This window comes from Puntigrus tetrazona, chromosome 15, assembly GCF_018831695.1.
Source record: "Puntigrus tetrazona isolate hp1 chromosome 15, ASM1883169v1, whole genome shotgun sequence".
In the NCBI taxonomy this organism is placed as follows: Eukaryota; Metazoa; Chordata; class Actinopteri; order Cypriniformes; family Cyprinidae; genus Puntigrus; species Puntigrus tetrazona.
In genome coordinates this window covers 18,560,523-18,810,522 of record NC_056713.1, presented here as the reverse complement: position 1 = coordinate 18,810,522, position 250,000 = coordinate 18,560,523, and the positions used below count along the sequence as shown (strand labels likewise).

At 36.9% G+C, this 250,000-nt stretch overlaps 16 protein-coding genes and 1 long non-coding RNA gene across 37 annotated transcripts in view; 8 read left to right on the top strand and 9 right to left on the bottom strand.

The window, feature by feature from the left end:
* Positions 1-2,265, bottom strand: part of LOC122358548 — a 27,344-nt gene extending 25,079 nt beyond the window's left edge. Inside the window, exons 1-2 of the long non-coding RNA XR_006252624.1 lie at positions 1,401-2,265; positions 858-919 (exon numbers count right to left, since the gene is read on the bottom strand). This is a non-coding gene — a long non-coding RNA (uncharacterized LOC122358548). The remainder of the gene's footprint in view (positions 1-857; positions 920-1,400) is intronic.
* Positions 2,266-12,198: 9,933 nt separating this feature from the next.
* On the bottom strand, positions 12,199-13,084 carry arl4aa (ADP-ribosylation factor-like 4aa). The gene has a single exon (XM_043259953.1). It carries the CDS (start codon positions 13,082-13,084, stop codon positions 12,482-12,484), a length of 603 nt encoding a protein of 200 aa, XP_043115888.1. The 3' UTR covers positions 12,199-12,481.
* A 1,576-nt stretch (positions 13,085-14,660) lies between these two features.
* Positions 14,661-16,398, bottom strand: si:dkey-30e9.6 (uncharacterized protein LOC564083 homolog). The gene is made up of 5 exons (XM_043259952.1): positions 16,338-16,398; positions 15,449-15,932; positions 15,260-15,344; positions 14,887-15,029; positions 14,661-14,797 (listed from the first exon to the last, which is right to left on the bottom strand). Exons 2-5 carry the CDS (start codon positions 15,893-15,895, stop codon positions 14,717-14,719), a joined length of 756 nt encoding a protein of 251 aa, XP_043115887.1. The 5' UTR covers positions 15,896-15,932; positions 16,338-16,398; the 3' UTR covers positions 14,661-14,716.
* A 2,706-nt stretch (positions 16,399-19,104) lies between these two features.
* vwdel (von Willebrand factor D and EGF domains-like) lies at positions 19,105-35,737 on the top strand. Of its 2 annotated transcripts, XM_043258152.1 has the most exons (33): positions 19,105-19,427; positions 20,253-20,363; positions 20,499-20,689; positions 20,796-21,027; positions 21,203-21,268; positions 22,436-22,668; positions 22,747-22,836; positions 22,915-23,044; positions 23,339-23,553; positions 24,360-24,433; positions 24,574-24,850; positions 25,005-25,201; positions 25,939-26,792; positions 27,368-27,504; positions 27,571-27,717; positions 27,824-27,928; positions 28,569-28,683; positions 29,366-29,616; positions 30,219-30,438; positions 30,570-30,707; positions 31,410-31,502; positions 31,604-31,747; positions 31,823-32,158; positions 32,916-33,011; positions 33,106-33,201; positions 33,304-33,399; positions 33,481-33,576; positions 34,268-34,363; positions 34,462-34,557; positions 34,659-34,754; positions 34,978-35,073; positions 35,241-35,338; positions 35,460-35,736. In XM_043258152.1, the coding sequence occupies exons 3-33, from the start codon at positions 20,669-20,671 to the stop codon at positions 35,466-35,468; spliced, it is 4,950 nt and encodes a 1,649-aa protein (XP_043114087.1). In that variant the 5' UTR covers positions 19,105-19,427; positions 20,253-20,363; positions 20,499-20,668; the 3' UTR covers positions 35,469-35,736. The 2 variants fall into 2 exon arrangements, with proteins under 2 accessions (XP_043114087.1, XP_043114086.1); XM_043258151.1 differs by lacking the exon at positions 20,253-20,363 and having other exon boundaries at positions 35,460-35,737.
* Positions 35,738-35,872: 135 nt separating this feature from the next.
* On the bottom strand, positions 35,873-38,265 carry vwde (von Willebrand factor D and EGF domains). Its single transcript, XM_043258153.1, has 5 exons — positions 37,885-38,265; positions 37,684-37,779; positions 37,428-37,532; positions 36,290-36,385; positions 35,873-36,153 (listed from the first exon to the last, which is right to left on the bottom strand). The coding sequence occupies exons 1-5, from the start codon at positions 38,162-38,164 to the stop codon at positions 36,041-36,043; spliced, it is 690 nt and encodes a 229-aa protein (XP_043114088.1). The 5' UTR covers positions 38,165-38,265; the 3' UTR covers positions 35,873-36,040.
* Positions 38,266-40,128: 1,863 nt separating this feature from the next.
* tmem106ba (transmembrane protein 106Ba) lies at positions 40,129-43,671 on the bottom strand. 2 transcript variants are annotated; one of them, XM_043259866.1, is made up of 8 exons: positions 43,552-43,671; positions 42,775-42,964; positions 42,596-42,659; positions 42,352-42,511; positions 42,111-42,251; positions 41,490-41,539; positions 41,344-41,397; positions 40,129-41,197 (listed from the first exon to the last, which is right to left on the bottom strand). In XM_043259866.1, the coding sequence occupies exons 2-8, from the start codon at positions 42,950-42,952 to the stop codon at positions 41,077-41,079; spliced, it is 768 nt and encodes a 255-aa protein (XP_043115801.1). In that variant the 5' UTR covers positions 42,953-42,964; positions 43,552-43,671; the 3' UTR covers positions 40,129-41,076. The 2 variants fall into 2 exon arrangements, with proteins under 2 accessions (XP_043115801.1, XP_043115802.1); XM_043259867.1 differs by having other exon boundaries at positions 42,775-42,960; positions 43,552-43,670.
* Positions 43,672-44,940: 1,269 nt separating this feature from the next.
* On the top strand, positions 44,941-54,191 carry lsr (lipolysis stimulated lipoprotein receptor). Of its 4 annotated transcripts, none has more exons than XM_043259500.1 (11): positions 44,941-45,127; positions 46,600-46,926; positions 47,077-47,196; positions 47,933-47,989; positions 49,177-49,323; positions 49,578-49,775; positions 49,863-49,913; positions 50,021-50,134; positions 50,654-50,942; positions 51,691-52,155; positions 53,374-54,191. In XM_043259500.1, exons 1-11 carry the CDS (start codon positions 45,088-45,090, stop codon positions 53,453-53,455), a joined length of 1,890 nt encoding a protein of 629 aa, XP_043115435.1. In that variant the 5' UTR covers positions 44,941-45,087; the 3' UTR covers positions 53,456-54,191. The 4 variants fall into 4 exon arrangements, with proteins under 4 accessions (XP_043115435.1, XP_043115436.1, XP_043115438.1 ...); XM_043259501.1 differs by having other exon boundaries at positions 50,021-50,149; positions 51,691-52,156; positions 53,376-54,191; XM_043259503.1 differs by lacking the exon at positions 47,933-47,989 and having other exon boundaries at positions 51,691-52,156; positions 53,376-54,191.
* Positions 54,192-55,167: 976 nt separating this feature from the next.
* Positions 55,168-77,616, top strand: mag (myelin associated glycoprotein). 5 transcript variants are annotated; one of them, XM_043258439.1, is made up of 13 exons: positions 55,168-55,301; positions 63,863-63,958; positions 65,435-65,568; positions 67,172-67,250; positions 67,416-67,784; positions 68,490-68,786; positions 68,868-69,125; positions 70,639-70,899; positions 72,095-72,403; positions 72,488-72,587; positions 73,563-73,665; positions 74,684-74,737; positions 75,048-77,616. In XM_043258439.1, the coding sequence occupies exons 4-13, from the start codon at positions 67,202-67,204 to the stop codon at positions 75,207-75,209; spliced, it is 1,962 nt and encodes a 653-aa protein (XP_043114374.1). In that variant the 5' UTR covers positions 55,168-55,301; positions 63,863-63,958; positions 65,435-65,568; positions 67,172-67,201; the 3' UTR covers positions 75,210-77,616. The 5 variants fall into 5 exon arrangements, with proteins under 5 accessions (XP_043114374.1, XP_043114376.1, XP_043114378.1 ...); XM_043258440.1 differs by lacking the exon at positions 55,168-55,301 and adding an exon at positions 59,134-59,286; XM_043258441.1 differs by lacking the exon at positions 74,684-74,737.
* LOC122358576 (myelin-associated glycoprotein-like) lies at positions 76,285-82,832 on the bottom strand. Its single transcript, XM_043258452.1, has 7 exons — positions 82,577-82,832; positions 82,338-82,445; positions 80,413-80,745; positions 80,030-80,320; positions 79,660-79,944; positions 79,471-79,567; positions 76,285-79,368 (listed from the first exon to the last, which is right to left on the bottom strand). Exons 2-7 carry the CDS (start codon positions 82,396-82,398, stop codon positions 79,272-79,274), a joined length of 1,164 nt encoding a protein of 387 aa, XP_043114387.1. The 5' UTR covers positions 82,399-82,445; positions 82,577-82,832; the 3' UTR covers positions 76,285-79,271.
* Positions 81,074-104,465, top strand: mmp13b (matrix metallopeptidase 13b). The gene is made up of 11 exons (XM_043258449.1): positions 81,074-81,189; positions 101,048-101,197; positions 101,282-101,520; positions 101,592-101,740; positions 101,850-101,975; positions 102,303-102,458; positions 102,544-102,664; positions 102,776-102,909; positions 103,610-103,769; positions 103,843-103,946; positions 104,057-104,465. Exons 2-11 carry the CDS (start codon positions 101,102-101,104, stop codon positions 104,155-104,157), a joined length of 1,386 nt encoding a protein of 461 aa, XP_043114384.1. The 5' UTR covers positions 81,074-81,189; positions 101,048-101,101; the 3' UTR covers positions 104,158-104,465.
* Positions 82,967-86,000, bottom strand: LOC122358577 (sialoadhesin-like). Its single transcript, XM_043258453.1, has 5 exons — positions 85,089-86,000; positions 84,540-84,824; positions 84,158-84,436; positions 83,803-83,893; positions 82,967-83,695 (listed from the first exon to the last, which is right to left on the bottom strand). The coding sequence occupies exons 1-5, from the start codon at positions 85,306-85,308 to the stop codon at positions 83,584-83,586; spliced, it is 987 nt and encodes a 328-aa protein (XP_043114388.1). The 5' UTR covers positions 85,309-86,000; the 3' UTR covers positions 82,967-83,583.
* Positions 86,162-89,234, bottom strand: tekt1 (tektin 1). Of its 2 annotated transcripts, none has more exons than XM_043258451.1 (8): positions 89,159-89,213; positions 88,692-88,902; positions 88,354-88,519; positions 88,092-88,220; positions 87,688-87,831; positions 87,389-87,614; positions 86,742-86,938; positions 86,162-86,556 (listed from the first exon to the last, which is right to left on the bottom strand). In XM_043258451.1, the coding sequence occupies exons 2-8, from the start codon at positions 88,879-88,881 to the stop codon at positions 86,397-86,399; spliced, it is 1,212 nt and encodes a 403-aa protein (XP_043114386.1). In that variant the 5' UTR covers positions 88,882-88,902; positions 89,159-89,213; the 3' UTR covers positions 86,162-86,396. The 2 variants fall into 2 exon arrangements, with proteins under 2 accessions (XP_043114386.1, XP_043114385.1); XM_043258450.1 differs by having other exon boundaries at positions 86,165-86,556; positions 88,692-88,887; positions 89,159-89,234.
* On the bottom strand, positions 89,666-98,058 carry inpp5ka (inositol polyphosphate-5-phosphatase Ka). 4 transcript variants are annotated; one of them, XM_043258445.1, is made up of 14 exons: positions 97,913-98,058; positions 97,486-97,612; positions 95,478-95,582; positions 95,261-95,369; positions 94,392-94,508; positions 94,107-94,282; positions 93,875-93,986; positions 93,642-93,751; positions 93,207-93,233; positions 91,758-91,962; positions 91,537-91,674; positions 91,290-91,373; positions 91,085-91,189; positions 89,666-90,842 (listed from the first exon to the last, which is right to left on the bottom strand). In XM_043258445.1, exons 2-14 carry the CDS (start codon positions 97,557-97,559, stop codon positions 90,762-90,764), a joined length of 1,443 nt encoding a protein of 480 aa, XP_043114380.1. In that variant the 5' UTR covers positions 97,560-97,612; positions 97,913-98,058; the 3' UTR covers positions 89,666-90,761. The 4 variants fall into 4 exon arrangements, with proteins under 4 accessions (XP_043114380.1, XP_043114381.1, XP_043114379.1 ...); XM_043258446.1 differs by having other exon boundaries at positions 97,486-97,609; XM_043258444.1 differs by having other exon boundaries at positions 97,486-97,573.
* A 1,588-nt stretch (positions 104,466-106,053) lies between the features above and the next one.
* On the top strand, positions 106,054-110,806 carry n4bp2l2 (NEDD4 binding protein 2-like 2). Of its 2 annotated transcripts, none has more exons than XR_006252597.1 (6): positions 106,054-106,167; positions 106,426-107,441; positions 107,553-107,677; positions 109,561-109,641; positions 109,885-109,961; positions 110,261-110,325. XR_006252597.1 is itself a non-coding variant. In XM_043258149.1 (6 exons), the coding sequence occupies exons 2-6, from the start codon at positions 106,426-106,428 to the stop codon at positions 110,382-110,384; spliced, it is 1,431 nt and encodes a 476-aa protein (XP_043114084.1). In that variant the 5' UTR covers positions 106,054-106,167; the 3' UTR covers positions 110,385-110,806. The 2 variants fall into 2 exon arrangements, 1 of the variants encoding a protein (XP_043114084.1); XM_043258149.1 differs by having other exon boundaries at positions 109,553-109,641; positions 110,261-110,806.
* Positions 110,807-111,617: 811 nt separating this feature from the next.
* Positions 111,618-139,931, top strand: pds5b (PDS5 cohesin associated factor B). 3 transcript variants are annotated; one of them, XM_043259040.1, is made up of 34 exons: positions 111,618-111,917; positions 114,213-114,339; positions 115,497-115,700; positions 116,083-116,169; positions 116,260-116,357; positions 117,508-117,634; positions 118,178-118,258; positions 118,945-119,085; positions 120,579-120,694; positions 120,811-120,905; positions 121,334-121,479; positions 122,840-122,991; positions 125,604-125,717; positions 126,186-126,267; positions 126,381-126,429; positions 126,538-126,677; positions 126,770-126,885; positions 126,965-127,070; positions 127,597-127,757; positions 128,016-128,139; positions 128,288-128,446; positions 129,433-129,501; positions 129,736-129,872; positions 130,398-130,521; positions 130,975-131,179; positions 132,757-132,871; positions 133,165-133,297; positions 134,034-134,153; positions 134,619-134,681; positions 134,766-134,908; positions 137,247-137,711; positions 138,241-138,336; positions 138,449-138,560; positions 139,111-139,931. In XM_043259040.1, the coding sequence occupies exons 2-34, from the start codon at positions 114,232-114,234 to the stop codon at positions 139,144-139,146; spliced, it is 4,224 nt and encodes a 1,407-aa protein (XP_043114975.1). In that variant the 5' UTR covers positions 111,618-111,917; positions 114,213-114,231; the 3' UTR covers positions 139,147-139,931. The 3 variants fall into 3 exon arrangements, with proteins under 3 accessions (XP_043114975.1, XP_043114976.1, XP_043114977.1); XM_043259041.1 differs by having other exon boundaries at positions 111,618-112,012; XM_043259042.1 differs by lacking the exon at positions 138,241-138,336.
* A 1,682-nt stretch (positions 139,932-141,613) lies between these two features.
* On the top strand, positions 141,614-155,138 carry trmt9b (tRNA methyltransferase 9B). Of its 2 annotated transcripts, none has more exons than XM_043258247.1 (4): positions 141,614-141,821; positions 149,079-149,266; positions 151,295-151,468; positions 153,497-155,138. In XM_043258247.1, exons 2-4 carry the CDS (start codon positions 149,113-149,115, stop codon positions 154,429-154,431), a joined length of 1,263 nt encoding a protein of 420 aa, XP_043114182.1. In that variant the 5' UTR covers positions 141,614-141,821; positions 149,079-149,112; the 3' UTR covers positions 154,432-155,138. The 2 variants fall into 2 exon arrangements, with proteins under 2 accessions (XP_043114182.1, XP_043114183.1); XM_043258248.1 differs by having other exon boundaries at positions 149,076-149,266.
* An 18,282-nt stretch (positions 155,139-173,420) lies between these two features.
* On the top strand, positions 173,421-249,442 carry stard13b (StAR-related lipid transfer (START) domain containing 13b). 4 transcript variants are annotated; one of them, XM_043258894.1, is made up of 18 exons: positions 173,421-173,661; positions 178,009-179,078; positions 184,770-184,937; positions 186,935-187,072; positions 197,370-197,400; positions 238,877-238,948; positions 240,411-240,492; positions 242,728-242,791; positions 243,351-244,720; positions 244,852-245,022; positions 245,297-245,456; positions 245,613-245,811; positions 245,917-246,130; positions 246,482-246,602; positions 246,792-247,028; positions 247,131-247,348; positions 248,348-248,524; positions 248,632-249,442. In XM_043258894.1, exons 2-18 carry the CDS (start codon positions 178,152-178,154, stop codon positions 248,747-248,749), a joined length of 4,467 nt encoding a protein of 1,488 aa, XP_043114829.1. In that variant the 5' UTR covers positions 173,421-173,661; positions 178,009-178,151; the 3' UTR covers positions 248,750-249,442. The 4 variants fall into 4 exon arrangements, with proteins under 4 accessions (XP_043114829.1, XP_043114832.1, XP_043114830.1 ...); XM_043258897.1 differs by lacking the exons at positions 173,421-173,661; positions 178,009-179,078; positions 184,770-184,937; positions 186,935-187,072; positions 197,370-197,400 and adding an exon at positions 212,936-213,317; XM_043258895.1 differs by lacking the exons at positions 173,421-173,661; positions 178,009-179,078; positions 184,770-184,937; positions 186,935-187,072; positions 197,370-197,400 and adding an exon at positions 220,296-220,539.
* The last annotated feature ends 558 nt before the right edge of the window (positions 249,443-250,000 follow it).

Genomic DNA, 250,000 nt, shown 5'->3' with positions numbered 1-250,000 from the left:
GCACCACTTTGTCCCTCTCTGTCCCTTCCCCTTAAGGAGCTGTGCGTGAGTCAGATTAAATAATCATTGGGACCGGGGTGCGTTTCACCTTGGGGACATATTGTCCCCTGTCAGTGGAACCTTCGGGGACAGAAGGCGGCTCGGCGGGGGAGCGTGGTGGGGAGCGCTCCGCTCTGATGAAATGGAGCTGGCTTAATGAAGGCATGGCCCGTGGCTTCCGCAGCTCTGCCATATGTTTCGCCAAATGCAAATGGCCCCCCAATTCAAACAACTTTTTCATCTTGATCTATGCAAATGTGTTTATAAATACGGGCTTATAAATATGGCATTTCACGTTTTAAAGAGCGAACTAAAAACTTCGATACCACCCTCCCCCCGCCCCGCCTCTCTCACCCCGTTGAAAATGGCCGACGGACGTGGGACGGATTAATGGCGTCCCGTGGGACGGGTATGGACTGGTGCACATGCGAACACGTGAGCGCGGATACATGCGTGTTGTCGGTGCATTCGTTTAAACAGAGTTGTTAATGAGGGCAAATTGTTAACCTAGTTTAAAGTTTTAAAAAAAATTCTACAAAGATTATGCGTGTCAACTAAATCTTATTTTGCATGCTCTAATAGATTTACAGCACTTTATGGATTTAATATTTGCTGTGATGTAGCATGAAATAATAATATATAATTTTCTGTATAATGTTAAAGAATTATTCTATTAAATGTATTATTTACTTAACTTAAAGGTAATTGCATTTGTTGCCATTATGATGTTATATATTATTATATTTTTTTTTACTCTCTATGTGCAGTTGGCTGGCGCAGAGGTGATCAGACTGTCTGAGATGCAGGAGTAACAGCACCTGAGGCTCCGTCTGGGTGCCAATGTCTTCGTCGAAAGCCTCCTGCCCGCCCTGCGCCGGTCCTGTGTGCAACAATAAAGGCATTTAATTCATCCAGTGCAGAAACTCTTTAAGAGATCGGAACAAGTACTTGCGCATTTAGAGCTACAGCCTTAACAATTTTGAAAGCCTCAGCATAACGGAGTTTCAAAATGACAGAGGCTTAGGAGGCCTAAATTCTGGTGATATCAAGCTGTGACACACAAAAAAAGCACTAATTGCAATATGATGATGCATAAAAAAAGCTACAGTGTTAAGGAATGCTGACACAATGATTTCAAGTTACTTATTTTAGGTCATCTGACATTCAGACCTAATGTACAATAACGGCAGCTCAAGTTTAAATGTAAGGGAAAATGGGGCTAGGGAAATAATTATATCAGGCTGTGATCCAAATATACAAATGAAAGGTATTGGTTATAACTGTAATCACTTATATATTGCAAATTGCAGTTAATAGACAATATACAGCCTACAATTTAACACTCAAGTGGTACAACTTACCTCATGCAGTGTGACAACATGCCCCGCTATCGTCGACGAAAGATCAACATGTGCTCATTGAATTTTTTTTTCTTCCGTCCAACAATGACGGAAATGTTCGATAGCTTTTTTTGACACTATACAGTAACCGACTTTAACGAGAGCAAAAGAGCGACGAGCAGCCTTGGTCTGACCTATTTAATTGTAAGTCAGCCTACAATTGTTACAACTTTTGCGCGCAACTGTAGTCCGACGCGCGGTCTCTGAGCTGGGTCTGATGGAGTTATTGTAACCTACGGGATCACAGTGAGCTCATTAGCCCGTGTGCTCCGGCGCTAATTTGGGGGGTTACGAACTGGATGTTAATTAATCACAAGGCTGGCAGAAAGCGATGGCCTAGCATGCGGCTGTGAGCGTGCATATCAAGCAGGCTGCCGCGCGCACGAACAAGTGTTGTTGTTTGCGCCGAGCGCGCGAGAGAGCGCGCGCGCTGCAAGCTGCGAAGTGTTATTTGCGTAAAGCCAGGGAAAGAGGAGTGAGAGAGAAAAACACATTTCAGGCAGAGATTATTTGCAAAGTTACCTAATAGCCTCGTAGTTATTTTAATATTTTGGTCACTATTCAGACTTGTGTCTTTTTGTGTATTTTCAGTATTCGGCATAAAAATCAAGCAGTCACATATAAGGTGTTAGCTATATATAAATACAACTTTTTGTTCCTAAATGAATTACAATAGACTACACTTTTGACAATATATATTTTTTTTTTGTCAGAGTTGGCGTGATGCTTTTTTTGAGGCGCAATGGCGCCATCTAGAGGATAAAAGTGCGCAGGCGCACTGGGTTGTTAAAACACAAAAGCTTTTCAAGACAGTTTTTAAGTGACTTAACAAGTTTTTTTTTTTATGAGCAGCAATTTACTCAGTATAAAAAAATAAAGTACTGATTCAGTCTTAACAATATATTGTTTATCTTATTGTATGATTTAAGGAATGGGCTACCAAATGTATTCAATCTGCAATAGATGTGCTAGTGCAAAGTTAATTAATTATAAAATAATACAAACGAAATAAAATAATGAATTAATTTAAAACAGAAAGGATAAGGAATGTACAACTTTTTTCCATCCGGGGTGCCAAGAAAAAGAATGCGATAAATTTATGATATTTTGTCAAAGCAAGCACGTCATTGTTCTCTTACGCAGACAAATTAAAGCGTACTCAAATTAGATTTTCAAAAGGGAAAAAGGGGGTTATGGTCTTATGAATTATCTATATGAAACAAAAGTGGCTTAATTGAAAAATACTCACCCCGCTGTGTTTTATCAACCTAAATTGGGTGAAGAAATCAATTATCAAGGGAAGTCACACTAAAGATGTTAACAAGGTACACCTGGGTGTTCATTTCAAGATCAACCTATGCTCAGTTCATGAGTACAGTGAATATCATTCTCTCATAACTAAAACATGCCACGTCCATTTTAATGGGAGAAAACGACAACTGGACACTTCAGAGCATCACAGATTCATCTTCTTTGGAAAGCTACAGAAAGTAATTTGGATGTAAACTGAGACTTTCATGAGACCAAAGCTGAACTCATTGACTTATAAGCAATTGTATTTTGCACAACTAATTATAGCACAACACCAAAGTAGCATCACCCCTGCTGTTAACCATTGTGGTGCACATGCTGATTTTCACGAGGAGAACCTGGAGACGCTTGGTTATATATAAATGTGTATACAAAAAATGCTGTAAATATTCTAAATATAATAAAACATTTTTTATTTCTAAAATTGTTACTTGCCATTTAGTTGTAACTATTTGTAAAATTTACTATCAATTTCTCAGTGAAAATTATACCACTAGTTTGGTGTAGATATAGAAGTGGCAGAGTTTTTTTCCCCTTTTTTTTAATTGTTTATTCCTGAGCGATGATTCAAATTGATTATTAAAAAGATAGTTGTGCATTCCTTGCTATTTAAACTGACAATAAAAAATAATGTCAGCTAACTATTCTTTCTTTAATGTCACATTTTCCATTCATAATTTTTAGACCTGCAAATGAAAGAAAAAAAAAATTAAATATTACATGTATATGAATCAATATATATTTATTAATTAATTTATTTATAAATAAATATGTTTCCTTCCCACCTGCTTTCATCTGTAATTGAAAGTAATGACAACTGTTCACCAGTAGGCGGCAATGCAGCTTTCTACAGCAACATGTGCATCATATTGTGCCTTATATGCCATAAGGCACTTCATTAAATAAAAAAAAATCTAATCAACAAAAAGTTCTCCTATTCATAAACCTTTACTGTAGAATAACAATTACATGTGTAATCGAGAACAGTACCATGAAAGCAAGACTAATGGCAGATAAGAAAAACGTGCATACTTTATTTCCTAAAAATGGTCTTTTGAAAGACAAAAGTTAAAAGCCTACTCTGTGTGAGGAGGCTGTAAATGCGGGTTTAGCTGTACCGCAGCAGTGACGCTGACAGTCTAATCAGCCAAATTAAGAGGCAAAAGAAGCAGAGAGATGTAATCATTATTAGCATATAGCATAATTGCTGTGCTGTGGGGACTCTGCAGTAACTTTAATCCCTGGAGGCCGTCAAAGCGCACGGTTGAGACTGGTAAAAATGTTTGCCCACGCTCATGGCTTCAAAGCGCACAGCACTAATTATGTCCTGAACAAAATCAACATTTATTACACCAAAAGTGCTCGCTGTAAACAGGAGACTCTCCGGGTCTCCGGGGGGTCTTTATCAGAGCTGAGGAAATGTGGCTGCGCCTGGATCCTGGTCTGGTGCTCGCTGATCAGGTCTGCGCTGTGTAGCCTATAATTTCACAAAGGAAAAAAAAAACAAGGGCATATCTGATAAGTAAATCTTATATATTGCTTTTGAAAAACGTGTTGCTGCACTAAAATTAAGCAAGCTACAAATTGCATAGAGCCTACATAGATATATGTTTTCAGAGAATAACAACATTCCACTGCTTTCCGTGGGAAAGTTTAAGCAGAAGATATCCCGCTTGAGAAAATATATATATAATTCTTTGTGTCACACAGTTATGCCATATGATACATAAGCTCCTTAGGGGCTTTTACTGGGTGAACCTGACCTCATCATCGTATACAAAAACAAACTTTATATGCTAAAATCTGTTAATGCATTAAGTGCTCTGAACTAACAACAAATGGTTATGGTTATGCTTATTTATATGCACCGCTGCCCAATTTTTGTTTATAACGAAAGCATCGGTAATGGATACAACTTTAAATGTTAACAAAAACACACTATGTAGGCTTTAAAACAGCATCATCGAATACTACTAAAATTCTTGCTTCTTGTTATCTTGAATAGTTCAAGATTTGAATGAGTTTGCTTGTTTATCAGAATAGAATTGGAGAAATGTATTAGGTGTTCAACTGTTCACCTCTATGCGGAATGGGTGCCGTCAGAAACAGATGGTAAAAACCACATAATAGTCCGCTAGCTGTGTATTTATAATATGCATATCCATCAAGACATTTTTAACTCCTGGCTTTTAACTTAGAGTCCTCTATTCGTAATATTGCTTTCTCCAGAGAAAAATTGTCTCCTCTGAATCAAGAAAGAAATATGCAATTTACAAGCAAAAAGTTTGTAGATTTGATTTGATTAGACAACAGGGACTTATTAGTTATTATGGACTATGGTTGATCTTTTGGCCGTAGGTGACTTAAAAGACATTAATTGATGAACTTGTTGTGTGGATGACTTGTAGCTGTTTGGACTCTCATTCTGACGGTACCCATTCACTGCAAAGGACCCATCGGTGGGCAATGACGTTCAATTTCTCCAAATCCGTACAGACGAAAACTCATGTACATCTTGGATTTTGTCAGGATTCTGTGAATACATATCAAGCTTAAAATAATGCTAAATCGACATTCTGACAGCTCCGGAATGAACTGTGTCCCTTGTGAAGGTACTTTTAGTTTTTCACGTTTAGCAGCTGCATCCTCTCCAGCAAGGGGAAAGTATACTGCAGGCGCTGTGTACACTGTGGGGCGTCTGACAGAACATCATGTCAGAAGTCTCTTTCCCTTAATTGTATCAGAGTGCGCGAGTGTGTGCATGTGTGTGGCGCTAATCAAGTCATGTTCGCCACGTGTAACATCCTCAAAGGAAATGAGTCACTGGTAATGAAGACCTGTTAACATGGCAGGATGTTGCAGAAACGGAGGATCGGAGTCATTACGTAAAACTGACTGATAGGGATGTTTTTCTCCTTTTTGTTTGTCATTTAGCAAATAGGGTTAAAAATCGTGTTATGGCTATGTTTGTGGTCTCTGTTATTTTGTCGTTCACGTGTCTGTCACTGGTTATTGTGAGAGCGTCAGACTAACGAGTGCTTATAAATAAAGCCAGAAAAATGTTTTCAATTTCAGTCTTTTGTATGCAAATTTCATTCCTATTTTAATGTTACTTGCTGTTTCTGTAAGAACATTATTTTACATTATTTTACATTAATTACACTGATTGCTTTCAGCTAGTGTGCATTCAACATTTTGATGTGCACAATCAAATTACATTTTATATATTTATATTTACAATTCAAAATTAAATGATATATAAATAAAAACATCTGTTAAAACATTTTTTAAAAGTCTAATATTTAACACCAATTAATGCATTAACTATTTAAGTAAACATTAATATTAAGCAACACATTTTTTTACATCATTCAATAATAAAACAACTATTAATTTTTTTCCATGTTAGTACAGCTTTTTTAGCTTTTTTATTTTAATAATGGTAACATTTTTAAATGGTTAGTTCATATTCGCTGATGCAGTTCATTTTTAAATTTTTTTAATTATTTTTTTTATTATTAATATCATAACGATGTGCCATTTAAGCACTAAAATTAATATGAATGTAAGGTCTACAACAAACAATAAATAAATAGACCAATGGGAGTTGAAAATAAACTGATTTAGGTATGTCGTTATCAAGTAAAATGTCAAAAAGCTTTATTAGGCTTAAATCATAATTTTCATTAATATCTGTAGTATCACATTTCTATATTAACGAAAGAGAATTACTAGCTAATCTAATCTTCACTTAGTCCCATTACACAGGCCCTTGATAAACAAACCCATTCTCATGAGACGCAACAATGCCAAAAACTTCCTTTAGTGTTATCAGATGAGACGAGATGAGAATGCAAACCAGAGGTCACGCAGTCATGAAGATTATTTACATTGCAGATCATTTACAAATAGAGCCTCGATTTACACAGGCCATGTGACAAAATGGCAATGGACAGGACTTCCTCCCTGTAACAAGGCAGTTTTAGATAACTAAAGTTATGATGCAACTCTAAAAATGAACCAAAGTTGGTTGCATTGACCTTAGATCAGCGTTTAGGGGAAGCTTGCATCCGACAGAGCAAGATTCCCGTTATCCACGCGATCGCTGTTTATTCTTTACTGAGAGAGTTGCTGATAACACAGAGTGTTGTTCGGGACACCTCTGATTTCCTCAGAAGGAAGCACCTGCACCCTGTGGAAAAAAACAAGGTTTTGCTACAGCACACAGAAAATCACAACAGTGCCCTCGTCACCGGGTCCCCCGAAGGACTCTTGTATTTTGTTTGCACAGGCAAGCGAGCTCAAGTAGCTCACAGCTCCAGAGGTGAGAACAGCAGTCTGTTCCTCGGGGCTGGAAAAGACCTGCAAACAGCTGCGCTTTAGAAAGTGAGAGAGAAAACATTGTTGTTCTTCAGCTGAGCGGTCTAGTTAGAAGGTAAACATGATACACCCTTTGAGAATAGAATAGAATACAGAGGAAAGATACACTGAAGACACACTCTGCAGATATCTGCATTAAAATGTTACGATAAAGCTACATTACGCGTGCAAAAATGTACTCATTCATGCTATGATTTCTGGAGAATATCCAACGTTTTTCCAATGTAATGAAAGTGAAAGGGAGCCTTGAGTCACAAGGTGATTTAAATACAGACAGTATTATTCTAAAGTTCTCTTTCCATTTTTTAAAAAATGTATACTTTAATTCAGCATATATGCCAAAACAGTGAAGGCATTTATGCTACGAAAGATTTTTTGTTTCTAGATATTTTTTTTAATTATTAATTAAAGAATACTGAAATCTAAAACGGTTTCCACCAAACTATCTAGCAGCACAACTGTTTTCAATATTGATAATAATTGTTTATTTTTCTTCTTTTTTTCTCCAAATGAGCACTCTGAAGGATCACGTGACACTCAGAAAAAGCTGAAAATTCATAACAGGAATTAATTGTTAAAATAATGTTAAAATACATTAAATTAGGGTTTAAAACTACATTTTTAATTGTAATAATATTTATGGCGTAACTGTTTTTACTGTGCGTTATTAAAAAAAATAAATGTAGTCGTGACATTACTTTGCAAATTATCTTAGATGAAGAGATTACACTGGCATCCCAAACACTTTGATACACATATCTGTCCACTGCATTGGAACTATGTTGTGTGAAATGATTTTGTTGTATTAAAAGCTGATTGTGTAGGTGTCAGCATGTTTCTGCATGCATGCTGACTCAATCTTAAAGTCAATTACTATTGCAATATATCGCAAAATATTTGGTATTGCTGAGTTTTGTTGAGACCTGTCTACAGAGCAGTTTAATTAACCAAAAGTAAAAAATATCAGCTTATACTTTTGTATTTTAAACACATTGCCACATTGTGTAAGTAAAGCTTATCTCCATAGCAAAAGTTCTCATGTCACTCCTTTTTAAACTAATCTTTTGATTCTTTTGAACTAAACGTATATAAATTATTGTATTTTTAGAGACTGTGTCACTTATCAGCTAAACAAATTTTAGCAAAGCATGCAGAGAGCAGGAAAAGGGGGGAAACGCACGCCACAAAAAGCACATTCCTCTAAAGAATAAAACTAGTTTGACTAGCCCGAGTTGTTCTTTTACTCACAGGAGGCTCTGTTTGCTCAGCTATTCTTTCCTTAAAGTGCACAAATACTTTCCTCATACTACAACTTCAATTCATCATTTAAATGCTTTTCAGCAATTACGTGGAACTCACGGTCAATAACCGTCTATTACTGTCTAGAAACAAAGACGAACGCAGTGGAGGGGCACACTATAAACAAGTTCTGCAAAGAAAAACTTCCTTATCTTCAAATATGGAAATACTGGAAACGCTACACTTTCTGAGTGAGGCATTTTCTGAGTAAGGATAGTCCCTGTTGTAAATGTTTATATGAAAAGAGACAAAAAATCAATACATGAATAAATAAATAAATAATAATAATAAAAAAAATATGCGCGCCATTCATTTTTCTTTTAAAAGAACACTCCACTTTTTTGGAAAAAGGCTCATCCTCCGATTCCTCCCAGAGATAAAAAGTTGAGTTTTGCCGTTTTTGAATCTATTCAGCCGATCACCGGGTCTGGTGATAGCACTTTTAGCATAGCTTAGCATGGATCATTTAATCTGATTAGACCAGTAACATGGTGTTGACCAAAGAGTTTTGATATTTTTCCTATTTAAAACTTGGCTCTTCTGTAGTTATATCGTGTACTAAGACTGGTGGAAAATGAAAAGTTGAGATTTTCTGAGCAGATATGATATACGAACGAACTATACTCTCATTTTGGCGTAATAATCAAGGAAGTTTGCTGCCGTAACATGGCCGTAGCAGTCACATAGATCCCTATCATATTGGCCTAAAAAAACGCCAACTTTTCCGACGGCCTTTGTACATGTTTTAAATAGGAAAAATATAAAAACTCAGTTTTGAACGTGTTTGATACTGACCTATCAATGATCTATGCTAAGCTATGCTAAAAGTGCTATCACCAGACCCATATATCAGCTGAATATATTCCAAAGCGGTAAAACTCAACTTATTAACTCTGGGGGAGTTAGTTGGAGAATGAGTCTATTACCAAAAAAAGAGGAGTGTTCCTTTAAGCCATACGATTACTTATTTAGTGAAAACTTGCTCTTCATTGCATCATTCATTCATTCATTAATACTGTATAAGCAATTAAATAAACACACACACACACACACACACAAATACACTATTCTGTTCAAGATTTAGTATAAGATTTCAAAAAACAACAAAATCAAATCTTACTGGCCCCAGATTTCTTGGCAAATAAATATTTTAAAGCATTAATATAGTTTGATGGTTAAAAAAAATTGTATTTACAATATTTTTTTAATATTCTAATTCATTATTTTCGTGACTTTCACAGGTTCGGAAATCACACTTTTTAAACTCTTTTCTTGACCGTGGGAACTCAGCCACCATTGATTCTTGAGACAAGCACCAGCTAGCTCCTCAATGCAGTAATTTATCACTGAGGCTGGATCAGACATGGACCAACAAGCGTCAGGATGAATACAGTCCTTATGACAACTAAAGCCACAGGGATTAAACGCAATCAGTATTTACCAAGCTAAACATGCTTAAGATCTTTGCAGTGATCACATTATCTGTGGCAGCACAGCGATGTACACCAGACCTTCTGTGGTCGCAGAGCACAATGTTTACTTAGTTCTAAAAGACCAAAACATTACTTATTTATCCCCATAAAATCTCCTAATCTAATGATGTTTTTCAGAACAAACACTTGAGGAGGTCTAATAAGAGTGCAGCACCTGTTTGAACCCACTGAGAAATCATTTTTCAGACAAAAGGACAGAGAAAAAAACAGCTACTGGACCCCATCTACCCCGACCTCATCCCTCAAGCTGGAATGAGATGAGAGCAGAGCTGAACAAAAGCAGTCTGCCAACACACTGTCATCAGATACAGACGGGGGGAGTGAGGGGAGCCTTCATGGAGAGCCAGGACGCTACACCTCTCTCTTTCCCACACGATCTCATGCACTGCACTGCAGGGTTTCTGAGATAAACTGAACACAAGTTCACAGTTTTCCTCGAAACAATGACTGAACACGATTTCAAACGGTTAAGCAACAAAGTGAATTTCTAGAAATACACCCTCTTTCTGTTAAATTGTGTTCTTTTACAAGCAGTGCTTCAGAGAAAAGAAAAGAGGGCATTCACATAATCTGCTCTTTTTTATCTCTGAACAAAAGGTCGCAGAAAAGTCCGCACTGGACCTAGTATGGAGGTTTCTTTCTGACATGGGAAAAGAAAAATAATAAAGGTTACTCTCATAATTGAAGTTTTTATTTCACAATTCTGATGCTTTTATCAACATTCTGAAAAAGACAATTGAGAACAGTTCCATATAGTGTTCAAATTAAAAGATAAACTTAAAATTGCAACCCATAAATTCAAAATTGCAAGATTAGACTAGATTAGATTAGGCAATACATATAAACTTGCAATCACTAGGTGATCAGTTACCAAAAAAAAAAGTTTTGAGAATTTAGAGAAAAAGTCTTTAGAGAAAACATTTGATACAAAATTAACAAATAAACTCTTCAGGTAAAATATTAAAAAGCTTTAAATTACAAAACAATAAATGATCTCTTTGGAATAAGTATTTGGAAACCTTTTAGGACTACAAAACAGACTACATTTGAATGAAAACGATTTACAATTAGTTTCATAAAATGTCTGCAAACATTTCTGTGCAGATACTGATTCATTCCAAACCCTGCAAGCTGCCCCAGTAGCCCCCCCCCCCCCTTCTTCTTCTTCTTCTTCTTATGGTCTGTTATAGTTTAATTTGAATGTTGTGTACGTTTTGCGAAACTTGACGAAAAGACCTGCCTACTACTATAAATGAAATTTATACATTAAGCGTGATCGAATTGTACAAAAGTGTTTTTAGGGCCACTTCACTGGAGAACCAACAGGTTTCCAAAGCCTGCAGGTGTGATACTGGCCTATCAGTCTAGCAAAAGTGTGGGAAAGGAAACCGCACAGCAGATTTTTTCCAGTCTGTCACCATCCCAGCTCAGTGGAACGGGGAGGCAAGAGTCCCAGTCGCTCTGGATTTACGAGGCAGGCCTGGAATTTAGAGGAGCATGTGATACACGGCAGATAAATCCTACAAATCCCATCCAGTTGAGCTCTTTCAGTGTTTTCTGAATCCTGCAAAGGTAGATGCATCATAGGTGAAAGGTCATTTCTAATCTGATAACGACAGACAGAGGGGCCTAAGGTTTCGTAATGTACGACGCAGAGGCATTTGCTCTTTATTCTCACCTTAGTATTACTGAACCAAAGAAGAATGTGGCGGTACAAGGCTCCAAGTAGCCTAAGGTTTTTAAAGGGATGTGTTAAAGGGATAGCCCACCCAAATTCAATTCTTTTTTTTTTCCCTGTATGACTAAGCATGAAATTATTTAGGTATGAATTAAACTTCCAAAAGTGACTCAAAGAGCCATAAAGGTATCATATCATAATAGCAATACATATAACTTGTTCTGTACATTACATGTTTTCTAATGGATGGATTTTACATTACCATTACATTTAACTGTTATTAACACTTTTAATGTTTTTAAAGTTAAACTTGAAGTGAGAAATAAATGACTGCAAATATAATCTAAATACAAATCTTAAGAGCTTGCCTAATTCTTGAAAAAAATCTGACAGAACTGATATGATACTGATGCTTCATACAATAGCTTTGTTTAAAAAATAAATAAAAATAGCATGAACATAAAATAACGTAAATAGGTTTTCATTGTTGAGTGAGCTATTCTTTTAACATTATAGTACAAGAAAATAATAATAATAATAATAATATTTGACAGACCTGTGTGATAAAGTACTCTATTACATGACAGGACAATTTAAATTAAACACAAAAATTGATTTTATTGCAAGTAAACAATCTAAATAAAACCTCCAACAAGAATCACCTTTCAGTGTGATGAGACAAAAAAAGAAAATTATATTAAAGTTCATATATTTCTAAATCTATGACAGATAGTAAACAACCAGAAAAGTAAACAATGAGAAAGTAAACGACTAAAGTGCTTGTTGGTTTTAACCAACTCTGGGCACATAAAAATTTTTACTTTGCAACTCAACTTGCATTGTCAGTTTTTTTTCCTTCTTTTTTATAATACATTTACGGTCTATCTCTTCTTTTTTTGCAGTTTGAGCATCTTTCTTCGTTTTAGGATCATGTCATGAAGTCTTTCGAGTCCCTCTTTGAGGCCGTCACCAATGATGGCGCAGGTGGGCTGCAGGTGCCACGGTGTAGAGGGTCCCAGTTCATTGAGAGCCAACATGGTCTCTATCTGTGACAGTGACAGAGCCTGTCTCAGGTCCTGCTTGTTAGCGATAATCAACACAGGCACCCCTTGATTTTCAGAGGCGCGGGCGATTTTGTAAAGCTCCGTCTTCGCCTCTTCCATTCTCTCCGTGTCCAGAGAGTCCACAACAAACACGATGCCATCCGTGCCCCGCGTGTAGGACTTCCACAGAGGGCGCAGTTTCTCTTGGCCGCCAACGTCCCAAAAGTGAAACGTCACCGTTTGGGAGTCCCCAACAGATACTTTGACTTTCTCTGCATTGAAACCTTTGGTGGGGACGGTGTTGACGAACTCATTGAACTGCAGACGGTACAGGACCGTCGTTTTGCCGGCAAAGTCCAGACCCAGGATAGCGATGTGAAGAGAATTGCAGAACGGGAGACTGGAGAGAAAGTTGGGCTGCTCTGATATTCCGTTCCCCATTTCCCTCAGGAGCACGAGAAAAAGAGTTTAGGATGATGTTCCATAGGTCCAAAACCCCAGATGCACATCCAGTGCTTACCTAAAAGTTCACACATAGACATACAGTGTTTTTAAATGGCTTTTGAAAGATTTCTTACAATTTGCATGACTGCAAATAAAATAAAAATCACAATTAATTATTTGTAACGGCCCGTTTTAAAAACGTATTCTACAAAATGATACTTTAATAAAGTGGGTAATTTTTAAGAACTTTTCTGACAGATTAGCATTGTTAAACATACTGTTATGAACATATCGTACAATAGTTATAGCTTTTAGTTTATCACCGATCTACTAGTTGAAGAACGGACTGTTGGGGCAAAGACTAGCAAGACTTGATCAAGCTGGTTAGAGCTGGAAAACCACTAGTTTACACCCCTAAATAACCAGCTACAATGTTCCAAAAACCAGCCTAACCGCCTTAAGCTCTTACGACATGGCTTTTCAGTAGTAACCAAATGCAAACGTTTACCATTTTTCACCGCAAAATAAAGACATTGTGATATCTATGTGACATACGTTATAACCTATACGTTATATTCCGTCCCACTCGGTCTAAAAGGTAAAAGCGCACATTAAATATCAATTCTATACGTTTACAGTACATTTAGGAGGATACAGAAACGCACATTTCACACGAACACACCGCTCAGAATCAGCATATCTCAATGGTGCAATATTTCCTAGGAACAGATAAACAGGGTGCTCTAACAATAAAAGTGAGCGCGATAAGAGATTTCTGCTGACGCCGGGAGGGCTTTTCTCTGGAAGTTACCAACGTTAGCGTCCACCTGTCGAAACGAAGCTTCTCTGAATGCTGAAACGTCCCATTTCAGCAGCCTTAAGAGCAACTGCGCCCGCTTATGACCAAAATATAAACTTAACCGATGTGACAGCAGCTCCAGAGAAGATTCGTAGACGTTTAAAGCGCGTGAACCGCAGTTTCGCTTTGAGGCGACACGAAAGACGACGCGCTGACAAAACTTGCTTGTACCGAAAACGAAGAGGAAGCTGTATTCATGACCGCTGGTTAAAATGTCTAAAACTAAACTCTAACTTCAGTTAACTCACCGTTCAGACTTCATACTTCGCCAGAAAGCGTCATTCATTGACGCCCTGCTCCGCGGCTGACTGACCCCGGGCGTCTGCACGCGCGCACACAAGCCGCAGCTTTAAAATGATTGGTCAGCGGAGGTCATGCGTCCATAATGAATGCAAATAGATACAAAATTGCTGCGGTTGTTTCCTTTTTTAACGCAATTTATTTTGATTTATTATTATTTGAAAAAAAAATTAATAATTCTAACGTTTAGTTTGAAAAGCAGCATTTTTTGCATTAACTGAGCGCTAACATTTATTTTGCGCGTGGAATGAAAAAAAAACAACTTCAACTATTTGTAACATCTATCTGTCAAAAAAAAAAAAAAAAGCAAGCTAAAACATTAAAAGAAAAAAATATATAATAATGATGTTTACAATAATGTGGGGTTCTCTATAAAAAAGCAGGACTCACTAGACAAATCAGAAAATTGATTCAGCTAGCTTTATCTGCACAGCACAACACAGAAGTCTTTCTTTTGTGTTAAAACAGATTCATTTCCTCCAGGAGTTGGTCAGCTTTTCTTCAACTCGGTCCATTAAGGCACTATATACTCCTCTCCTGCGGCGATGTCTCTGCAATACAGGAAATATAATGTTTCCAATAAGTTTAATAAACTGTCCGTTCAAGGGTAGAAGATATGTATGAGTGCTCTTGTGCTCACTGTGTAAGACGCAGATTTTGGAGGCCATGGCGTCTTTGGTAGTATGAGCCTTGGGTCCCATTTAAGCTCTGCTGGTTTGAAAGTGTCTATTTTGTTCACCGTGTCTCTCTGAGAAGGGCTCAAGTCAGGATGGCTGTCACTGACTGTGAACACATTAAACATAAAATGAGAAGCTTTATCAGTAATACTGCGTGGTTTCAGAGCCACATGGTATCTGACCTTTGCTCTAAATAAAGGATTTTATGACTGTTAGGCAAGCACTATTATTGATTACAGTGGGAAAACAAGGGTAAGGCACAGTTTACACCAATGTTGAAAAACCATTCATCTTCCTCTGTGTTTAGACGTGATCTCTTAATGCGAGTCATTTTACCTGCTTTTAGGCGCTGAGACTTTAGGATCAAGCAGCTAGGATCCTTTTCTAAAGAAGTCACAATTTCCGGCATTCCCACAGCACACTGCATTTGAATAAGGAGTGTTTAAATGTCTTTTAAAGACTGTCATCTAGTGTTGATGTAGTGCAATGCAGAGAAAGTGAGCCATGATCTTAGCAGAAACTTACAGGTCTGAAGTTATGAGGTTTTGGATCTCTGTACAGCCCCACCGGATACATCCCTGCTCTCACAAACAGCACTTTTGACGCTAGTGAGTCTGGTGGTTTGTAGAATGTGATAAATGGTCGTGCTTTGCTTCCCTTTTGCTCAAGCCCAGGCAGTGTTGAAGGAGTAACGCCATTAATCTTTTCTAAAATAAAAGATTTTCCTTCCACACTGCTGTTTGATTTCACCAGGTGAATGCTTTTGCTCTTGATCCGCGGCAAACCTGGAGATCTGTACAGTTTTGGGGTGAAGTCGGGGGCTTTTATGTTCCATGGATCAACAGGAACTACTGGGTGTGGTGGGATGGGTCCGCAACTCCTGCTCGAGATCAGGTTCTGACTCACAGAGAAGAGCAGCTTTCTTCTGAGGTCAACAGACATGGGAGTTTCCAAAGGCTCAGGAAGATTCATTGTGAATCAGCCACATCTTTATGCCCAGAGCAATATTCTGAGACCAAACCAAAGTTGCAAATAAAAGAATAGCATTTCAGTCATTCTACTTTAAAAATTTCACATTTAATTTAAAGTTCTTGCCTATTATTTGTACTATATTTAAATTGAATGCACCAATTTAATAGCAATTAAGAAATGTAATAGCAATTTCCTAGTGAAAATTGTTACTACACCATTTTTATCAGTAATACGTACATTGCATATAATTGTAAACAATCTTTTCATTAGCAGCCTCATCAGTTTCATTTCAGTTTTAGCTAATAGAAATGTAATCATATGGCTTTATTTTATTAATGAGACATAATAAAACATCAAGAATGAATTAATCAGTTTTACTCAAAATCTATTTTTATCACTTTTAAAGTACATTTCGAAGGAAACAATTCCTAAAATAACTTACCCTTCTTAACGGAGTGGCTGTCATTCAGGTCATGACAAAGTAGACAGTAAAGAGTTCAAATTGTTGTGTTTGATTAAAAAAAAAAAAAGCCAGCTCAGCATGGAGCAGTGGATACAACAAGGTTGCCAGGCAGCAAGAGTTTCAAGTTCTCATTCGCTCTTTGGACAGAGCACAGTGGGGACATTGTTGAAGAAACAAAGAGACGTCTTAGCAACCATCAAACTATGAATTAAAGTCAGTTTAAGTATGAAAGTCTCTCTGGAACCTTTTACATCAAGAAATACCTACCTTCAGACATATGTTCATTTATAAATCACTCCATTACTATTAATCCTCACCATATTAATGTGTGTGGGGGACAAATGGCGGATTATAGGCCGTTTATTCTTTCTAATGTTCTTAGCATGTGCAACAAATAGGATATGTTCATATTTTATTTTCCTCGTGCTCATTTCGGCTTCCTGAATAAAACTGCTCCTGTTTAAACAATTTTGCAAGTTGCTTTTGCGTTTTCTAAACTGATGCAAAAGTTCAAATTGTACTTCCGAATCAAAACCAGCAGAGGTCAGCAAACAACTCATTTAAAAGATTTTAGTTTTGCAATACATCAAGTCTAATACTCTTAAACATCAACAAAACCTTGATATCACATAATCTACAGTACGCTAAAGCAATGACTAATCGTGATAAAGGATACTTTTGTAGCTTATAATGTTCTGTAATAAAGACACGAGTCAGCGGAAAGCAATAATTTGTCATTTTTATATCTTTTGCATTTTAAGATCAAGGTTAGGGATTGGAATAGATTAGGAAAACAGACAAAGCTAACATACTGTAGATACATTACAAGCATATAAAATTTCACTAACAGACCAGAAAAAGGTTTCTGAAAGATTAAGCACTTATAAAAATAATAAAAAGCCTTCAAATCTGTACCATTAGAGCGGATACCTTGACTATAATTTTGAAAGAAAGAAGATGAAAAAGTTGACAGAACCAAAGTGGCTGAACCAGTAGGTCAGAGGTCACAGCTGGGATTTATGGGGTAATGTTTTAAAAGAGCAAAAGCTCTTAACGCAAACTATCCATTGCACATTGTCAGATGTCCAGCTGGAAGGGCAGCCAGGTCGGTCAACACTTTAAACAGCCAACTGGACTTAAGGTTCCACAGGAACATGTTGAACAATGGAAAAGTGCAAGAGCACCCTTGTAAAAGTTTACAATTCACACTCCTCCTAGTTCTGTCATATACAAAAAAAAGGTTTATGCACTGTTTACAAAATCCTCAGTAGACCGCATTAGCTGATCTTTCTATTTTGTGTTGACTTTCTTTCATTTTAAATGCACTTACTTAAATTGATGGTATTATTTATTACCTTAAACGCTGTCATTATATGGGAACAAAAATGTTAGTTATATTCTAGAATAAAAAAGACAGCGTGCAGGTTTAAAACAACCTGAAAGTATATTCGAATTCTCGTTTTTGGGTAAACTACTCCCTTAAAACATTCACTTTCCTGTTTTCGACACTTTAGTTCTTTTTTATGCATTTGCAGCATTTAGACTTTGTGTTATATTGATTGCTTATCACACCTTCGGATCATGGAAAAGCCTTGCCACTGATGACTGTTTACCATCTGCTTTTCTCATTAGGTGTCACAGCTGTTTTACTGCATTAACCCCTTTTATCCACATCAGAGTAAAAACACTGGGAATATGTTGTGGTTTCGTTCCGCCTAATGAGTATCGTTCGGTAAAAATATACAGTTTGGAGGTAGAATTTAATTATTTCATACAGACTGTCAACACCTCTCATAGAGAAACATATGGTGTTATGCCAGTGCTCCATCTTCATCCCGTGAATGTTATTCACATCTTCTTTGAGAAGGAGTGGTACGCCCTTGATAAAAACAGTTTAACAGATGGCCTCTGGTTATGCGATTCCTTCACAAAGTCTCGCAGGCATCACACAACAGATTGTGTTTAACTTTCTCAGAGCAGAACTTTGGCTGATTATCATTATGTTGATATAAGCAGCCCGGCTACGGACAGGCAGTGAAGAATAATTCTTGTTAATGTTCAGTAAGGTCAGGGTTTAAGTGGAAAGCTGCTGATCAACATAAGCAGCTTCTTGAATTTTTGGTAGCTTGCCATAATAATTCAACCAACAGCAGTAATATTAAATATTTACTATGTTTCATTAATACTGTGCGCATGATATAGATATGATATGTGTACAAGGATATCTCCTTGTCATTAAACCATTGATAAGAGATGAGGAGAAAAACAGCTATGTTTTCTTGAAAACAAAACAAAAGGTAGACTAGACAACACGTGTCTAATCATACTGGAATAATTCTGCAAATCATGTGACAAATAAATGAATTGTTAGGTGTTTTTTCATCTTAGGGCACTTATAGCCCTCTGGATTCCAGAAAACTCCACTCCAACTCCATTTCAGTGAAAACTTCACTGACACCAAGCTAATTTCAAAAATGCTAGTGCTAGTGCATCCTAGCGCGAAAAAAAATACGTATTTAAATATACGTGCTAATGAATAAAAAATATCAGGTCTCAAGCACACTAACAAGTTACCTACTCTTCGTCTGTAAACAAGTAGGCTGTTGTTTTATTGCGTGCCAAAATGATTTGTAGCTGTGAGGGAAATGCCACGGTTAGACGTTGTTTACAAATTCACATTCATCAACACGCTACAGCCAACTTTTGATCAGTAGGTTTAAACGAACAGGGTAGGATTGAATATGCAGAGCATGTGTGAAGTCTTCAGAGTGGGACAGTTATCTCGAGATGCTCCAGCGGGAGGAGGTGTGTGTGGTCTGGACACGAGCCCACGAAACACTCGCCGTTCTCCTTAAAGAGCGCCTAAGATATATCACGTATTCTCTTTAACAGCTTTCACTTCGCGACTTGTCGTTCGGGATATTAATCTGAATTGCGTTATCGCTTTGGACACGCTCTCGGAGGGTTTCTAAAGAGCTTTAGAGACGGAAATGCGTCTAAACATCTGTGTGGAGTGTCTCATCGCTTTTATGTTTATTATTTTAGATAAACCTGTCAGTTGTCAGAAAGGTAAGTCGATCCATTGACGCTCTTCCTTGAACTAAGCTTTATTGTTTGCGTAGATTATTGGCAACAGTTCCTGAGAGCTACGAGAATAGCCTAATTTATTCGAGTTATTCTGGTTATTATTAATAAACAGTATAGGCTAAGTGCTTATATAAAATAACTAACAGTTTATTAATGACCTTTTATGATCACGCAGATGTTTGCTAATTCAAAACGCTTTACTCCGAAATAATACTCCGAGTAATTTTTGAGAAATATTAGTAAAATTATGCGCATGCATATGTTTTAGTCACGGTTTTATTTTACATGGAGCTGGTCCTCGCCTTGTTGACATCACATGACCAGCCGAAATGCAGTTATTTGCGTTTTCAGTGACTTCGTTTACCAAGTTTTATTCACTCTGATGCATCTTGCTAGATGTTTCCTGCTTAGTTTAGGGGTAGGCAGATACGTAGCTTCATAATTGGGTTCTGAGACTTTCTGGCTCCTCATGTACAGACTGATAGCTGGTAGCACGACTCATCTAAGCCCTACAGTTAATACAGCTACAGAAAGAGAGAGAGAAGAGAACTTGGCTCTTTCGGTAAGCACAGTGTAGTCCACTCCAGATCCATCTTGGATGTTCAGGCAACATGTTGTCTTTGCTGCTAAGCCTGGCTTGTCATCAGTGTCCTCTGTTTCCATCTCCAAAAAGAGATTGGTGATGATCTCAGTATCAAATTGGCCTGATAGCCGTCACTGGGCTGAGGCCATTAAAAGCTTGACTTACTCTCAAATTCATGGTTGGTTCCTGTTTCTGTCATTCGTTTTTTTTTTTTTTTTTTCAAGTGACGCGATGTCTGCTTTGAAATTGGCACATTCTGAGAAAGTGGTGCCTTTAATTTGCAGATGGCATTTGGTTTGATGGTTATATTTTCAGTGTTTTGAATCAAATAAATGGTGAGCATAAGAAACATCTTAATTTTATTATCTAAATAAGTTTTTAATTACAAATCTGATTTTCCTTATCAATTGTATTGTTGTCCCGGTGCTCTTTTATTGGTATTTTGTTTTTGATTGTGTGTACTTTTGTAGTGGAAATCCCTGAATGCAGTCGTGGAGGTTTCACTGTTCTTCAGAGCCCGTACCGAAGCACCAGGTTCAGCTCCCAGCAGCTGCTCCAGTCTGCCCTGCAGGAGCTTGTTTGTGATCATTCACTGTCTCCCGGATGGTATCAGTTCCAGATCTTTGATAAGCCGGCCCGTATGCCCACCAAATGTGTGGAGGTACAGTACAGTGCATCTGTGTAATCGGTCCAGCGTGCTGAACAATGTCTCCTTTATGTTACGATTTAATAATGTTACGATTTCTATATGACGGAAACCCATACAGGTGAATCAGTGTGGAACACAAGCCCCGGTGTGGCTCTCTCTGGCCGAAGGAGAGACCCTCCCTCACCCCCTAGAGGTGAAGAAGATGACAGCCTGCGCTACCTGGCAGTTCCTTGGAAGCGCTAGTAAAGACTGCTGTCTTTTTCGCCTGCCGGTCACCGTTCGCAATTGCGGAGACTTTTATGTGTACTTACTTCAACCGACGCAAGGTTGCATGGGATATTGCACTGAAGGCAAGTCAAAGAACCTCTGAATTTGTGAGATTCTCGATGTTGGTTTAATTATCCTTTGGTTCTGTATCACGCATTCTAAAGGCGGAGAAATATCATCCAGAAATTGAAATTTGATAGTGTTTAAAAAGCAGTAGGGTTCAGAAAGATACTTAATGAAGGTTTATTATATTCGCAGAGATGTCCGACTCCGGTCAAACCAGCTGTGACGGGAGACCAAGGAATAGCGATGGAACTTGCAGTGGTAATCATTCCAGACCTGTCTACCAATATGCATCTTCAAAAACATATTCTATATTTGTTTATAGATTATAATAATAATAAGACATTTTTGATTTATTAAATACATTTTCAATTTAATTTATATTAAAAATATAATCTAAACTAATTTAGCAGATTTAATGTTGAATAACTCCCCAAATGATTTCCCAGTGGTTGCCATATCAGTGGATTTTAAACTACAGTAAAATTAACCGAACATATCTGAAAGGTTTAGAGTTTTTTGCTTGTTTATTTTCCTGCTTGCCATAAAACAATTTGTTTGTCATATGGAATGTTTCTGCCCCCGTCTTCTCCTGCTAATGAATCTAGCAAAAGTTAATGTATTTTTGATGTTGTTTTTGTGATCCTTCTCCTGATCTTAGGCACCCTAGTAAACCTGTTTAAAAAACATCATATGCTGGTTAGGTATTTTTTGAAGCATGGGTGCTGGTTTAAGCTGGTCCTTAGCTGGCAATGAGCTGGTTTAAACTGGTCCTGAGCTGGTCACGAGCTGGTTTAAGATGACCAAGTGCTGGTCATTAGCTGTTTTAAGCTGATCATGTGCTGGTACTAAGGTAGTCCTGACTAGGACCAGCATAAACGTGCTAAGGATCAGCTTAAACCAGCACATGACCAGGCAAGGGCCAGCTTAAACCAGCAGGCATGCTTTTAAACATACCCAATCGGCATATGCCGGTCTCTCACCCACTTTTCTTTAATCTAGTGGAAACCTTCAAAATACTTACTTTAGCTGTGCCCCCTTCATTGGGCTTCTTAAAAATGGAACTGAAAATTTTTTCATTGTTGATTAAAAGTTTAGCCTGAAATCTAGGTCTTGGGTCACTTGTTTGGTGCCGCTCCAGCTTTAAAACAACAAACATTTTCTATTTCGACCAGAATGCCATATAGTCACTAAATCCAAAAAGGCACCATTAAACATTTTCAAAATGGCTTTAATGGGATCCAAATTCACTCTGGTGAAACTCTTTTGATTCGTAAAAAGTTAGAAATGTCTCAAAGCAGATTTAAAATTAGTTACAATTTTCTATTTCACAAATAACGTCTTTAATGCTATCTAAATAAATATATAAATGCAAATGCATTCCTGTAATTTAGGTATTTAAAGTATATTATTTGAATTCTCCCTCAGAACTACAGCCGCCCTCTTCTGCAGTACCTCTGATTGTTGCTGAGCTCTCGGGCAGCAGTGTGTTCCTGAAGTGTATGTTTGCTGACAGTAGTGGGAACAGCTCTCTGGGATATGTGGTGACGTGGTGGCGACTCTCACCCGAGGGCACCAGAGAAGAGCTCAGGAGAGACACTACAATAGAGACTTTTGCTTTCATCGAGCTGGATGGAATTAACCTGCGACTGGGAGACAGAGTACCCACTTTATATTCAGTATTCGCTTTCTTTCTAATTTATATTTATTAACCTTAACCTACATATTTTGTGTCTCAGATCCATTGCAGTTGCACTAGTTTTTTTCTGGAGTCTCCCGATATGGAAAGCCTCGCAGTGGAGAGTGAAGAGTTTTATGCAGGGATCCAAGTATGTCTCGGCTTTCGAGGATATGTTGCATAAAAGATATGCTTTCCACGAGACTTGTCATATTTGTATATTTTCCAGATGAAACCACAAGCTGTCTCTATTTCTGAAGATGGGAGAGAGTATGAACTGACAGTGCAGAGCACAGTACCTTTACCGTGTTTCTCGGAGAGATGCACTTTGACTTTGCATTTTACGACTAGTAATCAAGGTGGAGTCAAATATAATATTATAAAAAAAATAAATAATATCTTTAGAACATCAGAATTTTTTCTCATTAATTTTAAGTGCAAATATTGCAATATTTTTTCAAGTTTTAATATCTTGGCATTTTTAGATATAGTTTTTGTGAGTTCACATTTTTACTCAAACTTGCAATATTGTTGTTTTAAATACTAATTGTTTAAAATATGTGTCAGAAATGTCTCTATGTGGTATGAAAAACTAATAGTAAATAAAAAAAAATTTGCATACTAAAATGTTAAAGATTTGTCACCAATGGCAGATGAGAAGGACCTGGGCGTTGATTTAGTCCTGTCCTCCTGTGAGGTGGAGCTGTCTCAAACCCCATGTCATAATGGAGTCTGCAGCCTGGCATCTGTACGCTACAGTGCAGTTACTGATATATGGAAGGATGGAGACAGAAGCACAGAAATACACATCAAACCCATAATCAGCACTAACTTCCTGTGGAACGGCTACAGGCCTCAAAGTGTGCAGGTGGGCCAGCTTATTATATATAGTTATATATATAGTTATAATAGTTAAGCATATGGTTTATGAATATACTGTATTGTCAGACGGGGGTTCTTATGGCTACCTAAAACTAAAATCATAAAACATTATTTTTGTTATTTGCAATAAATGTTAACTAAAATGAAATATACATAAAACATATTTTCAAGATATTTCTGTTTAGTTTAACTTGAAGTATTAAAACTAAATTAACAAATAAGTCAAAATGATTGACATATACATTTTTTTTTTAAAAAAAGGCCTTAAAAATAAAACCTTGCAAATGAAAGTGCAGGCAGAAAATAAAAAAAAATCATATTGTATATGAAAAAAAATATAAATATATAAATGTTAGGGTTGGACAATGTGACCAAAAATATTTCATGCTTTTGGTTTGGCTCATTGTGTTTCACAGTTATTTTTTTATTTGGTAAATTTATTTAAAAAGATGATTAAGTGCAACATGTAGGTAACTGTAGGCAAAATTAATCTTTAAAAAAGGTGCTTCTGAAGTGTTTTTAAATTAGGTGATATTCTTTACTTCAAACCATAATAGCAATTTTTTTTTAATTGAAATATTCGTAATAGATGAATAAAAACTTAGCCTACTATTAATACTAGTTATAGTGTTTCGTGTTTTGCCCCTAGTATCTGGTAATTGTACTACATTTTCAAGGGACCTGTTTTGCTCTTTTTGTGATATCTGGCAACCCTGCACTTGGTGCTTAAATCGACAGGGCAACGAATATGAATACACACAAACAATAATGTTCTTCGGTTCTTCCTCTCAGGTTCTAGTAAAGGACGTTCCATCTGCTCAGTGTTACACATTTACAGACCCCCACATCATTACATTTGATGGCAGGTAATAGCTCTACAATCAAAATGTAGCCATATAATAAAAGTCGATATATTAAACCCATGTTTTGCTGTTGAATTACCAATGTACACTTTTCCACGCAAATGCAGTGAGAATCCCATATAACATTGTTTGTTTGTTTACAGGAGGTATGATAATTACCAGATAGGCACGTTTGTGCTGTACAGGAGCATTGCACAGCCGTTTGAGGTGCATGCGAGACAGTGGGAATGTGCTGGCATGACCGCCCATCCCACCTCGTGTGTGTGTGGCTTTGCGGCCAGGGATGGTGATAATGTTCTCTCTTATGACATGTGTAACGGATTGGCAGGAGAGACAAAGCCACGACTCTCTGTGAAGAACGGAGACCTGCTAAAGAGTGGAATCCGTGTCGCCGAGTCCTACCAAGGCCGCAAAGTCACTGTGAGTGATATTGCGTGTGTATTAATATGCATTTGTGATTATCTTGTTGTAAGACTGAATACGAAAACTAGAACATGTTCAACATATTAGAGTTGCATTTTGAGTTGCAAGTATAAATAACAAATGTAAAACTTTTTTTGTTGTTGTTGTTTAGATTACATTCTCGTCTGGGGCTTTTGTGCGTGCTGATGTGGCTGATTGGGGAATGAGCCTGACCTTAAGCGCCCCAGGCTCTGACCATGGCCACACTGAAGGCCTGTGTGGAACTTTTGATGGAAGGCCATTGAATGACTACCACAAAGAGGGAGGACAGGCTGTGGAAGACAGCACTGCTTTTATCAACGCATGGAGGTGACTCTCGCCGAGCTTAATTAGTTCAGTAGTTTAATACTTAGTAATTGAGCTTATTTAAAATTCATAACTGTAAGTAGGAGCTATAGTTTTAGGGATGCTTGTCTTAGACTTTTTTTGCAAAATTCCAAATGATGGTTGATAATGATAATTGGCCAACAAATAATAAATAGCTCTTGAGGTTAAAATAGTCTATATTATTTTAAGATAACAAAAATAAAAAATAAATAAATAAATAAAATAATCTCATAATATAATAATTATTAATATATTTGCATTTAACAGTGCTATAAAAATTTTACTTGTATTTATTTATTTTTTTAGTCTTTTGTCCTCACCAATGCCTTGTTTATTTGATCGTAAATACATTAAAAATTCTATTATTGACTTTAAAGATGAAGGTTTTCTATTTGAATATATTTGAAAATGTCAATTATTTATATGTTGGCCAATCTGATTATACATTCTAATTTGGTACTCAAGAAAACAGTGCTGCTTAATATTTTTCTTTTTATCTTCTGTAACATTATGGATGTCTTAACTTTCTTGTTAGATCAATTTGTTGCATCTTTGCTTAATAATAGTTTATAATTTCTTTTTAAAAATCTTACTGACCCTTTTTAACAGCAGTATATTCTATATCCAATATCTATTTGATATAAAAAAAAAATCCAATGTAATGATGATTTATTGTGTATCCCTACTTAATATAGATTATTTTGCTTCTTTAACACCAGGTTGGCACCCAGTAGCAGCTTGTTTGACAAAGTCCCCATCTATGAGAGCAACTCCAGTCTACCTGTATATTGCCAATGTCATCAAGAGAAACATTCATCTCCTCAGTCCACCATTTCCTCCAAGTGTTCTTCCTCTACCCGTGTCCAGTCTCCCTCCGTCATCCCTACACAGGACGTAACAGCTGAGTACATGAAGTCCGCGCAACTTCATAGAGAGACGTCCCTCCCTCCCCGCAGACCGACGCAACACCGTCCAGCACAGCGAAGCAGAACAAACACTCAGAGATCCCAAATTCAGAGACGCGTTATGAACCCCCAAAGATCCCAGAATCAAAGACGTGTTGTAAACCCACAGAGATCCCAAACTCAGAGACGCTTCCCAAGCAGAAGCTCCAGATCATCTCCACAACGATCAGACCTTGAGGAGTCCACGTACAATTTCCCAGAAGACCATTCGTCATCGAATTCCCCCGGGCCACTGGTACCATCCTGGCCTACTGAGTCAGGCCTGACGGAATCAGAGGCTCGGCGGCTTTGCGAGGGAACCCTGAGGAACTCCACCGTGGGGTTGGGTTGCGGGGGACTCCTGGGTGCGATTTTGGAGCAGGCGTTGGAAATGTGTGTATTAGACCAACAACTGAAGGATGATCAGAGCTGGATAGGTGCCACAGTTTCCCTCCTGGAGAATGAGTGTGAGAGGAGGGTGGTGGAGGATGTTGGCAGGAGGAAGGAAAACCAGGACATTCTGGCCTCCCTGAGGTGCCCGAGCTTGTGTAGCGGGAACGGACAGTGCACAGAGTGGGGCTGCTCGTGCTTCCCTGGATTTGGCTCTTATGATTGCAGCCAGGTGTCTGGTGAGTCTGTCTGTATATGCGTAGAACTGAAGCTACAGTAGTCAACATTTGAAGTGAATCAAATCCTTTCATCAAAATTGTCCTAAAGCCTAAAACCAAAATGACTTCTTGTCTTAGAAAATAAATAATCAAAGATGTTGTATGTTTCATTTAGCTTTAACTTAAGTTTAATTTGAGTAATTATTTAGCTATTAAATACTTTTAGTGCTTCAACTTTAATTAATTTTATTTTGGTTAGTTGCCAAGACAAAATTTCTAACTTTGTTTAAATATTTATTTATTTAAAAGTTTTATGATATTTATTTTTAAATTCTTTTAATAGTTTTAGTTGCAGTTTTGTTAAAAACTCACTTCTCTTTATGCATTATTCATGAAATAGAGATTTTTTTTTTTTAAAGGTAAATGCATATGTAATCTGCATCAATCTAAGTAAAACTGATTTATAGAGGAAATGAAATGAAATAAATAAATTTATTAGTTCTGCATGACCCCGAACTTGATTATGGGTGATGCAGATTATTTTGACTTGCATTTCATTCATTTTTTCATTCAGTTAATCTGTTTTCCTGATGCAGATGAGACTCCAGAGATCGCCGAATTGGAGAATGGAGGACTGTGTGATGTCCGTTATGGCGTCTGTTCCTCTGTTAGGGTTCTTGGTCAAGGCTTTAAAAAGTCTTACAAGCTCAAGTGTGAAGTTGTGAAGGAAAAGGTAACAAACCACAAATTTGGCATAAATATAAATATTATTAGCTTGAACATTTGTTGTTCTGCATAGATAGTAGACGGTGAATGGTCTCTGGATGATGCTCGATTGGTGCCCGGCTCCTTCCAGAGTTCTTCCTCTTTAGATTGCCAGCTCCCTGCGGATGACCCACAATCCTCCAGCACTGCTCACCAACCAGTCTTACGCTGGCAAATCAAAGTGATTTAACTATCATCAAAGCTCTAAACTATCATTTAAAACTCCTGTGTATTGAGTATAACGTACAAACTGGTTAAAAAAAATGACCTGTTTATTCATTTTCTAGGTGTCTAATGATGGACACAGCTTCAGCAATGCAAAGATATGGACTCTTTTTGATGGCACATGTCAGATTTGCACGGTCAGCACCTCGGTCATCTGCTCACTGAAGGTCTGTGCTATCCACTCTCACCACTTCCGTTTTGGTTTTGGATGCAGCGCTCTCTTGATACAAAGCTTCTGATTATATTGTCGGGTCCCAGTCCCATTAATCACAAATCCCCACACAATGAAAACATATCTCATGAATAAAGTCCATATTAGAGATTTAGATATCTATCATGTTCATGTGACACTGTAGAAAGACTGGATTCGCCGTTTTCCCCTGTAGCTACATTTCTGAAACCATACATTTCTCAACAGGAAAAAGAGTCTTCAGCATGATCTGTTTGTAATTTGGTTAAATGGTGTTTCTTCACATTTTAATGATACGGTGACAAATTCAGTGCACATTTTTGAAGTGTTCACATGCACTGTTCATCATTTATGTGTACACAATCTCGTAAATGCAGGAAACAATTTAGCATTCAGCCTTGTAATTATGTACAGCAAAATTATTTCAGGCCAAGATGAGCCAAACAAAGCCAGCATTGTTCACTTTTCTAAACCTGGGGCTCTCTCACAGGCCATGGTTAAATCCAGGGAGAAATTTTATGATGAGCATGCAAGTTGGTTTAAGCAACCACAAAAAATCTGACAATAATGGTATTTGTTGCACACAGTTTAATAGTTTTCCCTATATATCTTCTCAGAACAGAACATGTAATATTGATGGTCTGTGTTATGGAGAGGGGGATCACAGCCTGAGCAGCCCGTGCCTGACATGCAGACCGGATCTTTCCACGTACAGCTGGTCCATTGCTGAGAGTATGTTCGTTCTTATTTCAAATGAATGTTTTGAGCTCTGGTCATAAAATCTTTAAAGCTACATTGCAGTTTTAGAGCAGTGATGTGTTTTCAGGGGTTGTTTTGAAAAGTCTTCCTTGTTGGGTCTTATGTAATATTTTTTATAGACAAAAGTATATAGTAATTGGACCTGTTTGATTTTTTTTTTTTTTTTGAAGCTGTTCAGATAGTTTTGCAGTGTATTATGTTAATTTCACTATGTTGCAACAGTTATACACCACAAACTTAAAAGCTCAATAAATTCTGAAAATGTTTAGTTAGTTTATAATATATAAAAAAGTAACACTAGCTTTTCCAATCTTTTTCTATTCTATGTTTTCTTTTTTCTATTTTTTATTATTATTGTTTTTCTATTTTTATTATGATTTTTTTAAGCAATTAACATTAGCAAAAAAAGCCATTAGCTTGTTCAGTTCTGTCTGTTTTCTTTTTATTTATTATTAAATAATTTAAAAACTTGCTACGTGTACTGCGTTAAGCTAACTGGGATTTATTGTAGCACTTGTATATCTTAAAAAGTCACAAAAGTTGATTTGGATAAAAGTGTCTGCTGAATCACTAATATGTATTTTCCAATATACATTAGGTTGACTGATGTTCTTCACTTAAAGACCTTGTTCTGATGTTCTGTGTTTGATTGTAGAAAACGAGCCACCTGTGTTTCACACTGATCAGTCCAGTCTGAAGACATTCTATGGGGAGGATTTCGTCTATCAGTTCTCATCTACTGATCCGGAGGGCTCTGCGGTTCTCTTCACGCTCAAGTCAGGACCCAGAGATGTTGTTCTCTCTCCAGCTGGCCTGCTCATCTGGAAAGCCCTGTCCACCACACCGGTGACCTTTGAACTAGCTGTAACTGATGACTGTAATGCAGAGACACGTGCAGCAGTGAAGGTAAGATCTAGTGGTACAGTGTTGCTTCTACACAGATATGCACCTGATTAAAGTTCATTCTGAATGCTATAGATTGCTGGAAGTACAGTTTTTAATCTCCGATGTTGTCCACAAGGGGGTGCCAAATGGCTTACAAAAACATTTTTGATTCTGTAGAATATTGCAAAAATAATTGCATATATAAGCCACCTGTCATTTATAAGATTTTTTTTATTAGGCAAAGATACATTTAGTAAAGATAAGATAATTAGAACAAAATTGACATTAAAAATTGACATTGCAAATTTACAGATGTTTTCTGTTTCAAATAAATGGTGTTTTCATAATTACAATACATAAATAAGTACAGCCTATACTAACTGTAGACTTTCAAAAAATTAAAAAACATTAAACAAAATGTCCCAAATTTTTTGAATATATATGTATGTATGTATGTATATGTGTGTATATATGTATATGTATGTATATGTGTGTGTGTGTGTGTGTGTGTGTGTATATATATATATATATATATATATATATATATATATATATATATATATATATATATATATATATATATATGGTTTATTATGTATATTGTTTCAAATTATGTTTCCCAGGTGTCAGTTCACCCATGTGACTGTGAGAATGGAGCTTCCTGTGTGACCAACATCAACTTCCCCCCGGGGTCTGGCGAGTACCTGTGTGTTTGCCCTGCTGGTCTGGAGGGGGTCAGGTGTGAGGTCGATGTGGATGACTGCAGGTCAAACCCATGCTTCTCTGGAACATGTGTGGATGGACTGAACTCTTTTAACTGCCACTGTCCAGAGGGCTTCACAGGTCAAATCACTTATAGCCATATGATCCTATAAAAAATATCCTAAAAACTATTTACTCTTTAAAAAGTGGATCTTTTATAATATTGGTGTACTTGTACACATCTGAGAGCCTCCTGCTGGTGTGTTTTACAGGAGTAATCTGCGATGAGGACCTTGATGAATGCTTATCAGCTCCATGTTACCCAGGTGTGTCTTGCAGAAACACGATGGGCTCGTTCTTATGTGGACCCTGTCCTGACCACCTCACTGGAGATGGGACGACCTGCAGCCGTATGTTCATATCTTATACTTTTAGCTTTACGGTCAGATAGTCCATTGAGAAAGTTGCTTAAGAGACAGAGAGGCTTCAGAATCCATTTTTTTTTAGGACAATTTGTTTGTAAAAGAAGCTCCAGTACATATGGACATGTAACACACAGATAATAGAAACAAAAGTAAATTTAGGTGAGTAAAATACACAAATTTATACATATAAATCAACAAATAGACAAATTTATATAGAACAGAACAGAATCTTTTCTTGAGGTTTTTCTCAAGTGACCCCCATTTTGTCTGGAAAGTAATGATCACCTCATATTTCGCCAAGACTAATAATTTACAGAAATTTTATTCAGAAGGCCATTTCTGATGAAAAATCATAAGATGAAAATTCATGCTTTGGTAAACCATAATTATGGCACAAAAGATGCAATTATAAGATACTATGTCATAATTATGAGCTAAAAAGGCAAAATGAATTATTACAAAAAGACACAGTTATGAGATAAACGTTTAAAATTTCATTAAAACAATTATGACAAAACAATCAAAATCGATATAATACTTATATTAAGTTGAATCAATGACAAATACAGCAATAATTAGTAAAACGTTGACATAAAATGTCAAAATGATGACAAATGCAATAAAAAAAAAGTAGTTTTGACTTTTTATCTCAATATGAATTGACTTTTAATTTTTTCTTTAATAAAGGAAAGACAGTGGTTGAAAGTGATGAAGACAGTCGTGGGATTACTTCAAAAAGTGAAGTTCACCTCAGCTCCTTGAAACCCAAGCTTCTTCCAGGTGGGAATAATAACGAATTACATGTTAGTTTTTTTACCTCTAAAATACATAGTGCACAGTATGTGATGCTTGTAAATATGTACGTACTGTACCCTCTGAAGGGCAGAGCCCGTGTGCCGGTCGCCCGTGTTATCCTGGAGTCCAGTGTTTTGAGAGCACTTACACATCAGCTGGTTACATATGTGGTCCGTGTCCTCCTGGGCTCACCGGCAATGGACAAACATGCTCATCCAGGACCGCAAGCAGTCAGTGACATCAATACAGAGAAACCAGGGTATATAGTCTTTAGGCTCGACCTTCTAACCCTTAGTGTCTTGTAGGGCAGACACCATTAAGGGAGGGTGACAAGCTCTATGATGTCACTTCCTCTTTGGCCACTAGGAAGTCATCTGAACGTCCTTTTGGAGCTGAAAGATCTCTTCTTAGGAACAAGTGGACCTCATCTATTGATAGAAAGACCACCCTAGACCAGATCAACACGAATGCCAAAGCAAGCTCAAATGAGGACGAATTTAACCCTGAACATGCCGAGGACAACAGAACCTGTGCAGACTCCCCGTGTTTCTCCGGAGTACCTTGTGAAGCCACTTCCTCTGGCTCCTTCAGATGCGGAAACTGTCCACACGGCTATAAAGGAAATGGAATTACCTGCAAACGTGAGCGGTCTTACGATGCATTAAAAACATTGATATAGTTGATACTCCTGAAAATATGATAAAAGAATGTCTGGGTCATATTTAAAAAAACAAACAATCATTTATGGAGCCAATAAAAATAAATACAATTAAATCCAGCCTACTATAATGCATACAACATATTTTCATTAGTGCTGTCAACAGCTTATACTGTGTATATTTATTATGTTTATATAAATACAAACACGCGCATGTATATATTTAAGTAAAGTTTTATATTTATATATCAAATGTATTTATATAAAATGTAAAATATAAGAATATAATTATAAATCTATGTAAGTGTAAATATTTTTACATTTATACACGTATGTTTGTGTATTTATATATAAATAATAAATATACACTGTACAAATATTTTTATTTTGCATGCGATAAATCATTTGACTGCACCAGTTGTTAGATTCTGAATATATTTAATGCTTTATTATTTTATTAATATTTTATAAACAATAAGGAAATATTGTTAACTTTGCATGAAAAATGTCAAAATGTTAAATTTTAATTATTTTCCCACTAAATACATTTTCTAGTTCTGTTAAACGATTTAATCGCATCCGAAACAAATGTTTGTGTTTACATAATCTTATATGTGTGTGCCGTGTATATTTATTATGTATATATAAATACACACACGAGCTTGATCTTAAAATATTATTACCATAATGATTTAATGATAATATAAATTCATCATTGTGAACATTGCCTGTGTGTGCAGCCGTGTGCCGGTACCCTTGTGGTCAGAATATGGAGTGCTCCCAGCCCAACACCTGTACCTGTAAAGAGGGTTACACTGGATACAACTGCCACATCGGTCAGTTCATTTAGCTTGGCAGGCATTTCAAGATTTGATTACTCATTTTAATTATGAAGTTACGACTTACAACGGTTATGTCTTCTTCCATCAGCTGTGTGTCGACCAGACTGCAAGAACAAAGGAAAGTGTGCGAAACCCAATGTGTGTGAATGTCCTGCGGGGTATAACGGGCCCACCTGCGAGGAAGGTAAACACTCATCGCATAACTACATTATTTTCAGCTTTCTATAATATGCACGTTTTTAGGGTTTCGGAGGATATTGCGTAATTTACACATCTGGTTTCTCAGCCAGCTGCGATCCGCCTTGCCAACACGGTGGACGCTGTTTGTCCAGAAATTACTGCACTTGTCCTTACGGCTACGTGGGACCCAGATGTGAAACTAGTGAGCAGACGCTTCCACATTTCTAAATACAAAGAATTTTGTTCTTAATGATTGTGCGCCATTATCTTCGTGTTTTCTCAGTGGTGTGTAACAGACATTGTGAAAATGGAGGCGAATGTGTGTCGCCTGATGTCTGTAAGTGTAAACCCGGCTGGTATGGACCAACGTGTAACTCAGGTTCGCAATTTTATTCTAACTAAAAAACTTGTCTTTATTTTGAATCAAGTTCATGTACTCACTCTTATGATGTTCCAAACCTGTATGACTGACTTTCTTCTGGGTAAAAATAAGGGAAAATATTTTAAACAATGTCGGTAACCAAACAGTAGCTTCAGTTTCCATTGACTTTTATTGTATGGACAAAGAAAACAGTGGTAGTCAATGGGAACTGAAACTATATGGTTACCAACATCCATCTTCTTTTATGTTCCACCAAAGAAAAAAAGTCATACAGGTTTGAAACATCACAGCATGGAAGCCCGTTTCCGCCAGTAAATAAAAAAATAAAAAAGGTTATTGTGACACTTTTCTCACAATTCATACTTTTTTCTAATAATTCTTTTACACAAACTTTTGCAAATTATAAAGTCATTTTTAGGAGGAAAAAACTAATATGTTGTCAGTTTGCATCATGCAATTCTGTGTTTATTTTTCAGAATAGTACGATTGCACTTCACAATTCTTGCATTAGCGTGAAAAAAGTCAGATTTGTGAGACAAAAAGTCACAATAACCTTTTTTTATTTTTAATTTAGTGGCAGCCTTTCATATAAGGGTGAATGAAGACAGAATTTTGTGTAAATTTTTGTCTAAATTATCGCTTTACTAAATGTGGTTAGAATAAATTCCTTGCTTGTTTTGATTCTCAGCTGACTGTAAGCCCTTTTGCTTAAACGGAGGGACTTGCATCAAACCAAACATCTGTGCTTGTCCTAGTGGCTTCTATGGTTCACAGTGTCAGATAGGTACAGCCTATTTTTTATTTCATGTAAGTAATGTTTTGCAATGAATCAATGGCATTAATTATGGAATTATAATTTATTTGTGTATTTTTTTTTTGTAGCTCTGTGTAGCCCACCGTGTAAAAACAGAGGCCAGTGCATGAGAAACAACGTGTGCTCCTGTCCTGAAGGATACACTGGGAAGAGATGCCAGAAAAGCGAGTCATTTTCTATAGACTCTAATTGGTTCCTTTTCTGTTGCTGCGAGCACGCTTTCTATCGTTTAATCTGTTCGGACATGTTTATGCATTGCTTTTAGGCGTGTGTGACCCCATGTGCATGAACAACGGAAAGTGCGTTGGTCCAAACACCTGTTCCTGTCCATCTGGGTGGAGAGGGGAGATCTGCAACATCCGTAAGAGCAAAATTAAAAAACGGCCTTTCGTGCTCTTTTATTTCATCAAAAATAATGTGAATAATGCAAAATTATGTTTTGGGGTTTACTACTATTTGACTACTACTACAACTATAACCAAAGGTAACCCTAAACTACTGTGATATATGTGTTGTATATGTGATTTACCAAAGCCCTACCTTTGCAGCATAAACTGCAGTGTTTTCTGCATGTGTTTATTCAGCGGCATGTTTACAGAAATGTAAGAACGGTGGAGAGTGTGTGGGGCCGAACACATGTCACTGTCCAGCTGGATGGGAAGGTCTGCAGTGCCAGACTCGTAAGTCCTGATCAATCCTAAATACACGTGTTCTCAGTGTATTGAGATAATATTGATCATATTACCGTTGAGGTATAATTTAATCTTTGGTTTGAAAAAATTAGTTTAAATATAAATTAAATGTGATTGTTTATCGAACGTATTTTATTTTATTATTTTGCTAACAGCCATCTGTAAGCAAACGTGCCTCAATGGAGGGAGGTGTGTGTTTCCAAATTTCTGTCACTGTCGTCAAGGATACACTGGACCTTCCTGTGGTACTAAAGTAAGCATTTCTCAAAAACAACCCCATTATTGATTTCATCTTTAAAATGATCTTCATACATACAGTTTTGACTCTAATTATGGTCATAAAGATGAACCGATTGTAAACTTTGTATTTACAGACTAGGTGATGAAGATCTGGAACTGAAGAACTCTGTTGCTTTGTAAAAAATAAATAGCGTGTGTGAGTGTGTTGGTGTGTAAGCATTAAAAGTGAAGAAAACTTTTATTATTCTATTAGAAAATAACAGACTTTTATTAGTCCCCGTTTTAGATTACTCCAGTATTTGAAGAATTATTCTGTGGGTATATGTCTACGTCTCCGACAATGTCTGTTTTTATTTTTATTTGATCATTTGTACTGTGATGTGACTGTTTATAAGATTAGTAAAATATGTTCCTGTTGTATAATATATATTGCTTTTGAAAAAATACAAATTGTGTACGTTTTGAAGTCCGTAAAGATGGATCATGCACGCACACGCATGCACGCAATTTCATTTGAAACATTATTTATTTATTTGTACTGTATCATAAAGAAAATGAAAGAGTTATCTTAAACACACTAGGTAACGATACAAAAGTCATAATGTCATGAACAATGTTAATATGGAAAAGATTACGCTCCTCACATATTCAATTAGGCTTCAACAAACAAACACTTTAGCACCAATTTGAGGTCAGAGGTCAGAATGTTCTGACATCAGTACAACTTCTTCCTCTCTTCACACTGAGGGCCAGAGAACGTAGAGCGACAGCGACAGGTGTTAGGAGAAGCACACTTCCCCCCATTCAGACACGGCTTTTTACACACAGCTGCAGACAGAGAGAGGTAAATGCTTTAGTTTTTAAATTTGCGTAAACTCTACACAGCACTTAAATCAAGTATTAATAGTAACTGCACAACACAAACGTCCTTGTAGACCATCTGAAGGGTCTTGTGGTCACGCACCTGTGTGGCAGGCTCCACCGATCCATCCCTCTGGACAGCTGCAGATTCCAGGAGCCACACAGCTGCCCCCGTTCCTGCATCCCTGTGGACAGATCGCTACGGAAACGGAGACAAATGACCAGCATATGACCCAGATACCACACTAGCATCTGTGTACATGTAAAGGATGATTTCATGAAAAATAACTGAAAAACATATAACACAGTATAACTTATATATAAAAAGTGCTTTTAAATTATTTAAATTAACTGTTTATTCAAGCCAAAAATATTTTTTGTATCACTGCATCATGTAGACTACATTAGGTTACGCAAGTGTAATTTTATCATCGAGTTATCATCAATTGAGCATTCATTTTTATTTTTGCTTTATTTATTTGCACTTTTAGTTTTTCATCTTATATCACCAAAGCAACCATTGTTTTAGTTGTTGTTTAAGTTTTTTATGTTCATGTTTTCAACCAAATATTCATATTTTTATACTTTTTCCGAAAACATTTTCAGTGGAAATGGGCGGTACTAACGCAAATCCACCATCCCATTGGCTAGCGACAAGACGCAAGGCAAAAAAAGTACGAATGAAAACATGTACGAATTGTTTTTGACTTTTTGAACTTTTAAAGAAGTAGTTGAGCCAAAGATATGAAAAACTGATGTTTATCTGCTCACCCCCAGGGCATCCAATAGGTGACTGTTTCTTCAGTAGAACATAAAAAAAAAAGATTTTTATTTCAGGCTGACAGTCTGTCAGTCATGTAAAAAAAAAAAAAATCATTTGTGTTCTGCTGAAGAAACAAAGTCACCTACATATCGGATGCCCTGAGGATAAGCAGATAAACAAACAAATCATTTTTGGTTGAACTATCCCTTTAAGTCTTAAGTCTATACAGAAACACTGACTGACCAATAATGTCAGAACCAAATAATGTATGGTGAACATTTGCCACTTTTTAGTAGCAATTATTAAAGTTCTATCTCATTAAAATGCTTTATTGATATCACTTCTTCAACAGTCATTGGGGAAAGAGGCTGATGAAAATCTTAATGGTTTTCTTCTTTTCAGATTGCTCCCGTCTCAGTGCGACAGCTGGCATTATGGATTGGTGAAATGTAAATAACACAATATGGGATCAACATACCGTCTTGGCATCTGGAGCCAGTCCAGCTGGAGGGACAGATGCATTTGGCTTCTCCATTCACAGCAATGCACTCGCCACCGTTCCAACAGCCACCATCACAAACCACTGACAAACACAAACCAACACATCCCCATGAAGTGAAACGCTGTGTGGCCAAACTCAGTGATGGTTTTGCACTCATTTTTTACCTTTTTTATTCTTTTTTTAGTGTTGCAAACAGCTCTTACGAGCATGAGGGAAATTAATTCTCAGTTACCTTTGTGACAGTATTTTCCTCCAAATCCTGAAGGGCATCTGCATTTTCCAGGTCGAAGGCACTCTCCGCCGTTTTTACACTTTGGATAACAGTTTGCTGAAATCAACATCCAAATCATGTGAGTTTCGGCCAATTCAGTATTTTTAAAGTTTGACACACACACACACACACACATTCAGAACAAGTATCTTGAAAGGTCACCATATTGGCAGGTTTCTCCCTCATATCCTCTTGAGCAGAAGCAGCTGTTGTTTCGGATGCAAATGCCGGCATGTTTGCAAGGTGGGTCGCACGTCGCTTTGGGGTCGAAGACAAAAGGAAGAGCCACTCCACGGGGCCCGTCGGACCCTCCCAGACAGATCCCAGCCAGAGCGGCCAGTGCCACCAGCAAGAGCTGCGTTGACGTACAGCAAAGCACTGCCATTTTCCTATCCACACTCTTACAAGGATCCAGAAGGACTGAGAGCGCTGGCGAACGCATGTTTGGACAGATTACTCCACTGTGAACATCTACTGGATGGACGTGGTACTGCAGAGAGCCACAGCTGGAAAAGTACTAACTGAGGAATGTGTGAGACAGGATTGAGAGACAGACAAGCTCAGAGTGTGTCTGGTTGTCTGTGGTTTATGGCTGTCTTTTGTGAGAAACTTCATCAACAAGTCGTCCCAAAAGGTATTCTGACACCAATTACACCATTTCAAAGAAAGATGGCGTAACCTTATTCTTCAGCAGAAATAATTCACAAAACATATGGCTGTTTTAATTATAAAATTACAATTTAGGTTTGCATTACATTTTAGGTTAGGTTTTGATTTGCTTTTATATGCCACATATCGATAATTATATCTAAAATATTAATCTAATTAGCATTCAAATGTAATTTTAAATGTCTTTGAAAGACGTCTCTTACAATTAGTGACTATCTGCAGATTTTATGAAGTCCAGTAGCGTTTTGTTTATGTCTATGTTAATGTAGTTTTAAAAAATTCACCTCTCGTATATTTTATTCACTTTGCTGATCCCAGGAAATGGAGGAAATGCATTCTGCAGATGTTCTGAGAATTTCCCTCCTCCTCAATAAAATTCCAGCTCAAAGTTTTCAATCCGCAGCAAACGTATTTCCCTCTCTCAGTTACATGCGTGTATGAACTAAAACTGAATATTGGATCACTGGTTATTTGTTGTTTGTAGACGTCATTGTTAAAAGGTTTGTTGTGGCAAGATCCACTCCATTTGATAAATGTCAAACTCACAGACTTATTTTCTAAAAAGCAGGGCATATTGTAACTCTGTCTGTCTGAAACTGGAGGTTCATTCATGGTAAATCAAAGCATGTAGAAGCATCACATGCTCTTTGTTTCAGAGGCCCGTTAAAGTGGAACCAGAAGGAGCTGCTGTTCTGGAACATGAGAGGAAGTGAGCAGGAACTTTAATGGCATTAACAGATGTGCAGAATCGTTTTTTCCTTCAGAAGAAAATGTAAACAGTGCACATTGAGAACACACGGCTCGATACAGTTATTTCTGCTTGTTACACCAGGTAACTGAACTTTAATGATACTGTATTGACCCGCCTTAAGATGTAAAAGTACCACAGCCATAACTGCTGCAGACTTTCCTCAATTTTAGTACTTAAATGTCTTTTAATTGACATTTTTATCACCCACCAAAATTAAGTTGTAGAAAAATAAAAGCTTTTTATTATTATTATTATTACTAACCTTGAGTAGACATTATTTTAACCCAAATCTCCAGGTGGCGTTTTACCTCAGTCTATTCCTAGTACAATATATTGTATGCGCCATCTTGTGGATTATTGCAGCAACCACACTTTTCTCTACAGAGGAAGCCTTTGTTAATGTGTTTTGTTTTAGTTTAACTAAAAGCATTAAAGGTTGGACTATATATTATTACTAAATAGATCGACAGTAATGTGCTATTTCAGGCTTACCCTTAAGATAATCATTAAACAGACATTGCTTTTTATGTATTCAGTCCCTACTGATCACTAGCAAAATATGGGATATATATATCTTCCACACATTGCAGCATACACACACACAGATATATATATATATATATATATATATATATATATATATATATATATATATATATATATATATATACACATATATATATATATACATATATATATACATACATATATATACATACATATATACATATATATATGTGCTATTTCAGGCTTATATATATATATATCACATAAACACACATATATATATATATATATTCATACACATATATACATATATACATATATATATACATATATATATATATATATATATATATATATATATATATATATATATATATATATATATATATACATACACACATACATACATATATATATTAGTATAGTATACCTACATGCTCGCAAAATTGTTTGAGAACAAAATACACATGGGCATTTAATCAAAGAAATGTAATTTATTGATAAATCTCTAAAATAGCATTTAAATAATACACAATGTAAAGAGGTTTTGATGTAAAAGTGCCATTCCAACAAAACAAGACAAGCAAAGGGGTTAAAGTGAGTGAGAAACATCAACATCAACACCATCAACACCAAAAAGAAGAAAAATACAGTCGAATTTGACTAAAATGTAACGGATGAAATGCTTCAAGAACAATGAATGGAAATCTAAAATACAAAACTAATAACCTTCCTTCTTTTTCATTCACTTTTCATTTTAATATCGTATTTCCACTGAGGTAAATTTATATGTATTTTAATATGTTTTATTATGACATCTGTTTCATGTTTGAATTTGTATCGGCCACTTTATTTTTTAAAATTAATTAATTTAGACCTTTATTCTAAATTTCCCTTTAAAGTATAAATTTATTATAAATAATAATATACATACTTATTGTAGTATTAAAATTTGAAAAAAAAAAAAAAAAATCTCATTAGCTTTTGAACTTATGAACCAGCTTATGAACAAGCTAGCAAGTTGATATACGTTAACATATCAACTCATATTCCAAAGAGCTAAATAACAATTAAAAATAATCATGATCTAATGGAAAGTGCAGCTTAACATTACAAAACAAAACAAGTACAATTGTAAGAGTATTCAAAGTGGTTTGATTGTTTGCAGCTATGTAAAATATACTGCTGCTGTCATCCCTTTTCCCAAAATATACTACAGTGCTTCTGTCTATCCAAGCAAGAGCTTCAGTGCTGTGCTAAAAGATCAATAATGGTGGCATAGAAAGACATCAGCGCTCTGGCTGAAACTTGCTGATCAGTCCTGTCGTGTTCACTCTACATAACAGACTTCTGTCTTTTGTAACACTCAAAACAGGTTCTTGTTTCACCACATGGGAACGTGAGGAACTGTGTTATACGGAGGGACATCACTGTATCACGCTCATGTGTCCGTGAGAAGACGTGGTGTTTGACCCGCAGTCCACGTACAGGTACTTCTCCTTAGACACCTGCTCAGCGTGGCCAAAGTAAATGACAGTTACAGTCATCCTGAGAGAGAAGAACATGGAATCAATCACGTGTAAAACTAATTTTTATATATAATCATTTGGCTAATGATTCCGTTCGTTTGCATAAACTCTTCGAACAATGATTCTTAAAATGAGATTACAGATTTTCCATTAAAGAATACTTACTGCATCATGACCACAATGTTATGCACTTTAATTGATGGCATGGTACAGTAGTCACTGTAAAAACAGAGTCAGGCGATCATCACACACTATCAGCAAGATACATTTTATTAGGATTTATTATAATGTAACGAATGACAAATACTCACAATATGTAGTTCATCTCATTTGCTATGATGGTGGGAACAGTGTAATCCACCTAAAAATAAACAATGATGGTGATAACAATTGTTATTAAACGAATTACACATATGGAGAAGAACTGTGATTACAAAGTCATGTGACTAAATCATACAGCCTTTATTGGGAGGATACAGGTCATTTATTCAATTAAGGCTTGCAATAGTAAGGAATATTTGGAAAATTAATAATAAGCATATGCATTAGTACAGTTGAATTATACACTTTTACTATATATTTTTAGAGCAGCAAATGTTACTTTTAATGCAAAACATTACTAATGTTTTAATAGTATTCTAATTATTAATTATGCAATCAAATATATAAAAAACTAAATTAAAAATACACATATACACACTGTGTATATATATATATATATATATATATATATATATATATATATATATATATATATATATATATATATATATATATATATATATATATATATATATTACTGTATAAATTATATTAAAATGTTACATGTATACATATGGAAAAATTTTATAAATCATTTTCAAATATTATTATATTTAGAAATAGAAAATTATTCTTAATTATGAAATTTATTTGAACAAATTAATACATACCTGGCGCATATCCAGAGGGGTGATCTTGGTGACATTACTGACAATAGACTTTCCAATGACAGTCTTGTAGAACTGCACCTGCGCTGTGATGTTGGCCACACGTACTGGGTAGTAATTGTTGTTGGTGATGTTCAGAGTATTCTGGGAAATCCAAAAATACTCTTATTTAATACAGTTAAATAAAAAATATGGCAACAAAAATAACAAAATGCTAATTAAAAACTTTTGCTGTAGATATTACCGTGATGTTTATATATATTATCCGCTGATCTCGATTGTAAGTGACGTAGGCTGACTTCACCCCAACATAAGAGACGTCTATAGTCCGGGGGAACAAGAAGAACACGGCCAAACCAGAAAGGAGCAGACACAGAACCACTGATAAAAACACGTACAATGTCCTGTAATAGTGCAAAAATATACAGTCAGTCATAACATATGCAGTATCCAATGTTGATATGAATCGGACATTAAAATGAACTTACGTTCGTCTTGGCTTCAGCCTCTGGTCACTGTATGGTATCAAAGCAACTAGCTGGTTTTCTTGGTCTGTGAGAAAGTACAATTTATTAATGTTAAAAAATTTACTTGCAGTTATATGTTCAGATTACACTGAGTGGTATAAAAAACAGGTGGGTAAATTAATAGATGGATGGGTTCTCACCTCTAGGTATCCTCCCCGTCCCTTGACAAGTAGGACAGGTGACACTGTCCCTGCCTGTGAATTCAACATATGGGAACTGTGACACATCGTGTTTGTCCTCATTGTGAGACTCTGTGTTTTCAGTCAGGTTCTCCTGGTCCTCTTTTTGCTTTGGCAAAGAAAACAGAGACTTCCCCATGGCTGGGCCTACCTTCAAAGAAAGAAATTTGATAGTGCATTACAGTTAGTGCCTTAGTGACAGTTAGTGCATTACAGTTTTAAGTATATATGTATGAGCTTTTATGACTTAAAACTGTAATGTAATATTAGTACTGTGGTGAACTTCAGCACATATCTTCCAAATGACAAGTCGTTTTGTCGATGAAAAATATAAATAATGGTAATGTCTCATTATGTAGGCCTAATCCACATATTATGGCTTTCAACAACCATGCAATATATTTTAAGTATGCTTCAATCCGGTAAACCATCTTAATGTTTGATGTAAACACATGCAAATGATAAGAGCCGATATGAGAACACAGTGTACGGCCGACAATAGGGCGCGTTATTAATATCGTATTGCAATGCAAAATTAAAATGCACTTACTTCACTTTATACTAATGCATTCAGATCGATGCGTTTAAGAAGTATTATTGACACGCACGAGGCGAAATTAGATGGTGATATAACAGCAAATGGGCCTAAAAACAGGTCAAGCGCCATACTAAACGACTCTTTATTCAAAGCTCGATATGAAAACACAGCGCATATGATAGGAGTCGATGTATTTTTACCTTCTTTTGAAGTGTCCTTCCTTCTGTTTGTATAAAATTACAATCGCTATTGCGTCGTTACTCTTGTCCAGCACGGTCTTTCTGTTCTCCAACCAGCATTACATTAAGCCCCGCCTCCTGTATTAATAAGTGGCATGACGGTACAGCGTGAGCGGAATGTGATTGGACGGACAGCTACGTGCGACACTGCTACAGGCCAATCATATTTGACGAGGCGGGATATGCAACTAAGCCCCGCCCCACTGTTTATAGTTGCAGATCAAGTCTCAAGGCCGTGTGTGTTACTGTTAAAGCGCAACGTTTGGCACTGGGTGCGATTTCCTTTATTTAGTCTAAAATGAATGTTGTTATGAGCGATTCGCTAGATATACTGATGATTAGATCACTTATCCGTTGCATGTGGGTGGGCGTGTCCGTAAGCAAAACATATAAAAATGTATCAGTTTACTTAATTTACGTACAAGCATAACTGATTGACCGCTTTCATTAAATAAGAGAGGAGAGGAAAAAATGGCTAGACAGGCAGAAAGAAACAGCACTGATCAGCTTTTTCAATACAAAGAATAAGCATATAATTATGTGACTCATGAGTCGTTTGTGCAATCAAAAAGAGCGTTCAACCACCAAGTAGGCATGTGGTTAACACTTCTCAAATTGATTTCCTGGTGTTTCATAGGTAGGTAGTTGTCATCAGAAAAGAGAAATAGTATACACACAAAATGAACAGAAGGAATTATTTACAGGCACGCGTGTAAGGAGAACCAATGGTTTCTTATTTGTACATGTAACATTTTTGTAATATAAATATAAACCTTGTCGTACTATAACGGGCATCGAGAAACAACCCCAACTGGCCATATGTAATAAAATCAAGAATTTTTTAAAAATATATTTAGATATTTTGTTGAAACTGAAAAGGACCAACGTTTATCATGGACACGCTCTCTCGATGAGCTCTCTCGTGTTTTTTTTACTAACAAAAAAGTTAGTATCTAACCGAGAAGTTGTTAAATTAGGTTTTATGATCTATATAGGTCACTCGGTAAGGACATGTGAAATATCAATGCAGTTAAAACCAAAACCTGCGTTATCTTGGCGATCATTAACCCGGCCTTCGGAGATCTGGCAGTGGACTGAACCATTTCTCACACCAAAGGTGGGTTACTGGGCGTTGTACTAATAAACGTTTTGGGTCAGTCCCGTCAAACCGAATGTACAGTCACTAAATACTGTTCCACAACATCATGTATTATTGTTCAAGAAGTAAAACAAGTGTACAGGAGTCCATATTTTTGAAGACGCAAAGTATTGTTCTCTTTTGCACCCCTATGATTTCACGCGCATTTTGCTTGAGGTGGGCCCGCCGATCTCACCTGAGTTTCGGGTTACACTTTTATACTTCTCTGCAGAAGGAAATGGAGGACGCACCTGCCTGAGGAAAAAACAGCCGACACTTACTCGGACTTTCTTCACATACCTTTGAGGAAATTAAAGTTTTTAAAGCTCATATGTTTTAGAAAAGAATTGGGGGAAAGAATGTCACAGGGTATATTTTTTACCCTCCTCTTGTTCACAGGTAGGAGCGTTTCTTCTTGTTACGCTAACGCAGCCCTGTTTTCGCTTCTTCGTCAATTATTGTATGTGTAAAAAAATCGATTATCATATTTTGTTTAATCACATTTCATATGAAGGCCATGTGGACCTCTCTGTAGTAGGTTAGGATTTGTTTAATATTTTACTAACATTAGTGATCAAAGACTACAACAATAATAATAATAATTGTTAATGCATAATTAATTAATTTACAAGTTTTAATGTAACTAACGAAAACCAGCTTCTAAATATCGTATTTGTGTACAAAACAGTACACCTCCATTTTGAGATGTACCTCAGGTATTCGCGCATGTTGTGCAATGATTCCAAAGTGTCTTACAGGATTTGCTTAAGTGCGTTTGGCGTTTGTTGTTAGGGGAGCAAGTAACGTTGTGTGGGAGGTGGTCATGTCGTATTCACGCGAATGGTTTCGGTCAGGCATACAGTATGAGTCACATCCTTTGATAAACTCTTTAAAGCTGACAATACTTTACAACCCGACGTCAGGTTGTGATGTCACCTGCGTGTAAAGTTTGTGTACCATTTCTTAGTAAGTCCAAACAGTGTTTGGCTTGTAGGGGCCCTCTATCTGTCATTGTATCCGTTTCAGGGTATTGTTAAGGAGTTTTGCTCGAGAAGACTCTTTAATTGTAGCTTCTGCGAAGGACTATTGTTCTCTGGCCTGTATGTTGGGGGTTTTCCTTTCATTTAGCACCTCTCAGGGCTAACAACAGGAATATGCATATGCATCTAACAGTACTTTCTAATATATACCAGCCGTAACCATCAGAGAACCGTGTGTGATAGGATAATATATTTTCTTCCCTAAAAATTGTCTTCACCATGTACATAAACTGTTTTTATAGTACTCAGTTAAAAATATTACTGAAGATGTTACATTGAACATTGCTTTAAACGTTTATTGCAATTTTAGTCTCTTAGGACAAATAAATACAGCCCATCTCCTGACTTTGATGCTTGAATGTTGATTTAACCACAGCTATTATCATGACTCACTTGTGGAAAAGCTAGTGATTTAAGTGATTGAAAGATCTTTTTCAAGTGGACCACTTGCTTCCTGAGCATTCAAACTGCTTTCAATAGGCCTAAGAGAAAGCCAGTCAAAGAGAAGTCAGTTTATTATTTGAAAAGGGTTGATATAAATTTGCATCTTCACCGACAGAATCAGTTTTCATGTGGTTCACCTGCTTTATTATAATCTGTTCCCTTGAGTTTAAGACATCTCTTACGGGAATTCTTAAGAGCCTTTTTAATTTCTTTTGACATGGTTTGAGTTATTGTTATTGCCTTAAAGGACTTTCAGTCCAGTCTGGATGGTATTTGATCTCCACCGTATTCATAATTCCTGTCTAAGTTCATAGGAGTGTCTTAAATCTCCTTGTGTTCAATTATGCTTGATTGCAGTTATATTGAACTGTGTTTTCTCTCCCACAGGCTGCACCACTGCCATCAATGTGATCTGCCCTTACCCACGATATGTGGTCATATTATTCCAGCCGGTCACGCTGCGCTGTGACTTCTCTACAACCGCTACAAGCCCACCACTGATCACCTGGAAGTACAAGTCCTACTGCAGAGACCCGATCCAAGCCGCACTAAACCCCAGCAGTGCTGACAATGCTATCGCTCAGTCCAACCCAAACTACAACCCCAACATTGAGTGTGCAGACAGCGCCAGGACTGTTCGCATAGTTGCTTCGAAACAAACGGCAATAACGCTTGGGACAGAGTACCAGGGCCGTCAGATCAGCATAACAGACAGTAAGTAAAACAACTATTTATTTGAGTTTTATTTTCATCAACAACACACCTGTAAAGGCTGTGCTAGGTTCAGCCTTGCTGCATTTGATGTACATTTTATGATTATCACCTCTAAAACATTGCCTGTTTTATGTTTTCTAAAATGTGTAGAGGCAGACCTTAGCATTGTTCAGACGGCGTGGGGCGACAGCGGCGTGTACGTCTGTAACGTCGCCTCAGCCCAGGACCTTTCAGGGAACGGCGAGTGTTTTACAGAACTCATTGTGCTTGGTGAGTGTTTACCTTTTCACAAACAAACTCACATTGACGGACACCCAAACGTTTCAATGTGTGATTTTTGCCAAAAAAAATCAACCATGAAATTGATCGTTCGGATCTTGTGGTGTTTGAGGGCTCTTTACATGTGTGAGGAATTAGGGCTGTGTTTGATGATCTGTTGGAAATTGTTGGGGATTTTTTTTATTATTTTTTATTTGTTTGTGATAGTTTATGATTTAGTTATTTGGTAACATTTTACTTTACAAGCCTTTATATAATGCACTACAAAAGCAGATGGAACATTTAATTATGCCTTGTAATGCATCTTATAATGCGTTGTACCGTCTCATGAATAATTATAACCACAGTTAATACATTATTGCATAGTGTAACATTTTTTATTTATTTTAAATTTGTTTATAATTATTAACAGCAAGATATAATACATTAATACACATTATGAATAATTAAAATACATTGTAGCCTTTAATAACTCTTCATAATGCATTATAAATAAAGGTTTTAAGTGATGCCAGTTGTTAATTAAAGTGTTTTTTTTAACCTGAGGATCACTGTTTGCTTGTGAAGGATTCAAGTCAATACAAAGCAGTAATATATTGATATTATATTGATACATTTTAATAATTATAGTAGCAGTAGAAGTAGTCCATTAACTTAAAGGCAGTTTTTCTTGGGCCAATGCCGTAAGGCTTTTTTTAGTAATTATGGCTTTGTCTTTCTTTCACAGAGAGAAAGTCAAATACTACAGACCTGCTGCCTGGCATTGATTTACTGATCATGGAAGGTAGAATAAATGCTTCTCTCTAGGGGTCTGGTTAAGTTTGGAGCTATACTTGAATCCTTCACCAGCGACAGTCAGGTCTTATTCATTAAAGCCTTAGACTAGAAAAACAACAGTTATACATAGGAAAGTAGAAGCCGCGTATTATAATTTTTTTTTTTGTTTCAAAACAAGGTTTTGATGGGACGGAAGAACAGTGTGTTCAAACAATGTGTCGTTGTGTCCCTGAATGTTGTGTCATTGTGTCCTTGAGCGTCCAGCTGATAAAACGCTGAAAATGAGTTTTTACAATAGTGTGCTACTTTCACTCACAAACTAGTTTTGTTTTTCAAATTAAGTATGTTGTGTACTCCGAATGACGTTATTTGCTAATTATTATGAGTCGTATTTAAATCCTTGATTGTTATTGGCAGCATCCTGTGGTTAAAGATTTTTGCATAATGCCTGAGACAAGTTTTCACATCCAGTTTCATATCTCCGTTATCACTCCACAACCTCTTTCTTCTCGCATAATAAACCAATTTCAGCTCAAAACGGTATTAAAGATCCATTAATTTATTTATCTGGTGAGCAGTGAAAAAGTAGCCAACTGACTGTATATTATTGCCTACATAGATTTGCATAATACTGTATTTGGTTGAGATTTTATGGATAATCTAACTGAACAAATGATGATCTCAACTAGAGGAGTATTGGATTTTATTTTGACAGTTTGTTTTCTCCATCAAATTGTGGAATAGTTTCTGAGATCTGCATTTGCACATGAGTCATGTTGTGTCTGTGCATGTAGGATGTTGTTGTGGTGCATGCTGGAATCAAGCCCTGGCAGAGTATTGTGAGGCAAAACCTGTCCGGCTGGTTTTACTTTATGTGCGTCAAATCTTTTTTTTTTTTTTCTCTCTCTCTCTCTTTTTTTAATTTTTGCTTGAAGGACTGACAGGCATGTGCACACATGAAGACGAATGCCCTCATGACATTTTACTAAGCATAGGGGGTGGGGTACCAAAATAAGTGATGAAATGAAAATAAAATCTCATGAAACAGAAATAAAGCCAACGTTGCATTTAGACATGTTTTTATTTTTAGTCTTTTCTGTTTAATGCCCTCATTCTTCTGTTTAGTATCTGATGCAAGAGATCTGTCTCCTTTCCCCAACTGTTAATTTTGTATTTTTTCCTCTCCTACTCTAGACTGGTTGTTAGTGGTGTTGGTGGTCCTGGGCTTCCTACTCTTTTTGCTCCTGATTGGTATCTGCTGGTGCCAGTGTTGCCCTCATACCTGCTGCTGTTACGTCAGCTGCCCCTGCTGCCCGGCGCGCTGCTGCTGTCCCCGCGCACGTGAGTCCACACCGCCTTCACTTCCAATTTTCCTTTAGCCACAAATGTCCTGTTTGGGAGGATGAAGAAAAGGCAGTACAAAATTTATGGAGTTGTCAGTGTTATTTTCAGATTATTTATACTCTATTTATTTTGTACTCACATTTTATCAAAAATATTTTAACTTGTGTTCTGAAGATGAACAAAGGTCTTACTTTTTTGGAACGACATGAGGGTAGTTATTGATATGAACTAACTCTTTAACTTCTTTGCAGTGTATGAGGCTGGAAAAATGGTAAAGTCTGGCGTCCCCAGTCAGTACGCAGCCACTCTCTATGCCCCAAGCATGTACGGCCAGCCAGCTTATGGAGTAGGTGGAGCTACTCCCGGCATACCCATGCTCCCTATGCCCATGGGTGCTGCTGGTCCTCCGTCCAATGGATACGGCAGAGACTTTGACGGAGCCAGTTCAGGTAGACTCGTCCAAAAACAACAGTTTAACAACATTGCTTTTATATTAATAAATGTAATTGCTTGATCATTTGTTTGTTTTGATACAGTTGGTCAAGGATCTCAAGTGCCGCTCCTGCAAGATCACGATGGTGCAGGAAGTAAGCAAGATTTATTATCATTACATTACTACATTGATCCAACTATAAGTGACTTTGTTCTTTTGAAACCTTCTGCTTGACATCTGATGTTGGCTTGTTTTTTTTAGCCCGTAGTGGATACCGTGTTCAGGCCGACCAAGATGGAAACCCGACTCGGGTGCTCTACTACATGGAGCGAGAACTGGCCAACCTCGACCCCAGTCGCCCAATGAACGCTCCAGGCAAATACAGTCGTCGTGAGTTCTGGAGATGGGCACTATCTTTTATCACTCTGAGGGTTTGGTTATAATGAAGTGGTGTTTAACATGACTTGCACAGGGCATGTTCCTGGATCAAGATCCTTCATGAAAATCAAACATGAAAAAGGTTAAGGATTCACAAACATGTCCTACTTGTGTGTGAGAAGGTCCACAGGCAATCTAAAGGAAACAAACTCTGTTTAAACTTTGTTTCCTGTAGATTCTCTGTTTTTCCAAGGTTGGGGAATGATTTTTAGTTGTTTGTTTTATCAAAACCATTTTGATCTTTAAATGTCTTTGCACACTGGGTCTGAAATTTTTGTCTGTGTTTGTTTCATTTTTATTTTGTATTCATTTGTTCATCAACGGATCCAAATTATTCTATTACAGACGAAAGTTTGGGATGCAGTATGTAAAAGTAATTGACAAAACGTCATATTTACTTGTTTACTTGTGTACATATTTACTCTTATTCTGTTTTTCCCATCTATCTATCTCCAGTGGATGGCATGAGCGAGGTGAGCTCGCTTCACGATGGTCCAGACTCTCGAAATCGTGGTCGGGCCAGACCGCCTCAGCTTACAACGGTGTATGATGATGTGGATGAAAACATGAGCACCATCAGCAGTGTCTCCCAGCACGTTCGACGGGACGAGCCCAGGCGTGGAGCTGACTCTCGAGGGCGTGCACGCTCTATGGAAAACTTGGACGATATCGGCCACAATTACAGACACAGAGATGACCATCCGCCCGCACGCCGAGATGGTGGGGCTAGAGGCGGCAGAAGAGAGTGAGTGACTGAATTGTGTTCAATCATACTAAATTATGGCCTTCGTAAAGAGTTAGTTCAACCCAAAATGGAAATTCTGTCATTAATAACTCACCGTCATGTCATTCCAAACCCATTTGTTCATCTTCAGGAACACAAGTTAAGATATTTAGGATGACATCTGAGAACTAAGAAATGTTCCCAGCTCCAAAAACAAATACCTCGGAAAAACAGACCATGTGACATCAATGGCTCACCTTCAGTTTTGCAATGCTATGAGAATACTTATTTTGCGCAAAGAATAAAAAATAACAATTGACTCAACCATTCTTGTCTTCTTAAGTTATGTCTTCTGCCATTTGGGGAGAACGTATTTGACTTAATCAGCGTTGTTTACTTTCGAGGGGAAATGAGCATAGTAGGTGTTGTTTACGGAACTTGGAAGACGTTTCTTGTGGGAGAAGAATGGTTGAGTAAGAAAAGTTATATTTGTTTTCTTTGCGCAAAAAAAGGATTTGTAGCATCACTGAAGTTAAGTTAATCGCTTAAGCCACTAATGTACCAATGTTTTTACTACATTTCTGGACCTGGATCATTTTAGTTGTGTTGCTGTCTATGGAGGGTCAGATAGCTCTCGGATTTCATCAGAAATATCTTGTGTTCTGAATGTGAACGATGGTCTTGCAACAACATGAGAGTCAGTTATTAATGATAGAATTGTGATTTTGGTGTCAACTAAGCCTTTAACCCATGACTTTCCTCTGTCTAGTTCGGATGACGAGTGGAGCAGTAGCGGACGAGGATACGACCGCGTCTTCGACGACCGCCGGCGCCGCGATTACTCTCCTGATGCTCGTCCTCGGCGGGGAGAATCCTTCCGAGGGGCCGGTTTCCAGGGCCGCCGCAGCCGTAGTCGTGATGACCTGACGGATCTGGAGCGTGATCGTGGTCGTGGAGGTCGGGATGCGTACGATGACAGCTTCCTCAGAGAAGCCATGGAAAAGAAGAAGCTTGGCGAGCAGCAGAGAGGCCGCAGCCGTGAGCGGCTCGACAGTGAGAGCGACCGATCTGACCGTTACAGGGGGCCACATGGAGGACCACCGCCTCTGCCTCTCGCCCCGCCCTCTGGAAACCCTCATCGCCATGGAAACCACAGCAACTTCCCACCTCCTCCCCCTCCCTACGCTGAGGACAGCGACAGTTTGGCATCGTCCAAGAAGAGCAACTTAAAAAAGGTAAGAAAGAGCCTGATTCAAATATGCTTATTAAAACTTTTTGGTTTGTTAAGCTGGTCTTTAGATCCAGATAAACTACCTTTTTTATCCAGTAATGTTAACATTTACATTTTTAAAAATAATCTTATTTTTATTTTAATAAATATCTTATTGTACAATCTTACAATAAATCATTAAATATAGATGAATTAGGTTTCAGCTAGATTTTATGTATAATCATTTTGTATTTTTAATTGTTTTACCTTCCTTTTTTTAAATAATTTTAAAAGTTTTTACATTATTTTTTTTGTTGTTGTTGTGATAATTAGTTTTATTTCGTTTTAAGTAAAGCACTTTGAAATACCATTGTGTATGAAATGTGCAAGATAAATTAATTAATTAAATTAAATTAACAAAAGCGCATAACAAAATGACTAAAACTTGAATCCAAATTAACTTAAAGAGAAAACGATTATCATGGATGATCTAATGTTATTGAGAAACTATTAATAAAAATTTAACTTTTAATTTTAAATATATTAATAATAATAAAAAATATTATTTATATTTTCCATTTTCAGTAAAACTTTAGTTAGCTTTACTATTTTTGTTATTTATTTTTTGTATTTTGTTTCAGTTTAAGTTAGCTATAACCATGATTGGTATATAAACAACACTAAAATAACACTGTTGTATTATTACCAGGTTTAGTTGACATTTGACTTAACAAAAGGAAATTACAAAATTAATTATTGTATAGAGCAATTGCTATTTGTTTGTTCATGGGACAGTATTTAATGAAATGTAGTTGTGTATATTAATACATTTAAGTAAGAATATGGTGCAGACTATTAAAATATTCAAGAAAAGAAGGATGCAAAATGACACAAGGGATATTCACACCTGAAGGGCAAGAGCAAACCAAAAAATTGTATTTCATTTAAATAACTTGGCTATTTTACAGTATGTGCCTAGGTACAGAGTTCAGCGAGTCAGGGACCTACTGGGAAAAATCTGGGTTTAGCTTAAGGTGGTCATAGGGGGTTAAGGACTAGCTATGATCAAAACAAACTTCCATCTTTAGCTGTAAAAACTTTCTAAAAATATTTCCATTTCAAATTCTGCCTTTTTCTTTGTCAGTGTTAAATTAAGCCCAGCAGAAGAAAATACAATGCTTTAATATTCAGTCATGTTATATTTTTATACTAATACAAAGCTTTGCTGTGTTTTCTCTGTCTAGAATGGAGCTGTGAGCAGAGAGAGTCTGGTGGTGTGATGTTCAGGTGGAAACAGTGTGTGTGTGTGTGTGTGTCTCAGTGATGCAGCTCTGTGTTTCCTCTGCACTTTCATGTCACTTATGCGTGTGTTTGTGTTTTGGCTTGAACTCTGAAAGGAATGTTTGTTTATATTCAGATGTCTTGAATTTTTATGGGATATTTTAATGGTAAAAAAATGTATAGTCGCAAATAGTTTATTTTACTGTAATGCAGGCTCATTTAGAAATATAAAATGGCATATGTGAAACAGCTGATGAACTTTTTATTGGTTGGTTTCTCCCATGGACATTTTTAACAGCAAATACTCAAAAAAAAAAAAAAAGACTGACGTGATGCTCAGCATCAACAGCTGTTTTTACTGTACAAATGTCTATTTCTCTTCTGTATTTTAATACACATTAATAGGTGGTTATTTGTGTCTTGGAAAAAAAACTATGAATAATAGAGCCTTTTTCAGGTATTGATTTTTAATTATTGTAATGCAACATAAAGAAGTGATCTTTGTATTGAATGAAATTCTGTTGTGCCTGTAGTCTGAGGCATCATGCAGTTTCTGCAACTGGGTGATTATATAATGTTGAATTTTACCTTTTTTTTTATTCCCATTTACAACACATTTACAACTGCAAGAACTTGTATGAAACACCCTGAGTGTGCTAATTTTTTATGTTTTTATACATACAGTAATGCTCGTCTCAGATTTGGTCATTCAGTAGTTTATCATTTTGCTATTTTTGTACAGTCATAATGTCAGTTTTCAATAAAGCTTTTCTATTGTATTTAATGTTTGTTTTCTTGTTAGGGGTCAATGTGATGTACTTTTTTTTAATGTGACCACTAGATGGCACTTTACTAACCATGCACAATTATGGCATAGAATTACATACTGAATTCATATGCATGTGATTTATTATTATTATTTAATTCTTTTCATTATCACGGAGGCATTTTATTTTTATGTTTTACAATATAAATATTAATTGAATGTTATAACTTGTTCTGAAATTAATGTTCCTGTTTCTAGCAGCCTATTTAGACGTCTCAAGCTTCTTTACATTTACTGCCTAAACATTTTCTTATCATGTAAATGTTCTTTTAGGTGTTTGTTAGCGCATCTAGCCTGCTATCTTGTGCTGCCTGGTGGGTTTAACAGGGAAAAAAAGCATCTTTTCTAACCCAGATGGAGAAGAAGGACCAACAACTGCCTCTGTCTCAGAGTGAGACGTAGTTTCTGAAATCCAACGTTGGTGGCCTGCCAAGATCACAGCAGAGAGGTAGCCATCGAAGCTTTCATCCATCTGGTGTCTTAAAGCAGCCATTCCTTCAGATAGACTGAAAGTTAGGTGAGAGCTACTTAAGAAACGGCATCAACGAAAGGGCAGCTGAACCCCACAGTTCAGACAGCTGTTTAAAAACTGATCCGTTTGCACTTAGGTGGTCTTGTTAAAGCATCTGAGTAATAAACGGTTTTCTCTTATCAATTACGTTGCAGGGTTGAGTGTAGGGCTTTACGAGAAGCACGTTCGAACCAACGTGGACTTGAGGTACGTGAAGACATTTAGGCCAGAATGAATCACAAAATAATCTTTCTTCCGGTTTCTCTTTGAAGTACAGTAATGTTTGTAGTGATTCAGTTTGCTGCAGTGTTTCTGTTTGTAGAATCGAGGCATTACTAATCGGGGTGCTAATGTGAAACCACAATAACAATCATGTGTCAGTGGCACATGCCACCAGATAGAGAGGGGTGGCAGAGAGAGAGAGAGAGAGAGAGGGAGAGAGAAAAAGAGGCAGGGTGGGAGGGTTTGTGATTCAATAGGAAAACAGACTGGCATTGCTCTTGAATTATCAGCATTCTGTCTGCTTGTTTACACTGAAGACCATCTGATAAGGTAAGTCTGATCTTTTTAAGCCAGTAACTATAAAATGATATTTTTATAGCACACAAACGTGAAGTCAAGAAATGTGCATTTGATGTGATATTTTTTCCTTTTACTATTTTGTGAAATATTTTAGTGCTTTATTTAACATTTAGTATATATTTAATGTATTATTTTTAAACACTTATTTTAAATCTGCATTGTGTTTGCATAATAAGGATAAAGCTCTATTTTTATTACTTTTTTTTTTACATTTATTTTTTTTCATGCTCTGTTGTTCTTGCATTACAGTACTGTCTTTTAGAGCATGAAATGTAAAGGCACCGTGGACACGGTACAGAGAAAGAATGGCGTTTATCCTCAAAACAATTATGTATGTGAAATGCATTGAGATCACAAATGCATTGTGTTTTTGGTCATACAACCAGAGTCAGCGCCTGAAATGATTTAATCTCTAAAGTAGGATTATAATGTTTGCCAGCTTCTCTCTTGGCTACCCACCAGTGAATCAAACCCCACTGTGGATGAATGTCCAATAGTTTCTGGAGATGTGAAGTGTGTTGTCATCTGGCATTTGCACTTGTCCAAGTGCACAATATTAACTGTATGACCCATTCCTTTCAATGCCAGCTGCATCTCTTTCAATTTCTAGCTTGTTTGTGCACTTCAGTTTAGTTCAGTACAATTAATGAAGCCGTATTTCGTGCTTTATGAAGGTATTTGCGCTCTTAACCCGCACTACCAATGTCATTGTAGTGAATTATAGTAGATTTAAACCACATGGTGTTTACAGCATAAGATGCATGCTTTTAGTAAGGCATTCAGCAAAGTGTTGGTTTGAGTTTTAAATGGCTATTTTACTTTGAAATTATGTACATGACACTTGTGTGTCCAACTTCATACCTCCACTGAAATTGGGAGTTTTGGCTAAAACTAACATTTATTTGCACAAATGTGTGTGTGTGTGTGTGTGTGTGTGTATATATATATATATATATATATATATATATATATATATATATATATATATATATATATATATATATATATATATATATATATATATATATATATCTCAGGCAGTGACATCTTTAAGTGTGGTTTAAATGCCCAAATACATTTTGAGGTCACTAGGCTTATTTGTAATAAGCATTATGAAAAATGTTGTAAAATGCATCTGATTCTATTGATTTTAGGCGAGTCTTGGTTGTCAGTTCACTGTTTACCCTTTATATTTAAACAAGCTTGAAAACAATGCAGATTATGATAATTAATTAGTCACTTAATGGATTTTTTAGTCAATATTTCCTGCTGTCATTTTTCGAGTAAAAATATTCCATTGAAACAGGCATCAGTGATAGTATAATAATGTCTTTATCCTCTATTCTCGTCTTTTGTCGAACCGTTGTTTTAGGTCCCCAATTCTGACCCTGTTTCAGACAGGAGTCATTCATTACCGTCAGAGTCACCCTGTTCCATGACTCCTGGAGTCCCATTCTCCTCTACCTTTCTGTTGTGTAACAAACCATCTACACTGTCTGTCTCCCCAAAGACAATAGGAGGACAATGGATCTTTTTTTTTCCCCAGCGCTGAGCTGCCTCACCCCATATCTACAGCAGGGCAAGAGCTCAGGCCTCCAGGCACGCTGACCTCATGGCTCAAACCAGAGGCCTGCTGTGGGCCGGTTTGTGTGTGTGTGTGTGTGTGTGTGTGTGTGTGTGTGTGTGGGGTATAGTGACTGGTATAGTGTAATCATAGATGCAGCAGTAATAGGGAAAAGCCTGACTCATGTGGGTGTAAGAAGGCCCTGTTTGGGAGGTTGGGGCAGTGTGGTGTATTTTGTGCAATAGTATTCCAGTTTATTATTTTTTAGATAATTGTAATTGAAGACTACTAAATAATTAATCATGTTTAATTGCATCCAAATATGTATGTGTACTGTATATATATATATATATATATATATATATATATATATATATATATAAAATATTTTTATTAAATATAAATGCATGTATTTTATATACGTAACAAGCATACACAGTACACACATATATTATGTTAACATTTGTATATTAATGTAAACTTTATATAAACTTATTTTGAATGCAGTTAAACGCAATTCATCAGTTGACCTTATGACTTTAATATTTCTTGAACAGATTCAGATCCCATTGACTTCCAGTGTATCACAAAAGAAACACATCTGAAATAACATGAGAATGTGTAAATGACAAAAATGTCATCTTTGGGAAAACCAAGTCCCTTTAACCTCAAGTTTTACAATCTGAGCCTCCTGTACATTAGTGTTTAATTATGACTGTAACATCCACAAGAGAATGCCAGTGGAATGGGAAGCGTGAATGGGTGATTGTTGTGATTTTGAAGACAATTAGCTGTGCGCATCGACTTCCCTGTGTTGTGCGGTGTCAGGCTCCAGCCTGGCCGTTCTGTTCTCTCCCCGGGACGGCCCAAACAATAGCCACTATGTACAGAAGCACAAGGGGCAGGAGTATGTGTGTGGTGTTTGTCGAGGCTCTGGAGCATTTACGTCTATTCTGATTGACTTATTTCTCTGGTGCAGAGTGTTGTAACTGGAATAACTGGAACAGTGCGTTTTCATCCAGACAGTTGGACGCAATGCTGTTTACTAAATTACTTAAAGCTTGGAGTTGACAACTCAACAGGGTTAAGACTGTTTTAGTACTGTGGTCCCTCAGTGGTGTTTGAGCTTCTGATAAGTTAGATGTTACTTCAATTGCATTTTTTTGGTGATGTGCAGTGGTTAGTGTTCTAGTTCTGTAGTAGCTTTCAAAAATCAGGAATCCTATTAGAACCAAGTTTGTGGAAGACACATTCCATTTTCTATTTCATTAGATAAAAAATATTTATGCATGGTTTAAGTTCTTCTAATATGTCTGATATGCTGATAATAAGAAATTGTGATCTCTTGAACATTCAAAGAACTATCTTCAAAAGTTCTACAGAGGTTCTCTGAAGACCCCAAGAGAAATTGTTTTAGAAAATGGAATGTTCTTCTTGTTATAATTAAAAGTTCTTTTATGTATTTATGGGTTTATTAGAGCTTTTGAATGTTCCTAAAAAGTTTTCAGAAGAGGTTTTTAGCTGCGGTGTCATAGAAGAACCATTTTGGGTTGCCTAAAGGGCGTTTCATTAAACATTTTTTTAAAAAAGATCAATCTTGTTAGTGTTTAATATTACAAACCCTTTGTTCAATGGCAGCATTCCATGGATGTTGAAGGTTCTCCATTGAAGTAAATATCAATCAGCAACCTAACCAATGATAAAGTTACTCGATCTTCTATAAAATAAGGCTTATCAGGTAAACACTCTTAAAAACAAAGATGCAGTGATGCCATAGAAGAAGCTTTTGTGCAATGGAGAGGCTCTTCGTGAAACCATAGATGCCAATAAAGAACCTTTATTTCTATAGCTCTCTGACTAACAATGTGTTTAAAAGAACCACTTTCTGTCGCAGGAACACTCCCAAGCAGCGCTCCAATGTAAATGCTTGCATTCCTCTCATGTCATCCATTGTAAATGATGCATGCTATTGTGTGGGGGCATCTTCATTCTCAGTTGCATTGACCTATGCTATGAACGCTGCCACATCCATGTGCTCTCGGCCAGGAGGAACAGTGCAGTGCATTGTAGGTTGAGCAGAGTGGGTGTCCGTTTATGAATGGCCTGAGTGGATGGAACAATGCTCCCCGCTCTGAGCCTCTGACATTTTCATATATAACGGAGGAGTTGAAAGGAGGAGAGAAACGAGCCCACCTCCTCCTCCTCCTCCTCCTCCTCCTCCTTCTCCCTCAGTTCAGCCTGCCCCGCCTGGAGCTTGGTACAGAAGGTAGCAAGAGAGGCCTCCATCCCATCCGTATGTGTGCGTGTCATCGCGAGTGTTTGTCATGCTACGCGTTTTCTCTGCTGATTAATGCTTCATTTGAGCCGAGAAGGTCTGGAACCTTTTGTCTGGTGAGTCTTATCGCGTTTTAGGTGATTTTGCATCGTTATCAGTTACTGCATAGGTATTTCAAATGTGTTCTGCTGCACAGGTACGTTTATAAGAGTATATTGGATATGTAACAAAACTAGAGGAGTGAATCGAGGCTGATTGTGGCTGCTACTGAGGATAATTCAAAGATTGTCATGAGAAGAACTTAAAAATGTAATGTAAATTGAGAGCTGCTCAGGTACAGAAGGGGAGGGAACGATGGTTCAGACACCCATGGTTATGTGTCATGCTGTGCCAACATTTTCCTGCCAAACGCCTCAATCACTCACTTGAACGACGTAGTAGGGCTTCATCACGTCCCACTTTAGGTTAGCAGCAGAGTGGCGTGATGTTGGATCTGTTCAGGATTACTCATAAACATACTTTGCTACGGAACAACAGCTTTTGTTTAGATTCTTTGGCGCTGATCATTTTAGCAGAGTTGCTATCGGGCATGTTGGCTAAATTCATGGAGCCTGGGGCATTTTTAAGCAGTGGCTGGTCAGTGAGAGCGGGGGCTTTGGAACATTTTGATACCAAAGATGCCCCAAATTAGGAAATAATGTCCATGTCAGGCTCATGATGCTCCCATTATCTGTTAATAAAAAAGCCTGTTGCATTGTTTCTGGCTCCACCAAGGAAAAACTTGTTTTTGTTTAATAAAATCTGATACAGATTTTCTCTGTAGAGACTTTTTTTTGTAAATTAAAGCTTTATACTCCTGCAGGACGTGCAAGTAAAATTTGGCACTGGGAATTAAAAACTGTTTTAAAACTGAAGAGTAACTTCGGTGGATTAGCATGGGTTCACCCAAAGAGGGTGGGACGGCCTAGCTTGCTAAATTGGACGTGGGCCTCCGTCTTCACAGTCTGAACCGTGGACAGGAAGCAGCTATGTAGTGAAGGTAGACTACTGAGATTGCCATCTGCCCCTATATGGCTGTGGAATATTTATCTAGAAAGCACAATTGTTACAGTATGTTCATATTTACAAGAGTATATATCGCATCGTTTTATTTACTTGTATTTTCTACTTATTTTGTACTACATTTTTTTTACTTATTTTATGTAATACAATTAATGTAATGTAATACAATTAATACAAATACAAATTTATTTTATTTTTATTTATTTATTAATTTATTTTTGTAGATATAAAACATGTCATCTAAAATAAATGCAAATGAGGTTTGTTTATTTACTATTTTAAAAAAACTACACACACAGACACATGGATGTATATCGATAAACTAAAAGTAATTTTTATATATGTGTGTGTGTATATATATATATATATATATATATATATATATATAATTGTGTGTGTTTATTAGTGATAGTTATTTGTGAGCATTAATACATATTGTGTATATAACTTCAATAGAGACTCTTGCCATTTTTACATTTTGTAGACGGCAGCTTGTCTGTAAACCTAATAATGCAACAGGATATTGTTTGCGATCAGTGGACATTTTAACAATTAGCAACCCCCGTCCTGGCAGTGTTTTTGTGGTTGCTGGCTGTGGGTGGGCTGCTTCATGAAATTTTACACATATCTGAATCAGATCATTTTGAATCTGAGTGACGTTTACAGTCTGACTCATCGATGGACCGCCTCTCACTTTAGCCATTTATGCATTATTGCCTTGCTAATCTACGAGCTGCGTGACTTCTGTTCTGAGATTTGACGACATGTGGGCTTTATTAATTATCCCAGAGCTGTTACTCCGTGCTGAAATGATCTCCTGGTGATGAAGCTGATAGTTTTATCTTAGTGTCTTGTGTGTTTTGACTCGTAGACGTTTGTAATCCCTCCCACCAAAATTATGCAAGCTAACTGAGAATATGCCCTACTAAGTGCACATTCATAAACACTCTCAGCCATACTCGCTTATACAGCAAACAGTGTGGGAGGGCCAGCAGTCGTGTTTTTACCACCATCTGCTCCTCTGGTAAATTTAGAGGGTGCCCAGGCTTATGGACGCAGGGCGCGTCGCAGGCTGACAGCAAAGCATGCTGTGAACAGACCTGTTCTGAAGAGATCTGTAACGCAAGGCACCTTTATAAAGACTTGAGTGATGTTTAAAGGTGCAGTCAGTCATTTTCCTTTATTTAAAATACATTGGTTGATTACGCTCAATTGCGGTCATTACCTCAGCTATACATAAACATACATATACATGTATCTTTAACATCATGTTTTAAGTTAAGATAAAGACTACAATGAATATCCAATCAGTGGTTCAGTAAAAACTGTTGCCTCATGGGGGCAGCCATTTAAGATCACATGACCTGCTGAATACTTACATTTCTGTAACCTGCCTGTTATTGGACACTTTTGGTTAAGTAAATAATCAGTGAATTCTGTATAGTGACATTAGAAAAGATTAGCTTTCGTGCCATGCTACATTCATACAATGAGGATTGTTTTTTTTATATACTTTAAATTTGTATGTGTTGTGCAGACTGAGGAAAATGCATTAATTATTTAATGCACTTTTTATTTTCAAGTACAAAAGTATATATCACTTTTTCAGTATTATGCAGACGTCTCTACTTTCTGAAGGAAAATAAATTCTTATTATTTACATATTTTAATTTGAAGGATAAAATATATTTTTAGTATAAGTAATATGATTATTATTAAAGTTTGTTATTTTTAGCACTTATTAGTGTTGTTAAAAACATTACAATGGTAATATATTGGCTTTACTGGTTTATTTCATTTTATATTTCATGATAATAAATGCATAGTAATTTATATTTTATTATTATGTTCATAATAAGGATATTATTATTTATTTATTATTAAGAATATTTTTTTTACATTACAATAGTAATATATTTATTGATTTGTTTTTATTTTTAAATAAATAAATACATACAAATAATATAATAGTAGTAGTAATAGTAGTAATGTTGTCGTCACATAGTCATACTAAATGGTGATTTTTGTTTTATTATTATTATTGTTGTGTATAGCAGCACAGGCCAATAGCTGTTTCCAACACCCACTTATATTTTAAGCAGCCCGTTTGTAGTACGAGACAGTACACCATGGTTCCAATACCACATGGTTTGGGATAAACAAACTGCTGTTTAATATTAGACAGATTTCACTACACAAACACAAAGTTTTATTTCCAGAGGGATGCAGTAGGATAGAAAGGTCATTTAGCAGCTTTTCTGTTGTACGATGCACATTGCAATTTAAGTGTGTTGGCATGTACTATGCTATTCATTTGTGTGTGTGTGTGTGTGTGTGTTAACGGGGAGGTGACACTTTAGAGCGTGTGTGTGTTGTGGCGTGTGTGTGTGGGGTGCTGTGGCATGTTGTACGTCTTTATGTCACACAGGCTCACTGTTGTGCATTCGTTCCACTCGGCCCCCCTTTATCAACTATCAAAGTCCCTGTGGCAAGTGTCCATTATATATAGCATTTTGTTTTGGTTTAAATAATATTGCACTTTTTCTTAAAGAAGTCTCTTATGCTCCACACGCCTGAATTTATTTAATCAAAAATACAGTAAAAACAGTAAAAAGCTGAAATATTATCATTACTGTGATGTCTTCGTATCAAATTTTAGAAATCATTATAATATGCTGATTAAAAACATTTGTATTTGTTAAAAACAATATGCTTTCTTTAATCATATGATAGCCTAATATTAGGGAGACAGCTTTTGAAAAAAAATCAAAAGAATATTAAAAAAAAAAGCATACTTGCTTATTTTTGGTTTAAACATATGGCAGAGCTCACTGCTGTACTATCTGACCTTCTGGCAAGAATAAAATCTCAAAAGACAATGTCTCTGGCCATGTTCTTTATTTAAGTGAACATTTCTACAACAGTAACATTATTTATGTTTTACTATTCATTTAGCGATTAACGTATCCTTGCTGAAAAAAAAAAAAACTGGCTGAATGTGATTTGGCTAAAACATTACATTTGATGAAAGTGCACCTTTTTTTTTTGTTTGATTTGGAATAAACATGCACTGATAAATCATTCACAATAAGACAAGGAATGTGCATTAAGAAATAAATATGGTTCATTATGTTTTCATGTAGAGTTAAAATGTACCACAATGGCAAAAGAAAAAAAAAAAAATATATATATATATATATATATATATATATATATATATATTTCACAGATTTAGCTCACAAGTTGAGTCATGCGAAGATGAATTCCAGCCGATTTACCAGGATACAGAGTAGCCTAGATGAAGCTGAAACCAGTCCAAACTCTTTCACAACGGTATCACCTGACCCCTAGCAGAAATATACCTAAAAACCGCGAGGAACGGTGTTACCCGGACGGGCTGAAATTAGACGGTTTGACCGGGGTAGTAAGGGACAGACATGGAGAGGAATGTACGATGTGGGCTACAGAAGAAGAATGCACTGAGGGAAATGTCTGCATATTCAAGGCTGCCCACGGCACACATTTGCCCAGCTTATAGCTAAAAGTCTCCATCCTCTCCTCTCCCTATCTGTCTATCTCCGTCTCCCTCCCTCTTTGTCTTTTTTTCCCCCCATTCCCGCACCTCTGAAGAAGGACGAAGAACAGGAGGACTTTGAAGAACCAGAGCAGGAGCCGAGAAACCAGTCCTTCCCCTTCAGGAGAGCTCAAGAGTGGAATCTGGATCTGGTATGAGGCAAGTGTCCTGGATGGTTCAAGGCTTGTTTGTGGAGCATGAATGGTCCGTTTGTTTGGCTTGGGAATTGCTTCATCCTTTTTAACGCGTGCTGCCAGGGGTTTCTGTTCCAAGCAACAGCAGTTTGCTGCCTCTTAGATCTTGTGTGATGGGCATATAAATTAGTTCTGTTTTTCTGGAACAGCTGGTGTCATTATAATTATTCGGTTATGATTAACAAGAATAAAAAGGCTGCTCGGGATGTTTGTTTAATGAGACATTTCCGGAAGGCTTCAGTTGTTGCGATATACACTGTAAAATATTGACAGGATTGATAGCATTCAACAGTCAGTGTAAGAAAATGCATTATTATTTGTGTGTGCCAAATACATTTTTTTACATACAGAAAATAAAGCCTGGCTGCATTTTTATCGCAGATTTAGATTTACTGTATTTGTTTCTGTCATATCAAAAAATGCTGTAATTGCTCTAAATATCGGTATAATAATTATTAGTAAGTAGTTATTTTATGTTTTAAATCACCATTATGGTGACTGATTGAACATTATTTAGGGATTTTATGAATGAATTTACTTTTAATGAACTGGTTGCATTGTGGTAAATAAATTATCAAACCAATAGTTTGGTCAAAATATGAATAATTATCATTATGGACTGTTCCAAACATCTGAGTATTTTTTTTTTCCTCAAAGTAATTTTAAATAATGTCTGTTTTTGTCCATGCAATGGAAGTAAAAATGAAAACAGAATGTATTTATAAGGTGACATAACCCTGCTTTAATAGTAGGCCTACCGAAATAATATATTTAATATGCTACATAAGAAATAAGAAGGCAGACTATTTGGCACTGTTCATTTCATTTCAATTAACAATGTTGACAGTTTATATATATATATATATATATATATATATATATATATATATATATATATATATATATATTTTTTTTCTTAGTCCTAAAGACCTAAAAGTATACCTATAAAAATTGGATTAACAGTCCTCTGTCATCTCGTACAGTTCATTGGTTCAATAACTGCGTCAAACTCGTGAGCTACCATGGGAATCTTTCTAATATAATAATCTTGGAGATTTCAAGAACAATCCATTTATCAGCCACCATCTGTAGTCCCCGTCTGCTCTGAAGTGTTCAGGAGACGCGCGGGCGCGCGCGCACGCACCGCTGACGCGCGCGTGAATAAAGTCAACAGAGGCAGCTGGGTGACGCGGTGTGAGCGTGGACGAGTGCGCCGTGAATGATGTGTCATATCATGAACAGTGCTTTCTGTATGCGCGCCAAACACGCAAGGGTTGACGTCGTGCACTCATAATGAGCAATTCTCCTCTCCCACACACTGCGGCCCTGTACGGCGTGCGTGCGTGCGTCTGTCGGAGAAAGTGCGCCTGTGTGGGTTAAGAGAGCTAATGTTGCTTCTTGATACTGATGTAATTTCTTTGCCGTTGTTTTAAGACAAATCAGAAGAGAAGCTGAGTTGATGTGCTGTGAGAGAACGCCCCCTTGTTTGTGAGGGAAGAACGGCAACGGCTTGTTGGAGAGGGAATTCGAGTTGGTTGCGGTTCAGCACACTCTGCCAGCAGTTCAAGGTATTGCCTGAAGCAAATACAAATCTACAGGCTGCACAAAGTGTCCAAAACATTAGGAAGTACGAGAAGCGGCACTAGATTGCTCAAAAAAAAGCAAAAAAGTTTTCTTTTTGATTTAGTTGCAATTTTCTGAGCAAAAAATAAACACGATGCATTTCCCCCCGATTTACAGAAAACACCCACTGAAATGTCATTCAGTACAACAGTTTCGACAGGCGTATTTACAACAAAATAAATCAAAAACTACTTGCTTTCGCTTCATAAACTAATCAATATTTGTACATTTTTAAAATGTGCGTCTATTCTAGGTTTGGCCCATTTGTCAGTAAGAATTTTAAAACGCAGTAAAATGTAACATGCTCCCTTATTGTTTTTATGTATTCTAATATGTACATATAAGTTAGAATAAGCATGCATTTTTTGAATGTTTGAAATTTTACATAAATATTGTGAATGACAATGTAACATTATTTCACCAAATTTTGACATTCTATTCTATTCTAAAAACGTATCTAAAACCTTAAAAGTAGACACTACTTACTTTTAAAGTGCTTTCTATGGACGTAAATTAACTTATGTAAATTTTTTTGATGCAGACAGCTTGATGTCTTTGACCCAACTACATATAGGTATTTTTAAAAATATAAGTACAATGTAAAACCATGTATGTGCATTGTATCAAATGATTAATTTAAATGTAATCACGTAGTAGTTAAGGCTACCTGATATAACGTGAGATCAAAAAAGATATATAGATATAGGATTTATTTCTCATGGAGTACTAAATGAAACCTGTTTGCCTAATTACAATCACAACACAAGGGGCAGCTTACTGCACTCAACTTCTGTAACAATAATTTTGTGATTAATCCACCACCCCAGCTGCTCCTCTATTTTCTAATATTTATGTAACAGAACGGGGTGAATCCTTCCTTTTTCATGCCACATTTCACCCTGAAATAAAATAAAAAAGAAAGAAATACATTTTGCCTAAACAATTGGTATGCCATTGTTGTTGTTTTGCATATGTGCATCTTCATATTTGGATATTTATTTTTAATTATTATTCTTTAAGTCGTTACTATAATATAGAAAGAAAAGAACATATTACAGTAAACAAGTATTTAAATAAGCACACATATTAAGGCTATACAACATTTTAGAAAACAATAATAATAATAATAATAATAATAATAATGCAAAAACGACTAAATCTTGTAATATGCATGATTCTTACTGTACATTTCTGTCATAGTCACCACTAATAACCTACACCTAAATACGATGTAGAAATGTGATCACTGCTTCGCAATGATCGGTATTGTGAAAGGTGCTATACAAATAAACTTGAATCGAATTGAATTAATAATAATTCTCGCTTTTTCCTCTTGATTCCGGGGTGAACTATGACTAAAACAACTTTGTGCTAAGAAATACACCGCACATCAAAACTTATATCTACAGGCAAAACAAGTTTTACACAAGGCTCATGTCACGTCCTGAACCGTCACTCCTTTTCTCCCCATCTCTTAAGAGAACAACAAGTGCAATTGTGTTAGCAGGGTCTGTTTGTCTTGCTGATGCGTGTGCTGGTTTTGTACAGAGGTCTGTGGTCCAGAGTTAAACTGAGACCATGAAGGGCTTGGAGCTGCTGCTGTTGCCTCTGCTGCTTATTCTGAAAGGTAACAGCTTCTGAATCAAACATGGTGTTTCTGTGCTTCCTTTGATTAACGGCCAGATACTATTGCACTTGTTTAAAAGGAGATATCGCTACGGTACACGTGCTAATACAATGGTTGTATTTTATTTACTGAATTACCTGTGCTCTTCTCGCTTTCTCTGAACAGATGTAAGTGCTCAGTGGAACGTGTGGATGCCCAGAGACATTTCAGCCATGACAAACTCCTGTGTGGTTATACCCTGTTCATTCACATACCCCTCCGGCATCAGGCCCTACAGAGGGGTCCATGGGATCTGGTATTTCGGCCACCCCTACCCCCAGCTTTTCCCCCCGGTGGTGTACAAGTCACGCACAGATATTGTTCATGAAAGTTACAAGGGCCGGACCAAGCTTCTTGGTGACTTGACACAAAAGAACTGCACTCTGCTGATAAATAGTGTCGGTGTGGAACATTCTGGGAGGTATTACTTCAGGGCAGACCTGGGTGGCGCAAACATCTACACTTATCCTGACTTCACAAAACTACAGGTGTTGGGTAAGGCTTTTTTAAATATGTTTTCCAGTAATATCGGAAAATCTTGAAACATCAAAATGCAATCATGTACTGACCCTCATGCTGTTTCAAAACTATACAACTTTCTTCTGTACAACTAAAGATGTTTAAAAAAATGTTTCAGTACTTTTTGCCTAAGGAATTAAAGACAGTGGCATTCGACGTTGACATGACAGCATTGGCATTCACTATGTGAAGTTAAACATTCTTCAGAATGACTTATTTTGAGTTCCACAAAAGAAAGACGTTCATTAAGGTGTAGAATGACATGAGGTTGCGTACGGAATTTTAATTACATTTTTTTTTTTACATTTACTTTTTTCTATTAGTTATTAAGCCGAACAATTAGTCTAAAAAACATGTTAAGAATATAATTGTTTGCAGTCTGGCTACGAAAAACATTGTTGGTCTAGCATTTGAAGTCAACATGAAAGGCATTTTTAACCACAATCAATTTACAGTACTTTCATAATAAGATGTATTTCTGGATCAAACAGCATATTCAATATGTAGGGTGGGACTATGAAAAATAAGTGTTCTAGGGAAGAATGGAGCCAGACCTGAATACAAATTTGTTGGCTATTTTGCATAATTAAAAATGCACATTAAAACCAAAATGCATATTTAAATGTAAAAATGGTGTGTTGTTACTTAACATTGACTTCAAAATATCTCTTCCTCCTCCAGATCAGCCCAACATCGATGTTCCAGAGGAAATCGTTAGTGACCAAAGCCTGGACCTGACCTGTTATGTCCCAGACAATTGTCCAGACATGAGTCCACAGATCCACTGGATGTACACAGACTACCTGCCCGACCCTGTTTTCACCCCAGACAACGTCGAGGAGAGCAACACCGCGGTACTGTCCAGCACCCTCACCTTCACCCCCAAACCCATGCACAATGGTCAGCTGCTGGGCTGCCGGGTTCATTACGAAAACACAACTTTTTATTACGAACGCCTCATTTCACTGGACATCAAGTGTAAGTTCCACCAAATCACTATTTTATAACTGCATGTTAATGACAGTTACGATGTCTACTGACATATCCTGTTGTCTGTAGACGCCCCTCGAACTGTGTGGGTGAATGTGTCTCAAGAGGTAATGGAGGGAAGTTCGGTGGTCCTGCACTGTGATGTGGACAGTAATCCAGCCCCCACAATAACCTGGTATTTTGGAGACAAAGAGCTGATGTCGGAAGTTGCCTCAAACTCCTCGCTGCCTCTGGACAACCTGGGCCCAGAGGAGGAAGGTGTCTATACCTGCGTTGGTGACAATGGCTACGGCAGCATGAACACATCCATGTATCTGGCAGTTAATTGTAAGTAAATGTTCATGCACTCTTGTGTGTCACAATATAAACTATTTAAGGCAGCAGCCATTGGCTATTGTTTGTACATGTATTTGATTCAATGTTGTCTAAACACCTTGTGATATGCTATAACCCGAAAATGTTGGCACATATTTTAAATAGCATAACAAATGTTTAAACTGAAAAATATGACAATTTTATGCACAAAATGAGCTCATTTCTTGCCTGATATAGGTTTCCAGTTGCCGATGAGTTTGTGGTCACCTTTGATGTATTTTTTATTTAATGATGCGCCAAATATTCCCTATATAAAGATCTGTTTGATGATCATTTGATGTGTTTGTTGCTATATACCTCCTGTAATTTTAAGTTAGGGTTAGACCAGACCATTGCACACTGAGATATGAGTATACATTTGTCCTAAACCAAAAACCTGTTGTATCTGTCCAGGTAAAAAGCGATGGAATACACTACACAACTTTAAAAATGTGTGCAGATTTTGTAAAACACCAGGCATCATACACTTAACTACTTGTTAAACAGTCACAAAGGACAACTGGGCACTAAACACTAAACAACTGAGGATCACATATTTACAGACATATTTAAGTTCATTCCAATCACAACAAACTTGAAATTTGAAAGAAATTTGAAAGAAATTTGTGCATTGTTGCTAGGAGAAATTTGACAAAATAAATGGATCTGCCAAATAGCATTAATATAGACAATTTGACATCCATTTAAGGCTTCGTGATGAGGTTAGTTTCTGTGTTCATCTCCATGACTTAAATGTTTTATTGGTTTTCTTTAATTAATTTTTGAATATGTATTATTTAGCTGAACATTATTTAGCTGGATGTTGCAGTGTGCCAATGGTACTTCACTATGAATATATAACTGATCAAATTTAATGCCTTGTTTCCTGATTTTAGGAAAATAAATAGTAATATAAAACATAATTTAATAAAACATGTGATCTTAATGGGAACAGGGGTGTGCTTAAAGGGTACAAAATGTGCCCATTAAGCACAGCCAGACGTTTGCATTTTATTGCATTTTGTATCATACTGTACCCTAATCAAAATGCTTTTGTCATTTAAAATAAAATTATATAGTAAAAACAGTAAAAAACAGAATTTACTCTATGGGGTATTTAACACCCTGATGTTGTTTTAATCTTGTAATCCTTGTCTGAATCTTTTGATGATGTTATGCATTGTAGATGATGAGATTTGCAAAGCCTTTGCAATTTGATGTTGATTGAGATTAAAGAGACTCTGCCCATCTTTACTTCTAAGGGACTCTATCTCTAAGACAGTCAAGTTACAGACCTAATGTCAATTAACTTAATTAGTTGCTATGTTTCTTCATGTTCTATGGTGAATAAAATATTGGCTCGTGTGATTTGAAAGTCTTTCAGTTTGAATTTGTTTCAAATTTTAAAAATGTCAGGTTGTAGAATTCTATTATCCATATGAACATTCTTCATTTCCTCTTTTTTCATTTCCTCTCAAACTGGAAGATCCTCCAAGGGAGCCATGGATAAATGAATCTCTAACGTTGTTGGAAGGATCTTCAGTTTCTCTACAGTGCACCAGCAAAGGAAACCCAATGCCCACATTGACCTGGCTGAAGGATGGGGAACTGGTGGGCACTATCACAGCAGAGGAGGGATCTGTGCTTGAGCTGCATGAAATCACACCGCAGGCTCACGGAGTCTACCGCTGTCTAGCTGAGAATGAACACGGACGGGCCAGCAACTCACTCAACATTACGGTGGAATGTAAGTCACTGGAAAAAAACTGACCAGTTGAAAAACTGAGCAAGTAGACAATGATTATGCTTAGGGACAGTAAATTGAGATGTTTTCTCCAAAGAAAAGTTGGTTTTGGCTTGTGTTCAACCCGTGTGAAGAATTAAAGGGATAGTTCCAAAAATGTTGTCATTAATTACTCATGCCAAACGAGGAATCTACACAGCGCTTGTATGTGCACAAGTCACAATTGACTCCACTGTGAGCTGACCCTATCTTTATCTCACACGCACATGCACACACACACACACACACACACAAAGGTTTCACTGTGCTATAAAACCCAATAATTTCAATGGCGTGTGCAAAACTCCACATTTGAACAGTCAAAAGCAAATACTTAAAGTATTCACAAAACATACATGTAAGACACTGATTCAGAAGTGCCAGATTTTCAGAGCAAAGTGAGAATTAACTTTTTTTTTTTTTAATTTGCACCACCAGTTTTGTACTCTCCTAGGTTCACAAAAGTGTTGTCCATAAAATGTGTTACACAGATTTGAACATCTGGTTTGTGCTGTTCTATTGTAAAATATCTTAACCATGATTCCTAACCTCATTTACTTTTGGAAGCCCAAATAAAGTGCTTTTCATACAAACACTTTCACCTTGTGAAATGCAGAGATAGTCTCTGCAATCAAATCAAAGATAATTGCTAGAAATTAAGTGTACAGATACACATTGTTTCCCTGGAACTGCTGTATCAACTCTACTGCGTTACTGAACCTTGTGTGAACATTTGGGCTGCATTATGCAAATATTGCAACATTGTAACATAGACTTGTGATGATGTATTTTTATGAAGTCCACTCTGGATCAGCCTTATCTTTTAGATAGAATAAATTGGGGGCCTTTGAGCTTTGTAACTCTGCAGATCATTTAACCCCTTTAAACTCTGCATTACAGTGGCCTTCAGAAACTGAATTTGACACCTCTGGCATAGATGAATGTAGAATAGGGGAAGGAGAGATGCCAGTAGCGGAGAAGACAATTCAGTCTGTCTCAAGTCCAAGATCTTTATTTTAAGTCCATGTCTAGGTAGAGTCCAAATTCTCCTCAAGAAAGGATCTTGGGCATGAAATGGATTTGAGTCTCATGCGACAGACTAGAGTTATAGTAATGTGACAACATTTATATATGACTATTTCTTCTCAATTTTTCTCAGTTGCCCCCATCCTACTTGATGACTCTAAGTGCACTATAGTCCGTGAGGGCGTTCAGTGTGTTTGCATTGCATCGGGAAACCCTGAGCCTGTGATTGAATTCTACCTGCCTGACCTCAACATCACCATCAACGACACCAACAGCCTGTTTAACTACCGCACATACTCAGATGGGTACACATCCACGGGCATCATCAAGCTCCAGGACAAGGGTGAAAGGGGGAACAATGGAGATACAGCTGTCCATGTTCACTGCAGCATCAGTAACATGTACGGCTCCGAGACCATCCGTTTGGAACTGCAGCAGGAGAGTAAGTAGACCTTCTTTCAAACCACATGTGCAACTGTAAATCCGATTTTTATGTATCATCAATGAACTCCACACAATCTTTCAGAAAAGTTCATGATGGCCGTCATAGTGGGGACTATCGGAGGTGTGGCAGTCATCGCCTTCATCATCGCAGCTGTGAGATACGTGGGTCAGAATAATAAAAAGTGAGTATCTTTCACCAGAAAGACTGGGAGAAGTACATTTAGGTGGAGTTTGTGGGTTGGGACCGGGGTTTGTAGGTATCAAAACACCCAAGCCTAGTCATCCATGTTCAGTTTTGTTTTGGTTTTTTTTTGGCATTTGGTTTTCAAGCCATAACCCACTCACAGATGATCCAATCTGATTGCTTGGTACGATGGTAAACATGCCACATTGTGCATGAAACTGCAGACTAACAAATCTATTGCAGGTTCAATTGCCCCATGCCATTGCTTTTCAGCCTCAAAACCACTGAGCTCTGCAGCAAACACCTTGCTCCTATCTCATTTTGCAAGAAAAAATTAAACGTCCCATTGGACATCAAAACTAAACACTCCCAAACTTGACACTGTGGCACAATGCCAGTTTTATTTAAGGGGTTGCAATGATCCCCTTGTGTTAAAATGGATGCCCAGGCTTAAAGGAATAGTTGACCTAAAAAAAACTGATTCTGTCTTTTACTCGCCATATGGTTTTCTTTCTTCTGAAGGAACACAAGCAAAAATATTTTGCTGAATGTCCAAGGCAGTTATTTTCCACACAATGTAAAAGAACAAGGTGTGTCAACCACTGAAAGAGATGAGAAGATATTACATAAAAATGTTAACAAAAAATATAATATCTTGTGCCCAGTAATTATTGAAGCATATCATTTTTTGAAGGTCGACCCCAGTTTCAATTCATTGGATGGAAAAGATCAGCTTAGACTTAAAGAAATTTTGTATTGAAAAGAGCAATTAAGACATTTTGCGAAATGTCTCGGTTTGTGTTCCACTGACGAAAGTTAGTCATACAAGTTTGCAATGTCATTAAGAGAAAAAAAAAATGACAGAAGTTAGATTTTTGGATTAACTATCCCTTTAAAGTGTTGCCGCAAGCCAGTTAGTTTACAGTATGGTTGAGTGTGAGACAGAGCCTGATTCTCTGACTCCACCCCCCAGAGAGAATGGTAACCCTGGGCAGGACGTGGGGTCTAAAGTGGAGAATCCCTCAATGTTCTACAGCGCAGTCAAGAAGGACAAACAGAGTCTCAGGAAAAAAGTGGTGAGAAATTACAATAATGAATAAATCACCTACACCGTATATACAATACTTGCACACAAAGTGATAATGCAAAATTAAAGCATGCACACCGTATAATAAAATAATCAACATTCTGTGGTCTTTTTCATGCATATTTGTCGCAAATGATATTATATACTGGCTCTTCTCTAGTTGTAATTAGCTTTCCACACTTAGCCTTAACATTAAAACAATTAAGATATTGTTAATATTAAAAAGAATTGCTTATACATTATTCCTACATACTCTGTACTGATTGTTTAGACAATGATTTAAAGGGATAGTTCACCCAAAAATAAAAATTCTGTCAGCAATTACTCACCCTTATGTAGTTCCAAACCCATCTTCAAAAAACATATTAAGATATTTTTAATGAAATCTGAGAGCTTTGAGACTCTCCATAGACAGCAACACAACTACAACTATTGTTCCCAGGTCCAGAAACACAGCAAGGACATTATGTCCAGCTTTCATTTTCTGAAGCTATGCACAATAAACGTAACGACTTCATTCAGCACCACAGGCATGCTTCATCTTACTCACCTGAATGCACATTAAAAGCACTTTGTGTTAAATACTATTTTTGTTTTCTTTGCCCACAAAAAGTATTCTTGTAGCTTCATAAAACATCTCATGTCACATGGACAGTTTTCTTGCTACATCTCAAATATCAAATATTGTCGATAAATGTCTTGGAAGTCAAATCAAATCATGGCTGACATCCTCCACTTTAATATTTACACTAGAAATGGAAGGCCAGTCGAAACATTTTGCATTTTAGGATACAGTATGTATTAAATGTATTATAGTAGGTCATCTGCATATAGTCTATGGCAAAACAAATTGCATATGTGCACACTGTCACAAAGCCAAGTGTGGATGGTAGTCACAACAGAGAGTTCCAGTGTAGGCCTATGCTTAGAGCATTTCCTGACCTCTATTCTCTCCTCCTTCATTGCTTTCTATGCATTCTTTGTCTCTTTTTCTTCCCCTAACATAGCTTAAGACTGAGCTCCTGGGCTCAAAGTTTAACTCCATCCTAGAGGAAGGCACGGTAAGGCTGAAATTTAAGATGAGCATGTAAACAAATGGGTGGAGGTGAAATAAACTAGCACTATGCAACAATAAAAGCGAAATATTTTGAGAAAGAAATTCTGTTACTGCAAAAATGATTTATTTCTGTTTTAACAATGCTGTTCACTGCTGCCTGGAAGCTAATAGTTCATGCGCTAGCTACCTCATTCTGTTTAGCGGCTAACTGCTAACAGTGCTTTCGAGAGTCTCTTTTATTTTGACATGACCAAAGTTTTTCTGCTGTGCCTCCAAATAATGTGCCTAAGTATTTTCCTAAATCGTTTTCACAGGGAGACGACAGTGATTACCAATCTGTTGGCCCGATTGCAGGCATGGAGAGGCAAGAGCTGAATTACGCCGCTCTAGAGTTTTTTCACGGACGACACCGGGAGGGAGGCTTCAGGAGGGCTGATGGTGACGGCAGCGACTACACTGAAATTAAGGCCAAATGAACCGCGATTCTTCCCTGATGCCTCGGCCAAACGGGACACTGTGGCCACTAGGGCCCAATAATCCCACAAATTTCCTATTTCACCCATATTCAATGTGGCCTTTTCAGAGGACAGCTGTCTCGAACAGTTAGTGGACAATGAGTCTGAGTTTGTTTTAGATTGAATTCTCGTACGTCTCCAAGGTTCTAGGAACGATATGTTCCCGTATCAGTAAAAGATACCATACAATAGAGTTTCTTTCTATATTTATTCTTGTTTCTGGGTATTTATACTCATTTTTGACTGTAACCATACCAGATTTTTTAATAATCTCCTGTTTAAAAAGACAGCACTTTCCAAAAGGAATTGTCTTTTTCCCAAGCGTCACAATAGAGCTTAAAGTTTGTAGCAAGCTTATGGGAAATGGTATGGTTTGCAGGCGAGTCTCACTCACTAGTGGTCCTTCTCACTGTGTCCGCTGTAAGTCGAAGCATCAGGGAACGAGGTGCAATGTGCGCCTCGACATAATGTCTAAGCACTATCCCAACTCTGGGTTTGTCTGGGAGGACTAACACACTCTCTTAAATACAGCGGTTGTTTCAGTCTTTTTCTGAGTGTACCAGTCTACATGCACATTTCAATATTCATCTGCTGATACTTTTCTCACATACCCAGAAGTGATTGTTAAAGGAATAGTTCTCCCAAAAAATTGAAAATCTGCAAACTCACCTTCAGTTTGTTCCAACTGGATGTCAGAAGAATCTTCATTTTCTTTTAGAACGACAATAGTTCATAGTGACCACACCTGTTAAAGTATAAAAAGTCTACATAGTATTAAAAAAGATAAAAAACATATTTTAAAAGCACCTATTTTAAATTTTTCAAGAGCCCTAAAGCCATGTTAACATCAGTGATGGAAAAACATCTAAATGTGATGCAGGTTTTTTTTTGCAGGACTCAAATGTAAAATATTAAGGTTGTACAGACCACTTTTGTAGCGCCGTTATGATGATTTTGTTCTTTTTGGTGTTCATTTGTTCCATATGGGTTTGGAACAAAACGAGGGTGAATAAATAATGCAATTTTCAGTTTTGGGACATCCTTATTGTTGGTTTAAAGAGACCCAAAAATGAAAAAAAAAATGTCATCATTTACCGTTTAGTTCCAAAGCCGTATGGTTTTCTTCTGTGGAACATAAAAGAAGATATTTTGAACAACGTTGGTGGTAGCATTGATTTCCACAGCACAGAAGAAACACAATGGAAGTCAATGGCTACATGAACTTAAATATCTTTTATTATGTTCAGCAGGATAAAGAGACCCGTACATGTTTGGAACAACGAGGGTGAGTAAATGATGACAAAAAGTCAATTTTTGGGTGAGCTGTTCCTTTCAACTTATATTGTTTTTTACTTTTAATTTATACTGTATCTTCATTTATTTGTATTTGTAAATGAAAACAGGCCAGTAACTGGATTCAAAACTGGTTTATTGAATGGTTGCTGGATTTTGTTTGTCCCAACTACTTTGTGCCCTTTTATTCAGACATATATTTGTTTTAAATATGTTCCAAATACTCTGAGGAGCAAAATCACCCTGATAATAATTTAGCCAATCTTATAGGATGTAGTATATGATAATGCCTGATGGTCATCCCTGCCCCGGTACACGCTGCAATCCAATATTAAGCTGATTTGATAGAAACAGAAGTCGTATTAAATAATGGATTGTTGTAGCTCATCCTTTGAAACTCTATAAGAAATAACCACAGTTTGGAACATATAGGATGGTATCGCTTTACCTAAGGTGCTTGAAATAAATGTAATGTTTTATGTAATCATGTAATCCTCTGGTAAGGTTGTGTCGATAGATGTTTGTTAGATGGTCAGTATATGCGATTAGCCCTCGAAATGCAATTTGACTAACAGATTAATGAGTCATTATGATATTAAATTAATTGCATCTTACATTTATCAAGCATTCAATGCACCTTGGTAAGATACCAACGTATGTAAATACTCTGCATGATATATAGTTCTGTGTTGTGAAACTTTGACCACACAACAAGAACATACATTGTGCAACAATGGTGTATATTTTGCAGGAAGTCACACACAAAATGACATTATATGTGCAATTAGTAACACAGACAGTCCATGTTTGAAGATATATACACATATATTTATTTGTATGCAAACAGATTGGGGGGCGCATTTGTAGGTCAAACCTAATTTTTCACTTTGAGTGTTGTAAAGAATATTTGTATGTATCTGACTGTGTGATGGCAATAATAATGAACAAAGTAATGTTGTCTCCTTATTGACATAATAATGCAGAACAGAAAACCTCCAATCGTTATTTAAATAATAATTTATACGACGTCCTTTGCTTGCTTTCTTTTTGTTTAATAAAAGTCTCCAGCCTCAAAGGATGCCAGTCTTCTTTAAAAGTGAAACGACAAATAAAGTAAACATAATGGTGAACAGGTTGCTTTATTTGTACATGTTTTTGGAGAAACGACTGCTTTTCCGGAAGATTTACTGGAATAAATAAGAAACGTATTTGCATAAAAATAATTAGTCTACATTATAATGCAAGTTGACATATCGAAAATGGAAACCCACCCACAGAAATTAATCTGATTGGATTTGTCTGGGAAAAAAACAGCCATGTACACCTGGAATGGCTTGGGAGTGAGTAAATCATGGGCTAATTTCATTTTTGGGTGAACTAACACATTTAAGCTTCAGAAACCACGCATAATGTATTTAAAGGTAATCCAATTGGTGCCAGTTGAAGCGAAATGATCATGTCATATATGTGTTATATACATGAGTTTGTTTGATGAACAAACAGGTTCCGTTCCCTTTTTTTATTTTTAATATTTCTCACACATGTTGCAGATCATCAAACAAATTGAAATATTACTGTAAAATAACACAAGTAAACACAAAATGCAGTTCTTAAATGATAATGCGTTTTTATTATGAAGGGAAAACTAAATCCAAACCCACATGGCCCTCTGTGAAGAAGTGTTTGCCCTCTAGATCTAATAACTGGTTAGCAGCAACACTGCAATCAAGCATTTATGATAACTTGCAGTGAGTCTGTTACAGCGCTGAATTCATCTTTGCAGAACTGTTGCAATTCATCCACATTTTTCGAACGTGAACCGCCTTTTTTAATTTCATACCACAGCATCTCAATAGGATTCAGGTCAGGAGTTTGACTGGGCCGCTCCAAAATCTTCATTTTGTTTTTCTTCAGCCATTCAGAGGTGGACTTGCTGGTGTGTTTGGGAGCCCAAGTTCACTTCAGCTTGAGGTCACGAACAGATGGCCGGACATTGTCCTTCAGGATTTTTTGGTAGACAGCAGAATTCACGGTTCCATTATTCACAGCAAGTCTTCCAGGTCCTGAAGCAGCAAAACAGCCCCAGATCACAACCATATTTACTGTTGGTATGATGTTCTTTGGATGTTATGGGGTCTTGTGTGACCTCTTGGATGAGTTGTTGGGGTCATTTTGGTTGGCTGGCCACTCCTGAGAAGCTTCATCACAGTTTTCGTCATTTGTAGATAATGGCTGTAACTGTGGTTCACTGTGGAAATGGCTTTATAACATTTTGCAGACTGATAGATCTCAGTTACTTTCTTTCTCATTTGTTCCTGAATTTCTGTGTAGCTTTCGAGGATCTTTTGGTCTACCTCACTTTGTCACGCAGGTCCTCGATTGCAAAATGTGGGTTTGGTTTTTTCCCCCTTCATAATAAAAACTGCATATTGTGCTAATCTTTGATTAATGTTTAAATTAGTTTGATGATCTGAAACATCTAGTGTGACAAACATCCTACAAATAAGAAATCAGGAGGGGGCTAACACTTTTTCACACCACAGTATATCATGCTTCCTGTTCGTGTTCAACTGCAGAAAGTCATCTGGAATGTCATGAGGAATAAACAATAAAAAAGAATATTTTTATGTCTTTAAGTATGAAAAGAGTATGTCTTCAGCATGAACAAAAAATAGACCAAAAGACAGGTAACAAAAAACGAATGTGCTGATCAGATCACTAAGACCTCTCTCACATTTTGATAGTCTCATACACTGATTCCTCTCTCTTCATAGCAGTCATGTAGATATGGTCTTCATGTTTTGGTTCGATGTATTTTTGTCTCCTCCTGTCAAAACGATAATGGTAAAACGCGTGGAATTGCTGACTAACAAACTTTTAAACGAAGCGGCCAGCTAACGCCAGTTTCTTGAGTTAATGAAGTTCTTACCGTACAACAAAGACAATCAAACAGGAAGCAAAGATGACATTTAGAGCAACTGAAAGGGTAAATAATATCCAAACGGTTGACAAACCGCCACTTATTTCTAAAAACAAAAAAGAAGAAGAAGAAGATTTTCGAAATGGAAATGTGTTGGATGATTTTATAAAATAGACGTGATGGTTGCCTCCTGCTTACCTTGGGACTTTTCACCATGTTTGTGCACTATGATTTCCATCTTTGTTGTACCAATGAGATTCTCACTGACACACTCGACAGTAGCATTGACATTCCCGAAACCAGGAATGGAGATGTTGCTAATGCTGATGATGTTCTCCTTTGAAACGGCACTGTAGTATTTAGCGGTATCGTTCAGTATCGGCCAGTATATCTGTGGTAACGGCACAGCACTGCTGACGCACATGCAGCTTAGCTCATCACCTCTCATCAAACAATGGGAGCTGTTCAGGATTATTGGCGAATCTAAACACAATGTGTTTATTTCAAATATGGAGCTTATCGCTTATCATGAGAATTTATGACGTGGCATAAATGAAATGATACATACATTTTACTTTGAGAATGACTGTACTTTCGGTCCGAATATGTCCTTTAAGTGTCACCGTGCAGGTGAGCTCAGTATTGTGATGTTCGGACTTGGGATAAAAAGTCATTTTAGAAAATTGCTTATACTGGCTTGGCACTCCATAAGAAAAGAATCCAGTATTATTCGACCTAATCCCTGTCCACACAATATCGGCTACGTTTTCTCTGCAATCACCTGGAACTTTGCAGGATATCTCTGCCTTCTCTCCCGCTGTGAGCTGGGGGACAATTATTGTTGGTTTCTGGGTAAGCTCTAAAAACAATTTTTTATCGGAATTAAAAAATCAATAAATAAATTCAGATTTGTATATTTCTCAGCCAAAAAGCATATGAAACAATACGCACCTTTAACAGTAATATTAACCGTCTCGGGAAAAACGTACACGTTTCCTTTTCCCCACTCCAGTTTTAATCTGTATTGACCATCAGATTCACCCTGAACCAGTTGGTTTACGAAAAAGCTGCACTCTTCCTCATTTTTAGAACGTCCGGTATTTGACATAAAATTGGGAACTTCAACAGATGAGTTTTGTGGATCTCCTTTAAACCAGGTTCTCTTAATGGGATGTGAGACATTTTGAGGGAGAGTGAAAAAACAGTACACTAGGATGCACAATCCGGCCTCTCCGGTGGCAGTTTTTGCAACTTCAATAGAGAAGTTAGTTGGTGCATCGTGGTCTGAAAACCAAAATCACATCAAAAGATCAGACACGCAAGTCTAATTATTTGTCCTCTGTTGTTTATTGTGTTTTAAAGGGGTCATCAGATGCACAAGTTGATATGAATCTTTAGGGTCTTAATAAAAAAGTCTTTGGTTAAATTTTCTCAACGGTAGTGTAAAAAACACTTTCTTTACCCTGTCAAAATCAAAAGCAATTAAAATGTTGCTTTAAATGCTAATGAGCCCTGCTGACCCCGCCCTTATGTTCCTTCAAGTGATGAGCCGTTCTTATAAGACCGTTCACTTCAGTAGCTGAACTTGCTAACTGGCAAATGTTAGGAAAGGTGGTTTGCAAATATACAAACATAGATGCATTCCCTTAAAAACAAAAGTAACGGTAATCCTCTGCATCTTCAGCGGCTCGGATGTTGGGAGTGAACGGCGACTGCTGAATGTTGCAGGTGAGGCCTGAGGAGTGAAATTATGAATGAAGGGGGCGTGGTTAGCTAGGAATAAAAGATCAATGGTAGGAACGAGAACGGCAGGTGTTTGTTTCTGGCCGGCGGAGCTCGACTGATACTTCGCCTGTTTGTTTTCGAGTGGTACGCAGGTGGATCTCTTCGGATCCGGGAGACGGGTATGACTCGATTTGAGATGGAGTCTTTTAAAATGTGGTGCGTTTTAGCAAGAATAAGGCGTTTTAATGTGTGCGTTTCAGTTCTACGGAACTTACGGCTCACAGGCGAGGGATTTGTACATGCCGTTTTGGATTCCTTACAAGGGTAGGGGTTCGACGTATTTTATGTTTTAATAGATGATGGTTGTTTAACTTTTTACTTAAAAGCATTGTACGATCTGTTTTAGCTCTACGGAGCCCATTTGTTGCACTTGTTTTACTTTGATTTTTTTAAATTTAATTTATTTAAAAAAAAAACCAAAAACATTTTATATATAAACTCACTTGTTTTGTTTTGGCATGGTTTGATGCTCAACTGCTGGATAAACTTTGTGTAAAGTGTCCCCTTGTGATTCAAGACCTTTTGTGATGCCATCAATAAATCCTGGGGATTTATCCACACAAACCTGATTCAGTGATTATCTGAAGGGGTGACCTGTTACCTTTTTACATCCAACAACTAAACACTTAGTTTAATTAGAGACATCTTGTCTAAACAGTAGTGAACTGATGAGCTCACTCAGGGCGGGGCTAAGCTAAGATGTCCTTGTCAATCAATTACTGTGGGAGGAGCTTGTGCAGAAGTATGTCATTATGCCAGGAATTTCAGAACAGCCTGATTTGAGAAGTTTAAAATGGGAATTCAACTTTTTTTTTTTTTTTTTTTTTTTCTTTAAATGTATTATCTTTTAAATAAGATGGCTGTGTACACATTTGTTCAGACAACTTGTAACGTGAATTTTACATCCGATGACCCCTTTAACTACATTTTATAACTATCAATACAAATTTGCAATGTGTATATTTTGCATCGTCATCCCGAGTAGCTTTTATCATAGTCATGGGTGACAAATGTGAAAAACAAATATAGCACTCGATCAAGAGGAATAATCGGATTCATTACAAGAAATGATTACAAGAGCCAGCACTCACGTAAAAGCTCACAGTTCGTCGTCGTAATGACAGTCAAGATGAACAGCAGCGTTTGCAACATATCAGACTAATGTGCTTAAAAACCGAAATAATCACTGGAAACTGGGTCTGTTAATAACACATGTCAATAAATGTTTTTAACTTTAAATGTAGTAATTGGGTAAACACTGAAAGGATAGGAAAACACTATGTATTTATAAAACCGTTGATGAGAAATGTACAAATAAATAATTGCTTACCCGCTACCTGAAGAGCTGAAATAAACCGACGTGACGGCAGTTCAGAGCAAATGGTCAATTTTTTTTTTTTTTTTTCTTGCTCTTCATCTGGTTCCTGTTTGAGGAACTTACTGTTACCATCAGATATTGTTGCACAATTTTATTATTACACAATATTTGGATTACACCACTAATGCTTATCCGTAAACTCACCAATCTAACACAGGAACATATTTAGCACTGAAATGATCAGCGTTATCTATGTTGATGATAAAAATGAATTAGGATCAGCATTCATAGATGTTCTGAACCCTGACAACACATGTCAGGTCGAAATCATACTGTAGATTTAATACTGTCACATGGAATCGATGTTAATGGTGTGTGTGTGTGTGTGTATGTATGTGTATATATATATCTCACCATATAGCTAAACAAATTTAATTCTACTCTGTTACAAGTACAGAACCATCACTTCTACCACAAAAGACTGCTTTGTAAGTTCTGTAATATAACAGAACCTATGCACTTTAGATATGGTAGCTGCTTTACACTTAAAGAAAATTAAGACCAAAAAAAGGAGCACAACTGGAGAAAAAAAAAACAAACTAAAGAGATTTTGTATTGCATCCTACAGAAAAAGCATTAAAAACTGTTAGATCGGATTACTTTTTGTCTCTTTTACAAGAAACAAACATAATCCCAGGTATTTATTCAATAGTGAGTAAATTATCGAAAAATAAAATATTACCAGGTGTTCACACTTTCCAACAGCATAGCAACTTTTTAAACGGGAGACAATTAATTAAATGACACACACCTGAACATAAAAACACAATTAACACGAGACAGAAACTAGGTCACACTGAGCACATGAGAAATGAAGAGAGACACAAAGAAAAAGTCCTTCATTTTGGAGATTTAGGATATTAGCTTGTGCTAACTGTTCCTTTGTACGGTACAGTGTAACAAAAGCCATGAACTCAATAAAAAAAAAGCTTTATTTCAGCTGTAACGTGTTGAGCAAATCACAGAAATCTCTCTGAAGACATTTTGATAGTCTCATACACCGATTCCTCTGTCTTTGTTGCAGCCATGTAGACACGGTTGTCAACTTTTCGTTTGTCTCTTTCTCTCCTCCTGTCAAAATGGTAAACGGTAAAATGTGTGGAAATAGTGACAAATGCAAACATTGAAACTGACAGTCAATGTGTATTTGTGAGGTTTTTTTTTTTTAAAGTTCTTACCCTAAGACGGCAATCAAACAGGAAGCAAAGACGACATTCAGGACAATGGAAAGGATGAACGATATCCAAGGGGTGGGAAAACTCCAGCTTACTAAGAAATGGCAAAAATAAGAGGAGAATAAAGAGACTTTTTGTATAAGAAGATTCAAAATTCTCAACTTTATTAATCTTTATTAATCCCAGGGGAAAATTGCTTGCCGTATTACAATTGCTCTCAAGAAAGGAAAGCATGAATAATTAATAATAGTAATAATAAAAGCTGATGTATACCTATATAACAAATTATGTATTAAAAAAACATGCTACAATAATGTAGAAATGTAAAATTCTTGTTACATGATTGCATCCCGTCTACCTTTGGGTTTTTCCGCCTGACTCTGCACTTGGATTTTCATTATTTCCTTCCCAATGGGATTTTCACTGACACAAACTGTAGAGCTGAGGTTTCCGAGACCAGCAACGGAAAAGTTTATGATGCTTATAGCGTTCTCTGCTGAAACAGCACTGTAACATTCAGTAACACCGTCCACCAGCCAGTGTATTTGGGGTAACGGCACACCGCTGCTGACACACACACAGCTCAGGTCATCGCCCCACACGAAACAGCAAGAGCTGTTCAGGATAATGGGGGCATCTGAAATGATGAATTAAGGAATTATGGCATTTCTTAGAATTGCTATCAGGGCAGTTTTGTCTGTAACGCTCTAGTGACGTACAGCAAGTGAAATGATACATACGTCTTACTTTGAGGATGACCGTACTTTCAGTCTGGACGTTTCCTTGAAAAATGACTCTGCAGGTGAGGTTAGTATTGTGGTGTTCAAACTTAGGATGGAAAGTCAATGTTGAAAACTCACGGCCAATCACACCTGAGGCGCTCCTGTCAATTTGATCAGGCTCAATCCCTGTCCACACAATATTTGCTTTGGGATTTGGGCAAAACCCTGGGACTGTGCATGATATCTTTGCTTGTTTTCCTTCTCTGAGCGCTGGGACGCTTATGGTTGGCTTCTCGGTGAGTTCTTAAAACAAAGTGATGTATTGAAATCAGAATTTCTGAAATGAAACATTCTATTATTTCATCATTTTAAATGGTTTCATGCACACCTGTTATCTTACACTGGTCAATGACCAACATAATGGTTAATTTGCATTAGTTTTTTTTATCTACAGGTGAATAGATATAAGATCTATAGTGCATTATGGATATAGAAATTTGAACAGAGTATTGAAATAGACCATAGTGTTTTTTATTAAAAAGGCATATAGACGAACCCACAACCAACCTTTCACAGTAACGTTTACCGCCTGAGGAAAGATATACACGTTTCCTTCTCCCCAGTCCAGTTTTAATCTGTATTCACCATCGGATTCAAACTGAACCAAGTCTTTCAGCAGAAAGCTGCACTCTCTCTGATTGTATTGGTTTTGTGGACGTCCTTTGAACCAGGTTATCCTAAAGGGATCTGAGACACTTTGAGGGACAGTGAAAACACACAACACCATGATGTACAAATTGGCCTCTCCGATAAAGTTGTTTTCTACAATGATGGAATAGTTATCAGTCGGACCATCGGGGTCTGAAATGAATCAAAATATTGTAGTTATGATCAATTTGATTCACTAAGCTGGAGCCTCTTCTTTATCTGAAACTTGATCTTGGTAATATTTTTCTAAATATTTTCAAAATGTCTCACTATACCAGCGACTCAAAGCAAAGGGAAAATATTATTTTTACATTATTAACATGGTTTATTATTTTGTTTTCAATTAATGCACCTAGTAATATTTCTCAACCCGGAGAAGCTAAATGTCGTAGATAAGGTACAGAAAACTCACCAAAACAGTCTATCGTTTGAACGACAGTCAAGATGAACAGCAATGTTTGTAGCATTTCTGACTAATGTAATGAGAAAGAAATCATGTCTATTAAATATGTCTATATATTTTATATATAAAAATGAAACAAAGTGAGGCTTCGGGCTTATTTGACGTTATTACTTACCAAAAAACAAAACCCTCAACAACTACACCTTTATTTCCACAATTGTTAAAATAGTTGCTTACCTAATATTTAAAGAGCTCGAATGACCCGATGTTACAGCGGTTTTTCATGCAACCTGTTTTTACTTGATCTGACTGATTTTCTCGAGTTTCAGAAGAACCTTATCATAAAGATATGTGTACTTGATAAGCCTCCCATCATTAAAACTAAATTAATACATAAACCAGTACTGATAGCACAGAAATAATTGTACCAAAAACAAATATCATCATTAATTATCATTTATTTAAATTTTTTGTATTATGAAGTATGATGATCAAGTTTTTTTTATTATAAATAATCCATATGTGTTTTAAGACAAGAACTAAGTAACTTGTGAGCCTTAGGATAGTATATATTTTTTTTATTTTACCTTTTGTATGTTTTTTTTTCTTTTACATATCAAACAGTCTCTTTGAATGATGGAATAAACAGACAAACCAAAGCAGATGGATGAGGAAACATCCCAGTTTTGAACCCATCAAAATGACACGGCATTATTTAAAGGAAACTCTTTTTTTAAAACACAATTAAATATACTAGGCCTTCTTCAGAAGTTGTGAATAACCACAGGCTGACGTAGCTGATGGCAGATCACCTCGTCTATGTACAGGGAGCTGGTCTTGACCTGGATCTCCTCCTCCAAGCTCAACTGGCGTCTTGCTAGAGCTTTCAGCTCCATCTCTGACAGTCTAAGTGCCTCAGTCAGCCTAGAGAAGAAACATAGAACGGTGCTTCTTCTTGGACACTTTGTGGTTCCATAGACTTCTATTACATTTATACTGACCAATATTTTCTATCAGCTAACCCTTACAGGAAACCTGCTTGCATTGCTACACTTACTGATAAATATCATTTACTATTTACTTTTTTTTTTTATTTTCCTTTCCCTTACCTCTCAATGTGGTTTGCGAGCTCCTTGACCTCTTTCAGCAGGCGGATTTGAGCAGGGTCATGGCAGAGCTCAACGTTGGGCCTCTGGCTGCGAGAGGACAGTCGAGTCTGAGCCACTTTGAGCGGAGCTTCTTTCTCTGCCACTGCCACTCGTAAAGACTCCAGATTTTTCTCTTGATTTGCTGTCTCCGCTAGCAGCTTTAAAAGAGAGCGCAGACATATTAAATGAGTCAAATTATGACCTAAAAAAAAAATAGAATGAAACCCTATAAAACGACCTGGTATGTTAAAGATTAAATCAAAACGGATCCTAAATACTCAATTAAATGCGAAACATATACATTTTTTACTTTAATTATGCAGATTATAATATGGTTAGTTACTAAGGATGCACAACAGGCTATGTATTGTTGTTGTTAAATATTATTATTTTAATTTAGCCACGACTCACTCAAAATTAATCTGGATTATTTAAAGGCTGAATAATATGTAATATAAAACAGATATAACAAATATATTATAAAAAAAAAAAAAAATTCAATATTTAATTTTAACAAATCTTAAAATATGTTTTTCATGATATACATTACATGTTGCTGTGCCTTAATCCACTTGTAGAAATGATTTTATATCACAAGTGCAACTGACCTCACTGAGCTGGCTCTCAAGCTGTGTTTTGGCAGTTTTGGCCTCCTCTATGCGGAGCTCAAAAGCTCTTCCCGCGGCCTCGTACTGTCTGCGCATGTCTGCAGCCGTCTGCTCCAGCAGGCTGTCCACGAGAGCTCTCAGAGAAAGAGAGTTGTTCTTCTCCTTCTCGGCTTTGCTTATGTTTAAGATGCAGAGGCTCTCCCACTCCTCAGGAGTCACTTCAGTTCTGGAAACGGTCCAAAAAAAACGTTCATATTTTGCTGTTTAGATGTAAATAGTATCACAGACACATTTCTTACCCAACACTGCTAAAATCTGCTAAATTCCCTCCTTTTACGCTGGGCGACGAATTGGTGAGAAGGGCACAGAAATCATCGATGCGCTCGGCCTGAAATTTGTCCTGCAAGTCCTTTTCCAGATAGTATTTCACTGAACGAATGAGCCTAAAAAAACATGAAAAATATGCATGTATACAACCAGAATTTTAATAACACAATGTACCAATAATGCAAGAGTTTATTGCCATCAGTAGGCAATATTATTTAGTATTTAATTATATTATCATCATCATAATTTAATGATTTATTTCATTCTTATTTATTTATGTTTACTGGTATGACAGATGCTTCTATGTGTTTTATAACTTGACCGCCTTAAGTTCGTCTCTGGATTCCCAAATGCGTCTCGTCACTGTCTCACTGACCTGATCTGCTCATTGATCTGCTCCAGTGTTCGCTGAAGCAGGACCATCACTCCTTCAATCACCTCCTTCTCCTTCAACAGCTCCTCTTCCACCTCATCATGCACAAGGTCAATCGCCACCCGCTTCTGTCTGTGGCACAGACGTAGTTCAAAAGGATGGCGTTTATTTGAAACGTAAACGTCTTTACATTTGGTTGCGTGAGTCAAGTAAAACCGATTTTGGTACATTGTCTTCTACTGCTGGCGCTCTACAGTGAAAGTACCTCTCAGCCAGACACTGCAAAGTCACTTGAAAAGGCTCAGAGCAGCTTTCTAAAGCCCTTTCCACGCGGCTCTTAAAAACGACGAGGGTCTCAATCTCCTGCACCATCTCCTCAAACTTCTGGTCCAGTTCCTGCTTCCAGTATTTGATGTCCTGGATTCTCTGCTCTGAGAAGAGAAGAATTGCATACACACGATTAATGAAATATCTGAAATAACCTCCTCATCTCATCGCTAAAATCTTTATGAGGTCAAGTATCATCTTGAACTTCCTGCAACTCTAATGCAAGGCCGTTAAACCTCTTCGCATCCTGTCACATGTGTTTGGCGTGTTACATACCCAGCTTATTTTGTGCGTCCTGTTGCATGCGCTTGGTAGATCTGTCACTCTCCTCTATGAGTCTTTGACACTCTGCTGTCAGTCTCTGTGAGAGTGATCGTTCAGCCTCCGAGCTCCTGAAATGCACCTGGTTTGCATGTTTCCACTCAGACGGCAGGAACTTCTCAGGGGGTCCCATCAGCCGAGACATTATTTTCTAATGAGAAAACGTCTGTTTTATGGTTACTGTACAACTAGACAAAACTGTAAATGGTTACAGCAACTGAATTAAAGCCATGCTGTTGCTAAAAGCGGCTGTCGTTAAATTATAATTCAGTTTAGAAATAGCGTTATCTGTCAGGGTTTCGGTTAACTGTTGTAAAACCTACTCTTTTGCCCATCAGCTCTCGTCTTAAACCGTCCATTCGGCGTTTTTAAACATTTAAAGAAGTGGGATTAAAACATTGAACGTAAATAAAGTGTCTTACCTTTCAGATATAAATGCTTATGTATAAACTCAATAAAACACGACCGCTGCTGACAATCTGCCGGCGAGTAGTAAACACTGTTACTATGGCAACGAAACGCTAGAGGGCGGCAGATTACATTTATTTTGTGACCCTGGGCAACAAAATAGACACGGGGTCGATTTTTAAGTCAGTTTATAACTTGCATAATCTAAAAGCTAAATAAATAAAGATGTGACACGACAATATTTGTCTGAGATACGGCTATTCAATCTGCAGGAGGAAAAAAAAGAGAAAAAATTGCGTTTAAAGCTATCCAAATAAAGTGCTAGCAATACACATTACTAATTAAAAATAAGTTTTGGATACATTTACAGTACACTAGGAAATTTACAAAACGTACTCCAGGGTCACATATGTCAACAAGACCTCTATCAGCCTTGTTGTCATTATTATTAGTAGTTAATTAGTCTATGAAAATATAAAGAAAAGTCTATGAGAATAATCAACACAGTCATTAAAACAATCTGTTTTCATTTTTTTATTTAAATAACATTTATTTCAAGTCATCAGTACGCATTTGTAGCCGTTTAGAAAATAAAAAGCTATTCATTTACAGGGAAATTAGTTTCTTAGTATTTTACCTTTTTATACATTATAATTTGATACAAACAGATTCTATTCATACATTAGCATTAGCCTAACATTATAACAAAAAACACATTCTTAAGCCAAGCGAGATCATGGTTTGACCAGTATGTTTAAGCATACAGTCTGCTTATAATTAACATGAAAGCAATATCAAACTGTACTGACCAAAAAACAATACACTTGCTCATTTCTGCATATCCTTCAGTTATTCACACTCAATTTCAGTGCGCCACAAATATTATTATAATACCATTTCAGCATTTCGCCATTTCAGTTATTGACATAAATAGAACCACAAAGTAAACATGTGCCATAAAAGTACTCAATTAAATTGTGCAAATGCAGCCTTTTCTTGACAGTGTAACAGACTGCATGAGTTTAAACGGAATGAGAAAACAAGGGCAATAGAAGCAGTAACCATAAACAACTCAAATTCTGCAGTACCGTAGACTAATAAAACATATTGTTTATATATATATATATATATATATATATATATATATATATATATATATATATATATATATATATATAAAATGTTAAATGATAAATGTATACTGAATGTTTTGAGAGAATGTGGTAATAGTAAGGCTGAGGTGTGAATTTATTAATTAAATAATTCAATAAAATACATTACTGGTATGTGACATCCTTTTTTGAAAGACTTTTTTAGAATTGACTTCAACAATTACAGTACAAATTTAAATGTGCTTGCTTGAGATCTATTTGGGACTGGCCCCATCAACTGGCTGCAATTAAAAATATACTGGCTGTAATTCTAATAATATTTCTTTGATTAAAAAAAAAAAACAAAAAAAAACGAAACAAACAAAAACACTATATCACATACCAGTAAAAACTCTAAATCGATTTTGGGTTAAAATTGCACTTGCTTGAATGCACAGGTATGTTTGGTAAGATATCTGAGCTGCATATGACCGTGTATAAACCAAGGAGCACTTTAAACCTGGTCTTAACTGGCTACTGTTTCATCTAGTCCGTTGATATTTTCAGGCACTAAACCCTCTTCAATCGCCACTCTGGATTCCTGCACCTTTAAATCAATTGGAAAACAATAGAAAACCCTTCAAAAGCCATAATAGTGATATATTTATTCATAAAACTATTATAATGTACTATACTATCTGTACTATCTCTCTATAAATGCATAATATATATAAAATATACTGTCTATATATACTCTATAATCTCTATATACATACACACACATATATATGTACCTCTCTCTCTTATATATGATAAATGCATGTAATATTAAAGCAAAATATTACTCACCTTAAAAGGTTGACTAATACCCACAATGCACTGCAAGTTGCTGCTGTAATAGCCCAGCATACATTCTCCCCCAAGAACAGGAATTTCATCTTTGTTCACATAAACCTGTGATCAGAAAAATTACAATTTGCTGCTCGGTTGCTTATGTGACAAAAACAAATTATTAGACAACTTTAGAGAAAGGTAGATAGCAAATGTTGCATACTTGAAAGAGCTCATCACTGAAAGACACCTGGTCATCCTTCACCCAGGTGTACGTGACATAGTCCGAAACGCTTTTAAAACCAACCTGTGAAGTGACAAGCACTACGTCAACAACACCCTGGATAATATTAGTTCACAGTACAGTATTTCACTACTGTAACCACACACGATTATACAGTTGGTTCTATTTTATTATTTTTGGCCTGTGACCTTATCAGAACAGACCAGATTTTGGGAACCTCTCTTACCTTATATAAACCGATCCAATCCCAGGCACTGGAGGGAAAGGACTGTAGAGGGCTGTAAGTTATGAGGGCGTCAAAATCGGCGCTCCACTCTCCCTCAGCGCACACCTGCACCAATGGAGTCTTGTACATCTTTCTCAGCTGGTGTTAAAGAAACAAATATTCATTCTTGTAGCATTTTATAGAACAATAATGGCTATTATGTTAGCCAAACTCCTCCCTACCTCTAATTGGAAGATGCTGATGACAGGCTTATGGTCGCTGATGCCGTACTCCATTTTACTTGTGTAATACTCCTGGCTCAGTTTTAGAGGAAACTCGTTTTTATGTTGCTCCTCTTGATCTTCATTGGCGTCCTCTGACGGCGAGGACTCGGGCTTCACTGTCCAAAGAATCCTGTCACACCACGCAGGCTTGCGCTTCTTACCACTAGTCAGTCACACAGAGTGGAAAATGGTTAAATCGGTTAAGAACATATCGTGAAGTTAGTCGGTTTGAAGCTCTTTTCAGGAATTGTACTGCTTTTAATTTTGAAGATCATTGGCATGTCTTTCTTTATGGTCATCACTCATTTTGTGAATTCATGTGGCATGCTTTATGTCCTGAACTTCTCACACCAAATACACCAAGGACAAACACACGGCATATACAGCAGGTCTCTCTGTACATGTGAAAACTGATCTAAAACGGTGCTTTTTTTTAAACCAAAGTAATCTAAGAAGTAATTTCAATAAAAATTAAAATATTTCTGGTATAATAGAAAGTATATAAAACATAATTATTTAAAAAAATTTTTTTCATAAAATCTTTAAAATTTGATACCAAGTAAGAATATTTGTAAATAAAGTTTAGGGTCATTAATTTTAAAATAAAATTTCTGAAAGATCATGTGATCACAGGAATAAATTTAATTTTAAACTATTTTAAAATACAGTTTAATGATCAAATGTCAAAATATCGAAATTATTTTTGATCAAATGAATAGATCTTTGGTGAGTAAACTTCTAAAATTCTAAAAAAAAAAAAAAAAAGGGATATACACACATATATATATATATATATATATATATATATTTTTGCACACAAGACACACACACACACACACACACTAAATATTTCCGAAAGCTATAAGAGTAGGACCATATTTAAAAAGTGTGAAAACAATATAAGTCCTTCAGTGTCTGTGATGTGAGTTTATTTATGCAGCATTTCTTTTTGGACGCCGTAAATACATCCTGTAGGTCAAATAGCATTTTCACCAAGCAAGCCAAGTCGTCCACATGCTTTATGACCACGTACTGTATGTTGCAAAGATCTGAACAGCTACTAGACCCTCAACACAGAAAAACGGTTGATTTATACTTAAAGAGCCAAGCTCTTTGCAGCACACAACACTAACTGTATCGAAACACAGGCCAGATCTATACGGATGTTATTTATTGATTATTTATGATGCATCATGGATAAATCGGTGTTACAGAACGGGATAGAGGCACACAATGTATTGGTCTGGATTAAAATGTGAAGGAGGTAACTAAGTTCTAGGGCAAAGAAAAAGGCTTTCCGCTGCTTGGCAGAAGCACTACAAACAGGGAAAGGAAAGCTGGTGGAATGCTAGACAAGCAGGGCATGAAGGTTCAACTGAAGAAGCACATGGGAATTTTAAAGCTTACTTAAACCCAAACCATGTCTTCTGTACCCTGCAGGAGTGAAAAAGAGCATGTGTGAACATCCTCCTTCAGGAGGAGCTGCGAGAGATATCACGATTGCTATTCAGGACATGTACTGGAATTAATGGCAACATGAAAACCATTTTCATTTCACAATACAAATATATGTTTGAGTAAAAAAAAAAAAAAAAAAAAAAAAGCAGTACTTGATTTTATCCATTAGATACGGGCTGAGTTGTGAAGTGTTTTGTTTTTTTTTATTACAAATGTGGTAGAAATTTGAAAGGCATTGCATTTTAATTAACTTTTTTTCTGGAAAAATGTGCAACAGTTAATCTTTCACAGTAAGACCATGAATGTGCAATAAAACTAATTCTTATTAACTGCCAATGCCTATAAAGCACAGCAGGATGTACTGTAATAAGTTGAGTCATTTACCTTGTGTCATAGTCATCGGAGTTCAAATCGAATTTATAGGTGGGCTGAAAGTCTAGAGGCCCCTCTTCAAACTTCCTCAAAGTAGCTTCCTTCTGCTTCATCATGGTGAGCTGGTGAGACATTGACAAGCACAGACACGAACTAACATCATCGCATGAATTAAGCGAGATACTAATTCTAGATTGCAAATATACGATTCATATGTTGTATTTTTGATCAGTATGAATCAGTACCTGATCTTTAGGCCAGAGAAGATTATAACGCTGGCTGGTGATGCAGTTCCTTACAAACAGCATCCCGTGGTCCTCGATGCGAAAATTCAAATCCCCAAACCAGAACACCGCCCTAGAACGCATACGAGATAAAGAAAAATGTACGTAAACGATAAGGAACACAGAACACAATCAGCCAAATTGAATAATTCACAGAAGACCGTCATGTGGGTGTTATTTATGACCGACTGACTTGTGATCCAAAATGCATGGCGTGTTTTTGCTGTCAAAGGTCTGAGCGTTTAGAATATACTCAAACTCATCCACCCGCTGAGAGGCGTAGTTCATGTGGGCGGTCAGGTGACAGTTCAAGAAGCAGAGCATGTGACCGTAGAAGGACAGACGGATGGACACGCCACCTTTATTACCCTTTGATTTAGGGAAAAATAAGATTCATTTTCCTGCACAGCAAATTTTGGTTAAATCTGCATAAGGTTTCTTAAAAGATGCTCTCAAAACTGCATTTCTATGCTCTTACCCAGTAGCCGTAGAGTCCTGTGCGGGTGTAAGTGACCTGAATGTCTCTGATAAAGGGGACATGCTCCAGCTTGGAAAAGAAAAGCAAGAGCAGACCTTGCATCCGTATGGAGGACACCTGAATGAGCCGCAATAAATACATTCATGTAATTGAATAAAATATTTAAATTATATAAAACATGTCAATTATAATAGAGTTAATAAAGGACAAATTTAATTAGTTCATGGCAAGACTTTATTTCAAGGACCAAAATTCACTATTAAATAGCATATTAGCTGTTTATTAGTATTTATAAAGCACATTTTAAATGCCTTATTCCACATGAACATATTTTAGATCCCTGAATTCCACCTCATACCTAAACTACACAAGTACCTTATTGATTATCACTAAGCAGAAAATTATAGCTTATTATAGCAAAAGCCATAGTTAACAGTATGTATATTATAATGAAAAAAAGTATAAATGTGAAATGTAAATTACTTAAATTCATTTAAACAAAAAATTACACACACACACATATATATATATATATATATATATATATATTTTTTTTTACATATATTTAAATGGTTATGTTATTAAAAATATACATTTTAATATATTATAAACATTACTTATATTATAAATGTATATCATTTTAAAAATTACATTTGTAAAGTTCATCAAGTAAAAAGTTATAGTTAAGGAAAATTATAGCTTATTATAGCAATTATATTTTATTATATATATATATATATATATATATATATATATATATATATATATATATATATATATATATATATATCTAATCCACTGGTTCACAGCAAATATCACATAATTAAAATGATAATAAACAAAAGCACATTTTGGATTTGAGTCAGCACCTTGATATAACCCAACAGAGCCAGCGAGTTCATGAAGAGGTGACTCCAGGAATCCTCGAAGGCCAAATCTGTGACAAACTTGAGAGGGGCAGCCTTCACCTCCTGCAGCCTGAACAAAAGCAGCATCACAAACGTTAGGACACTCAGACCGCATGCTTCTGAGGTATGATAATTCATTATTTACTTTACGGTCGGTCTCTCAAATACCGAAACTCACCCGATCACATAGAGGTCGGGTTTCTTCGGGGAGCTGAGCTGAAGCAGAGAGTTCACATCGTCAGGAGGCTCAGCTGTGGCCACGTTCCACGTGACGACATACAGCCTGTGGGTATAAGAAAGAGAGACTCAGTTCAATAAAATAATAGTTCTGCTTGTGTAACTCTGCCCAGATTAACAATACAACCAATTGAAGAAATTCTTAGCTTAGCACGCTGCAGTTTACCATCTACAACAGCTCAACCCGTTTAACCACGTTAAAGAACCACGGGCTAACATCTAAGGTTTAAAATGTTTCATCGCTAACTTAAATATACCAAAACTTTGATTTCTTTGGAAAAGCAGATAGAAAGCTAGACCAAACTAGACACCTGCAGTCAGGTTTAAATCTGCCAGATTTGACAACAAGAGAAGTGAAAGACTGAACTGGTCTTTCTTAGGTCGGCCCGCAATCTGCCTGCAGATCAAAAAAAGCCTCAACTACTGTTTTAGCCACTTGGGTCCAGATCATCCACGCAGGTCATGAGCATAACCAGACGCTGTCGTACATACAGACGGCTGTTGGTGGACACTGCGTCGATGCTGGCCAGGCTGTCAGAGCGTGATTCAGAGGTTTCCTCCATGCTGAACGATCACGTGAAAAAAAAACCTTGATGGATATTTCGTCTTGAAATCCAGGGAAGCAAAGTCAGTTGTTCTAACAATTAATAATACAGTTAAATGTGTGATATAGGCTGTAGGGGAAGGTAAAAGGGGGCTGTAGTGTAGGCGGACTTTTAGATTGAGAGATTATAATCCTAATCTGGTTTAATAAGGGCCTACGTGACCCACCAACACAATCAATAAAAACTACAAAAGTGTACCTAAACATGCCATTTACGCATTACATTCACTTTTAGGAATAAATGGCAAATTAAACATCAATACTAATTTCTGATATTAATTATAATAATATGTGATAAAATTTATTATATATTTATTTTATGTAATTATATATTGTGACAATACATACATTATATATATATATATATATATATATATATATATATATATATATATATATATTCATTTATTTTATTTTTATATTTATTTATTTTTTTACATACCAAGCTTACATACAAGTGTTAATAATTGACACAAAATAAGAGCAATCATTGCACTGTCCTAAATAACCTATTTCACATAACAGATGTTTATGCAAGACAAAATCATAACTGAATTGCTAAAAATTACCCCATTCAAAAGTTTACATAATATGCAAAATAGGAAAATATTTGAATACGTGTAATTTCCTGGATGATCCACAACTGTTTTTATATTTTGTGAGTCCTTTGCTCCTGCACATCCTTTAGTTTTCCAGCATGAAAAAAATTGCTGTGAAATAGCTTATTGAGGATAATACTGATTAAAAAAAATAACATGCCTTTTTTTATGATCCCTCTTATTGTATTTCAATTAGTATGTAAACTTATGAGCACAACTGTACACACAAACAAAGTATAAAAAAATATATTTTAGTTTTTTACTTCATAGATATTTATTAGAGGCCAAAATATGAAACCGTAAAACAGTTTGTTTTTTCTTAAACCACCGAAATCCCCCACATGAACAGAAACCTGTTGTATAACCAAAGTGTGTTAGGGAAGCTAATCCCAACGTGCTTATCCCTGCTTCGTGGATTCACCATTTCAGCAAACAAGAGACTAAACTGTTCACCTTCTAGAATTCAGGATGTCGAAACAGAAAAAGCGCTTTAGCTCTTGATTCGACCCCCTTGTGACAAACTTACAACACATGTTTGTGCTCCACGAGAAGAAAATCTGTGCCGAAAACTGTATAGCAATATCTCCACACTGACAATGAGAGAATATGTTAAACATTTCAAACATTTTATGGGAAAATGGAGTGATTGTTGGTCACTGTTGTGGTTCGTCATAGTAAAATGCGATATTAGTAATTCAGAATAAGAAAGCGCACATGCTTAATAACATAGTAGGTGGGATATCTACCCAAAAGTGTCCATCGTACTGCCTTTCTGCTCCAGACTGACAGAATTCAAAGCCTGTGACAAATCGTCCTCCATCCTCTCCAACCAACCTGTCAAACACACGAGCACGTGCTTTTCTCAGGAACCTGCTTTGCATCAAAATACATCACAAATAAATCCAATGAAAGTTAATATTAAAAGCGCAGATGCAACACTGTTGATGCAACACGTTTAAAACAACTCATACTGTACATAATAACAAAAACTGAGCGTTTAAATATAGGGTATGACGTTAGGATTATAGTCAGCGTCAAGATCATTTTGCATGAAATACACTCAGTAATGTTACAGATTTTAAGGCACCGCTTCTCATCTGAAATGCCAAAAATGATGAAACGTATTAATGCGACAATCTAAGATGAATATGTTCAGAACAGCATTCAGACTACCTGCAAAACCTTGTTGTCTTCGCTTCCGCAGTCTCAACGTCTCTGTGGTGTTAAACAATTAGTGGAGACAAAAATATCTCGTAACATCACTGGCTGTGCTCTGTATTTACATGAGAGAGGGAGCGTGAACCTACACGCAAACTCCGCTCAGCAGTAAGCGACTGCTGGAAACAAAATAAAAGTCCCGGGGGCGCTACTCATGGGAGCTACCGCAGTTTTTTACTGTAGTTAAAATTAAAAGTTTGCCATATATACAACTAAATATTTATACTTTACCTTTAACTTTTTATATTTTATATGTAGCATAATCATGATCTTAGGACATTTTACGTCATTTTATTTAGCTTAAAAATTTTATTATTTTTGTAAACAAATTTATTTTGTCTGTAAGGCAGCGCCCTGTTTTTTTTTTTTTTTTTATTTAAACGTTAACCGTTTAAAAATGTACATTTTAGCTGGTCTGCCTCAGTTGTTTAACAGTGCTCGTCAATGTCAAAATTATTGAAATGGCCTATCAATTATTTCATAAAAAGAGCGAGCGTTTACGTGCCGGTTTAGAAAGAGAACAAGGTAAGATTGAAGCAGAGAATCATTTAATATTTGACAACTTGTTATGACAGAAATGTTAAATATAGGTTCATTTATTAATGATTTATAATTTACTAATCACAAAAAGTAAGACAATAGAAACGTTTTGAGTTTTCAACGTAGCTGGCATACGAATAAATGTGAATGTGTGCATATTTTAAAATATTGTTTGCAAATAGGCTAGTAACGTTACAGAAACGATTACTTCCTAGCTAGAATTATTTCAAGAATGACTTTATTTTTCTTTCACTTTTTACTTTTTGACAATGTTGCCATAAAGTCAGCAATTTAATCATTTCCAGCAAATAACACTTTAATCCTAAGCGGGTGTGGTTCCTTTTCCATTTAGTACTGGCAGCTGTTCCTAACATCCCCTTTCTCAAACATCATCATCCCTGCAGATGTCTGACATGATCCACAATTTCAACCTGGGAAGTTCCGTTTGGTCTCATTTTGACATGATTCACACTCGCTCGGGCATTTTTGTACATATTTACAGTTCTGTTATTTACAGTCCTGCCATCATTGCTAATTTTGAAAAAATGTATTGCATTGCATCATAGACATAATGTCATTTAGAGACAGAGAGCATCATAATGCATTTTTAGCCTGCTTTAAGGTCTTAAAATAGACCTTAAAGCAGGATGTCAGGTTTCTACTTTTTCCACTGAAGTACCTGATCTCAGCTTCTGGATGAGGCCCATCAGCTGAGATCATAGGAGCTCATTACATCTCTTATGTTGTTACAGCCTGTAGATTTTGGCCCCAAGTTTTGATAGGTTTGAATTGCATGCATTTCTGTTCTGTTTTTTTTGTATATGTCTCTCTGATGAGCAAATAGAATTTAAATCTTTATGGTCTACACAAAAATAACCTGAAATTAATATATGATTTGTAATTAATTTAACATGACTAACTGCTTACATCATATATATATATATATATATATATATATATATATATATATATATATATATATATATATATATATATATATATATATATATATATATACTGTATATGTATGTGAACAAATAATACATATACCTTCTAATATCCATAACAGAAATTTTAATATTTCAAGCTTACAAGCTAAAAAAAGAAACAATACAAAAAAAACTTACAATACAATGGCTTGAAATTACTATTCACATTCTGTTAGCTCAAGATATTTTGTTTTTGCTCTCAGGACAACAAAAGAGATGAGATGAGGCCCACAGTGCTCATTTTTACATACCTGCCTAATCACCTTAAATTGTGAGAGCTACTACTGAAAACACACCTTATTACATATTTCGAAGTTGTTTTCTGCACATCATTATGTCTCTGTCGTAGCAAGCGCTTTTGGCCAGTGATTTTATTTATAAACCTCGTGTAAAATCAGTGTTATTAGAAAGCTAGACACTTGTCTGTTTAATAATGTGTACTTTACAAAGGCGTGGACAGCAAAGTCATATTGTAAGAATTCTGTCACTCTGTTGCTTTGTTATACAGTATATGGGTGACAGCTGCCATTAAGAGGACATGTCTGCTCTTGCAGCCCTGAAAATATTTGGCTCTTTGTGTCTCATGGGCTTTGTACATCTTAGTGCTATTTTGTTTTCTTAATACAGGCTAATTTATATACGTTTAAAGGTCATTTAACGTCCATTATTGTACAGTGCCTTTGCCTTCTAAGTGGGTTCAGGCTGCACCACAGAAAAACCAACAGATTAACTGCGTTTCATGTGATGACGCAGCAAAGCTGCAAAAAGCCCCTAACAGCTGTGCAAAGCATGCAGAGCATTTTGTTTTTGACCAAACAATAGACCTTATTCGGTCAGTTTTTGACAGGAAGTGAAATATGGTTGTGAATAAAAGTGCTGTGAGTTGTATTGTTTATTTATATGTCATTAACATACCAGTTGTTCAGCTGACAAAACATCTTTCCCAAAAAAAAAAAGCAGACAGAACTCCACAGTTAATTTTAATATATTTAAGACAATTTAAATACAAATCTATTCCTGAAATGACAAAACTGAATAAAATAATTAATTTGTGTGCATACTTTAGACCCTATACTTCCTAAATGTCCTCTGTCTTAATGTCTGTACAGGTTTAAAAGTCATATGCCAGGTCTTAGTCAAAAATGAATGTCTATGATTCATAATACAGAAGTCTGGAAATATTAATAGTCACCTTGAAATGAGGCCAAGGGAGTTGGCATTTGCCACCTTTTTACGCCTAAAAATAGATTTCTTGTGTATTTTTTAAACCAGACTTGAGCAAGAGGTATGTTGTACCAGGGCTTCTAAAATGCTAAAATCACACAAGAAAAATCAAAACAAGAAGTACTAACATGACTTTATAACCTTTCATTACTCATGTCCTGTACCAAAATGAGTCAACAAGTCATTTCCAGCCAAAAGTAGCTCCTCAGCAGTGATATCACTGCTCCCTCAGGTGTCCTAAAAGCAGTTTTTAACCACACTCTGCTGGATGTGGGCTTAGAGGAAGTGTGGATTGACCAAGGTACTTTTTACATGAATCACAAACAATTTTTGACAGGACGGAGCGCTATAAAAATCCCGGTCAGACCGAGCAGAACATCATCCGTTCAGCATGGAGCTCACAGCATTGGTATTGTTGGTGATCGCAGCGCACGCTTTAGCAAAACCTATTGCGACGGAGGAGGAAGGCAAGTTGTTATTAGCAGAGGTATGAAGGTTATTTTTCTTTAAAATGTTATAAAACATCTTAATGTGTTTTTTATTCATTCATTCGTTTGTTTGTTTTTTGCAGAAATATCTTCGGAGGTACTATGACATGCCAGCTGGTCTCCAGGGAAACAGAAAAGACTCTGATCTCCTGCACCAGAAGATTCGAGAGATGCAAGCGTTCTTCAAGTTGGAAGTGACGGGAAAGTTGGACGACAACACCTTGGAGGTGATGGAAATGGCTCGCTGTGGAGTTCCAGACGTGGCTGAATATAATCATTTTCCACGAGACCTCAAATGGAAAACCATGAATGTGACCTTCAGGTTTGTGTTTGTACATTGAATCGAATATGGTAAAGTCAAATACGGTATAGTCATCCGGCCTTTGTTTACAGGATTCTGAACTACACTCCTGACCTGAAGAAGGCGGATGTGGACAAAGCCATTCGAGATGCTTTAGCCGTCTGGAGCAAGGTGACGCCACTGAGGTTTAAGAGACTGCGTGAAGGAAATGCTGATATCATGATCAGCTTTGGAGCGAACGGTAGGCTAGTAGGGTTTTTATGATTCATCGAAGTGAGAACAGAATGCAGGATATTTCTTTTTGGTTCTCTTTCTGTCAATCACCATCATGTTTTGTATGCATATAACAGAGCACGGAGACTTCAACCCGTTTGATGGACCCGATGGGCTTCTTGCTCATGCTTATCCGCCTGGAAACGGCATTGGTGGAGATACACACTTCGATGAAGATGAAACATGGACCAAAGACTTTCACGGTACAAAAAATATATAAATACGGTCCCTTTCACTCTCAAAGAGTGCATTTAGTAGATCAAAAGTACAATAAAGCCAGCGAAGTATTATTGCAGTTTTCTATTTGCAGTTTTCTATTTTCTATTTGATGCAAAGCTGAATTTTCAGCATCATTACTCCACTCTTCGGTATCACGTGATTCTTCGCAAATCATTCTAATATGCTGATTTGGTGCTAAAGTAAAAATAGCCTTTATTTAAAAAAATGTCTTTTTATCATTTTTGATCAGCTTAATGCATCCTTGCTTATTGTAATGATTCATTTATAGTGTTTTTTCATGTTTTTGGCAGCATTTAATCTATACTTGGTTGCGGCCCACGAATTCGGTCATGCTCTCGGTATGGCCCACTCCTCTGACCCAGGGTCACTGATGTACCCGGTGTACTCCTACGGCAGGGGTTACCCTCTGTCTGAGGATGACATTAAGGGAATCCAGGCTCTCTATGGTGAGTAATGTATCATTTTCATCAAAAGATCATTCTAGCAGGCTTCATAGTCCTGATTCAGCCTTTACTTTTGGATTAATTGCAGGTGAAAACCCAGACCATGGAAGAGTCAAGCCTAAACCAGACGCTCCAACCAAGTGTGACCCTGAACTGAGTTTTGATGCCGTCACTGAACTCCGTGGAGAGACAATCATTTTCAAAGACAGGTGCAAAAATAGTGCATGGTTCATTGTTGTGATTAAACTATTTTTAAACTCTTATACAATGTATTATTTCCTAATACGGTTTCTTTTTTTGTTGATTCTTCTTTTTGGCAGGTTTTACTGGCGGCTACATCCACAAATGCCTGAGCCTGAGCAAACTCTTATTAAAAGTACCTGGCCTGAATTACCAAACCAAGTAGATGCTGCCTATGAGAACCCAGATAAAGATATTGTCATCATATTCAGTGGTTAGTTTTGAGATTTAAATGTCAAATTATTAGATATGTTATTTTATGCTTACTTTGTTTTGAAAAAGTTGTCTTTACCAACACTTATTTATATACTATTGTATTATTTAATCTTATTTTAAATTAGCTTCTATTTTCTTTTCATTTTCTGCTTTCATTTGAATGATTTATCTATTATTCAATTTATTTCAAGTTACTAAATTATTATGTTGTATTTTTGTAATTTTTATTATTATGTATTTAGTTTTATTATTAAGAGTATATGAAAAGTAGTAGAATTAGCAACATTTTAATTTATTTAAAATGTTTATTTTATTTTAAATAATGATTTTTTTATGTTTTTAGTTTTGGCTAATGTTGAATTTATTTAATTAAATTATTATTTTATTTCAGGTAGTAGCCAATGTAACATTCCTTAGCTGCAATTTAATAATTGAACTAATTATTGTAATTATTATAAATTATTATAATTATTACTATAACTAAAGTTAAAATTGTCGCATTTTAACAAATTGTAAAATGAAAAGCTAATTGTAAATAATAACAAATACTGTAAAAGGTATGTTTTTAATCTGCTTTTCATATTCATTTTATCATATCACTTTTGAATTGTTTTACTTTTAGTAAAAAAAGGTTTAACACTTACAGATTTTAGTTTAATTAACCAAAAATTATTTTTATGACTGAAAAAATATTACAGGTATCAGAATGTGGGCCCTCTATGGCTACAATCTGGTTGAGGGCTATCCAAAATACATCCACAAACTTGGTCTCCCGAAGACCGTCCGCAAAATAGATGCAGCAGTTAACATCCGAGAAACGGGCAAGACTCTCCTTTTCGCCGATGAAGAATACTGGAGGTATGGAAAACTTCCAAATATTTAATCGCATTTTGAGTTTTTCAAACTAACGTGAGCCGCATGTCTTCTCCAGTTATGATGAGGAGAAAGGCACCATGGACAGTGGATACCCACGATCCATTGAGAAAGACTTTCCTGGAATAGGAGACGAAGTGGATGCTGCAGCGTATCATTATGGTACGCGTAAATTAATAATGTTGCACAACTTTCTTATTGTATCAGATAATGTATATGATTGTATTCGCATGCTTGAATAAAACTAATTGTTACTTCTATTTTTTTAACAGGATATTTGTACTTCTATCGTGATCACATGCAGTTTGAGTACAGTTACAGCTCTCGGAAAGTCATGCGTATCATGAGGGCCAACTCCATACTGAACTGTTGAGCGCTTGTGATGTGGCTGTGCCATAAATCATTATCAACTGCTGTGAAAATGAGCAATTATTTTTATTAATTTTTCACTACTGAGCTGGTAAATCAGTAGGTCTCCATTCTTTTAAAAATGTATTTATAGACCACGATTCAGGGATCACGTCTGGGATATTTTGGCAAAAATTAATTTCTGTATGACTGTGTATGTGTATGCATCCAATGGGAAGCAAAGAAATATATATTGATTGAACTGAAGACTGTAAATGTGTTGTGACCTCTCCGGTACTACTGTTAAAAAATAAACAGAAAAATACTTATGAATATTTTTGTGGTGAGTTACTAGTATGACTTTGTCAAGTCTAAGTGAAAAACGGACGTGAAAAGTGAATAAATGTGAATAAACTATAAGTAAAAGATAGTGAATATGGCATGGAATTAATAGAATATAAGGTAGATCTGTCTAAATAAACAGCCTGAACTTTGAACTGAAATTTGCCACCTTAAAAGGATTATTTGTCTCTGCCATGAGCAAAAACACACTTTTTTCATGGTTCTGGGTCAAACTACGGACACATGATTTGTTTTTTCTGACCAAAGGGATGGTACATATGAGCGGACTTAATGCTTCTGGCAGTGAGATGACTGAAAACTGCTGAAAGCTGCTGTGAAATACTCTCATCAGTCGTGGTGTTTGACCGCTCGCAGTGTTTAAAAGGGATTTCCGTTAAAAACCCACATTTTACCACATTTGTTTGCGTATGAAACCCAAACAGCTTGAAAAGGACAGAAATGCACTCACTCAAAGACAGTTTTGGTACAGTTCAGTGGTTTACCAGTAGTGCTACAGGACGATCTGAAGATTACACTTCCTTATTCCCTATGTCCCTATGTTTTCCTTCAAAACAAATTATGGTTTTGGCAGTTGATCAGGGTGATACTTGTAAAAATGGCTGACTGTGTGTATTTCTTCACAGAAGAGGATCTAAGTGGTGAAAGACACATTCTGTGGTTAAACTGGAGGAGCATGCTGGGTTTTTGCTTCTGGTTAAGTGAAATTTGTAATCATATTTTGTTGTCCTACCAATACACTGAGACATGCAGAGAAATATAAATGACAACATGAGCTATAGGCCTATTCATATTATTTTATATCACATGCAAAACCTTTATTTAGGAAAGGCCTAATCTTTAAATTTATAAAAGAATCCTGAAAAAAACGTACCATAGTTTTCACACAGACACACACACACATACACATTATTACACACACAATATTAAATGTATATCAATATATCAAAATATATCAGCAGAAATATTTGTAACCTTGTTGATAAATGTTTTAGAGCAGCATGTCAACATATTAGAATAATTTCAGAAAGTTAACGAGTTTCATGCTGAGAATTAAGCTTTTATTTAAGTGTGTGTGTGTGTGTGCACGTGGTATTTATCACGTTATATATATAACGTTATAATATCCCACAATGATAGGAATACCAGTAATTTTTTTATGTTGTAAGAACATTTTTTACACAGGTTTCTAAAACAAACAGGATAAAAAAATTTGAGAATCTAAAAAAGCCAGTAGTTTCCTGTAAGGGATAGGTGTAGGACGATAATACATACAGTACAGTATAAAAAACCCAACTACACCTTACGATTCATAAAATATGGAAACAAAACGTGTGTGGAAAAAATAAATAAATAAAATAAATAAATAAATAAATAAAAATATATATATATATATATATATATATATATATATATATATATATATATATATATATATATATATATATATATATATATATATATATATATATATATAAGATTTTCCTTAGATTATTTAGTTATTTAATTTCATTCAAGTACATACATTTTTTTTGTGGGACTTTTATTTTGAACGTTCTTCCTTTTGTGGCGTTATCTGTCTAGGTTGCTGCTTTCTCTCTAGCCTTGTAGCAGATATGCTACAAAACATTTGATTAACCAGAACATAGCGCTTACAAGTTTTATAACACCTCAGGTAAAGCTTTTCACCGCGATTTAATTTCACCGTTTCGAGAAAATATTACCTATAAAATGTATCGAACCTCATTGTTTTCCAAAGCTGCTTTTGTCATTTTAAGTATTGTTTTATTAAATGATGATTGTTATTTAAATATAAACGTCTGTCTTATGACTAACTTGTGTGTCAGTAATTAAAGGTTGGCTTTACTGAATCTGTGGATTTACATAATTTACATAATATTGTTTTACTGTGTGGTTTTATTGTTCTTTATAGATGCCAAATGTCAATGCCAGTGAATCTACTTCTCCACCTAATGGTGGAAATGTAGAGGAAAGATATGACAACGCACCACTAACTCACTCAGATGGTGTCAGAGTGACACCAGTGGCTAAATCAACCAACAATCAGACTGATTTAGCTTTTTTACCTGTAGGACGTCATTTCAAGACTCAACAGGACGTGAATCCAGATGGTGAAAAACTGGATCCTTCAATACAAATACAGACAGACAGTTGTGTAAAAGAAGTTACCAGCACATGTTTCACTAAGAACATAAGCCAAACAGAGAGGGAACGTGTCATTAGAGAGTTGGCCATCACTAGTACTTCATTTATTGGGCCTGTGTGTCGCCCGGAGCCATCCATCGAGCAAGAGCTTTGTGAATTTTACAAAGAGCTTGAGGAAGTTGATAAGGTTGAAGTCGATGCCGACACCAAAACGGCTGAACGGCATCCTTCCAACAAGCCTGAAAACGATCAACCAAGCAGTACAAGCATTCCTGTTGTCGTAACTGATCACGGCAGAGCCTACAGACCTTACCCAGATCCACATGAACGCAACCAGAAAGATCCAAAAAGATGTCGACCCCGCTTGCAATGTAATATGGACGACTTTGGTAGAGGAGGATATCCAGAGCCGTGGTATCCTCCTCCGCCATGGGTTCCTCCAGACCCAAAGGTGCACTTCTTCCCTCCCCCAACCTCTGGAGGGGCTATCATGTATCCTCCAGACAGGGGACCTCAGGAGAACGTCTTCCACAGTTTTCACGGCAACAACAACTGCCGGGGCCCATGGGAAGGACAACCATTACGTTCGAACAGATGGCGTGAACAAAACAGAGCTTTCCAATCACACGGGCATCCTGGATTCTCTGAGGAGTATCAAACATCTTCAGCACACCCGCAGCAGCATTATCATGAAAAAGACCCATATCGGCATAATGATAACGCTGCTTTGGTGCTCATATTGTTGAGGGGAGTCCCAGGATCTGGAAAATCCACTTTGGCCAGGTGAGCAAACCTTAATATGTAACCTCAATGATGTCTTTGCAGCAAAGTGGATGTTTTGAGTAGTTAAGGATAAGCAGAGAAATCAAGCTTTTGTAATCTTTTGTGTCTCAGAAAACTCCTGTCCACTGGTCCCAGTGGAGTAATACTGAGCACAGATGACTACTTTTTCCAAGACAACAGATATGAATATAATTCTGCTCTGCTTGATGATGCTCACGGCTGGAACCAGGAGAGAGGTGAGGACAGTAACGTGTGTGTGTTTATGTATATATGTTTGTCTTCATTTTATTGCTGTTAAATGATAAATCATGAATATTTTTTTTTCCATTATATATGTATGTGTGCTGTGCATATTTATTATGTATACATAAAAACACATGCATACAGTATATAGTTCAAAAATATTTAAGTTTATAATTTTTTATAAATTCTATTATTCACACACACACACACACACACACACACATATATATATATATATATATATATATATATATATATATATTGTGTGTGTGTATGACAATATATTTTTTATTAAATATATATGCATGTGTTTGTATTTATATGCACATAATAAATATACACAGTATGAGAGTAAAGTAGATTATGAGTGCTTTAATGCAGTCATTTTCACTATTATAGTAAAACATGAATGAAATAAAAATTACATAATTGTATTTGAACACATCAATGATGTATAAATCCATCTATTCTTCAATCCGGGGCTGGGCCGTGGGGGCAGCAGCCTAAGTAGGGATGCCTAGGCTTCCCTCTCCCCAGACATGTCCTCCAACTCTTCCAGGGGAACACTGAGGTGCTCCCAGGCCAGCTGAGAGACATAGTCTCTCCCTGGGGCCTCTTCCCCAGTGGGACATGCCTGAAACACCATCGGGAGGTGTCCAACCCCATCGGGAGGCATCCCAAACAGATGCTTGAGCCACCTCATCTGGCCTCTCTCGATGTCTGAGCTAATCCTGAGTGACTAAGCTCCTCAACCTCTCTCTATGGGAGTTTCCAGCCATCCTACAGAGGGATCTCATCCTTTCAGTCATGACCCAAAGACCATAGGTGAGAGTAGAAACTTAGATCGACCAGTAAATCGAGAGCTTCACCTCAGCTCCTTCTTGACCATGACAGACTGGTACATCGACCACATTACTGCAGAAGCCGCACTGATCCATTTCTCGATTTCTGTTTCCATCCTTCCCTCACTCGTGAAGGACCTCAAGATATTTAAACTTTAACTCAAGCCACCCTTGTTTGGCCGAGAACCATGGCCTCAGACTTGGAGGCGCTGATTCTCATCCCAGCCACTTCACACTCGGCTGCAAACTACCCCTGTAGGTCCTGGCTAGTTGCAGCCAACAGGACAACATCATCTGCAAAAAGCAGAGATGAGATCCTGTGGTCTCCAAACCAGACCTCCTCCAGCCCCTGGCTGCGCCTATAAATCCTGTCCATAAAGATAATGAACAGGACGGGTGACAAAGGGCCGCCCTGCTGAAGGCCAACATGCACCGGGAACAAGTCTGACTTACTGCTGGCAATGTGAACCAAGCTCCTGCTCCGATCATACAGGGACCGGACAGCCCTTAGCAAAGGGTCCCAGAGCACCCCCCCACATGAAGCATATGTGGACTGGTTGGGCAAACTCCCATGAACCCTTCAGTACCCTGCCAAGGGTATAGAGCTGGTCCAGTGGACGAAAGGCGTGTCAATCAAGTCCCAACATCCAGAGACCTGAGATACTCGGGATGGATCTCATCCACCCCCGGTGCTTTGCCACCGAGGAGCTTTTGAATTATGAAAGGCGATCTATATGCATACATTAAAGGGAAATGGCAGAAAAATTATGTTAAATGTTATATATTAATTTTCATAATTTTCACCAATTTAAAAAATAAAATAAAAAATCTTAAGAAGACTAATGTCATTTTCTTAATGAAAATACCATGCTTTTGTTTTGCTTTTTAGTGTCAAATATGAGCATGACTTTTTCTTGACTGTTTTTGTAAGGTTTTACAAATATTAGTAACTGTGAGCATTTAGAGCATGAAGTTCTTTTGAAACCAGTCTGGATGCTAATTCTTTACGGCTTTGTCTTGTCTAAGCCGAACAGGCGATGCTGGAGGGCCGCTCGCCCATTATCATCGACAACACAAATGTTAAAGCCTGGGAAATGAAGCCTTATGTTCAAATGGTGAGTTGGCGTCTTTAAGTAATGCTTGGGATTGGAATATTTTTGTAAAACGCTAGTTAGTCTTTGACTTGGCTCCGAACACTGGCTGAAAGTTTTATTAGCAGCGCTTTAGAACATTTCCATATGTTTGCATTCAGAGATTTTGTATCGCAATAAAATGATTTCTCCGTCTATTTGCTAAATGAACTATATCGGCTTGCTAATTAGTAACACATTTTTATTCATTTGCTTTATTTCGCACAGGCTTTAGACAGCGGATACAGAGTGGACTTTTTTGAGCCAGATACCCTCTGGAAATACGATCCTGCTCAGTTAGAAAAGTAAGTCTGTTTATAGTTTTGGTTCTCAGGAACACAGTGACTTTTATTAATCACTGAATGAGAAAGACTATTGACTTTGGATCAGGTTTTGGCTTATGGCACAGAGGTAGAGATTTCAGTTGTGAGTAAGTGGACAAAATGTTTTATAGTCTAGGATCAGTAAGTATCTTTCATATTTCCGTGAATAAGACCAGCGCAAGAGCCGTTGTTATTGTTCTTTCTTTCTTTCTTTCTTTGTATAGCAGTCTAATAGAGCTCGGCTGTCCTTGTAATTTCCTGTCTATTAATTTAATCAACAGGAGGAACAAGCACGGAGTCCCTCGAGAAACAATAGCAAAGATGCTGGATGGTTTCGAGTGGCCGATGAATGTTGACATTGTGATGAATTCTGTGGTGCCACCCCATAAAAAGAAAGGCCGATGAAGATGACCGATGACATTTAGCTGCTCTTGACATAGAAATATTGTCATGCTATCATTCTGAACGATTGCGCTTTTTTTATTTTTATTTTTTTTTACTCATACTGATGCAGCTAAATTTGTTTCTAATGTTAATTTTAGAACTTTTTAATGACCATATTTGTTTAAAATACTCAAAACATTTTACCATTTTACAAAACAAAGATCATTTCTTAAAAAAAAAAAAAAACACCTTTTTTTGTATTTTGCAAAAACATAATCTGTATAGTGACATGCTGAATTAGGAACATTATTTAAGCATTCCTTTTTTATCCAAAAGACCGACAGTTCAAATCTAGATACTAATCTGATCTCAGGGTTCATGTTTTATGAATATGCTGTACATTGTTGATGGCTCCTGTATTAAACAAGACATTGTTTTCAAAAGTGCTGAATGTGTTTCTGAATAAATGTTGATTTGTTTTGATAAAATGGAAATAATGGCTACACCTGCATGCTTTTCAACGTTTCAATGAAAAATGTCTTTCTACTAAATATATACAGAACAATTCCCACTCAGGGTCATGATAAATGTTGCCTTGTCAGAAAAAAAGAAAAGAAATTAAAATTAAAATTAAGCACATTATTAAAAGCAAAATCTATTCTATTTCAAAGTCTACTTGTTATCCATTACAAGATGTTGACATTTATTGTAAAAAAGGTAACACTTGACTCTTTAAAAAGTAGCTTTCATTTTTTTTGCGATGTAAAAATGACCTCGAGTCCAGTGTGTATATACATATCTATATATAGATTTTTAGGTTTTGTTTTATTTTACATAATCTTATGTGCTTCTGTCATTTAAATTCCCTGCCGATACGCTGCTCGTTTTGAAGCTGGGATGCTGGTTTAAGCTGGTCCTTTGCTGGTTTATGTGCCGGCGAAGGACCAGCATAAACCAGCATCCAAGCTTACCAGCACAAGCTGGTTTTGTCAACTGGGTTATTCTTCATATTTCGATACTGCTTTAATTTTACTTCGGTTTCTGTTTGAGCAATTTTACCTCGACCTAAACCTATTTCAGTCAGTTGCCAAGGCAACATATCCGAGGTCCTTAAAGTGATTTTTTCATCTAATGTATATATTTTATTTCATCAATACTGGTGCAGTGCCTTTATCTATCCATTGTAAGTGTCACATATTGTGCATATGAAGGCGGAGACCGCTGTCATGCTCTTCTTGGCCTATAGGTGTCACTGTTACACCGCACTCCGACCAGCTAGCGACTCAACATAAACGCTCGTTTACGCACCAGCCATTTACATCACTATTATAGCGGTTTATTTCTTTTTCTAAACCCAACCCGCGAATATAACCGCAAAAAACAGAGCCATGCCTTTACACAAATAAACGCGGACGGAGGAGGGAAGTGAAGGACCTGCACCGAGCGGAGCTGCACTGACTGGTGCAGATAGGGACAAATTGGCGCCATTTTGAAGCCGACAGGAGGATCTCAGCGGTGGGAGAAGCGAGTGGAGCGCGCACTTTTTCCAATAAGGTAAACGTCTGTTTGAATTTAAACCGCACGCGAGCGAAATCGCCCCGCGCCGACAGGAGTCCGTTATCGGGAATTATTATTTCGCGGCTGTTTCAGTAGGTGCTTTTCTCTTTTTCGCCGCTTGCTTGTCTATTCTTCTGTTAACCCGTGCGAGGATATCTGACTCTCACTCTTTCTGTGTTTCCCAACCCCGCGAATTCGCTCGTTCTCCTCTCGAAACGCGAATCGCGATGACAGTGGTCGTCGGTTCCCGCGTGGCGTGCGGTTTGGCGGCCGTTTTCGTTGCGAAAGAGGGCCGTGCACTTTCCCGACGCCTCGTGTGTGTACATGCATACGAGTGTTTGTGTTTTAGCTCTGTTAGCTTAGCTTAGCTGCTCGTAAACCGCTTCAGCCGCTTTTTTAAAAAAGCGTTCAAAACGGATTCTACCGCTGTAGCGTGCGTTCGGTTTTCTTATGGGCTCGTTTAGTCCGCTGCATATCGAGACGGTGAGTGCTGTTGTGCATTGGACGTAGATAGTAACAGGGGAGCTGTATAGTGGTGTGCAATGAATTTTAGCTTGTAAACACCCCCTTAGGGGTGTTATCTCGGTTTCTATGGGATAAACCACTGTCAAAGGAATGAAATGACAGCTGCTGTGTGATCAAGACTGTAACGTATTTTATCCCGGTTGTGCTGCACAAAGACGTCAGTTCAGAAAGTCAACCTGCTGTCAGAATGTAAGCCTCTTTTTTCCCCCCCGTGCAAAATCGTTGTAAGATCGTAATGGTGTCTTATAGCTGGCAGCGCGATGCATTGTTTACTAATAATATGCACAGAGGTGTTGTAAATGTGCCGTATGTGCTTGGCGTTTGCGGGGATTGTGAAACGCTTTCACTTTGTTGAACCTGCCTCGAAATGACAGCTATTTTCACTTCACCTTGCATTATTAATTTCTTGCGTAATTGTGGTGTTATAACTTTTTATGGGTCGCTCTTAGGGGAAATGCAATGCACCTGTAATGCCTTTATTTTCATTTTGACTGCTTTAGTCTTTCTGCTGTGTATTTAAAGCCACCCCCCATTAAATCCAAATCAAAGTATTTAAAAAAAAAATAAAAAAATGAACTGATAAATCATTAAAGTTATTGATGTATAATGCGTGTATATATATAATGTTGCGTGCACGCAATGACATTTTCTGTCAAAATGTATATAAAGATTTTATATATTTCCACTTATTGCAGGTTAAAATAATATTTTGTTTTGTGAAGGCAAGTCATTTTCTTTTGTGGAGAGTCTACATGAAATGGAAACGGACCTAATTTGCAAACTCAAACTGTGGATGTTGTTATGAATGATTCATACATGATTATCTCATATCATGTTTACATTTTTTTTAAAATCTTAATTGAAATGTAATAATTGGTGTTTAAAAACGAGGCGTTTCTGGACTTCTGTTCTTGTATAATGCGTAAGCTCCGGCCCCACACATGTGACTTCCAAGATCAGATTCATTTTTGAGAGCGTTTTTTATGATCCATTGCATGCACACATTCATCACACTAAGGAAAATCTACCTTTTCATTGCAATTTAAGCTATATATATATATATATATATATATATATATATATATATATATATATATATATATACACACACACACATTTATAATTTTCTTTATATTTTATAATTTTTCTGTTGTATTAGCATTTGCTTTATAACATTTGCAGAATGTTTTCTTTTTTTTTTCCCCAATTTTTTTTTTTTTTTTTTTTTGTCCAATCAAAGAAAAAAGCCCTTAAGTACATCCTGCTCCAATTTCCTGTTGAAGCATTTCATGGGGTCTTTCCATACTCCATTTTTACTCTTCATTATATCAGCAGGCTTAATTTGGCTGTTTGTTATGAATTACAGATGGTGATGATGATTGCATTTTTTTGTCTTGTCATTTTAGATTAGACTGCTTGGTGCTGTAATTCACGTATGGGTGTTGTGTTTTAGTTTGCTAATCTGTAAAACCTCTGTGCACATCAACTTGAATTGAAAGTATAGCATTTCTTTGAATTTAAATGTCTCTGTAGACACTGCTCTTTAGCGCTGTTTGTATTTAACTGTCCACAGGAGGTGAGGTTTTTGGCTCTTTTCTTCTTTTTTTTTTTTTTTTTTTTTTGGGTGTAGTCAAAGTCAAATCAGTGTTCAGGATCCACAGGATGATTTCTTTAGCAGCCCATTCTTCTCCAAAAAAGTAATTGATGAAAACTCCCTGTCCACGTGTTGTGCGCTGACACATTCATGTTTTTTTGACACGTTTGCAGCGAGCACTGATTGGAGAGCATGGCTCACTCCAAGAATCGAGCCACAGACGGCAAAATCACCTACCCGCCGGGGGTGAAGGAGATCTCCGATAAGATCTCCAAGGAGGAGATGGTTCGGAGACTGAAGGTGAGGAGCGTTCTGTCATTCACACAAGTGGAAGCAGTTTATTATTAGTGCAGAATGTGTTCATTACAGTGAATAATGACTACTGAGGCTTGTCTGACTGCAAGTCTTCTAAAACCAGTGTTAAAATATTTTTATGTATGAATATTACTGCTGTCAAACTATTCGCTTCCAAAAAAGTTAAAAGTAAAGAAAAATGTGTGTACTATATATATAATAATGTATATACAAACACATGCATGTATATATTTTATAAAAAATATTTTTATTAAATGTTGTGTAATATTAGAAATATAAGAAAAAATTATATAATCTTAAATGCGCACACATATATGTGTGTGTGTGTGTGTGTGTGTGTGTTTTAATACTTTAAAAATATATACTTTGTGTGTTATTGTGTATACTTTTAATGTACCTAATAAATAAACACAAACACATATACAAACACAATTTTTTTATAATATATATCTGGCACATTCTTTATTTTGTAATGTTTATTAAATGTTTTTACATTTTTTGTAATTTTATGGTTGTTGTCATTTATTAAAAAATCTGCTTTTATTTCAGCTTTAGTAATTTTAGTACTGAATTTTTGTTAGGTTTTAGTCATTATGTTCTTGTCATTTCAAAAAAAAAAAAATTACTTTTATCTTTTAGTTATAGTTATTTCAGAAATGAACAAAATTGGCACATTTCTGTATTCTAACATTTATATAATTTTTTCTAAGAAATAATTTAGCTAACAAAAATACAATAGTTTTATTTAACAATGTCAAGTCTGTCAATAACCAGAATTATTAATTATTTAAGTTTTATAGTTTTTGAATTTTCATATTTGTGTTGATTTTTTTTTCCTTTTTTCCTCCTTGGTTAAGCAGGAATATTTTGTGCAAAGCATTTCTTGTTTAGATTTGCTCATCTCTAAACCTCAGTTGAGGTTTTATCACACAGAATGAAATAACAATTTTTCTGCTCGTATTTCAAGCTGTTTTTACAGCTTGTAGATAGCGTTTCCTCCCTCAGTGGCTTTGTCACTTATGTCTATTTTTAAGTAAGACTGCCAAGTGGAAGTGTGTTTCCCATTAGAAAGAGTGTCTTACATCACACTGTTAGTTGAATGTGTGGTTGACGCACGGCTCTATGTTTCTCTTCAAAATCAGATGGTGGTGAAAACCTTCATGGACATGGACCAGGACTCAGAGGAGGAGAAGGAACTCTATCTGAACTTGGCTTTGCATCTCGCCTCTGATTTTTTTCTCAAACACCCAGACAAAGATGTCAGATTACTTGTGGCCTGCTGTCTTGCAGATATATTTCGCATCTACGCCCCTGAGGCACCGTACACATCACCTGATAAACTTAAGGTTGGAAAACTCAACATCTATTGTTTTGAATGCAATGTTACTACTTGTGTAAGAACCATGAAAGTTTGCAAGCTATAATTACACTTTAAATTCATGATTACTACCATGTTAGGATCACACGGCAAGCCCAATGCTTTTAAAGCGTTCATGGCCCAGCTAAGTGCATTGTTTTGGGAAAAAACATTGAATCGAATTAGTATGCATCAAAATTTCAGCACCTCCATTTTAAAGTTTGAGTGTCTGTTTTTCTTCACCTTGAACAAAAGACGGCAACGGGTCGAGTTCCTCAGGAGAAAATACTAAAATAACACTGCTGTCTCTCATGCATTGCCTTTACAGGTGCTTAAAATATTAAAACTCTCTTCTCCTCTTTTCCACTCAGGATATTTTCATGTTCATAACTCGACAGCTGAAAGGGTTGGAAGACACCAAGAGCGCGCAGTTTAATCGATATTTTTATCTACTGGAGGTATGGTGCCCAACTAATGCAGAAAAACAAAGTATTAAAATGGTTTTTGAACATGCATCTGACCTTCTCTTTCCCTGTCTGGCTCTCAAGAACATCGCCTGGGTGAAGTCCTACAACATCTGTTTTGAGTTGGAGGACAGCAATGAGATCTTTACTCAGCTCTACAGAACGCTGTTCCAAGTGATCAAGTGAGTCTGCTGTTCTTGTTTATCTATTCAAGAGTTCAATGTAGATTTGCATAGAGCCAAAAAATTACATTTTATATTTTATGCATTAATGTTGTTTATTACACGTGTATATATTTGATCACTTTTCCAAGTAGTCAAGTATTTTGTATTTACAAACTTATAACTTTCATTGTAAATACTGTAAATATTTTAGTTATTTTTATTACTACATTACAGTTTTATATATGTAATAATATAAATAAAATATAAGAATGTTTTGAAAGATTACTGTTACTATTGATGTTAACAGAAATGTAAACATTGTTATATATTTTTTTCTTTGTGGTGTTACACACAACATATTGTTTACCCAACAAAAACGTTTTTGATCTAGTTAAAAATAATGCATACGTTTTATTTATTGAATTTTTCCAGTATAAACAATGAAAATATTAAATAATGGTTTGATTAGAGAGCTATATAAAATGAGAAAATTCATAGTCCTATTATAGTCGGTGTTTGCCAACATGTAAACAAAGGTTTAATACATTTTTAGAAGGGGTGAAATTTAGTGGTGATTCAGGTGATGCTTAATTGCTTTGTTTTATTGGCAATATTTAATAATTTTATGTCATTAAAAATATCATCGTATGAAATGTGCCACCTATATATTTTTTTTGTAGTCTTGTAATAGTGCTGCCATTTGGTTAGAGAGCTCAATGGAGATTCTTGCTATAGCGACTGTCATAATTCAGTAAAGCACCTCTGTGGTGTACTGTTTTCTGTTTGAGATGTAAATGTGAAGCTGCAGACTATTTGTTATGTCCTAATGAGCTGTCAGCCTCCTGCTCGCTGATATTATTTCGCTGCATTCGGTCATATGACAATGATGCGTGCGAATCCCAGGTGGAAACCCTTCACTGCATGTGTGCTATAAAGGCTGCATATGGGGGTGATTCATCTCAGCCAGTGATGTTCGCTCAGTCGGAAATGTCCTCTGTGAGCGGGACAGTGCAGCGCTCGGCTCTCATGTGTAAATGGAAAAATGTAGAAGTGTTTCTGTTTTCTCTGCCCCATTGCTCTTGTTTCCCATCTTCCACTCCTCCACTGCTCGACGCAGATGATTTTAGGTCAGTTCTCGTGTTTACCTTGTTTTTTTTTTTCTTTGTAGCAATGGACACAATCAAAAAGTGCACATGCATATGGTGGATCTCATGAGCTCAATTGTTTGTGAAGGCGACTCTGTCTCACAGGAACTCCTGGATACTGTTCTGGTTAACCTGGTCCCAGCACACAAGGTACAGAGAACTGAAAAAAACAAATGCAACTTTCATCAAAAAAAAAGTCCTAGTCACGTTTTACCCAAGGAAAAAAATACTTAAAATATACAACATATTTTAAATATTGTAATATAATTCAACCTTTAAATAGAGACAGCACTGCAAATCATATACATGTGTATATATAATGCATAAGCCTGGCTTATAGTAGCATACGTTAAATAGTGTTTACATAATTTGCATTGCAGAACTATTAAGTCATTACTTATGAACAGTCGTATAATTGTACGTTTACGTTCAGAATATTCAGAATAAATATTCACGTTACACACATAGTATGTAAACAAAAATTTGTGCATATGTGTTTTTTTTTTTTATATATATATACATTATATTGCATAGATTTATATTTATTTACATAACAATGAAAATGGCAAGATATAAAACAAACTCTTAACACAGGTTTAATTTTCTCTTTGTTAATTTTGTGTACTTGACAGGTTTCATGAGATTTGCACACAACAAGAAAATTAGTTTTCATTGCTTCATCTTGTCTTTCAGAACCTCAACAAGCAAGCGTATGATCTGGCCAAAGCCTTGCTGAAGAGAACCGCTCAGGCCATAGAGCCGTACATCACCAACGTGAGTAAACGTGATTTCTACTAGATAACTCTACACAGAAAGCACACCTACCTCTACCGTTGCCTGTGACAAAATCATGCTGAATTACAAGGCTATAAGAAAGGTCTTCTCATTTATTTAAATTGTGAATAATCCCTAATGAACCTCCATGATTTGTCTCCAGCCCTTTCTCTGTTGAAAGCTCGTTGAGGCTTGCAACATTAACCGGAGATCAAGAGCACCTCTCCATGCTCAAACGGCATGTTGAGTTTAAACACATTCATCAGCAACGCCCTCAGGAGCATGCAGCGCTGTTATGCTATGAACTCTAGCGCTTTTAATGAGCACTGCAGGGAATAGAGAGAGTGCGAATAAGCGTGGAGGAGAATCCTTCTCAATAACTATAATAGATCAGCAAAGCCTGATTTCTATTTCGATTCCTTTTTCTATTCTGTATAAGCGCTCTCTTGGAGACAGCTTCTCCCGCCCATAGATGAAGCCACTTGCTTTTTTATTTCAATGTAAAACCAGCTTCCTCTCGCTAATCTCTAATCGATGCCATGCTAAAGTGCTGATGCCAGGCGGTTTTGCAGTGAGTTTGAAAGGGTGCCATTATCCAGTGACATGCAGTAGCTGCTGGTGGGTACAGTGTGTGATGTACAGTTTGTGTGTGTGTGTGTGTGTGTGTGTGTGTGTGTGTCTCTCAGTTCTTTAACCAGGTGCTGATGCTGGGGAAGACTTCAGTCAGTGATCTGTCAGAACATGTCTTTGACCTAATCCTGGAGCTCTACAACATCGACAGCCATCTACTGCTGTCCGTCCTGCCACAGCTAGAGTTCAAGCTCAAGGTAAGATGGCTTGTTTACAATTCATGAAGGGGTGTCTCTGTGCTTTTGATTGTGAGTTTTTAAATGTAGCGTGTAATGCGTGATTCTATATAAGTATTTTTGGTAAATAGTAAGACTTTTTTTTTGTTTTAATTAAAATGTTTATATTCGTTATAGCAGACATTCTGCCTTTTATTCAATAATGGTGTTAGCCACTGAAAAAAAAAATTTGCGTCAACTCAACAAGATGTCCCCAGCTCAACTTTTTCATTTTAAGAAAGATAAACATGTATAGTTATGAAATTAGAAATACTAAATGTTGCAGATGAATAATTCACTATTTTGCAGAAGAGGGTCAAAATTTCTAAATTGTTTTTATCTAGGATTCAGAATCAAATTACAGGGTGTTTAAAAATGAGTTCAGAAAGATGGCAGCATCAGTGTGTTATTTTTATGCTGACTGGTAGGTCTATTAGTGAAATCAGTTTTGCAATCTCTGTTGCATAATTTTTTTTTTTTTTTTTTTTTACCTAAACACGTTTAACTTTTTATTTACTAATAACGAACACGTTTTTAAAAAAGCGTAGTTATTAGCTGCTTATTTAGTGACAATTCAATTGGATAATTAGATAAACATGAAGGTTAAATACTAAATATTTCTGTCCCCTTCTAATGTCATTCCGGTAAGAGGTTTAGTTTTGGATGGATATTTGGCTACTTCTAGGAAAGCGTGCTACCCGTGTAATGAAACCCTTATTGAGCCTCTAGGACATCTGTGATAGCTCATGATTAGCATCTCACAACACCACGGAAGCTGTGCCTTGTTTATGACTTTTTGCAGCCCGTGGGGGTAAAAAAAAAAAGCCTCTTCAAAACTTGAGTATAGTAAATGTGGTCAGAACCTCATGATACTTATGGTGTTTTAATAGCCAAATAAATTCCACCCTTCAGTGGCTTACCTGACATTGTGCTTTTCTGACAATGAAAAACTTGGTCAGTTGTTATCTGAAAGTTAATATATGTGGATTTTACTGCTTTAAAAAGTTGGGCGTTTCTAAAAAATGGTTTCTAATATACCATTCCCGAGCTAAAAGATGCTGACACGCTGCATGAAATTGATTACACTTCAGCCGAGTCAACGATCCTTTCTTTCGTTTTCTTTCACATGAGATTTAATCCAGCATGGCTTGAAAGCACAGTTAGCATTTTTCAAAAACCAGCAAAGGAGATTACTTTCTTTTGTGTTGGCTCTGTTATTAAACTTGTATACATTTTGGCAAAAGCAGGTTGATTTTGCGATTAGTGTACGAATGAATGTTATCGTTCTGTTAGGAGCTGCCTGTTCCATGTACCGTGTTTAACATCTTGCCTTTATCTTTTGTTTTTATGCAAAGCACAATGACGATGAGGCTAAATCAGCTAAATGAGTTCATTGAATGCTTGTGCTGTAATTAATGGCCACAGGCCTCGTTTTCTGCAGTTATATCACCGGGAGATCCTTGTGTGTTTTGTAGAGCAATGATAACGACGAACGCCTGCAAGTTGTGAAACTCCTGGCCAAGATGTTTGGTGCAAAGGATTCAGAGCTCGCTTCACAGAACAAACCTCTCTGGCAGTGCTACCTTGGGAGGTACAGCTCGTGCACAACACGTCCAATTACCCGTTTCTCTGTGTAAACAAACTGAACAAAACGGCAAGACCAAGCTGCAAGAATTTTGACCATCTGGGTTTGCTGTGGTTTCTTAGGTTTAATGACATCCATGTCCCTGTTCGACTGGAATGTGTCAAGTTTGCCAGCCATTGCTTGATGAACCATCCAGACCTGGCGAAAGATCTCACAGGTACAAACTGTTCCCCTTCTAACTTTGACTACTCCTAATCCACAACTGAGCATGAAAGTGAAATGAAACTGAAGTTTACCCTCTTTGCTTTCGTAATACATGGTTTGGCGTTATTGTGCTCAATTCATTGTGTCGTTTTAAAGAGGTTATTCTAAATGTAAAAAAAATAAAAATAAATGACAGTAGGTCTTGTTAAGGGTACTATAACTCGTGTGGGTGAGAGGGAAAAAAAAGTGTTATTTTTATTGTCTATGATTGTTTTTCATATTATGTAACTGAGAAATGAATTTTTTTTTTTATTTAATTTTTATTTTTTTTGTCTTTGTAAAAATAACATTTACTTAATTGCTGTATAATTGTATATTAAATTCCCGAGACAACGCAAATTATGCATATGCACATTAAATCTTTTTTTTTTTGTTCTACAGAGTATTTGAAAGTAAGGTCACATGACCCAGAGGAGGCAATTCGACACGACGTCATTGTGTCCATCGTGACAGCTTCCAAAAAGGACCTTTCTCTCGTCAACGATCACCTGCTGAACTTTGTGAGAGAGAGGACTCTGGATAAGAGGGTATGTGCCAGGCTGTCCTTATGCTTGTTTGTTTGCTGTCTCTTAAACATTCTTTATTAGTGCTGCAGTCATTTTATTTCGTGCGTAATATCCGAGGGCCTTTTCTCCCATTAGTACCCCAAATGAACCAGAGACTTTGACATCACCGCATTCAGGGCAGAGCTGAGCTGGAATACATTAGCTTCTTGTTTCTTTCCAGACACACTCCATTTCTTCTCACTATAATTTAATCAGCAGTCTCCTTTAGCCACCCGAGCTAGAGGGGATGGAATAATATAAATTGGACTATAACTCACATATAACCATTCCTCAGTCTTTTCAAAACGCTTTCAGGGATGAATTTAATTGAAGGCCCCTCTGTGTTCCTGGACAAATGACACCGCTGCAGTCAAGGCGTATCTCCATCTTGTCCTATTACACCTCGTTTGCTTCTGCTTGCTGTGCATAAGATGTGGTTTTATGCAGGAACTGTCATATCAGGCTTTTTCGGCTAAATGGATGTTTTGGCATTTTTATGTCTTGGTAAAACCTCAGAAGCAGCCGTTCCTCTGACATAGCGTTGAGGGGAAATGTGACTACAGGCTAGAAATATGATTTTCTTTCCTTTTTTTATTTTTATAAGTGTCTTCCTTTTTCTGTAACATTTTTCCTAATTTTAGCAAGTGGTCCAACTAGGCAACATTGTAATTGGCCCGTTAGGGATGATTTTATGAATTTAAGTTTGGGTTCAGGAAGGGATTGTTTTTGTTTTCTTCCACACAGTGTGTGTGTGTGTGTGTGTGTGTGTGTGTGTGTGTGTGTATATATGATTAAACAATTTTTCAACATTTGATACAATAAGAAATGTTGTTTAAGCAGCAAATCAGCATATTAGCATGATTTCTAAAGGATTATGCGACTGAAGACTGGAATAATGGTTTCTAAGAATACAGCTTTGTATCACATGAATAAATTAAAATGTAAACATTTAAGTGTAATAATACTTGACAATATTACAGTTTTTACTTCAGTGAGCTCAGCCTTGGCAGGCATAAGACTGGCATAGATAAAAAAAGCATATGGTAGTGTGTGTTTTATTCAATACTCAAGTGTTTTATTGTATTGTTTTATTTTATTGTATTGTTGTGGCTTGATTGGTTGTATCACTTTAAGTGTATCATGGGTTGAGTAGTTCATTGTCTTGTGCTGTAATCAAATAATCAAATATATATATATATATATATACACACACACACGCATGCATGCATCAATGAAAATTATTTTTTTAAATGTATACATGCTGTTGAACAAGTTGTTTTTATTACTGCTGGTTCTACTCGTATGATTTTTACATCAGAATCACTGTTGTGTTATCTTGCAGTGGCGGGTCCGAAAGGAGGCTATGATGGGTCTGGCTCAGATCTATAAGAAGTACTCCTTACAGGCAGAGGCAGGCAAAGAGGCAGCAAAGCAGATCTCCTGGATCAAAGACAAACTGCTTCACATTTACTACCAGAACAGCATTGACGACCGGTGAGTGAAGCTGATAAGCCGTCAGCCTTTTAGTGACATCCTTGGCTATTTGAAATTCAAGCTTTCTATATGGTTTATAAACTGCATCAGTAGCGAATGATGCTTCCAGTCAGTACATAGACATAAAATGGAAGATACATAATTTCTTTGTAGAAATGTGTTTTTTTTTTTTTATGATAGATTGTACATGGTTACATACCTGTAATTAATTAAAAATGGAGCCTTAAATCCTAGTTTGCCTTATTAAGTAATTGACAGATTTTGAATACAACTCAAAATGTGCCTATTACCTGACATATCACTGAACGGGCGTCTGTCTCTGTGGATCCAAGCTCTGTGAACCACAAGAGTTTTTAGCATCAAATATTAAATGTGCTTCAGAATATGAAATTACATTTGGGTGGCTGCCTAAAAAAAAGATTCTCTAAAAGTTTCTGTACAACCAAAATGTTGACAATTTTCTTTAGTTTTTTTTAGTTTAAAAGCGCTGCCTTCTCATTGTTGACTTAACATGCTATTGAACACAAAAACGCTGGTGTCTGACAGGCTTTGAGTGAGGCGTGAAGCCTGTAAGAGTTTGTTATAAAACTGAATCTGCTGTACGAAGGAGGTCTGTTGTGTAATTGGATTTTATAAGGTCGTTCACAAGCTGCTGGAATTTAATGACCACTGCTGGGCGGAGGATTGGAGATGCTGCTGTTTACAGAGAAAAGTTCTGCTGTGGTACTGATGCCATGACATGTGTCAAAAGTCTGCCAGTTGTCCCCTTGACGTTAAAAATCCAGTCATTTCTTTAAGGCTTTTAGATGCATTGACAGCCAGTGGGCATGTTTCTGAGAATATAGAAGAATTTCCTCTGAGAGACTGCGCTTTGGCTGAAAACAAGAGAACTGTGAAAATCCTCAGCTGAACCTGTATTGAGTGATTCTGCAGAGCTCCCCGAACAAAGAACTGTCGTAAAGAGAGAGCAGTGATGTCACCAGACAGCCGCTTGCTAATGCAGATTCGGGAACGCGTTACTTGGAGCCCGTTTATATAATGCATTAATAACATTGCATTGCACATTGAATGTATTGTAATGCACAGGGTTCGTATGGCCATGAAGAACCTGGAAAAGTGATGGAATTTTAAAATGGTAATTTCCAGGCCTGGAAAAGTTTTGGGAAAAATAAATTAACCCCTGAAATTCTGGATGTAATTGGCCGAAAACCGAAAATGCTCTGTAATGATTTAGCGTTAGTTTATCCAATAATGTTAAGTGAATTTGTAAGAATTCTTTAATGATACAAAAAAAAACAACAACAATAGCTTAGTTTATTAATATTGTTCAATGTTAATTGCAGCATTTACTAATGCATTGACATTTGCACTTGTTAGCAGTTAATGCTCTCTGAATGAACATACTAACAGTGAACAACTGTATTATCAATAACTAACATTAAACCAGATTAATAAATACTGTAATAAATGTATTGTTTGTTCATGTTAGTTAACACATGATCAGAACCTTTTTATAAAGCGTTACCTTTAATATTAAAAATATTACATTATTTTTATTTGTTTTCATGCAACAGAATTAGATATAACGTTTTTTTATTATCAGAGCATGGCGTCATGAGAGAGCAGCGTCAGATGTACTACAGAATGTTACAGCTAGTAGCTCTATTGCAAACAGGAAGAAGTATACTACATAGAAATTTCCTGTCTGCTCGTTGTTTGATTGGACTATTTTTGAGCGTTGTTATTTGAGCGGACTTTAAACATGAGCTGTAGGCAACTATACGAGCAGAAGCGGTGGAGTGGAATACTGAACGGAGCGGCAAACCACGCCATGACGAGGGTGGGCTGCGCCATAAAATGCCATTTTCAGCTGATTATTTTCAGTGCATCCCTAATACTCAGACATTGATACAATAGCCTATAGCATGTAGGTTTGGTGAGTGTTGTGGTGTTTTGTTTTTTTTGAGCACTGGGCCTGTCCATAAGTAGATCCATTAGACGCAGTGATTGTGCAGTATCATAATGCACAAAGAACACCTTTTGTAATGTTTTATTATATTCAGGCTTCAAATAAACTGTTACCACTGATTCACCCCACACTGGACCCAAGACTGGAGCCACAAGATGAGAAATGCCAAGATGGTTGCAATTTGTGGCTTGCAACTTCTTTCATTTGAATTTTAAATGCACATGCTGAGTTCATTTGCGGCCTTTTTTGTTTTAAACATGATTCTCTATCCTGTCTTGTAATCATTTCTGACCTTGTTGGTGTTTTTGTGCTTTGCAACGAATGGTACTTTTGATTTTCAAACCTTCCTGGTGTGTTGCGTACAGCTTTTTCACGTGCCCATTTTGAACTCCTCACTGATGAGTTGATTTACAATGTTATTGGATCATTACAGCATGTAATGACAACTGTGCAAATGCAATTTCGTGTTATGATTGGGTCATCAATTTGAGATTTGAGCTCACTTGAATGGCATCTAAAAATCATTTATGTTTGTATAATAGCATATTAAAGAAAACAATGTGCAGTGTTAATGGAATTAAATTTTATATATATGTATGATAAATAAAAGATCAGATTAGATTTTTTTTTTTTTCCCCACTAGGTTGCTTGTGGAGAGGATCTTCGCCCAATATCTTGTTCCTCACAATCTAGAGACTACAGAGCGAATGAAGTGTCTGTATTACTTATATGCCACATTGGATGGAAATGCTGTCAAGTAGGTGCAGTAATTCTTGTTTTATTCTAAAACAGAGATGCCCAAACCAAGGCTTTTAGTTGGTGCCTGATGACCTTTGTTCAAATATATCAAATATCAAATATCAAAAAAATAGGAAAAAACATGCCATTGAAGCATATGCACATTTCTAATTATTATTTTTGTTTTATTTTTTGTTACTGTTAGTTACTGTTTTTCAATAATTGCATTATTATAATTTTTTTTAATGTATTAAAATATTCTATAGTATTAACATGCATTTTAATATAGTTGAGTATAATGCAAAAATATTTTGGCCCACTCAATCAAATTAGATTTTTGATCCTTTATATTCAAAAGTTTGGGCACCTCTGATTTAAAACACACTTGTGCAGAAGTTGACTAGCTCATTATTAGACCCATAAAGATGTATCTGCAGACGTGGAATGTTGATTGTGGTGGGTGTTGTTGTCCATTTCTCTCCTATAGAGCTCTGAATGAAATGTGGAAGTGTCAGAACATGCTGAGACACCACGTCAAAGATCTCCTGGATCTTATTAAACAGCCAAAGGTTAGTTTTCCTTTCTCACAGTTGTTTGGTTTTGGTTATTGCTTTTCTAAATCTTCCTGGTTTGCGTCTTGTTTAAACATTATTGAATTTTTTATTTTTTTTTATTCCGCCAGTCTGACTCTTACAACAAGACTGTGTTCTCGAAGGTCATGGTTATCACAAGTAAGTCGTGTTGTCTCCTCTGCAGTGCTGTTAAAATTATTCTGCTGTCAAGTTCAAGCTGCCTTTTTATGTAGTAACAAGAAACATCTCTCCATCTTTGTGTTGAAGGAAACCTGCCAGACCCAGGCAAGACGCAGGACTTTGTGAAGAAGCTTGCTCAGGTTCTTGAGGAGGATGAAAAGATCAGAAAGCAACTGGAGACTCTTGTGAGCCCTTCCTGCTCGTGTAAGCAGGCCGAAATCTGCGTGGTAGGTACCGCATCGCTTCACCTCGTAGGAGAATTGTTTTTACATGCTCAGTTGAAGTTGTCTCAGTTTGTGGCTGTGTTTGCACCCCACAGAAAGAAATTACCAAAAAACTGGGCAGCCCCAAACAACCCAGCAATCCTTTTCTAGAGATGGTGAAGTTTTTATTGGAGAGGATAGCACCTGTCCATATCGACACCGAATCCATCAGGTACATTAAGACCGTTAAATACCGGGAATAAATGTACTATCATTTTTACACAGTCTCACTCCTTCATCTCTTTTTGCAGTGCACTTATCAAACAGGTAAACAAATCTATAGAAGGAACTGCTGATGATGAAGATGAAGGAGTCCCGACTGAGCAAGCGATCAGAGCTGGCCTGGAGCTGCTGAAGGTAAATAAATACCTTACTTGCATTCATGTTAAGTTTAATCAGAATTTTTCAGTTGATTTGTTGCTATAATATTGCTATTTTATTTGTTTTTTATTTATTGTTTTTAATTTTCATATTATATTTATATTTATTTAAAATATTTTTAATTTAGATTACTTCAACCAAACAGTTATTTTTGATTTGTTAAAAATCTGAATATAAACACGTTAACAAAAACATCTGGTATTATTTATAATAATAATAATAATATTTATAATAAATCACTTTATTGATAGTTTATAGACAGTTTGCAGTGATTGATGGAAATGAGTCAAACCTTTCAGTGCAGTAGCATTTTTACTACTGAAATCAAAAACGCCAATAAACGTTTTTAGAGAAACATTTTTTTTTTCTTTTAGCTTGGCACAGTAAAATAAGAGCAGACACTATCACCCAGCCTGAATACACACATTAAATACAAAGTAACATTTTTCTTAGAAGTTTGAGGTATGAGTTTTCTTTAGCTGTAAAATGTCTTTATGCTCAGGTCCTGTCCTTCACCCACCCCGTGTCATTCCACTCTGCTGAGACCTTCGAGTCTTTACTGGGCTGTCTGAAAATGGACGATGAGAAGGTTGCAGAGGCTGCGCTGCAGATCTTCAAAAACACCGGCAACAAACTGGAGGAGAGCTTCCCACAGATCAAATCGTACGTTTGAGCCCATCTGATGGCTCACACTGATCAGAATAGCACATCTGGGTTTTATTCAAGACGAGTGACGCTGCTTGATTTGTTCCATCAATTCAAAAGTTTTAAAGCGCTTATTGCAAACTGTTTCTCATTTCTTGAGTTCTGAGATGTTCTGTCACTTTTAATGGAAAACTAATTTGTATTTTGCTGTACAGTCATCCGTAAAGTTGGATGGTGCCATTCACTCAGCCTATTTGACTTCCTTTTGCCCCCTAGAGTCCTTTCACCAGTATTGCAGCAGAAAGCAAAGAAGGGTCCTCCTCGCCAGGCCAAATATGCCATCCATTGCATCCATGCCATGTTCTCCAACAGAGAGACACACTTTGCACAGATATTTGAGGTAAGATTGTTAAAGTCCAACAACATCTGGATTTCTTTCATTCTTTTTTTGCTGTGCCTTTGAAATGAACTTTCCTTGGCACAGAGATCTTACCATACTCATTTAAAAACACCTGGCATTCTAACCAATTGCTTTCTATTTGCTGCAGCCTCTGCATAAGAGTCTAGACACAGAAAACATGGAACAGCTCATCACCCCTTTAACAACGCTGGGACACCTGGCCATGCTGGCCCCAGAACAGTTTGCAGCTCCTCTCAAATCTTTAGTGGCCAATTTCATCGTTAAAGACCTGCTAATGAACGACCGGGTAAGTTATGGCATTGCTTATTACAGTTTTGCAATATAGCCTGAATGTTGATGAGAAGACACAGCAATCAATGTGATGCACTGCGTAAAAATGCACAATTTTATGTCTCTCCTTCTGGTGGAGTAGTGCATTATGCGAGCACTCAAAATGAACTCAGATTTGATCTGTAAAGGCCTCAGGTGTGCGTGATGTTCTTAACGTGCATTGTGAACCCTATATGCTCCATTTAGCTTTTTGAACAATTGTCTATTTTAGCTGTTTAAGATGTGATTTAAATGTTACTTCATATAATGTATGTAAATTTAAAAACTAAATGTAATTTGAAATCATAGAAATTACTTTTTCAAGTGTTTATTATTTACTACCGTTTTATTTTTGTAAAAGTTAAAGAAGTAAACTTTTAAGCAAATTCTTCAGTAAATAGATTTCTTTGATGTATTAAAAAAGAAAGTTACGAACCATAAAATAGAAAGGAAAAAAGGGAAAGCATTAGACATTTAAATCATTAATCATAATTATTTACATAACAATAAATCAGCCAGAATTTCAGGCTTGTGAAAGCCCCGCTGATAATGGATATCATAACTGCTTGAAAGAACGGCATTAAATATGCATGTTTATTTGCCTGAACCATTAACTAATTTGAACTTACTGAATTAATTTGATTTCATGGAGATGTGCTTGCTTAAGGCTTAAATCAACCCAGTGTAATTATAAGGCTAAAAGGGTGAGAAAGTTTAATATCCTGTTGACTGATCTCATTTGATTGACCTGGGCGTAGTTTTATTTCATTTTCCTGTGATTCATGTGCTCTAATATACATAGACGTGTGACACATCATTTGTCTCCTCGCTTCTATAACAAGAAGTGTGTTTATTTTTAGTCGTAATCTTGTTAGCAAACTTTTAGACCAAGCAATAAAGGATTCTCCTCACTCTCGGGTTTTGAGGCATCTGATACTGATCTAGATTTTGTTTGCTGCAAAGATTCCTGGCAAGAAAACCACTAAGCTATGGGTCCCGGATGATGAAGTCTCTCCTGAAACATTGGCTAAGGTAAGAAGCAGCTAAGATTTGACTCACCATTTATTATTCATTTTTTATTGAAGAAAGTGCCAGAGTGATTCACATCTCGGCTAGTATTGCATTGCTTCCCTACAGATATGGATAGACAGGTTCTTTTCTTGTCTTTTTCTCCTTTTCATAGTAAAAAAAAAAAGGTTGCACTCACAGGAGACGATATTGATGAGTAAAGTGAGTTCAATGCTTCTCTATCTCTGTATGTCTCAGATTCAGGGGCTGAAACTGATGGTTAGGTGGCTGCTCGGTGTGAAGAACAACCAGAGTAAATCTGGCAACTCCACTCTGAGAATGCTGACGGCTATCCTGAGCAGTGACGGTGATCTGACGGAGCAGGGCAAGATGGGGTGAGAGACATTTGCTTAGTTTCAAACCTTTAACTACCAGCTGTCCTGAGCGGTGACCTCAAAAACTGCTGACAAAATAAAAGCCCATTTTGCGGTTTTTAGCCATTAAGAGTATTTGGAAAGTGTTTGCCTCTGACAAATAAACATGACATTCAAAAGCCGGTAAACTCTCTTATGCTCACCAAGGCTGTGTTTATTTGGTCAAAAATACAATAAAAATTTTTATATTTTGAAATCTTTGTACAAATTAAATGAATTTTGTATTTGAATATATTTTGGGATTAAATACACTTGTGGCGGCAAAGCTTGATTTTTAGTCCTTCAGAAAGAGTTCTGATATGTTGATTTTGATTTTTTTTTTAATCAATTTTTTGCTGAAATCAATTATGCTGCTGCATTTCTTTACTGTCTATGCTGAATAAAAGTAAAAAAAAAAAAATCTTTAAACAGTGGTGTATTTTAGAATTACTGTTTATTTATATACACATTTATAATATTTCATGTGCTGATTTTGTATGTTTGTAGTAAGCCGGACATGTCTCGTCTTCGGCTGGCAGCTGGCTGTTCCATTCTTCGTCTCGCTCAGGAGCCTTGCTACCATGAGATCATCACCCTGGAGCAGTACCAGCTCTGCGCCCTCGTCATCAACGTAAATCCAACCACCAGCTCCTTATCCGACTCAATATTGCCCTGATGGACTTATCTTTCATCCTAATGTCAAAAAGAAGATTCCTTAACATAATTTTAATGGGTTACTCTGCTTTGACTAACAGACTGGTTGTCTACTGATTAACTGTGGTTCTGGTCACGCTTTGAAATTAGATTTTATCAGTCAGATAAACTGGACATAAAACTAGAAGTCTGCTTCAGCACCCCAGATTGAATCCATTTGAAAATAATGTCTCTCCTACATCTACAGGAAACCAAACGTTTGTAGGTTTAAAGCCTAATAAAAAGATGATCCAGGAGTGGTAAACACTGAACAAGAAAACGGTGGCACTTACTCAAGGGTTACTATCCTTGGAGTGTTTTGTAAGCCGCTGAATAAAAGCATCAGCTGAATGACTCATCAGGAACTAATGAATCCTCTTTTTTTTCCCAGGACGAGTGCTACCAGGTGCGACAGGCCTTCGCCCAGAAGCTACACAAAGGTCTGTGCAGATTGCGTCTGCCGCTGGAGTACCTGGCTGTGTTCACATTGTGTGCCAAAGACCCGGTGAAGGAGCGCAGGGCGCACGCCCGCCAGTGCCTGGTCAAAAACATCAACCTCCGAAGGGAATACCTGAAACAGCATGCAGCAGTCAGCGGTAAGAAGAGCCAGTCAGAATTTTGCACTGAAGCCAAGGGCTAGGAATCGGGAACCAATTTAGATTTGGTTCATATCTATTTCATATAACAAGATATTACAAGTGATTGATTTATAATAAGGCTATACAAGTGTATTCATTCAAGAGCAACCATGCATCCTGTTTGAATTAGCAACTCTTGTTATTTAAAGGTCCCACGTCGTACACCTTTTTGGATGTTGGTGTTGATGTCCTTAAGAATATATATTTGTGGTATAAATAACAAAAAACATCTCAATATGTTTTACAACTCCTTTCTCAGGAGCTCTCGTCAAAAACAGGTCAATTTTGGCCTAATTACTATTCATTAGCCTCACTTCTGATTGGCCTGTTTTTTTTTCTGAATGACGCACAAGCAGGCCAATCAAATGTAATGACGTCACAATTATGTCACAGCACTATCTGGCTGGAAAACAAAGGGAAGACTGAGGCAGCTCTTTCAAAACATGGATTCGGCTACATAAGGAACTTAAAATATATTCTTGTGATGCTGGGTGCCAAAATCAACGTAACAGCCTCAATTTAGAAATTTGTTCGTATACTAGATGTCACTGCCTGACAAAAAAAAAACAATGAAAGCTGTGGTAAACCACTATAAAACGAGCGGACTGAACAGAAACAATGTCAGAAATGCTCGAGTTTGCACACTTCTTACCAGGAAAGGATCAATAAAGTATAGTTTGTCATTACTATACACGTGGGATCTGATTCACCTCATAGTAACAATCCTTTCAGATCGTCCATCCTTGTGAGTGTACAAGTGTGTACAATTTGGTTTCGTTTGTTAAATTCTCTGGGCGGGCAAAGCAGAGAAAGTGTTACCGACATAATTTGTGGCTTGTGTGCCATTTGTCACAATAATTTCAGTCAGCTTATATAAACTGTCAAATGTTGTTGTTTGTGAAATGAATCACTGGGAAAAAAAACTCATGTCTGTCTAATACAAGTGTAAATATTTAGGCATCTTGCAATACATTTAGATTTGATGAAAGGAGTCACAATTCCATTCTAAATAGATTCACAATGGATCTTAACACCAGTCAATCATTTATTTTAAATGGTGACCTTTTTTGGGTTGATTCAAAAGAGAACCACAATGAATTGATTAATTTGTTTCATTATTACCAGGAGGACTCTTTCAAATACAAAAAGTCATTCATGAATAAGGATCAGGGTCCTTGTGGTGCATTTTGTGCTAGTGATCTTTATTAGTTAAAATTCATGCATATTCCAGAACAATGAAATCTTCAACTGTTCATCGGGGTCATTATGCAAAAGAGCATGTAGTTATGTCTGTCCTGTCAGGTGGATTCGCCGGTCCATTGTTGTTGCTTTTTTTTTAAACGAATTCATTTCACATCAGCTTAGTCGTGATTTGTTAGTTTCAGACCTTTGGAGGATGTGAACCTTTTCCAATTCAATTCATATTCATGAGCCGCAGTACAAACCGAGGCTATTGTAAAACATTGCGGGTCCTGGAATATGGCCAGATTTTATAACGCTCCCATTATCATAAAAAGCATTTGTGTGTACTGCAGAAAAGCTGATATCGCTCCTGCCGGAGTATGTGGTGCCATATGCAATTCACCTTTTGGTCCACGACCCGGACTACGTGAAAGTCCAGGACATCGAGCAGCTCAAAGACATCAAAGAGTGAGTCTTCGGCTTCTCTAACATCTTTAATTGGAGAATGTTTATCTCTTCGTTAAGTTGTCGTTTCAAGCTTTGCAAATGTCAGATGAGTAATTTGGATGAGATATTTGTTACAAATATGTTGCCCTTCAAATTTTCATAAACAGTGGAGAAAATCTGCAGCTTGTTAGATGTTTGGCAGGCTGCCGAAAACACTGATAAATGGTGTTCCAGAGCTGCCATCTGCCTTTAATCTTGAAAATGATGTTTCTTTCTCCGTTCTTCTCCCTCTCATATCTTTCCTTTTCCTTCAGGGCTTTGTGGTTTGTTTTGGAGATCCTAATGGCCAAAAATGAAAACAACAGCCATGCGTTTATCAGAAAAATGGTGGAAAACATAAAACAGACAAAAGATGGACAGTGTCCGGATGATCAGAAGATTAATGAGGTCCAGAGTGATGCTTTGTTTTTCTCATGTGATTTATTTGAATGTTGCTTTAATAAACAACATATCTAGGGATTTTAAATTATAAATGATTGTCAGAACTGGAAATGCATTAATAACAAAACATGGAAAGGTCTAAAGTCAGTCAGTATGAACACAACTGATTTATGATTTATTATAGACATTTTTACCCTAGATAATCTTCAAAATTTTTTCAAAAGTTTGTAAAATACACACAGATGTAATAAACTTAGAAACCTATAAATCCTTTTTATAGAAGAATATTAATAGTCGTAATCATAATATAACAAAAACTACTGTTCAGTTGTTTGGGGTCAGTATTAGCATTGATAAATGTTCTTGTTCACAAAATCATTGTTACAATGTTCAATGTTCTTACTAAAGGATCACGTGACAGTAATAACTGCTAAAAAAAAAATCTGCTTTGCTGTCACAAATAAATTTAAATTTTATTTCACGATCACAATTTTTACTTTTTATTAACCATATAAATGCAACATAATTCTACAAATATAAATATTTATATTAAAAGCTAAACATGCAAATTGGAAGTCACTGAAATTCACTGAATGCATTGACCCTGTTTTTTCATTACATCGTCCTGTTGTTATCTTCTGCTAGTATTGGGAAAAATTGACAATATTTAGTATATATTGCTCTGTGAAAATGTAAAACGTAAATAATTTTATACCGTTCTCAATTTTCTCTCTCTTTGCAGAAACTGTACACAGTGTGTGACGTAGCCATGAACATCGTCATCTCAAAGAGCACCACGTACAGTCTAGAGTCGCCTAAAGATCCCGTTCTGCCTGCACGCTACTTCACACAACCAGACAAGGTGCTTATGTGGGACTTCCATTTATAGAAATATCAGGGATTTTATTTTGCTTTTAAAAGGGAAAGGAGAGTGAATGGGGAGAGGGGCAGTAGAGGATTATGACTGGATTTGAACCTGTATCTCCTATGAACAGGAGCTCTTTATTTATGTATCATGAGCAGCACACATTTAAGAAGTCTGACTTGTAAAGTTAGAAATTTATGGAATATTAAAAAGTCATTGAAATGTATCTGGTGTATAACATTTTCTAGTTAAGCTTTTTCTTAAGTGCTTTCTCTATAAAAAATAAAATGTTCAAGTCTTGATCTAGTCATAGAAAGTGATTGGTCAGCAGTTGTAGAAGTCCTGCTGTGGGTACAAACTTTAAACTCAGTTGGCAGTTCAAATCTGAAGTTCAAACTAAATGTTTGTTCAAATTGTTTTTTCTCCCAATCGCTCACTAAATCTGTCCTTGCTGCTTTTCAGAATTTCAGTAACACGAAAAACTACCTGCCTCCTGAGATGAAGTCATTCTTTACCCCAGGAAAGGTACGCATTTGTCCTCTGTTCTGTCTTTTTAACCTTCTTGGGTCCGACAGGACTGTGGGATTGACTGCCTGATTCTCTCTGCAGCCTAAGGCAGCAAACGTGCTGGGTGCTGTGAACAAGCCCCTGTCCGCCACAGGAAAACTGCAGACCAAACTCTCACGCATGGAGACCATCAGCAATGCCAGCAGTAACTCCAACCCCAGCTCTCCTGGCCGCAGTAAAGGACGGTTAGTGTCACAGACTCGATTTGATTTACATTACTGTTTAATTGTAATGTTTCTTTTTAAACGAGGATTCAGTTGGTCATAAGTGACATTGAACATGTTTATAATATTTAATTTGCTTCAGATGAGTGCTGCTATTTTTATTTATTTTTTCTATGAATCAAAGAATTCATTTTTTTTTTAATTATTATTTTTTTTTTATACAAACAATAATACTACTACTAATAATAAAGTGTCACTCTTTTCAACATGATATTTCTTGAGCTCCAAATCTGCATATTATAATGATTTCTGAAGGATCAGGTGACACTTAAGACTGGATTGATGATGCTGAAAATTCCACTTAATAGAATTAAGTCCAAGAAATAAATTACATTTATAAATGTTATAAAATAGGGGGGAAAAAATATTTTAAATTGTATTAATATATTTTAATATATTTTTCTTAACATCATTGATTTGGTGCGCATAATATACTGTTTAAAAACATTTTAAATGATAAAGATAACCATATAACGCGTTTGTTGGATCAGCATGTTACCCTTGGTTGGAGTTTTATACCTGACAGACAGCAACCGGTTCCCTCATAGCTTCTTTCGTTTCATTCGCTGTCTTTTTATTAGAAGAATGATGCATAAAGACAAAAATAGTAAAAGATTATGCTATTTTTCAAGAGTTATTAGCTATACAGAGTTCTTTGTAATTTTTGTGAGGTTTATGAATGCCTGGCAATTTGGGTAAACCGGTAAATAATAACCAACTTAAGGTGAGTCACTGCAGGTAAATGGGGTAAAAAGAAAAACTCATTTTACTTACTTTTACTTGCTTAGTTAATTGATTACATTGATAATTTCAAAATAATAATAATAAATTGTATTGGAAGTTTTCTGAAATCCTAGGTTTAAATATGCAAATTGTCCATTATTTAAAGAAATATGTGCAAATTTACATACATGAAATTTACATAGTTTCAAAAAATTTTATTAAATTTTTTTTACATTAGCTTCAAACGTTTTTACAGAGGGAATTTGGGGTGTGTAATTTTGTCACTCCATAATTCAGAAAATGGAAAACATAATTTTTTGGGGATAAAAGGCTGTATGTATTAAAGCAAATTCTGCATGAACAAATCCCTCTGAAAAACCCTTCAGGATGCAGACTGGAATACAAATATAAAGTTTGGTGTGTTTAAGTGTAATTGAAGTAGAGATTTATGGCTCAGTGCAGGAGAGAAAACTGCCTTTTAAAAATAGGTATTGTAAATTGAAATCTTTTGACACAAATAGATGAAGTGTTATAAAAGAAACGCATAACATTTTCTCTTAGGATGTTTTCTTTCCGCTAGTCTATAAAAACACTTTATGAAAAACCAAAAAGCCCAAAATCTAAAACTTGACAGGCGCACATTTTTGCCTGCAGCGTCTACCCTTAAATGAACAATTCGTTCAGTATTCTGATCCCACAATGGTGACCATATCATGGCTTTCACGCTCTGTGTGCCACTTATGTAAAATATGTAGTTTAGCACATCCCTAAAAACTACATATTTGTAGCATAATCTGTTCAGTAGCAAAAATTTGTTCCAGATGTCCCATAAAACCAGTGGTAGTGCGCATAAACACACAACTGTTATAAATAACATGAGACACCCTCTCCTAAAACTGTAATATTGTTATAAACTCTGAGCTGTCTGCAAGCCTCGTCTGAATTCATTTTGGATATTATTAAAAGTCATTTTCATACTGCAAAGTCTGGTTGTGGTATTAACATCCTACTGTGTGCTAAACGAGCTGTTTTTGAGGTCACGGTTCTTAATAATCATAGCGCCTTTCAACATCCCTGCATGAAGGGCAGGCATGCGATGGTAGTCGCAGAGACGCTCTGTTTCTGAATAGCCATCATTGAGATTCTTTTGAATGGATCTGCGTCATGAAAGCATAATAATTGTTTCCTTTTACCTGTGCCACATCGAAAGAGCACTCGGGGATGTACTGCTTGATGGCATTGAGATGATTCATGCTGTCCCTTGAGATTTATAATAGCCAAACCCGTAGGTGTCTTGTGACCAAGAAAATGAGCCTTGAAGTTTGTCGCTTTAATTAGTAGTAGTTTTGAGAACATTTCTACCAACTTCCTTAAATTCAAAGTTATAATTTTTGCACTATGTGCTATGTACATGAATGGTATGTGTGTGTGTGTGTGTGTATATATATTGACTGTGAGCAATAATATGCTAAAAAATATCCCTTACACTGACCCCTAGCAACCACCCAACATATCTTTGGCACCATGCCAGTAAGTCCTGCAAGGGCTTAAACCTAGATTTCTTCTCTCAACCCAGGCTTGACTCTGCTGATGTGGACCACAGCGAGAATGAAGACATTTCAATGAAGAGCCCATCCGAGACAGAAAAGCCCAGCAGGGGGCGAAAGCGGGGTACTGCAGCCAATCAGGACGACAAGGTTCAGGAGTCCAAGCCCAAGAGGGGCCGGAAGAAAGCTGCCAACACGAGCACTGACGATGCCGAGGACCAGTGGGGCGAAGACAGCAGCCTGGCAGAGGCCTCCATGGAGACCGAAGACGAACAGAACAGCCCGCCCAAGAAAGGCCGGCGAGGAAGGCCCCCAAAATCGGCAGCCTCGAAGGACGAGGCGCCCAGCAAGGGCAGGAGGGGTCGCAGGAAGACTGCTCCACCTGCAGATGAAGAAAATGAGGATGAGCAAGAGGAAGAGGAGGACGATGAAGATGACGCAGGCAGTGAGAATATGGAAGCGAAGCCAAAAGGCAGAAGAGGACGTAAACCAAGGTTAGTGGCCGCCAATGACCTTTCAATTCTTTCCCACTGCCAGCTTTTTTGATGATTTTTCACAGAAATTTTTGACGGCCTTCAAAACATTTTCTGCTACGAATATATGAACATATTATTATATATCAAAATAAAGATCAGAGCCTCTGCTTTTAAACAAATGTATGAATAATTTAAATTGGATTTAAATCAGACACTCACACACACACACCCACACACACACACTCAAGATTAAAAAAAGTATATGCATCTCATGAACACATACATTCATACTCGACAGGTTATCAATCTATCTAGCCTATTTTGTCCTGATCAGATTCAAAATGCTCATATATAAACTTTAATATGATCTAGAACAGGGGGGACTGCTGTAAAAACTTATCTCGTCAATTAAGAGACAATGCTTCCCCGCTAAAGATATCTCATCAGTGATGTGGAATGAGTTAATATAGATGATCTGGTACTGAATATCCTTAATAACCACACACCCTTTATTCTTAACATGTGTATTTGAAATGGTTATTGGCAGAGGGGAGGCAGATACCGCCAGCGATTCAGTGGAGTCCACACCTCAGAAGAGGAGAGGACGACCTCCAAAGTCACAGACAGCAGCTAGGAAAGCCAGGTGCTCGTGTCGCTAAAAGCTTTCTGACACTTTCCCTTGATGCTGACTGTAGTCTGTACATGTGTCTGGGTCTGTTTCGTGGCTTTTATTTGACTCATGCAATCTGTTTCAGCGGTGGGAGATCAAGAGCTGCTGCCAACCAGGAAGAGGAGTCTGAAGAGGAGATGGACACAGCCCAGCAGAGTGAGGAGGAAGAGGATGAGTCAATGGACTCTTCACCTAAAGTGAGTTTCCTTTCCCCAGGGAAAAAAACTAAAACATAACTAGGGAAAACTGAATCAGTGCAATCAAAATAAAAAAACTAAGTGTTTAAATTGAGCAAACTTCTGTGAAATTCATCTAAGTCTATATGAAGATTTAAAAAAAGATTGTTATTTTCAAATAATCCTGGATAAATTGAGTCATACAAATTCATTGGGAAGAAATATTCATTTCTAATTGTAGTGATTTTATGCAAATATTAGTTCCACTTAGTAAGCTGCTCTGGAAATTTAAGTTTTTTAAAAATATATAGATTCTTTGTCTAGTAATCTTGGATGGTCATGAAAATTAATTGGGCAGAAAATGAAACATTTGAGTATAATAGTTGACAATAATTCCATCTAGAAAATGAAGGATTACAAAAATAAAATTGTTTTTAGAACAATGAGTGGCGTAAAATTTCATGCAGAAGTGCTTTTTGTTTTAATCTTTATCTTTCCCAGAAAAATGAGTATAAAATCATTTAGTAAGAAATCGTGACAGTTCTGAGAATGTGTTAATGTGTTTATGTAGGTGCGACGGAAGGTGGGGAGAAGAGACCGAAGATGAGTGCTTTCAAAGACAAAATGCAAGATTGATTGGAGATTGCTATACTTAAGGAAAAAGTCCGGTGAACAGAGTGAACTTGTGGAAAGTTTGGACTTTTTGGAGCCATGCATCTGCTTCAGCTGTATTTTGCCGTCTTTTACTGCCGTATGCTTCTGCCTCACCTATCCACCATGACTCGTGGTTCGTTTTCCATTGTTATGTGTGCCGACCATGTGATCTTAATCTTATGAGAAAGAAAGTGTAAATAGTTTTTGGGCTCTTACTTCCCCAACCCCCACCCCCACCCAAGGTTAGGGAGATGACTTGTATAGCTTTTACCTCCAGCTTTAAATATATTGCACCAGCTGATCTGTCCAAGTAAAGGAAAAAAAATCGGAACAACTTTTAGCAGTACTGTATGTGTCCCGTGTGTCTTCTGTATATCATTCTGTACTGTGCTACACGAAATAACCATTTTGTAGTTCCCTTTTTTTATTTGTCCGTCATTTTATCCTTTCCTTTTTTTTAACCCTTCTCATTTGTGTAATTCTTGTGTGCATATGGTTGTGCATGTGCAAATGTGCCTCTGCAGATAAAAGAAACACTGGTCTGATGATAAATTCACGTATTTGTTACATTTTACAGCCCAGTATTGATTTTATCAGTGTTTGAAACGGGGAGGATGTGGTACAGAGCATTGGTTTTTAATATTGGCTGCGTTGGGAAACAATTGAAGATTCTCCCCCCACCATCCAAATCCGTTTTTTTCAGTCTGCTGAACCAATAAAATATTCTGTATAAATAAATTGCATATTTGTTATTGGCAATGTGTTCATTTAGCCAGGGTGTTTCAAATGTTTTAATGGGAAAAGACCTCAATGTTATGATTAAACTGTCTAAAATATAAAGGCAGCTGTACATTTCCATGTATATGCATTCATCTGACATGCATTAATGTTTATGTTTAATAGAACATTATTATATGTAATTCATTTTTTCTACCCATCATTACAATACTTTTAGATATAAGCTAAGACAAAACTAACGTCAAAATGAGAATAGTAAAAGTGTTTTAAAGTGCATTATTTTTTTGGCTTTGTCTTGAAATAACGAGAAACGACTTTGCATCAATTAAGCCCTTCCTAGTTCAAGTGTATCTCATACAGTTGTGTGAACTGTGCTATGTTTAATAACGACTGTGTCTGTGGTCAGTCCTCAAAATGTTAATTTCAGGACTTCCTAATCCCCATCCAGTTTAACATTTTATCTCAAGGTCTGCAGGATAAAAAATGTAATAATTCTAGTTTTCTCATGCAATACATTCTTTACAGGAAAAAACAATCCATTCAAGTGCACTTGAATCGGAGGACTGTAGTATCCTTGCCGTTGCTTTATAAATTTGCATCCGTAATTCTGAGGATTTGTATTTCGGTGATCACTTAACAACATATTTTTGTAAGATGTAGCAAAAAATAGTTTTTACACTCTTTGGGTCCACCATCTGCTGACCAGCTGCTGCGGCATTTACTTCAGTACTGGAAATCCATTAAGTATGCATTCAACCGAGCATCACGAAGCAATTTTTATACTATTAGAACACTAATTTGCGTGTATTCATACACACCCACACCACGGAACAACTACTTAGTGCCAAAGAAAAGAGAAACAATTCAGTGTAGGTAGAGGAAAAAACTCCTAGCGACCATTTACACACTGTCAGCAGTCTTGAAATTGTTTATAAGGAGGTATTAATTCATGTTAGATATTTTAGGATATTATATCTAATCTATATCCACCGTTGTATAATTTTATCGTTGTCATTTTACAGCTTTTACAAATCACTGTCGGGTGTTTTGTTAAACTATCAACACCCTGCTCTTTTGTCTCGCGTAACACGCTGTAGTAAAAGTCTGAATCATCCTTAAGTAAATGGAAATCCTGCTTAGCCTCAATCGTTTGCCATGTGTCACAGTGTGTGTTTATTGTATTGGGCTCACGTGACCGCGTCGACCAATCGGAGTGGCGGATGTTACGCCGCTCGCTAGCCCTGTGTTCCCTGCGCTCTCATTAAATTCACTCATCCGTCTAGTTACATAGGGATATCAGATTCATTTAAGCGAGTCGATTCGTTTGGACGGATCGCTGAACTGCGATTCAAGTGTTTACAAGTTTGTTTCGTTTTGGCTTATTTAATTCGTTTATTTAACACCGTTTCGTTTACGTTAAATAATCATCTTGTAATTTATCATTCATCCAGCCTGGTGAAGCTTGCGATGTGTTTCTCCAATCTGCTTGAATTGTATCATGCCAGTCAGCCATCTCTCAAATTTTACTCTACTTTTACTTTTACTGTACACAAAGTGTACTTCCAAAATATACTCGGGAGAAAAACCGGGAACTTTCAGACTTATGAATCTTTCGCGAATCGGTTCGATCGAATCATTAAAAAGAACCGAATCAAAAGAATTATTCGTTCGCGAATCGGACATCACTTCAGACTAGGGGTCGAGCGTAGTGAGCATGTATTTATTAACACGTCCCCAGTGTGCATTCTGAGCCGGTCTGTTGCACACAGTCTGTGTGGGGTGTCGATGTTATATCGCGTCGGTTTACTTTTTACGCTAATGTAATGTCGCGAGTTAAAGAAACAGCCTCCCGTCGGATTTGATGTCTCTGAGACCGCAGCCTTGAGAGAGGTAGGTTTGATTCAGAGGACGTATACGACGCTAATTCTCGTGTTGCATGCAAACGCGGGATAAAACTTTCAATTGTAAATCGCGTCGCGTTGAATGGCAGTTCTGTGTGTAGTTTGCGCGTGAAGGTAAACAGTAGCGACAGTGTGTGAAATGCATGTTCATTTAACGAAGATTACATCTCTGAAGAAGCTTTCAGTTGGCCTTTTAAACTTTATACGTTAACAACAAGGGTCAGCAGGACCGTGTGTCTCTGTGATGTATGCGCATATACATAAGATAGATATGTATGTGTCTAAATAACACGTGTGTGTGTGTGTGTGTGTGTGTGTGTGTATATGCTGTATAAGTGTATCAGTCATTTATAACAAAACATACAGACTTATTATATATGGATGTAAACCAGTTTTATGATGTATGTTTATATATGTAATGTTTTTCTAAAATATGTAATAATACGTATAAAATTTTAATAAAATAATATATATACTGTTTTAATTTATATAATAGTATAATAATAAAATTTATGTTGTCCTTTTAATAAAACCACACATATGGTAATATATAAAAATGTAAATAGAAGTAAATAAATTGTGTTTGTGTGTGTTTTTATATATATATATATATATATATATATATATATATATATATATATATATATATATATATATATATAATACATACACATTCACACACTGCATACAAGTTCTTATTTATTAAGAATAACAGTGCTTAGATTTTGAAAAGCAATTCTGTTTTTAAATCTGTTGCATCAGTTATGGGAAGCTTGCATGGAGTTGTAAGTCCATCAGTGGATAAATTACTAAACAATGAAAGTCTTTATCATTCATTCCATGTTTCCAGTGGAACTGAGTCAGAGCCACTGTTTCTCTGTAAGAGAATAGTGGTCTGGCGGGTATTGCTTGTTTCTAAATTTAGATGTTGCTGTTCAGTATTCTCCCATCATCCAGCTTGCAGCTGCTTACATAACGCTTGTCGAGTTGAGCATTTTAATGAATTGAAGGGACAGTCGGATGCGATCTGAGTCTCGTCAGGGCTGTGCGAGGTGACGGCGCTGCAGCGCTTCTCTCCCATCCTTCTGTCAGCGGGTGAGATCTTAAAATAGTCTCGTAATGAGGGACCCTCAGAGTTTCAGCGGAACGGAGCCGACTGCAGGGTCCGAAGGGAGTTGAAATCATAACGCTCCAAAAGGAAGGCCTCCAGAAAGTCTCGGTTTTGTCTTGACAGAGTTGATGTTTTCTAAAGGTGCGTTGGAGCGACACCAAGCAGTTGACATCTTTCAGTGAGGTGACATTTCTGAGGTCTCTTTATTTGATGCAGTAGGCCTTGATGACCTTTAATATCGCTTGCTTGTTGACAACACTCTCAAGGCCAGAGAAGCCAGCGCAAGTCTAAAATGACTTCTGCGAAAACAATTGTGGTGAGGATATTTTGCCATGGAGAGAGAATCTATGTGAACGCGGCCCCTGCAGTTATTTCATTTGCAAAAGGGCTTGTTTGAATATTTTATGACCACAAATGACCATAATAACTAAAGGCTATCTTTTCTCCGTAGAAAATACGAGAGACCCTTACCTATGCCAAACCCGTGTGGTTGCTAGGATGTTTTTTTTTTTACGGTAGTGGTTTACTGGCCAAAGTCAAAATATGTTTCTTGTGTCCCTTGTTTACGTATCTCTTCGTGCTAAAAATGTAATTTGCATGCAAATTTATTTCCCAAAAGGCATCGTTCACCCAAAAAATGAAAATTAATTACTCACCCTCAGCATTTTTATTTATTTTTTACTTTTCTGCCCTGTAAAACAATCATTGTTGTGTAAACGTGCACTTAGAAAAATGTGACATTATAAAATGGATGGTGAAAAATGTAAAATTACTAAAACATAATCACACAAAGCTCAGTTGTTTTTTTTGAATGGGCCATTTAAGTGGCAGATGAGATTGTTACTTCGTCTGAACAAATTTAACCTTTACATCACTCACTTGCAGTGAATGGGTGCCGTCAGAATGAGAGTCCAACAGCTGATTAAACACATCACAATAATCTGCAGACATGTGAAGTGAAAGTTAAAAAAACATCTCAATTTGTTCATTGCTAATGTTTTTATTAGCAGTTTGGACTCATTCTCACGGCACCCAATTACTGAAGAGGATCTATTTAGGCTCCGATATACTTCAAATGAAGATCTATTTGGTTTGAGGGCAAAAAGAAGTTCGAAAAGGCTGAGCAACGGTATATTGTCAGAATATTCCGACTCTTATAATGTAAACATGACTCACGATGCTCACACAAAACGGTTTCTTTACTATATGCCTTTTAAATTCACAACATCAACAAAAAACCTCTCCTTTTTATTCTTTTCTGATGTTTATCTGCATCTGCATCACATAAATCCGGGTCATCGACACATCGTCAAAGAAGGTGGAGTTTCAGAACACACCCACCGATTGAGATTGACTCAGATCAACGGTAGCTCAAAGGTTTTTAGGAGCCAAAAAACGAATTGCCAAAAAAAGTTCGCTTTGGTGAGCCGCTTCGAACTTCGTTTTGATCTGATTATGTTCGAAATGACATTTTAGTTTGCCCTATAATTTCGTTTGAAGAATATTGGGCCTTTAGTGAACAAGTGATCTACATTATTATTTTTTTCCGATAACTTGTGACAACTTACACATTAGAGTTACAAAAGCGGTTTTGATTTCACTTGAACTTTAAACCGTCTATTGTGCAAGACGCTGCCTAAAACAACCATCCTCTTGCTTGAAAATGTACATTTCTGTATTCGTTTCTTTGTTTTGGCCTGCGCATCACACACCTTCTGTCAAGTCGGGCACATTCGATCAGCCCACATGCTGCTGTGCTGTCTCTTTGACGGCTCATCTGCGATTTCAGCTGCGGAGTTTCCCCTTTAGGGCGACGTGATTCAGCTGAAGGGCTTTTTGTTTTTACATAACAGTCAGCAGACTGCATTTCCAGACCGCTGAGGCATTATGAAATAACGAGATAATCTTATTTTCATTGAAATATCCCCAAAGCTCAATTGCTTATTCACAATGGCTTTGTTATGCAACCCAAAACCACAGTTTGTTTAGCGATACTGAAAATGGGATAAAATGTTGCATTCATACTTTGCGGACTTGTCTAAACCCTTCTGGCAGCCAACATGAAGGTCTCATCGATTTGCTGGCCGGACCATGAGATTATTGACCGAACGTTGTCATTTGAAATGCGGGAGAGTAGATCACCATCGAATGTGGATTTGCTTCGAAATGTTCTCTTATTGATCCGTGACTTGAGTTCTCAACTCGCAACAACTCAACCAGCTAAAGGCAATTAATCGTAGGTTTTACAGCCGAATGCAACACCTTTTTCCCAATCATCTGGTGTTATAGGCCAGGCACTCGACAATAAATAGATAAATAAAGCGTAACGTGTAAAGCTGATGCATTTAGCTTCAAGAGTAGCAGTTATATGACAGCCGAGGCTTTGGAAACAGATCAGAGGCGGCGGCGCAGCTTGAAAAGCACCGTCCACTCTGCATTTCAATTATGCCGCATGGCCTGCAGTCTGCATCGATGTACAAGAACGGAAATATCCGACTGTTTCTGCTTCAAAGCCTTGTCTGAGACAGCCCTGTTGAGGAAGATGCAGTGTGTGTGCAAAGGTGGGAAATGATGAAGAGTCATGTGTTGATTGTGAAGCATGATGCTGTTGTACTGGACATCTGGTAAATGATGTGCAGCTGTGAAGAGGCGTACGGCCTCATCTGTCTGCGCTGTCGCAGACAAGTGGCAGAAGAGCAACAATTTACTAAATGATTTTACCTGGAAAGGAGGCCGGCAAAGAATTAATCAGAAACAGTCCAGCTTCAGCCAGTCATAGTTCTCATTGGGAACGCGTGCAATGAGTTTCCTTGAGATTGCATTACTGTTATTGTTGTCGTTTTTATCGTAATGGTTTTTATACTGCGCAAACTGTACTGTACAACTGCTGCTGTCCTACACCTAAACCTGCCGCTTACAGGATATTCTAATAAAAATAAAAAAAACGCACTCTGTATGATTTATAAGCGTTTGAAAAGTGGGGAGATGAGGTAATGTCCTCATAAGTCACCTTCTCCTTGAAATACCTATGTTATACCAATGTCATTACACAAACTTGTGTCCTTGTGTGTCACAAAAACGCTCGCACACACACACACACACACACACACACACACACACAGACACAGAGAGATGCATCACTGAGATACATACAGATATAGACATCACCAGAGACTGGATTCTCTGTTTTGATGCTTTGCCAGCCCTTTACTGCAGCTGAATTCAGTCGTTGTTTGTATATGGGTCTTTTTCTGCCTTTAGTTTTGTCTTCAGCAAGTGGAGTGCATGCTCAGTTGGGTTGAAATCAGGAAACTGCCCTTGCAGAATAATCCTTTTTTTTTTTTTTTTTTTTTTTTTTTTACTTTCCAAAAACTCTTGAATTGCTTTGGTTGTTTGTTTTGGATCATCGTCCATTTTGTTCCATTTGTTCCAGCACCGCCCAATCAACTTTGTTCCATTTGATTGAATACGGACAGACAGTATTTCCCTATGCACTTCAGAATTCATCAGGCTGCTTCTGTCTTCTGACGACGTTTAGTGAGCTCAGTGTTCAGGGTTCAGATCCGCACTGAAACAGTGTTACTCGTCAGATGCTCAGTAACATATTATAAGGCATGTGACGGTGAAAAAACGGCTTCAACATTCGTAAGTGTTAGTAATGTAATTTTAATGCAAGGCTGGGCTGATTTGAACAGTAAAAAATACATGCCTGATTCAGGAAGGAGGTCTCCAAATGACCAAAAAATGTTGGTACAATGTCTGCTATATTAAAACACAATCAGTGTTAAATATTTTTTGTAATTGATTTTGCTATTTGAAAGCAAGAGAAAAATGTAAACAGCACATTTTAGGCAATGGTGAAAAAATTGGTAAGATGCAGAAAGCCGTCTTCAGTATTTAGTCTTTGGCCTAGTGTTTCATTTTTTTGTTCAGTTTTTGCTTCGGCTAAGAAATTAATTTAAACACCCTAGGAGATACATATTAAAGAGCTGTAATTCCTTAACCTTTCCTCCAACTGTGATGAGAATACCCTCAAATTAAAATCACTTTAAGCCCATATTCATTATTTAACTGTAGCTTGAATATGTTCTGGTCAAAAGCTAAAATACAAATTGTATTGGTGTCCAAATATATATATATATATATATATATATATATATATATATATATATATATATATATATATATATATATATATATATATATATATATGTGTGTATGTATGTATGTATGTATGTATATATATGTATATATGTATATATGTGTATATATATGTACAAACCGGATTCCAAAAAAGTTGGGACACTATACAAATCGTGAATAAAAACTGAATGCAATGATGTGTAGGTGCCAACTTCTAATATTTTATTCAGAATAGAACATAAATCACGAAACAAAAGTTTAAACTGAGAAAATGTACCATTTTAAGGGAAAAATATGTTGATTCAGAATTTCATGGTGTCAACAAATCCCAAAAAAGTTGGGACAAGGACATTTTCACCACTGTGTGGCATCTCCCCTTCTTTTTACAACACTCAACAGACGTCTGGGGACAGAGGAGACCAGTTTCTCAAGTTTAGAAATAGGAATGCTCTCCCATTCTTGTCTAATACAGGCCTCTAACTGTTCAATCGTCTTGGGCCTTCTTTGTCGCACCTTCCTCTTTATGATGCGACAAATGTTCTCTATAGGTGAAAGATCTGGAGTGCAGACTGGCCATTTCAGTACCCGGATCCTTCTCCTACGCAGCCATGATGCTGTGATTGATAGAGAATGTGGTCTGGCATTATCTTGTTGAAAAATGCAGGGTCTTCCCTGAAAAAGATGACGTCTGGATGGGAGCATATGTTGTTCTAGAACCTGAATATATTTTTCTGCATTGATGGTGCCTTTCCAGACATGCAAGCTGCCCATGTCACACGCACTCATGCAACCCCATACCATCAGAGATGCAGGCTTCTGAACCGAGCGTTGATAACAACTTGGGTTGTCCTTGTCCTCTTTGGTCCGGATGACATGGCGTCCCAGATTTCCAAAAAGAACTTTGAATCGTGACTCGTCTGACCACAGAACAGTCTTCCATTTCGCCACACTCCATTTTAAATGATCCCTGGCCCAGTGTAACGCGCCTGAGCTTGTGGATCTTGCTTAGAAATGGCTTCTTCTTTGCACTGTAGAGTTTCAGCTGGCAACGGCGGATGGCACGGTGGATTGTGTTCACTGACAATGGTTTCTGGAAGTATTCCTGAGCCCATTCTGTGATTTCCTTTACAGTAGCATTCCTGTTTGTGGTGCAGTGTCGTTTAAGGGCCCGGAGATCACGGACATCCAGTATGGTTTTACGGCCTTGACCCTTTCTCACAGAGATTGTTCCAGATTCTCTGAATCTTTGGATGATGTTATGCACAGTTGATGATGATAGATGCAAAGTCTTTGCAATTTTTCGCTGGGTAACACCTTTCTGATATTGCTCCACTTTCTTTCTGCGCAACATTGTGGGAATTGGTGATCCTCTACCCATCTTGGCTTCTGAGAGACACTGCCACTCTGAGAAGCTCTTTTTATACCCAATCATGTTGCCAATTGACCTAATTAGTGTTAATTGGTCTTCCAGCTCCTCGTTATGCTTAAATTTACTTTTTCCAGCCTCTTATTGCTACTTGTCCCAACTTTTTTGGGATTTGTTGACACCATGAAATTCTGAATCAATATATTTTTCCCTTAAAATGGTACATTTTCTCAGTTTAAACTTTTGTTTCGTGATTTATGTTCTATTCTGAATAAAATATTAGAAGTTGGCACCTACACATCATTGCATTCAGTTTTTATTCACGATTTGTATAGTGTCCCAACTTTTTTGGAATCCGGTTTGTATATATGTATATATATGTATATATGTTCCTAACTGTATGTATATCTATCTTCCTTCCTTTTTTGTGGTGAAATATGACCATTCTTTGCATATACCCAGATATAACCTCCAGACTCGTACTGTTATATAGAAACAGCCAATCAGAACATTAAACTGTATTCATTTTAGTAATGGCTGTGGAAGCAAAGCATTAAGCAGAGGGCGACTCAATCTTTAGGTCTCATTTGGTTTCTCTCCTCCTCCCTCTATGTCTGGCTAAGCAGTGAAGATGCTCTGTGGGGTTTAATAGAGAGCAGCATGGACGAGGCTGCCAGCCAGCTGGAGAGAGACCATGTTCACAGCGTGTACGAGAGGATCGCACCCTACTTCAACGACAGCCGCTACAAAGCTTGGCCCAAGGTCAAACAATTCCTGCTAGAGCAGGAGCCCGGCAGCATCGTGGCTGATGTCGGTAAGGCTTCGCGCTCCGTCTTTAATGTCTCTCAAGCGAGAAATAAAATGGCAAGATCAGTAAGCTTTTACTAGTGTCAAAGTCACGCTTTCTTTGTAAACAATCATTGCCTCTTACAGCAGAAAAGGAACCCGTGTAATCTCGCCTTTATTCTTTTTCCTGGAAAAACTTAATGGCCCGTTATCACACGCAGACTTTACTTCACCGCTGTTTGAAAGGAAATGCAATTATTCATATTAAAGTTTAATAAGGATGAATGGGCACCAAAGTCATTACAGTCCTTCTTCTTCTTCTTTTTCTTCCGCTTATCCGGGGCCGGGTCGCGGGGGCAACAGTCTAAGCAGGGATGCCCAGACTTCCCTCTCCCCAGACACTTCCTCCAGCTCTTCCGGGGGGACACCGAGGCGCTCCCAGGCCAGCCGAGAGACATAGTCTCTCCAGCGTGTCCTAGGTCTTCCCCGGGGCCTCTTCCCGGTGGGACATGCCCGGAACACCTCCCTTGGGAGGCGTCCGGGAGGCATCCGGAACAGATGCCCGAGCCACCTCAGCTGGCCTCTCTCGATGTGGAGGAGCAGCGGGTCTACTCCGAGCTCCTCCCGGTGACTGAACTCCTCACCCTATCTCTAAGGGAGCGCCCAGCCACCCTCACGAAGGAAACTCATTTCGACCGCTTGTATCCGGGATCTCATTCTTTCGGTCATGACCCAAAGCTCATGACCATAGGTGAGAGTAGGAGCGAAGATCGACCGTAAATCGAGCTTCCGCCTTGCGACTTAGCTCTTTTTCACCATGACAGACCAGTACAGCGACTGCATTACTGCAGAAGCTGCACCGATCCGCCTGTCAATCTCTCGTTCCATCCTTCCCTCACTCGTGAGCGAGACCCCAAGATACTTAAACTCCTCCACCTGGGGCAGGAGCTCCCCACCAACCTGAAGGGGCAAGCCACCCTTGTCCGACTGAGGACCAAGGCCTCAGACTTGGAGGTGCTGATTTTCATCCCTGCCGCTTCACACTCAGCTGCAAACCGCCCCAGCACACACTGTAGGTCTTGGCCAGATGCAGCCAACAGAACAACATCATCAGCAAAAGCAGAGAAGCTATCCTGTGGTCACCAAACCAGACCCCCCCGCCCCCTGACTGCGCCTAGAAATCCTGTCCATAAAAATAATGAACAGGACCGGTGACAAAGGGCAGCCCTGTCGGAGTCCAACATGCACTGGAAACAAGTCTGACTTAATGCCGGCAATGCGAACCAAGCTCCTGCTCTGATCATACAGGATCGGACAGCCCTTAGCAAAGGGCCCCTTACCCCATATTCCCAGAGCACCCCCACAGGACACCACGAGGAACCCGGTCGAATGCCTTCTCCAAATCCACAAAACACATGTAGACTGGTTGGGCAAACTCCCAGGAACCCTCCAGCATCCTGGAGAGGGTATAGAGCTGGTCCAGTGTTCCACGTCCAGGGCGAAACCCGCATTGTTCCTCTTGAAGCCGAGGTTCAACTATCGGGCGGATTCTCCTCTCCAGTACCCTGGCATAGACTTTCCCAGGGAGGCTGAGAAGTGTGATCCCCCTATAGTTGGAGCACACCCTCCGGTCCCCCTTCTTGAAAAGAGGAACCACCACCCCCGTCTGCCAGTCCAGAGGCACTTTCCCCCGCGTCCACGCGATGCTGCAGAGGCGTGTCAGCCAAGACAGCCCCACAACATCCAGAGACCTGAGGTATTCCGGGCGGATCTCGTCCACCCCTGGTGCCTTGCCACAGAGGAGCTTCTCAACCACCTCAGTGACCTCAGCTAGGGTAATGGTCGAGTCCCCCCCCGGATCCCCGGCCTCTGCTCCCTCAGTGGAAGACGTGTTGACGGGATTGAGGAGGTCCTCAAAGTATTCCTTCCACCGCCCCACAATCATTACAGTCCGACAATGGAAAAACAGGCCAGCGAATCATCCATGAGGGGAAAAACTATTGTATGTTTTTGATTCGTTTTTGCACTGATTATGGTTTTTTTTTAATTATTGCAGGGTGTGGCAATGGCAAATATCTGCACATTAATGAGGATGTCTTTAAGTTGGGCTGTGACGTGTGTCGGCCGTTGGTGGACTCTGCATGGAGTCGAGGGCACGAGGTGCAGCTTTGTGATGGCCTGCGTTTACCCTACAGAGATGGCTGTTTTGATGCAGTGCTCTCCATTGCAGGTAATGCAGCAAAATAAACATGTAGTCATTTACATTACATTTTATTATCTTTTTTTAGTAATAATAATAATAATAATAATAAACCAAGAAATGGTTATTATTTTTACTATGACTTTTACTTATATATAGATATATATATATATATATAAAACCATTTCCTGGCTTAGTAAAAATCATAGTAAAAATACAAATTAATGCTTTACTTCTTACAATCCAATAATTAGAATTACGCATTAAAAGATTATTTAGACTTAAAAATACATTGATAAAACGGAGAGCGAGAGATATAGCATATATCTCGACTAAATAGATTTTATTGATATAACTTACACATTTTGCAGGTAATGCGTTGACAGCATCTTTACGTTTACTATTTTAATGTGTATTTTCCAGGGTTGCCAGGTTTTTACAGTAAAACCTTTCCATAACTAGCCCGAGCATTTTTCAGGGGGGAATCCTGATAAAAGTTGCATTCCGGGGGCTAAATATGACCTTACTGGGGTCGCTTCAACCCGTAGAAATGAAAAACATCCTGTGGAAAGAGTGTTAAAGTAGCCCAATTCCGCAGGAAAGCCACAATCTTGGCAACACTATTTTTATTAGTAATTGTTTCGTTTTTTTTAAATGTCTGATTTTTTTTTTATGTCAAATTAGTTTTTATTTATTTTTAGTTTGTTATTTTAGCACATTCAGTTATTTGATGTTTTATTTAGTTAATTTTATTTCATGTAATGGAAATAGTTTTAGTTCTGGGGCAGTTTATTAATGATTCTGTTATTTATTGGACTTTTAAGAAAGCACTTTGTTATATAACTAACTTTTAATTCAGTGAATAAATGAAGAACTGGTTGAATTGATTTAGTGAGCTGAATTAGAATGATTCAGTCTCACAAGTGCAAGTTTGATTTTTATTTTTTTTATACCCGAATCACATACAAGAATTAACATATTAGAGTCATTTGTTTTTGAATGCTCCACACTTGTGCTTTCTTTTGCTGTTTCCAACCAGCAAGAACTATCCATGCATAAATATATTTATATTTTTTTTCTCTTTTAAAATTCCCATATTAGTCGTTAAACTAGTCAAAATGATTTCACATTTAATTTAATTACAACATTTTTTTCTTTCTTTTATGCACATCCATGTTTTATTTGAGTCCAGAATGTTTTGGAACAGAAAAAGGTCATGTTGCTTTAAGAGGAACATCTTCTGCGTTACAGGCTATAACATCAGATCATTAGCATAATGATCTATGAAGACTTTCATTCACAGGAGCACAATTCATAATGTCATACACCCACATTAACATACTAGTATTTCCACGATCAAACAGTTTAATCTCAATCAGCTGGTGGTGCTGCCATTAACTTGAAATGGAGCGGATATATAGGTTTATTTAAGCTTTATGAGGTGGAGGAAACAAGAGGTGTTACTAGGCTACAGGAGATTAGTGCTTCTTGGAAGAGGCCTGAGAGTATTTGTTGTCGGGATGTACAGCTGGGTCACCTGGCAACCCCTCGTGACTCCTCAGAGAGAAGATTGATGTGCCCATTGATGATATCAGAGTCTCATAATGGTTTAAACACTCTGAAAGCTCCTACTAAACACAGGAAACAGACCACCGCTATGAGCTGGACTTTCTGCACTGATTTTTGTTTTATATTACTCAGATACGTGTCCTACATGTGGACGTTATCTTTTCTAAAGAGATAGTAGATCACCATCATCATTATTTTTATTTTGTACTATTATGAATATTAACAATCAGAATTCAACATGTATACTAATAACTTTGTAAATCCCAACAACTATATAAAACCATAAAATACATTAGGAGGCCATAAATATATAGCTTCAAATTTCACTAAATAATGCATATTTATAATAAATTTCATTGTATACATCGGAAAAGTATGGGTTTCAGAACTCCATAGGGTTAGTAACACATTGAATTGTGGGTTTAACTAATCTTTGAAATCTCTGTATGTATACACCGTTGACATATGAATACAATTTCTGTCAATTAGTGATCCATCACATGTCCACCAAAGAACGGCGTATACGAGCAATAAAAGAGATGGCACGCACCCTGCGTGTGGGAGGCCGGATCATGATATACGTGTGGGCCATGGAGCAGAAGAGGCGCAAGTTTGAGAAGCAGGACATCTTCATACCCTGGAACCCCAATCCCCCTTCATCTCCCTCCCTCAGACAGAGAGGCGACGGAGCCCAAAGCGTCAGCGACGACTCCAGTGATAAGCACAGGAAAGTGAGAAGCACATCCTCAATGGTGGACGAAGGTGACTTGATCAGCCCCGGCCAGCAGAAACAACAGAGGCTTTGGTTCTTCTCTAGATCTTTGGATTCGGTGCTGGACTTCACCAGCCTGACCGTGTCCCGCTCCTCTTCCAGCACTTTACAAACCCCTGTCGATGAAGCGTCGGAAAGCAGAAGCCGGCGAACTAGCAGTAGAGGTCTCATCAGGCAGATGTCCAGCCTCTTTTCGTCCTCCTCCAGAACCAGTCTAGAAGAAGACGTCTTCATCTCAGATCCCAACGAACAGGTCCATAAAAATGACAACAGAAGTTCTGGGAATGGAAATGAGACTGTTCCTGTGGAGCTCGTCCATGATTGTTCCTCAGTACCTCTGCCTGACTTGGTGTCTTATCAAAGGGATCAGTCAACTCTTGAAGGACGAGTGGAGGTAGATGGTAAATCGAGCCAACCACAGCCCTTGCAGAGGCAGGAAAGCACAGCGTCTCTCCTGGAAAGCGATGGGATGAGTGGGCAAAGCAGCGAACAGCTGAAGGACTCTTGTCTGAGATACTACCACGTGTTCAGGGAAGGAGAACTGACAGAGTTGATCCAAAACCACGTTGATGAGCTCCACGTTCTGCACACTTACTTGGACCACGCCAACTGGTGCGTAGTGGCTGAGAAGGTCCAAGTCTGGAAGGTTTAAATTACATTTTAAATATTTAAATTCATAATATAAGTTTTAGTGTGAAGTTTTAAGTATTGGGACCAGAGAGCTAATATTTAGCTAACAATTAGCTGTTCAGTATCAATGGCAATAAAAGGCAAGGTATTAATGCTTTGATGAGACCAGTGTTGGTCCAGGTCGTGACACTAAAGCTAGTCGTACTTTGAAGTTTGCTGTTCTAATTTTAGCTTTAGTCTCCATTATTTGTGATGTCTTAAATTTTTTGATGGACTTCACTTGCACTGATTTTAATGGTGTATCACTGTTAACTGTCTTAAGCAATGCCTGCCCAAAAAAGAAAGCATAGCACATCATTTTTTGAACCAAACGATGTGAGCACATAACTGGCGTTTTTCCTATTGAACGCTCTTCAGGAGTTTGTCGGTGTAGGTGTTGTGTTGTGTGGTTAGTATTAGCTGTTGTGTTGTGCTCTGAAGCTTTTAAATAATGTTTTACCTAGTCGATAGCTTCTTAATGGATTGCACACGATTAATTTCCATCTTGAAAACTTGAACTACTGAAACGCGTTTGTGCTGGTGTTGTAAATTGTGTGTGTTTGTATTGGTGTAACTTGACCGTGTCAAAATGTCACAACAAAGGTCTTTAGTTTTCCTTTAAACTTGAACCATTTTTATGTGTATTTTTGACTTAAATATAATAAAAGCACTATATTTAGTTTTATCTGACCCTCTGGTACAAATCCATGTCTTTACATTGAAAAATTAATATTTTCTTATTACTTTTCTGGCTTATTAAGTAATTACTTCTGTGATTTTTAAAACAGTTTATTATAAAACTGCATTATTAAGAGTTATTTAAATAATATTTATCATTAATAAATAGTAAAATAAAAGTGTTTTTTATCTAATCTACTGTGCTCAAATTCATTTATTTTTAATTAAGATTTTAATAAAATATATACCACTACTACTACTGCTAATAACATTGAGCGATACAGTAATTTTACGAGGTAAGTGTAAAACACAACTATTTATCAAAAATAATAATTAAAAAAATATATTAAAAGAGTAAGAATTGAAAGGATCGCTTGAATTGCAAATCATGGCTATGGCACTGTTGAATGCTCATATGGTCCCTCTCAGCATCCAACAATCTTAGATTGTTTAGCACCAGCTGTCCATTTTCATCTTAGAGTTAAAGTCCATGTTCTCTCCAAACCATTAAAAGCATGTAAACCTCTGAAAATGCAATACTGCTGTTTGCAAAACAAATAAATTGGGGTGTGTGTATATATATATATATATATATATATATATATATATATATATATATATAACACACACACACACACACACACATTAATTGTAATTCATCACATCCAAAAGAAGTTTGTGTGTGTATACTGTGTATATTTATTATGTATATATAAACACACATACATACAGTATATATTTGGGAAGTATTTACATACATTTACGTGTATATTTATATCTATAAATTTAAAATATAAACAACATTTTTCTGAAATATACATGCATGTGTATTTATATATACATAATAAATTTACACAGTACACACTTTTATATTATGTAAACCAAAACTTTTATATTGGATGTGATTTATGGTTTACTCGTTTGACAGCACCAATTTAAAAGGAATAAATATATAGATTACAGTGGTACACAGCACCAAATAATATGCGTCCATGAAATACATACTACATTCATTATGAATTCTGTGACCTCACCTTTGATGCAGCCCTGTGAATTATTGAGTGCCTGCGCGCCAGTCGATCAATATCTCTGGAATAGCCTCCTCCAATGACAGTAGCCACAGGAATGCCCTTTTTAATGACTGTCTGGAGTACATAAAGATCCCTCTGATAAAGTCACTGAAGGGTCAACTGCATAAAATTCTGCTTCTGTTTTTTTTTAGGACATATGATATATGTACACAATAGAGTGATAGGATTCACCTTCATCTGTGACTAAGTCTTCAAAGTTCATCCTCCCAGTGTGGATCCACTCCAGAAGCAAAAACAGTCCAAAATAGTTTTAAACTAATATACCGGTGGATTTTGTGTGAGAAGCCAACAGGGAATGAAACTTTTCACAAAAGGAAGCTTTGTTGCAGATTATGGACAACTTTTCTGAGTGTTTAGAGTTAAAATGCCATAGCGATGAATCTGTGTTTTTACAAACATACAGCTTTTCATTTCACAAAAAATGGTTTACTTGAGAATTATTGTGATGTTTGAACTCTTTTATTCGGACGGCGGCACCCATTCACTCCAGAGGAAGTCATGTAATGCTAAATTTATCTGTTGGTAGAATTTCAGCAAATTTTCTATTTGTGTGAACTATTCCTTTAAGAGATTTACTGAAACTATTTATATTTAAAACTCAAAAATTTGATTTGTATATGCTTTTTTTGTACCTTTAGAAAGATACTCTTTGCCTTCAGGGCCATCTTCCAAACTGACATCGCACGGGAAAGTTTTTCCCACAATGCACTGAGAAGGTGAAAACATCTAGTTCGTCCTTAAATATCAACTGGAGGTTTTACAAACCTTCGTAGCTATGCATTAGTGCTGTATGCAGACAAAAAAGAAATCATTTCAAGATAATAAAGCCTTTTTCCATTGTGACATTATTTTCATAACAAATAAGGTCTGTACTGTAATGCAAAACTAAATAAAAGTATAAAATAAAATAAAAGTAAAAAATAATGTAAATCATTGTAAATGTATCTGTAATTTTGACTAAAATGACTAAATATCAGTGTTGTTATTGTTAACAAAAGCTATATAAAATGTTCAATGCTAGATGAAAATCTTAAAATGACTAAAACTTAAATAAAAACTAAAGATACACACACACACACGTTATTCACACAAGTCAAAAGTTTTTTGAACAGTAAGATTTTTTGCTTTTTTAAAGAATTCTAAAATACAACAGTATTGTGAATTATTTTTACTATTTAAAACGATCGCTTTCTTTCAAAACATAATATTTTAAAATGTCTTTTATTCTTGCAATCAAAGCCAAATCTTCAGCGTGTTTTGTGGTAGTAAAAACAAATAAAGAAAATGAAAAGTGTTTTCATTATGTTATAAATATGACCCAGATGATTCACTGCATCTTTGACTTTAAGCACATACTAATAACATACCTGTTTCATATCTGCAGCGTTGTACTAAACCAGAACTCCACGGGAATCCGGTTGGCCTCCGATCTTTCTCACTGATTTTACCGCTGATATAGTTGGACAGGTACTCCTCCGTATGCACGCATCCCAGAAGCTCCGTGGAGGCAATCTTAGGGGCCCACACCTATAACACAGGGACATTTAAAAAGTCTATTAAACTTGGCTTTGTTAAATAAATGTGTGTGTGTGTTTATATAGGTTGTGCATTCACTAATCATGTCCAACCTGTTTATCGGCTATGACCTGATCTCTAAGCAGACTCTCCAAGACTTTGGGGGGGCTTTCCCATGGGAAACCTGTGGTTTTCAGGGAGGTCACTTATGTACTTGACATGATGATGAACTATAGGAAGTGCTCTACAGATGCAAACGAGCGACTGCTCTCATGTGAATTGTAAATTTAATGTCTGGACTAGTTTTACACCCTAAAGGGTTTAATGTGATAATATTGATTATACATTACGTGTTCAGCGTTGAAAGACCTTGTCCGTGTCCTATGCGTTGGATTTTGCTTCAGAAGTGTTTCCTTTTGGGCCACGTTTGTATTTAATAGCTGCTCTATACGTAGATTTTTGGCATAAGAAAAGAAATATTGCTATACGTAAAAACTACTCGCTTGTTTACAAAAAAGCGTGCAGTTACACAATCAGCAACTATAAAATAAGTACACACGCTACATTTTTAAAAAAATATATTTTTTTAATGAGATTAAAGGTTATTAAAGATACGAACGCACAAATACAAAATATATCCATACATATGAATCAACCCATGTATATATACCATATTTATGCGTGTGTACAGTTAATTTGTGTTTCTGGGGTTCGTGTTTTTTTTCTTTCTTGTTGTAATGGAAGCGTGCTACTGCCACCTTCTGTTGAGGAGTGAGAGAGCTGCAAATATGTCAAATAAAACCTTTTTTTTTCTTTCTTAAATTATTATTATTATTTGAGTTATTTTACATTTATTCAAGGGATATTATCCACTTTAAAAGATGATAAATTCCACAATTAAATGCAAATAAATAAATAATTATAACCTTAAACAAGCACCTCGAGTATTCATTTAACATATAAATGAAAGCAGAGGGGTGCTGTTCTGGATGACTGTACGTTAAGCTGCATATTTTGTGCTTCTTACTAAATGAACGAATTAATGAATGAACATGGAATGAACTGTTTACCTGATTGTCATTATTTTGATAGACAGGGATTTATTTAGTTCATTCAAAGCGAATCGTTCACGGCGTTGCAGAGCTGTCGGTGGTTTACACGGTCATGTTGTCGGATAAAAAGGGCTTTTTTTTTTTCCTCAGAAAGAAGTAGTAATTCGTCGGCAGGAACACCGGAATGTACTATCACGAAAATAAATGTGTGAAAGACATCGGAACATTTCGCCAGGCAGAAAATAGACCGCCTGTGATAAATGATGTGAAAGCAGGGCTGGCACATCTTGTGAAGCAGAACGCATTTTTCACAATTGCACTAACAGAAAATGACCGTGGCAGTGTGGTAGATTCATGGATATCCACCACTGATCAAACGAATAAATAATAAATAATAAATAATCGTCTGTCAGACGATTAATAGCATCCAAAATGAAAGTTTTTGTTTACATAATATATGTATTTACTATGTATATTTAGTAAATACATGCACATGCAATAATAATATTCATTAAAGTCATTCAGGACCACAGACACTGGGCTGTTCAATTAGTTTTAATAACGTGCGCCGTTTTAATTTTAAATGGATTCCAATGAGGAAAATTAGAGTCAGTACATGGAAGTGATTCAGTGAATCGATTCTTTGATTCAAAAACACGTTGGTTTACGAAGCGAACGCTACGCTGTCTCTCTGTACAATCATCAGGCCAGCGTTTACTGCAGGCTACAGTTTTCCCAAGGACGGCTCACAGGTAAACAACAGCATGTTTCAGACAAAGAATAGCAGCAGCTTCTGAGGAAAGGCAGAAGACATCAATGCAACTTTACGTACACGCGTATATTAAACCAAAAAGTTGGGCTTATCCAATAACACTTTTTGTTTGTTTGTTAGCCATTGATTGAATCGAGTCAGGTACATGCCTTGTGCTTGAGGCAAGTTTTAAGCATTGCAAATCAACCTCATTTTACTACCTCTGTCTCAACATTTTATTATTTTTAATTTATCTCGGATTTGCTAAGTTTTCACTTGAGAGCATATTTAAAAAATGCACCATTAGCTAGTTTATTAATGCTACTAGTGTAATAAGATACTAGTGTCTATTATATATTGAGTTGGCTTTTGTTTTTATACGATCAATTTTGTTTTTGTCAGTTTGTTACAAAATTCCTCTTACCTCATGTTTAAATATTTCAGTTTAGCTTGTTTTTAATCTGTATTTTTTGTGCTAGTAACATGCTAATCACGCAAGAATTATTTATCGTCATCCGACTCTTGATTTGTTTAAATGTCAGACTTCTTTAAATGATAACCTTTAAACTTCAAGCTAAAAACTGTTTCTAATAGGTCAGACTATCTCAAGCCAACTTTTTTCACAAACGTTACTTGGCTAGTTTTAATTTAAGTCTTTTATCTAATCTAATTATCACTTTTTTTTTTCTATTTTATTTTAATATAACGTTTTGATATATGTATATAAACGTGCATATTTAAGTTTAAGTAAAAAAAAAAACATGTTGTAATCGCCACCGTTCACGAATAGTTAGTTGGAGCATCTGTAATTTAATTAATGTCAGTTCTTCAAATAAGAAGCCCATGCAGGCATCTCCTACATCTCTTCTCCATCATCAGGTTTCTCCATCATACGCCAATCATCCACCCGTTCTCAAGCAGGCATGTGTCTCTCATTCTTGTATTCTGTAATTTCCCCTGAAATGTTATGTTTGAATAGCATGACCCATTATGTGTCGCTCTCATCATACCTAAAATATTGACATTCTCAGTCTAACCACAAATGAAATGAATGTGCATCCTCTTTTTACAGCTCTTCATGTGGCATTAACTCTGCTTTCCTTATGGAGTGGGGGCCTTATGTTTACAGAAGAGGCCCAAGATGTTCCCGTGCCTCGCCTGGGGCTGTTGATTTAAATCCAAATACCATTCTTCAGATACTTCTTCTATTATATCACACAGCCAGTCTGTGTTGTGCATCTGTTCAAGCAGGCTGGCGGCATGGTGTGTGCCACCTTCACATAAAGGATCCTTCAAATGCACAACCAGTCAACAGTGACGCATGACTGCAGCTGTGATGAGGTTCATTCACTTATTGTATACGTACATCACTTACTTCGATGTTAATTAAATATGAATTTTGAGCGGAAGCATTTAGTGTGGCGCTTGTGCAAGGAAAGCGCAATCCCATTTTAAAATGTACATCAAGTGGGTTTGGAGCAATGTCAATGTAATTTAATGTTTCAGTTCAGGCAAAAGGTTAGTGAATGCTTAATGGTTAGAGATCTGACCCGCTAACCCAAAGGTTGTAGGTTTGAAGCCCGCAAGGTGCGATGCATGAACCAAGAATTATGACGATCACCTTTCGCCGCTCTGTCCTTGAGCAAAATGCTTAACCCTTACTTTATTCTCTCGGGTTCTATGCGTGCTGGTAGTTCCTTTTAGATGAATAGGTACCTGTCTAATGACAAATTGCAATTTAAGCACATTAGGTCCCTAAGTCAAGCCGGTTGGAAATCTCAGATGTGTCGAGGATGAGCTGTCACAGTTAAGTCCCTCCAGCCCATCCACTACGGTATGTATGAGCTACATGTTGAAACGTTGCCCTGTTTGCTCAAAGCGTGCTCTGGAATGATTGTCCACTGAATAGATCATGAAATTGATGTTCATTTTTAGCACAAACACCTAAAATCTTTTCTTGGAGCCTTTCCCTACCAGTTGGGAAGATGAAATGGACAGTATCTGTATATTAGAAGCGCTGTGTTGAGTTTTAATTATTCATAATTTGAAGATTTAAAAAAAAAAAATTGATTGATCATATTTTTACTGTATTTAATTCATGTGTAGTAAAACAAAATGCTAAACCTTTGCCGTCCAAAAGAGGGTTATTATAATTGAACTAAACTTAAAAAAAAATATTGTCAAAGCAACATTTACTAAAATAACAAAAAACAACAACAAAAAACAATAGAAATGCATAGACAAAAACAAAACAAACATTTTTTTTTTGCTTAAATACAAAGGTTAAAAAACCAAAAAGATAAAATAACACCAATTCAGAAACTTTGAATCCATGTTTTTATTTAGCTGAAGAAAAAAGTAACTGTCAGACGAAGCTAAAAAATAAAGGTCGCACTGAAAGATAAAAAAGTCACATTTAATTATATAGTTATTTTTGTCTTTTTGTTTTTAAATGTTCAAATATTACATTAGTATATTAAAAAAAATGTATATGTTGTTGCACTCAAGTCTAAACATGTCACTTGGAATTGCAAAATGAGTAAGTTTGTCTGTATAATGTAGTTATGCTCAGATCTTAAGGATTTGATCTTTTTGTATAATATATCCATTACTATGCACCAGAGGGCTCTTCAGCACCCGTCTGCTTTTAGTGCACATGCTGATATTGTTCAGTTTGTGATGGGGTAATGATCTCACGACCTGCCTCTGTTAGTATACTGCATCAATCTGAAATGGTTCGACATTACAGTCTCACTCCCAAAACATTGTATGTCGCATACAGTGAAAACAATCAAATTTGTCCATCGTGTCTGTTCTGCATCTACAGGGACAAAAGGATTAATCCGTCCCGTCTGCACTTGCCCCGGAGTGCTTGGACCATGTGACCGCAGTCCCGAGTGAATTCCCTTTTTCATATCCATTGACTTCTTATCTTCCATATGGCCTTCCCCTCCTCTGCGTGCTCACACTAATCAGGGATCGGTTTGATTGAAGGGGGTGGTCGTTCTGTTTTTGACACGATGACAACGGTCTAAACACTTCATTGTGTCTAAACAGAGGAGAGATTGCTTCCAAGAGAAGATACTGATGTCAAAAACTGTCACTTCAGTGAAGGGTGGTAAGTAACAAATATGATGATGATTATTATTATTATAGAGCAAGTGATAATGGATGAAAGACCGCAGTGTTGATGTTTAAATGGCTGTATAAATTGGCACAGTAGGTTTTTCTTTGTTAGACTGGAGAAAGTGATACTGAACTAATGTTGTAGGTGTGGCAAATCTCAGTATGGTGAGTGTTTTATTTGGAATGTAACGCTTTCTCTGGTTTAATCATGTCAAAGTCAAGTTCAGTGTCTCGGTGGCAGTTTTTGTTTTTTTTGGTGTTAGAGCCAGTCAATGTGCTTTATGCACTTGTGTTTTTTTGTATAATATTGTATAATATATATATATAATATATAATGTTCTGTATTATAGTTGTCATAAAAAAAAAAAATCACTGAATGGCTCACTCAATTTGTTTATTGTTGCCCCTCTCTTCCCCGCCTTTCTGAAACATGTTGACTTTTACAAAGCTCATCATTCTGAAAAGCAAGGTGCGCTCTGATTGGCCAGATATATACAGTGTGTTGTGACTGGCATTATACTTCTGGCCTGTGACAGAAATGCAACGGCCTTTACCATATTTGGAATATCAGCTTTCTTTGCTTATACATTTGGGCAGTATTATGCAAATCTTCCCACGCAGGGACGCAGTTTTTGTGGGTGCGTGTTTGAATGCAGTGTCTCAGGAAGGCATGGACGAGTCTTAAGACAGAATACATCTTTGAGTTTGAGACTTTACGGATCTTATCTTTGCACCAACAGCTTGTGACACCCCAAAGAAAAAGGAAAACATGAAATCTTACCTTTTTTACGAAAATAATTTTTATTCTTACAGTTTTAGGTGCATGTAATGGTATTTTAATATGTTAAAAATGTTGTGAATTCAGGGGGTGTTTAGTTAAAAACACTGAAAACTTTTTTTTTTTATTCGCTTTGGGTCTTCATTTACAAGACAGTGGCTTTTTGGAAGTCCGGAAAATGCAAACGTTTGAAAACACGTTTTAAAGTGCAGGTTTTTTAAAACTGTACCACTATTGTTTCCGTGAGAACTGCAAAAATGCAATATTGTGAAAATTATGATGTCATGCGAAATAAAAATTATGTGCGCAGGTGTTTCTTTACAAAAGTGACATCTCCAACTACCGGTCAGCATTCGTAATACAGAGTTTTTAGACATTCCTGTGTATCCGTATGAACGGCGAACGCTTGGACATCGTTGTCATCTGTACTCTAGATTTTTTGGTACAATTGTCAATTTATTTTTTGTGGTTTTGGTGTTGTTTAAATGTACCCTCAGAGAAACAGGATGTCCGATAATAAGTGCCAAAAATGTGATCGTTCCTGCACGTACTGTATGTGTGCTCTACAAGATAAAAACCGTTTGTGCCGTGAGTCCACTGAAGCGTGAAGCACACTGAGATGTGGTCTCAGGTGGAGAAGTTGCTCCTCTCATTAAAACACGGCAAATGAAACTGCAGATTCGATGACCACATTCACCTTCCCATGCTCCGCTTATTTAATCGCAGAGAACTAGCTTCATAATGAAACTCTGCGTGATACGATCGATTTGCCTCCTTATTGCAAATCGCATCAACAAGAGACCTCTATTTCCTTTTATTCTCAGCTAGCGTCTTGTTTTATGTGGGTTCTGTTTCAAACTGTTCGCTCATTAGGAGTGGTGAGTCACGCCGTTGCTTTGATACACATGAGAGAGAAGCAGCTGTCTTGTTCAGTTGGTGCGGATGAGTGTGGCAGGTTTGCTGATGGAACAATAGAACAGACAGGTGCTGGTACAACTGCGCTCCTGGCACTCATTGCCTGGCAGATCCGCCTCAGTCTCACACGCTGCATCTCAATGCCTCCCCCACCAGGCCTTTCTATGGCCCCTCAGACGGTCAGGCAGAACTAATAAATCTGGCTAAATGTTTATGCACTGCTGTTTTGTTGGCCTGGATTTTTTTTTTTTTTTTTTTTTAAGATGTTTCTATTTGGAAACACTCGCAGTGACATGATGAAGTTCAACCTAAAATAAAAAAATCTGTCATTAATTGCTCATCCTCATTTCATTTTTTTTTTTTCAAGAATGAACATGCTCTTCTTTGTAATGCTTAAAATTTAAATGTTTATAATTATCAATGTTGGAAATTTTTTTTTCAGGATTCTTTTGTAAGAATCTTATAAATATTAAAAAGAACAGGATTTATTTAAAATATAAATCTGTAACATTAAACGCTACCGTTTAGAAGTTAGGGGTCAGTAAATTTTTTTTCTCTTTTTGAAAGCATGTTAAATTACGAAAAAAAAGTGATCCAAGTAAATATAAATTATAGAAATCGTTTCTCTCAAGTTATTTGCAAAATCATATTTAAACAATTGATTGACTTTTTTGTGATTCTTTTTGACTTGAATAAAAAGAACAGAGTAATCTATCCATAAAACAGATACAAAAATACATGTAACATTTTTCCTTTTCCATTTTTCCTTTTGTGCAGAGTAAATAAAGTCTTTAGAGCATGACGAGCTAGAGGGTGCTCTCTTGAATAATGTTTGAATATATTTTTAGATGATTGAATAGCTGGTGTGTATACCTTTTTATTTATGTGCCCTCTTTTTCAAAATGGGCAATTAGCATGAGCAGTATTTAACCCACAAATCCCTGAAAGTCACCTTGTGCCATTTTAAGCTATGACAAAAAACAAGATATCTGAAAGTCTGCATGAGGTGGAAACGGTGACCTTTGTGTTCATGTTTATACTTCTTTACCCTTATCAGGGTTTTTTATTGACGTTAAACACAACAGAGTGCTACTTGCTTGTGTTTTCTGATACATCCGAATGTTGCTTATAGATCGAACTAATGGCTTTTTTCGAATTATAGATTCACGGTTGCCACGCATACTAAAGCCTGGCATGGAAACAGATGGGTTAGTAAGTAATTACCCTTGGAAATGAAAACTACAGGGCAAACGCGAATGCAGACTTCATTCACAAGAATTTACCTGGGCATCAGTGGATGCTTAAAACGTGACTCTGCTGATCAGCGGCCAACCTCTTCATGCCTCTTTGAAGATTCCTTGTGGACTGAAAAGCGTGTTACGAGTGTGCACAGCTGTGGGCTGCGTGTGCCTGGGTCCCTGTTGAAACAAGCTTGGCCTTTGTGAACCCCCGCAGAAGCTGAAGCTGAAGTTATCAGCTGCTTGTCTAATCAGACACCTCCTATGACCTCCTTCGCTACTGTTATTGAGTAAGAAAAAGAGATCCGGCTCTAGATGCGCATGTGTTGCCAACATGACTCAGTGGCTAACATGAATGTCTTGAATTTCCTGTCCAGGCTGACGTCTGTGTTTATAAGTATGGATGGAAAGCATTGGTTCACGGCTAATATAAAAATAACCTTGTTTCCAGGCATTTCTGAAGTCAAATTTCAAACCCGTGCGGGGCTGGGATACGTAGATCTCTTTATGTCAGCGGCAGTTGCTCGGCTGAACAGAACATTTTGAGCCAAAATAGAGAAAGTCAATTTAATGCCTTTCGTAGCTCTGCGAAAGGCATTGCTAAAACACTGATGCAATTTTTGCTAAATATGTTGTATGTTGCATGCAACAACAAAAAGGCAGCCTTCAGCGGGGAAGCCAGGTTATGTAGTTACTATACCATGAGCTAACAGGACCGCTAACTTGCCAAACCCAGCCAAGCAAGTCCTGAATTGATCATCTTAATTTTATGACAATGACTGATACGTGCATTTATTAGGCTTAAAGTGCTCAGCTGAGCTCTACCATTAAACCTTAATGCATTGTTACAGAGGAGTTTAGGTATAACCAGAATGTATTTGGAGAACATTAAAACCATTCTGTGTGAAATAGATGAGGGAAACCGATTTTGGCAACCTCTAATGCTGCCCTGACAAATTTGGTGATCCTACTATACATCGTTAGTTTATATGAAACAAAAAATGCTTTCTAGACTGTGAAACAGGAGTTTAGACATCACCAGACATTAAGAGCGAGTGCTTGTGCATAACACATTATAGTTAATGCTCCCTCTGTGTTCATCTAGCTTATGTTAGGAAAATGAAATTCGCTGTTGGAGTTAGATTTATTATGATGGCGCCGTCATTGAGGAGTGTAATTTAAGAATATCTCATTGCGTATAAAAAAGTAAATAACGTAATGCAACACAAAACTCTACTTTTTAGAAAACTACCTGATAGCGTTGGCCATAGCAGCCCATGTTCCCCGCGTCTGCTTTTCAGTAGAAGGAATTTGCTCCCTGATTTTGCCCATCGACCGAGCAAGTTAAGGCAGGTGAGGCTGGAGTGTGTTTGTAAGGTGAATTAATTTGCTCTTCATTCCATTGAATATTCCTGACGTGCCGCATTTTTCCCTGACGAACACCTCAGAGGTCACGTAAACACACGTAACCGCTCCGCACGCCACATCTAGCTGATAATCACAGGGAGACTCTGATTTACACTGCTGAAATAACAGGGTTTCTGACAGGTTTCTGCTGTCATGACTCTTGTGTTGATAATCAGAGTCAGTACTTGAGCGTCCGTCATCACACACAGTCATACGCTCATAAAAGACGACTGCTGTGTACAACAAACAAAGTAACATGTTCAAAGCAGTGTCCTGTGGTGGACCTGTTTGTTTGGGGTTTTTCAGCCCAACTCAAATTCTTCATTAATTTATGTGGTTTCCCAATATTTGGGAGTCCCAAATAACAGGTTGACATGCATACAGTGTCAAAAAACGCTTTCATCGTCTTATCTTATGCATCAATGACTCCCAAATGATTCACTTAACAATTCATTTTTTGTTTTGTTTTAAAAACTACTCGTTTTAGTGATTCAAGAGTCAACTCCTTTTACTTTGAGAGACAATAACTTTAGAAATGCCTCATAGTGGTTGCAAATCTGGTTCATGGTATTTTTTTTATTTTTATTTTTTTTATAATGGCCTTAAAAATAAATGTATTGTCATCGTTTGTTCTATGAAGAACGTTTTAAATCCATAGAATCTTTCCATTCTACAAAAGATTCTTCATAATGGAAAAAAAGGTTCTTTAGTTTATCAAAACCAAAAATGGTTCTTCTGTAATTCATCGCTCCAAAATCACCCATTCTGAATAGTTATTAATGCATATTTATTTTCAGCACCATTCGTAGAAAATGCTGCTGATTTAAAGTCGCAAAAGTATAGTGGCCTGATCTATTCCTGCAGCGTTTGCTCTTTCAGTCCTTTTGTTCCAAAGCGTTTTCCTGTTGCACTCTTTAAACCTGGGTGTTTTCAGCTGGTGCCAGAGGGGCGTCTAGAGGCCCCCGCGGTTCCCTGCTATTGGTTTTGCAATGAATCTGGAAATCTATAAACCCCAAAAGCACAAATGAGGGAAAATATCAACACTGAGGTTTCTTATAATCCCCTTGGGAAGTCACCAACCAATCATGCTGTCACGAAAATAGGAGCGAGTCCGCCGCACCGCCGGAGCAATGACACTCTGGTTATTCATAAATCTGTGGAATGTTGTCATCTGTTGCCACATGGCCTAAAATATGGGCGAAATTCTTAAAATATGGGACGCTGGAGATTTAATGGAATGTAAATGTAAACCCCAACCGGTATTTAAGACCTGAGATATTTCAAAAATGTTTCTGCATAAATGTGTCATGCAGAAATACTGCTAACAGGAAAATCTACTGATAGGCACACAATGGGGCTTTGTATGATGAGCAAACTGGTGCGCTTGCCGAACGCTCGTTAGTGTTCGCGTTATTGCTAGCTTCTTAAAGCGAGATAATCTTATTGTAAGTCAGCAACAAATACTTGTAATACTAATAGTTCTCCGGCATTGCTTGTCAGGGAACGCTTTGGGTTTGCTGAGCAGATGGACTCAAACTGAGAGATGCTGATCAGTCAGCACAATCTCCTGATGGGACGTCTGTGATGCCATATGTATCAGATCTTACTTCACTGATGCGCTTTCTGGCTTCTCACAAAAATCTTTTTTTTTTTTTTTCCATGCTGGCTGTAGTTTAAGCTGGTAATTGACACTTTTTTAATAAAAACTGTCTATGCAGTAGGAATGTGATTGATATTTATTTATGGAATAATTAAGGAAAAAGCCTGTGGTGGAGAAAAAAAAGGTATAAAAACTTAATGCGCCGGGCTCAATCAGACTGTCCGTGAACCGGCATATAAAGATGCAGATTTATGATCTGTAGTTTTCCCAAAGTCCTGGAGCTTTTATTGTGCCTTGTGTAATCTGGTGGACATTTGCTGAGAAGTAAATAGGGATGTCTTGGAGGAAGTAACACAGAAAAATAATAAACATTGATTTTTTTTTTAAAACTTTTTTTTTACTTATACTACCAACATGGTAAAAAGACAAATGGTTGAAAATTTGCAAAAAATTATAAAATCAAGTAAAGTAATACATAATAAATAAAAATACTGAATTCTGACTTTTTACAACTGACAAATTAGCTTTTTTTGTCTAAAATTCATTTGAATGGATCCCATTTATAATCATATGGCTTGTTGTTCCATAACATCTTTTGAAAAAAAGATTTCACCAGGGAAATAATACTTATTTTATTTTTAATTATATTATATTTCTTGATTTGTGGGTATTTTTGTGTAATGTTTTACTAGTGTGCTCTGTTTTATCTAGTGTTTTCATCAAAAAAAAAAAGATTTATGCTTCTATTGTTTTCGTTTGTAAGTTGCTTTGGATAAAAGCGACTAAATGTAAAGTGAATTTAGCAAACACAAAACTAATTTAAATTTAATAGGACTTTGATCCATTGCTTCTCGAGTCTGACAGCCTTAGCTGATGCAAAACCCAAGGCCGATGAGTTAGTTGCCACCGAGGGCATTAAGTTAGATTTATAAGGATGGGTCGAGTGTCTTAGGGCACAGACAGAACCGGAGTGCGAGGTGAGAAGATAATGCAGAACACCTGCCTCGGCTTTCTGGAATGTCGGGAATCTGTCAGAGAATTGAAACAGAATGGGAATATTGAGTCAAAGATAAAGGCATCGCTGGAATGTTTTAACAAGTTGCATTGCTGGGGTGTTTTTTATTCTTTTTTTTGTGTTTTTGAGGCAGTTTAATGTTACATAAGTGTCTGGATTTTAAGGTTTAGTGTGGGATGAGGCTGGTTGGAAGCGCTGGAGGTTAAATGCCATTTGAGCATGAAAATATTGCGCAAAACATTCACTATTATTTTCCAATCTCTCATCTGTTTCCTCAATGATTGATGCTGGAGTATTGTAAAATCCCACTGTTGGAGTGTTGCCAGATTGTCCCTTTCTTCACCTATGATGCTTTCGTGTCGCCCACTATGTTCAGACATACCTGCCTCTGTCTCTCTGTTAACACTTAGCTTCATAATCTTCGCTTAGAAAAGAGTAAATAATAACACAATAGCACCATTTGCACTAATCTGTGGAATGCTGCAAATGCTTTTCCTTTTTTTCCCCCTCTCGAGTTAAAGTCTCCAGCTCTGGCTTGTTGCCATCGAACTTTGTTATTATTATAATTATTGTTATTAACGTTGTGATTCTTGATTTTTAATGCATATTAAATACATTTTTGTTTCAAATTAACCTTCTGTCTCGTTTATACTCATATGACTGTAATAAGATAACTGAGATTTGTACTTTGCGAAAAGGAACAGGCCCGATCCAAGCTGTATGGAGGTATGTAAATATTTTTAGATTTAACGAGATGCATCCTGCTTGAGGTGCTGTCATATTTTATGGCAGATTGTGGGGGTTGGCATATGGATCATGGTGGATGTGTCTGTATGGCTGACATAGATAAGACAGTAGGAATAATGCATTTAAAAAAAAAAAAAAAACTAGAACCAAATGTTTTTTTTGGACACATGGCTCTGTTAACAATTCTTCAACGTCTGCATTTTTTTTTTCAGACAGAACACTTGGGAACGCTTGTTACAGCAAGTGTTTTATAGCATCCGATTCACAAAAGAAATGCAGTTCAGTAAATGTGTTTACATTTTAGTTTATGCATATCTCATCTTACTGAATTCAAAATGTCTCTTTCTCAACCGTCAGTTCTTCTTCAGAACTGGTTTGGAAAAATTTAGCACCACTTCTCTTGCTCACCAATGGACCCTGTGCAGTGAATGGGTGCCGTCAGAATGACAGTCCAGACAACTGATAAAAATCCACTAGTAATGCACACAACTTCTGCAGTAAAAAGCAGCATAATAATGCCTCATCCAGTGAAATAAGTATATCCACTGTTACTCCCTCACATCAAAATCCAATACATAATTGTTTAGAAATATTTTTGACTGTTTTAACTTGTAAGCAGTGCTTTAGCTGTGCATTTTTTTCTTCTGACGAGACCATATTGTGTGTGTGTATGTGTGTGTGTGTGTATATATATATATTATGTATGTATGTGTGTGTATATATATATATATATATATATATATGTATATAATGTATATATATGTATATGTATGTGTTTGAAGTTAAAAACTTCCTAATAATAAAGCTGTTTATTACAAACATGCAGCTTTTCACTTCATAAGACATTAATTGATGGACTTTCATGTGGATTATTCAAGGATTATTGTGCTTGTTTTATCAGCTGTTCACTGGAGAAGATCCATTGGTGAGCAAGTGAAGTGGTGCTAAATTTTTGCAAATCAGTTCCGATGAAGAACTAACTCAAAATGACGTATCCAAATGTATTTTTTGGTTTGACACATTCATTCTTGTAAGCATGACTGTGATGTTATATCTCGATAGGAGTCCTCTGATCGGATTTAAAATCTGTCTCAGAAATAGCTGACATAACTGGACGTGGGCATGCAGAATGCTGAACAGGTCATTTAATGATTGATCTTCTCAGTGAGTGGAGCTCCACAGAAGCACAACTCTTTGTGGCATTCAGTGGACTGTTATAGCGGCTCTACAGAGAGAGAGAGCTCCTTGTCTTCTCAGCCATAAATCTAACATAGAGAACCCAAGACACAGGGCTGCTTTTCAGCGCTGGAGGAAAGAGATCAGAAGAGAGCCTCTTTGGCGGAGCTACATGAAGATCCAGCTGTGTTTAAGCCGGACCCCCACAGCGCAAAGAAGGGTCACCTCACCTCCAGGGCTCCACCGCTGCAAATAAAGACATCCATTCACGCAGTCCTGCCAATCGCTCAGCCTGCTGCTGCTTTTCATCTGCTGCCCTTGTGGTGATCCCCATGTAGTACAGACCGGTGGTGACATAAGCCCTCTCTTTTTGAGAAGGTCTTGCTTTTTTCTTGCTCGAGCGCCTTTGAAGATTATGGAGTCTCAGAGTAAATTTTGGCAGCACCCATGGCAATGCTGAGCCGGCTTTGGCCGCCGCTCTGCGTTTCTTTATTTCATTTATTTAGTTGGTAATGAATTATGAGGGTTATTACCATGCCTAATAATATCAGATGGGGATTAAAAAAAAAAAAACTCTTCCATTCGATGGAAATATGCACTAAAATAGTGGACATTTTGCTTTTAGAATCAAATTATGCTTTGGTTGATATTGTGGATTATCCTTTCTGATCTTAACTAACCACTAACCATAAGTACTGAACTTTGATTGGTCATTAAAAATGAATTACATCGCTAATGAGGTTTTACTTTTGGACCAATGACAAATATCTTCTTTGAGTAATGTGAGAGCGTTGTTGATTAGTGGCTGCAGGCAGAATGGAAGAGTGTTTTGTGAATGAAGGGGATCTTTCTCTTTCTCCCTCCTCTTTCCTCTCTCTATCTCTAGATGGGGTCAGCAGGAGTCTTTGTTGATTTGTGACCGTTGCTTCCTTTAGGGTGAACGAGGACAGTGTTGAACAAACAACCTGATTGATGTTTCTCAACCACAGAAGGAAATGCACAGATCATTTGGGACAAGAGAACATCAGCACTGGAGTTTTTATATGAGATACTTCATCAGATACATGTAAACATTAGCGGGAAGGATAGTGCAATCTATGGAGATTTTTATAAGCAAACGGTTGTTTTGTAAGTGTTTTATATTTTTTTGTGTGCAAGACATTTTTTAAATTAGTTTTTATAAACAGAATAAAATTTGTAAAAATAAATACTAAAATCGATTTTACAGCATTCAGAATAAACTCGTGTTTTTTTGTTTTATATTAAAAAAAGTAGGATCTAGTAGGATTCCATTTATTTATTTTAAAACAGAAAATAAGCCTTTCAGCCATTAAATATTTGCTTGGTTATCTCTAAAGTGCTCTTACATTTTGTTCCAGATCATTAGATGCGATGCTGTGGTTCCCTGGAAACCAATCTTAAGCACCTTCATACAAAAACACTGTCTGATAAGTCATTGGCTTATGCCCCGGGGTTTGGACACAGCCGCAGAACTTCCTGGGATATCTCTCCCAAAGGAAAAAGCCGTGGTAAAGTGCAATATGTCTTTTTCTTTCCTCTTCCGTCGATTCTTTTTTGTTTTGAAAGTATCGTTACGGCTTTCTGTGGGTTTAACGGTGGCGTAATCTGGAATGCATCCAGCCCGTTGAACTGGGGGTCAGAGCCATACAATGAGACATGGATCTGTTCTCCTTCACAATTAAAGCCAGTCCAGGCCATTTACATCCAAATATGCTGTATGCAGGCCTTGTTTACACAACAGTATCTCTCTCTCTCTCTTCCTCGCTCTCTCACTCTTTCCCCTTAGCCGTAACTCCTCCTCCAAACCATCATTCTAACAACTATACATTCTTCCTCCCCTTCCACTCTTACTCTGAATGACTTAGTCACTGCATGCTGAGGCTTCCCGTTGCCTGTGGGGATTTTGGGGAATTTGTGATGACAGCACCTCTCCCTCTGCGTTGGAGTTGCCTTGCATTTCCTAGGAGAAGAGGCAAAGGACACGTTCGCGAAGGCTGAACGTGTTCACATGCACGTTGTAATGGGACCTTAGACAGTTTGCACGCTCCTCATAATGACCATGACAGCCGTTAGACGTCTCGGCACGTTCTGAAGTACTCTAAGGTGAGTTGGCCTTCATTGTTTTAATATGCAGAAGTCAGCCCGTATAGGGCAGAGACTTTAGCGCTGACCTGCCGGAGACTCTATAGTGCAGGTGGATGAATGATAGAGTTCATGACGGAGAATACTGGAAGTCACTTTGGGAGAAAGTGCCAAAATGAATACATTTAGAGTTTAGTGCGCTTTAAATGTGAAAGTGAAATGTCAGGACTCGCTGGAAAATGAAAACTTGAAAAAGAAATCTTTAGACGGCATAGTTCATATGTTCCGTGGAGTGACATTCTGCATTTAATGCATCTAAAACTATTTAAATAGCATGTTTTATAATTATTTATGCATGCAACTTTACATTTTTAATGGAGACACTAATAAAAACAAATAATTGCTTTGTAAATTTGTCAGTTGCCACTTTATATCTTGTCTTACAAGTTTATATTTTGTAATTCGACTGTTAAATTTCCTTTATATTGCTTACTTATTTTTCACAAGTACTATATCTTATATAACTTTATATCCCATGTTGATTGTTAAATTTCACAATTGTGACTCATTCGTTTAATTGAATCTTTATTTGTGATAATTGAAACTTTATTTGCTTGCAATTGCAGTATTATATCTTCCATTTTTTCACATTTAGTTTATTGCTGGACCATTTAAAATAAGTCATTGACGGTACAAAAAAAATTAATAATAATACTAATAAGACCTAATATACATTTTCTATGCAATCTTAAAAGTTTTTAACATTTTAAAATGAATAAATAATGCACACTTTTGATGTGCATTTAAAAAATGCTCGAAAAAGTGATTCTGAATAATGCCTGGAGGTTTATTTCGACTTTACACGTGTCAGTAACTCTGTGTGCATTTTTACAGGTCCATTACAGTTGTGGTGAAATGTACACTGTATAATGAATTAATAACGATCTCTGTAAAATGAATGGGAAAGGCAGCGTTAACAGTCACTCACAGTGTGTAAAGTGAAAATAAAACACTGCTTGCCCCTTTTCATGTATTGCAACACTTTACTCTCAACGAGAAACTTGTAGAACGCTTGAGTGACATTCACATTGCAGAATCCTCTTTGGCTGTTTGGATCAAGTCTTTTATACAGCTGGGAATGAGGAGGCCTCCTTTTACTGTGGCTTTAGAGAAAAACGGGCTAAAGGAAAGGAGGTGAGAGGACTAGATCTAATCAGGGTTACATTGCAACACTGTTTCTCATGAGAGACAAAGTTTTCTCTTTTTGGACAAATTGCAAAACAAGTATTGTAACTTCCAAATATGCAACATCCAAAAACGAATACTGTCATGCTGAGTGAACGATTGTAATATTTTAAAGTTCTCCTATTATGGATTTGACAGTTACCTTTTAATGCAGTGCGTAACACTAAGTGAATGGAAATATCCTGGAAGTTGTATAAAGTTATTGTCTGTCAAAAGAAGTCGACTCTGAATCATTGGAAATGATTCCCAAGCGGTTTCATGTTGATGTCAACGTGAAACATTAGCATATTGGCCGTCCGCTTGTTGGTCTGAAAATGCTAGTTAGGTGGTGCTTTTGGAGCATTAAAAGCTCACAAACACTTCTTTAAATGCAGTCGACCATTCAAACAAATTGTTTGGGAGTCATTTAACAAATAAGGTAAAAATGAATGCATATTATAAGAAAATGAAGGTGTTTGACCTTCCGTACATGTCAACTTGTTTTTGGGACTCTCGAAACCAAAATCTGAATATTTCATAACACATAATAGGAGCACTTTAAAGGGATTTTAAAAGATGGTTTACACTGTTAAGTCACTTTTGATTACAATTTGGAACACTTTTTGTCTTCTGACTAGATCATTTTAAATGGTTTTATGTTTTGGCAAATTAAAAACTTTTTTTTAAAACTATAAATATTGCATATAATGTCTGTGTGTGAGTTCCATTAAAAAGTATGCATAATAATAAAATAATCAGCAAAATGCTATTTAAAGTACTTAAGTGAAACACAGCAAGTACAAATTATTTAATGTGAACTAACATTATACACTTGTAATATCTGACATATAGGCATAGTGCCACACTGCATAAATTGTGATTTTTTTTTTTTCCATATGAGCCTGTTTACATGTGTCGCAGGAAACCGTAGCTGTAGGTGGCTGTGAATCACTGACCTTGTGCGTCGATTGGTCACTGTTCTTATCAGTTTTTAAAGGTTAAAGGCCCTGAGGTTTCGTTAAAGGCAGGTGCATGTTTTCCTTTCTCTTGCTGAAATTTGACCATGTTTTGCTGAGTATGTGTGTGTGAGAGAGAGATAGAATGAGAGCGAAGCACAAGGCGACGTGTTAAATGAGTGAAGGCCACAGTCAGGGCTGCCAGCTGGCCCCCTTCTCACATTTAACATCGCAGATACAGCTCTGATTTTCTATGCATGCTTGGGAGTGCACAGGAATATTCAGTATTTCCATCTGTTGATGACTACTGGCAAAAGTTCCATACTGGAAGGTACATAAAAAGAAACTCTTTGTCAAGATAAGCATATCAGTCAGTGCTGTTGTTGTTTTTCTGTTTCTGAGTTTACCAATGGAAAATCAATATTGATATTTCTGTGAATTTCCATGACTAAAATATTCATAGCAAATACATAATTTATATTTAGATGATAAAATACAATAAATGATAGGTATTATAACTCAAAACAACATTCAGAAATACAGTAGTATAAAAACGATTTATTTTGTGATCTGAGTAATCTTAGCTATTATCTAAAAAGAAACAAGATATTACATATAACAGTACTTAAATTTTTTGTTGTTATTTATTGTTATTCATATTATTATTATTATTATTATTATTATTTACTTTTGATTCTAGTCTAACAGAAATCTATTATAAAGTATATTTTCTGCTATTATATTTATGAAAGTTGTTTTGAGTTCAAATGAACCCTGTAAAAAAAAAAATGTATACATTTAAAATACAATTTTTTTCATACTGAGTATAGTTGTGTTAGCTTATTTACTGACATGTTGCTCAAGACTTATGGTATGAGTTGTAATTACTTTTAATTATAACTATAATTACATCTTATTTTTATAAAAACAAAAAATTAATTCCCATGTTATTTGTAGTTGTCCCATTTCGTTCCACGGCTCTGCATTCACTTCTGGAAAGATGCAATTTGCATACTAAACTAATAAATCTTACAAAACCAACTAATCACACCTCAGTATAGCACGGTTTCACGCTATCAGTTCCTTGATTGAAACATCCTACCAGGAATATTTGTGGTCTTTCACAGTTCATCTCTCTAGATGTTCTATGGGTGTCAGAAAGGAATGTTCTTCCTTTCTCCACCAATCAGACTCTTCCTGTGGTTTAATGTGTGTTTTTGTGGAGCGTGGTTGGGGGTTAATGAAGGGGTTAGCAGGGTTGCTAACCACAGCCTGGTCTGGGACATTTAGGTCGTCTGATAAATGGACGGTTACATTGTAAATCAGCCACTGGAGAGCGAAGAGCCGGATTCCTCATAGCACTGATGTCACCACCGTCGTGCCTTCAACAAATCCAGACTTGAATGCTCTCAGCCCGAGCCAGATGTTCAACCCCTCAGATCCCCTGTTATTCCCTCCTGTACTTATGCAAGATTCCTTGTTATTCCCTCTTTGCCTCTCTGGGATCCCGTTATGCCTTCTCTGCCTCTGTGAGACTCTCTACTCTTCCCAGAGTGTCTCTTTGGGATTCAGTCTTGCTCCATCTGTGAGATTCTTTGTTTTTTCAGACTCTTCCTCTGTGGGCTTCCTCCATTTTACACGCGTTCCTTATGTGCGCTTTTCCATAAAATCCCATTCAAAGCAATGTTCCAATGCATCCTTATCTCTTTCAAAACAATATTCCGTGGTAAACCCTGTTAAATCTGGCAAATGTTATATAATAATAACATTTGAATCAGATTTTGAGTCTTTGTTGGAATAATACTTTTGCTTTTCTATAAGAAGCAATGCTTATATGTATTTTTATCAATTTCATTGTCGAGAGCAAAGCAGAATGTAGTAAACCCATCTAAGGGGCATTTCTGGTTTAAGATGGTCAAACTAGTCTTGGCCAGAATGACCATCTAAAAAGTGTTTAAAACTATCAGACCAGTCTAATCAGCTAGTCCAGGCAAGGAAACCAGTTGACCACTTTAGGCTAATAGGTTTAAGATATTTTTATGAGCAGGACTGTGAATAACACAAGAAAACCCAATTCCTTTTAGATAAAGATGGCATAACCATACTTGGGTACATATATTTAATTAGCATACTTACCTAGAAAAAACATTCAAAGCAAACTGATATAATATGTCTTCTTTCTTTTCAGGATGGTTGGCACAAAGTGCTATTTAGCACAGAGTAGCGAGTTCAGCCCAAATGGTGGAACATGATGAACACGGCAGTTTCTGGCATCATACAAAAACTCTTCTGGATATTCCTTATGGCTAGTTTCAAGCTGTAGATTGAAACATGGATGATCAACCCATGATGACTTTAGAAGGACAGAGGTCATCAGTTTTGCAAGAGGCCGCCAAAATGACTTTCTCAGTAGAGCTTTTAACGGCAGATTCAACCATGGATAGAAACTTGATTTTAAAAGATACTTCTGATTCACTACCATCTGTTGTAGATGAGCCTTTGAAAGACCAACCACAACTTGAGCTGAAAAATAAAGGTTCATTAGAGAATATCAATCAAGTTATACCAGTGCTCGTCAGCAAAGGTGGACCTAAAATCTCGAATCGTCTCATGAAAGAAAAGACAATCAAATACATTGAACATCAAATCATGTCCACTCCAAAATCAACTTCAAAACTAGATCTAAATGGTGTTTATTGTGAACCTGACCTCCAAATGGATGCTGAGACCCGGTTCAGCTATTTATCGACTCCCTCAGATAGTCCAGTGATTAACAGCGTTGATGTATACTCCTCAAACACCTCTTCTACTATTTATCACTTCTCTAATTTGACCGTCAGACCCATATCAGAACCAGCTTACTCCTATGCGCCCTCTCCAGTGGGACCATCCCACCTTGAGCACCCTTACTCTGCTCCTTTGCCAGCCACCAAGGGAGCCGATCTACCCCGAATCATCAAACACAAGCCCAGCTCCATTACCTTTGCAGATTACGAAAGCATTTTGGGTCGAATCTCGAACGCCCGAGCCAATGAGAGTTCAGACGCATACGAGACCTCTTCTGAAGATGATGGCGATGATGTGTTTCCCAAGTGCAAAGAATTTCTTCAGAGCTCCAGACAAAATGGCGGTGGACTGGAGAAACAAAGGAGGAAAGGAACCTGTGGACAAGCACATGGAGAAGGAAGTTCCAGCACCAAGCTGCCACCCACCAGAAGCAGCAGCTACGAGGCGGAGGAGGAGAGCAGCAGTACTGAGGTGAGGGTCCAATGTTGGGTAGATGTTTAATAGGCCTTTTGAGATTTGTTGAAGCTCAGCTATATCTTTAAGCAGCATATCTTGTTTAGTTTTCATAGTCTGTATGACCTTCAGTCCAGTACTGTATTAATATTCCACAAGCTTGTTTAAAATTCTGAAATGAATGCAAACCAAATATCTCGCATGAACACAGTTGAAATGTTTCAGCTTTAGGTACTATTTAGAATAAACATACGATATTGCTTGCTTTTGAGCCCGCTAATATTGTTATCTTTATAGTTATCGTCCTTAACGTGAACGAGGCTTAAATGTCACGGCAGATAATAAAACATCCAAAGTCATGCAAAATGAATATTTCGGTAGTGAATGTTCATTTATTTATTTTATAGACTTTTGGGCAGATAGTTTTTTTGATTGCATTTATTTCAGTGAGTCATTAAGGTTCATAAATCTGCCAGAAAGTGTGGAATTGCTCTGGAATTGGTTTTGTAATAAGTCTGAGTTTTAAAACTCATTTTCCAGTTATTTCAAATAGCTGGATTAATAATCACAGAAATCCATTAATTGGTATTTGTCATCTCTGTTCTTTTAAAGAATGTTTCAAGACAAGTTTGTAAAATCTCTGCACGACTTCATTAGAATATTCATCATTAAAAATTTGACTGAAAGTGATGTAGTAATTGTATACCGAAATTTAGAAAAGAAAAAAAGCTGAGCCACATTTTAACTTTGAGATCCCATGCTTCTGCTCCTCAAAGTAATTTATGGAATTACCAGCTGATAGACTGTTCACGTGTAAAGTGAAGCTTTTCATCTGTCGTAGTCTCTGTTTTCATGAATTGCTGAGTCTGATGTCCTTCCTGTCGCCTGTGAGAGCAAACGTCTGTTCAGCTGTGAACTTAGCCTTCCATTACTTACAATTCCTTTAAGGTGGAGCCAGTCAGGGATGATTTGCATGTTTCTACTAACCTCATGCCTGACCCGACTGTTGGCAACCTGTGACCTTCCCATCCCAAGTTTATTGGCCTTTAAAGAGGTGTCACGTGGACACGTATGAAAACACAATAGCTGATTCCCTACCATGCTTGGTTGGGTAACCCTGTAAAAAAGTCCCATACCATTCATACCAGAGATAACCAGGACAAAGAGTAAAGTTGATCACACCCTCTTATTCTGTTCTTATCATTGCATAAGCACAATGAATCAGTGTTGTTCGATATTTCTATTCTTTTTGATATATTTAGCTATTGTTTATTGTTAGAATAAGTAGCCATTCCTTTTCCATCATCTTTTTCATATAATTTTTTACATATACATTCTATTTATTTAATAAATTTTAGCACATTTTTCAAGTTTTTTTTTATTGCCGTTTATAAATGTGTTGCACATTTGTTATGAGACTGTTAAAATGTTCTAATTTAAATATTTTAATTGATACAAAATGTTTATACAATCTGTATAACTGTACTATTAATAGTATTATTCTAAAAATATTATTTTATAAAATTATATAAAATTTTCACTATACTAAAAAGTATTATTTTAGAAGTGGACTTTCCTTTGATTTTAAATGATTAAAAATGATTAAATACTACATTATTAAATAATATTTGCATTTACAGTTTTAAATTTACATTTTAGTATTATTAATTGCAGATAGAAACCCAAAGAAAATATTTGTAATAAATATTATAATAAATATGTATATAACTTATTATAATAATTTTTTTTTTTTTTTTAAACTTAACTGAGACTGTCAAAGCAAGAAAGCCCAATGATATTTAGGGGTGGTATGAGTTACAGTCACTGCTCAGTGTCAGTGGTGTAGTTACAGTAGTTAGCAGAACGTGCTGAGGTTAAAAGGATTTTTGTAAGGCAGGTGAACTGGGATGGTTTATTAGGCCCCAGGAACCCTCTGTTCTGCACGTGCTCGACTCTCCCCTGATACTCGTTCTCTTTTCATGCATGATTTAAGAAGAAACTGTGAAAGAATGTGGTACCCCTCATGTGAGCGCTGACTTTGCTTCATTTACACCTTCTTACGAAATACCACAATGAGCTGTCTGTGGATAAGGACAGAATTTTGTCCGTTTACTTCATTAATATACATTATTTTATATATTTATATTTATACCATTTATAAATGAGATTCGATAGAACAAGTCATATGGAAATTAAATATTAGATATTTAGCATTTTAGTCCACAATTTTTTTATTTTTTTTTTTTGTGGACTGTTTTGAATCTTCACCATTTGGTGGCGCTCTATACTAAACTTTGCCCATATTGTGGCCAACAGCACCAGTAGAGTTATTCTACTTGTTTAGATGGATTTTATCTGTGCATATGGTTTTGGAAATGTGGAAAACTCTGCATCTCTAGCCGCCTGTCCGTATCCTTGTGAGGAAAGACATTCGGTTTGACAGTGAACGGCTCCTGTAACAAAAAGTAGGAGGATTTTCGTCCTCCTTAGAGTCTTATCTGACCTGGATTTGAAGCAGTTCAGCAAACGGATTATGGCTGGTGGCCTTTAAGGATGACACATTGCTACATTCTCTCGGTTGAGGTGGCTGGCACACTCAGTGGGTGGCATGGCCATGGCAGGAAGCCCAGAGCAATGCCAAAGCCAGGCACTTGACTCCTCATTTCCATGTCAATGGGCCAGTGCTGAGATTTACAATGTGGCCAATTTGCGGCGGTGCAGTTATGGTCCTCGGCCATTCTGTCCACCGTGGAAGATAACAATGATGAGCTGATCTGGTGGGACTGACTCATACCGGCCTAGTTGCCATGACAAGTGTATTTTCTCACGACTGACAGGGCGGAAAGGGGTGTTGTAACCGATGCAGGGTTATTGAATACCACACATTCTGTGCAGGGAACAGATTCCAAGGGTTGCCACTAGACTAAGATACTAGTTTTTTTTTTTTTTTTTATGAAAAATCCAATCCATCTAATCTATGCTTGATATTGATGTTGTTTTAGGAATATTAGTGAATAAGTGAAATTGGTAACACTTTGCCGTGTTTATTTGTTCATATTAAAAATAATTGCTTTCCGTTAATTGCTCTCATGCCATTCCTAACCCGTAAAATCTTTGTGATATTTTTGACGAATTCCAAGAGCTTTCAGACCTTGCATAGACAGCAATGTTATAAAGACTGACACAGATTGAACAACTGATCCACTGATGACACACTATTTTAACAACGTCTTACTACCTTTCTGAGCCTTTAACATGTCAGTTACATTGATGTCTCAGGGTCAGAAAGCTCTCCCATTTCATCAAAAATCTTAATTTGTGTTCTGAAGATGAATGAAGGTCCTATGGGTTTGGAACGACTCGAGGGTGAGTAATCAATGACAGAATTTAAATTTTTGGGTGAACTAACCCTTTAATGTAATAGGTATCTTTAACAGTTTACGGTACTTTAACAGCACTTATCATCCTAGATTAATTTGTTCATTTTACTAATGCAGTTTTGACATGTTATGTTAAATAAATTATAACCCACTTAGTTCATGTATTATGAACAAACATTAATGAACAATAGCATTTTATATACAATTTTATTAAATATCAACAGCACTGCCTTTGTTTATTTGGTAAAAATATTGTCACATAATATTGCAATTTAAAAACTGTTTCTATTTTAATTTAATATAAAAATGTATTTTATTCCTGTAACATGAATTGTTAGCTGCATTATTCCAGGCTTCAGTGTCACATGATCCTTCCTAGTTTTTTCTAAGATGCTGATTTGGTGCTTAAGAAACAATTCTTATTATTTTCAATCTTTTTAATGTCTTAACTCTTTACTGTTACTTTTAACAAATTGGATGTGCCCTTAAAAACAGCACCCTCTTTTATTTCTGAGAAGACACTACATGTTTTCACTTCATAGTCTCTATGGAGGGTCAGATTTGAGTGTTAAAAACAAATGCATTGTCTTTTGTCAGAGTTAAGAAGGTTAATGGTCCGTCGCAGAAGGGCAAGACAGAGCGGTGCTGGTGTCTTGATAAACAAGAAAGCCTTCTCACTAGCTTTGACTTGTGAAACTAGAAGGTCAAGCGGACTGGACGTTGTAAGGTCACGCCAGATTCAGACTATCTGGGATCCAGGACCACTACCTGTGTGTTTACAACACCTCATCCCAAACCTAAAAATATATTAAGCACCACGTCTGTTTTCAACATGGATAATAACAAGAAATTTCTTGAGCACCAATTTCTGAAGGATCACGTGACATTGAATACTAGAATAATGATGCTGAAAATTCAGCTCACACAAATAAATTACATTTTAAAATATAAAATGTGATCGTGAGGATACTTTTGTATGGTAGTGTATCATATGTAAAATTGCCCTGCAACTGTTGTGCCTCTTTGTTCTTCACCCTCTGAAGGAATGTGAGCATCTTGAGTCTAATTGGTTAAGGGTCTTACCATGCCCACATTCCTTGAGAGTTTATGTGCTTCATATGTCGCCCGCCTTTTCAACCGAACCCTGTATTTCTGCTGCCGGAGACAAATGTGACCCATTCTGGGATGACATCCGTCAATAGCATCATTGTGTGAGGATGAGAGGCAAATCGTTGCCTTGGGGCTGCAGAGCCAAGAAGGACTTGAGCGTTTCTGCCTGCTGTGTCTCCCGCACCGGGACGTTACTGTTAAATGTTCCTCACAGTTCATCTTTGCCCTCTTCCTGCTCACTGGCCCCTCCGCTTCCTGTCGGTAAAGGGGCAACCCTGTTGATTTACGGCTTGGTGAGTGAGGTAGGTGAAGGTAATTTATAGCCCAGGAACCCTCGGCCCTGTCTGAGCTGGACGGGACAGTCTATTTATACTCTTTGGCAGGGGTGTCTGGGGAGCAGTGAAAGTAGCAGTGAGGAGAAAGGAGAGGAATACCACACGACTATGTTTGGACTACAATGGCAGCTGGTTACTCGCTGGTTTTGGTTCAAAAGTGTGAGGCACTGAGACATTTGACTCTCGCTGCCATTTACTGCTCAAGAGGAAATAATGTAAGAGGACAACACGCAAATCTTTTCTTATCTATCTATCAATGTGTCTGTTGTTCTATCTATCTATCGTTCTGTCTGTCATATGTTCTGTTCAGTTCTTCTGTCTATTATTATAGGTAGGTATATACATATATTCCTTGAAAAAGATTACACTCAAAACAGTATCTCAAACTCTGCATTGATTTGAATCGCCAGAGATCTCCGTATGAACTCAAGCATTGAGTCAGAATGATCTGGGCCCTTCGGTCCACTATAATTTTATAGATCTGTACTCCCACCAAATGGCAGCAGTTTTCTTATTTGTTTCCATTATATTTCTCCTAAGGAATTTTATGACAATCAGAGACAAAGTTGATACTAAAATGAAACAACTGAAAATTCCATTAAGCCTAAGCAGTAACATTTTCCTCTGTGAACGCGTTGGCGTTATTCAGTGTTTTTATTCAGAGCGTAGTTTAGTGTGACTTTAAAAGGTTTGAGAAATAAGAAGACACCGCTCTGAAATCAGTGCTGGCTCATCAAGTTGGTTATTTTTGGCTCTGTACTTCAAAAGAAAACAGACCCTTCTCTGAACGGCCGAATCTAATGTAATGAGTCTGTCTAATCAGTTTTCCTCAGTGTTTGTTTGTCCATGATGTCCTACAGTATGTCTCTTCTGTCTGCATGCAGGAGTCTCCTCAGGTCCTGTCTCCCTGGTCTGAATCTATGACCCAGCTAATGAAGAGATTAGATCAGCTCAATCTGGACATAGAGGAAGCTCTCAGCGCCGGCTCTTCCCCCTCCGACACACCCATCACCGCCCGGAGACACGCCGCTAATGACAGAGCATCCCTGCAGGTCGCTCTCGCTTCACTTCTTATTAAATATAAAGTGCACAGATTGTTGATTAGTAATCATTTAATGGAAATGTTTTTGCCTTAGCTTCTTTGAAACGTGCATAATCTTTTTAGTTTCTAAAAACAATTTCTATTCTAATTGTCTATTCTATTCTTTTTTTGTGCTATTCTGTTCTGCTCTATTCAGTTTGTTATTATGATAAGAACAGAGATCTTCTGCATCTAACTGTGCACGTAAAAATGTATCATTATTCTAGATTTATGTAAATGTAATATTGAATATGAGTGAATATTTAGTTTACTGAAATATTTCAAATCGAAATACACATTTCTGTTGTAAATTATTTATTATTATAATTACATATTAAAATAGCTTATTTCTTATTTTAAAATATGGTAGTTGCTGCTTTATATTTTTTTGCAACCTGTGATACTTTTTCACGATTTGGGGTCGGTAAATCTTTCTTTAAGAAATTAATACTTTTATTCATAATACTTAATTCTTTTATACTGTTACAGTAAATTATTAAAACTGGTAGCATAGATTAACATTTGTTAGAAAAGATTAATATTTAATAAATGCTGATCTTTTTAATTTATCAAATAATCTTAAAAAAAGAAAGTTCCAAGAAATATTTGCAGCACACCTTGATAATTGTAATAATAAATCGGCAACTCAGTGACTGTGAGGTGCCCAGGTCCCGTGGCTACAAACTATGCCCAAAAATCATCAGCCCCCCTCCAGCATTTGTGACTTTTGGCATGAGGTGTTTGTGCTGCTATGCTCTTTAGGTGTTCACCAAATATGGCACGGTGAATCATGGCCAAACATCTCCAATTTGGTCTCGTCATCATTCTAGAAGACTTATGGTTTGTTCAGGTGCAACATGTTGTTTTTTTTTAGATAGATGAGAATTTCTTCTGGCAAAACTTGTCTAATTGTACTGTCTTGAACTTTATCATTGTTATTTTATAACAATGAGGCCTGTGGAGAAGTAGTAGTAGTTGGGTTGTTTGTCATATCTCTGAGTGTTACACGGTCTGATCTTGGGGTGAATTTGCTGGGATGTCCACTCCTGGCAGGATTAGTGTCTGTTGTTAAAAGTCTTCCACTTTTGGATAATCTACCTCACTGTAGAATAATGGACTTTAAATTGTATAGAAAGGCCATATTGCTCTTCCCAGATTGATAGCAGCTCCAATTACTTGTCCAAGCTGGTGTCTTAATTTCTTGTAATTGTGTAAACTCACCTGATCGATCCAGACCAGCAAACTGCTAAAACTTCTGCTCACAAAGGCGTTAGATTAACAATGCCTGACTGCTATTTACACTTTTAACTCCTATGTTATTACTAATGGTGTCCCACATGGCATGGCTTTTCCATTTTGGCTTTATATATATATATATATTGAGATTATTTAACAGTAATACTTTTGTGTCTAGATAACCGTTAAGAATTCAGTATGAGGTTGCATGATGTGTCAGTGCGTGGCGTCTAACTATGACATAGGTTAGATAGAATGTGTTGCGTGCTGGCAGAGACTAGATCAGACTGGTGACACTGACACAGAGCTCCATTGTCTTGGGAGCTTGCCACGGGGAACTTTCAGCGCTGTTTCAAAAAAAATCTCATGCAAACTCGCGACATAGCCACCCTGTAACAAGGGTTCACAGCATGACACAAAAGTGCCTTTTGGTTTCTTCGAGACAACGATGTCTTGTGCTTGCAGTCTGTTGTTCTGTTTGTATCACTATGTCCATTTGTGATAGTTAGAGGAATGTCATGATGGTTTCAGAGCACTCGCAACACGCGAGACCGGATTTACCATTGCGTGTTATTCTGGACAGGGTCATCATTTTTCCATTTTCAATAGTTTCTGTGCTCTTTCTGTTGAGACTGTGTGTGACCGCTTTTCTTTTCGTCTCATAGTCATCTCCAGAGGTCCAGACAGAGTGTGTCCCATCCCACGCTAAAATCTCTTTTGCTGTCGTTGCAGTGGGGAGCTGCGGGGGTGAACCAGACCCTCAACTGGAACAACATGGCTAAAAGACCCGACACGAGGGAACGGCACGGCCAGGAAAGACTTGCGGGAGCCACTTCCTCTCTGGGGAGATCACATGGTAAAAAGACAGAGGTGAGCATTTGAACTTACTTAGTGCTGTGCTGAATTGTTTAGTTTGTGGTTATTAGCTGTCATTTTTATTCTGAAGAGTTGATCAGTATGTAGATCATATGATCAGTTGCTTTGCTTTTCTCTGTGAAGCGTTTCCTAATGAACTCGCTCTGTGTCAGTGACCAGGGCACACTTTCATTCCGAGAAGGTTCTTGGGGTTGAGGTTGATGTCCTGGGACTGCATTTCTAATGGCTTTTCTGCATTAGCGAGACTAAATTAAATAGATTTTCCTTTGCTAATCCAAACAGGATTCCCCCTTAGTCTGGGGAATTGAATTAATGAATTTAGAGCGACACCAAAGGAAGTCTTTCAGTGGGCCATTTAAGGCCATCACATCTTGTTTGGATTCCAAACCACTGAAGCTTAGCATAACCAGTGATTTTTTAAAACATCTAAAACAGGACCTCTAATTAGACTTTTAATAGTAAATCCACCAACCCTTTCTAAAATATAAATAAATATTAATAATAAATGGAATTATTCAAATATTTTGGAATATTTAATGTTAGAGTAAATATTTTGTAATTATCCAGGCCTCAATTTCTTCGTATTATTGTTTTTTAAAACATCTGTTTTCCATTTTCATTATTTTTAAATATGTAATTTATTCATCTGCTTGCAAAGTTGAATTTTTTCAGACTCACATGATCCTTTTAACAGCAGTGTATTTGCCTAATTTAAAATTAAGCAAAAGGAAAACTCATTCTTTAGTTTTGATTGGTCGAGACCTCACGTTCACTACAAAAGTTACAATATGTTTTTTTTTTTCCAAGAATAAGAGTTTAGTGTTTAGTTGTAAATGGCTTTTAAACATTTGGAGTTCGTTTGTAACCGGACAAGGCATTTTTGGAGAGAATGTGCATGTCCTGCTGTTCAGGGGAAGTACAGAGAAACCTGACAACTGAGCGATTTACGAGTTCGGGGTTCGTGTGAAAGATACTGAAAGGAATGTTCTATCATTCTGGAAACGAACCCGACATGCAAAAGATGGAAAATAAGACTCTTCACGGATGATCGCCGCAGTTGATTTACAGCTTAGCCTTAGTCCGGCTTCAGATCGACCGCAATTTATGGTGGACTTCTTGGACTTTTGTCTCAAGCCACCCTGTCCTGCAAAGACGGAGAAAACAAACAATCGCCAGCTCTTCCTTTTAGCTCGTCATGAATATTTTTCATTTCAAAGGAACGCGCTCTCTTGCATTGTTCCAAAGCAATATCCGATGAGCAACAGTGGGTTTAAATGAGCACAATATCTGTGGGAATCCGGCCCTTTTCCGTCCGGCTGGAGAACTGGGCCAGATGTGTTTGTTTAATCTCCGCATAGCTGAAGCGGCACTGGTACGTTCTGTGGTCTGTGCTTGGGAGCCCCGCTAAAGGCCTCTGGCAGGGATCTGGGAGGTGATGGTGTTTGTTAGAGTGTGTGAGAGCGCAAGAGAGAGAGTTGAAGAGGGTAATTGGATTGGAGGGGGTAATAGAATGATTTGGCTTTGTGCACTCTGACAAAATGAAGTTTTGAGGTTCTTGGTGAAGATTAGCAGGTCAAAAGCTCCAGAGGCATGTGGAGGCCTACGGTCGGCTGGAATGAATGTAGGCCACCCTCATGCAGATGACAAATCTAAACTCCGAAAGCTCCACTGGCATTTTACCAACTGTCTTCTGACATTAACACAGTTTGTGATTCTCACCAAGCCTGTTACCCTCGTTCACCTCTTGTTGTCGTGAAGAAGGTGTTCCTGCGGTCACATAAGTCTGCTGGCTGGACTTGAAGATCTCATCTGATCTCAATTAAAAAGCAACAAAGGGGAAAAAATTTGGATCTTGAATTGTGAGGACAAGGAATTTTATATATACATTTTGCTTTCAATATTCTATAATTTTATAATTTATTTCAGTTATTTAATTGTTATATAACAAATTTTAATTATAAATGGTATGTTTAGATTTTTTGTATAATATTTTATTTGTATATTATATATAAAATAACATAAATTGCATAATTAAATTCTAATTCTAATTCAAAAGTACATATTTTCTCAGTTATTTATGTATTATATAACAGCTTAAATTAGTTTTTTCAAAAATGTATTAAATATTATTTTTGGTGTAATATATTATAAATTCTTCATGATGATTAAAATAAAATTTTACCTTTTACAGTACTTAAGTTTGTTAAATATAATTGAACTTATGTATAACAATAGTTGATTATATAAAAATCTAATTAATGTGATGAAGATTAATAATAGCAACAATAATAACAGTACTATTTTTATTAGATTTGTTTTTTATTATTGCTTTATTTGAATTTTAGTTAAGTACATCGACTTGAGCAAAAAGAAACCGGGAAAGGTGGCCTTGGCAACTGTATAAAAAAGTTTAGATTTTAATTTAATAGTTTTAATTTTTTTTAATTGGACTTCTGTTCTAAATGTATGTGTGTATGTGTGTTTCTCTAATTTAATATTAATTTATTCAGCATCTTCGACTGCTGAAGATATATATTGGTTCGAATTCAAAAGCTAGACGTATCAGCCACTTTGAAAGTGCTCATGATTCAACACTGAGCGAATGTTTATGTTGACACAGTGTTACGAGGAAGCTGTACGTCATTAATATGACTCACAAGGATCCGGGGCCAAAGCAGCCCATCTATTTATTAGTGCTATAACATCAACCACTGTGAAAGAGGTTGTTTCAGTCAGCCACGTCACTACTACACCGCACCATACAGTTGACGCCGTCATAAAATCTTTAAAGAACACATACAGCCCAAAATGCTTGTTAACTTGGAACCAGCGTTTATTTAAGATGTTGTAAGCCCCTGTTTTAATCTAGCTTCCATACTGTAAAGAACCCACTGTGGAGGCACCAAACCTGCTCTGTCTGTAATATTTTAAAGGTATTGTTCGCCCAAAAAAGAAAATTCTGACATAATTACCCTCAAGTCGTTCCAAACACAAAAGGGATATTCTGAAAAATGTTTTTTTGTCCGCACAATGTAACTCAGTGGGTTCCACAGTTGTTTTCATTTTTAGATAAACTATCCCTTTAATTTGCTTAATTATACGTTGGTGGCTTGCTTAGAATCGATAAGTGGTTGAATCATTGTGTGAACTCACAAATTCTTTGGCAAAGCTCTTTCCCACTGCCTCTAACCTATTCCTCACCCTCAAGCCATTGTTGGCAAAGCCTTGAGGTGCTGGTGAGCGATGGGAAGCTGAGTCTTCTCCATCCGTCTGTGTGGAGGGTCCACGCTGGCTCTCCAACTCCCCGCGGGTTCTTCGGCTGGGGTAGGAGAGGGGAGCTAAGCGGCTCAATAGGATGAAGATAGATTATGGGGCCAAGTGCAACTCAGGAGGCCAGGATTTGTTCTGCTCCAGCAGAGGTTAAGCCACAGTTTGGGACGTTGGGTGAGGAGCGCCCCTGCAAAGTGTCAAAATACGGCTGGGTTGAGAGGTCAATGCTCTTTTTCTCTTTTTTATTCTCTCGATTTTGTGGGATACTTTCCTTGTGAATCTACATTTTTTTTTTTTTTTGGAACCTTTTAGTGTCTAATCTGAAAAAATTACTGAAAATTTATGTGTTCTGTTGAAACGCAGGAACAACCTGAGGTTGAGAAAATTACTGAATTAAAACATTGAATTACTGAACTACATATATGTGACCCTGAACCACAAAACGCTGAGGTATATTTGTAGCAGTAGCAAAAAAATATGGGTCAAAATGATTGATTTTTCTTTTATACCAAAAATCTATAAAGTAAAGACCATGTTTCATTAAGATATTTAGTACATTTTCTTATTCTATATATATATATATATATATATATATATATATATATATATATATATATATATATATATATATATATATAACCCCAAAATTTTTATTGGTATTTATGCAGAAATAACTTAATTTGCATCATTTAAAATGCTTTTTTCTGAATTTTTACATTAGACCTCACATAGGCTTATTGAAAACAATCGTAACATCCTTCTTAAAGATTCCCAAAACACTTGCTCATCTGGGTTTGTAAATATAGCAGTATGTATGCCATCAGCGTGCAAGTTCACATTTCCTGTGACACAGGAGGCAGAAGAGAGAATGCTTTGTGTAAACACTATATTCAGTGACCTGCGATTCCCCTGAAAGTTTATCTGCCTGCTGTCATTCAGAGGTTACTGCTTCATTTGTTTAGTTATAAAAAGTAATTTGACACTCATCTGCCTATATAAATATACTAAACTATAAATATACTGAGTGTAAATATATCAGCTTTAACTGTAAACTAAAAATATAACAAAAAAAACAAGTAAACAGTAAGTAAAAAATTTACTAAAAACAAAAAAACAGGATAACATAAGTTTAAAGGTCCCAAATTTTACAGCTAACAACTTATTCCAGCTAACAACTAGTCATTAGTGCAGCTAATCACAACAATGCATATACAACATCTCATTATTTATATATATACATATATATATTTAAATACACGCACATAGACATTATTTCATAAACGACATAGATATGAGATGCAATAAAACTTTAGACGTGCCCATAACAACAAAAAACTGTACTTTATTAAACCTTTTCTGGTAAGAAGTGTGCAAACTCCAGCATTTTTGACAATTGTTTCTGTTCAGTCCGCTCGTTTTATAGTGGTTTAGCACAGCTTTCATAGGTTTTCTTTGTCAGGCAGTGACATCGGGTATACGATCATATTTCTAATTACGTTGATTCTGGCACCCAACAACACACAAAGATGATATTTTAAGCTAATTATGTAGCCGGATCTGCTTTGTTTTGCATCCAGCTAGCGTTGACGTAGTTGTGACGTCTCTACATTTGATTGGCCAGGTCGTGCGTCACTCAGAAAAAACAGGACAATCAGAAGAGAGGTTAATGAATAGTAATTAGTACAAAAATGACCTGTTTTTGACAAGAGCTGTAAAAACATATTGAGATGGTTTTTGTTACTTATACCACAAATATATATTCTCAAGGACATCAACACCTAAAATAAAACTCCAAAAAGGTGTACGACATGGTAACTGTTCTTGCTAATAAACTTTGATTTTGAAAGATGACTTTGAATGGTCATCAATGTAGAAAAAAAGCTTTTGGCCGCAGTTAATGTAGTTACAACATCTACCAGGGAAAACCATGACCCCTTGAGATCGATGCCCATCTTGTTCCACTTCCTGTTGGCCGAAACGTGAGGAACCTGTGCTCATGCACACACATTCACCCACGTACGCATTGTTACACAGTGATGCATGGACCTTTCACCGCCACTAGCCTTGAGAGACATTCTGGCAACGAGCCTAGAAGCAGAACAGCTCTCAAAGCGGGTTTTAACATATACAGCACTTTCAGAAGCACCAAAACTGAGGTGCTTATTCAACTTCTCTGTGTTTCCTTTTAAAAGCAGGACTAATTTGGGAATAGGCTTGATCCCACTTTATCCTTCCCTTTTAAGTCATCTTTCATTTCCTCAATTACTCAGCTCTGCTTTTTTTGTTTCCTTTTCAGAAAACAGGCACAGGCTTGTGCAAAACATGATATATATACCTTCCGTTTATACCTTTTACTAAATGCACAGATTCCACAATGAACCTACGAGATGCGTCAGATAAGTTTGGTCCGCAGCGTTTCTCCTTCATAACTGCCCATATCTCTGTGTAGACTATTTCTGTCATAACACAATAACCAAGACCCTGCATCAAACCAGCTGCATTTCTGTGACGTTCACTAGATGTTAACTTAAAAAATACCACCAACTCAACCGCCCACCTCAGTTTGGAAGATGGATGGTCCATGGCCTGATAGCCCAAACAGACCTTCAGTCAGAACACCAACAAACACATAAAACAACAGACCCAATTGGGGGGAAAAAAGTCGAATGTGGTTGAGGACGAGGGAACTAGATGGAACATATTCCAGTGGATTGAGCAAGGCTGAAGAAGGGAGCTAAATATAGAAAAGTTGTCCTGCTGCAGGGGGTTTCGTGGAATGCAAGATGGATGAGGCTTTGCTCTCGGGACCACATCTGGCCCGCCCGAGCCCTCTGGGGTCACTTTGAAGTGGATGCCGAAGGGCTTTTTTTGTTCTTTACAGCATATAGTTTCTCTCTTATCCCTCTGTTTTTTTTATCTTTTGTTTTGTCTTATATTCTACATCATTTTACACTCCAAAATTCTTCTGGCTTCACGTCTTCTCATTTTTTTCCTATGCCTTGTAAAAGGGATGTTTTGAGTACATTGTAAAGTTAGTAATTTTTTTAGAGTGCTTGGCAATGTGATTTTGCTTTCTTTAGGCCTACAGAGATTCTTGCACTTATTGTGAATGATTCATCAGCTAAATTATTTTGAATAAAATGACAGTTTACAAATACAAATACCATGTTAAAAAAACCCCTGCATAATAGGTACTAAAGCTGCACAAATTAATCGTTAAATTAATCCGATACTCTTTTTTACGTACCTTACTACACAAATCTGATATTAAAACGCATTTGTTGATGCAACTGTGCCATTTCAATTTCCTTTTACAAAGATTTGAACTGCTTTGTTAAACTGTAGTTGCATAAGATTTGAACCAGATGTATTTATAAGTCATTGAATCATTCATTAAAAAAAAATGTAAATAATGAGATCATTTAAAATTTTATAACAGTCTCTAGTAAATGACATGTTATTTTGCTTAGTTTAGAAACATGAAAAAATCACGATTCTCAATTTATTCAGAATCTTGCAGCTCTAGTACGGTCAACATTTGCTTTGAAACTTCTTTTGCAACCATTAAAAATGTCTGTGTATATGGTATGAATGCATTTCGGATGTACTACATCTGCCATGTTGTCATCATCATGTGACCTTTGACAGTTGTGTAGCTTCACTGCAGTTCACAAATACTCTCTATGGCATCATGGGATAGTAAAGTGTCCACCAGATGCACACTTAAGAATCTTGGCAGAAGTAGTAGTTTATCTGGGTACTTTTTGCCTGCTGTTTTATGTATTCGGATGACAGTTTTTTGCCTATTATTGAATATAGAATTAGGCTTATTTTGTACGCAGTGTTTGCAGTTTCTTTCTTTTGGGAGCAAAATAGGTTGCATCATTGCATGTTGGATTTAAAGGGATAATTCACACAAAATTAACATTTTGTCAACATTTACTTGCCCTCATGCCGTTCCAAACCTTTGTGGGTTTTCTTGAACATAAATGTTGAACATAAATGAAGACATTTTGAAGAATATTGTTAATCAAACAGTTGATTGTCCTATTGGCTCCTACACTTTTGTAATTATTAGGTTGAAATATGTAAACTTTAAGTACTAATATATACCTTTAAGGTACCAGAATGGACCCTTTAGGTACAAACATGTACCACACCAGTGACAGCTTTTGCTCTTTTTTTTCTGAGAGTGTATAGTATTCCCTTCTATATATAGTTCTTCAAAATATCTTCTTTTGTGTTCAACATAAACTTCAACATAAATACAGGTTTGAAACAGCATGAGTAAATAATGACAAAATATACATTTTTGGGTGAACTATTCTTTTAAACGAGTCAGTCCAGAATCAGTTTTACATGGAACATATGTGCAATATTATGTATTTGAGAATCTCCAGTGCTGTGAATATTATGATAGACGTTAGTCATGCATGCCAAATAAAACCTCTAAAAATGAATTGTAGGGGAATCCCAGACATACAAAAATACATCTTGAACTTCAGGGGCTGTTATATAGCATGCTCCAAAATCTCTAACAGCTCGTAATTTAGATTCAGTCCAAATTCTTTTTGTTTAAACAGCGAACTTTGTATCGGTACCATTGCCTCTGGAAATTACGGCATCTGTTTTCCTTTTGCTGCTTTCGGATCTTGTATCTCGTTCTGAGCCAGTGCAGAGTAACCTGCGCAGTTGGTTTCCCCTCAGGCGTTATTATTTTTCATCTGTCTATCTATCCATTATTTCTGACTGAGAAGTGATTATACTTGTAATCCTGTCAGCCTTCATCATTCACGCAGAGGAATCCTACAATTCCAAGAAAATGACACACATCCCAGATAGGTGCTCGTTAGGATATAGACCGCATGTGTCAAAACAACATCCCCCTTCCTTCATTGTTCTATATTCTTGTATTTGATACAGTGTTAGCATTCTGTTTCTTGGCCTTGGATTTGATTTAGTTCTTCGGTTTTGCTCTCAGGTCGATTGATTGACGTGTGGATATTTCAGCCTCATATATTTTTGTCCAGATCTGTTTTTGTAAGGTGGCTCTTCCTAAAGCTAGTCATCATTCACTGACGCTTAATTACATGTCATGTAACCGTCATTCGTGTCAGTGACAATTACCGCTTTGAAACACAGCAGGACTTTACTCGTGCTCACGTTTTTTTCTCTTCCTAGAATTCACAGTAATCCTTTGCAAACTTGTTTTTGAAAGACGACATTCCAGTAAGCGGCCCGCTAATCTTGTCAAAAATAACATGTAATATACATACCTAGAAACCGTCTCTCTTTACGGTTTTTCATGCACTGCTTAAGCTGTTTTATGAGGGTGACACCCTCAGTTGTACTTGCGTTCGAACACCATAACTCTTTGAGATGTGCTGTTAAAAATTCAACCCCTCATTGCAAAATCTCACAGCCTATAAGCAACCATGATATCATCCATCATTTCCCCCTCTTTTTCTGCTGTGTTTTTCAGCCCCAGAACTGATTAAACGTAGGCCGAGGGCCTCGGTGTACATTTACAGCTGAGGGAAAACTCAAACAATGATCAACAGGCTCTTCAAACAGCTTTAGCACTCTTAATGTGTTGCATTACACTAAAATGACTTGTTTTGTTGGTTGCTGTGATTCCAGACTACACATCTGCTTCCTTTCAATGTAAAACGCCCCTAACCTTTTGAGACCCAACAAAACATCATTTTTTACATCATTGTTGTGTTTAGCAGACATGTGCTGCCTCTGCTACTGAAATTAGCCATGCATCTGGGTCTGCTCATTTAGACAGGGCGGGAAAAAAATTAGCAATTTTGCATCATTCTTAAAAGTCGGACCGTACCTGATTGAGTCACAGAGTCTTCTTTTTGTGCAAGGTTCAGTTTTCAGCTTCATACATGGAGTACACACTTTCAAGAAACTTTAGTTCTTAACTATTAACAATTATAGTATAAATGTATCATATGCAGTTATAATAATGTAATTATTTCATAGTGTGAAATAATAATAATTTGTTGTTATTATTATTATTATTATTATTTATTTATTTATTTATTTTTCATAGTGTGTACACAAACACACCTACATACATGCTGAATGTTCTAATATAAATCGCATATTTATTGTAATAGAAATTAAGGTACTAATGAATGTGTAATGTGAATGTGTTTCTTTGAACAAAATGATTATATAAATAATAAAAGAATAATACATAGAAATTATATTATAATAAATTTAATGTTAAATAATGTATTATTATTATTTATATTTCATTTATGTTATAAAGATAATAACAAAACATTTAGAAATTCAGCTTGACATTTTTAATTATAAAAAGTATATAAATTATTATTTTTAAATTTTTATGACTTAATTTTAACTTTTTTATTTAGTATTTTTATTATTAGTTTCTTTTATATCATATATTATTATTATTTTATTGGCCAGACAACAAACATCACAATATATATTCCGTATATACATACTTAATATTTTAATTGCAGTAACTTGGTAATAACTAGATAACTTGTAGTTACTTTTACTTTACATTACCCAGTACTTTCTTAGGTAAGTACATAGGTACGTATAAAGTGCAACCAAATTCATTAATTGCTTGGTTTCAGTAAGAAAAGTATATGTATATGAGAGTAGCGTGATATCTTTCACAGGGCACTTGATACCTGAGCGTATAGCAGAAAGGTGAAACTAGAAAACAGACCTCTTTTGGATTACAGCTGGAATGTTGGACATGACCCTCTCTCTAAACAAGTAGCACTTTCTCTCTTGGCTGGGAAAGAGCACTGTAAATCATAGTGACCCAGGTCAATGTAGCGTTCAGCAGATCCGTGGGAGGAAATTCAATGGTCAGGTGTTGATTTTATTCACTGTGGGAGAGGAGCGATACTTCAGGTCCTTGTTTTGATGCTTCATGAGACTGTTTTATGCGATACGGTTACTGTTAGGAAAATATTAACTCAACCTTGATGTATTTTTTTTAACAGATTTCATGTTTTGTTTTCAGATGTCCATCAAGAAGAGGCATGGAGATGCAGGTGAGTGTTTTCAAATTTCCAATTGTGCTGGCAATGAGGCATGTTTGGATGTAATAGGCACAGTAATGTGAATTTATCAGACTGGGTAAATGCGTTTGACGTTGTTTGCTCGATGAGGTGTAAAAGAAGCTCTTTGAATGCATTTTCTGAAAGTTACAGGCCTACATAAACTACTAGATTAAGACATAATGTCTTGTATCCTTGCCTTAATCTGTTGACACATCCACTAATTAGACAGGCTCATTGTGGAGCCGTGTAATACTTTAACAGGGTGTATCTGGTTTTCAGTGAGAGGTTGTCTGAATTGCTGCTTAATATAATTAAATGACTAAAGTGTGCAATCGCGAGACATCTCAAACATTCTAGTCCACTGTGCTCAAATTGCGCCCCGAGCTTGTCCCGAGATTTGCCCAGAGCGTGACTAATTCAAGGATGAAACCAGATTCTTGTTGTGTTATCCCCGACTGGAATGGGCTTTCCTTTAATCTTGACTGATGTCGCAGTTAGAAATCTCAGATGCTCACATTTCTGATATATTCTCATGCAGTGTTTTGCTGCTTGTGTGAACTTACTGTGTTTACAAGCTAAATGAGCTTTTTGCAAACTGCAAACTAAGTGAAAATGTAACTATTTATGGACCTAAAGGGTAGGAACGGCTATGTTGAGGAGAGATATGGGAAAGAAAAGAAAGAAAGAAGGATGGAAAAAAGCTAGGGATGGAAAGAACACGGTAGAAATATGGAGGTAAGGATGGATAGATGAGGGATGGATGGAAAGAATAGGATGGAAAAAAGCAAAAGAAATATGGAAGGATGGAAAGAAGGATAGGAAGAAGGAACAAAATATTGAAGGAAGCAAAGAAAGGAATGCAGAAGGAAAGAAGAACGTGAAAAACGATGAAATCTGGAAAACACAAATAGAAAGAAAGATGTAAGAAAGGAAGGAATGAAAGAAATACCAAAGAAAAATGAAGAATGGAACAAAGATGATGAAGAAATGAATGATGGAGGGAAAAAAGAACAAAAGGAGCATACGAATAAGCAAGAAAGAACAGAACAGTGGAACAAAGTTAATATTAGAAGTATAAAAGAAGAAGAAAAGGAAGAAAAAAAGAAAGGATATGTTAAGAATAGTAAGTATTAAATATACAAAGGTGAAAGAAAAAGAGAACGAAAGAAAATTTGTAATAAAAAAGAAGATAATGGGACAAAGGTAGAACAGAAGGAAAACATGTAAAATAAAAAAGAAAGAAATGAAGAATGGAAAAAGAAATACAGAAGCAATGGGGGGAAAAAGAAAGAAACAAAAAAAATTCAACCAAGAAAAGAAAGCAAGAAATAAAGAAGAAAGGAAGGAAGGCAAGACAGAAGTTTATAATTTGGTTTATAATTGGGTTTCTCCACATGATAAAACATGTTACTCTTTCTCTTCTCAATCCATTCGCTCCGTTTTCATGAAAGGCAGGCCGAGTGTGACAGACGCAGACAGGTGCTGGAGAACCCTCATTTATAACCCTGCTTCTGTGTCCTGACTTGCTGTTAGGCTGAGAAGAACTATTTGACTTACCCCCATGTGCCTATAGGCAAATGATAAAAATAATCTAGAATTAAATATTTTACTGTTCTAATAGATTATGTATTTGAATTGCTTCTAACTTTGAACTTTTTAAAAATCCATCAGCTTATGTTTAAATGGACCTGTCCGCTCTGAATGTCGCAGTCGCTTTTATTTAATCTAACAGCTAACCATGTGTCTTCGATTGGATAGCCATGCTAATAGCAATAACAATGATGATGCTATAAAAGAATCGCGCAGAGTTAAGGGCACATGTGGTGTAGTATTTCCCCGCTCGTATTTTACTGCAGGAGAGACGTAGAGACTGCATGATGTCACTCTGCTGCGGAGCCAGATGGCCGACCGGCTCCATAACGTACTACACACCTCGTTAGAGTGACAGTCTCCAGAAAGACTCTGTCCAGACCTCGCTCGCGGCCACTGGAGCATTTAATGACGACTTCTAAAATTAAAACATGCTATTTCATTCAGATCACTGTAAATGCCGTTATTTAAAGCTCTGTGCTGTGCGTTTCGATTAGGGTAAAAGATCATGCCGCCGAGCAATGAGCAGCAGTGGGTTTTGGTGGCTATAAAAATCCGTTTAAATGTTTGTAACCTTTTAAGAGGAAAGCAAACCCTTTTTTTTACCATTTGGTTTGGGTGATGCGGTGCAGAGCGAATATAGGTAATGGCAATTAGAGCAAAATATGTGGTTTTAGATTAGACGCAGATAATGAGTGGCATTGGGACGGAGACAAAAAACAGAGGTTGCTAGGTCACTGTTTGGGTGTCCTGCTCACATGAAGCGGACCACCATGTGAGCCACCTGTTACACTGTTTTCAAGTTTATTAACTAGGAGCCAGACTTAAAATCTCTAGCTAGCATTTGCACACTACTTATGTAATATACTATACATATATACTGTGTGTGTGTGTGTGTGTATGTATATATATATATATATATATATATATATATATATATATATATATATATATATATATATATATATATATATATATATATATATACATATATACATATATATATATATATATATATATACATATATACATATATATATACATATATACATACATATATATATACATATATACATATATATATGAATTTACTGATGAATTTAAGGAAAGGTCGTAGTTAATAGATAACAACTGTTACCTATTCTAAAGTGTTACCTAAATTGTTTTATTATAAATTACTTTATATAACACTTTAAGATTTAAATTATATTTAAAAATTATTTTGGGGTGAACTAACCCTTTAAAACTTAAAGACAGATTAAAACTTTAATTTCAGACTTTATAAAGAAAACATTTAAAATCTTTTTGATTTTTTTGATTTTTTTTTTTTTTTTTTTTTTTTTAACAATTTTTACTTTTTTGGTTTGCATATGAAGGTGTAGTGAAAGAATTACAACTTTGCGGCCACATAACCAAGTTCCTGTCTATAATGGTCACTCTGACCCACCCACCGGCCCCGCAGGGTCCTATAAACAGAAGTATCCCTGCGCCTCGTAAAAGGCCATTAGCTCTGATGCAGACCAGCGCCAGACCCCTGTGAAGAACTCAAGAACCAGTTCACTTTTTGGATTCCTTGACTATACATAAACTGCGCATCCTCCCGAGCACCAAACCCTTTTCTCTTGAAAGGGTTTGATAGCTGTACTCAAAGAAACATCCGTGTCTAGTCGTGGCAGTTATCGAATGAGAGGTCGGTTTTGTGGCAAGATTTGAATTAATAATCCGTGTCTTATGCTGTATGAAGATCAACAGAGATGACAGGACTTGTACAGCAGATTCCTCACTTCTCATGTTTAAGACACAGCAGCAGCCAGACATATGGAAAAATACTCAACCCCTCTGACCTGCTTCATTTTTTTTGCTGATGTTTGTCTTTCCTCAGATATAAACAGATCGTTTGACCTCTTCTCCACATTGCTTGAAATTATGTTGTAGAAGAAAGGATACACTAATCCTTCAACCATTTACTAGGTGGGGTTAATTCCTGGAAAATCTTCTATATGCATTTTTTTGTTGGCAAAAAAGCCCAAACCCACATTGGAATTATTTGTAAGGAGACTAGACTGTGTTCATGTTTTCTTGTGTGCGGTGAAACGGCTTTAACACTTTGCAATTGGCCGTCTGTCTTTTCCTGTCATTCAGCTCTGTTTTAAGAAATGCATGGTCTTTTTGTTATGGTAAACATCACCTTGTCAGACCTCCCGTCTCACAAAGAGAGACATGACCGAGACGAGGCAGAGTAAAAGGCGACCCAGAACTGTCAGCTAGGGGCCACTGGTGTTGAAGCCAGAACCTGGACAGACAGTGCTGCACACGGAGTTCACTCTCTCAGAGAATCTCGTTTTTCTGCTCTGACAGGGAAAACCCAAAGCCATTCAACAACTGAATGAAAACAAAGAGACTTCAGGGAGTTTTAAAGCATTCATTTTCTGCTCTGGACACTCTGTTCTCATAATCAGCATTTAGAGGAAGATCTCCAAATGACCACACTGAAGATATGCAGGCTATCTATCATTCTATCCATTATACTTCAATGCATTATCCACCTTATTTTTAAATCCAGAATTTGAACAACAAATAATTGCATATGGCTTGTTGATCAAAACTGATGTATAGATACACGTTAACAGCCTATACATGACATTTAATATGGGCTGCTTTTGGTGCTTGACACAATATTTGGTCATTTTGAGTTTCAAGAAAAAATTTACATGTTTTTCTCTATTTAACAACATTGAAAGACTTCCTTTACTGATCACATCTCTTGCGGTTGGCAACCCTAATTTTCACTTAAACTGTCAAACTCTTCACAACTTCTCAATAATTTTTCATCTTGTAAGTCATCACATTCAAACCGATCCATTCAGTTATAAAAAAAATAAGTAAACACGCATGTATATTCCATATATATCTGACATTGACATCATAATGTCTGCTAGATTGGCAAATGACCTCTAATTGTAATACAATTTGAATCAATCACTCAGCCATTAAACCAATCAAATTTGGATGTTTTTTAATAAAACCTTAATTTCCATGGTTGAAAACCATTTGTCATGGTGTCAAAACATTTTGACCAATGTGGCTCACACAACGGAAAGATTACTTAATATTTTGATGGCCGAATGAAATGTTTTGGGTGAGTAACTACATTGTACAAGTTCTGAAGTTCCTGCAGACAGCAATTGAGAAAAACTGCAAGCCATTTTCTGTAAATGTGCAAGATTTTTGGTTCATTAGCTGTTGTGGGAAATAACAAGAAGAATAACAAAGTGCAGTAAACGGTAAAATTGTTTGTACTACAAAACAGTGTGTTCATAATTAAGATAATAATATGGTAAGACAAAACAGCATGCAGTTTCAAGCAGCAAAAATGCTGTTTTGTATAGGTAAAAATAGCTGGAAGTGACACCGGAAGAAACACCTCATACGTGGCCACTCTTAAGTTAACCATTAATTTTTAAGCTACCCCTTATTTATACACCGCTCACATCTTTTTAAATTTTAAATTTAGAATGAAAAGTTGTAGTTAATCGTGATTTGTTTGTGAAAACCTTTGTATGGTTTCATGCACAAAGGAGACCCATTCTGTCTATTGTTTGTATATCCAGCCATCCATCCATCCATATTGAATTTGTCTCAGTTGATTAGATAAAGCTGTAAAGCAATTTTTCCTCTTCAGAAAAAAACAATAACCACCACAGTTTAGAGCTATATTTGTGTTATATTAAAATGGCTGTCAATCAGATTCTACCGAGAACAAAACGCCTCACAATAGGGGCCATTGCATTAAAGTAAACCGAAAGACTGCGTACAAAAATGATCAATTCAAACGACACTGTAAGGAAATGATCATTTGGCCTCTTTGTATATGATGTGTGCTATGTTCATACGCCTCATTGATTTTTGTGTTTCTGTTTTAGTTTTGTTCTGCATCAGTCACATCCTAATGATCAATTTTATTTCCAACTTCATTGGTAATATCGACCCGGCAAAGCTAATTTAGCTAATGCAATTTGTATTGACCAGATATGCCCAGAAGACTAAGTGCACATGAATCACTCTCCCTCTGTCGCATAATACTCAGCATTTTCACACTACAACTTAGATTTTTCTCGTGCCTTTTCTTTTTCCTCCTGCTCCTCCATTTTCTTTCCTTTTTATTTTTCCTTCTCCTTGTTCTTTGCCTTTCTGTTTCCCTAGTTTTCCTCTCTTTTTCCCCCCTTTCCACTTAATTTTCTTCCTTTTCCTTTCCTTTTTCCTCTTCCTTTTTTTGTGTCTTTTTTACTGTCTGCCAGCAGTGATTACCTAAACCTCCTAGACTGCCTGTATGTGTTCCTGATGATTCTCAAAGATCTTTTCTCTCGCCAGCTGCTTTCTAGACTGGCTCTTTTTTTTCTCATCCAGGATGGCTGGCTCTTACTGGCCAGCGAGAGTGACCCCTAACAGCTGCGGCCGCTCACCATGCAGTCCTGTCTGGCTGGCCTGTCTCAGTCTGTCTCTGAGGACCCCTCTGTTCTTGAGGCCCTTTAAAGACAGAAACCAGGTCTTATTACAAATGATATTATATCGTAGGGTGTATATTTTTGCACACCGCTTCCACTGTTGGAACCTATTGTGCTTGAAATTAGGGTGGAACTGTGAAAACAACCCAGCGCTAGAAGTTATTATTATGACCTTGGTTTCCACCACAACTTTCAAAATACTCGTGTCAAAAGAAATGAGTAGCTGGCTGCAATCGCACATAGAAGCAAAACAAATAAATACTGTTAGATCATTATTTTCACTGTAAGATGGCTGAGATACCTTTGACAGTAATAGTTTTATAGATTGTTTTTTTGAACTAGACTGATAATTCTTGGTGGCAGAGAGATAATGTGGTTATTTGAGTGGCAGCCAGAAGGTTTAGCTTTTCTTCTCTGTTCAGTGTTGAGCTCGCTTAATGGGAACAGACCTCATGGAAGCGCAGTTATAGAGGCAACAGGGAACATACAGGCTCAGTATCCTTCACAAATTGTTAAAAAAAAAAAAGAAAAGAAACATTTGTGTAATAGCATTTCAGCATCAGTAACCCAAAAATGTTCCATGACATCTCCGTTTGGTCACTAAGACTGAAATGAGACAAATTTGTCTGAAGAAAATCTTTAGTGGACCTTAAAGATGTAGAGATATGGTTGCCATTCTGTCTCTATGGGGATTTTTAAAGAAAACCTGGAAACATCATGGCATTTTAACAGTGTTCTTTCCTGGACTGGCAGTGGACATACAATTTAACGAGATTATGAAAAAGTTAGGGTTTTTTTCTGAATTAGCCTATGTCTTCACCTATGAATTAGACATGTTTTTTAGGTTGGATTTCTGTAAACTATATATAATATATATTTTTTTTAACTGCAAGGTCAGAAAATGTCAACCCTGTAATCATGGCTGTGAACCCATGGTTGTTAACACATTGCTATTCTGTTGCTAAGATGTTCTTTGTGGTTGCTAGGGTGTTCTGTGTGGTTAAATACTGGTTCATTATATCTGTGGTCCTTATAGTATATGACTTGTATCTTTCCTATTTCATTGTCCGCGGCAATTATAAAGTTATAGTATACCCAAAAAATACAAATTCTGACATTACTTCATTTTGTTCCAAACTCATAAGTTGGTTTATTTTCAAAAGGCAAATTAAGGTATGTATAGTGAAACCTGGGCCTAAATTAAATCTGTTCATCATGTAAAGCAATTGGGACTCTTCAAAAGACTTGAATTAAACCGTTCAGTTCAGATGGGTTCATTTTGCCCGTATGGCTTTTTTGCTTTTTGTTAAAGTTTTGGTTACTTTCAGTTTCAGTGCAGGGTCAGAAACCGCTCAGGTTTCTTTAAAAACATCTTAATTTGCGTTTCACAGAATATCCAAAACCTTATGGGTTTGTATGGTGGCCCAGTAGTGCACAACAGAATAAAATTGCAACATTTGTGTTGCATTGCTGATTGGTTTGTGTTGTGGAGATTACTTTGTCTTGCATTCCACTTGTCCACCATAAATTTGACAAAATGTGAAGATGTGTAAATTACAATATTTTTGGGTGAACTGTCCCTTTAAGACCATTTGCTTATAAAGCGATAGCACATCTCCACTCAGCAAGCCACACAATTTGTTGTATTACTCATGTCTTTAACATAACCAGTGCAGGACTATTTACATTCCACAGTTTAAAAACCTGAGTGTGCTATAGTGGGAGATGCTCGTCTTAGCAAGCTCTAGTAATAAATAGTTTTTCATTTGAAAGCGTTTGTCTCCAAGCACAGTCGTTCTCTTCACATATGGATTGGTTCATGCGATTATGTTATTAAGTGATCTTTTTAGGATCCTGCGTTGCCCAAATGGATGACATCATGAGTTAAATTTACAGGCAGGTCGTCATGTGGCCTGGCAGGCTGTGCTGCCACAGGGAGAGCATGAAATATTCCACATGTGGAAAGATGGAAAATGGCTTGTGGCTTCCTGTGGACTTCCATTGTTGGCACTGGCACTTTGGAATTCTATAATGCTGGAATTGCTTTTTGGTCTCAGTTTCGTTTATAGGTTTATAAATCCTGTGATTGTTTTCGTGTAAGGATTGATGGATTATTTGGTTACCTACAGCCATGCCTTTGTGTTTAAAAAGCAATTTCCATAATGTAACGTTTTAATTTCTTACTGCACCATTGCAGGTTCTTGCGGTAAGGAATCTTTGCAATACTTCCCTATAATTTGATTAACTCATGCTTGCCAGAGTGTGATTTTCTCTCAATAGGAGATGTCGTAGAGGGACTGAACGGCCACTAATTTGGATCAGGCCCCATTGTGCAATACTTGTCACCTCTGCAATCCCCACCAATTACATGCAGTGCTCTGCAAATCCCAGGATGTGTAAATGCTTGAGAACACTTAAATCAGCTGGAACATATTTTTTTTTTTTTTTTTTTGTCATAATTAAGGAAAGTAGGTATCAACTCTGTCACAGGGCTATACAGTGCGTCTAACAGCATTTACTATAATTGTAATCCTTTGTAATATATGTAATATATTTATTGTGATTTTTGATCAATTTAATGTGTCCTTCCTGAACAAAGATCAATTTCTTTCAAACAAAACCACCAATAAATAAACTTGTATGTGCATGTTGCATTTGTGCAGTATTTGAGCCTTGCATGCAAACTGTGACCGTCCTGTCCTGTAATTTAGCAATGAAATGACTCAAAATCATACTTTTTACATCTATACACTCATAAAATAAAGATGAAGCAGTCATTTTGTATATTGTTTGGCCTTTGTGGATTAGTTTTAATCCACTGCAGTATACATTCCGCTTTTGGTTACTTTTTGTACTATAAACAATTTTGCCAATGTTTTGGGTTGCAACTTTGTTTACTGTAAAATTCTGAAGTCCAAACTGTAGAGCAGCATTATCCAAACACCTCTTCCTCTCCCGAGGCTTTTGCTTGTACAGTTTTGCGAGACTGCTCTGTCCCTGTGGGATAGTAGTGCTTATTAAACAATTTGGCTGGGCAATCAAGCAGGCTACAGACAGGAGAGAATAAACAGACTTCATCTCTCGACTGAGCTCCTGAAGTATTGTGCCGAACGTCACCTTCTTATTAATTCATTGCATTGTCAACAGCTTGCTAGTGTTTAAGGGGTTTAAGGTTTGGCTGCCTGTTGTGTTTCACTAGTCATAAAACCTGGCTTGCTTTACCTTGTTTAATTATATATTTAAAGACGGTATGAGAAGAAGAACATATGATTCGATTGTTTGTTTTATCTTGCATTTAGTTGTACAAATTGTGCAAATGTCATTGGATTTATGTGACTGACTGAAATCAGATTGTACCCACTTGCTTGTGTTGCATTCATCCAGCAGACAGCTTGAGTAATTTCCATTAAAATGGGACTTTGCACATACACAGGCACATACAGTGTGTTCCAGTGCACAAATCACAGCCTGCGTACATGCAAATTGGGTAAGAGGGCACAGTGTGTGTGTGTGTGTGTGTGTGTGTGTTATAATCCCCTCTCTGCTAATAGAAGCCAGGTGGTGTGTGTGACTGTAAATGTTTTCCCATGGATTTCTGTGGTTGGTTGAGTCCTAACAGATTCTGACTTGACAGCATTACATGCTTTGTCATACTGCAGTTTGAAACAGTGAAACAATAGCATTCACAGACCCCCCTCTGGCCCCTTCATGACGTCTGTATGTGGTGTGTGTGAGACTCTTTTGTGTGCTAGTTTACATTAGTTTACTATGCTAAGTAGATAGAGTCATGCTCTGTTCACAAAATAATCACAAGTGGCTTAAAAATGCAGTGGCTGTTTATTCTTTTACTGTTCATTCATTTGAATGTTTCTTCAAATGTTGATTCAGTTGTTTGTTTGGTTCAATAATTATCATTTCATTCACTAGCTTTTACCATTTAAATGCCGCTATTATGGGTTTTGAAGGGGTTCATATTTTGGTTTTGGGAATCCCAAACAACAGGTTGACATGCATGCAAGGTCAAAAAACATTTACATTTTTCTTATAATATGCATTTATTTTTTATTTATTTGTTCAGCCAACTATTCGTTCAATGTTACATTTTTCCAAACTCATCTAAGGATTGACTGATTTTATTTAAAGCAGTCTTTGTAAGCTTTTAACACTCTAAAAGCAGCACCTAGTGGCAGAGAATTAATCTGCATTTTCGTTTGTACAAATGGGAAAAGACCAACAAGTGGGTGGGCAATAGCTAATCTTTCATGTTCATGTTCACAATTAACAAACTTGTAAATGTACAGTTTTAGTGACCTGTTGATTTTTACTGTTCACTGATTCGGTTACCGTTCATTGATTTGAGTCGTTAATTGAGTAGTTTGTTCAGTTCGTTCATTCCTTTCAATCAGTCACAAATATTATAGTGGCTGTTCATTGTGCGCTATTCATTCAGTTGCTGTTTTTTTTCATTAAGTTGTTTATCTTTGTTCACTTATGTGTTTGTTCAGTTGTTCCGTTTGTTCAGTCACAAGTAAAAAAAAATTATAGTAACCGTTGCCATGTATTGGTATTGTTGCAAATAGTTTAGACATCACCATGGTTGGATGTATTGCACATACTGTATACTTGCAGAATCAGGAAGAATTGTGTGAGAATTGTTTGCAAGTATTCTATTTTGAACATAACCACAGTCATTCACACATTTAGCGATTTACAAAAAAGAATAATGTTTTACACAATGAATCACAATCACTTGAACTTGAATCACAATGAACTATAGCTTTAAGGTTTTTCCTCCCCCTCAAGCACCATATACATTACATTTGTGATTTTCCCTGGAAAACTGCAGCCCTGGCTTGGGAATATTTGCACAGGAAATTTATAGTGCATGCATAAGATGGGCCCATATGTGTGAGTGGGAGCAAAAGAGTGGTTGGGGGAGAATTCCACGCCTTGAATGCATTAGGCTGGGAAGCGTGATCCCCCTGGAGGATTCCTGGAGCCTGGCCTGGGACCTCACGGCCAAGTGAGTGGGCCAATCGAAGCCCAGCTTCTAAACATCTGGGCCTTTTCTCATTCCAGCTCAGTGGTCAGTCTGGAGCTCAACTCTCTTGGCTCGAAGCCAAACAAACAAGAGGTGCAAGAGAAGATCACATGCGGTTTGATGTATAATTCATAGTGCAGATTAAATGAAACCGCTAGTGGTGAACACATTTTTTTTTTTTATATCTGTGGGAACCAGCACAAGCATTGGTGACTATTAATTGTGCTAAAGCCATTCAGATAAATTTCTCAGCTAGTTTGCACCTTAAAGAGTAACAGGAAAGTGTGTTATATTTACATATGCAGCCTAATGGATCTGCTTGGAGGGAAGATAAGAGCTTAATTGGGTCTTGCTAAAACAAGCAACCCCATTGGGTTTGTGTGGACAGCCATTTGCATTCTAGCAGCCACTTCCTGCTTTACGTCACTGCTTCCTTTGTGTATTCTCCCATAGTCTAGCCATAATAATCTTCTCAGTATTAACAATCTTATTCCCAAATGATATTGAAGACATCATGGCAAAAGGAATTTACTGATTGATTTATTGATACAACTGTTTGTTTTTAATATTTATTCTGTTTGTGCAAAATTAATTCTGATCTGATATTTATTCCATTGTTTCATTTGATTGATTCATTTACATGGATGATTGTTTTTCTGGTTTGTTTCTTCAGTTCATTATTTAATTCAGGCAGAAGTGGCTAGCAGATATTGAAGAGACTGTTGATTGTATTCTATTACTTCATTGATTCAGTCATAGTTCATAGTTCACCAATAGTTGCTGTTGATTCTGTTATTGTTTGTTCATTCAATTCCGTTCTTTGCTTATTTCCACTATTCATTTTCGTCACTGAATCACAAATTACAAACAAAATGCTGCAGTAGCTGCTGATTATTTCATGATTCCTTGATTCTTTCATTAATTTACTGTTTGTTTGTTTTTTCTGTTAAGTTTTCCATTTATGTTACAAGTTGCTAGCTAAACCTGTCATAGACGTTGATTCTTTTACTACTTGTTTGTTCATTCGTTCACTCATTTGTTCGTTCATTTGTTCATCAAGTCAATCAGTCAGTCAGTCCTTAATTTAGTTGCTTGTTGGCTCAGTTCAATTCATTGTTCTCATTCAGTCAAAAGTGGTTAACAAATAGTACCATGGTTCTGTTACTATTACTCATCCATTCATTTATTCATTTGTTCTCTTCATTTAATCTCAAGATTAAAAAAAGCAAATATTGCAGTCACTGTTGATTCTTTTGCTATATATTAATTAATTAACTTTCTGCTCAGCTGCTCTGTTTGTTCAGTCACAGTTTATTAGAATAAATGCAGTAGCTGTTGGTTCTTTTCGTTGATTCGTGTTTGGAGAGAAGATAAGAGAGCTTGTCGAAAAAGCAACCCCAGTGGGTTTGTGTGGACACCCATTCACATTCTAACAGCCACTTCCTCATTTATGTCACTTCTTCGTGTGTATCCTCCTCGTCTAGCCATAATAATCTCCTCAATATCAACAATCATATTCCCGAATAATGCAGAGAACATCACAGCTGAAGGAATGATAGCGTGGAGCCATGAGCATGGGGTTTCCTGTCGAAGTCTTTGATCAGGAGCCTGACCCGCGTGACCCCATTACTGAGCGCAGGACCAGACAGTGACTAAAGGCTCGCGTTAAATAGGCCCAAATATTTTTAAACGAGGAATTTCGGCATTTGAAGGTCCATGTGGTTTCAATTGCGTACTTCGACGCTGGTAAGAATGCAGAGACACCAGCTTGGCTACTGTGCAAATGTGCTGCCTGGCAGAAGTCCATTGAGTTTTCTTGACGCTCGACCTCAACCATCTGTATGACATTCATAACGTTGAGGGTTTTGCGCTGAAATTCTGTGAAGCTAATTTTTCAGTTACTTCATATAAGCACTCGTAGATCCACATCTGGGCCGCCTCATTTCTTTCACAATATCCATTTCGGGTTTAATCTCTAAGATCAGTTTATTTAATGAGGCATTTGGAACGGTTATGAACGCGTCAGGTTGTATATAGGCTAGCGTAGGATGTGATTTAATGCTTTCTGGTTATTATTCAAGACTGCTTGAAATGCGACGTGACAGGAGATGACACATTCGGCATCTACTGTTTGGACAGAGAGGCTGAGAGTCATCGGGGTTGTGCTGACCGCTGGTTTGGTATTTTGCTCAGTGGGCTGGTTTTATGATGGAAAGCCTGCGCTGAAGTTTAAAGTGATGGGTCTCTCAAAGAGATCAGCTGCTGACAGACAGGAGATCAAGGGCTCAGAAGAGCCAGCTGGAGCAGTGATGGAGTGAGACAGTTGCTGAGGTGGACAGACACGATCTGACTTTGCAGTATTAAACGGCCAGCAGTCTGCGTGCTAGACAAATGAATCTGAGAATAGAAAGCTGTAGGTCATCATTTAGGTGGTCTTCGTTTTGTTATCTTGACGCTTCTTCAAACCTCTTCAGGCTAGACATTGAGGTTAGTAAAAAAAAAAAAAAAAGTGGAAAAAGAGATTTTTATCATTTAATTGGTTGATGGCAAAATCAAGGTCCTTTTTATGTATATATCTGGTTAAAATAAAATAAAATGCATCTAAATAATAATAATGAAAAAAAAACTATTTAGAGTTGTAATATATATTATACATGCGTGCAAACACACACACATACACACTCACTTTATATATATATATATATATATATATATATATATATATATGATGCAGTTTGTAGATTGTATAATATAACATAAATCATGCAGATTATATAGTTCACAGATTTTTTATCATATGTATTTTAGAACTCTGGTGTAAATAAAAAAAAAACGTATAAATTTAAGTGATGAAGTGATAATTAAAGTGTAAAAGGCACATGAAAGGTATATAGGCAGTGTACATATATATAAATAAATATAGACACAAACAATACACTGGCTTTTTAAAAAATTCTATGTCAGTCAGCCTCCAATTCCTAGTCTTGTCTTTAGGTGCTCAGATCGCCAAACCAGGCATTCCATTGCAGATCCCGCAAGAGGGGAAATGTTTGGCCCTGACCTTTGACCTTTGACACATAAGCTGAGGCACAGCAGATGACCCTCATGTTCTCCTGGGAGGTTTTCCCATCAGATGACTCCATTAGTGAATAAAGCTCAGGCACATTAACGCTCACCTTGATAAAGGCCACACCTACCTGTTTCCCAGACACATGACTGGCTGCGTAACCGCTCCTTCTGATCTATAAAAACAACAAACAATGCACTGCTTTATGTTAAGGCAAACTAAAATTCTTTCTTTTAATAACAAATCCTTGATCCTGGTCGAATTGTCTCTGATACTAATCATGAAAAGAGTTTCACTGCATGCAGAAGTCATTCATACGAAAGTATTCATTTCTCCATTAGACACGCTTTTTGCCATCACCTACTTTTCCCCATCTCGGCTTAAATTTTTGACATCGCAGACAGCAAACCTGTCACAAAAACCAATCTCCTCTGTTATGATGATAATGCCATGCTGAGTGCTAAATGGAAACCATAGAGGCCCGTAATTAAATGAGCCGTCAGTGTTCATGGTATGTCTATCCTTCCTCAGCATGACCATTTTTTCTATATACCTTTTGTCCCAAACTTTAATTTACTTATACTTTATATTATATTATATTGCTTTTGTGAGCTTTCCGTTTTATTTTAGATGTAGGCCTACGTGTAAGGCGCATATTGTTATTGTTTGTATTGTAAGAATTTATTAGTATTTTAAATCGTAATACATATTGTTCCCTCTCTGTCAGTCACTATGAATTTGTTGCTATATATTTAAAATGTGCTTTGCCCTAAAATGTGCACAAACACACAGACATATATATATATATATATATATATATATATATATATATATATATATATATATATATATATATATATATATATATATATATATGTGTGTATATGTATAGTGTGTATATGTGTATATATATGTATGTGTATATATGTATATATATAGTGTGTATATGTGTATATGTGTGTATATATATATATATATATATATATATATATATATATATATATATATATATAATAGTGTATGTGTGTATATATGTATATATGTGTATGTATATATATTATGTATGTATGTGTGTGAGTTTTAGTTGTAGGCTATATTTCTATATATACAAAAATATTTTGTATTTATATATGCTTTTTTAGTGTAGCATTTATTCATCACTCTCACTACTCCAGTAGTGAGAGTGATGAACGAGAGAGAGAGAGTGTGTGTGTGTGTGTGTCTCTGAGAGAGAGAGAGAGAGAGAGAGAGAGAGAGAGAGAGAGAGAGAGAGAGAGAGAGAGAGAGAGAGAGAGAGATCGTATGTTACGAGCAGAAGGAGAAACTTCAAACAAACCCACATCTGCTCTGAAACACGGCGGCTCCAGACAGCGGCTGCGCGTCTTCTACCGACGCGTGTCCCAAACTGGATTATTTGGAAGACTATTACCACATTATCGTTTATAATATGCATTTATTTTTCGGAAAAGTTTCCCGTCGCGGTGTGTGGCTACGGGGCAGGTGAAGGAGAGGACGAGGGGGCTCGCTATCTTTGAGAAATAACGGGAGCGGCTGATTGATTATTATGAGCGCGGACTGACGATGACAGCGAAACGAAAGTCTCTCACGCTGACACTCAGACGATCGTTTAGCGAGCAGCTCAGAGAATCCACGTCCAAGGCTTGGGATTTACTGTGGAAGAGTGTCAGAGAGAGACGACTCGCAGGTTAGTGACGCCGAAGTAAAGTTCACGCGCTCTGCCGCGCGCGGCGTTCGCTGACGGCGATGCGATGACGTGCGCGGCGCGAGATCAAAAAGTTTGCGTTCATGCGTTGCCTTGAGATTATTGTCAAAGTTTTAAGTTGCTTAGGCTTTGCGTTGTCCTTAGGGGGTTGGAATAACGCGATGAGACCGGGGCTTGCTCGTCGCACTTTTTAGCCTAACGTAGTAACCTAAATATTTCCGAGTTGTAAATAATCAAGATTATAAGGGTAGGCTGCGTTGTTTGCAACAAAGTGCCATTTAAGTCAGTCTAATTAGTCGTGACATTCATTCATTTCTGGGTGAAGTTAGTTTCTGCTCCACACGGTAGCCTATTGTAGGTGGATTTTGCAGCGAAAAATTAAAAGTTATTAACCTACAGCAAGGTAGCGACACATAAAAAAAAAAAAAAAAAACATGGCACGCTTATGTATCATAGGTAGATGCACATGTAGACAACAGCTTCATGATATTAAATGGGGAGTTTTGCATATTCTGTCTTGTACTAGTCTACTCACAGGGTTTTGCTTGTTTGTGATGGCGGATTATTATTATTATTATTATTATTATTATTATTATGTGAAATGCTAGTAACTAGACTTCTAAATATCTGGCGATGTATTCATACGCCTAACGGCGTTTGACCACTAGATGTCAGTCAATGCAACGAGGCGCCCTAGTTTAGAGAAAAACTCTAATCACTTTTCATATCAGTACTTTATCTCTTTAAAGTGCGTTATTGTGGTCCATCTGTGTCGGACGCTAGTTAAAACCCTGCTGTTATTAGATCGAAATCTTTATATTTGTCTTGTTTACCTGGACACGTGATCTGGCTGCCATGGGGATTGTGTTGAAATGTTGGGGCATTGTTGGCGTGCTTATCTCGTTCATTTCCATATATGTATTTCAGAGATGTGATGTGCTATGTAGGTGGCAGTCATGTGCACGCTCTGGCCTGACTGTTTATGCACACGCCAAACAATGAGGAGCTCTTTGAGGCATGACCGTGGAGAGCTCAGTGTGGCTCCCAAGAGGGGTATATTTCAGTCTGACTCGAGCCTCTATTAAAAGTTCAACCATGAAAAATATTCTGGCACATAGAGCTCCACCTTTCAGTTTTGTCCTTCAAAACACTGCTTATTGTTGAAAGCTTACGGTACTGTTTATGGTCAAATCCAACAGTTCGGGTTCAGTACGATTTTTAAATGTTTTTGAAAGAAGCCTCTGGTCCTCAGGAAAGCTGCAGTTATTTGTTTTCTTTTTGAAATAATTTTACAATTTTTTTTTTTTTAAGTAAAGCTGAATATTTTTGCATCACTCCGGTCTTCATTGTTATATGATATTTCTTTAATACGCTGCTCTTTAACATGGTGCTCAAGAAACATTTCTTATCAATATAGAAAATAAGTGTGCTGTTTAATATTTTTGTGGAAACCACGATGCGTTTGTTTCAGGATTCTTTGATGAATAGAAAGTGCAAATGCATTTTTTTTAAATATCTGTAATGTCTATTCTGATCAGTTTAATGCGACTTTGCTAAATGAAAGTATTAATTTATTCTTTAAAAATTTGCTTTTTGATTTTCTGCTAAAAGGCTGGTTCAATTAATAATGTTTTCTAACGAACGCCTTAAACATGAATGGCATTAAATCACAGGTATTTCTGTTTATTGTTTTTATGATTATTGTGGAGTAATCTATTTCAGATGAACAGATTTTGTCTAAAATAGATTATAGCATAATAGTAGACTACTGTGCAAAAAAGGGTAACATCTCAGGTTCCTAAAACAAAATAACAGGACCTTTTTACTAAGAACTCATATCACGAACATTGCAAAATTAGGCAGTTCCAGAGATTTTTTTTCATTCATTCATCTTTCTTCCAATTTTTATCATGCGATAAATAAAAGTGAAGCCTTTTAGATTTCATCCGTCATTTTGCATCTTTGTATATGACTCATAAGTCAGTCCATATGGAATGAGGGATTTGTGTAGCATTGCATTATGGTCGCATTATGGTCTGCGTTTCAACACTTTTGTTTCAGGATCACAGACTAGAAGGCTCAGGCATTGCTCAAATCTCCTGACAAGCCGTTTGCAAAAGAGCCTCTTAAACCGAAGGCAGCAGCGATCAAGGGCCACGGGAAAGACGGATTACAACAACGTTTAGCTCATTTCACGCACAATCCAGTCGCTGTCACCGTATAAAGTTACGCTTAAACAAAAGAGCAGATTCTTCAGCGCCGAGGACACTCATAAACGCGATGCGGCTTTGACATTTTCAGTGGGAGAGTCGACATTTCGTTGTCCGCCGTCCCTCCCTGCTGGAGCGAATCGTAAGCACCTGCTGGTTTTATCTGGCTCCTGCCCACGTTCAGCGGCCCTTCCCAGAAACCCGCAGAGTAAATATTATGCCGATAACTTTTCTTTCCACTGGCTGTGTTGATATCTTCGCTCTCTCCCCGTACGGCTAAGTTGTGGAGTCAACATCCCGGGCCGGAGTCTCTCAGCCAGGACGTTTTATTAGGAATCAGCTGTCACCCTGACAGGCCTCTCTTGCGGCTAATCCTCGTTTGACCTGATTGTGGAAGCCACAAAACTTGTTTATTTTTCTTTCCATCAAAATGTGGCTATTAATTCATGAAGGTGTACAAATACAGTTACGTTTTCTTGGCAGTTGCTTCTGGCTTCTGCCTCAGCTAGTGGAAAAATACACAAATGAAGTACCAAGATGACTGTGAAGTAGTGCTGTCTGTATAACATCCAAAAAAAATATCTACTGCGCTCTTCAAAGATCTGAGGATGATTTATGCTGTTGCCACCGAGTCAGACCTGCTGAGACAGGTTGTATATGTTGAATAAATTTGAGTATTCATTTGTTTGTTTGTTCATATTTATCTTTATTTATCTTGTTAATGTTAATTAACATTATTAAATACCCCCAGTGTATTATTTATTTAGTCATTTTTATTCTTCTCTAATATTCCCCCTTGTGTATTATTTATTTTCTATTTATTTACATATTAGTTTATTAGTCTTTGTCATTTTTTTATTCTTTTCTAATAATGACTCGATGTAATAATTTAATATAATTAATAGACAATATTTATTTGTTGTTAATTTATCTTTTTATCCCCTTGTGGGATATTATTGTTGTTATTCTTATATTCATTTTATATTATATCATATTTTATTATATATCATATGTATATATTTATTGTTACATTTATTTAATTATTAATTTATTTAACTTTTTAATTATTAACTATTTAATCTTTTTAAGTAATTTTAATATGAATTAATTCAATGTATTAATCTAATAATTTACTCTATTCCTGGGATAAGAGCGATAGATTAATCATATTAATTTAGTGTATATCATTTTTATTACCTTTTTGTATATCAATATTATTTTATTACTCATTTTATTACTTTATTACTATATATGGCCATCATATCCTACGAAATCGATATCTGAATTGCACTGCATACTTTTAGAATTGTCATAATAATATTATTTTTCTAAATCGTATTCACAGTAATAATTATAATGGCCCCTGACAGCCATTATATCCTTCGAAATCGATATCTGAATTGCACTGCATACTTTTAGAATTGTCATTAGTAATATTATTTTTCTAAATTGTATTAATATGTATTAATATGCATAATAAGCCTAAGCCATTACTGCAACTTTTTCCATCGTCTCTTCAGAGAGAGAGAGAGAGAGAGAGCGAGCATGTGGAATATGCATTCTTTGGCGAGTGGTGAGCAGGGTCTGTTCTCTCCTCCACTTTTTGCATACATTTATTTTGAGAGCTGTCAGACATTCGTCTTTGGCTCCGGTGCGGAGATGATGAGAGACTTGGCAATGGCAGGTTTGGCTCTGAATATTGAGCTAAATCTGGCAAAGCGCTCAGTTCTGCATGACAAAGATGTTTGATCTGTTTTCAATAACACATCTTCTCCTACATAAAGCTACAAATGTGTCGGAGAAGTGGGTAATCTACAAAGCAGACTCGGTCAATAGTTAATAAAGGATAGATGTTGTGTTCCTCGAGATTAGGTGCGGGGGTGCAAAAACCTCTCCTTGTTCTTGCTGTGTTGAAATAATGATCTGATAAATGATTTGACCGGTGTAAAGTACTTTCTACGAGCTGTAGCTTTGTTGAATGGTTTGTCGAAAGTTTTATTTCGTTTCATTCCAGACTGTTTTATCACTTAAAGAGCACTCGTGAACCATTTCCATGTAAAACCATTGAAAATACAATCATGTCTATAGAAACCAATTAAAGTGACTGAGATGATATGACGATGTGATACAACAACTGATGTTCTTTGTCATTATGACTCGGTGTGCTGTAAAATTGGTTCAGTAAAGTGCATAGTACACTTATTACAACCAATTTCCTCCAAATAAACCAAACCTGTGCCGGAACTGGAGTATGCTGTCACCGACTGAACTAAACACAAGCAATAAAAAATGTAAAGCATTTAATAGTTAATACAGTAGCCAAAAACTAATAAGCGTTGAATTTTATTTTATGTTGGCCTGTTTTTCACTCATGTAGAGTCTGTTTATTGTTATGAATTCCATTATTTTTATTAATGTCTATTATTCTTTATTTCATGCTACATTTACATTTATTTTTATTTATTTTTAAAAAAGTATTTTTTTCTTCAAAAACATAAACAGCCCATTAAATGGGCTTAAAATTTAAAATTATTTAAAATTTTTAAATATCTTGAAATAATATTCCATCATCATTCATTGTTTGATTTTATTATTAATATTAATATTAATTATTATTAATAAATCAAACCATTTGTACAATTGTAAACTGTGAAAATGCTTTTCGGTGTTATTTTTTGTCTTGTTTTGTCTTCGTTTTTTCTGCTTGTTTTAAGCAAAAAGTCACTTAATTTTGACTTTGTCTAGAAAATCCTTTTTGATCCTTCTTGGAAACAAGACAAAACAAATCTAGTCTTTAAAAGCATTTTTTGCAGTGTAACATTTAGCATAAGATTAATCTACAGTTTAAGCGGTCTGTGTGGAAAAAACAAATCCCAGCATTCATTAGGCTTTGTCAATCACTCAAGTTACACCTGTAGTCTACAAAAACCCTTTTTGTGCATTATGGGATTGCAAGAGCACGCACTGTACCTTGTTTATAAGCTCAAGCTTCGGGTCAACAAATGAGATCATTTTTAATGTAGCGGCACAAACTGCACAGAATGTCTTAAGAACCGTTACAAAGTAGAGAACATGAAAACTGTCCTGTGACGAGGGCCGTTGGAGTGAGGCATGGGCTAGTTTATGTATAAATAGCAGCAGGATTGCAGGCACTGGTTGAATTGCGGTCTTTGTGTGGTTTGTAGTACGGTTAGTGTGTGCCAGTCAGGGAGGGGGCACAGAATGTGTTTAGCTTGGTTTCGTGCCCATTCGTACCCGGTTCATGCGTTTATGTGCTCGCTCGCACTTAGACTAGGAGTGAGAGGCTTCTAACACATACTAAAAGGAAACGTGTGCCGTTCACCAGTGTCTTAAGAGCGATGGAGTTCAGTCAACAGAGAGTGCAACTGTTTGCAAAGACGTGGAGACTATTTTCAGTCTGAAGACTGGGGTTGTTCCGTGCAGCAATGGAACTGAGCTCTTGCAAACCTTCCATTCGTTCTTCTTCTTTTTTTACTTTTTTTTTCTTAAATTTTTTTTTGTATAGGTTTTTTTTTTTCATTTGCACACATAATTTACACGTAATTTGATGTGCTAAACTGGAAGTGCCTAACATGCCATAACATTTTTTAATAAATTATGTTTACCAGTTTAATTTTAGTCATTCATTTACACATGCCAACTTCAACAGATAGCAAGTGTGTGATTAAGGATGTTATATTATGATTAAGATGATAATATATAATGTTTGTATATATATATATATATATATATATATATATATATATATATATATATATATATATATATATGTGTGTGTGTATATATATATATATATATATTATATATATATATATATATATATATATATATATATATATATATATATATATATATATATGTGTGTGTATATATATATAATGTGTGTGTATATATATAATATGTGTGTGTGTGTGTGTGTGTTTGTATATATATATATATATAAAACCATTTCTACTTTTGGCACAAAGATAAAGTATTATTATTATTATTTAAATATATCTATATCAATGACACTTTTTTATTTCTAATTGTTTCATTCACATCACATTTGTTGAAATCTAAAATTAAGGCCAAGTGATAAATACACATTTCAGCATAAATAAAGTTTGTTGTGTTTCACCTAAAGTTGAGACATTTCCTGTACAACCCGTTTTAATGTGTGAAATGGCCATTTAAACATGAATGGCTGTTTCACAAGGTGAAGCCCCACCGTGCTCAGAGGAAATAGGGGGTTGGGGATTGAATCTACCAACAAGACACCTTTTGGTACTCTTGTTTTCACATACACAGTCGCTCCTATGTCTATTTACTCTTTGTATTGTTCGTATGAATTGTCAACTTTTCTCTTTTCCTGCCGCTCATTCTTTGTCATTTCCCAACTGAACAAACTTCTCAGCAAACCCAGCACCTGAGTGTGTCTTCACAGCAGCGGGCTTGTTCTTTCCGATCTGGGTGTTTCTCTTAGCCACGCTGTTTTTCTTATTCCCCTCCCACGGCCCCCTGCTCTCCAGCTTTCTCCACTCTCTCAGTTCACAGGCATTCCTCTGGTATTTATATTTCCCTCCTGAACCGAGCAGCGCTCGCACAGACCTTGAATTCAGCTCAGCCGCGAGGCCTGCCCTCGTCGGCCTGGCTTCCCGTTGGCTCACCTCTAGTCACGTGACCCCAAAAGGGGGCGGGCTGACAGCTGCCACTCCTCTGGAGCTCTACGGACTCACATCACACACATGTTGGCTTGTCGGTGGACAGATTGCCGTTTCAGATATTTGTTTTTGAGGAGGTGGTGCCAGACGTTTGGCGTTGTGTGATCATGTACAGAGAGCTGCCGCGCACAGAGAGCAGCGAATGCCTGGGAAACATGACCCCAGAGACGCAGGATATCTACCTGAGGATGGACCACCTCAGAAGGCGCTCCGGGTACAGGCTGGGCAGGATCATTGCCCGTCAGCAGCTGCTTAACAGGATAGCGGCAGGTACAACATGGCATTGGTTACATAAGATTTTATGAGTCAGAATTGCTGTGTTTGCGTGTGTAGTTTCTATAGTGTGTATTTGGACTGTGTTTGATAACTTTAATCAGTTTTGGAAGCATGAAGACAAATAATACAGCCCTTTTTTAGTTTTTATCCCAGTTTGTTTGAATTCTACTTTAGATCACAATTTTACATGCGAGAAATGTTTCTGTGACTGATTCATCTCTAGTTAGTCATCTTAACTAATGAACCTAGTGGCACATAGCAATGACTAGCTTGACCTTTAAACTTTTGTTTGACTCATAACTTTTTGTGGTTTAAGTATTTCTTCATAGCACTTTATTTATGCTGCATTATACAGAGGGAGAAAAGAATATATACTTAGCGAGGAATCTGTACTTGTCGCCGTCACACCTCCAGCTTTTGTTTTTCGGGGGAAGACAATAGTTGGTCGTTCAGGTAAATGGCATTTGACAACTTAGCTCCTCCCATTTGCTTTATGTTCATCAATGAGAGTTTACCTGAGGGGGTCTGCACACAATACAAAGAGATTAAAACCCTCATAGACCATTCACTGCCCTTACTTCCTACGGAGCAATAAAAATAAATAGTATTAACAGTTTGATCATTTGATGAGAAATATTTGACTTCACATGAAATCAGACATTTCATTGTGTTCTTGATATCTTTGCTGGAAATCCTTTTTGAGATGCACTGCGAAGCTCTTATCGAAGCGAATATCAAAGAAACTAATAGAAAAAGCAGAATACTTCTATGTTCTCTCATTTTAACCCCCTTGATACCCAGGAGAAATAATTGCGATGTTAAAGGGATCTCTTTTCTAAAGACTGAGAGATTGATTCTATAGCTAATTTATTTGGTCTGAAGATTTTAATCAGAAATGTTGAGCTCATACTGAAAGTCTTAGATTGAAGCTATGGTGTTTTTTGGCTAACCTGAGCACAGTTTGAGACTTTTTGAGATGTCTTTACAAACTGTAGTGGAAATGTGAGTCTTTGTTTTGTAGGAAACAAGTTTGTGAACAAGAATTAAACACATTGGTTTTTAGGAGAACATTTGAGATGTTAATGATATCTCATTTGTGAGTAAAGAGTTATTGATACCATGCCTCAGATAATTTAAATTAGAAATAATTTAATTAGAATGAATTGAGTTGATACTGAAATATTAGACCTTTAATGGGAGACCTCTGCACTTCGGCAAATCTGAGCCCTATTTCAAATATGTTGAAATCTCTTAAAATTCTTGAGAAGATTACCAGAAAAAGAGAAGCAGAATACTAGCACAAGTCTTTTCACTCTTTTTTATTTTATTTCTTTCCAGAAGAAGCAATAGATACATTAAAGAGATTTTATGTCACCGGAGTGGACATACTTTAACAGACCTCATTCATTCAAGTCATTTCCTAGAACATTTCCTCAAGAGTTCTCATGTTACCTGACGCAGAATGTTCTGATTGTTCTTAGAACGGAGATGTTCTCAGAGATGCAGGTATAGGGCTCACGTTCACATCTTTGATGGGCTGTGATATGGTGTACGGCAAGCGTGTCGAGTCTTGTCCTCTTGAGTTTGTGGTGTATGGTTTGTCATCGGTATCTAGTTAAGCAGAAACACAAGACAGACAACTGTGGTTATTTAATAACTTATCTTATAAGAAAAAATACATTCTAAAGTCCTAGAAATGGACTAGTTTTATAGGCAAGTAACCTCTAAGGTGATTATATCAGTCATGTGTAACAAATAGAAATTATGTATTGATTGTTTTCACAGTAAAGGCTTCTCCTAGATCATAAAGACATTATTTTACAGGATTTTTTCCTTTATGTTGGCATAGTACGAGTTTAACCTAAAGGGGGTTGGAGGCAAATGGCTCGTCTCACGTTCTTGTTGACACAGACTGAGGAGCTAGCTCAACTGAGACAATTACCCAGAGTAAACATATTTATTTATGTTTAAAATATATATACACTATTGTTCAAAAGTAAAATGTTTTAGGCCAGTTACATTTTTATCAATTTTTCTGAAAGTTTTTTTATGCTTCATTTATTTGATAAAAAAGTTCAGAATAAATGTAATATTGTGAGATATTATAATTTAAAATACCTATTTTCTATTTTATTATTATAATTTGAAATGTTATTTATTTCTGTGATGGCAAAGCTATCTGCAGTAATTACTTAAATGATCCTTCTAATATGCTGATTTGTTGTTTAAACATTTATTATATTTTTATTGATAAGAGTTGTGCCGCTTAATATCTTTGTCAATATATTTATTGCATGGTTTTATGACAAATAGAAAGTTCAAAAGAACAGGATTTATTAAAAATACAAATGTTTTGTAACTATATGCACTACTGTTTAAAAGTTTGGGCTCAGTATTTTTTTTTCCTTTTTCTTTTTTACGACATTAATACTTTTAATCAGCAAGGATGTGTTAAAGAGGATATGATTCTTTAGAGTCTTAATGGAAATTCTTTAACACACTTTTGTTAAAATCTCTCAATGGTAATATAAAACAACACCTGTTTTTTACCATGGCAAAACCAGCTCTTTTCACAACAAGCCATTTTATTTCCCTTTAAATGCCAATGAGTTCTGTTATCCCCGCCCCCTTCCTCTGTGGGATGATGATAGACAACAATTCTACAAAATTTAGCAAATTATTCTAGCCATTTATCAGGAAAGGCGATTTGCTAAATTTGTCCAAAAACTTGAATCACGAATAACTTGAGCAAACATAAATAAGGCATTTAGGTAGATCTAACTGGTAGGTGGGATGGATGACAGCTCGTTTAGGGCAGATCTAAGGTAAGATGGCCAAAATTGTAATAATATTTTACAGTGTTACTGTTAGTTTCTGTATTTTTATCAAATAAACGGAGCCTTGATGAGCCGAAGAAACGTATTTGTATAGCCTAGATCAGTGGTTTTCAACCAGTGGGCCGCGGCCCCCCAGTGGGCCGCAACGGTATTGCAGGGGGGCCGCCAGTTATTATCAATAGAAATAATAATATTGCTAATGTACGTAAAAATGTGTAGTAATAATTAAATATCATAATTAATTAAATAACAAAAAATAATAATAAACTGTTAGTATGCGTTCACTATTCCAGGTCGTTGATTGGTTTAAAAACAACCCGACGATTTAGGCTATGTAACATATTTTTGCTGCATACATGCCAAAACAGATGTAAACATGGATAAATGGTTGACAATGGGATCGCTGAAAAGGGAAAATACTTCATCTACAAGTAAGCAGGACACAGAAAAGACTCAAAATAAACCTAAAAGAAGAAAATATAGCAGCGAGTACCTAACCCGTCAGTTACTAACCCGACACAAATAACAGGTTCATTTAAATTTTTTTGCAGTGGGCCGCGGAAACATATGTGTTTGGTTGTGTGGGCTGTGAGTTAAAAAAGGTTGGGAACCACTGGCCTAGATATATAATAAATTATGCATTAATTCATTTCTATCTTGACAAAGATTTTAGCATGGTTATGGATATGACAATGCAAATGTTTTTGGTATTGAAGTAGATCTGCTAATGCCAGTTCATACGCTATTATAGTCCTGTGAGTATTTAAGACATGCTGCTGCTGCACAAATATATAATAACTCAGCAGATCTGTGCAGGTGGAGCTGGGGAGAAGGAGGGTGTCAGAGGAACCCTGAAAGCTTACTGTAAACCACTCTGTTGAATGCTAACCAGCCATTTAAATGCGATACGATCATACGATGATACCAATCAGCTTGTCCCAGGTAGTTTAATGCTGTGAATATTATCTCCAGTTTTACTCGGGATGCAATTAAAAATCTGTCCGTTCCCAAACTATTGAATGACTCTGTGTGTGTGTGTGTGTGTGTGTGTGTGTGTGTGTGTGTGTGTGTGTTTGTTTGTATATATTAGAAACCAGAGCTCAAGTTTCTTTCTACTGTTTCCACAGCAAATCATATATCCTAAGTATTGAATGAATGGATGAATTATATATTTAAGCTCTAGTTGCTTCCGCTCGGATACAGCTATCCAGCATGGATGACACCATCAACCACCTTTTATGTGTGTTTCTTATCTCTTATTATACTACATTAGAGTCTGTCATAGTCTCCATAAAGAGTTGTCTTTCTTTCTGTGTTTGAGGTAGCTCTGAAATTAATCTGTATATACTTTAGTGATGTTTATAGTAATGGAGCTGCTTTGATTCCTGCGGTGCTCTGGTGCTTTGGGTTCTTTCCTCTTAATAGATGCCCATCTGGACACCAGACACTCTGTGCATCTGCTGTGGCTGCACACAGTATTCATAAATTCCCATCCTTGCACATAAACACCCATTCATACACGGAGACAAACACTGGTACACACATTTGCCGAAGCATAAAATCAATGAGCTATTCATATCTCTTGAAGAATGTTTAATGATAGTTTCCAATAGCTTTTCCCAGGTTGAGCTAGAAGATATTTCCAGAATAGTTTTATGCGTATGTAATTCGATTGACAGGATGCCAGATAATAAAATTTGTTGAATTTTTTGCATTTCCAAAAGCTAATGAGCAAGCCAAGGGCTGCTAACAGTCATAAAAATCCCTCTCACATCAATAGAGACTAACTTAATTGAGTCATTTTGAACATGCTTGCAATATTAAAATAGACCACCTGGTGATCATATTAAATTTAAATATTGAGTCTGAAAGCCATCAAATGGATATGAGGCAGGTACTAAGCAACAACCTGTCATTTAAGATATCTTAGTCAACTGACGTATACTGTAACCAAGCCTAATTAGTTGTCATTCTTTATTTATATGCAGTGCAGGAGTCAGGAGTCAGGGCAGTGTCGAGCCCGACCTCTCCTAACACCGGATTCTTTGTAAAGATCATTAGCTCACTGTTGTATTTCTGTCACCTCTCATCTTCTCTGAGAGTAATGGTGCTCAGCAGTAGATATTTGTACCAGGGGTTGCAGGGCTCTAGAGCGGGTGACACCTTTTTAATATTATGTTTACTGTGGAACATTGTCCTGAACATGTCTCCTCTGATTGGATACACTTTTAGCTTTAGATCTATCTATCTTTGTCTGTCTATCTTATTGTTCAATATTGTTCTATCGTTCTGTCGGTCTAAAGTTCTATTTGCTATTTTCTCATTCTATCACTCTATGTATCTATCTATTTATCTTTGTATTGTTTTATCATTCTGTCTTTGTTCTGTCCATCTATCTATCTATCTATCTATCTATCTATCTATCTATCTATCTATCTATCTATCTATCTATCTATCTATCTATCTATCTAATCTCGAGTTAGATCCAACAGTATGGGACCATATATGTGATTTTCAATTCTGTTGTATTTTATTGACCTATGGGAAACTGCCTTTACGTTCTAAGCTGAGCAGATCATTTGGGATGAGGACTTTGAGAATGCTTCCACTAGAGTTGCATGATGGGAAGGTTTTGAGAAGCACAGCCATGGACATGTTCCCGTTGTGTGTGTTTTTGGAGGTTTAAGTGGAGGAGAGGCCCGAGCCACTCAAGCTAAAAGCAGGAAAAACACTTTACTTTTTCCCTCGCTCCTTCACTGGATGGATATACCATTCAGTGAAAGCAGAGTGCCACTCAGGATGGGCAGACGCTGGCATGCTTAAGTGGCAGATATGGGATTCCTAGAAATGGTATTCTCTGAAGAACTCAGACTGCAACTTTGCCCCCTCCAGCCCAAACCCTTTTGTGATGAATTACTCTTTGAAGGAAGGTGAAGTCTAGTTTATTTCAGAAGTGGCAGCAGCCCGACCGTTGCATAAGAGAACCTCATATAAACATTTGATCTGGAACATCATCATTTTGTAATGTCCTGTGAGATCAAAAGAAACCACAAGAAAATTATTTTTGATTTCCAGTCCGATTACCAGAGAACTTAATAAAAAGCTCATAGGCTCACCGGTATTTAGAAGGGGCTCTGGTCTAACATGAATGGAATCTGACGGGTTCTCCCTCACAAATTAGTCTCCCGAGAGTTCCTCAGATTTGGATACATTCATGGATGGTAGACAAGGCATGTAAATGTGTGTATTGTGTGTATTGAGAATGGATAAATGTTTCCAGTGGCAAACCCTCAGGGACTGTGATGGTGAAGCCATTCATCCCAAAAGTAAATGAGGCCAGTCTTATTCATTGTCATTACATGCTTAAGAATGTAACTAATTTGTGAGATTGCTTGTCTACCAAATGCATGGGTGTTAATATTTTATATGTGTCTATGCATTTGCCAGTACAATACAGTATTTGTCTGAACACAGTTACATGTATTTTAATGTTATACCATTTTTATATACACCACACAAGCTGCTTCTTTTTTACAAAACATTGTTTCATTTTGTACACGATGGTTGCTTTGAGTTGCTGTTTTTAAACCCGGTTTGTGAATATGTACCTTCACAGCTGTTAAGGGTTATCTGTGTCACACGGGAGTGAATCATTGACGAATGTGTGCCGGAGTGTGAATGCTGCGACCATAGATGATGTGGCATATTAACAGACCTGGATCGTGACTTTCTCCGCGTTTCTAAATATAACCCTGGCTCCGACAAAGTCAAACAGAGATTTATAAATCTCCACTGACCGAGAATTATTTCAATGCCCGTTCAAGGACAGAATGAAGAATGTGGCCTATTTAATGTAATAAAGTAATCGAGTTATTTTCCCTTTCTGTGAATAGTGCTTTGTTGGCTTTTTCAAATATACTGCTGGCATGTTTTAAATATATGATGGTAATTAAGTTTGATGGCAAGAAGTCATGGAATGACTTATACTTTATACGTATTGGTGGAATATTTAGTTTTACACATAAAGATGTTTTTTTGGCCCCGCTTGCATAGGTTGCATAGGCTTAGGAAGGGTTTTTAGCTGAAGAGAGACCCCTATTGGTACAAAATGAAAATTTGCTCTCAAATGTGGCACAGACCTCAGTGCTTCATTTTCTAACCATTTTAGCTGAGACCAGAAAGCTTATGTTGAAGCTGCAAAATCACAGCAATACTAGCAGTATTCCTTGAAGTGTCATATAAACAGTATTCATTACCTTCTTATAAAATCACATTACTTTTTCAATAACAACAAGAGCTATTCTTAGACACACAGACTCTGAGTGACATTGCAGTTTGCTAGACTGACTTAGTTTCTTTTTACCTGCTACAGAGCAAGAAAACACGTGTTCTGATAATTGCAACATCCTACAGCTGTGAGACATTGGCACGGAAAACCAAATTGCAGAGTGTAGCGAGTGTGTTTATATCACAGAGCAGCGTGAATTACAGGATACACTCTGTGTTCATGACATGGAAAATAGTTGTGAAATACTATTGATTTTAGGCGCAAAGATTTGTCATTATAACTGTATCCGGGCCTTTTTCACACCGAACACATATGCACAGGCTGTCATTGAGTTTTGCGTAAGTATGCTCAAAACATTCGCACGTGTCCTGAGTTGGGGGAAACGGCTAAATAGAGGAAGTGACTAAGAATGAGTAGAAAAGATAAGCGAGTTGTGCACTTATTTTTCTTTTATTCTATACTAAAAAAGTCAATTTCCCTGAAAAGCATGAGCAAAACTGAAAGTTATCGTATGCTGATTTATTTAATTGCAAAACATTTTGACTGTAATTATTTCATAGATCACGATAGACAAAATTGAATAATGAATTTACACCAAATTTAAAAGATGCTCTATGATAGCTTTGGGTGAGAAAAATACAAAATGCAGATGTTGCATAAATGTTGCATAAAATTAGAATTAGATCTGCCCTAATTCCGTGTCTTGTTCTTGAAAGTCTAAAATAGAAGTTGCAATGAAACTCAATTGAATCAAATGGATAATGGAAAAGATTTGACTTGAAAATAACTCTCAGAACAAAAAGTAAGGTGAAACGTGCTCAGAAGGACATGACGGTTAGTAAATGTTGACCTGATTTTCATTTCAGAAGAACTGTGACTCACTTTTAGTGTTATATTTGTCTTCTCCTTTATCAGGACTCGTTTATCTGTCTGTAAGTGTGATGATTTATTTCTGTAAACGCGGTTTCCACGTTAATGTTGAAAATATACAAAAAATATAATAAAAGAGCTTTTGAGATGGCTGTCAAAACACTTTAGCATGTGGGAAAATGGCTGTAGTCCAGCGTCTGGAAGTGTTTATCTGGCACAAAGAGAATGTCTGCTAGATGTATTTTTCAGGAAGCTCATCTGATTGATTTTTTTTTGCCTTGTTTAGGGGATCTGGTGTCTGGAGGGAAGGTCCTGAGGTATTCTTGTGGTTCAGCTTGAGCTGCCTTTCCTTGTATAGCAGCTCTTTTGAGAGGTTTTAATAGAAGACATGTGTGGCGGCAAGACATATTGACCTCTGAGGTCAGAAAGCGAACACCTGCTCTATGGCTCCGGATTATAGTTTCTTAACACTTTTGGCCACAGCTTCGAAAGGTTTTCTCCGTTGCTTCACTTTAGCGTTTCTATATATTTAGACTGTCGGGAGACATTAACTTGAGCTTTTGATGAAATGGACAGGCTGAAAAAAGCCACGCTGCTCTTTTCCTGTCACCTCACTTTGGGTAAAATCCTTTAAAAAACCGCAACCTGTTTACGAAGTGTCACGTTTAACATTCCCCAGATGTTTGGGAACATTTGGAGCATTGGATATTACTCTCCAGACCCCCAATCCTTATTTAGCCCTCTTTTTTGGGCTTTTGGAGAGCTTGGAGTCACCACTTTGTGGTTAGGAAATTTGATCAAGTATGAACATCTCGGTTTTACTTGAAACTGAAGGAGTATCGGTTTTTGCCGTAAAGCCTTGGCATCCTTCATTGCAGTAGCTTTTCGGCTTGGTTCACAGCAGCCGCAATGTTAGAAATGCACTATCAATTTCCAGCCATGGGGCCGGTGAATTTCAGACCCGCGATGCAAAGACGTCATGGGCTTATTTGGTATATGGCTGCACTATAATCCTCCCATATATTTCCTTTTTTTTCTTTTGTGGAGGACCGTTCTGTTGTGTATCATATTTTACGCTAGTCGTGTCTGCTGTGACAAACAACCCAAAGCGTTTTTCCGTGGTAAAAGAGACCCAAATATTTACTAGACGAGGCTCTACTACCACGTGCAGGACTCCCGAAATGAACATATCATTTTAAGCTGCCATTCTTTGTTAGGATTCAAGCAATGTCGGCTGTATTTAGATTCACATTGAGGTCAGTAGTTACAGTGTCATTATTTATATGGCACACAAGAAAAATATCAATAAACATTAGTAGTTCTTCAAAAGCCTAATTCTTCCTAACAAGTTTACAACAATTCCCGAAAATATCTTTTTTTCATTGTGCATTGCAATTATTCTCAATCAAACATCAAATGGGATATTTTGATTAGGTAAAAAAAAAAACTAAAAAATACAGCGATACGACATAAAAACATAATAAAAACATTACTGCTTTTGCAAATAAACACTTCATATTCTTCATTCCTAATCCTACTGAATACTTAAACTTAACAATGACCTTACTAATTATTAATAAGCAACAAATTACTTGAGGCAAAAGTCATGGTTTATGTTTTTTTAATAATAAGAACTGCACATCAAAATAATGTAAACAAAAAAAACTTATTTTAAAGAAACTTTTTTCATATCCATGCTATATTTAATTTAATTTAGTCTAAATTTCACAAGTTTATTTGAGCAAAACATTTTTTAATTTGTTCAACTAGTTAGAACAATTTGTTTTCTAATTCACTTCCTGAGTTCACTGTTTCCATGATTCAGTTTCAGATCTTCCATGTCTTCCTTGAAATGACGAAAGTGTGATTAAATGACAATTTTTTTTTGATGAGCTTTTCCTTTAAGTGCACATAAAACGTATACACTGAACTGATTGTTCTCTACTGATTAACTAGTAAAAAATACCGACACTCCATCCAGCCCTAACAGCAAAACTAGCAAGAGTGACCTCAAATAAGGCTTACTCTGAGATTTGTGGATGAAAGCGAACAGCCAGTGGGCGTCCTTGAACGGCTCAGCCGAGTGTGTTACCACAGCTGCACCAGTCCTGTTTCAATTCATTTCAGCACGAAAACACACAGAGCGACTTCTGATCCAAAGAGCTTTATCAGCAGTCAACAAATGTTTTTCACTCTCAGAATCAATAAGCTCTCACTATGTGCCTTTTGAAGGCTGACCCGCACTCGTGTTTTTTTTTCAAAGAATTGAGGTCAGCTAAACGCATTCTTAGGAAATCGCTATCAGAAATGGATCTTTTGGGGTATGTAGCTTGAGTCAACTTCATGCCATGGAGGGATGGCTCGGGTACAGTAACTGTCTGTTTTATTAACCCTCGCCTACTGCTTTTCGTCACATAATGAAACTGGTTTGGAAGCCGTGACGTGGTTGGGAAGTGAGTATTACCAGGGTGATGTGCTCCCAAAAACCCCAGCTGACCTAATCCGTGTTGTTTTTGCCAACCGTGAAGGCAGCAGTTCTTCCAAATGTTTTGTCAGAAAGAAGAATTTATTACGTCTTATCTGGAGGGCTGGTTTAGTGCGTACTTCCCAGTGATTGTAATTTCCTTTGGCCCAAGGCCCAGCTGTTAACCTCCACCGAGGAGTGGAGTCATGATATTGTGAGATTACCGAGTGGCACCTCTCTTTAATTTAACTCCCGACTATTGTATGAAGGATGTCGCCCATTAGGGGTTCCAGAATCAGCGGCGCTCGTGTTAATTAAAGCTTAGGCTGTGAAATAATAGAGGAGAATTCCCACACCGTTGCCATTATGACCCAGGGCTTTTCCAGGTTCTGCCGCGCCAGCGCTCTGGGCTCTGAGTTTTGATGATTGGGCTCTCGTTAGCTGTCGAGGCCGTCTGTCAGTCTTCAAGCATCCAGCCGAGTGCTAACAAATGAGCTGGATTCATTTGATCACATTCTGTCTTTTTCTCACACATGAGCTCTTGTGGAAATTAAACTCTCTTAGCAAACACTTTCCACACCATTACTTGCCTGTGAACAGGATACGTCAGGCATTACAGAATAACTTTTTTCCTTTGAGAATAATTAACATTTTCCTTTGCATTTTATATGTTTTTCATGTAATTGCATCACAGAAATTGTAATGATGACATCTAAAATAAAATAAAAAAAGTATTAACACCATTTTTATTTTATTTGTAATTGTTTGTAATTAACACATTAGTGTTTTCCATCAAATTTTTCTTTGCTCTTTACATATAGTTTATTTTATGTTAACTATTAAATAGTTTTTAATTGGGGTAATTTCGATTATGTATGATGTGAAATATTTTTTTATATATATTTTTATTCTTAAAATATTTTTAACTACATTTTTTGTTGTCTTAAGCATTAATCTTATCTTAAGCATGTTCTTCACAGACACTCGTTTTCTTGGCAACTATTTGATAAATATACATCACTACTTATTTTTCTCTCTTGCTATATGTTAGTAAACAATAATATTAAAAATAATAGCATTTTTAAACTATAATAATTCACATTTGATTAATTCAGTGGCTCTGTGATGAAGCTAAATCTACATCCGTCCACTAAAAAAGGGGTATGAAAAGTTAAGAAAGCAGCAGTGGAACAAATTAACCATAAAAGGGCTTTATTCTTTGCTTATCTTGTCTGGAGCACCAAAAGAAAAATACGTACATGACACTGATGCATTGGTCAGAAGTGTTTAGGTACTGGTTGAGCTGACTCATCACCAGTTTATATGTGTTTTGGTGAGACATGGGCGCTTCTTTGACGTCTATAGACTCATCTGACGTAGACGCGCGTACAGCGGATGGTGTTTTCAAAACCTTGTGTCTCAAAATGGTTGACCGTACATGGCAATCAATCACGAACCGCTCAACCACTGTGATGTTTATACATTTGCTGCCCTTTACACTAAACGCATTGTGTGGTCGTAATCTAACCTCCATATGAACAATAGGCAGATGGTAATCTGATCTGGATTTATGTCTGTTTTGGTGTGACACACCGTACTACTAGCCAGACTGAGCGTATACTCATTTTGCGCACGTCTGTACGTCTCCATCCTCATTACGTCTCTTTTCATGCACATGAACCGCATTAACACAAGTAAATATTTAGCTCTTGTTCAAGGACGTTACTTTTAGATCAGGATGTGGGATAGTGATGTTCAACTGATGATAAAAGCTTTCGGGAATTGAACGCAGGTTTAAATCTTGTTTGAGCTTAAAATGTAATTTTTACATTATATTATGACCGTATCCTGAGCTTTTTAACAGCGCTGGGGCCAATCATGCCTCAACCACCGGAAAAATTAAAAACAGCTAGCCGACTTGCTTTAAAAAGCAGTAATTTCCTTTCAAGACTGCATTTATTTGATCAGAAATACAGTAAAAACTGTAATATTGTGAAATCTTACCAATTAAAATGACTGTTTTCTGATTGAATGCCAATTAAATAATAATTGAGAACCAAATCAGCCTTTTAGAATGTTTTCTGAAGGATAATGACTATATATATATATAAATATATATATATATATATATATATATATATATATATATATATATATATATATATTTCTGAAGGATAATGACTCCAAAACTATATATATTTTTGGCCATTTTTAGTTTTTCCATTGTCTTTTCATGTTTTATGACACATCCAGTGCAGAGGTTTTCACAGACAACAGACTCGTGTTTGTCTGTCATTTACTACAGAAGCCAGTTTCCTCTTACAAGGAAGCAAGTCTGTTCTGACACAGTGGAATCAGCATTCGAAAAAAGCATGCATTTGAGCTCCAAGAGATGTCTGTCAAACCTGCGTCCCCGCGGGGGCGTCTGACTCAGCCGCAGGAACTTTGTTTCTGTGCCATGAATTATCTCCAGGTGTTTTCCAATGAGAGCATCAGGCTTTACAGTAATAGATTGTGAGCTTGTATCACGGCTGTTTTCAGTCACTCACGGCCCTGTCTGGCTGATTCATAAAGCATGCTATGTTTTTGTAGGGTGGCCGGTGTAGAGTCTCAGCTTGAGAATTGCTATTCCTGGTTTTAATGGGGTAATTGTCTGAAGCCTAATGTGAAGTTTTAATAAATAATAAAACCAATAACACTGGCATCTTATACTCTGATATACAAATAAGATTATATATGCAAATAAGATCCCACAGCGTTTGTGGATTTTTTTTGTTGTTGTATTTGCATCGGATTATTTATTATGTATTAGATAAATGAGACATTAATAAATCCTTTAGAATTTAATTTGGATATGTAATCTTATTTGGGTATTAATACTAATATGTCTAATGAAATAAATGAAACACTAAAATTAATTTTTAAAATGCTAAAAATATATTGTTTTATATTGTTTTTTTATTTATAATATAGTATGTTTTGTATGTTATGTTTTCTGACAGAATGTAAAGTGTCCTTGATTTTTTTAAAGGTATAATAATAATAATCATATTATTATTATTATTATTATTATTATTAAAATGTAATAAAAATATTGTTACAAAATGTAAATATTATTATAAGTAGTATTTGTATTATTAAAAATACTTTTTGTTTAATTTTATATCAGATCTTTAGTTAAAAATTTTTTTATTAAAATAATTTATTTTAAAACATTACTTTTTAAATATATTATTTCATTTGTTAACATTGTTTAAACTTTATTCTTATATAATTACATTTTTAATATGCACATTTTAATAAGTACCATGTTGGTTATGAACATAACGTTTATAAAATTTGGCATTTATGATCCAGCCAAAAAACATTTTTAACAAAGATGTTCTTTTGAGTTTAGTGGAATGTTTGCTGGCATTCTGTTGGCGACAGTCTTTTGTCTTCTTTCTTTATTGTTTGATCCCACTGCAGAAGCTACAGCCCACAAAGGTCTTCCCATAAGGCTTTGGGTCACATTGCTGATGTATGTAATATTCGGTGGGCAGCAGACACTCAGCTGACACTAGCTACTGTTAAGCGCCGTATCTCCCCCAGTGAATCACTTTTAATGATCGCCTGCTCGTGATGTCACATTCTCTTACGGCTTCCCATCATGCCGAGGGGTGTCGCAAGAATTTGGATCAGTTTTGTTTCCCCCAGTCCATCCCTCCCCTTTCTGTTTTCCCAGCAACACTCCAAAAGTTTCCAAAAGCAGGGTTTTCGCAGCAATGCCATTGAAGAACCATTTTTGGGTTCCCTAAAGAACCTTTCAGTCAACATTTCTTAAAATAACCACTTTTTAGTCGGTAAGAAGAACATTCAAGAACCTTGAAAGTAACCACAGATAAAAAAAAAAACAAGTGCTTGCTTGTACACGAAGATTTTGTCAACAACAAAGTCACCCCTCCAGCTATAAAAGTCAAAGTTAAGGAGGTGAAACATCCTGTAGCCTTTACTAGATGATCTAGATTGTAGGTTAGGGAGACGGATGGTATCGGTGGGGGGTTGATTACATCATAAGACGGCAAGAAAAGAAAGTCCTAGATTGCCAATGTCCTGCCACTTGGAGGGTGTCTGAAAGGGCAGTGCCAAGAGAGAAAGAGTGAGTTGTGATGGTTTAAGTGGAAGAGTGAAGAAAGCATGTGGAATGGAGGGGGCAGATGCTGGAAGGGGGCTCGGACTTAAGAACCAATGAGAGTTGGAGTAAATCAAAGAGAGGGAGTGAAAAATAAAGGGGAGGGAAATAGGAAGTGAGAGAGAGAGAGAGAGAAACACAAAAGCTGAGGAGAAAGAAGCAGAAGGGGAGAGAGTTAGGAGAGAGCAAAAAAGATGGTTTGGGAAGAAGAAATTCTGGTTTGAACATTTAAGGACAATATTTTTTTTTTTCCAGGATGAAAGTCTCTCGTAAGTAAATCTACAAATTTATTGTATTTCTTTGATCTGCTTATCAGCGCAATAAGCCTGATGGATAGATTTTTTGCTCATTTTATCACTCCTGGATAATTCTGTGAAGCTTAACATTGTTACAGATCAAATAAAACTGAAATGACTAAATTAAAAAAATGCAGTTTATTTGAGAATTTTCTCTCAGAAATGAATTCACGAATAATTACCCACACCAGTTTTAGTTTTTTCGTTGTATTAAGCTCCTAACGGGACTTGTGACAGCTTGCCAAAGTGCCAGCGTGTGCCATGGCTGACCTTGAGGGAAAACCGTATCCCGCCTCCTTTTACATAAGCTTATTCAACGAGGAAAGGAAGGTGTCTGTGTTTCTCACGTATTTAGCGGCACTCTGTTCTGTGCATTGTGTCCGCGGCGTGCTGTGTTACAGAGTTATTGTCGAGGCAGTCATCGAACACTGCGTGCAGTTTGGTCGCGCTTAAAAGCGAGAGTTCCCCCGCTGGCGGCCAGCCAGTATAGCTGAGCTCTTTATCCTTCCGATTCCATGAGAAAGGACAATGACCGAAAAGAAATAGTAGCTTTGGGGGTAGTGTTACGGAATGCTGTGCGACGTGGAATTCCCAGCTTGGGTTTCGGGCTGCAGCTGTGGGACGGTGGTAAGGATGCCGCTACACTTTCGGTGTTACTGTACAGCACAGGACGCACAGTTGCCCTCAGCGCTCCTGGGAATGGAAGCTTAGTCACGAAGGAGGTTCCCTCACCTGACGTTGAACCAGGTGAACCAAGTGCTACGTTGACTGCTACTTAGTGCTGCCGTGTATTATTTTTGTATCACTTTCAATATCTTGTAGAACCTTGTTTATTCTTTCATGAGACTTCAGACTTGTTTTGATTTATACACATGCATGTTTCTATCTGGTCTAATGGCATAAACGTACCTCAATCACACTTTTTAGGAAGACACAGAATATGTACAAATAAGTACATATTACTGCAGTTTCCAAAGGGAATGAACACTAGATGATTTTCTCAATATTTAGATTTTTCTGGCACCCTCAGAGCCGTTTTAAAAAGATTTTAAAAAGTTTTTGTTTTCAACACTGATGATAATAAATGTTTGGGCATCAAAACATAATATCCAGTGATCAAGTGATACTGATCACTGAATACTGAAGACTGAAAAGAATAAATTACATAAAAAAATATTAAAAATGAAAACTTAGCATTGATATCACCTACTACGTCAGCAAGCAAACAATGTTTGTGTTACATATTTAGAGAGGAACCTTATAAAAACAGGTCAATACAATCAATGTTTTTATTTGTTAGTTGGTTGTATAATGTGTCTTTTGAACCTCAGAGACGTTGTATTTGCTCGTATGTTTCCTTGTTCCATGTATTTGTTTACTTCTGTCAGATAAAGTTCTCAGAAATTCCTGCTATAGTTTTATAGCATCCTGCTTATAGCTTAGTAGCTATAGGCTGAGAGTTTCATGACACTCACAAAGAGCAATCTTTGACGTCTAAAGCATTTAGTTCTTCTCACAAGAGCTGCTAAAGTGAACAAACCGTATTGTTCGATGAAGGAGTTAACACAAAAGAGCGGTAATCTTAGTGGGGTGGAGGCTACGCAGGAATTCTCACCACGGTTATCAACGTTACTATCAATACGATGAATGGAAACCCAGGCGATTTGCTTTCTGACGCAGCTACTACTCTCTTTGGGGCGTGATTTGGGTCATCAAGCGGTTTGGATGTATTGAGATTTGAGCTGTGTTGCTGCATCTTGTTTACTGGAGTTGAATGAGTAAAGGTGTCCTTATGGAGTCACTGCATTGCTGAATCAGGTGAGAGTAATTCCAATGCTTGTTTAAGATGTCTTAGATGCTTTAACGTCTTATCTTATCGAAACATCTTTGACTTGATTGCTGGGTATTGTAAGGCACTATTTTCTGTAAAGTTTTTTTGTATTGCGAGACGTGCTAATGAGGTACATTGTAACTAAATTGAATGTGACCTTGATTGTATTAAATTAAGTAGCTTCATTTGTAGATGTCTTTTATTGTGATTTAATGACAATGAACTTGAGTTACTCGATAGCTGGGTGAAATGCGACGCAGGCTTAAACAATGGAAAGTATGTGCTTATGGTCTTTTATTGTTTTGTAAATATCAGATTAAGCCGCTTCAAGTCCAAACACTGACTTAAATTACTCTCTCCGGCTGATTCTATTGCGTTTTGGTATTTTGCGTAAATATGGCGAGAGCAGCTCTTTCATAGGTGTGTCAAATTTAACTCAAAGTCCTAAAATTCCTTTCGAATATATAAAAGTAATGCAAATTAGACAATTATTGACACATAGTATGAGTATTTTGAACCAAGTGGGGATTGCATAGCTCAATTAATGATACGTTAGAGCAGAAATGGAAACTTCTGAAAAATCAATATGTGCTCTCTATTTATATTATATTTTCATATGGGATAATCTTTTGTTTTAGTAACCAAGCGGTCTTTGACCTTTTTGGTCAACTCTAAGCCAGTTGTTTTGTTCAGCGGCCCCACAAATCAATATGTTTATGAATGTTCCATGCCCTCTGGCAGATGATATTAATCACACAGTTTCCTAGCATTATTCCAACACTGACCACTAAGAGCTTCAGACATTCTTGTACATTATGTTTAATCTACGTCAGCTGATGTCTGCTGGGACGTGTCACGTAAAAGTCTTGTAAAAGTTATATGAACAGGATCGTGTTGCCAATATGTAACTGATCTCTTAATCCTGAAGATCCTGAACTGTCCTCATTTTTATCATGTAGGATTACGAGCAGACTTTACAGGCTCACAGGGCTCTGTGATTATCTTGTAACCTGGCTGGTTCCTGACCTACAAGAATAACCTTGTTCATGCAGTGGCAGGAACAGAAACATAATTAAATCACACAGAACTGATTATGTTATGTAATACCCCCTCTCTCTCTCTCTGATTCCCCCCATTCTTCCTGTCCAAGAGTACACAAGCTCTTCTAAAAATAGTTTTGAAGATAACTGTCTATGAAACAATATGCTAGTGGTCTTCCTATGTTCTTTACAATTTGACCTTACTAGGATGCAAGTTTCCAAAGAAATTTTGTCCGTCACACTGCAATTACATTTTTTAATGAGTATTATTGTTTTGTTTTACATTGAAATGATGAAAAACACCCTTAAATTCGCTTGAAAACCAAATTTGCTCAAAAGGTTGCATTCAACATAGATGAAGCAAATTTCTGTGGAAAAACCTACACACACACACACATATATATATATATTGCCATTACGTGGTCATCATGATCTCAAAGTTCAAAACAAATAGTTTTTTCTTTGTTATAAGAGATGATATAAGAGATATATGTTTTATGAATCTAACAGGTACAAACATTTTGTGTGTTGCAGAAATCGAGGCAAAGGAAGCTTGTGACTGGCTACGAGCGGCAGGATTCCCCCAGTACGCCCAGCTCTTTGAAGGTAACGCTTCACCACACAAGAACATAAACTTAGAAAACCTCACAACTGTTATCACACCCAGCTGTAAAGCCTTAGTTAAAACTGTTCTGAGGGAAGCTGGTGCTCTCATTTAGGTTTTGAAACAATCATATGATGTCAGTCAGCTCACAAAGTCAGACTGATTTAGGGCAAACGCAAGCTTTTAATGTGGGATGTTGTTTCCGATGTTGTTTGAGACAGACTCATGTTAATGGGCACTTTAATGTCTGCCAGAGCTCATGATGGTTTTCATTTCCCCTGTGTGACTCTTTCGTACCACCTCAAAAACGTCTCATTTACTTTGACATTCATACCCCCTACATCTAAAATTTTCATCTGAAATGCTGAGAGGTACAGGTCACTGGTAAAAACTGGTTCTGGTTAAGAGGTACTGCTTGAACATACTAGACTATGACATCTTCAAAGAGAGACAGAGGTCATGGGAATAACCTTGCCACAGAAACACTGCCATTTCACTTGCCCTTGGTGAACACTTTTGATCTTGGAGTGTTAGTCTTTGGGAAAAAAATTGTGTGAACGCTCTATTTTTCTTTTCTTTTTATGTTTCCTCTGGGAATTATAGGTGGTCTGGGATATTTTCTTTTTCATTTTCTATTCACTTGAAGTGCATTCCCACCTCTAGATATTTCATAATATAATATAATATAATAATCAAAAGTCTGCAACTATGTAAAGAAATAATATATATATATATATATATATATATATATATATATATATATATATATATATATATATATATAACTGATACATATAATATAACTAATAAATAAACTAAATTTGCAACTTATTACATAAGAAAAATGGCATCTTTTTATACAACCCATTCTTTGTTCATTTTAATATTAATACATCATTGTTGTTTCATCGCAGACATAGAATCAATATGCAGAACAGAATCTTCCCATAATGCTTCGCTTCATAAGTGTTTTGGAATTTCCAGCAGTTTAAAACCAGAACACTATGCCTCTCTCTGAAACTGTGTTTTTATGTTCCACAAAAGCAAAAAATATGATGAAACATTTAATTGTACCAGTGGAATGTCAGCTTCAGCAGGGTCTGGATCCAGCCACTCCGTTACATAAGTTGGACACCATACTCTGTGGAAGACGTAATGGCTTCTCAAAGCCAAGCTCAGATTTTGGGGGGCAAACCCTGTCTCCCTTTATTAGCATCTGGAAGTATAAAACAAGTTAGCTACTCTCTTTGCCTTGGCTATCGCTCTGGAAAGAATGTGTTGTCAGGGCTTTTTTTAAGAGCGTGGGCGCCTGGATTCCTCTGTGTTTGCTGTGAACATGCAAGATTGGCCTATTAACGAATCAGAGGGAAATCATTACAGTCCCTAACAGACATCTGTTTTTTTCCAGTGTTTGTCTATAATGAGTTGATTGTTGAAATGGGATATGCCTGTGTTTCTTTACAGATTCTCAATTTCCGATTGACATCTCTCCTGTGAAGAAAGACCACGATTTCTTAGACAAAGACCTCGTGGAACCTCTATGTCGGTAAGGACATCTTTGGTGCTTCCTAAACAATTATAATAAAATCTTTGGAGAACCTAATGAACACCTGAAAACCTTTAATCAAGAAGACAACAAACTCAATGAGAACATTCTGTACTGGTGAAATATAATATAATGTGTGTAATTTATTGAGTCAGTTATTGATTTAATCATGACATTATTTACTTCTGCCTTAGATTAAAACTGTCTTGAGAGAAACTACACCAGATTTGAGCATAATAGATGCAATACACAATGACAGCAATAAAAAAATAGGAAAAAAGAGGATGTGTTAAGACAATTTGATAAGCAACTAATCATCAATTACAGAATTTAATTTAAATCTACAGCCTCGATTTTACACATTTATTTTGCAGTGGTTGAGAATTGGAATGATCAATGATCAATGCAATGATGAATCAATGGCTTGTCATCAGTAATTATGAAGATAGGCTCATCTTCATTGTGTCATTGTGTATTGCATCTATTAAGTTGAAGTCTGGTGTAGTTTCTCTCATGTCAATCTTCATGTAATTCAGAAGTAAATAATGTCATGATTAAAACAACAACTAACTCAATAAAGTTTGTAAATTACGCTCATTATGTTTCCCCAGAAATAAAGTACAGAATGTTCTCAATGAGTAAGCTTTTTCGCTCTTGTTTAGACACTGAATTTGAATTCCCAAATTAAGATGAAAAGACCCTCCAATGACTTTGGTTGCCTTGGAGACTGCCCTGGTAGGAGAGCATTGGGGGCAAAGGGGGGCATACTCAAGCCGGTCTACTGTGACTCTAAACAACCCTTAAGCAACTCATCGAAATTCCAAACCTGTTTACTGTTGTGTGGGAAACAATGTCCGACATTCCCACCTCTCCCCCTGACTTCTCACTTTTCTACAGCCCCCAGAGGGGAACAACTCGGTAAACAATTCTAGCACGACATGCCCAGTAAAAGCACGGAGGAGTTTGTTTGCTGGTTTTGGATGTTTGCAAGCACCAGTGACAAAGCTCACGTCTTTAACCTTTCTTTGACGCTTTGCTCTCTACAGTTTGCTGACTTGTGCTAAATGTTTAGTTCACAAATCAAGCAGCATTTAATACATGATTTGTCAGTAAGTCATCGCGGTACTCTTTTGATAATCCTTTTACAGAAATTCAATGGTCAATACCAATAACAGTAAAGGTATTAATACAAACTAAAATAAAAACTAGCATGCTAGTAACGACACTACTTGAAAAGTTCAATATTAAAATAAGTATATTCAACAAAAAGAGTGTTAAAATTTATAATGATGTCTTATCTTGCTGGAACCAGTTTTAAGTGGATTGTTCTCCATTGACTGCAGCCAGTGTCTTTCTGTTCTCCATTACGTCTCGAGTGTGTTCTGTTTTATATCTGAAGGCTTTGCTGTCACGGCACACACACAGACCACCAAACAATATAGAGAGTCATAAAATGTCACGATTATTATGTCACAAACATCAGCTTGGTTTCCATGCATATTTGAGTCACGTAGTGTGTTTCCCTTTATAGCATTAACAGCTTTTAATAAATTTTACCCACACACTTTTGGATCAGGAAGAGACGTCCTCATTCCTTTTACTATTTATTAGAAATATTGATATGTTGCAGTGTTGCTTTAAGACCATTATTATGGACAATTGTAAGTGAAAGTAATGCCCTGTAATTCAAACAGACTAGTTCAAGGAGAAGCTTGAGCTCACGGCTTTGTCAAAAGCTCAGAAAGCTGCTTTACTTTTATCCAAAAATCATTTTTCATATTTGACAGACCACGCAAGTGATTGCAAGAGAAAAACCTGGGAATGGCTTCAAAGAAGCGCAGGCTCTTATGGTTTTCGTAGGGTTTTGTGAATTTGAGGGGAAAAACAGGCCTCTCAGACCTGGACTATGTGGCAGCTGGAATCAACACTGCATTAGTTGCTCTTAAGGGCCATTGAAAACCATGACAACTGCAGCTTGCAAGCTTTCACCAATTAAAAGCCAGCGACCATGAGAGAGATTAGGACATTGGCCAATTATTGTGCCTAATTAGGTTTGCTGCTCACCAGAGCTGAGTGTTGGATAGCAGGGACATAGATCTTATAGCTTGATTATATTAGAAATGGCCACGGAAGGCTGCTCTGATATTGTGTCCACATCACTACTGTATATGCTATGCAAATAAATCCAGTCAGAAGGAAAGGATTTTAAATTATCTACATTTTTTCCCCATTCAGGCGACTGAATACATTAAACAAGTGTGCCTCCATGAAACTTGACGTGAACCTTCCCAAGAAAAAAGTAAGTGGTGCAATATTTCTATTTAACCTTCTGTAAATGTGTATTGTTCTAGTGATTGATTGTTATAGATTTTTTTCCTGCTAGAATCAAAATGGTTTTCATGCCTATATAGTGACTAGCGCCAAATGCCACGCATACTTTTTCTATAAAACCATTACATTACTTTATTATCACAATAAACTTTATATATGAGAATGCCACTAGCATTGCCTTTGTGTGAGCTGATATTAACGGTTTAGTCTCTTAAAGTATAGTATCTTTTTGTATCACCTTAAGATACTGAATAGAAACTGTGTTATATCACACTGGTTATGTAATCATTTAACAGAGGAAGGAATGTGCCCTTTGAAAACATGAAAAACCCATTTGAGTGAATCTAAACTGTTACCTCTGGGGGTTCTGGATTGTGGGGAAGGAAAAAGGAAAAAAAGAGACAGTGAAAGAAAGTTTTCTCAAAGGATTGTGATGGTATTCAAGTCTCAAGTTGAATTGCTTATGCAGTAAAAGATATGGCAATAAAAATAAAGGCATATTTACGCATTTCCTTGTTAACCTACAGAGCGAAGACTCAGATGAAGATGACCTCTTTGCCATCAGTGATAAATGGACCTTTGAATGGAGCAGTCGCCGCTGGTCCAGGCTACAAGACATCAATTGCCTGTTGAGGGGCGTGGAGAACAAGAACCCAGGGGAAAACTCTGCCCTGCGGACAACTACCAGCAGCGAGAGCATCCTGACAGACTTGAGCGAGCCGGAGATCTCTTCCCTCCACAGCGAGAGCAGCGGTGGCGTTCGTGGACACAGCGCAGAAGACTCTGACAGCTCACACCACACCTGCTCAGACTCTGCAGCCATGCCTGACCACACGTCACTAGGTGTAGCCCATCTCTCTTCAGAACTTTCGAGCTATGGTTCGCTGCCTGTAAAGCATGGCAAGCGAGGACGGACTCGAGCTAAAGAGTTTTTGCGCCGTATGGAAGCGTTGCAGTCACGGGGAGCGATGGGAGGTGGAGGGAACAGGAGTCTTGTTATAAGTGCCCCGGTTCTCCAACAAGAACCCGAGGCTGTGAAAACTCTCCGCTGTGTGGAGATCATCAATGGAGACATGCGTCTGGGGGACCCACCTTCCGGCATGGGGTTGCCCTCCCAGTCTAGCAGCGAAGGTAGCAGCAGCCAGTCCAGTGGGAGTGCTGTTAGTACGCCAAACATGAAGGAGCGCAACATCCACAGGGCTGATCACAAGCGCAGTGGGATGTACCTGGAGGACTTGGATGTGTTTTCTAGTCTTATCCAGGGTAAGCGAGTGGCTGAGCAGAACCGACGCAATGAGTTCCGCTCCTATGAGGACCTTGTGGTGCATATCCCTAAAGATCACAAGCCTGGAACCTTTCCCAAAGCTCTGTCAATCGAGAGTCTTTCACCCTCGACGGCAACCTCCATCAACTGGCACTCGGCAAGCATAGACTCTGATGTCCAGCGTCCACCTAGCATCAAAGAAGCTCGACCTGTCACACAGTGTTGCACTCGAGGTAGTCGGATCAGCATTTACGACAACGTACCTGGCTCGCACCTCTATGCCAGCACTGGCGACCTCATAGACTTGGAAAAGGAAGACCTTTTTCCGCATTTGGATGATATTCTGCAGCATGTTAATGGCCTGCAGCAGATTGTGGACCACTGGTCCAAGAATGTTTTGCCCAATAGTGAAAACGCAGGGAAGGTGCGAGTTAATCTTGTTGATGAAAGGCAAGGTGACCTGCAATCATCCAGCCAGATCACATTGGATTTTGAGGGACAGTCTGTGATAGAGGATCAGGCAACCCCCAGTGATGTAGAAAGGGATGGGGTGTCACTTAATGAAACAGAAACGGCAGGAATGAGGGAAAGGAGAGACTCCGGTGTTGGTGCTTCTCTTACCAGACCGAGACGGTAAGATTTAAAGCTAACAATGCTATGCTAATTGTGTTGGAATCAGAACTATAAAGTTTGGATAGGATTGGTTGACTGACTAACTTGCCCCAGGTTTGAAGCCTTAACATAGTTCCCTGCTCTTTGTTTAGCTTGCGATGGCCCAGCTTCCAGATTTCCAACCGCCTCAGCCATTCGGTCGCCTCTCTCCAGATCACCAGCCAATCTGAGGCCCAGCTTAGCTTGCTACAGAAATTTTCCTTGCTCCGACTCACTGCTATTATGGAGAAGTACTCCATGTCCAACAAACATGGCTGGACCTGGTAAGAATCTGCTGGAAAAATCCTGTGAGATTTTATATTATTGTTTTACTGTAGCCTAAATCTCAACAGGGGCTAGCAGTAAGTAAATGCTAGTGAGCATGAATCCATTCGCTCTCTACTGGTCATTATTGTTACTGCACCCTGCTGTTTAAAATTATGATGAAAATTTCACTGTTCATACAGAGTATTATTATTGTATTGATGACTTTACTAGCTTATATTGTATAAAAGCCCCACACATAATTTTGTAACCATGAAGTTTTGTATCTCTCAGGTCTGTGCCAAAGTTTATGAAGAGGATGAAGGTTCCAGACTATAAGGATAAGAATGTTTTCGGGGTTCCACTGATAGTGCATGTGCAACGATTCGGTCAACCTTTACCTCTTGGTATCCAGCAGGCTTTGCGATACCTCAGGAGCCAGTGCCTCGATCAGGTTAGCTAGAGTCATCAGATCAAAAATAGAACTGTATACAAATCTGGGACAATCTGAAAACAGTATTTCATAGTATTTGACCTTAAAATAAAGTAAATAAAGTTAATGTAGAGACCAATTTCCATTTTCCATATAAAATGGTCTCCTGTTTCTTAGGTTGGTCTGTTTCGCAAGTCAGGAGTGAAGTCTCGTATTCAAGCTCTCAGACAGATGAATGAGAATTCTCCAGATGATGTCAACTATGAAGACCAGTCTGCATATGATGTGGCCGACATGGTCAAACAGTTCTTCAGGGATCTGCCTGAGCCACTTCTGACCAGCAAACTGGGCGAAACCTTCCTCCACATTTACCAATGTAAGAAATGCTTCCTAACTCTGATTCTTCTCCTATGTCCATCTCATGAATTTAGTAAGAAAAGAAAGACTTCCTTTAGTCACCTGATCCTTGTTTCCACCTTAGATGTTCCCAAAGAACAGCGCTTACAAGCTGTGCAGGCAGCCATCATGCTGATGTCAGATGAAAACAGAGAGGTACTGCAAACACTGCTCTGCTTCCTGAGCGATGTCACTTCCTCTGTGCAAGAGAATCAAATGACGCCCATGAATATTGCAGTGTGTCTGGCTCCTTCACTCTTTCATCTCAACATCCTGAAGAAGGACAATCTTGCACCAAAGTAAATAACATCTACTATCAATCTACTATTGTGTGTGTGTGTGTGTGTGTGTGTGTGTGTATATATATATATATATATGTTAAATTCATTAATCCAGCCAAAAATATATTTTATATGTAGTTAATTCTTTTGATGTGTTAAAGCATTACTTTTAAAAATATTTCTTTCAAATAAATGGCAGATAAAAGTTCCAAATAATTAATATGGACTATATTATGTATGTATGTATAAATAAATTAAAAAAAGAGTACAATTATAATTTTTTTTATAAACTTACCTATTGAAATAATTTAAGTAATACTTCAAAGTTCTTTAACATCTTTACCAAAGCATTTTATAATCCATCTACAGAGCTATGCAGATGCAGAAAAAGTATGCTGCAGGGAGGCCAGACCAAAAGGACCTGAATGAAAACCTGGCTGCCACTCAAGGCCTGGCACACATGATCACAGAGTGCAACCGCTTGTTTGAGGTGAAACACATACACACATCTACTTCGTATGATGTTGATTTGACCTACTTTCTTTCAAATACTGAAATGCGTATTTTGTAACACAACTATTTCACCCACAAATTGAATGTAATGTTTTAGTTGCCTTTTCTAAAGCTATCTCTAAAGCAGATTTTTAAATTGAATTTGAATCGTTTTATTTTCCCTCAGATTCCACATGAAGTGGTGACTCAATCAAGAAACTCCTACGTGGAGGCTGAGCTCCAGGCTCCCACTATTGAGGAGCTCTGCAAGCGGCAACATCAAGAGGAAGAGGGGGAAGATGAAGGCTCTTGGCCTGCATTCATGGAGGCCAGGCTACAGAGTCTCCTCAAAGAATCACGGGAAAAGGCAAAAGGTTGGGTGTCCTGCCAGAGCACCGGCAACACAGAGCTGTCCTATAAGAAGGTGCGATTGGAAAATTCAGGCTTATGTATAACATTGACATTACAGAAAATCGTGATAATACTGATACAGAAGACTAAGTAAAGTTCTCTGGTTTAACTCCAGGTGGGTGATGGGAACCCTCTGCGGCGTTGGCGGGTCTCGGTGGAGGTGGAAGCCCCTCCATCGGTGGTTCTAAACCGTGTTCTCCGGGAACGGCACCTGTGGGACGTGGATCTGATGAATTGGAAAGTGTGTGAGGGTCTGGACAGGCAGACAGAAGTGTTCCAGTATGTCCTCAACTGTATGCCTCCTCATCCCAGCAGAGACTTCGTAGTGCTCAGGTGGGTCCGATCACAGGGGATATATATATATATATATATATATATATATATATATATATATATATATATATATATATATATATATATATATATTTAATCAAATATATTTATACAATTATTCTCATTCAAAAGTAATTAATTCAAAAATAGTTCTTTAATAATAAATATTTAATTAAAAATAATTCCATGTATTTCCATATTTAAATAATATAAATGTATATTCCTTGTAATTTATATTATTATTTAATATATTTAATTCATAAACATAACATATTTTTCTGAAATATATGCATGCATATATTTATATATACATAATAAATATTACAGTACGCATACATATATTATGTAAACAAAAACCTTTATTTTGTATTTTGAATGTGATTATTTTTAATTAATCATTTCACAGCATGTTAAATGTTATTATATTTTCCATTATATTTAATATATGTAATAAATACTAGCAATATTTGATAAATTGATAAATGATTATTGGTTTCATATGTAACATAGAATTTTACCTTTTACCATAAAACATTACCCAACAGCGTCTATAAAATTATTTTTAATAAATTAATGGGAAGCCGCCAATTTGGAACAAGGGTTAAGTTTTTCAGTTTCACACCTGTGAAAGTCAGAATTTATTTAACACTTCATACCAATTTCTATAGACAAAACCCCCCCAAAAACCTGTAATTAAACAGAATATTTGTTTAAAAAAATGAGGATGTATAAAACATTTAATAAATATTCTCTTAAGAATGTATGGATTATATGCATTTATACCTCATGCAAATATTCCTAACAGTTCCTCTATAAAACAATTTTTAAATAAGCTTGACAAAGCAAATATGAATTACTAGGAAGTTGCATAGTTATAGGGCAGTAAAAAAATTAAATAGGATGTGTGGATGCATTTACAGTTTAGATCACAGTTTACTGCTTTAGCTTACTTTTTACTGCAGCAATGTCTTAAAAAGTTACACTGGTGTTTGTGCTCAGGTCGTGGAGGACAGATCTGCCGCGGGGGACGTGTTCTCTGGTGTCTGTGTCTATTGAGCATGAGGACTGTCCGCCTATAGGGGGCATCAGAGCTATAGTGATGGAATCCAATTACTTACTGGAGCCCTGTGGCTCTGGCAAGTCCAGACTCACCCACATCTGCAGAGTGGACCTGAAGTGAGTAAATATAGCTGGCTGACTCACTCACACACAAATAGAATTATCCGACCGTAGCTGCGTTGTACACATCAGCTTGGTAATATTTAGCATTTTGTTTTTTTCAGGGGGAGAACTCCAGAATGGTACAACAAAGCATTCGGACACCTCTGCGCCGCAGAGGCTGCTCGCATTCGCAATTCCTTTCAACCAATCCACACAGAGGGTCCAGAAACTAAAATATGAGCCGCTATCATTCTGGAAAACCGAAATCTCAGTTCTGTGACTTTGCCCTTTTGCACAGCGGGCAGGGTTGCCTGGTCTGGGGAATACGCCCAAACGGGAATGTCGTCACTTACCAATGTACCTTTAGCTTGTGCATTTTTAATATTATCTTATTGTAACTATTGTAGTTTGTGTTATAATTAATTATTTTATTCCTTCATATGATCTTATACAGTGTATAGGACACCTAAGCTCTTAAGTGCTTCTGGGAAGCATATATTTTATTTAACGAAAAAAGAAAGCTATATTTGCACATGCATGCACCGCATGTCCATGTATGTGTTTGTTTGTATCTGTGTGCATGTGTGTGTCTACACACACATCTTGTATAGACTATATAAATATATATTTAAATGCTCATGTAGTACGAATATTATGTATACATGTGTTTGGTATCTCCTTTTGCACAGATATCGGTTTAATTCATATGGTACAAAACGTTACTCAGTCGTAAGCTGAGTTACTTTGCTTTCTCTGTTTCTGTTTTAATGTTTGTCGATGAATGGGTGTAATATTATGGAATTTGTACTTGCTTGTTTTAAAAGATGGACAAAACGACATGGGTTTGATTTTCTCAGACCTGCTTTTGTAGTACTGGATTACATTAATGACAAAGAGACAATGATTTTTAATTAAACCATGTAAATGAATTAATATGAATTTGTTTTGAGGCTTATTTTCACCTTAGACGATTATTTATGTCCGTTTTTCATTAAAATAACAACATAACCTTTATCAAAATCATGCACTACCAGGTCAAACGTATGGTCTTTATTTATTTATTTTAACGGAATCAAAAGTTTTTTTCAGCAAATATGCAGAATGGAAAAAACTCACAATAAGCACATTTATAAATACTACTATAAAGACTATTTTAAATAAACGCTGTTTTTAAGCTTTTTATAAATCCGTTCATAACAAAAATAAAAGATTCTACAACAACTTTTAGCAGCAGTTTTTAACATTAATTATAATGAGAAGAATGGTTCTTGTGTACCAACAATATATTAAAATACAGCAAACGTTAAAAAATGTTACAGACCCAAAACTTTTAAATGGTAGTCTAACTCAAGTCAATGATAATCAATTTTTTTTTACATTTTACCGTAACCGATGAAGTACTTCTGTTATGCACCAGATGTCAGTGTTCGTCTATGACAAATTTCACTTTCTCTCAAAGTTTTATTGGTAAATATATATTAAATATTACAT

What these genes read in the sequence shown, in the direction of transcription:
- arl4aa (XM_043259953.1), bottom strand. Translation starts at nt 13,084, where the DNA reads ATGGGGAACGGAATATCAGAGCAGCCCAACTTTCTCTCCAGTCTCCCG.
- si:dkey-30e9.6 (XM_043259952.1), bottom strand. Translation starts at nt 15,895, where the DNA reads ATGAATCTTCCTGAGCCTTTGGAAACTCCCATGTCTGTTGACCTCAGA. An exon ending in AACCTCATAACTTCAGACCT is followed by an intron (nt 15,345 to 15,448) that starts GTAAGTTTCTGC and finishes ATTCAAATGCAG; the next exon opens with TGTGCTGTGGGAATGCCGGA. An exon ending in CAAAATCTGCGTCTTACACA is followed by an intron (nt 14,798 to 14,886) that starts GTGAGCACAAGA and finishes CCTGTATTGCAG; the next exon opens with AGACATCGCCGCAGGAGAGG.
- tekt1 (XM_043258450.1), bottom strand. Translation starts at nt 88,881, where the DNA reads ATGTCTCGGCTGATGGGACCCCCTGAGAAGTTCCTGCCGTCTGAGTGG. An exon ending in TTGCAGTGTCTGGCTGAGAG is followed by an intron (nt 88,221 to 88,353) that starts GTACTTTCACTG and finishes TCTGTGCCACAG; the next exon opens with ACAGAAGCGGGTGGCGATTG. An exon ending in CAGATCAATGAGCAGATCAG is followed by an intron (nt 87,832 to 88,091) that starts GTCAGTGAGACA and finishes ATGTTTTTTTAG; the next exon opens with GCTCATTCGTTCAGTGAAAT.
- mag (XM_043258439.1), top strand. Translation starts at nt 67,202, where the DNA reads ATGAAGGGCTTGGAGCTGCTGCTGTTGCCTCTGCTGCTTATTCTGAAA. An exon ending in TTTGGAACTGCAGCAGGAGA is followed by an intron (nt 72,404 to 72,487) that starts GTAAGTAGACCT and finishes ACAATCTTTCAG; the next exon opens with AAAAGTTCATGATGGCCGTC. An exon ending in CCATCCTAGAGGAAGGCACG is followed by an intron (nt 74,738 to 75,047) that starts GTAAGGCTGAAA and finishes TCGTTTTCACAG; the next exon opens with GGAGACGACAGTGATTACCA.
- mmp13b (XM_043258449.1), top strand. Translation starts at nt 101,102, where the DNA reads ATGGAGCTCACAGCATTGGTATTGTTGGTGATCGCAGCGCACGCTTTA. An exon ending in ACCATGAATGTGACCTTCAG is followed by an intron (nt 101,521 to 101,591) that starts GTTTGTGTTTGT and finishes CTTTGTTTACAG; the next exon opens with GATTCTGAACTACACTCCTG. An exon ending in ATGGACCAAAGACTTTCACG is followed by an intron (nt 101,976 to 102,302) that starts GTACAAAAAATA and finishes TGTTTTTGGCAG; the next exon opens with CATTTAATCTATACTTGGTT.
- stard13b (XM_043258894.1), top strand. Translation starts at nt 178,152, where the DNA reads ATGGATGATCAACCCATGATGACTTTAGAAGGACAGAGGTCATCAGTT. An exon ending in TGAACCTTCCCAAGAAAAAA is followed by an intron (nt 242,792 to 243,350) that starts GTAAGTGGTGCA and finishes GTTAACCTACAG; the next exon opens with AGCGAAGACTCAGATGAAGA. An exon ending in ATCTGCAGAGTGGACCTGAA is followed by an intron (nt 248,525 to 248,631) that starts GTGAGTAAATAT and finishes TGTTTTTTTCAG; the next exon opens with GGGGAGAACTCCAGAATGGT.
- pds5b (XM_043259040.1), top strand. Translation starts at nt 114,232, where the DNA reads ATGGCTCACTCCAAGAATCGAGCCACAGACGGCAAAATCACCTACCCG. An exon ending in ACCTGGTCCCAGCACACAAG is followed by an intron (nt 117,635 to 118,177) that starts GTACAGAGAACT and finishes CTTGTCTTTCAG; the next exon opens with AACCTCAACAAGCAAGCGTA. An exon ending in AGCTAGAGTTCAAGCTCAAG is followed by an intron (nt 119,086 to 120,578) that starts GTAAGATGGCTT and finishes TGTGTTTTGTAG; the next exon opens with AGCAATGATAACGACGAACG.
- lsr (XM_043259500.1), top strand. Translation starts at nt 45,088, where the DNA reads ATGTCACAGGGTATATTTTTTACCCTCCTCTTGTTCACAG. An exon ending in TACAGAACTCATTGTGCTTG is followed by an intron (nt 47,197 to 47,932) that starts GTGAGTGTTTAC and finishes TTTCTTTCACAG; the next exon opens with AGAGAAAGTCAAATACTACA. An exon ending in AAGAAGAGCAACTTAAAAAA is followed by an intron (nt 52,156 to 53,373) that starts GGTAAGAAAGAG and finishes TTTTCTCTGTCT; the next exon opens with AGAATGGAGCTGTGAGCAGA.
- trmt9b (XM_043258247.1), top strand. Translation starts at nt 149,113, where the DNA reads ATGGACGAGGCTGCCAGCCAGCTGGAGAGAGACCATGTTCACAGCGTG. An exon ending in CAGCATCGTGGCTGATGTCG is followed by an intron (nt 149,267 to 151,294) that starts GTAAGGCTTCGC and finishes TAATTATTGCAG; the next exon opens with GGTGTGGCAATGGCAAATAT. An exon ending in TGCAGTGCTCTCCATTGCAG is followed by an intron (nt 151,469 to 153,496) that starts GTAATGCAGCAA and finishes TCTGTCAATTAG; the next exon opens with TGATCCATCACATGTCCACC.
- vwde (XM_043258153.1), bottom strand. Translation starts at nt 38,164, where the DNA reads ATGCGTTCGCCAGCGCTCTCAGTCCTTCTGGATCCTTGTAAGAGTGTG. An exon ending in GGGAGAAACCTGCCAATATG is followed by an intron (nt 37,780 to 37,884) that starts GTGACCTTTCAA and finishes TGTTGATTTCAG; the next exon opens with CAAACTGTTATCCAAAGTGT. An exon ending in TGGCTCCAGATGCCAAGACG is followed by an intron (nt 36,386 to 37,427) that starts GTATGTTGATCC and finishes CCGTTTCCGTAG; the next exon opens with CGATCTGTCCACAGGGATGC.
- n4bp2l2 (XM_043258149.1), top strand. Translation starts at nt 106,426, where the DNA reads ATGCCAAATGTCAATGCCAGTGAATCTACTTCTCCACCTAATGGTGGA. An exon ending in GGAAAATCCACTTTGGCCAG is followed by an intron (nt 107,442 to 107,552) that starts GTGAGCAAACCT and finishes TTTGTGTCTCAG; the next exon opens with AAAACTCCTGTCCACTGGTC. An exon ending in TGAAGCCTTATGTTCAAATG is followed by an intron (nt 109,642 to 109,884) that starts GTGAGTTGGCGT and finishes TATTTCGCACAG; the next exon opens with GCTTTAGACAGCGGATACAG.
- inpp5ka (XM_043258445.1), bottom strand. Translation starts at nt 97,559, where the DNA reads ATGGAGGACGATTTGTCACAGGCTTTGAATTCTGTCAGTCTGGAGCAG. An exon ending in AGTACGATGGACACTTTTGG is followed by an intron (nt 95,583 to 97,485) that starts GTAGATATCCCA and finishes TTATACCCACAG; the next exon opens with GCTGTATGTCGTCACGTGGA. An exon ending in CAGGACTCTACGGCTACTGG is followed by an intron (nt 94,283 to 94,391) that starts GTAAGAGCATAG and finishes CCTAAATCAAAG; the next exon opens with GGTAATAAAGGTGGCGTGTC.
- LOC122358576 (XM_043258452.1), bottom strand. Translation starts at nt 82,398, where the DNA reads ATGTTGCAAACGCTGCTGTTCATCTTGACTGTCATTACGACGACGAAC. An exon ending in GACGAACTGTGAGCTTTTAC is followed by an intron (nt 80,746 to 82,337) that starts GTGAGTGCTGGC and finishes TTTGGTTTTCAG; the next exon opens with ACCACGATGCACCAACTAAC. An exon ending in TTGATTGTCTTTGTTGTACG is followed by an intron (nt 79,369 to 79,470) that starts GTAAGAACTTCA and finishes TCGTTTTGACAG; the next exon opens with GAGGAGACAAAAATACATCG.
- LOC122358577 (XM_043258453.1), bottom strand. Translation starts at nt 85,308, where the DNA reads ATGGTGTTGTGTGTTTTCACTGTCCCTCAAAGTGTCTCAGATCCCTTT. An exon ending in GGTAAACGTTACTGTGAAAG is followed by an intron (nt 84,825 to 85,088) that starts GTTGGTTGTGGG and finishes CTTTGTTTTAAG; the next exon opens with AACTCACCGAGAAGCCAACC. An exon ending in GGTCATCCTCAAAGTAAGAC is followed by an intron (nt 84,437 to 84,539) that starts GTATGTATCATT and finishes TCATCATTTCAG; the next exon opens with ATGCCCCCATTATCCTGAAC.
- tmem106ba (XM_043259866.1), bottom strand. Translation starts at nt 42,952, where the DNA reads ATGGGGAAGTCTCTGTTTTCTTTGCCAAAGCAAAAAGAGGACCAGGAG. An exon ending in TAATATATATAAACATCACG is followed by an intron (nt 42,252 to 42,351) that starts GTAATATCTACA and finishes TGGATTTCCCAG; the next exon opens with AATACTCTGAACATCACCAA. An exon ending in CCCCTCTGGATATGCGCCAG is followed by an intron (nt 41,540 to 42,110) that starts GTATGTATTAAT and finishes GTTTATTTTTAG; the next exon opens with GTGGATTACACTGTTCCCAC.
- vwdel (XM_043258151.1), top strand. Translation starts at nt 19,349, where the DNA reads ATGCGTCTAAACATCTGTGTGGAGTGTCTCATCGCTTTTATGTTTATT. An exon ending in TGATTGCAGCCAGGTGTCTG is followed by an intron (nt 26,793 to 27,367) that starts GTGAGTCTGTCT and finishes TTCCTGATGCAG; the next exon opens with ATGAGACTCCAGAGATCGCC. An exon ending in AGACACGTGCAGCAGTGAAG is followed by an intron (nt 29,617 to 30,218) that starts GTAAGATCTAGT and finishes TATGTTTCCCAG; the next exon opens with GTGTCAGTTCACCCATGTGA.